At 41.1% G+C, this 245,576-nt stretch overlaps 1 long non-coding RNA gene across 2 annotated transcripts; it reads right to left on the reverse strand.

The window, feature by feature from the left end:
- Positions 1–39,146: 39,146 nt before the first annotated feature.
- LOC137481363 (uncharacterized) lies at positions 39,147–216,584 on the reverse strand. 2 transcript variants are annotated; one of them, XR_011003443.1, is made up of 6 exons: positions 216,158–216,584; positions 196,937–197,038; positions 97,235–97,352; positions 95,453–95,606; positions 56,242–56,418; positions 39,147–39,842 (listed from the first exon to the last, which is right to left on the reverse strand). It is a non-coding gene; the product is annotated as an uncharacterized lncRNA (long non-coding RNA). The 2 variants fall into 2 exon arrangements; XR_011003442.1 differs by lacking the exons at positions 39,147–39,842; positions 56,242–56,418 and adding an exon at positions 90,530–92,351.
- Between the last annotated feature and the right edge of the window lie 28,992 nt (positions 216,585–245,576).

Genomic DNA, 245,576 nt, shown 5'->3' on the forward strand with positions numbered 1-245,576 from the left:
ACATCTGGTTCAGCTCCCATCAGTGCATGAGTATCTGGAGGGTCCATCGGGAGGGGCTTCCCATTTCCTCTGGGAGCAGGTCTCAAGTCATCTGGTGAAAGGCCAACGAAGATGGAAACAATCTGGATTTCCAGGAGAGAGATAGCAATATAAATACACTCTAGTCAGGGCTGATTTACACTAACCAGACACCTGAGCCCAACATCTTAAATAGCATTTGTTTTTATGGCTTCGAGACCATTTCCACAACAGAAATGCTTAGAGGATTAATATTGTAGAGAGAGGGATGAAGACAGAATAGCAAAATATCGGATAATTAGCACCATGCAGTATGTTTTTTGTTGAGGTCAACATTCATCACAGAGTAGCAGTCAGTTACTCCCTGGAAAAATGGGTGCATTTTTTCCCCAGAGAAGTTAGATTTACAGAAGGTAACTTAGGTGACAGAAATGCCTGACTCCGGCCCAAAATACTTAGCAGTTTAACCGTTCCTATATTTCAAAACTATTGCAAGAAACTGATGTTGCACCTTAAAAAAGATCCAATTTGGAAACAAACAAACAAACAAAAGTGTGTAATTCTGGTAATTCCCCTTTTATTTGGGTGAGATACTTAAGCCCACGGATAGCTGCTCCCATTTAGCGTGTACATCTGAGAAAGGGATGTGATGGTGGAGCTTTGGCTGTGAAAGTACAATGTATGCTTTATTACAAAGAAAACCACAGTTTGAAAACCAGGGAGAACTCTGATTCACCAGCATGACTCACACACACTATAGAGCCTGCAATCCCTTTAGCAAAGATTCAAGCCCAGCAGCATGTATCTACTTGCAAAGAGAACTTATTTTCTCTAAATGAATGATCTTTTCAAGTGCCTTATCTTACTCTTTTTGAAGTAGGTGGAAAATCTCTCACTGGACTTTGGTTGAGGCCCTTAAATGCAGGAGGAACTTCAGTAGATACCATGTAAATATCCACAAAAATGACTCAAAGCCACCATCAAGATAATATTATCATAGGAGATGGGAAGTGAGATTTCTGAGAAGGCTGTTACAAGCCCAGGAGGACCTGTTATGTTGGGGAGTGTCTGATTGTGATTAATAAACCTGAACTTTTCAGGAAATGAATACTTCAGGGTTCCCACCTCATGAGAGAATTTTGACATGTTCTCAATTTCAACAAATGAAATTGAGAGGGAATTGGAACTAGGTGATCTTTACAGTCTCTTCCAACCCAAACCATTCCATGAAATATGCCTGAAAGCCAAGAAAAAAAAATGCAGAGGACTTTTGGATGTCTTCAGAAAATGGAAACAACTAGACTGGAGGCAACAACTCAGTTGACAGCAGCATAAGGGAGTTCAAAAGACTTTCATATCCAGTGATGAAATAATTTTTTTCTATTACTCCAACTCCTGAGACCACTGGTCCAACGGATTATATCAAAGTGTAATAGTGGAGTAGCAGGGTAAGGAGTCAGGCTGGTAGGGCTTGCTGCCTAACAGAGCATCCACAAGAGGAAAGAAACATCATTGAGGTGTAATTACAGCTCATTTTATCTGTTGAGGCTATAAAAAGCAGGGTAAGGATGTGCATGGGCCTTAGAGGGAGGAACTCGGGGTACAGATGCAGGTAAACTTGTTTATTCAACTCTCCCAAATAAATGGCTTCACTTTCAGAAATGCAAAACCCCTGCTGCTGTCACTGAACCAGACTGGCAAGGGAAGAAGTCGGGTTAGTGCTCCTGGTTTTTCACTGACCATCACAGCTATACCTAATTTACCCATTTTCCCAGTGAAAATAAATACTGAAAGGTTCATTTTTAATATATTTAACATAAAGGTTAAAAAACAAAGCTCTTAATTTTGTTTGCAGTATTTTTTCCTTTGTTTAAGAATGGAAAACTTTCAGTACATTTTGAAAATTCTCATGAGGAGACTGTCTCAGTTTAGCACACAAGGAAGCTGCACTCACTATTCCTGTCCATGTTTCTGTGGCTGTGTTTAAGTCACCTCTCTGCCCTGGGTCTTTTTAAAGCCACTAATTCTGGAATTTGTTTCCCCATCCACACACCTTCTGCCTGGGCACGCCTGCGTGTGCTCAGCTCTAGTGAACTGCAGGCCTTTAGCTGTACAGGCTCATTTTCCCTGTTTTTTTTTTTTTTTTTTTTTTTGACCCTAAATAGCATCTTAACATGCCTCTCATCCACCTATGGCAGTCCCAAATTAGTTGAAACGTTGCCTTTTTAGCTTGAGCCACAGAAGCATCAGGGCAGAGCTTATGTTATGCACAGTAGGTTGATGTTCCTCAGCAGGGAAGTCAGATGGAAGATAAAGTCAACCCAGAGCCTGCACACTCATCTCTTAACCACACTCTGCTCATATGAAAGGTCATCTCAGTCCCATAAACTCCCATGCTTGTATTTCCCAAGCTGACAAACTCCTCATTTGGACTCCAGAGCTGCCTGGAGTCTTTCCATGGTGGAATTGCCTAACTCTGGAGCTGGTGGTGATCATTAAAGCAATGTATTGCCTACCATTTCCATGCCATCAACTAATTTGGCTTTGGACTTCAGTACATTACACATTATTTCTGGGTAAAAAATAGACAGTCTTCTCCATTTCATAATATTATGTTGGGCCTACAATCTTCTAAGAGGCTGGAGTTGGAAGGTATTATTTATCTTGCTTAGAAAGAACAGAAAGTAGATTAGTAACCATGTATGAAGTGTGTATTAAAGTTAATTAATACCTGTGCAAAACCTCGACATAGGGAATTAACATTGAAAAAATGGTCTTTTACACTGTCTGGGAAGAAAGAGCTGCATTTCCCTCTTCATGACTGATAAATCTCTGTATTCAGAGTTTCTGGTTCTGTAGGTATTAGATCTATGTTTGACCAGAGAATGCCATTAATCAAAACTGATTTATTTCATAGTTCACAATGTTACTTCTGGGGAAACAGGGAAGGTGGGAGGCTGGACTAGTGGGAGCTGTTACCTAAGGAATGCTGCCCTTGATTTTAGGGGAGACAGGATTTTGCCTGGTGCTGTTCCTCTCACCCAGCTTGGATCTTCTCTGTGGAGCAGTTACTCCACAGATCAAGAAATCATGAATGCAGACACCTGAGTGTGAAGCTATTCAGGACCATCTGTCTGCACGATCCAACTCAGAGATGTCCAAGGAGCTGACTTCTTAAAACACATTTATTTCTACAGTCTGTGGAAGAAAAACCTATGGGATTAGAAACTGTGTTCTTCTCTAACTAAGCAAGCTAAAACCTCATTCTGTGGCCCCAATGCCTGTCTCTGGATCCTCAGCAAGAAACAGCAACTTTTTGGTGCCATTTTCCTATTTCGCTGTCACCAGTGACAAAAATGCAGTACAAAAGCCAGGGAGGGTTTATCCCCATTTCTTTGCTGCTTCTGTGGGGACACAGAGAGCACTGATTTTAGAGTATTCCTCAAATGCTGAGGAAACACATACAGCTTGTGTTGAGTGGGATAACCCCCCCACAGCCCTTTGTTGTCATTACCCTAACCTGGCATCCAAAGCATCTTGAGCAAGGGCTTTCCTCTAGTAGGAAGAGAAATGTTTTCCAGTGTTTCCATCCAGAGGTTCCTCTCCTACGTTGCCACCTAATAAATTTGTTGTAAGAGAGATCTTATTCAGATAGGCATCTGCGTTTATGCTACAGAAATATTTGTTATTTATAGATGAGATTGTGTGTTCTCCCTCACAGAGCTAGATGGTATCTCAAGGACACACCCCAAGAAAGAAGAGGGAGGAAGATATTCCCTTTTGAGGCAGCACAGAAACAATTCCTCCCTATTTCTGCTTTGCTCCAATATCAACAGCAGATACTTATGCCCCCATTTCTATATGGAATAAGTCGTGCTGGGATGGTGCAATAGTTGGTCTTTGTATTTCTCCACCCACTCGTTTTTGTGTCTAAACCAAATCTCACAGCAACCACAGAAGTGTCTGTGCCTTTGCAGGAGCTCACACTCCACAATCCAGCTCAGGTACTTGTGTTTCTGCATATGGATTCAGGGGAGCTGTGAGCATGAATATGCACGGCAAGATGAGAGAACACACAAAGAGAAACCCCAACAACAATGAACATTTAGAATAAATTGCAAATAGAGGTGCATAATTTGTGGTTAGAGAGACTGAGTGCTAGTCATTATTCAGTATCACTCATTTCTTTCCTCCAAATATATGTATGAAAGCCAGGAACAAATAATATTTTTATAAACAGGGAGGAGGTTTTCTTTTTAAATTAGATTATGTTAAAAAATAATCTAGGATGACTGGAGTGAGATTGTACCTATATGGAGAAACTACTATAGAGCCAAGGGAATCATTTATCCAGATAAAATGTATAATTTCATAGCAAACAAAAGCCAGACATATTAAGAGTGAATTGTTTACAATAGAGGGTTACATTTTAAAATGTATGCATAATTGTAACCTTTTGCTAGCACCCTCTTGAAGAGAAAAAACACCAATTGCAGGCTTTAAAATGCTATGTCTCAACTATGCTGGGTGAACAGCTCTGTATGTAATGAGAGCAGCATACACAGGAGGGATTCTTGCAGATTAAAAAAAATAAAATGAAGAATTAAAAACAGCTCCTACAAAAGTGTTCAGCAGAAGTTGCTCCTTCTTCATTTGTATCGAAGGAATTCATTGTCATCTCCCAAGACAAACTCGGGGTAAAGAAAATGTGCTTTATTGAAAGCACGACATATGATTTAATCTGACCTCACCAGATTTTTATTCTAGCTCTCGGAAGGTTGCCCTGGTGACATCACACCATGCGTGATGTCCTCAGCCCACAGGCATCCATTGTAAGCTCTAGAAGAAACTTGGCATTAGTTGGGGATGGGAAAACACACACACACACGTTTTGGGGATCTGGTTGGAGACATCTTCCATCTCTGCCACTGAAGGAAGCCCAGAACCTCGGCCTGGGTTTACACTGAAGGGGGTTTTACTTCTGAAAAATATTGAACAGTGCTTAAACAGCTGCCTCCACCTCCTCCAGAGAAGTCTGAGACAGGGACAGCGAGCACCACATTTGCACCACGCTCCTTCCCCAAAACTTTGGAGAGCACAAGGCAAAGGAGAGTAATTGTAAGGATTCTACCACTGAACACACTCAACCACCACAAAACACAGCAGTATAGAAAGCAAATAAATCAGATTTCTATCTCTCTTCCTGTTAAGAAGTTTATCAGAATACCTTTTTCATCACTCATGAAACCTGAAGGAACAAGAACAGAGGAAGAACAAAGAATGCCTTAAACAATACATGTCCCTTTTGCTAACAGGCTGATTATGTCCCCTATTAACAAACAGTAATAAGTGGCATTACTGTATTCCACCAAGAATCCCCTAAACAGCCTTCTGTGTGCATTTGCTTCTCACATAAATTTGGAAATACAGCCAAAGCCCAACTATTTTTCTTGTCCCATCCAATTCCCTGTTTCCCTCACAGAAAATCCACTTCTCCTGATTAGCAACCTTTTTGAGCCCAGCCCTTTTCCCCCCCTGAGCTGGAGCCTCATTCCCCCATACCCTGTGCTGTGCATCCACAAGAGCTATATGAAATCTAAGGGACATTAGCAGCACAACTTACTGCACTTTTTGGATATTACAGAACTGGAAACCAGGGAATACAATAACTCAGGAGATAGAGATGTGGAGAGATCTTATTCAGAGAGAGAACTCCACCATAAACCCCATTGCCTCTGCAAGACCTGACAGGAAAATATGAGGAGCCACAATCAACACAGTTCTTGTGCACTTCACATGTATTCATATTTCACGGTAATCTCCAGGTAATCACATTTCAGTATCTTCCATCTCACAGAATAAATGGATGGGACTTAAAAATCCCTCAGACAATGTGGAGTAATAGTTTCCTAGCCCAGAAGAACCCTGTTCCTCTTCCATTCTTTTCTAGAGCCAAGTGCAGGAAAGCTCCCCTGCCAAGTCCTCTGGGCAGGTGAGAGACTCACCTGAACAAAGACAATGAGAAAGTGAAGATTGACTTGCATGTCATCACAAGGTTCCCAGCTGCCTCATGCACATATTGGGAGGATAATTTCAGAGGAGCTTTGTTGCAAGTGCCCCTCTTTTCCAATCAGGAGGCATCATCACAGCCAGATAAGAAGTGAACACAGATACCAGCATTCGAGTCATTACGGCGACACGCAATACTACAATTTTCTGGGCTATTGATTGCTGCTACTCTGGCATTGCAACCCAAAACACTGGAGGAAGTCAAGTGGAGAATGAGAAGAGGGGAAATTAGCATGCTGGTGAGCTGGTTAAAATACCTTTGCTGAAAAGAGCTGCTTTGTCAAAATCACAACTTTTGGTCAAAAGGTATGAATTTTGAGACAAAGGTTTTGCAAGAAGTTTGGGGATCCTTGTCTGGGTCTCTGACCTGCCAAGTTAATTCCCTCATCACGCAGCTGTCATTAATGTTCTCTCAGGTTATGCTTTGTTTCATTTTAGCACAGCTTCATTCTGATCTGCACACAATCAAATTTTTGAAACATCTCAAAAAAATTGCATGTTTTTCTGTCCTCAACCCCTCCTTAACGTTCAGATGGAAGTAAATAACTCTGTCATAAACTCAGTGGGGAGGTTATTGATAACATAAAATAATACATTTTGCTTTCAAGACATTTCTTATTACAGTCAGGAGAGAGAAGATGTGAGTCAGAAGCTTCCTTCTAATTTTCACTCGGTTCATTTGTTCACTCTGTTTACTGAAACTTAAGTAGCTGTTAGAGCTAGAAGTCTCAAGGCACATGTGTTCTTTAACACATAACTTTATATCCAAAACAAATAATTATGACTTCTTTTCTGAGTGTCACCCTTCCCAGGAGCATCTGATGCATATGCTAGAATGTGAAAACCTGCAAGCTGATGCTCTGTTGCAGTTAACTGGTCTCTTTTTTAGGGAGATTCACCCTCTACCCAACATTTCTTCCACTCAGGCAGTCATTTCTTCATCTGGAGTTCTTTTGGATAGTTTACTCCAAGTTAGCAGAGAATGACAGGTCACAGCTTTGTCTTTTACAGATCCCTCCAGAAAAACCTTAAACACTGAACAGACCTCCCTCAACATCAGACGGAGGTGATGCTCAGTTACCCCCACAGAAAAAGCTTTCTAAGTGAAAGGTTCAGGATTTTGCATCATTCAGGGCTGGCTCCTCCTCCCCTTAGCTATAACACTGACCTAATTATACAGAGCCTCAACGCTGCAGCGCCGAGGAGTTTCAAGTTTGCTTGTTATGTGATGCCTGCAACAATATTTATTCACCAGCTACTCCAAATAAAACGCCTTGTTTCACTGCATTAACATCAAAGCCAAGCTTGTAGATGGTATTGGTTTTATTTATATGATCTGCATACCTCTACATATGTGGATTTATATATATGTGTACATACACAGATACACACACTCTTGCCCAAGAGGAAAAGCAGTGTGGGGCTGCTTATAATAACAGCAAACAACAACTGATGCTTGTGATTTTGGCTCTTGCAGCACACACCTTTCATATTGAAATCCACACGGGGAGCACAGACAGGCAGCTCCTGCACAGTGCCCTGCCCAGGGCCCCGTCACACTCTGAGCACTGCAGCCTGCAGAGGTGCCACTGTTTCTGCCCCAGGGCAATCCTTTTCCTCCTGCTTAGCCTAGCAGGAGTTTATGGCAGAATCTCTCTCTTCCAACATCTCTGTAGGTCGGTATAGATTTTCATCACACCTTTTTCCACAGGTAGTGGCTCCCAAAACCAATCTAGCCAGTCCACTGGTACACCTGGAATGTCTGTCTGCACACAGAGACACATCACTTTTCCTTGTGTCTGACAGTGGTTGAATTTTTAAAAAATAATCAATGTATACTGATGGATGATCATCTCAGCCATCACTAGGTCAGTGTATCATGAAGCAAAGCAGCAAAAGTGTCTGTTACCCTCTTTCTCATTTCACTGTTCTCTGCCTCAATCCTTTTCTTCCCTTAAAGGTTGAAACTGAACATGTACAGAGCAAAGTAGATGAAAAACCAATATCCATAGAGAGATATAACATAGAACTTTGTGTCAAGACATATAGATTATTAATGAATAATATACATTTGTCAAAAATAGATGCTTGTGAAACCAAGCCCTTGCACTTTGATTTGTTTTTACTTTTGGACATTGAAGTCTTTGCCCTCTCCAAAGTCCCCACACTCTTCCTTTCTCCCTCTGTTTCATTTGTTTAGTTTTCTTTGTCTCTGGAGGTCTGCACAAGCCTCCCTAGAACTAGCCAAAAGAAGAGCCATGGTCCAGAAATAATCCTTAGTTCCTTTCTTCAATTAAGATGTGGGAGTATAAAAATTTGGTGACAAACATTCCGCCAGCTGGGAAGAGGAGGATCAAATTCTCCTGCTCCTCACTCATCAGCGTGGGAAAGGAAAACATTAGCTAAGATTACAGAAGGTCTTCTCCTCCCTGCCTTGGTTTGGCCAGTGCCAAATAACTGTGTCCAAGCTGCTGAGGGGGCACAGCTCAGCATGAGCCAGCAGAAGGGATGGGAGGAGGTGGAGCCAAAGACCTCGACAGGAATCATCTCATAAATGCTGTTATCACGTGTGCAAGGGACAAACTGGGATCCTTCAGAGGTTTCTCTGTGGATGCACTGCTTCTCTTTGCCAAATCTGAACCCTTCTTGCATAACACAAAGCTTTCCCAGCAGAGGTGGCCTGGGCAGCATTTTATTTTTTCATTGCCAGCAAGTATTTCTGAGAAAGGCTAGGCTAGAGCGTGCCAGAGTCTGGAATTAGATACAAATTAATTGCATGTAATTACTCAAGAGCATCAAGTATCTTTTTGGGATTTTATAGTTATTGTTATTGTAATGATGTTCAATTTGCAAATACAATTATTGTAAATTACTGTATTGATAACTTCAGCTCTCCTATTGTGTGTGATCACCTCACTGGTTTTCTTGTGGTCTTTTGTAAAAAGTTTTTATAGCCTTGATGAAGACACAAATAGAGCTGAAAATTCACTGCTGTTCTCACAATGGCTCTCTGTTACTCAAAAGTAGAGAATTGGTAAATTATTAGCTTATGATTAAATTACAATGTCACTGCAACATTTGAGAGGTCAAAGTCATAAAGAAACTTTATTTTTGTCTCACACCACAAGCCTGATAACAACAAACTGAGACATTTTCTTAGCAGCATTTCCTCTTTGATATAAATTAATTTCTCATTTTTTCCTTTTATATCCACCTGTGTTGCTCTTATAATTTCATTTAAGAAAGGACTGCCAATGTCTCAGGGAGGTGTTGAGAGTGCTAAGAAAATTAAAAGCCTTTCAAAAGCAAGTTTGTATGTGAAATATGTAAGATTGGTTAAAATCTTCCTTCCTGAGCTTTTCACAATGTGTAAGTAGGTATTAATATGTACAAGCAGAGAAAGATGTCTGAAATTTTTTGTACTGGAGTATGCATTCCTCTACAGTCACTGGTGCTGGTTTGGCCTCAGAAATTCCCTGGGCATACTGCATCCTGACAATTTAATACATTATTTGGCTAAAAAAAAACTTATAGAAGAAAAAACAACCTCTAACTATAGGGGAAAAAACCCCTACAGCACAGTTGGAAAGTGGAATAACTGAGAAGCATGGAAAAGTGCAAAAGTAAGAAGGTGGAAAGAGAAAAGCATTGAAAGGAAAATTCTTACTCTCAGAGACTTTCTTCCTTCCCCCGAGAAAATGTTTTCTTACAGCCCTGTGCAGGAAATGTCCTCCTCTGCATGGCCTTTCCTCTTACCATTCACTTCCTTCCAAGTAAATTTTACAGTTAAAATATTTCTTTTCTTCATCCAACTCCCCTTTTCACACCAATCTCTTTCTCCCCACCATTTTTGCCTCACCCTGCTTGGTTATTTTTCTGTGTGGTTAAACTCCAGGAAGTTTATCATGTTAAGTATTAGGAAAATCCTCTTTGATAGTTTGGACATTAGAAGCAGTGAAACAGATTGCCTGAGGAGGTGGTGGATGTTCCATTTCAAGGTGGTTTTGAGGAATGAATTCAACAGAGATGTGCTGGGGAGTTCTTAAGTCTGGCCCTGGGGCAAGAGGATGGACCAGTCAACCCCTCCAGATCTCTTCCAGCCTTGTGTTTCTATGATTCCTTTCACCCCTCCAGGGTCTGGGGTAAATGGCTCAGGGTATGTCAGTGCTTAATTAAAACTTTACAGCACAGGGCAAGTGTGTAAAGCAGTGCATTCTATTTTTTCCAGGGTCACCGTGCTTACATCCAGAAAGGTGCTGACACAGGCACACACAAACACACGTGGTGTTGTTAGAGGTGTGCTCATCAGTTATTTATGAAGTTTATAATCTGACACTTAAAAAAAAAAAAGAGATCCTAACAGGCTCCAGCGTTCCACAGCTGTTGAAATGTCACCTCTCAGATAGAGATATTGATTAACAGTTTGAGACCAGGCACATTGTATTCTGTGCTAACAAGCTGGTACAGCTCTCCCTGACATTTCTCACCAACGGAGAGGACTAAGTCATGCTTGGTGGCTTTCGTTGGACAGTTCTGAGTTTGTGGGTGTATTTAAACATTAGACTGTGAACTGGGGAGGCTGTAGATTTGGCTCTGTTCTGCCTGGGCAGCTGGGTGAAGGTCAAATGAGAGTGTCAGGATTTTATTGAGGACCCACAGGCTGCAAAGAGGGTCTCTGACAGAACTTGGTATGGGGAGACCCAAGGAAAACAAGATCTAAATGAAACCTGATGACTTGGATGTTTCTCTGGCATGTAATGAAACTATTTTTATCTCCTCATTTTCACAGATTTATTGAGATCTCTGGGCACCTGATTCAGCCACCAGATGATTGCTACTCCAGAATATTTCACAATAGTGAGGCATTTTTGAATAATCTCCTAAATGAGATAACCCAGCTGGAATCCATGTTGTCTGAAATGCTAAGAATTGGAGTCACACATCCTGGAGAACATACAAGGTGGCTTACACAGGGAATTAACCCATGCTGGAGGTGGTGGACAGTTGGCCACTAGGGAGGCAGTGAGATCTATGTGATAGCTCCATGAAACACAAGATCCCAAAGTAATGATTTTGCTTTATTTTCACAGAGCTGATCAGAAAGCCAACATCTCAGCCCCAGGACAGGCAATGGCAAAGCTCCTGCTGACACTGCTGGGCCAGCAAAAAAGTTTTCAAGACTTGAACGTAAGCTTCCAAAATTTAAATCCCTAATGAAGGGATCTGTATATTTTTCATCATAATCATTGGCACTGCGACAGATACAAGACATGATTGCATTTGCTGCTACTTTTTAAGTAAATTTGTAGCTTCAGAATCTGTCGCGGGCATTGGTCGTCCTGTACACCATGCCAGGCACAAAATGAATACACAGAGGAATGAATACACCATCCCTAATGACTCCTGTCCCTAAACCACAACATGAAGCCAGGGATGAGCTCCCTTTCATGAGAGTATTGGTCTAGGTCTGCTGGTTATGGAAATTTTAGTTGCTCTTTTCTAAAACACAGAGGCCAGGGTGTTTCACTTTCAAAGAACTGTACACTGCATTGATAAACCTCACAGCTCCAGCAGGATAAAATAATTTACTTTTGCTCTTTGTGCATTTGCTGATAGAAAGACAGCCCATGTTGAGAAGAACAGGTGAGTTTCTGATAACCAGGAGGTATTAGCAGATTGTCTTAAAATTTCCATCTTTCTTTCTAAACTTCTAACTTGGCTGCAGGCTTTATTTCAAAATAATAGATTTCCTTTAGATGCCTTGGTCCAAAATTTATCCTGCTTGTTTAAAGAAAACTTTGCCCATTGTTCAGATTTTATTTTGTCAAAATAAAAGCTGGAAGATCTACTGACACCTTTTTATTGTATTTCTAACCCAAAGCATTCTAACGATGTTAACCTTTCTAATATTTCACTCAAGAACTTCCACTCAGCCTTCATTTTTCAGAAGGGCTTTTAATGTTTTGCGTTCTGGTGACTTTATTTATTTATTTATTTATTTATTTATTTATTTATTTTCAGTGGCGCTTTGTGGTGCTGGTGGGTGCTCGATTGCACCAGTGGAAGGATGTGCAATCAAACTTGCAATGAGACAGTAGTCTCTGATTGTCATCAGCTGCAGCTCATTATTCTCTCAAGGATTCCTTGTGCCAATCGATGATAAACAATGTGTAATCACTTGCAATTGATTGCAAATCAGATTGCACAGACTGGCATGTGGAGTCCTTGAGGGAATAACGAGCCGCGCCTTTTGCCCACTCCTGGGTCTGTAGGGCCCCCATGCCATCAGCTGGAGGCCCCTCTCCCTCTCCTCTCCTCTCCTCTCCTCTCCTCTCCTCTCCTCTCCTCTCCTCTCCTCTCCTCTCCTCTCCTCTCCTCTCCTCTCCTCTCCTCTCCTCTCCTCTCCTCTCCTCTCCTCTCCTCTCCTCTCCTCTCCTCTCCTCTCCTCTCCTCTCCTCTCCTCTCCTCTCCCCACAGGTTGAAACAGGGCAAGTTGTGCTCATATTTGGTCCATGACATCCTGGCTGCTCATTTCATCCTGGCCTTTTCTCTCCCCAGGTGCGCTCCAGGGCTGTGTTTCCCTGGGCTTACCCTCTGCAAAGTTAGAGACAAAATCTGAGGGATTAAGGGGAGGTCTATGATCCAGTCCCTCAACAGGGCCCTAAACCGATTTTCTTTTCTGAATATTCCTGATTCCCTCTATTTTCCCCTTCAGAACTGGCTCAGTTTTGAAGCAGTTGTTAGCAAAGTGGTCTGGACAAGTCACAAGTAACAGAGGAGCAAGCCCCTGCTGACTTGTTCCGAGGCCAAGTCAGATACGTGGTGGGCTCAGCTGCGTTTTGCTATTTAGACTTTTACCTTCTAAAGTAGTGCTAATCAGATCTGGCCTATTGACCATTGGTGGCCTGAAAAATGCTACAAAAAGTGGCCAGTGAAATTAGAGCAAAAAAAAAAAAAAATGTGGCAAATGTCTTCAGTAGCTCTTTTCCGATTAGTGTTCATGGCTGCACCAGACATAGCTGGCACTAATAGAAAATGCTGGTAGCCAAACACTCATGTTTTGACTTAAGAAGTATTTTGTTGATACCATTTTTAAATATGTTGTTATTTACCAATCTCCGTCCCAACTGCTGTAGGGTAATCGATTTCTGGGCTAGAAATGCTTCAGAAAAAAATATCTATTTATTTACATATTGAATTAATTAAAGAAGTTCAAGAAAGAGAATTTTAAATCAGTTCTCTTTCTGGATATTTTAGTTTTTCAGGTCTAGGTGTATGTGAGACAACAATGTTCTCATTCCTAATACTGATCTTAGAACAGGACATGAAATCACATCTAAATCCTGCATGAAAAAAAAAAATTAAATCTATTAAAAATATTCATGGAGCAGTTTGCTCAACTGATAGTGGGTTTTTTTTACTTCAAGCAAGCAGGGTCTTGGCTTGATCTTTATATTTAAATGAGAAAAGAATAACATTAGTATTCACTGAATATTTTGATATAGATAATAATCTCTATTGATAACATACTTCCTTTTAAACATCTGTAAGGCAATCAATTGGAAACTGATGCACTGCTCTAATCTTACTTCAGAATCTGGTTCTTACTAAAGACTTGAAAATCATAAAGGACCAAAAAGTAGACTTTAATGGAGATGAAGCTGTTCTGGTATGTTTTACGTATGTTTTAAAATAAATTTTAATGTGGCTTTTTTTTTTTTTCGGAAGAAACTTTTCCTTGCAGTTTTATATGAACCAATGGAGCTCCACAGATTTCCACAGAATTAATTGATTTCCCAAAAGTATCAGTGAGGTCAGGAAGAAAACTACTGAATGAAAAAATGCACAGCTAATAATTAAAGAGATGGCCTGGTTTTGTAAATCTTTCTCCAAGTGTTTCATTAATAGTAATTGGTGTGTTAAAGTACAACTTTTTGAAGCTGCAGTGTAGCTTGCAATTGCTCTTCCATGAGCTTCACAACAGCCATCATTAAAGAGATAAAGCACATCTATTATCTGCAGCAGGCTTCTAGAAAAATAATAATATTCCCGAGGGAATTCCCCCTTCAGAAATGAAAAAGGTCATGAATTTATTTCAAGTCCATTTTCTTTCACTGACCAGCACTGGTATGTCAACAAAGAATGCAACAAGACAAGTTTGGGGTTTTTTGCCTCATAATTGCAGTATATAAACAGAAACAGAAAGAGATATTTTCTCAGCTTTTTGGTTTTGTTTTTTTTTTTTTGTTTTGCCATTTTTTAGGCACAGTCTTATCATCGATCTGAAATATGTCAAAATCCACCAGTGTTTTCAAAGGTCACATATTTGTATAGTTGGTTTAAATTACCTATATTAGAAACAAATTCCCAGCAATTCACCTCCCAAAGCTGAGGACATGCTCTGAAAGTATGTGAAGCTTTTGAAACATTAGGACACAAAGTGTGAGCCAGAGGGGTCTGGAAGGGAGGGGGCCAATTCTCCCTGGTGTGAGCCAACCCCATGAGGCAACAGCCAGTGGCAGGTCACACTACTCACTTTAGTGGCTTTTCAATCATGCCCTAAGACCCCTTCCAAATGAATTTTGCTTGTTGAGCTGAACACATCTCTGAGCAGCGTTGGCCCAGCACAAGAGCTGTGGTTTTAGGTGGGATGCTCCCAGGCTGGGACTGCATGGATTTGTTGCTGTGAACGGGACTCCTCCGTGGCACTCAGCACCAGCAGCTGGTTGGCATTGCTTCTTGAGCTCTGTGTACAGATTGCTTCTTGAGCTACAGGCACAGATGGCACCTCCTCCACCAGCCAGGGCACTCCTGTCTCCATCTGCTCTCCAAAGAGTGGCTCTCTGAAGGTGGTGCTGCAGGAATCCCCCACTGCCCCCGAGCAGAGCACACAGGGCTGTAAGCCTGCCAGGGGAGCTGAGCTGAGCTGAGCTGAGCTTTGTCTGCCCTGCTGAAGAGGAAGGTGGTTTTCACATGGTTTGTGCCTGCTCAGTGCTTGAGCTGAACAGACAATTTCGTGTTGGCTTTGTTACCTGCCTACAAAGAGGAGAGCTGTGAGCAGCCCTGTGATAAAGGGATGACGAAGGTGCAGATGGGCACGCTGGTATCTCTGCTGTGCCTACAGATCTCTTGTGTAAGAGGGGCTGTGATGTGGTGTAAGCTGTGGGAGACATCCCACATAGTCTTATTTATTTACAGTGAGGCTTCTGTAGGACAGATATCCAGCATTTTACATGTGTCTCCTACGTGAGTCAGAACGTTGGCCAGTTTACAAACAGAGTGGGCACGGATGCCCTGCAAACTGCTCAGTAAATAATTACACCCAGGTTTGTATTAACTGCTCTTGCTTTCTGCAGTGTGCTGATGGAAATATGCATTTGGTGAGATTTCTGGTAGGAGTTTGCCTTTTTTTCCCTGGTTTTGTCTTAGTGCAAGAAAAAGCAATTTAGTTGCGAGCTCTGAAATAGATAAAACATAATTCATTTCTGCTTTGACACTTGTTAAGGATTTTTAAACATTAAGCAGTAAAATAAGACCTATAGTTCTGACTATAGATAAATAATTGCAACAACTGTGTAAAGTTATGAGAACACTGAGGTGGAACTTAAATCTTCCCTGTGATAGTAAAGAATATACAAGCTCTCCTACACTGAGAATTCTTTCCCTGAGTATCTATTGTTTGGTGGGTTGAGCAACATTTTTAAACCAGAGGTGAACAACTAAGTGCACATCTCAGAATCAGACAGGATTGTCCATACCAAAGAAACCAGACTGTTTTTAACCAATGTCAAAAATAAATACAGCATAAAATATGGAATGGTGAGAAAGATGTTCATGCCTGGAGGTGAATTCAGCTAAGGGCTACTCTGGGTTTTGAGTTGAGAAATTAAGACAAGGGTTGTGCTCAACCACAGAGAAATCTCAATCTTTAAATTCTCTTTGCCAAAATCTTCTAGGAATCCCTGTTTTCATGAGATTATATATACAGCATATACAAATGGTCCTCTGGGCTTGGAAGTGACTTAGAACCAAAATAAAAAGCAAGTTCAGATTTCAAAATCTAGCTTAGGTCATTCTTGCCTAATGGTAACAAATTTAGGGAATAAAAAAATATTAAAACACCATGAAAGTGGGAGAAGGCAGGTTTAAATTTGAACCATGGAAGGATGATGGGTCTGTGTCACCAGCCCATATCTATTTAACTTGCTACCAGTATACACGGTCTCCTGTCAGACAGTCTTAAAATGTTGAGCAGTGTGATATATTGTTGGAAAGTACTTGGAAAATGTTCATGGCTGAAGTGTGATTTACAGGTCTAGGTTTACCACAGTGCAGAGAGAACCTTTTTACAGCATTTTTGAGCAGACACTTAGCTGTGCTGTGCTTTGCAGGTAGCTTGGCACATCTTGCATCCAAACCAAGTTAACTTTTATTTTCTCCTCTGCAAATCTTTAAAAACTTTTCCTTGAAGATGAGGCCTCTATTAAATGGCTTGTGTTACAGAAATTAATAAAGCTAATGAAATCAGGCACTGTTGGCTCTTGTGTGATTCATCAGTCACACATCTCTGTTTAATGTGCACAGGTTTGGAGCCTACTTCTCACTTGCACAAAAGTCTCACTGTTAGTTTGAGAAATGCTCATATAAATAGAATCCATTTTCTGATGCACCATAAGATATCTAAGAGCAATGAATGATTATAGTCACAAGAGCCATTTTGGCTGGGCTTGTGGTAGTTCCCCAGGCCCAGGATTAACTCTGCTTTCCCTGCTTTCCCTGCATTTTGAGAACAGACGAATTGTCAGTATACTGCAACCAGCAATGACTAAAACCAGATGTTTCAGTGGAAGAAACCTCTCATTAGGCTTGTAGGGCTTTGAGAAACTGGTTTGCTTGTTTGTTTGTTTGTTTTAACAAGGGGGAGTGCAAATGCACCTGAGTATAAATGCAAATTGGGCTGAGTTTCATGTTGATACAGCAAAGCCAAAAGGAAATGACAAAAATACCCAGCCAACAAACAATCCTATTAAGTTTGTGGTTTCAGAACTAAACTCCAGCCTTTGAGGATCACTGAAGGCAAGTTCAGGTCAGAAATTCTGTCCTTTGAAAATTCTGCTTTTTCTTCAATCCCATATTAGTAAGGGAAGTTTAATTGTGAAGAGCTCATGTAGGGCTACCTTCATTACCAGGTATGTAGGATATTTAAAATGGTGCTATTTTGGTTATAAAGAAGCAAGAGATGATAAGCTGGAGCCCTAAATGCAACATTGCCATGTGTCTTCAAGTTGGACGGGTTTTTAAACAGTAGCAGTAAGGCAGGATAAAATGAAGCTCAGATCCAGCAATGCCTCCAGTAAAAACACCACCCAAGGAAGAAGGATGGAGGGTGGTGTGTGCTCTGGCTGTGGATGAAAGGATCTACTTCAGAAAGCAGGCATGAAGCGAGGCATCCTGGCTACAGCAGCTTGCTTTGAAAGTTAACTCCTCTCTCCAGGCAGTCCTGTTGTGTCCCAGCTGCAATCAGGGCATATTTGCCTGACAACTGCATTGAAATCAGCCTTTGCAAATGCTGAGGTAAAGATCCAGACCTCTGCAGCCAGGGACACCTACTTCAGCACTTCTTCTCCCCTTGGCTGATCTCTATCTAGCCATCAATACAACAATACAATATGGGGTTATGGGCAATTAATAGAGGTTGAACATTCAGCCCGGGCTGCTCAGGGTTGGTGCAAGCTGGAAAGAGCCTCTGTCCTGGGAATGGGGATGCCAGGACACGCTGCCTAAAGGCCGGGTGCAGATACACTCGGCACCACGGCCCTGGCTTGCTCAGCTCACGGCTCTGCAGCTGCTGTGACAGGGGAAGGTATGAGAAGCACCAGCATTCACTGGCCTCCATGCCAAAAACAACCTCAGGCGGGTGATCTCGGTGTGACTCACGTCACCTCTGCAGTCTGGACACTGCAGGGCCCTTCCAGAGAGGCTCAGGGCAGGGGAAGTCCTTGAGTGCTCCTGCGGGCTCTGAGCAGTGCAGAGCCCCAAAACAGCATCTGCAGAGGGGTGGCCCCCACCTCCCTCCTACTTGCAGGGTTGAAAATCACTGACCCACGAAGTGAGGCTATTGGGAGAAATACCCAGAGCAGAGGAGGGCATCCCTGAGGGATTACACATTATCTGCGTGGATAACCTTGTGTGCCCCCTTTGTGGGCTTTGCCTGACATTTTCTAGGTTTGCATCTCCAGAGGTGTGCTCAACAAAATACCTAAGACAACACACTGCACAGCAGTGGAACTTAGTGAGTTTGGGCTTTTTTTTTTTTTTTCTCCCATTTAAAAACAAAATTCCAGTGAAATAACAAGTCCTTAAAGCATGTATTATTTATTTTCAATGGAGTAAAAGAGCCTCTACAGTATTTTGAAAGAATGTCGGCTTTATAGGTCTGCAGTGATAACATGTTGGAAATAACTAACAATTGTGTTATTTTTGTCCTCACTAATAATGCACAGGGAGCAATTGATGTTTCTTCTACAGTTAATAAGAAACATTTGCAGCAAAAGCAGGAACTGTGGAGATAAAGCAATTGGCAAGAAATAGTATGTTTAAATACCATAAAACAGCCAGTATCCAAACAGGTGTGAGATAAAGTGGTATAAATAAAATGCTCTGTATGCAGCCCATCACACAGCAGAGTTGGGTAAAAAATTGCATGAAATAACTTCACTTCTTTTCAGAGGAAAATATAACAAAACTGATCCTTGTGTCTCCTAATTAGCTTTAGCAGCTGAGAAAACATTTCTCATGCAGAAAATTCTAAAAAGTTGTCCTTTCTAAAAATGGAAGACAAAAGAAGCAGTCAGATTCGCAAACATTTTGGAGTGACTGCTTTTAAAGTTTTAAAACCTCTTCTCCAGTTAAAGCCAGTATCCTGAAGAGACAGTGGAACTTCTTTCAACCTTGCAAGGTTACAGCTGGCCCTTTTAGATATTCTGCATTGCCTGGTGGCATCACAATCTTAGATGGTGCCTGTGTTATTTTTATTGGTGCTGCTTTCACAAACACACAGACATTTGCCCTTTCTTCATCCAAACATTTGGTTGCATTAAGGATTGTTTGGTTTAGATTAAAGATTTTCTTTTTTTAAGACCAGTCAAATTCAAAGTAAATCAGTACTAGCAAACATGACATGAAAATAATTGCCCATGCTCACATGACTGATAAGCAGAACTATGGAAAATTTCTTACAACAAAATCCACCTGGTTTCTGTGGCTCCTACAAATGACAAGCCACAATGGGTTCATTGAAAGGTTTGTCAAGATCCATCAGCTTTTTGGATAAGTGGAATGGTTGTATTTTTTTGTTTAATCAGCATGTGGATTAGTTCAGTGTGTGAATTTTAGGTGATATGAGTTTTGTGAATTTTACTCTCTTTGGGTTCATACAAAGGAAGAAAAGAATTTACACATGTCCATGTAGACATTACCCACGAGGTGAAATTGCCAAGTTTCAGATGCTTTTAGAAATTAGAGCTTTTACATGTTCCTCACTGTAACTCTCTTGTATGTGAATCAGGTCCCTGGACTCAGCTCTGTGGAGTCCAAGATGTGCAAAAATCCAAGAGCGAAACCACAGCACCTCTTTGGGAACTCATTCTGTGACCTGCAACATGTTGTGACCTGGGAAAAGGAGCCTCTCCACTGATACTGTCTGCTGACAAAACCATCCCTGTAATTTGTGTTCAATAGCCTGAGGAGTCCCTAAACACAGTGACTTGTTCCCACTCAGTGCCTGGACTAAGGGAAACACGCTTCATGTAACACCACTGCTGCTTCTCCTCTGCCATTCCGGGCTGGAAAGATCCAGAGGGGCTGATCTGGAGAGTAGCTGTGCTGTTGTATCTCCCTCTAAGCCTCCTGCACTGGGATTGCTCCAGCCTTGCACAATTAGGAATAGATAACACCATATCCAGCTGGACTCCACACCTATTTTGGAGTCCTCTGAATAAGACAAGAGCATGGCTCCCTTGGGCAAGTCACACCTAAATAAGTGTGGTGTTGCAGAAGGGCTTGGCCCACAGCTCTTCAGGAGCTCATGTTTTTAGCACCCAAGCTCCACTGTGTCAGTGAGCAGAGGTGGTGGTGGTCCTTTGGGATGCTCTTTGGGTTGCTCCTTGGGACACCCTCGAGGTGCAGCTGGAGCAGCTCCATTCTACCAAGCCTTGAGGTAGGTGCACATGGGGCTTGTCCTGGTGCAGGACCAAACAGCCATGAACTAGCTGTGGCTGACCAAACTGGTGCCCCTTTCTGAGGTGCACAGGTTAAAAAGGTGCCAGGAAAGCTCTGATCTGCCCTGTGTGACAGCCATGGTGTGTAAATGCTCTGTGGGAGCAGAGGTGCTCAGAGAGCAGCTGGTACCACACCGAAAGAAGCAGAAATGGGAACACCTCTTCTTCATGTTGGCCTTTTTCAGTTAACCACTGATAGTTGTGATAAAATCCCAGTGCTGCTGCTAATAAGCAAAGGAAAGGAAGCCAATGTTCTTTCATCCTCTGACACACAGTGCGTTTTGGTTTTTGGTATCAAACCTTTCTCGTAGCAGGCATTATAAATAGGCCCACTCGTTATCAGATCCTCCTCTAAATGTTTTTCATCAGAAAACCACAGTTAATTTTAGATAATTGTTGGAGATAATCTCAAATTTGTGTGTAATATATGCCCCAGTTCTAAGAAAAACATGACATTGGGGAAGGTGCTGCCTGCCTAACAGCTTTTCATTTACAAGAGTGGTGTGAGATCTCTTGTTTTTGTCAATTGAACTCTCATGTCTCAGACATTCAGACCCCTATCTCTCAAAGCAGATAAAATTTTAACTTGCTTAGTATTTATTGTCTTCTGCATTTTGTAACAGCTCCTGAGCAGTGTGTTCAGGGACTGAGCACATGTCCTGCCAAACAAGAAGAAAAGGGTTTCCAAGCAGCCTATGCCAGAATTTGTGATGGCATATCTGACTCCTTAAGCTTTCCTGTGGGAGTCAATTTTACTTTATTTGACAGCCGTGGCATTTGCTGCCAGAAGAATAAAGACAACAGTTGTTTAAAGAAACACGTGTGTCATCCTGCACTATCAAACAATCTGCTCCACATTGTGAGAGCTTTAAGATGAAACGAAAGGTGAATTCCCACAACCAAGAAGTATTTCTAACACCAAAGGAGGAAGGATGTTCATTTACCAATAAAAAAAAGGATAAAAAGCAGACTGCAAGTAGTCCATCAAAGCTTTCTGGAAAGGACAAGGAGCAAAACCCAAACATGATGAAATTTTAGAAAAAAGCATTATACATTCAAGTCCTATTTTTATTCAGTATAATTTCTGGATACGTCTTGAATAGCATGAAAATAAATATAAAATATTGTATAAATAGTATTTGGGCCTATTGTATGCAATACATCATAAAGATAAACATAACTAAAAGCAACTTTTAATCTTCCATTTAAAGAAACTCAATAAGAGAGTTGTGCAGGGATTTCCTTGAGATGGTCAGAGAGAAAAATGAGTGACTTAAATACCCTGCTCTTCCTAGACCCTGGCAGAGACATCCATTTCCTGAGCAATGTTTGTTTTAACAACCAGGGCTGGATGTTGCAAATATTTGTAGCTGAATTATCTCAACATTTTGAAAACTATGTACCTTGAATGTTGTAGTTTTTTTCTGGGAAACTGAGTGGAAAGCCTTCTTCTTGGCACGGAGAAATGCTAGGAAATTCTAACATCATGCATGAAATTTCAATTCTGCCTTTAGGAAAAGCCAACTTCCTTCATAAATTGGCTCCTTCTCAGTGGCAAAGGTGAGCAGGGTCAGACAAAAAAGCAAACACAAGCCTACTTTAAAAATTGTGAGGAAATTTTAAACCTCATAAATTTCAATACATTTTGCCTTTTATTGTGAAGTCCTGGCATATTTCTAATAGCAAGTTTCTCAAACAAAGTTTAGCCCTGCTATTGCATACTCCCTGTTCATGATATGTGCGAATGGATGCGTATCCAAGTTTAGGGCTGACAGATCCATCAGAATGTTGGCCAGCTTGGAAGTCTGCAGATTTTTTGGGTCGGCCCCACTTTTCTCTCACTGTGGTCCATGGAAATCCATGGTTTAGAGATCTTAGCAGGGGACTATGGTGTTTTCAACCAGAGTTAAATGTATTTCAAACCATCAGGCATATACTTTTCCTCTGATACACACTCAGAAAAACCATCTGACTTTCATGATAACTGGTGAGGGAGAACAAACTGAGGGCTGATCACTTTATTCATACATAATATCTCTGCTAATAAGCCTCATTTCTTGTGTCATCATTCCTGTCTGGCACCTCAAATGAGCAGAAAGTGCTGGTAAGATCAGAAGAGGTAGTGTTTTTTTAGCAATGTGGTGGATTAAACTAATTTTCCCATGTGATCAGATGCCTTTACAGGTAGACTTCAAGAAGTTAAACGTTAAGGTGTGTATAACACAGATTAAGTAACCTGGGCTATTGTAGAACACAACATTCTGCTTTTGAGTGTATTTATTCTTTTATTCTTATGGCTGCATTAGCAAAGTCACAAATGAAGGGGGGGAAGGGGAAAAAAAAGAAAAACACATTTCACACTCTTTAAAAAAATATCCATTAGATCATAATGTATCTGCATCAAAAGCAAGTTTTAAGACCTCAAAAGATAAAACTAGTAGGTTTGCATGAATTGATTGGTTCTTGCTGCCACTGTAGTGCTTTTTAGATCAGCAAGAACAGGACAGCTCATGTTATGAGTGTGTCCCTCATCATAAGTTGTAAACCACAAAAAAAAAAAAAAAAAAAAAATCTATATTTCCTGTTTTAAAACTGCAGGTTTTTGTTTGACAGCAAGATAAGTTTGGCCAGAAAGCCCATACTAAAAAATCCCCAGGGTGAAGTTTAACCTTATATAGCTGATTAACCCTTTAATAAACATGCTGGCAAAGAGGCCAGGCCCTTGCCTGCATCCTTCTGGCCAAGGACAAGCACAACATCGGCTTTTAAACCCACATTTTTTTTGCTCAATTATGCACCATGCTGCTAAGTGGGATCTTTTTCTCGGGGCAGTATCACAGGAAGGTTTGTAACTTCCCTCTCTTGCCTTTTGTTACAAAGGTCTGGTAACAAAAGTTCATACTTTAGCAGTACTTTTGTTTCAAGCTCTATGAAGTGACACATTTGCAGAAATACAGGTGAGGGTTCCTTCCCTCTCCCCTTGCCCCTTTTCTCCATGTTGAGTTGAACTCCAGGACAAGTGTGAGCCAAGACCACAACCTTGGGGTGAGTCCACTGCATCGAGGTGATCAGAGGATAAAATCTGTCCTACCAACCCCAGCAGGCACTTCTGTTCCCTCACTTCTAACAGCTGTGAGAGGCAGATAACTCTGCAAAAGGGGCTTTCTTCATTGCATGGGGCTACAGAGGAGCTGGGGAGCCCAGCTCAGACTTCTGAGCCACGCGTGGGACAAGCCTGCCATTCATCACCCACCTTGGCTGCACAGCGGTGGGGAGGACCAAAAAATGCATCCCACTTCCCAAGTGCAGCTAAGCAAAGAGTGGTTTCGGCTTGGCTGCTCTAAACAAGGCAGTGATTAGCCAGTAATCAGCGAGTGATTAGCACAGACAACTGGGTCACTGGGAGTTCAGCTGAGCGTTGTTTGCTGGGAGGCACTGAAAGGCTCAGCCCGGCAGGAGCACACGGGCTGATACCACTGTCCACCGCAAACATCCACTCAACAAACGCGGTTTGGGCAATCAGCTTGCCTCCCATAACGTTTCAATCATAAAAATGCTGCAAAATGAGAATCATGGTACTGACTGGCTTTAAAAAGTGTTATACGGTCATTAATGGTTTGGATTAAACAGCTCCAGTTTGTCCCCCATAATCAGGAACACTGGGATATGATGAAGAACCATCTTTTTCATTCCCAAATATTATAATAAGCTGCATCGTGTTGTTCCACAGCTTAGCCACAATCATTCAGTATCAGATCAGGAGGTACCAAAGCTGCTGATAGAAGGTTTGCATAAAGCATAACTGCAGATCAGGCCTTCCTGAGCACAGGCACACAGGAGTCACACACAAACCACAGCTGGGCTCAGCCAGGTCTTCATGAGGGCCAGCTGACACCTCATGCATTTGTAGACCTCCTCCTCCTCTTCCAAATCAAAGCTTGTATTACTATCAGTGAGTCAAAGGTGCCTGCTGTGAATACTGTGAATCCTAGTTCAGCATTTTTATTCTGCCACCTCCTAGATATCAAGGGAAATAAAAAATACAGTAGTTTTCTACCTCTTAAACAAGAATAAACTTGTACCTGACACAATTTAATTTTTCCACATCACCTATTACAGTCAGTTTCTGTTTGGCTGAAGAGCCCACAGTATCTCATCAGCTCATGACCAGCTGTGATTGAAATCTTCTCAGTGTGGGGGGATGCTGGAATGGAAGTGGTCTCACCTCAGGAGACCACGGGGCAGGCAGTGCCCAGGGGTGGCATTTTTGCAGAAGAAGAAAGCGGGTCTGTATACCGACACAAGTATCCCTTCTTTGTTGCAATGTTGAGCAACTATTCCTGCCAAAGGCAGAAAATGCCATTATTTTGTGAGTTTCTGTCTTCTCAGCTGAAAGAGCTCCATGCAAGGATCATAGTTTTGAAACTCAAAAGTCAGCAATCACAATATCTCAGTGGGAAAGATCCTTTCCTCTCCGGCAGCCTCTTCCTTCTCCCACTTTATTTCTCTTTCAGCAGCAAGACAGAAACAGAAACATCTTCTAACAAGCTCAAGCCTCATGTGTGGTGACGCTGCATTCCCCAGAAAGCTCCTTCCCCTTTGCCTGCAAGCACAGAGCTTATGATCTTTCCAGGCATGATTTCCATTGAAATCTGCAGCCAGACTGGGCAGCACTGGGGTTTAGCAATGGCCACAGTTCATGCGTGTGTGTGCACACATGCAGTACATGAACATTTATTTGTGTCCATACATATACAAATAACATGAATAACAGTGACAGAAACTTGACCCTTAAGACTCCAGCTAAGGACTTGAATGCACTGCTGTGCAACAGCCCTCTAAAGGAGTTTGCATTTCCATATAACATTAATTTGAGTGCCATGGGACTTCTATTCCTGGTTCAAACTTTGTTATTGTTGACTTTAACAAAGGTTATAATGTAAACATTTTAAATACACATTTTTGCCAGGTTAAAAACCAAAAATAATAATAAAACATTCCCTGTGAATCTGGCCTCTTTTTCCCACACTGCCTTTCAGTGGGTGCTGTAAGAAAGCAGCTATTCAGTTATTACAAGCAGGGAATTTGCTAAAGAGTTTGCAGGAGTTTTGCTACAGCACAATATTTGAAGTAAACAGTTATAACAGAATAAGCATGTGTCCCAAAGTTAAGCTAACTCTAGAAACTGGATGTAATGAATCCAAACAGAGTTAAATTAAGCTGGAACAAATATGGACAAATCCTCCAGCCAGGAGACAAAATATTTTTTTGTTTCCAGTCTCTAGGAAAGTAAAAATATCCTGGCATGGCAAGCCTATATAATACTTAAATCCTGATATGATACAAAACAAAATCTGAAGATGCTGTCCTGGAACCATTCCCCTGCATGACCTCTGAATTTGACCCCTAAGCATATGTTTTACCAGAGGGTGACCCCAGACACACTTGGACAGGCAACTGATGGTGCAGGAGAAGGTTTGAATCCCCAGAAGAGCCCCAGACCAGTGACATTGGAGGGTGACATGCTGTAGAAATGGGGCATTTGAGACACCTCTGGTGCCATCCTGTCTTCAGTGTCTTTTCCTTCTCAGGGGAACAAGTGGGACAGAAAGATAAGGGGTGCCACTTCTGTGTCCAGAACAGGGCTGCTGTGCTGAGCGCAGCAAGAACAGTTCTGATTATGCCACATCCAGGCTGTTGTAGCTGAATGTGTAGAGAAATGAGACTGCAGACTGCAAAGCAGAAATGAGGCATGCAGAGATTTACAGGAAATGCAGCAGAGGGAGAGGAGAAATGTTTGAACCTCTTCTCCTTGCCAAAATCATACACATCAATAAAGTCAGTGCCACACCACTGCCTGCCCTCAAAATAATGCCAATAGGGCCAAGGGAAAACATGGCTGTAATTATTACAGAATGATTAAAGGGTCTTTACTCCAGAAAAAAAGCAGGACTGGAAGAGCAGGGCTTCTCATCATGACTTCATGAACAACTGAGTTATAGAAGAACCTTTATTAGCAGAGACAATGCTCCAGAGGTGGTAAAAGCATCAGGAGAATGCAGAGCAGGGAAAGAAGTTACATCAGCAAAACTGTGGCTGCAGGAAGCAGGTTTTGCTGCTTTATGAAATCTCCATTTTTTTCTTCAGTTGGAAGTGGTTAAGGAAACTAACCAAACCTCTCATGTTTTTCAAAAAAACCCCATCTTTATCTACTGTATGTGGAATGAGAAAAAGGCTGACCAAGATGGCAACTTCAGCATGAACCACCTTGTACCTATGAACATCAACCAAGCTGAGATGAAGAGGTATTATAAACTCTTGTTGCTCAAGCAGAATGTTTATGCTCTTAATTGCAAAACATCTGTATCTCTTTGTCCATAAAATGAGCAAACATTTTGAAGACACCCAGGGAAGAAATGAACTCATAAAACTAGAGGATTAAGAAACAAGAAGCTATTTAATGGCAGCCTTTCAGGTTGGAGAGTGTCTGGGCCATGAGATTTTGCCTCAATCCCACACTTTTTAAGATCACACAGACCAGAAATAGGAATATAGTCTACAGGAGACAAGCAAGGGAAAACTTGATCATTTATTGATCCCTGCACCTTACCCCTGTTACTAACATCTTCAATCCTCATGTTTTTGCAGATTCCCAAGCAGATTACCCTAGTTCTTACAACAGAGCTGTAAGGAAACTTTGAATCCATATAGACCACAGAGCCCTCCATAATTTTCATTTTATACTTTTGGGTGAGATAAAACAGTTCTTGATATTACACCAACGGTCTTCTAGAAACAACCCATTTTGGCATGACTTTATGTTTTAGCCCAATGAGTCTCTTTTTACCCCTTTGGAGGCTGGCACTGGAGCACACTGAGCTCCTGGTGAGAAAGCAGAGGCCAAGGAAATTAAGCAGATGATGCACTAACGGTGGGCTCACTGCTGCATGCAGGAAAGCAAGCAGCTCTTTCAAAGCTTCTTAAGAGGATTTGGATGGCTCTTTTCCCTTAATTCCAGAAAGTAGAAGTGTTTTGGGGTGGTTATGCAATGACCCCAAAGCTGACATAAGCGAAGGAAGAAACAGCACAAGGGCAGCCACAAAGGGGAGTCTCTCCCAAACTGGAGAGATTCTGGCTTCCAACTGCCCCAGGATCAATGCTGGGATTTTGGCTTTTGATTACTTACAGTATTAAACAGCTTGATGCATTCTACTGGAAAATATAGCAAACACTGGGCAAGGATGACAATACATGCATGAAGCAAAAGGCAGAGCTTGCATCATTCCTCAGCCTGTTAACTCACATTTGCCTCGTGGATTTCCTTGCCTGCTGTTGTTAAAATAATCCCAAAATTACAATTGAGCAGATCTAGTAAGAAATTCAGGCAGAATATCAGCTTACACTGCGAGAGGCTCCTGTGCAAATAGAAAATGCTGGCTTCTGGGATACTGGAAATTCCTATCTCCCAGCCTGCAGCCCGGTCCTGACAGTCATGTGTTTCCAGCCCATCAGGGCTAATAGGCTCTACAAAACCCAAGGACTGATTATACTCAGAGCACAACACAGCACTGACTATTATGTAGCAACTTAGCTGGTATATAATTACTTTTGAGGAAAATGCATTGCAGAACAACATCACTTCTCAAAGATTTAAGTTATTAAGGAAGATTAAGGAATTTCACTCTGGAAAAGAGACTTCACTGTGACCTAATTGAAGTTTTTAACATTCTCAAGGGAACTAATAAAAATTGGTTCATGCAAATTCTCCATACTTTCAAAGAATATGAACACAAGAGAACATTATTTAAGAAAAAAAAAAAAAAGAGGAAATTGAGATCAAAAAGAATTTAGAACAAAAAAAAAAAAAAAAGGAAAAAAAAGGAAAAAAAAGGAAAAAAAGGGAAAAAAAAGCCAGCAACAACAAAAACAAAACCCCAAATCCAACAAGAAAATAAACATAACCCAAAACAGAATTATTTAAATTAGAAGGAGGTATTCTACCAGGTCATTTGATCTGTCCCCTCCTCCATGTGAATCACAGAAGGATTGATTTCCTTATCCTTAAAAATCCCTAATACATGGGTGTCTAGGTGAGCCAGTGATGACTATTCCACAACCTCTCTTGGCAGCCCATACTTTCAGAAGAATAAACATATTGAATAAACTATTTTAAAAAGGCCATTGTGGGCAAGGAGAATCAATGAAATCAAGGGAAAACTTGTTAATACAGAGTGGGGGATGAAAGATAGGGAGTAAAAATAAGCTCATTAGTTGAATAAGAGAAAAAAGTGGCAGAAAGAGGCAGAATCTTGTGGTATATTCCTTTATTCTTGAAGTACTGTTTTCACTCACTATTTAAAGAAGTTGCACAGAACACCTACACATTTGTCCAAGCACGAAGCAATTTCAGGAATGATCACATGAGAAGTGCAGCCAGTGTGCTGTCAGCCTCCAACAAAGCAAAATGAACAAAAGAAATGCCCGGCTGTACAAGCAGGAACAACTTTCTTACAAACTGGAACCAACACAACTGCAAAAGACAGTTTCAGGTAGATTCAAAATGAATTCCCATTTGGGGAACAAGCCACATTAACCAAGTGCTTACACATGAAAGCTAGATTTTCAAGGACACGAGGTATAAATACATGAAGCCCCTCACCCTGCAAGCAGGCACATATGTAACTTCACACATAAGAGCAGCCCTGGTCAGCTCATGGGTGTTAATAACCTCAACAAATTTGCCAGACTAAGTCCCCAGACAGTGCATGGCTCCTCCCTCTGTGGCTACTACACACCAGTTAATCTTGCCAGTGTCTTTGGTGCAAGATTGTCAGCAGAAAACCAAGTTTTTTCCCCAAAACTGTCACCTAAATACATCCTGCCAAAGCACATTTATTGTGCAGGAGAATTAAAAGAGTGCTCTTACCATCCCATGCTCCTGGGGAAAACATGGGCATGGGCAGCAGAGACCCAGTGCCCATGAATCATGAACAGGCTGTCTCATCAGGAGAAAAACTCATCCTATTTTGTCATGGCTTTTCCAATACAAATCATGCAGGAGCTGCTCCTGCAGAACAGCAGGAACACTTCAGAGGTTGCAGAGCAGGGTTGTGCAAGTGGCACTGTACACTCCACCTGATCTCTGGGTGTAATTCAGATTATTCACATAAACTTTTATGCTGGGGTGTCACCAGCTGATGCACTTTCACCAAAATGCCTGGAGACAATTTGTTTTCTAGAATGGGGTCAAAACTCACAGCTCCTCCTCACTTCCCTTTCCTCAAAGTGCCCGTGGTGGGTTATTATTAGATGTACGTGAGTCTCCAGGGAGGAAAGAGAAGGATGTGGCTTGATTGCTTTTGTTTGGATGGATTGAGTAACTGCTCATAGCTACATTTGACATTTGGATTCTTTCCCTTCATGCATTTTGGGGGTTTGGATTTCCAGCAGGGTCAGAGCACTTCTGATAGACATTTAATAGAGATTGAAAAAAACACAACAAACATGAAAGTGGAAAAAAACCTTCACTGCCTACAAAGTCCTAAAGAAGCATGCTGTGATTAAAGAGGGACAGATGTAACTACCAAACATTTAATTTTTTTTTTGTTTTTCTAGATCCTTTGCTGATATTCATATGCAAAATCTGCAGTACGTGTTCACTCACTTGTATTCCTGAAACTCTGGATCACTTTAATTCTTGCTGTCACTCTCTCTTCCTAATAAGAATGTTTATTTTTCATTAGCCTTACTTCTACATCTTTACTGTTTATTCAGGCTTTCTTTCATAGTGCTTGGTCATATTCTCTTTATGGACTGTACATGCAAGGCATTTAAGTGACCTGCAAGCTGTAATTATAACTGTTTAAGCATCTTTTGTCACTTTTAGCATATTATTGCTTCACACAGGATTGTAACTGCTTTATTTTTAAATGTAGCAAAATTTTCTTGGAAAAAAAACCAAAAAGCTCTGATTTAGGAACTCTTCTGCTAAGTTTAGCCAGTATTTTCTCAGGCTTTAGCTGTTGTGCAGCCCTTGCTGAGTTTATTTTATGTCTATGGAATGGATACAGACCAACTCTTTTGTTTCTGACAGGTAAAACTATACTTCCCTAGGCATTGAGAGTATTCAGTCTCACGCAGTTTCATATTTTTGCTAACTCCTTTGTTTTTGGGATGTGAACTCTTGTTCTACCTTGAAATATATTTTGCACTGTACTTGGATTGGTTACTAAAATCCAAATGACCTCATTTCAGTTTAGAACACATTGTGGGAAAAAAGATGACAATTAAGACATAAAAATTTTGGTTTGTGCATTTATGTTTTCTTTTTCTCCTAAGGAATATTGAAGTGAAATTGAATGTAACTTGACTTGAGGTTTGCTTAAGCTCAACAGTCATTGGCTTATTGCAGTTACTTTCAGAGAATTTTTATCTTAAAAATCTTTGGCATTAAACCAGAAAGCATTCTAGCTTTCTTCTCCTTCGTCTCTAAGCTTATGACTTGCTTGTGCAATTGTTGCATGAAAGCAGTTCTACATTTTTTTCTCTTATAGGAAAACAGATGGAGAAGAATTTATCTGCAGTTGGGATTTGCTGCTTATAATTTATTTCACAGGATCAAGCAAAAGATAACTGTGAGCTCACACTAGTCAAGTTTCCAGGACGCCGTCGCTTCCAAATTATATATATTTTTGAGATTACAGTCATGGAGACACACGGGTAGAAAGCCATTGAGGCATTTTTCAGATTTCTGTGAGTTCTTAATGCAGCTATACAGCACATTCCTAGAGCTCTCTCTCGACTGGGTGGCTCCCATTAATACTAATATATTTCATATTCTGTTTCCCAGCTTTCTGAAGCACTTGGTACAGAAGAAACAGTCTACACACCTATAGGAGCTGCTCCACTCTCCACAGCCTGCACAAAGTCGTGTCACTCCACCATATGCTCAGGTTCTGCAAACAGGATAGAAATCATTCTGACATGAGCTTATTACAGAGCCCCATTCCTCAGTGGAAATTTTTCTGGTATGTCCTATTGTTTTAGCATTACATTTTATTATTTTTTCATTAATACAGTAGGAAAATCACATTGCTTCCAGGACACGTTGATGCTAGTCAGGACGCTCTGGAGGCTAACAATGAGTCAGGACTCTGGATTGAGACCAAGCTTTTCTTCCATTGAGCTCTGCTCTTTTTTCTTCCTCCTTAAGGAACTGGCTTTTATTGGCCTCTTTAGCTTTGGATTAACTTACATCATACATTTCATAGTATATATATTCCAGTAAAAGAATACTCACAGAGCCATGCAAATTAACCTCCTAATCAAATTAAAAGGTTGAATGACTTATACAGAGCAGCTTGGAGAAGAGGCTCCACACGTCAACACGATGGTTCACGTCATGAGCCTCAGGAGACAGGCACCTCCAGTGCACCCCGGGAGTGATACAGCCAAACCACCTTGAGTCAAAATGCTGAAAGAGTTGTGACAGAAAGTTGTACAGAGAGCAGTCCTTCCTTCCCAATGAGCTCTGACACATCAAGCGAAGTACCAAGTTTTGGGGAACATGCAGGATGTCTGAAGGGAGAGGATGAAAGGAAATAAAAGTAGTTTTCTGCCAATGGCACAAAGGGACATAGAGGTGCAACTCTTTTTATTTTCCTAAGCACCTTTAAAACCTCCCTGGGAAAGGTGTAGGGCTGTAGCCATAACCAGACACTGGGCTGCTGGGAGCAGCAGCTGCTGGTGAGCATTGACTGGGATTCTGGAGTGTGGGCATCCATGTGCTCCTCTGCTCTCATGCTGGGAAAGCCTCCTACACAAACAGGGTCTGCATTGTGGCCAAGGTGGAGGATGAAATAGTGCCAGCATATGCTTTATGGCAGGTAAAAGCCTCCCAACACCACTTCAGTGCCAACAGTGCTGTGATAATTCCTCTCTCCTCCACACCTTCAATTGTTTCACTTCTCAGCAACATATTTTAGCTCTATGGCTCCATTAGCTTTTTCTTTCCCTTTTTTTCCCCTTCTGCTTCTAAGCACAGGGTCATTGACTGCCTTAATCAAATCTCATAGCATAATGAAAAGTAAAAGGCATAATGTAGCATTTAACAGACCAATGATCCCTTGTGCTGACTGGCATATGATATTTCTGAAAGAATGAATCTTCAGTGAGACCTGAATGACTCAGCTCAGGAAGAATGAGAGGCCAAATTGTCTTTCTAATCACAAACCTTTGCCCCTTGGGGTCTGAGTTCTCGCTTTAAGGACCACATCAGAAGATTTATGAAGTTTGCAGCTTTGTTCCCATTTTTAGGAACCACTCCAAGTCACACTGAATTCAGTGGGAGTCCTTTCATTGACACGATCAGGCTTTGGAGCAGGTCCATAGAGAATGGCACTTTTCTATGATAAAAAGAGAACTGCTCTGAAATTATCTGCATCTCCACTGATGCTCATGTAGAGTGGAAAGTGTTTCTTTCTGGATAAGTGATCATCCTGCACAGTCTGTAGAAACACTAAGCAGATGCAGCACACACCCAGTTCTTCATCCCAGTTCCTCAAAGTGAGGCAGTACAACACCACAGACACAACTTTAGGAGCACTTTAAGATAAAGTTTAAGATAAACTGAAGTTCTCAGCTTCTCAGCTAGACCCTTGCAATGCTGAATTCAAAGGGACTGAAGTGAAAGCAAGCTTTCACTTGGTCAAAACATCATTCTTTATAATAATAAAACAGAAAAATTAATTACAAATTACTGCCATGTTTCCCTGGGTTTTTATATTTTTTGTGACCCAAATAAAGGTGATAAAAACCATTGTGTTCGTGTGTGTCAGTTTTCTAGTCACGAAAATCAGACCTGTTTAATGCTGTAAACATCTGCATCCCAGAGCCTCAGAAACACCTCAGATGTGATACCTGAGACACGAGGAGCAAAACAGATGTGTTTTTGTTGTGGTGTTTTATAACTACCCCTTCAAAGTGAGCTTTTTGTCCTAATTACCAACACCTTCATTCAATAAATGACAAAACGTCACCTGTTTCCTACTGAGCTTTTTAGTAATGGGAGTGCAACTAACATTGCTTCAGCTGGGCAGTAGCTCCTCTCAGAACCTCAGACACTGAAGAGCTCACCCCTTCGCCAGAGGAATCCTGGACAGCTGAACCACTTCAGTTATAGCCCAGAAATATTTTGTGTCGTTAAAGAGGAACCTGAAATTGGCCAGAAACGAAGCCAGTTGAATTCCTGGTGCTTTTACCAATGTAATAAAGAACAGAAGATCTTCATTGCTGGTGCATTGTGTTGCAGCAGCAGCAGCAGCAGCTGGGTTCGTCTCCTTCTCCAGTGAGCAGCAAGTGATTCCATCTTCTCATTTCAGTGGGGTTTACAAGTCCAGGACACCCTGTTTTTTCACTACACTGATAGAAAAGGATGTAATTAAAAAGAATGTAACTGATACACATGGAGGAGAAGAAACGAAGTTGTCCGTGGGAACACTGTGTTATCTCGTTCACTCCCGGCTATAGCACACAATCAGTATTTATTTACTTGCAAGGGGAAGGTGTGCCATCTCAAATACCCTCCCTCTGATGGATGCAGGCCGCTGCTGGATCATGCTGTTCAGCTCTCTCTTTGGGGCTGTTTGTCTTTGGTTTTCAACTGTCTTATCATGATATATGTGTGCTGTGCATACCATGGCATGTCAGGCTAGATCAGACTACAACTTGTCACACAGAGCAACAAATTAAGGCAGAATGAGTGAGCTGCAGATACATATCGCCTGGCACTGGGAAGTTCATAAAACTTAGTTTGGTGGAAAATATTTTGGTGTGTAGCAAGCATCCTTTGGATCATGTTTCCTTTTCTCTTGGCTGGTTGGAATTCTTTTTCATGTGTACAGTTTGAAACTTAAGAGGTAATTATGCTATTTAGAGGTACATATTTAAATTTATGTCTTTGTTGTTTCTGTTGTTCCCTGAGCAGATTAATTGTTAAAGTAGTCGTTGCAAAATTATTTCAACTCATTTTTGTTTTATTGCTTATTTTGCATTATTATAAGGAGCTATTATAAGAGGATTGGAAAACTCTTGGCGACTAGGAGAAGTTATCTGTGTATTTATTTAAAGGAAGTTATGCTCATAAGAGAGAAAAGGACATTTTAAACTAATATAAGAACCACTGAAAAATGTAGCCCTGATCTCAGTTTCAAATCCACCCAGGCATTTCTTTCAGCTTACACACTTCCCCAGTTTGGGTCATAAGCACTGAAAGCTGCAAAAGAAAATAATTCCCCTTTCAGCCCCCATCCTTCCCTCTTAAGCCAGATGTGTTGTAGGGAGCTCTGCAAACCTGGAGGATAAGAAGGGTCCTGAACTCAAGAGCAGCAAAGGTCCAGCCAGGATTGTGGGGCTCCCTACTGGGCTCTGCCCATCACCTGGTTTGACTTCCCAAAGTTTGTTTGGGCATCGATTCAGGGAGACTCAAAGCCACGTGGCTGACTCCCAGCACAGGTAGTTTCACAGGAGTCAAATGAAAACAATAGAGCTGTGAAACTGCTCCAGCCGGAGCTGCACGGACGTGTTCCCTTCGGTCTGGTGGCTGAACAGCAAACTCCAAAAATGATTCAGGTGAGGTTCAACCTGAAACACACAAAGTGTCAGTAGAACAGGCATAAAAGCCCCCCCAAAGTTTCATTTTGGGTCAGCCCAGATTGCATTGCCTGATCTAGAATGGAAGTGTTCATATTATTTTTAACCCAAAATTTAAACAAAAAATATTCTAGCTGAGCAAACCCTCCATTTCAAAGCATCAAAATGAAACTTTGAGCAGTGGCAATACGCTCTCTTACTGAGAAGTCTAACATTCAATTGACCAAATTATTTTCAAAACAGTAATGAAGTAAAATGGTTAATTTTGAAAACTGAGTGGTATAAGAAAGGTGAAAATTATATAGTCTATTTTGAAAATACTGAAAAGAAACATTTAAACTTCCCTGAGAAAAGTATTTCCCCTGATTTCCTTTCTGACAAAACTCTGCATTACATTCAACCAGAATTTGTGAATAGTTTTCCACTTCAAATTGCACTTTTGGCAAATGCTGTCTATACTGGAAAGGTTCCACCAGCTCTGTTGAAACTGGCACATGCTCACATACTTTACTGGATAAGAGATTTCATCCTGTAAAATGGGGATAAGAATAAAACTTCCCCAATGATGAAGAAAAATCTATAGGTTGAGCTGTTAATGCCAGTAAGATATACATGTCTAAGGCAGACACCAAAGTTTTTGGCTTCCTGGGGTATAACATTTCACAGAGAAAGGAATCCTTTTCTTTGTCTTAATGGGAACTAGATTAGGACTTCAGAACCTTAACCAGTTAGATGAACAAAAATCTAAAAGACAACACAAGTTTAAGTGCTTTAAAATTATGATCTAGAAGGCCTGTAATTTGCAGTATTACAGTGGAGCTGTTCAGCTTGGTTTGAAGTGATAAATGGGCAGGGGCATCCCGCAGAGCTGTGGCAGTGAGGCACAGAGGGGAGGACCCTGTCCCTGTCCTGCAGAAAACCACCAGGATAATGCTCCTGGCTGCAGGAATGCTGCCCCCGTGCAGGTGTCACCTACCACTGTCTCACTTGTCCTCCTCTCCTTCTGGCCAGGAAGGAATTTTCCTCTGGAAGCCAGCGATGAGAAGGTTTTGTGTGGAGTTTTCCTGGTTCATTCTATGTGACACGTTGGAGACGGGGCTTTGCTGCAGCCTCGTAGCCGATGGCGGCGGGCAGGGGAGATGCGGCTTCACTGAAATGTGGAGCGAACACACACGAAAAGAAAATGGATAAAACATTAAAATGACAGCTTGCTGAGGTGGCTTGTTGTCGCAGTGGCTTTAGCATGATCATGAAGTGATGTGCAGTACTTGACGTAGCTTGCTCCTCATGGGGAAACAAAATTGATGCTTAGTTTGCCCCACTAGGCTGGGATTTGCTAAATGCACAAAATTTCCCACCTGGGTCACAACAGGAGTGCCATCAAAATTGAGAGTGTGGGAAGAGGTGTGTCTGTGCAGAGGACTGGAATCAAACACCTGATCAGACTGTGTCAGATGGATTCAGAGGTTTGATCAATGAGCCATGCTCTGCAGCTCAAGCCCACTCTTAATTTTAAAGTGCTGTTGCACCCCATGCAATGTGACAGCAGAGGTGCAGAAAACAATGTCAGAGTCGATAGAAGAAAACTCAGAGCCAGAGAAACTGTTAGTGTTTTGGGCAAAATTCTGGCATCAGTAAAATCAATGGCAGTGCTCCCACTCCCTTCTGCAGTGCCGGGATTTCACCCTTTGCCTATAGAAAACCAGCGGATATGCAATCATAGCAATATCCATTACACTGGGTTGTGTTTTGCAAAAGTGTTGGGTTTAAATTCTGAAAATAATTTCAACTGAGCTTTTGTTTGGCTCACCAAGGTCAACTAACATAATTCCAGAACTTCTGGATGAAGTTTTGTACAGATCATTTTCTCTAATGCGTGCATCTGTCATGAAATACTCACATCTTCCAGTTTCACTTAACTCCCTTTGAAGTTACCTGTATGCCTAAAGTTAAGCCTCTTTTTAAAATCTTTACAGAATCAGGGACATCGTTTTTGTAATTCTCCATTCAGCCGCTGTGGTAAGAGTAATAAAAAAGGGCTGTGATGTATGTGGAATTACATGCTGTGCCCTTCCTCTGAGCTGCTGCATTTCTATAGCTGTACAAAAAAAATCCTGTCTGCAGGGAATCTTGTTGCGGTTAAAAATCTATATTTTCGTTTTCTCCATTTGTTCTACAAAACTGAACTAACAGGCAAAACAAACATACATGCTAACATGCATAGAAACATTCAGGAACAGCAATCATACTGGGGAGAATGCTGGAAAAAATGCACTTGTTTTAACCAATACAAAAGGGTTTTTTTAAAGTCTAAAAAGGAAAAATGCTAAGTGCTAATTACCACAGGGATTGCAAATATAAGAGAGGGTTTTTCATGGGCTTTGAGAAGGTATACAAGAAATGCTGTGTTGTTTAATTCACACGTAGCATGAAATACTAAATTTACATTCCTATTGGTTCCAAGAAGATTATTTTATAATCTACAGAAATAATGTAATTATAATAAAACCTGCTTGCATAACATACTCTGTTTAAAAGGAAAAAGATAACTTATCCTATCAGCTGCCAAATATTGAAGTCATCTCTGTTTCTAGCATTCCCTCGAAGCTCCAGGACTTCAGCTGGGAAAGCTCTTGGAGCAGTGCAGGTGTGGACATGGAGCACCAAGCCCAGTGTCCCCACGGGAGAGAGACCATACCCACCGTCTGCAGCTGCAGCTGGAGATGAGGAGGGCAAAAAAATGGTTTAAATACCAACTTCCCAGTCCCTCATCTACTATGGACAACAGGGGAAATTAATCCTCTACATTTTACATCTTCCAGCGAGAATTTGCCCAGCTTTTCCCACAATTTATGTGTGTCCCTGGTGTGTTGAGGACTTCATGCTCAGCCACAGGGAAGTGAGACATGGCACTGAGCATAAACCCCGTGCAAAAGTGCACCTTTTGCCTTTTTATGTAGTTAGGCAGCAAAGAAGTCCAGAATTCCCAGTTTTTCACCCAAAAGCAAGGCTTTGTGCACATGCTGTGCCAGGGAGGGGTGTCAGCCCTGTCCAGCAGCAGCATGTAGTGGCCTCTCCATTGTGGACCAACCAGGACTGTCACCTCCTGCCATGCTTTCACCAAACCTCTCACCTTCTGCCCTTTAAATTGATGTTTTTGAGCACCAGCTTGGAATGGCCTCATCCTGTGCCTTGCAAAAGTGGTGAGGGCTCCTGTAAATCCATTATGGGGGCTCTTCTTGTCTAGATGGGGTTGTCCTGCAGTAGCAGTTTCAATGTAAATATTTTCCATCACTGCTCTCCTTTTTTCATTCTGTGTTTTTGAAGCCCAGCACTTTATTTTTCTGCTCCAGAAATACCTAAAATAGCTCAGCCAAGAGATTCCTTTCCAGCTGGGAGGTGAAGGAGTTAATAATGCCCTTTCAAGCAAAACCACAAACAACTGGGGGGAAAGAGAGAGGAGAAAAAAAAAATAGAAAAGAAAAAAAGAAAAAAAGAGACTTTTTAACTGGGAAATGGAAAGGATCCAAGTTCTAACCGAGAGTAAAAGCACAGAGAGAGTATGAAACACACAAATCATCCTGGGGTTCAGAGTTGATAAAGTTATTAAAAAAGAAAAAAGGAGAAGGGTGGGGGGGAGAGAAAAATCCCTTTGTTTCTGCCCTATACCTTGAGGCAGTGGGAGCGGAGGGAGGGAGTGCAGAACGAGTCCGACCGGAGCCCAGCGCTGAGCCCCATGCATCCCAGCGGGAGCCGGGCACGGGCTGGTGCTCCCCAGCTCCCCTCTGCTCAGCTCCTGGCAAGAGCCGGGCAGGGCTTGCTTACATAAACTCCGCACTTTTTCGCCTTTTTTTTTTTTTTCCTTTTTTTTTTTAATTATTATTATTAGCAAGTGGGAGAAAAGGAGCCGCTAGCGGCGGCGGGCTGGAGCCGGGATGCGGCCGGAGCACGGGCGGGGTGCGGAGGGCCCCGCCGGCTATTGGGCCATCGGCCTAGCAACAGCGCGGCAAGGGCCAACCCCAGCGTTTGTACGGCTGGGCCACCTTCCAAGGATGGGTGCCAAACGCCGCGCTCCTCTGCCAAGAAAACAAACAAGGGCACTTTTAAAAACTCCAGAGTTGAACAGCGTGGTTTTTTTTTTTTTTTCCCCGCTTTTCTGTTCTCTCCTCCGCAAACTCTCCTTGCTCAGAGTTGATGATCCCTTTCCCTTTGTCGCCGAAGTTCAAGCTAGGGGGAATTGTCGCTTGTGCAGGTTTCAGGAGTCGTTTCCCCTTTCCTGGATGTGGCAGGCTCCCGTCTCTGCAGGCTGGAGCAGGCGCTGGAGTCAGTCCTCTCTCTTCAGATGCTGCAGGTTCCCTCCTTCCTTCCCTACCGGCAGGAATCTCTGCCGCCTGCATTAGCGCTGAAACCTGCTTGCCACTGCCACGCATTTATGGAACTTACATAATTTACTGCCTATGTCACTCTCTCGTCTGCTACCTCCTCATTCATTTCAAGCCTGTTAAAGAAGTGGAATAAGAAGCACAGAGACTTAAATAGGCAAAAAGTGGCTTGTAGCCACAAACCTTTTTTTTTTTTTTTTTTTTTTTTTTTTTTTTTTTTTTTTTTTCTGCAGAGGAAGAAGGAAGAATTTGTGAATTCTGGTCTCATTTTATTAAGATATATTTTTACATTATATGTTTAGTGCAGTCTTTCTTACATATTAGTCTTTGTGATTGCTGAAATTGGGGCAGCGCCAAACTTTTACTGAGAAGAAATATGGACTATGTTTTTTTACCAGCTGAGAAACGTGCAGGTCCTTACTGTATCCCAAAATCTCTTCTTTCCCTGTGAAGGAGTAAAGCAGAGAAGTCAAAGCCCATTTCCAAGAAACACCAACTCTCTTCAGGTCCCCGTGGCTTAGCGCCTGCCCAGAGAGAGCGCTCGCCTTGGATCCTGATTTTAAGCACTGAAGGAAGAAAATGGGACTGACTTTTCTGTTGCTGTTGTTGTTGTTGCTATAAGACACTCCGTAGGAGGTGAAGCCAAACATACCTCTGGGGAAATATTAAACACTTCACAGAGAAAGGCCTAAAGAGGCAGATATTGCAGCCCTTTTCTCACGCCAGTCATCCCATTAACTTCAGAGACACTGCTCCTCTGCGCGAGGCTGGTGGGGTCAGGCCTTCATACACAGTAGCACCTCCAAAGGTTAAAGGATGTCATTTGCAGTCATGATCTTGTTTCACTTCCTACCTCTACCTCTGATTTACTGAGAAACCTCAAACAAATCACTTAACCTCTCTAAGAAGAAGTTTACTTAAGTGCAAGAACATTCTGAGCCTCCAACAATATTTGTGAAGTTCGTTCAGGTCCTTGGAGGAAAGATGTACTTGCAAATTATCAGGGTGGCTGCTTACATGGAAATAAACCTCAGTTTCTCTGTCTAAGCATATGTCCCAGCTGCATCCCAATCTCATGTCTCATAACAGTGGTTATGCATCATAATCTACTTGGATTTCATAGGGAAAATATGCAGGAGAGCAGTTTGAAAGGGCATCTCACTCATTTGCAAGCAGGCCCTTGGTTCCAGAAAGCTGGGCTTTGGGCCTCCTGTATGGCACATTTTATCCCCAAAATCTTGAATCTGATGCATTGAGGAGTGTGTTTCTGTATCCTCATTCTTAAACTGAACTGCAGTTCACTGATGTGGTACCCATGCTCCATGCACAATTTGCTTTCTCAAATTGCCCAAACATCATTATTGAAAAAAAAAATGGACAGGGGAAGGTTTTTTCTGAATAGCAAAGGAACACGATGATGGGAACTTGTGTGGTTGCAAGTGTGCTCCCTGTCCTAGGCAGAACTAGGAAATATGAACAACAACAGGAACCATACCAAAAAACAGATTTTGGGTAAAGGTTCAGTGCTGGGAGAAAAGGGAAGGGGCTTCCTTTTTATCTGTTCTGGTTCTGCTTATCGTTTACTAGAGGCTTTTTTTAGTGATGAGGAAGTAGAAGAAGAAATCCATTTGTTTTTCTGATGACACAGCAAAATACACAACCTAATAACTCAGAATAACATCCCTTCTGCCCTAAAGAAATAATCTCACAAAATTAAACCAAGACTTTATCCAGAGATTGCACAATTCAACAGTAAATTTCCATTCAACTGAAAAGGCTTCGAATAAAGCCTTCATGTGGGAATCCAGCAAATTGAAGCGACTTCATAAATGCTTGGTAATAATTCAGGACTAGGGTCTCAATTATTTTTCATTCATTACTTAGGTGAGCAAAGAGCTGCACATTTTGATGGGAATTTGGGACTACAAACCAGGACAAAATACTGTGGCACACAAGGGCAGCTGGACCAACCTGTAAGCCTTGAGCCAAGAGTCAGCCAATGCACATGGAAGCACCATTTATCACCATTTATCACCATGCTTTCCCCAAGAACGGCTTCCCCTCCTGTGCTGCTGGCTCCAGCATGTCCAAAATAACTTCACCACCCTCCACAGCACCTTTTACAGCTACCTGAAATTGTATTTTATTTAAAGGGTACATAGTTTGTGTCAGTAATTCCCACAAACCCATAATTGTTTTTATAACACCTGGTTATAGCAGGTAGTATAATTCGCCAAGAAGTTGATATGAATGTATTCCATAACATGCTTTATACGATCCATTATTAGAGGACATTACTGCATCTGTAATTATGTTTGCAAATGCTTTTTATTGTGTTCTTCATAAAAGTATGCAGGACTGAAACCAGCTCTTAGGCTGCAGAAGTCCATATACACTTTGCTTCCTTCCAAGTATTTTTTTTTTTCTGTATAGGCAACACCACAAAGGGGAAAGAACAAAATTTAACCTCGATTTCCTAGCAGACTCTAGCCCTTAATCCAAGAATCCTTGAACCTGGGGACAGTTCAGGCCTTCACTGGAATCCTGTCATTTTTATCAGCTTTAGCTTCTACACAGCAAAAGTGATTATGTGAGTTCTGTCTTCAGGCTGATCAAATCTTTCAGTGTCTCTTCTGCTGCTGACACCATTTTTGAGAGGACAAATTACATTTGGTACAGGCATATATTTACCTGCAGAACCCACACATCTCCTACAACTGGTGCTAGAAATGGTAAATTTAGGCTGATTTCCCAACCTCCTTTAGGCACAGTATCTTGGGTTGATTGTCACATCCCAGATCAACTTTGAGTGACCAGCAGCCTTGGGAAAGGTGCTGCCTTCACTGCTTCTGAAGCCCATTTGGCTCAGTGCAAGCAGTGGAGCTTAGCTCTTTTCTACACATTTCCAAGAAAACCTCTCCTTTATGTTAATTTGCAGGAGTCAGGCAGTTCAGACAGCAGCAGCCTGTTTTTTCATATTGCCTTTACAATAAATGCCCTTTCAGCCTGGGTTGATTATTTCATCTGAAGCAGAAGTCCATCACAAGGCCTTCCACACTCTGGGCAAATATGCAGCCAAATTAATCTGTTGTGAGAGAGTTATCTCTTGTGCAGTTAAAAAATAACGAACATGTGAGTTTTGGTGCATTTTTTTCTCATGCATGGAAATGTGGTAAAAAGCCCAGACAAGGTAAATTAATGATAGTTCAAGCCTTTTTCCATTTATGGTGAACTTTCTCCTTCCTTCCCAGCCCCCCAAGAAACCACACTGTAAAACACTCTCTTGAAGAGGTTTTATCTCATTCTGCCTTCCCTCCATTTCTCCAGCTCCTTTAGTGAATATTTGTCTTTTCTACCTGCTGCCCAGTTAAATCAGCCTCAGAGGCAGTGACATATGCCAGATCACAGGGGCTGTCACTTTAATTCCCTGTGCTCATATTTTTCTCCTCTAGTGGGGAGCTGGGGGCAGATGTTTGGAGAAGGGACCCCTTTGCTGCCTGGCACACCGAAGTCCTGACATTGGCTGCTAATTCTGGGAGGCAAATCCTGGCCCTGCTGACAGAGCCCAGAGTTGAACTGGCAGCTTCTCCCACGTGCAGCTGAGTGCAGGTTCTAGATGCTGGAAATGAAACCTTACACTCCATCTCAGAGTGCTGCAGGAGCAATTTCTCCCAGTTACAACTCAACTATCTTGTTTAATTCCTGCCTGAAGGCACAGACAGCCCTCCACAAGCTGTGCATGTGAGCGCTGGTCTGCTCCTATCCTCAGCCTCTAAAGAGCTGTTTTCCCACCTGGCAGAAGCGAGACTGGGACTCAAGGTGTTGTGGCCTCCACCCTTGCATTGCATGAACCCTGATGAGCTCCAAAGCACTGGTGACTCAGGGTCACTTCACTGCTGAACGCCTTGCTCAGGGTGGGGACAAATGGCTGGGCAGGTGGCACATCCCTCATCCCTGCAATGGGTGGTCCCAAGGGAATCATGTCCCCTTCCCCTTTAGCACAGTTGTGCTGCTCAGATCCGTCCAAGGCAGGTTGTGAAGAGCCTGTGAGATCATTACCCTAATGCCTTTCAAGGGAATCTTGACGTTAAAATCCTCACTGGGTCAAAACTGCAGTCCCTGCCTGGTTTCTTAGGGTTGTCAGTAATTTTCTACCAGTCTGACTCTGAGAACCTATTCTTCTGCCATCAGCTTTTCTCAGGAGCAAAGTGAAACCCTAAAGCTTCTGATGGTTTGCTAAAAACTTCCAGCTGCATAAACCTTCCATCTCTGGTACCATTGGAGCCCTAATCAAAGTCTTCTTCAGGGCAGTAGAAATTTAAGCCTTAACCAGACGAAAGCATGATAGGAAAAAATATCCATGATTGCTTAATGGGTTATTTTGGGTTTTAAAGTTATATTTATCAATAAAATATTGGAAGGAGGAAAAATCAAATCACATTAATGCAGGCTCAATGGCAGAAATAGCCAAACTGTAGCTCCTGCCTGGTGGTAAAGAGTAAAATGGGCCATGCCCTCTCTTTATCTGGATGGCCCCCTACACCCATATCAGGGGAGACCCTTACACACTTCTGTCCTGAAAAAAAAAACTTTACTTTGGTGTTCTCTCAGGAAAGATACAGTTCCCAACACCACACCTTTCTTTTCAAGCTAGAACTTAACACCATCTCTAAACAGACAGTGATATAACACACATTTCTAAGTGCGAGCATCCAGGGAGTGATAAATTGAAGGTTTGGGTTTTAGTTACATTAATAATGCATATAGAAAAGCTATTTGAAAATAAGAAAGTGATACATTTTATGCTGTGCAGTTTGTGGGGCAGAAATGGAAAGAAGAAATTCAGTTTTACATTTCCTATGTAGCTCTGGGTCAAGGTGACTCCCAGCACAAGCTGGAACAACTCCAATGGCAACCTCCTACACATCTACCTCATGTTGCTTCAGCTCCTCTCCCCAGCTTAGTCACTTCTCCAAGCATATCGTAGGGGAAGACCTGGGAGAGATAAGGCTCAGGATTGCCTGTCCCCTCCCTAGGATGGCCTGGGGCATGACATGGGGGCTCTTTCCATTCCTGTCATCCTGTCTCCTGATGCAAGTAAAGGATTTCAGGGGGAAAACTGTGCCTAAGGATGTAGCTGTAAATCGTGGAAGAAATGTCTGGAGCAGAGCCTTAAATTTGTTACTATTCAAAAGAAAGCAAGAAAACTGTTTCTACTGAACTTGGACAACCACACCAACCTGACATAAAAGCACTCTGCAGACGTTGGCATTGCTGCATGAATTTGCTCCAGCTGTCCTGGTACAAGATGGAAGACCAGAGGCATTTAGATCCTGCAAGGATAGGGAATGCATGTCCAGCTCTTCTCCCCTGCTCTGCCTTATTGTATGAGTGCTCGGTCCACCCAGGGAATGAAGAATCCCAGCAAAAGGCAGCTGGGAATGCTGCATCTTTCGCAAGAAGGGCTGCTCACACACAGGGTTGCTTTTACTGGGGGCTGTCAGGACAGAAATCTGCACTTGGGGATACTTTCCACGAGATGGGAAAGGGGCATTGCTTAACAAAGCAAGGCTACAGGCTTCCCAGCATACCACTGCACTGGCAATTAAATAAGCCTCTGAGCCACATAGGATTGTGCCTTAAGAAATTAGCGTGATTCAGAATTATTTGGGTAGATGAAAATATTCCCTTAAAGGATCCTGCCTGGGCTTCTCCGTGCGTGGAGGGTGGGAGAGGAGAGTTTCCCAGTCCTTGTGCAAAGGTGAACTCTGCCCAGAAAGAAGAAACTCGAGCCCACTGCAGCCACCTAAGGGCATTCCACCAACCAAAATGGAAAATTAATTAAGTGAGTGAATCATTTTCTGAGACTTACTCAGTTTTGTACTGCTTTAGTGTTCGTCTCTTCTGTCAGTAGAGCAGCTCTTGATCCAACACAATGTTTATAGTCACGTTTCCATAGAGCCCCGGTGTGCAGAGCCAGCTGGTGGGAATGACCTGCAAGACCTGTTTATAGATCTCCATTACAGAGCCTCTCATTTTCTTGGATGATTATTGTAGGTGTCAAATAAAGCTAGATTACCTGTTTTATGTCTTAGAATGATAAGCAAGCCAAAGCAAGTCATTTGGCTCATGCAGTTATACAGGTATACCTAGATATATGTATACATACATTATTTCAAGCACTCAAGGCAATCTTACAGCCTTTCTTGTTGGGATTTCGAAACCTTTTCATTTCACCAAAACATCCCTCTTGGTAAGGTGATGCTAGAATTTTGGCTTCTTTAGCTGGGCTGCGGAGCTCATCTGCAAGGGTTAACAGAGCATGGCAAGGGCACAGCACAGTGGTTTCATGGGGACAAGAAGCTCCTCTCCCAGAAGACTGGTGTGGAAGGGGCACCTCAGTTACAGCACAGCTTGGCTCAGCAGTGGTGCCTGCAATGGCAACAAGGAGGTGAAGCATGTGCTGACAGAGCTCATTGCTGGGGAAGCTTATAAATGACTCCTGGCACTACAGTTGGCAGTGGCCAGTGTTACCAGTCCTACCATTGCATAACATCTGCACTTTACCACAATCACCAAAACAATCAAGAAGAAAAGCAAGCTAACGCTTGTTGGGGAATAAACTCAGCAGTCACTCTAATATCACACATTTTTTCCAGCCTGCAGCTCCACCTCCTTCTCTTTCTCTGCCTGGGACAAGTGGGCTCCTGGCTGGTACCTGGAGGCCCCACCTTCCCGGGCGTGGTGGGGAGCAGCCCTGCTTCCCCTGGGCAGAGATGTGCTCAGGCTTCGGGATGCGCTGACTCAGTGATGCAGGGCTGATTGCGAGCGGCAGTTTCAGCCAGCCCCAGCCAGTGCATCATATGCATTTACCAACACGCAGACACAACCACAAGCTTTTATAAATGGATTCCAGAGCCCGGCCAGCAGCGAGCTGGCTCGGGCTGGAGCCTCACACAGTGCAAATGAGGGTACGTGGGAGGCCTGCGCAACGATGGCCTTTGCGCTCCCACAGCTTGGGTCAGCTGAATTCTCGGTGAAGCCCCATTCCTCAGCATAATCAAGAGATGCTCAGAGACAGCTCTAATTAAAACAGATTGTCACGGTCCTGGCGAGGCTGTTATATGAAATGGAGTTCAGTGGGACCTGAGGAAACTCGAGGAAAACCCCCTTTTTCTTCCACCTATTCCAATATATTAATTTATGCCCTCAAAGGATCCACTTCTCAAAGGTATGTCCTAAAAGCCAACAGACTCCACTTCCTGCAGGGTGAGCCCGAGACCAAAGCAACCCTTGCAAGAGTCTCAAGTCCTCATTTGAGAGCAGCTCAAGACCTTCCCTAAAGGAGCTGTTCTAGCTGACATGCTGCTCCTCTCAAACGATGAGGCAACATCCCCCGAGAAGAGAGGGTGTCTCTCACACAGACGAGCTATTCCAAGGCTGCTGGGCCTGATCCAAAATCAATTGAAGTACATGAAGAGTACTTCCATTGATTCCAAAAAGGTTTGAATTAGGCCCAAACGTCAAAGCCAACACCATAAACTCTGCCTGGAAGCCAATACACAGCCAAGTACCAACCCCTCAGCAGAAGTGTCATGTGCTTACAGTGAGATACCCAACCCACTCAGCAGGATGCTGCCTTCAGCGCTGGCTCCTCACTTCCCAGGGGATTTAGCTCCCGTTACTGCATTGCAGTGGATAATAGCACCAAGATCCACAGCCGCAAGGGAAGGTCACAACCCTCATTGCCAGGCAGAGATGGGGGAGGAAAAAAGGACAAATATCAACAAACCAACAAAGTTCCTATACATAAGGAATGGGGGCTCCGAGCTCTGTGCTAAACAGTGGAAAAATCTTTATCCCCCCCACAACCAAATGGAGCAAAATAATGACACAATGGTCTCAGTGCTTTAATCAGCAGGACAAGTCAAGCCTTTTATTCCTTTGTATATTCCAGTCAATGGAAAGTTATTGCTTAATTAACCCCCTTGAATGAATACCTGATAATTAATAAACCCATATACTGTACCCCAAGGCTTTGAGTTTAAGAAATCTCTTCTGTTCAAGTATGAAAAAAGAAAACATGCTGAACTAATGGGAAATAATTCTGGTAGAAGGCAAACCAATTAGGATTAGTGAATTCCATTTCATTTAAAGTTCCAAGATAGAGAAGTAATTTATCTAGTAAATTAATAATAGTGTTAGTGACTTTCCTAATATATTAGCAAGTCTTTCGTATCATATTAGTGAAAACCAAACTGGCTAATACAATAAAAGACTTATTATAAAGGTATGAAGGTTACTAATGTGATAAGATTTTTGCATCCAATTAGTATTAAAAGAAGGCTGCTCTAAAATGGACTTTTACATTTATTTATATGATTACCCAACCTACTGTAGAGACCACAACTTTTATCTGAACAAATTATTAATCCTCCTCCCAAATTTGGTGCTACTGTGTGTTATGTTCCTCATGCAAAACTGCATGTGTGCCTCTATCTGCAGATCTGCATGGGTAACTGGCCCAGATTATTTTGTCTGGCTGCATTGTGTTTAGCACAACACTACAGTGGTTTTGCATTCTCCTAACCTTGGATCAGCGAGAGACTGGTCTAATCAGATACAGCAGCCTGAAGGCAAAACAATTACACTGAAATTATCATATGGAATCAAGCCAAAGCTCTGTCTTGTCTGCTATCCTGTCTTCATCAGTTGCTAGATCCTCCCACCCTTCTCTGGAGCAAGGTGAAAAATACCAGCTGCAGCGACCTGATGGAGTAACCTACTTGCACAGGCATTTCCTCAGAGCCTAAGCAGATACTGATTTCCTGAATGAAACAGCAAGGTTTAGGTCCTTTATAAAACCCTGAATTATGAATATGAGTGTTATAATACATACCTGTGTAACTGTGCCCAATGGAAGCTATGCTAAGGCTTCAGCGAGTTCCAGAGGTGACTCTTCAATGGCATGAAAAGGGAAATGCTTTGGTTAATCTTAAAACATGCTGGGTTTTACACTGCATTATTAGATACTGTGTGAACACAACTTTTTTTGTTCTGTGAGAGATCTCAGCTGCCTCCCAATTCCTTTGCTGTGGGTTCACTAGCAGAAGAGCACATTTGCCTTCAGTGCTAACTGCAGTGAAGTTTGCACATGGGAGAACACAAAAATGGAGAAGACAAGAACCAAAAAGAGGGTTTGCTACATTTATTTGACCCACTGTTGTAAAAACAGGTAAAATTTTGGATCTGAATACAGTTAATCTTATTTATTCAGTTGTGAAGTATCTGCCTATGTGCATAGCTTTGCAGTGTGTTCATACACAGTCTTTGGAAAGAAAGTTTTCAGACTGTCATAAAATCCCTTCTTACTGAGTTGGCAGTAGAATTGTACAGAATCAGAACCGTACACACGGGTACTAAGAAATCAATTGTATTAGAGAATATAATTGGTGCTATTTTTCATCTTTAGAGTTCCTGCAAGAGTGGTTTCCTTAGGTAGATCAAATTAGTAAAGTAGAAACAGCTGCAGTCGATTGTCCACTGTTCAGGTCGAGGTTTGGGTGATAAAGACTGATCACAGTCAGGGGATGTTAATGTGGGAAGATATACTTCTGCACATTCCTCTGAAACCAGAGCTGTGACTGATCTGATTCATTTCATACCCTTAAATCACTGGAAATTGTCATAGCCTGGATTTCAGACTTATGTCCTATCATTTCACCCCCATAAAAAACGCAGCATCTTACACATCAACTTGGAATTTTGCCTAATTTTGCAATTCTCACACCTCTGTACCTCCAAGGCAGAGCTAATACAGAGCAAGCACAGGTGTGTGCAGGTGAGCTATATGCCAGGGTTTGCACTGATTCAGGAGTATAAGGAGTGGAAAAGCTTAGGATAAATTCCACCCAAGAGGACATCACACATTATTTTTTCCAGCCCTGTCCCATAAATTTAGACCAAGGTAATTCCCGGTGAAGTGCAAGGTCAGTCTTTTAAGAACACCAAAAACTTCATGTTTTGCTAGAACAGTCAGCCTGAGACATCCTTGAAACAACTGCTGCAGTTAAATTTAATACAGAACCTCTACCTCTCAGAGCGTTGGAAGAATAATCATGCAAGTGTAGTAAAAGGTATATTTAACTTCATAACTCATTTATTGCCCTTGTGGGGGTGAGAAAGGATCCCACATCATTAAACCAGACTCTAAGCACAGAGGAAGCCAAATTTCTGTGCCTCTTTTAGAAGCACCAGATCATGGCTACATCTGGATGGAGACCACAGCAAAAAAAATAAGTGATTTAAATTATTTCAAGGGTGGAGGCAAAAAGGAGGAAGCAGGGTGAGAGGAGGGGGAGAGTGAGGAAGATAGAGAGAAAAATAGGAATGGAGAAGTAAAGAGAAGCAGAGACAAGCAGGAATGTGCACATAAGGGACCTTTTACAAGGAACAGAGACATAAACAGGGAGAAGGTACAAGGGAGGGATGAAGGCTTGGGCCATAGTCACTGAGTTGGTGGGACAGGGCTGAGCCCCAGGGCAGACACTGAGGGAACCTGGAACCTGTGCTCACAGGAGGCACCAGCAGAGATGCTGGAAGAGCAACTGGAGAAGGAGGAAGATTTCTGTAGTGAAGGATTTAGGGATGCTGGAGGAAGAAAAGAAATTATATTGTCAAACCACCACAAAAAAACAGACAGCTGAAGAGAGAGGTCATGGGAACAACAAATACCAGGGTGACTGTGGGGGCTGGGGAAAGCAAGATGATTTGATAAGGGAAATCCAGATTCAGAGGTCAAAGGGGGAAAAGTTCTTGGTGAAAAATAGGTCAAGGGAGCAGTCTGACTTCATTATTTTACTTTTCAAACCTTTAATTTAACAGTTGCTAATGACAGACAGTGCACAAAATGACAGTTGTATTACCCTCCAACACTGATGTAAAAATAGGCATAATCCTGTTTTTGTGATGATTAATGCAGTGTGAAAAAGATAATTAAACGAGGCCTGGTGTACTTTTGCTTTCCATGCCTCACTGCTACCTTCCGTGGCTCCTGCTCAATCTCCTTGAAAATCTATTAGGCTCTGCTAGCAGCATTTTATCACTTTCCCTGTGTTAAGTTAGACATGCCCTCCCTGGGCTTTAGACAGGAAGCAATTCCTTGGAGGAGGCAGAGCAGGAGCAAGAGCGTGCCAGCACCCTGCCTGCCACCTCCCACTCATGTGATCGCCTGGCTCCCAGAGAAATTCCAGCACAGAAAGGTTTTACTGGTAATGCTCACTCTTAATTAGCTAGTTCATGTAATAATAGCAACTTTTACCCCTTCATCAGGTTAGAAAAACCTTTGGCAGCCGAGTTCACTCATGAAGGTGATGCACTTCACCAGCTCCCAGTTTGAAGCCTCGTTCCTGAGAAGCATGGGAGGGCAATGGGGGACAGAGGTGTTCTGAAAACATTAAAAATACCCAGTAGAAAATATTTGCATATTTGTATAAAGTATGTTGTTGTTGTGGGTTTTTTTTTTGTTTGTTTTTTAAGTTCTTCTTTGTATAGTATAGGAATTTTATCCCTATATTTTTTAATAAAAAAAAGAAGGAAATAGCATGAAATGCCTGAAAAAAATTTCATTGTTATTTTCTTAGCTGATGGCCTAGAAATTTGCTGGATTTGATCTGAAATAAACTGCAGGCAAATGTCAGCTTACTCCTGACATTGTCAAAAATGGATTTTCTTGCTTTATGCCATCCCATACACAATCAAATACACATTCAAAATACATAATGGTCTGCTGGTTTAAAATTATTGCTTTATCCTATGGCTGTGGAAAAGCAGTGGAGTCAGCCAGTGTTTCTTTGGGGTGCATCAGTGACAGAACTAGAACTGAAGACACTGCAATACCTCCCTCTTCTCCTTCCAGCTCCCAAAGCAATAAAACCTCTCTATGCTAAATTAGGCTATTGATCAGTGGCTACCATTCCTAATGGACATCCTGTCTCTCATGTCTGGGATTAGGATGTTCTTTCTACTGCTGGATAATCTTAGTACTGTACAATTGCTCTTTCTCTGCTAATGACTGAATACAGGAAGAAATGTTTCCCTGTTAAGTTTGGTTTTTGAAAATCTCATCACACAGGCTCATATGAGATGAGCCAGAAAGGCCATTTTGTGACCTAGTGCTATCTGATCTCATTCAATCTAACTACCAGGTATTTGGGTTACTTCCTGTGAAGGGATGTTTCATCATTAAACCACTATCTGCAGCACAGTGTATGATACTCTGATAATTCAAGATATCATGTCACAATATTCATTAGAAAGAATAAGAACAATAACAACAACAACAACAAAAAGAGTTAAACCTTTCTTCCTGTTCTGGTGATGTCAAATGATAAGCATGAACTGTAAGTCACACACCCCAAACGTCTGAAAAAGTTTGAGCAGCCTGAACATCTGCAGGACGTGCAGCCTGTGCGGGCAACTTTTCAGCTCGGGCAGCCCCAACACAATGAATCTCAAGTTCTCTGTGATTGCATGAGAAACAGGGCAAAAGTCTCCCTTCTCTGTGACCCAAAACCCACACTTGCTCTCACACAGCCAGAGGAGCATTTCCCACGTGCTCAGCAGACCCTGTGTTTGGCCCAGGGTGGGTGATGGACAGGAGATTCCAGGCAGAAACTGCTCCAGCTCTCAGCCACGTCTGAAGGCTGCTGGGCAAGGAAGACAACAGCAGTGGCAGATGACATGACTTCTGTCAGTACCTCTCCAGACAACATCATTTTAACTCAGTTCTTCCAGATCCTTTATATTTCAGACAGGGAAGAAGATCACACTCAATCAATCAATCAATCAATCAATGTTTTGGCATCTCAGCTGTCACCTGAATGTATTCCTATGGCCAAGACTGGGGCCAGTTTTACCCCCTTCATTGAAATCTCCAAAATTTGCACACAGCTTTTGTGTGGGCATGTACCTATTCTATTTTCACCCATCTTTTTCCCTGTCAAAAACACAACTTAGAAAAGTAGCTAGCAAGTCAGGCTCCCGTCCTTTATGTACCCTAAACTGTATCATGCTAAATGTCAAGCTCTGGTGGTTAATTAGCAACCTGACACAAAGCTGGAACAATGGACATATCTGGGAGGGTTTATAGCACTTTCCCTGCCTTTTCTCTATCCACAACCAGCATCCAAATGGATGTCAAGGTTTGTTGTTTTTTTTTTTTTTCTTAAAGTGTAAGCTCTTTTCTATCGTACTGTGGCCTGCAACTCGGTATACAAGATGTACTTTGGCATTATGAGATAGTGACAGCTGCTGAAGAAATGCTGTGTTATAAACATGCAATGATGCAGTGAACTGGCAAATCCATATGGCTGGAAAAATGATGAGGAGCAAGAGGAAAAAAATTATTCCAGAGTTCTTGAACAAAATAGATAGTCAGTAGTTTGCTTCAGCTTGCATGCCCTAATCACAGCTTTTTCTTTAATGGAAAAAAGTCTACATTCACTTATATACACACATAAATATAACTCTATATAAATAAATATATGAAAGTAGTATTAACCTCAGGATGATCTACATGTGGCTGGAGAAGCAGAGGTGATATTTTCATATAGTACCATATTTCTGCTTCTTATTTCTTTGAGTTCTTTGGCTGAACAACTAATGTCTTGAATCATCCCAGTACAAACTCTTTCAGGTACCCCCCAGTAAAACCTATGTGCATTTTCCCTCTCTCTGTGTGCAGATGGGTAATCTCTGCACATACCCACCAGGGAAAGGCCAATCACTCACTTTTGCAGGGTCATCAGTCATGGTGGATTCTCTGTGTGTCAGAATAAATGAGCGTGGATAGGATGGACATAGGACATCTCTGAGAGAGACCCCAAAGCCACATGGAAATGTTTAAACAGCTTATATGTGCCCTCATAATTGATGGATCCCAGCAAGCAGACACATTCATTGCTTTTAAAAACGCTGATAAATCCAAGTCCATGACACATGTTTCTTAGGAAAGCAAGTATTATGGCTTTTTAAAAAACTGAATGAGGAGATGGGAACTTGCAGTCACATCAATCCCCATTTTCAAACCTGGCTGCTGCAGTTTGCTTCCCATTTCTGAATGGAGTTCCTAATGAAGGGGGCACAGCCTCATGAGCATCATGTGCTAATGGTGGTGACACAGCCCCTCCTCAGTCCAGCCACTTTTGCTTGGGCCCTAAACTCAAGATTAAAAATCCCAATTTTGTTACATGGATTTGCACTTACAGCCCCAAAGCAGATGGAAACAGGCGAAGCTGAAGCTCGTGAGTCTGCTCTTTTTGTATGGCACTTTTCCATCCACCTTTAATCAATGATGTCTGAGAAATGAAGGTTCAACGAGTATTCAGTCCAGCACTGGCAGCATTTCCCAATGCTCCATAATAATCCTCAGACTTTTATGGAGAGTTTTCTCCCTGGTGATTTTTTTCCTTGTCATTTAGTGCCACTATTTCAGATTTCCTGTTGCTGAACTGCTGGAGTGTCATCAGTGCGTCTATATAGAGTATGAGAATATATTTGGAAAGCTTATATCCAAGGGCCATTGGAGATGACTAACATTTTTACACTGCACAAAAGAAGAGAAAATAAATTTAGGAATAGCAAATAGAGCCACTGTGTTATTTCCTTCCCTGTAAATAAATAACTGTAACGCTTCTACTCCAGTCGTGGAGCTGGGCATCCAGCATCTTTGTGGAGAAGGAACATTTCAGGCAGCCATAAATGTTCACCCAAGACATTGACAATGAGGGCTTAAGACAGCACAAATTATAGGGAACATGAAAGAAGCCCTGCTTCCCTTGAAGACACCACCTGTTTAAGCACCTGGGAAAAATTATTCATAGCACTTTACCACAACACAGACAATAAAGATCCTATGGAAATGCCTTTGTTTAAAATCAACATTTATGGCCCCGATTTCATAGAAGGCTATGTAAATCCTAACTGTTGCAACAAATGCAAAATGACATGCTTAAAAACATGGGCCCCTCAGCAGAAGGCAAATCACTTCAACTTTAGAATTTCATACTTTAGGAGCTGAGAACCAAGACCAGAATTTTCTTCCTTCTAATCTTCATTCTGGTTTGCTTCACCTCAGTACATATTTATGTAATGAATTTTTCCCTGCACAAAACTGCCCTCCTCAGCTGAATACCTATTAACCAAAAAATGGGAGCAGAATCCATTGGCATTCATCCTAGTGCTGCCACTCGGTTCTGTGTCCTTGTCCAAGTCACTAGAGATCTGATTCCATAAGAGCAACCAAAACCTCTGTAGCTGGCCCCCCTCTATTTGCTGTGCAGATGGATGATCTTTATATTCACCAGGAAAAGGGAGGCAGGAAACAGACATCAATCAGATGAGAGCCCAGGTGATGTGTGTCCTTATACCCATCCCCAGGAAACACATCCAAGCCTTCATTCCTCTGCATTGTGCCTGATTTACTTATCTGCAGAACGGGAGCCAGAGCATTTCACATCATGCCTTGATCACAGTTATAATTTAGAAGCCCTATGATGCTTCCGTAGTAGTTTAAAATATAATGTTTAGCAAGTATCCCGTAATTTAATTTTGAGCAATAAATTTTACAGTTACCTTGCATGGCTTTGATTTGTTTCTGAGCCTTGTTTAAAGATCTCCTGAAACCAATTAACATGTCCAGCCATCTCATTTGACTCTTTTGTTGCTGGTGCTTTTTGGGAATAACCATTTCACCACAGTGGAGAAAGGGTTTGGGTGTATTTGTGTCACCAAAAAGACGTGGCCCGAGGCATGTTCAGAAGGTGCAGGGGACAGCACACTCCAGTGTGAGGGATTCACAGAGTACCAATGGATGAATGGAGTCAAGGACCTTCCAACCCTTCCCTGAATCATTTTAGCATCCAGCTAGGCTTTTTTCCTTATATTCAGGTGACGATGTTTCGGGGTTCTGAAGGTCAGGGTGACCCCGAAATCGTAAAGAGTCTTTGCCTCCTAGCCCTGCAGCCAAAGAATGAGTCTGGAATGCTTCTGATTGCACTTTCAGGGTCGTTTATTTCTTCTTATCGATAACATTCTTTCTCTGACCTGCAGAGCTCTGCCTAGCAAGTCCACCATAGCATTCTGCCCTCGAGCCTCGGGCAGCTCCCACCTTATGTACTCAAAACTACATGTGTATGTTTACAATTTATTACCAGTTCCTATCATCTGTGTTAGACTGTGAATCTCTGCCTTAAACCAATAGAAAAGTGTCACCATCACACCAAGACATGGAGGACAAGAAGAAGGAAAAGAAGGCTAGGACATGCCCAAATTCTTCCATCTTGTACCCCCTTGAATGCTCTTCTAAAAATCCCAAAATCCTACTTTTCCACCCTGTGTTAATTCAAATATCACACTACTCAAACCCTTGTGGCTTGTAATTCCTCATACAAAATTGAGTTTTTTCCACAGGCTAAAATCGAAGCCACAGATGTTTTTGACTTCTTGCCAAGGTCCCCGAGCCCCCTGCCAGGGTCTTAAGACAGTCAGGGCAGCCAGAGGGATGTCCTGGACTCCGACATTCAGGGAACAGCACTGTGGGGTGAGATAGGAGTAAAGGTTTCTAGTCCTGACAGCCCTCCTGGGGTACCCGGCCCTGCAGCACGCGGTGCCGTGCAGCAGAGCTCACACTTTCCGTAACACTTCCTCTCAGTCACGTAGGAGCCTGGTGACTTCTGTCTGCTTTCTAAGCTGAGGAAAATACCAGGAACTGTCCTCTCTCCCCGCCCCCTACTTCCTTTAGAGAAACCCCAATAGGATTCACAGAAGTAGGAAATGACTGTTACCTTCAGGCTGGGTTTTTGGGTTATAGCCTTCTTTCTCCTCTGCTTCAAAAACTGACTCTTCCTTCCATTTCTCTGTGCCTCAGTCTTTCAACCTTATTTGAATTGAATGTCCTCTTTCTTTTTGATCCCATTTGTAACTCAAGAGTGTTTCAGTCACCACAGAAGAGATGCCAGCAGCTAAGACAGTAAAAGAGACAAATAAATGGGTTCGGTTAAATTTAATTATTTTTATTACAACATAAATTCCCCCTCTCAAATATTGCTTCTTCAGAAGGAGAAAAGCTGGTGAAGGGACAGGGAAGATCTGGCTAGAGCAAAACTCTGGCCTTTGAGAACTGGGTGAGTGGGTTCAAAGTGGGGTGAGGAGTTTGTCCCTGGTTTGCTGGAGCCTGCATGGACACATCAGGCTCTCAAAGCTCTTGCCACATTATAAAGGAGGAGCATGTGGCTTCACCAGAGCAATATCCACAGGTTTAGGCTGCTTATCAAGGAGAAACCTACTATTCACCTTGGCTGCTGCCATAATTTTAGACTAGAGGAAGGGACTAAAAAAGAGTAATCAAGACATAAGAAGTTGCAGCATTTTGATTTTTTTTCATTACATTTTCATTGAGTAAAAAAAAGTCCTTAAAATACTATCTAAGAAATCATGCAGTGTTTAATATTGCAGTGGAAGATTTTCACAGTGTTTGGTTGGGGATACAAATCTGCCCTGGCAACAGTTGTGGCTGGTTATTTTTCCAAATGAATGAAAACACAGATACAAGCAGGAGTTACTGCAACTGCTGCCGCCTCATTTATCTCTGCAGTCAGGTTGCTACTGGTACAAGTGCTCAGTTTTATACAGGAAACACAATTGCAGGTGCAGAACTCCAAGCTCCTGTTTACACCCACCAGCGGGAGGCTCACCTTCTTAAATGCATCTGTCTATGTGCAAAGCACTGGAGAAATTGCCATAATAATGATACCTTCCCCAGAGCATACATAAATATTACAATGTCACTTCTGCAGAGAAGAAAGTTAGTTCAGGAGTAAAAATACATCACTTCAGGTCACAACAATGGAACAAAACAGACAGGGGAATTCAGGAACTCCTGTTCTTTAAGACGTCTGCCTCTCCATTTTAACTTGCTTAAAAAAAACATTTAAAAATTGAGAAACTTTATAAAAACCCACAAAAAGTGCTACTGAATCTATTTCATATTTGTTTGTTCTGCAGTTGCCAGAAGGTCTTTCAGTCTCCTTGTCATTTTGCACTATATGACCTAAGTAACACTGATATTTATTGCTCATTTTCATTTAGCTCTTTGAAGACCGATCCACTTAATGATCAGAAACCTCACACAATTTAGCAGATAACATCACTGCAGAAACTTGTTGGGAAGCTTTAATAAGTAAAATGAATACTAAGAGGTGGGCTGGGGTGATTGCCGTGTTTTAATCCTCGATGATAAGAATCAGAGTCATACCTGCCCATTCTTGCTCTGTGATTACACAGACAGAGTAGTTCAAGTGGACACAGATTTTAGGGGATGTTGTTGCAGTGACTACCTCAAGCACTTGTAAGACACACATTATGATAATAATGCCTGCCTTTAGTGTCACTTGCATTTACCCCCACCCAGCTTCTCATGCAGGAGGTGATTCCTGTTACCTCTGATCTGCAGATGGGAAAACCACAGAGATCCCAGGCCCAGCAAGCCCCAGGCAGCTCCTGCCAGGCAGGGGACAGTGCTGGGGCAGCTGAGCACTGATACCCTCCCTCCATCCTCCCCCAGCACCAGCTCAGGGATGAGACCACTTTGGGGCATGGAATTATATAGACCCCAGTTAGTAGGGTCCAGAAGCCACAGGAACCCAAACTAGGGTCACATTTCTGGATTTAAAATACTTAAGAGTATAAAAGGGAGTATCACAGATTATAAAAAGAAGAATAGCAGGGTACTGCCAGTACACACAGGCAGTGAAACTCAGTAACTTGTTCAAGGTCATACAGGAAATGGGAAGGGGAGCAAAGAAGAGAATCTGGTTCCTCCTAGTCCTTAGTTCATGTCCCAACAGCTGAATATGGCTCTGTGACACATGGAAATACGCCTTTAGTCCTACAGCAAAATGCTTCAAATTACAAACTTCCTACAGTCCTCCAAGAGAGTTTTATTTGTGGAAACTTAAAAAACCCCCAGTCTCTATATAATAACAAACATGGAAAGTTGTTTTCTTGCAAAACTGTAAATAAAGTGGTATTTATATTATTGCTATAATCTTTCTGGTCCTCAGTGACAGGGTGACCCCCGTTGGTGCACGGAAATGGAGCAATTAATGAGTAATGGACCGTTTCCTGATATGCAGATGCTGCAGCCCATCTTTTGTTCTCAGATCTTCAGGGACTATCTCTTATCACAGGGCTTTTCCCCTGTGGAGAAACACTTGGAGGTTGCTTTAGGTAACACAGCAATGGGTAATTTTCAAAGCCAACTTAAATTAAAAAGTCTTTTCAGCAGTTTTGAGTGTGCCATTAGTGAATGACTGCATAGGTAAATGATTTGACTCACTCTCAAAGAGATTTAGGGTTAGAAATTTTATGGGTTTCTGACCTTTTGTCAGGAAGGCATAGGAAGCACCACCTCCTTGTCATAAGTACCTTCAAGTCTCATTTGAAACCACTGGGTTCTTTTCCATTACCTGCAGTCTTTGTAGGAAATTTCACTTTGAGGGCTGAATTGCAATTCATTGCATATCAGAAAAGGCCAAATCCTGGGGTTGTTTGTTTGTTTGTTTCTGGGGATGCTCACCTTTTATATACAAACAGATGGCATTGGAACAACAGGTCTCTGTGCATAAGGCAGGATTTTGTGGATGTGCAGCTCTCCAGCAAGCATAAAACAAAGTAAAACCAGATTGAAAACTTTCATTACCCAGCAATGCAAGTCACAACAGCAGGGTTAAATCTGTTTCTATTTAGACAATATCTGGAACAGAGTTTTATTATACAGCCTGTAAAGCACTGCCTGTGCATGGGTGGAAAGTACATTGTCTCCTGAAATAAAGAACTGGGGCAGGATTGTTTAGAACTTTCTTTTTTTCTTATTTTTTGTTAACCGTAAATACAAAGTAACCATTTCTCCATAACATTGAACTCTTTGTAGCCTTCCTATAAACAATAACACTATCCAAAAATAAACATCTACTTAGAATAAATATTAATTCAGAGGCCTGTAAAATATGAATCAAATAGTCTCTGCAACACCATCTCTTCCGTGATAATGCAAAAGCCACCCCATGGGGTTTAAAACTGAGGGATTTCAAGGCTTCAGGGTGTCTTATGATGCTCACTCTGAGCAGGCTGAATGCCAGGCTTTGTGAAAGGTCCTGTCTTAAAAGACAGAGTCCTAATCGCTTTCAACTTTTCTAATTCTTCACATTCCTTCCTAGCAAAATAACTGCCTGCCTCATAACGGCAGAAACATTTGGAGACTGAAAGAAACAAACAAAAAATAATCAATTTTCAAGGTCCACTTGCAGACGGAGGAACTGTTTATGAAGCACTTACTGTTCAGTTGCAGGAGAAAATCTCGCCTTAATGGCAAAAAGGGAAGCATGGAAATACTGGGGAGAGTTTTTTCAGCGGGTGGGTGTGGGCCTAGAAACTCTCCTGCCCTACAACTCAGATGATTGATTTCTGCAGAAAATAGATTCCACCTTGTGCCTCATCCAAGGAAACAGGAATTTTCAGCTGTGTGGACCAAGGAGTGGATGTCACCACCTCTCACAACACTGACCATGTTTGCTGCCTGCAGAGGGGTCAGTTTAGCATGTAAAAACATCCCGATTTTCAAATTGGCAAAATCCTGATGGGATGAGCAGAGGTCACCCAACATCCAAGCACTTTTCCCAGGCTGGTTTTGGTTTCTGAACCAAAAATTTCCTGCTGTGTTTTGGCTCACCATATTTTACACTTCTCTTACTGAAAGGGAGAAGAAACCGAAATTCCAATTTCAGTCTTTCAGCATGAGGCCCATTCTCAGCTTTTCTCCATGTTTTGCACAAAACTTGGCATGGTTCTTGCAGCAGAAGCTCGTTCACATGGCCTTGCACCCCTCCCAGCTCTGCACACCCTGTACTCCCTGTCACAAAACACTGACCCCACATGGAAATGCTTCTGATTAAAACCTCATGGATCCACCAGATTCCACGGACCATACTTCGGATCACAGCCAGTCATTCTCTAAAATAATCCATCTCCTGCCATGAGGTTAGAGATTGGGTATTTTGCTAGTCTTATCTCCTCTTGGGTCTGATTTTGATCTTTATCTTCTATAATAATATTCCAAAAAATAAAAAAATACAACAGCTTTTATCATCTTAATTTAAATGTAAGACTTGCCTTTCAATTCCAGTTAAGTAATTCATTTAGATTCTTGCCAGAGATGTTGAAAAGCAAATATGCACAGATGAGAAGCAACCTTTCTAAAAATATGAATGGAAAACATCCAGTCTTTCCTGTTATGCTTATAGATTTCCCCTTACAGCATAATATTAAAATTACCAGCTCTCATGTGGTATAATTTGGTTGCATTCCCTAAAGACACATGAAAGTAGTCCCAAAGGACCTACTTACTTCAGTGAGAATAGAAGGTGCTGAGCACATCACTCAAGAACTTTTTTTTTTTTTTTTTTTTTTTTTGTTATTAGTGGGTGGGAATATTGGTTTATTGCCTAAATCTCCCCATATCATTACTCCATACGATCAAGAAGGAGACACGTGGAGTGGTCCAGCTCACATGGCACTGTTACACAGAGGTCTCATGTCTCTAGGCCTTGGGGTCTGTCACCTTTGCATGCACAAAGAGGAGCTGGGACAGCAAAATACAGTCATCCTCAGACCAGTGATGCAGTGAGAGGATTTGCACAAATGTAGAACATCCACAAGTGAACAAAGCCCAGAGCTCAGCTCTTCTGTTTGCGACAGCCACAGGGAAACCATAATATTCCTCTTACTAATCCTAGCCCAATGAGCAAAAAACTTACAAAACTTTCAGCAGTGACCTAACTCTGCTGCCCCGGAGGCTAAAGCCAGAACTAGTGACATGTGCTTGAGGGCTCTGGAAAGCCTGATCTGCTGCTGGAGATGCTGCAGACCTGCTTTGTGCATTTCTCTGCCCATATCCAGCTCCATCCCATCGCTCTGTCACTGCCTGAGGAAGAGCTGGGCTGCACTGCTGCTCTAGGCCTGGACTACCCTGCTTGGTTGAGGGCAACAATTTCTGATGCACAACAACAGGAAGAGTCCAGAATAAACAGATTAAGTATCTTAAATTTGCAAGTAAGTGCACAAGCCATTAGGCACTGATATAGTACAACAGATAAGCTCAGTGGTTAACTTTGAACATACAAATAACACCACTGACTTCACTTCAGCATTATGTTGCATGCTTAACATTAGGCTTATGCTTAAGTTCCTGGCTGATTAATCCTCTCCCTGTGTACTTCAGCTCAAGTTTGTTTAGGGGCACTTGATGCCATCTTACACAGATAGGCAAGAGCACAGACAATAAAGCAATATGCTGGAACCAGTTTTCACACACTGGAAAGCAAAGAGGTAAGTGTCCTAGGAATTGTTTTCCCATTGAATATGGCCCTTAATAAATACCTATCACTACATCACCTGGAGAAACTGAACCTGCAGTTCTCTAGATGTCACAGGTTCTGGATGCCATCTCAGTTCTGCCAGGGTGTGGCCATGGTACCAGCCCTTAGTGAAGAGGGATACACAGTAAGTGTATTTCTGAAAAATTCGTTTGCATTCTGGCAACAGCCACTAAAACAAATAGTCAGAGCTAAAAGAGTAATTTTGGTTAGCTTGGTATTACACATTACACTTCCATGGTCTTCACACTCTAATGGCAAGTTTTGTCAGCTTCCTAAATTGATCGTTGATGAGTAGACAGAAGACTTGTAGGAAGCAGAGACACTTTGGAATTGTCTTTGGGTTTCTGCTTGGAAATAACTCCTCTAAAATTGTATAGATTTCAAATGTGACATGGGAGGGGAGAAGTGTGAGCAGGTAGTTCTTTACAGATTCCTTCTCCATTGAGGAGTAAAGGAGTTAATTCTCAGTGCAACCCTGTGGGTTTCAGTGTATTGCTGACAAGGAAGAACCTATTCCTAGAGATTCTTTCCCTATCTAACCTACACCACTTTGCCAGTAATTTGCTTTAAGGCCACTTCACATTTGTGACTGTAACAAGAACTGGCTTCTAACTTGAACACACTTTTCAAGCCACCACCACTGTGGAATTTCCACAAGTACCAGCCAGGGTGGTTTTTGACTCGCATTACCCATGCAAAGGAAAATCTTACCTACAGCCAGGTATAAATCCCCACTTTCTGGCCTAATAAACAACTGTCCCATGCAAAGGGAAAAATCCCAGCTCTGTCACCCACCTTGCTGCTGTGAGTGAACTGAAACAGATGAGCTGCAAATCCCTTCCCCTTGTGAAGTGAAGAAACTGGGACCTGTACAGCAATTCTCCTCTTGCTGTGTGGAAGCCCTTATCCTGAGCTCAATACAAGGGCTCTACCAAATCCTTGTAGCTGTTCCTGAAGAGTCAGAAAATTATTATAAAATTGGATTATAAAGTCCAATAATTAGCTGCAGAAGCTAATTGCTGATATTCTGTTAAATAAAAAAAAAAATAAAAAAGCTAAATCTTTTAATGATCTGTGGAGCCCAGTGCTCTAAATGTATGTTTAAATAAAGCATGTATCTTATTGAACACATCCCACACTGGACCTTTCAGATTATACATAAATAATTAGATTTGTCTCTCTTTAGACAAATTATCAGTAAGGAAAGCTTTATAACTATTTTTTTTTTGTGAAATACAGTGCTATTCCTTTAAATAAAGGGCTTTGGCAGTTCTGTGAGGTAGTTAGCTTAGCATCATTAATGCAGAATAGAGTCTATCAGCATTTAGTGAACTCTCAATGACCCTGGTGGAAAGTAACTCCTTTAGCTTATACTTATGAAAAATATTATTAAAAAATGCTGTTGAAATGTAAGCATCATTTAGAGTCAGTGTTAAACTGGAGTGCTACTGCCAGCTCCACCAAGCATTTCACCAAAAACGGGGAGCACTCATCTTCTACTCTTAAGGATGTAGAGGAACTCTGAGAGATGGAAATGGGAGCTTCCCAAATCATCTCACTCATCTCCTGCCATGTGCACTCATGGATTTCTCTTCCATTTGCTATTTCACCTTTCAGCAGAAATATCAGAAAATTGGCCTATGTGATAAGTTTTTTATTTTACCTGTTTTGCAACAGAACAAGGAACGTGTGCTATGGACATGAGCATGTCCTGATGTGCCAAGACACAGCCTTGGAAGGTCATGGCTCCTCCCTTGGAGCAGGGCATCTTGGTCAGGAAGGATCTGGGGCAGGAAGTCCAGGGCTGTGTCTGCTCTTCCTGCTTTGTGGAGGAGGAAATTTTAATACTTCTGTGCCAACAAAAAACAGTAAATTACTTCTTTTGGTCATTTAGACAGAGATCTTTGGACTGCTGGACTCACATCTGCACTACCATCCACAGGGTTATGTCTGCATGTAATATCCACTGAGTAGCAGACAAGGTTGTATGAGAATCCAAGCCCTCTGAAGAAGCAGCTTGAGGTAGTTTTTGACATGGTGTGTAGCTATCCAGCACTACGTGTGCCCAGCTATGATCCCTGTGTTAGGGTATTTGTTACCTTGGGCTCCCTGTAAAGTGGACACACACACAAAGGACAAATGCACTTCCCCAGGGTATCCCCAACTGGATATATAAAGGAGTTTAAATGCCTAACTTAGGCTCCTGACTTTGACATTTCATTTAATCCAGGCCTTAGTCCAAGCTTTGGCCGTTGTGAACTGAACTGAAGAAGCTCTTGCAAGCTCCTTCTTTGTGTAACATTGAGGAAATACATCTGGAAACAGGGGTTGAGCCCTCATCCCACAGCATCAGTGCTCTCCTGGACCAGGCACATGAGGATTGTCTGAACCCTCTATGTCAGAAAAAGGGGTTTTCCACATCTGGAAGAAGGCCGCCACTGGAAGCTGAATCTGGCCAGACCAGTTAGCAATATTTTTGAGATAAATAAAGCAGTGCATTTCTTGGGCCACTGGCTGATTATAATAGCTATGAAATTACCCAAGTTAGTTCACCACGTCAATAAAATTCATACGAAAATACCACCAGAATCTTGGCTAGCATGTGGATAACTGTACAAAAGCAACCCAAGCCAATGTGACAGCCATTTAAGAGGACTAACCTCTGTCATACGGTTTTCATTTTATGTGTATGCTATACAAACACAACCACCACAAATATGCATTACAGGCTGCCTGGGACTCACTGCTGAGGTGAATTAGCACTGTAGTCTGACCTGTTGAAAAGCTTAACCTTTGACCTGCCAGGCAATGGTGGTTGCAATTTGCAAGCCATTCTTGTGTTGAGTGGCTGAAAACATACTTATTTACTTGTGTAAAGCCATAAATGAGATGGGTTGGGTGAGCTCAGCCTACTTCCCACTCCACAGACCCTGTCACAAAACACTACCACATGTTCAGCAAGTTGTTCAACATGAGGACTGTGCTACTACATCCTGACCCAAATTCACTCCTCAGATAAAGAGATTTTCTCATCTGGAGTGAAGAGAATTCAAAGTGACTTCCTTTCTAAGTAACTTCCTCCTATACTTCCAGGAAAAAAGAAATTCAAAGTTATTTACCCTCATGAAAAATCTGCGTAATCTCATATCCTGAGAACAGAACTCCTCTGCACAACCACACTGCTGTAGCTGTCATCAGCAGCACGTTCCCTCTCGCTGCCCACTGGAGGCACTCAGCTCTGTAGGGTGAAGCAATAATTTGCTCACTTTTCCATCTCATCTGCAAGGGCTGCCAGTGGTGCTGTTCAGGAGTAACTGTAGAGCCAGCTGGGAGGTAGACAGCAACGTCATTTCCTACTCACGGGTTTTGCAAGGTTTATCACTTATCAGTTTTGTGAAAGATGCATCGTTTGAGGATGTGAAGCTAGACCTGCTCTCGCCTATCAAATGAAGCCAAATCGGTAGATAACCCAGGTTTAGCAAACTGGATGTTTTGTAATGGAGATAGCTGGATAATAACCATTTCTAGATCAAAGTCAGTGACTAGGCGTTGCTCTTGGCTGTTGGCTTTTCTGTCTGACTGCATAACCACAGGTAGGCTTGAGTTGCAAAATTCAGATTAGGATGCAAACTCCGTAATTTGCGAAGTGTTTAGTTGCAGAGACCTGGATTGGTTCATGGTAAAGTGAGGCAGGAATCAGGATGCTCAGAACCAAGTCTGCACTTGAATTATGGTCAGCCTGACCACATGCTGTACTCCTAGTCCATCTTCAATCCCAGTGCACAAGCAATTGCATCCCAGAGGAGTTTTCTGATCAGCTTGAAGTCACTTTTGGGGGTTTACTCCCTCTCCTTTCCCTGTATGCACACCTATGAGTTTGCACAAACAAAAAGGCATACATATTACAGCATGCTTTCATTAAAGAAGATATTCTGATTTTTGCTTTCCATTTATGTCTTGTCTGATTCTTCGCTGTTGTTTCGCATCCTACAATAATAAAAGAAAAAAAATACTTATGTGATACATTTACAATGCTTCAGTAAAGACATAGACAAAAATAATTCTTTTTCTCTTACTTTAGGAGTTTTACATTACCCATAAAAATCTCAAAAGCCCCAAATGAGCCAGGAAGGGTTGGGGAGGGATGTGAAGGAACAGCAGTATATATATTGCAATATATATATATATATTGCTGGTCTTCACTGCTTATACAAACCATAGGCAGCTGTAGCCCTACAAGTTTTAGGTTAAAATGGAACACAAACCCTGGAATATATCAAAGAATAAGATGACACAGCAAGCAACAGGGAGAGCAGAGGATGGAGCAGAACGTGGATGTACAGGCTTAGCTTGTTACAGCTGTAGGCAAACTGAAGCATCTACAGCCCACGCTGAGATGCTGCTGTCATTTTTTTTTTTTTCCTGAATTGTGGTAAACAATAATAGTAGTAGCAATAATAATAATGACTCTAATAAAAATAGGTCCACCATTCTAGGCTGTGTGACAACCTCCTTTCTGGATACTGTTGATAAGTACAAGACTTGCTTTTAGAATAAATTTTAATGAAAAGTGTTGGGTCTAAAACTTTACTTTGCTGAAAAACTAATCTTGGATGGAATCCATGTCACATTCTTCCCCCATATTTCAAAGTTAGTTTCCATGGTGCATATCAGCATTTGAAATAATATTACTGATAATGATAGGGTCAGATTTGTTCATTATGAATAAGGAAACAGATTTCCTTCGAAGAGAGAAACCAGTATTCCCTACTGCTTGAGTGTTGGCTATGAAAGCTCTGCAGTCAGAGCCTGGCAATAATTACACCTTGGGTTTTGTGGTCATTTTGGATTGGTGTGAACATGATAAATGACACGTTTTAATTTGAACTATTGCTCAGCAGGTCTGTTCAGGTAGGCAATAATTCACTTGAGCAGGCAATAAACCTGAACAGGTAATAGCCCACACTTTGAAGTACGCCAGCTAACTCTTTAGCAACAAAATAAATATGTACATGAGCTTCCGCCATAAATTGTCTTTGGTGAGGCAGAGCTAGGAAGAGTTTCAGAGCTGGCTTTTCAGGTACTCATGAGGAGCAGAATGAATCAGTGGGCAGAACCTACTGCTGCATTAATTCTTTGAAGCTGGAGTAATGAACTGGTCCAACATCCACTGAAGGCAGCAGGAGCCCTCTGTGCAGTGGAGGAAGGCAGGGTGACTAAGCTGGGAGGGCAGTTTGGTTCCTTTTCTAATGTAGGTAAATTGTCTTCCCATGAACCACGGACTCGTAAATGAGCTTTTTCCTATATAGCAGAGCAAACTGCTAAAATGCAGCATCCATGTGCAGAGGAGCTTTGCTACCGCTTGGAAGAGATACAGGAAAGTCCAAACATCGCTTATTCTCAATGCTCAGGAAATCGAAAGGCAAAACTTTGTTTGCCCATCAGTTTTCTTCACAGCATTCCTTTAAGCACTTTTGAACAAGGAGGTTTGTCAAACATTGCATTACTTTTGTATTACAAATACAATATTTTAAGCCTTTGGGCAAATATGCATTGCTTTATTTACCTAAACCAACACGTTTTGTACAAATTCCTTCAGACTTGCTGGTAACATTTCCCTCACTGTGCGATTCTGTTGTAAAGAAAAGCAGAGATGCCTTAGTTATCTTTTCTTTTTTGGCTGTCAATTGGTCTTATTTTTATTATAGGTCCCATTCTGTAGTGTTATCACTGATTACCCAAAGCATGTTAACTTGTGATAGGAGGGTAAAAATAATTCAGAATAATTGACTCAAGTCAACTTGTTTAAGGTTGGTGTAAGTGAAACTCTTGTGATTTCTGCTTTATAATAAACAAGGGAAAGAGTACAAAGTCAGAAGGAAAAACAGCAACAGATTGAATGGAAAGAGGCAGTTTATCATCAGCTGATGACGGCTGTGAGTCCAGATTGTTCAGCTGCCCAACCATGCTTTCCAGCAGAGACCCAGGGCAAATCTAGTCTGAGATACTTCAGTCCCTGAGACAGTGCCTGGTGCAGGATGATCCCCCACCTGTTCACACAAATATCTCTGTCAAATCATACTGGAGGACAGGGCAGAATGTGCCACCAGTCTCTGGCTGCTGGAGGAGCCTTTCTGTGGCAATTCACTATGCAGGGCAAATCTCTGTTTCCTCAGTGAAGATAATTTACTTCTAGAAACACAGAAAATTAATTTCTGTGCTGGGCGTTGAATCCAGATTTGCATTCTTTCCTTGCCTGAAGTTGCCTAGCTCTGTCATTCTGGTTTGATCCATCCCAGGAACAAGATGCAGCAGCTTCCTTCAGATGCAAACCTGGATCTGAAAGCCTTCCTTTCCCTTTCCCACACCATCTGGGAGATGGGATTTTCCATCTTTTGTTAAAATAGTTACTTACAAAAGGCGGAAAGGGTTGAGGGCAGTTCACCACGTTTATTTCACTTGGTATGTGTTTGCCCTTGCTTTAACACAGGCTGTTTTCATGCCAAATAACAGTTCTATTTGTTCCCCCACCCCCATTTTTTGTGTAGCTTATGTAGAACATCTGGTTTTAAAAGTGTCGCAATTTCTAAACATATTCTAATGCTCTTGGGATCAGAATATCAACAACTGTCTATTGCGGTAAACCGCATGTCTGGAAAACATTCCTGCAAACTGAGTTCTTAAATAAACATAAAGCATCTATAACACATAATGCAAAGCAACATTCACTCGTAAACTCAATATTTAGACCAGATGAGGTGCAAAATATGTTTTCTCTGGACAGAGACATTGTGATTTACAATAACATTGATGGGCTTTTCATTGTATACAAGACAGGGCAGAGGTGTGGCATGCAGACCGGAGCCTTTCCTTAAGTGCCCATTCTGCAGTTAGGTCCCATCTCGTGAGGTTTTCTTGTCCCAGTTACAGAGGAGAGACCAGGAGTACACCCCCTGAAAAATTTCTACTGTTATTAGAAAGTGGAAATGTAAAAAGAAACTGTAAATTGCTGACAGATTAGACATGCCTGTATCTGATAAGCCTGACCATCTTGTGCAATATCTGCATCCATGCTAATTATCTGCATACATGTGTCTGAAATCCAAAGGCAAGTCAGAGATAGTGTAAAGATTAAATAAACTGAATAATACTGTGAAAAGAAAATTGAAGTAAGTTGGTCTGAGGGGGAAACTTTTGTTATTTTCAATTGTTATTATTATTATTATTATTATTATTATTATTATTATTATTATTACTACTACTATTATTATTTATAGGGTGTGGAAAGTAGAACCATAAGCAAATTAACAGAGATATGCAGTCATACTTTAAAAAAAAAGGTTTCACTCTGAAAATCCCCTCAAGACAGATTTCAGAAGAATTTACTCTACTCTTAATAGCACCAAAGCAAATAATCACTTCAAATCACTTTTTAGGCGTATTGGTGGCTGATGAAGTTGGTTAACAGGAAATGGAAAAGCTGAAAACTCATTAAACTGTTGCTAAATGCTATGAATATAATTTGATTATTCTTCCAGACTACTATTTCTTAAAAAATTACCTTCTTCCTCCAAAATAGAGCACCAAATACTTTCTTCCAATTAATTCTTTAAGAATTTCCACTCCAAATTTAATGAAAATGTGCTTCATAAGGAAAAAAGATGAATATATAGGCTTAGGCTGATGTAATTACATTTGAAGGTTACCAAGAAGTCTAGTGAATCCACCTCCTGCGGCATCTCAAAGTTAAGGTTTATCACAGGAAAATTGAAAAATTAAGTCAAGCCTTATCATTTCACTCCCTAATATTAAAAAGGGTTGGATCTTTTTTTTTTTTTTTTTTTTTGATGATTAACATCTGGAGTTATGTAAGGTAAGATAAGGGTGTTAGAACATCTCACTTCCCTGTTTGAAGATCATCTCCTCTCTTCAACTGTATGGAAATGAGGGCCTCCTCCCAAATATCCCATTATGCAACTGAGGATATTTTGGCCCAAAACCTGCACATATCAGGATGGAAACACCTCCCTTGCATGTTCACCACTGGAAATAGGCAGGTGGACCCAAGTAATTACTGCAGAACAGATCCTGTTTGCTTTGAAGACTGAAGACCTTTTTTGAGGTTGGTGAATTTTTGGGTCTCACAAGGAGAAATGTTTAGGTTCTATTCCTCTTCCCCTGCCTGCTGTGAGAAATTCAAAGTTTCTCATTGCCATTGTGGGTTAACTGGGCTGACCTGGTGCAGCTGAAGCACTAAAAAGCTGCGCCACTTTCGGTTTACTGGAAGCGAGCAGAATTTTAACAAATGAGAGTGAAAAGGGTCAAGCATTCAGCTGAACATGTATCAGGCCTGAAACAACCATCCTGTAATGCAAAGCAGATTTGTGCCAGCCTGCATGGGCTTCTCAGTCGTGGCACTCCCTTGGGATTCACCAGTGGAGCATGGTTTTGGACATCCAAGCAGCTCAGCCTCTCGCATCTGCGAGTGACGCCGGAGGAGCCACGTGTTGAGCATTGCCAATTACCTGGTTGGTGTCATTCCCACAAAACAACTGCTTTTTGCCAAGTCTAATCACTCTACTATGCACCTCACCTTCGTGAATGAGAGGTTCTCATTCAAGCATGTAGTTTATTCCAAAACACATGCTGCATTCATTAGAGTTGAATATTAACGAACACCTTGAATTCTTGGAGCGTTATTAGTAGCAGGTCTTTTGGCTGCTGCTAGGACAGAATGCCTCATGGGAAGCTTGATGCCCAGCCAGGACTCAGATTACAAAGCACACACATCTTTCTTTCAGTATATTGAAGAAGTCACTCAACTTTACAGATCATCCAAGTACTTCTTAAACATATGTGTTTTTCCAAAATGTTAGCGCTGAGCTTGCAAAGACTCTGGAAAACTCTGGTTTTCCTTTTTCAGAAACTGGAAAACAGAGATTAATCAATTGAAAGCTTTAAAGCCATTAGTTGTTTCTTAATTTTTTTTTCCTCTGGCTTTTAGCAGTTTTGATAAAATCCTGTAAGAAAATATAAAGAATAAGATCTCATGAGGACAGTTTAGAGCTCAGATTGTTCTGTGTCCTCCTGCTTATGGCGAGTTTTTAGGTAATGACTAATGTCCTGAAACCAACTCAGAACTAGTAGCATTTTCCAGGAATCTGAACCATACGTTTGCATGACCTCCACCACATGAATACTTGAAAACTTTTCAAATTGTTGAGCCTTGAAGTATAACTTTCCCATGGAGCAAAATTTCTTTTTTTAATTTATAAAGGCTGTCAGTCACAAGGGGTAAATAAAGTCACAGAGGAAGTCTGAGGTTGTGTGGATCACCTGAGTACCAGTTCTACATCCTGCCTCTGAAAGTGCCCTTATTCTATACATAAAATTATACTCTGCACATAATGTGTAGAGCAAGGAGACACTCTCAGTATATCAATACATTTCTTAAAGCTGCATCCATTACAATATAAAATTTCTTCAAAGTATTATGTCTTTAGCATCCTCTGTTGAGTAAGATGGAAATAAATATTTGTGTTATTACTCCTAAGGTATAATATTTATTATTTATTCTAAAGGGTCATGGGCATGGACTTCTCACACAACCTGGGACCAGTATTCTCCCCAGTTTCTCTTCCATCCTGTTGCAACTCATTCCCCTGATCTCAAGGACTATCTTGTAGCCTCTGCAAAGACACCCAACAGGCCCACCAGTGCTGCCTCTGGGGTAGCTGTGAACCTCTGATGAGATGATGGAGAGCACTCAAAGGAGACACCCTGCTGTGTCCCTAGAGCTAGGACACAGTACTTTTGAAGACTTCAGGTGTTTGCAGTCATGTAAATTCTGCAGGGCAAAGTCTCTTATCCAATTTCCCAGTGTCACTTCAGAGTTTGCACTGATGCAAAGGTAGCCATTTCACAAACTGCAACACATACTGGCTAGGATCATTCCAGCTCTGCTATTTAGCTGAAATAAGCCTTGAGATATAAGTGAGCAGAGGAGACACTTCTTTAAAGAAACCAACCCATGGATTTTGGATAGGATTAGGCACACATATCCTCCTGCTTTTATAAATATTGACAAAAGGAAACAGGAAGATAGGTCTGTCCATAAAGAGGAGGTCTATTAACCATGATGCTGCTCTATTCGAGTGATAGTTTTATCTTTGTATTAAAACAAAAAGGGTAAGGCTAGATATTACTTTTTTATACTGATAGTTCCAACCCTCATAAAATATTAGTATCTGTATCAGCTATAAAAATTAACAGCTGCAGATCCTTCAGTGTTGTGGTCCTCAATTTTATTTTATCACCAGTTTTCCAGTTGTCTGTGTGTGTACGTGTGGGTGTGCACACACGTCCCTTCCCTTTAAGCTGTTGCTGAATAGGCTGATAATTGCTCAGCAAGGCTGTATGGTTGAGCTTGCAAGTGGCACTCCTGATTCCTTTACATCAGAGGTCACTATTGTACAGTGAGATCCTGATAGGAGATAGTGATAACATGATGCAAAAAGGGAAAAAAAAATCCCAACAAAAAACACTAGATGAAAATTCTGGTGTTCTCAGCAGGGATTGTTCTCCAGTTAAATAACTTTCTAGGTACAAAACTCAAAAATTCTGTCAGGCATCTCAGTCCAAAACTGCCCTTTAAAAGCATTTGGGAGCCAATGTAAACACTAAACTCAGTATGATGTTTGTATTCACTTACCCAATCTAACTTTTATTAACAATTAATCCATCAAATTTCAATGCCTATAAAATCCTCTGAGTCACAAGCCCCTCTGGAAGCTTGTATCTCGAAAACAAAAATTGCAATTACTGGCATTATTTTTTTGATGCAGAATCAAATTTAAATGGGGTTTTACAAACTGGAGAATTATCTGCCTTTCTACTGTCTAAAGGCATCAGATTCCCTTAAAGCTCATATACAGGGTAAATACATAGAAACTACAGGAGGCAGCCAGTACATATGGAACGGATAAAGGCCACATAGTTTATTGAACCTTGTGGCCTGCTGATGTAACAAAATAAGCTTTGCAATGAGCAGTCAGATCTTAACATCAGGCTGCTCCTTCGCTCGTGTGTAATGGATGATAGCTCTCAGAGGGCCAGATTTGGATCCCCATATTTATCAGGAGTCTTACTTCAGGCTCTGGCCCTCACTACACTGAATGAGGGATTTAGAAACGTTCATTCGTAATATTTTCTCTTCTCTTCTCTGAGCAAAGTGTGTTGAGAGGCAGCTGGAAGGTTTCACGTTCCAGCAGCTGAGGGGAAAGAGATCCTGAGACCAGGTATATGAAATCTTTCCAGCACTGATGAGTCCTCTTCTTCCAAAGAGATAAACAGTTCTTTGTCAGGGTAAAAGCAATTTGGACTGAACTGTCTCATCATTGCAATGACCCCTTGCTGAAATTTTAAACCAACTAGAGGAGCCAAGAAAGCAAACACTGTGTGCCATTGCCTTTACTTGCCAGCAGCAAGGCCTCAACCACTCCTGAGAGATACCAAATTTTCTGTTTCTTTTTTTTCTTTTTTTTTTTTCTTTCCTCAAACCCATCCTTCCCAGCATTCAAAGTCTTGCCATTTTGGGATAATTAGCAATGAAACCAGCCCATGACAGTCTGGTGTAAGCATAAGGGAGGAAATACTCTCACACCTTAAACCTGGTGCAAATGGAAACATCCCAAATGATACAGACCCCAGAACAGCAAGGGCTCGAGGAAAAGTCTGAAGATATCTCAAGAAGCTGTAGAGCTGCCCCTGTGTGTCTGGGGACTGCCAGCCTCTGTAGATGGAGAGGATTCAGCCTGTGATGGTGCAGCCCCAATGCCTGTGTGCCCAGGAAGCCTCCTATGTATCTGTGTAGAGATGCTACTTGAAAACTGTGGCTGTGGCAGTGAGTTTGGGCTCATAAACTGCTTGTTTGCTGGTAGCACATCTATTAAAGCACTGCCTTTTTTGCTAGGGGAGGCCTTTTTTGACTACAGACTATGGAGTTGTGAGAAGACTGAGTGACTATTTACTCTTCTGCATTTCCAGCAACTCTCCCTGAATGCTTTTTTTTCTCTGCCTAATCCAACACTTCTGTTGGGAATTAGCTCCAAACCCCAGTTCTTGGGAAAGCTTTGGCTGAGAGGAACCTCTGGATAAATATGATTTCATTGCAGCATCTCAGAGGTGTATCCCATATTCTCCCCCAAGGAGATGCCTACTTTCATCCCAGACACTCCAAAAGTGCAGGTTAATTTCATTCTTGCTGTGCAAATTCTTTTCCTGATATGCATTCATTAAATATCCATCTTCTCTTCAGTGAAAACCAGCTGTATTCCCAACCTGTTCCTGCTCTCACAGTACACTTATGGTTCACCAGACCACAGTCAAACATCCATACTACCAGTAAAACAATGTGACCATGCCACAGGACAAATTAAAATGTAGATACACATGAATCCATTCATGACATAGCAGATATCTACAAAGAGCACCTTTTGCTGTCCTATTTTCAGAAAAATGCAGGGAATGATAAATACATTCCAAGATTCTGCACAAAGTGAAAGCTCTGAAAAACTTACAAATACTACAAATGACGCGGATGGTTCTTGTGCAGATAACAGGAGGAGAGAAGGGACAGCTGCTCACCGGCTGTGGCCTGAGGTGAGCACTGCTGAATGAAAGGGAATCCCAGCCCTGGCAGCCAAGGAAAGGCAGTGACTCAAACGAGCCCTAATGCAGCTCAGGCAGGTCAGTGTCGAGCCCAGATGAGAAAGAAGGGGGTCATGGTCACCAGTGGCATAAGCAGATAAAAAGATCCAACAGCAGCAGGGACACATGCCCCCCTGAGCAAACAGGGGAAGGTCACACAGCTCACAGCTCTCCTGCAGCTCACAGCAAAGCTGCCTCTGTGCCCTTGACCAGCACAAAAACCACTGAAGCCCCATTGAAAAGGTTCTTGCCTGGTGATATTCTCCAAATTACCTCCAAACCGTCCCTTCTATCCTGATAAACGGAGAAAATAATTTGATCTTTCGCCTACAGACAAAAGAGAAGCAAACATTCACAGCACAATAATGTGTTGACTCACAAATAATAGAAACTAGAAACTTGAGCTCATTTTCCACCTCCTTAATATTTTCTGCATCGTGTGGGTAGCAGTCAAGAGCCAATTGTTCCTAAGGTCACTGTATCTGTTTTGGTTTAAGAGATGAGACTTTAACACTTCAGGATCAACTATTACATATATTTTTTATCCAATATCATATGACATATGGAAATGTCTCCCTAGGAACTGTTGAGATACACAAACAGAACAATCATAAAGCTTTCATAAAGAGCTTGTGGTCTAACCACGGGGAGCATTGGTTCAGTCCTGATTACCTTTCATCTTCCAAAGGTTAATACCCTTCATTCCATTTTTGCTCATTATGCTGTGGACCTCAGACAAAAGCCTGAAAGCAAAGGTCCTTTGTGATTCTTGCTCCTAGAAAGCAATTTTCCACAGGCAGATCTCAGCATAGTTCTTCACATGAGAGAAATGAAGATTTATCCTCAAGGAACAGTTCAGTAAGAGAATACTCAAAACTTGAAGTCATACAATTATATATTTTAGTTTAAAAATATCTAAATCTCCATACAATAGTTCTTACACTTTAAAACGAGGTTATATATTCACCATAGAGCCCTGTGGTAACACACTCCCCATTAAGCCCTGGTTCTATATCCTGTTCTCTATTTCCGTGGTTCTCTCAAATTTGCATTTCAGTGATGCACTCTGGGATTCTCTAGATGAGGCACACTACTGAAATGTTAAAATAGTTTCATAGTCTTTATTGAATACATTTTTACCATTAAAGGACTAGAATTATATGAGAAATTTCCAGCCTAATACATAAGAAAACAATTATTTAGATAAAGGAGATCTGCACAGCTTATTTATTTCTTGTTCTTCAACCTATTACATGACATCATTTTAATATAAAAGAACTTTGTAATTATGATGCCTTTAGTGATAATTCTTTGTTGTACACCACTGGATCTTCCTTATCTGAGCCCAGAGATCTTTTTACAGATTTTATACTCATACCTTAATGAAGTCCCACGAAAAGCCTTTCAACCTTCCCAACCCTTTGCTTTGCTTTGGTGTGCTCAGGACAGCATTTTCTGTAGTTTCCACATTTTAAGCTTTAATCTTTGCCTAGAGGGCAGCAAAACAGCATCTCCCAAGGACTCTGATACCTATATTTTCTTCCTTTCTTCAATGAAGGACCAAAACCCCTTCTTCAGTATTTCTAACGCTGTGCTGGAAGGTACAGCCAAAACTCAGCCAACCTTGGCCAGTGTGGCTTGGCACGAGCCTGGCGTGGCGAGCCCTGTCTGTCTCCCCACTGACCCAACAAACCAAGCTGGGACCTGCCAGGAAAGAGCCTCCAGTAGCCATCCCTGAAGGGTTTTGTCAAACCTGCTGCCAGCGACCCAGCAGCTATGAGGTAGTGTCTCCGGCTGCTGGGCTCCAGATTGCAGGACTAGCTCAATTATTTAATGATGGGGGAGACGTTACTGCTGAGACTGGGACTTGCAGCTCTCGTTTCTGGGCCTGAGTGTGGGCTGTGAGGAAATGCTGGAAGCACGACAAGGGCACAACTGCTCAGTTGCAAAACTGAGACGTCTGGAAGGTTTTCTCCCGGTGAGGTGAGAGGCTGAGGCGCGGCTCCATGGAACAAAAGTCACCTGGCTCGTGGATTGAGAACATAGATAGGCAAGCAGTGCCTGGCTGTTCTTTGCCTTTTAACCAAAAAAACCCAACATAAATTCAAAACCAGACAACATCCAGAAGTATCTCTCCAAATCTCTCAAATCTCTAAGGAAAGACATGTTCCCAGTGGGACTTACCCCTACATTACCCTCCAAAGGATTTGAATTCCACAAGAAAACACACTTGAAGCAGCAGTGAAGTATTTCCTAGATTAGAGCAGATAACACTGAAGTAGAAAACATTGGAGTCAATGGGAACAGGAATGTCCTCAGCAAAGAAAAACATCTGAATAACTGAGCAGCAAGGCTAATAAATCTGGGTTCTCCTGGCTTTGTGTGTCTTGACTGGCCCCTCTGATACTTCATGAAGGCTCCTGCTGTAGATTCAACCATTGGGAAAGGCATGACTGGAATATTTCTCCCCTACCTTGCTGCCTATATTCACAAATCAGCATAGGCGCATTTTTCCCCTTTTTTTTGTCTTCTGTTAAAATTGACCAAAAGGATTAAAAGTTATCCAGGGAAGATAAAAATGGACAGAAACAGATTAAGATAATAGTCTCTCCCCTCTAGAAAATGAGAAAATGTGCCAGAAAAAAAGTAATTACAATTCAAGTTAGCTATTTGGAGATATGAGGGCAGAACTCATGCAGGAGTGTCATCCTCTCAGTATTTGGAATTACTTAATCTTGCTGGGAGACAGAAACAAAAATAATAATAATAAAGGCTTGCAGCTAGGGTCAGTCCCTAGCAGATATTTGCAAATGTTTTCAAGTGTTTCCAAGGGATAACCCCTGCTCACAGCCAGAACAGATCAACTACTTTCTATATGGCACTTCCTCTGTCATGTTTCCTGTGCCCAGGTCTAGCAATGGTGAGCCACAAACCATTTTGCTTTTCTTTGTGGATGCCTGAACCTTCTCAAAAAGCAGCAAAACCTATCAGGAACCTCAACAAAAATTTACTTGAATGTGAAATTTGCCTGAACTGGTTTGTCTGCGTTCTCTGCTGTAAGTTCACAATACTCTTAATTCACAGCACCCTCATACCCACACTCACAGGTTGCTCTGAATCAAACAAAACTTTCCTTTTTCTCTCTGGTGAAAATGGAGAAGCAAAATAAGATGGCTTGTATAAAGCATTTTATATGCAAGAGAGATTAGAACATTAGTGGCGTAATAAAGTAAATAAGATGGCAATTGACCTGAGACTTGTGGGGTTTACCCCAATTTTTTGTTTATAGTTGAAGGTCGTAAGCTATACAAACCTCTATTGATCAGAGTCCTCTTTGTTTAAACAGAACCTACTGTATTTATTTGTGCTGTTCCTCTAAAGTCAAACAAAAGGGGACAGTTTTAAGTAAATCTCTGCATGACACTGCTGCCATGTGGTTCATTCACTCAGTATACAGATGTTTTCAATCTGTACAGTTTGTCTTTCATATCCATATGAGATGAAGCAGGCTTGATTTAGGCTGGGAATGATGCCAAGGAGAGAAGATACATCATTAACCCTTAATAAACGACTCATGAAGCATCCCTGGTTTATTCATTAAAAGGACTCTGTGAAGGATTACCATAACACCTTAGGAGTGGTAAGAACCCTTTATTTGTCCGTAATGTTATGTGACATGTATTTACATCGAAAAAAAATGCTTGGTGTGGGAGATCCTCCCCTTTCATTCCCTCGCCCACTAATGTACAGGCTAAAAATAAGCATCTTCTGAAACTCAGCATTCAGATAACAAACATTGTCAAGAATTAGGACAGAATTAATCTGGGGTTTCCACTGCCATTGCTGCACTGTGAAATCAGGACCCCATGTCCTGGGCATCACACAAGTCTTTGCAGAATTGGTTCTCACTTTACCACTTAATACAGGAATGCATTTAATACATAGTATAGGCATTTATTCAGTATATACTGCATATAAAATAGTGCCTCTTTTTACCTCGTTACACCTATGTGGAACTGAGACTGAGCCAACTGAGAGACTTTTCCAAGGTCACAGGAGAAGGATGTAGCAGAGCAAAGAATCGACCCAAGCTGCCCCAAAATGCAGCCCAGGGAGTTCCACAACCAGCCCTCCTATATTGTTTCCACTCTTCTTTCCTCAACATCCTTTTTTCCTAACAATTACAGCTCTTGACAAAGAGTAGATGCATGTTTTGAACAACACTGGGCTTGCACTGGATACAGGAATATTAGCAGCTACTGGCTTGGAAGCAATTGGGGGAAAAAAAGGACACTGCTCTTTCTTCAGACAGTTTACAGGGTTTGCACGCTGAGTCTATTCTCACTGTATTATTCGGCAAACAATCAGTTGCATCACTACAAAGAAGAAACTGCTGATCTACTGCGACTAATAGACAATCTCATTCAATCAGTTTCATCCTTTACTAAAACATGCAAAACCCAGTAGTGAGTTTAAACCCACTGTGCCAATAGTAACATCCCTTGATTTTAGCAGGGAGGAGTGTGGCTTGGCAAATAATATTTTTAAAAAACTAATCTGAATTAATTTTGGTTTTTCATTCTACTCCAGCTCAGTTTGAAGGCACAAATTCACCACATTGCTTAGCTTAAAGAATTCAGAGTTGAAGGCCACTTCTCAGACTGAAAATTGTGGGTTGAAAAGCCTGCTCCCTGCTCTACAGCCAAGTCCCTATGGATTTTATGGCCAGTCCTGTGCAGTTAGCAGGAGAAAAAGTCTATGATGTTGGAAGATATTCCTCCCCAAATCAGGTTCTGTTTGAAGAAGGGTCTATACATAGTCACATGTATGTTCAATTATTCATTTTCCAGGAGGTGTTTGAGTCAGGGAGAGCAGGCTCAGCACATACCATAAAAACACTCCTGCTCCCTCTTCTCAAGATCTGCACTACAGGTCAAACAAGCTACATTCGGTCATGGGACATTAAGTCCCTGGATCTTGAACTCCAGCTGACTGCCTCACCCAAGATTTTGGGCTAAACAAGCATCTCTCCAGCCTGGATGTTAAGTGAAGAAGTCAGAGGGTCAGGCTTCTCTTAACCCCTCTGCCAAGAGAGCTCCTCTCAGGACAGCTTTGCACAGCCCAGACCCTCCCCAGACACTGCTCAGCAAAGAATCACTCAAACACAGTTTTTTTCCACCTCCTTCCCTACGATAAAAACCTACCTCCCCCCTGTGATAATCCCAGTGCAGGAGACACAGCCCTTTTCTAGCTGACTGGGGGGAATAGCTGAGCTCACAGCTGGCCCAGCCCAGTCCCCACACTGCTGTGCACACAGCTGGAGCCCAGCCCAGCCTGCTTTAACCCCTCCACCACAGCCACAGGTGAGCCCCTCAGCGGGCACAGAGAGAGGGAATTGGGTTGCCCACACTGGGAAAGCACTGTCTGGCTGACACTGGGCTGGTTAAACCCCTGTCTAACTGCAGGTGCTCAGCACAGGGTGTGGGTTTGTGCAGCTCCACGTTCCCTGCCTGGCGTGTCCCCAGCTCTGCTCAGGCTCGTGGCCTCTCTGGGGCATGAGGAGTTCTGAATTTGAAGCTGGGTGGGAGCCTCAACCCCTTGGAAAGCCAAAAGCCCAAATAGCATAAAACCATAGAATTGTTTGCATTGGAAGGGACCTTAATGCTCATCTAGTTCCACCTCCTGCCATGGCAGGGACATCCCCTGCTACACCAGGTTGCTCAGGGACCCATCTAATCTGGCTTTAAACACTTCCAGGCATGGGGCACCCACACCTGATTAAGATCAAAAGTTTTGCAGGACAATGATGTATGAGAAGTGGAAATAATCCAAACTGAAGGCAGACAGTTGAGAACAGGTCTGCAAGGAAGGGCTGTGACCACTGGGCTGTGATAGAAAACAGGACTGTCCCCATCCCCATGCTGGTGTCTTGAAAGGTCTTGAAAGTCTTGGACTCTGCTCTGTTTCTTGGAGGAACAGTTCTGGGTGTCCCTGCCAGAGAGCGACCAGCATCTGTCTATCAAGTGTTCTCCATGTGAAAATATCTGACAAAATAGGGAGAATCACAAATGAAGTGAAATACAAATTATTTCCTCCAGTTCCTAAACCCAGTCAAAAGAGTAATCACCCCAGAGCCCAAGTCCTCCTAGCCCCACTCTGTTCCCCAGCCCCCACCACCCCAGCTCTGCAGCCCAGAGTCATATGGAATACACCTTTCTGGAGATAGAAACTCCTCTCAAAAAAAAAAAAAATAGGAAAGGTAGACTGTTTCATCCATGGTACTTTAACAGAAATCTTCAGTGGGGCTATTTTAAAATCAATTACTCATTAAATATGGGGCAAGAATGGGGAAGAGAGGGAGCCACGGTTACTGGCCCTTTTTAGGTTTTAAACCAAACCAGAGACAAGTCAAACTTGGGACAATCCTGGGTAAACCACAAGAGATGGTAGCACTTCTCATCATCCTAAAACAACAACATTTTTCCAAGTTTTTTCAATCAAAAATGCTAGTAAGGCCACCCTGGAATTTGCTACCATTTACTCTTACCCAAAGCTATTTTTCAACAGAAGTATTGAGTTTACATATTAATACACCACTAAAACCAGGATGAAGAGATTGGAATGTTGGAGTTACTGATTTGTTTGGGATTTTCTAAGAAAAAATAAAATAATTCTGTTCTACCAGTTTTCTTTACTTTTTCTCTCTCTTCCTTTTTCCCATTAAGTGACTGTTTCAAATTAATAGAAAGAGGATGCAGCATTTCTTGGGTTTTATTTTATGGGTTTTCCCAGCATATGGAATCTTTTTAAACATGAGAAGCTGTGGGTAATATGTTATTATATGCATATTTTAAGTTAACCATTCTTTATATCTTTCTCAAAAGAAAAGATTTATCATGTTTATGTCTGAGAAATATGTTTATTTGGAAGATTTACTCCAACTCTACTTATTTCCTATATAGGGATGTCAACTGGAAAACTATACTAGCATTTTTTATAATTAAAATTAGGGTGGAGTAGAACACAATCATTGCTTGTTTCTTGTCTAGATCATGGAAGCTTTCTGTAAATCAGATTTGACAGGTTTAAAATGTTGTTTTCTGAGCTTTGTTCTTTCGCCAATAAGTCCATTTTTAGGGTGGTGACAGAAACCCTGACCTCTAATGCCAGTGTGCCCATTGGCACATCTGAGAGATCATGGGAACCCACATTTCCAAAAGCAGCACCAAACTGAAATGCAGCTCTTTGGAGAACAACTGAAGGGACAAGGGGAAGATGTCTAAAACCCACACTGGCAGAAGGGAATGGCCACAGAGATCTCCAGGTCTCCCAGGAGCTGCTGAGCACTGCTGGAGAGCGAGAGTCATGGGTGAGCTGAAAAAAAAGTAAAAGCAGTTAAAATCACACCCACAGTATGAAAATATTAAGCAAATATGTACATGACCCCGTTAATCTCTCCTTAACACAGATGTTGTGACAGGAGGTATTACTGGGCTGCCATGGGCATTAACAAACCTTCCAAAAAGCTTCACTAGTGACACTTTACCTATATCCATTGCCAGCCACAGGTAGTATCCTGTGGAAACATTTTCTGAACCCAGAACTTGAGCTGATACTGGGTCCAGCTGAAATCCAAGTACACAGTTTACTTTTCTCCTTCCCCACAACCACAGTACCAGGATAGGAAATATCATAACTCCCAAAATGGATGTCTCCAAACACAACTAAAAACTTACATTAAACTGACAGAAACTAAAGAGGAAAGCAGTTGTACATAAGAATTGCCTACTGTAAAGAAAATTTCAATTTTTGGCTCAGGAAAGACATTTTAATTACATGGGGAAAATGATATGAAATTGTTACTAAGCGCTAACTGAGGAGGCAGGTTTTTGGATTCAAATTGGCATGACTTTAGGATTTTGTCAGGGTACGTGTTTAGTGTTCCTGTGTGTCAGAACTGGCAAGTCATGCTGAATGTAACATTTATCTCCCCTCTGTGCTGCAATTCCGTGTTGATCTGAGATTTCACCAGAGGGTGACACCAAGCCAATGAGGCAGCCTCTGATACCTGCTCATACAGACTGCCCCTTCCCAAACTGCTCAGCCTTCAGGGAAAATCAGAGAATCATAGAATATCCTGAGTTGGAATGGACCCACAAAGATCTTGGCCCTGCACAGGACAGCCCCAAGAATCACAGCATGTGACTGAGAATGTTGTCCAAAATGCTCCAAAGATGTAATTCAGTTCTGAACTGCTGTAGGAAACAGAGTGATCACATTCCCCAAAGAAAAGTGGTACTGGGGGAAAAGTGGGGGAGGTTATATGAACTCCTGAGGTCAATGACAGGTGGCAGAACCAGGAAGGCTGATGTCTGTGGGGGGTGACAGGCAGAGAAGGAGCCTCTGGCATGGAGGTATCTGAGTTCAGCACCTTCTGGGCATCCAGGTGGCCTGTGGGAGCTGCGACAAGATAACTGACTCCGAGTTAATCCTAGACTTGCTTTACATACCTTGCTCTGGAGCACTCGCCCAGGAGATAAATGCAAGTGGGTCTAACCAGCAGCTTGGCATTACTGCCCCATTCTGCACATGCTCTCACAACACCTTCATTCCACACTGCCGCCCCCAACACCCCCTCCCCATCCAGATGTCCTCAGGGGCTGAGCTCCACGGATGAGAACCTCCACATTTTGCTGTTTCAAAGGCAAACAGAGCTCAGCAGAGGGGCAGTGGGCACCACCACACCAGGCTGCAACATCAGGCTCAGGCAATACAGACATACCCATCTCCTGTTTGATGTGCCCAGCTCAGCCAGCCAAGGACAGAGGAGAGTTGAACGGCCCTCCAGTGACTTCTTCCTGAGCAGAATGTGCGAGGAGGTGGAAAACACCATGGAAGAGTCAGACCAACCCCATCAGACAAGGCTATGACTGGCCAGACTGCCATGAATCAAGAGCCTGTAAGGAAGATCAGAGACATCCGTTTCTTTTTGTGCCTTGCTTCGTATTGAAGAGTCTTTGTTGCTCAACAGTCTGTACATCCATTTATTTATTTTTTTCCCACAGCTGTCAAACCACATTGATTTTCAGTCATTTTAACCTGGGCAGGATGAGCAAACCTAGTCCCTCAGGTGAAAAGCCAGGCCTGTGAGGAAACGACTCAAGTTGGCTGAATTATCCGATTCTTCTAAGACACAAAGAATTTGTTTGCTTTGCTTATGAGAGCCGAGGGAGGGATGGCACAGAAGGCTAAATCCTCAGCATCCCCCTGGTACATACTTCACGCTCTGCTATCGATGCAGGCAGGGACGTTTCCAGGGCTTAGGACACAGTTGGCAGTGTCTTTTCAGAAAAGGACCTCTACGGAGCGAGCTCATGTCTGAATTACATCTTAGCCCTAGGGAAGATGGTTTCTTCAGTTCCCCTTCAAGGTCAGTTGTGGGGTAACATATGTTATTCGTCTCTCAGTCTTGCTAACAGAAAATCTGACTGAGCGACATGTGGAAACTGGGAAATGAAAATAAACAGAATGAATAAACACATTTAAAGGGCTTGGGGGGAGATAGAATCCTGACCTGCGTGTAACATCCTTACCAACGGGACAATGCTAAACGAAATTTGGGATTTGCATCTTGATGGGTATGGTAAATTTGAACTCTACATGACTCCAGCACATCTGCTAAGCAAATAAAGGCTATTTTATTGCAGATGTGTGGCACAGAGTTGGTGCAAGCTCTGGGAACCTGCAAGCTCATTGCATTTGTGAACAGCATTTTGAAGGTTTTTTGGTCTTTCACTCCGACATTATTTTTAATAATTAATACGAATCAAGTTCTGTAAGATAAATTAGTGTGTTTAAATGGTGTTTCAGCCCTTCTCCAGAGGATGAACTTGTAAAGGCTCTGTGTTCCCAGCTCTGCTTCACCTCACGCTCCAGCCACACTTTTGTCTTTGCCCAGAGCCAGCCAGGCACAGCTGTGGAGCCCCCCCTGAGCCATGAGGAGGGAAGGTGCAGCCTTGACAGCCCAATGGGAGCCCTTCTGCCTCACTGCTGATTCCTCTCCAGGATGGCCTGAGCACAAGTTTCAGTGCAGCCTCAGTTATTCCTGCTGGGGATCTGCACTTCGTCAGCACAGCCCGGGGACACGTCAGCAAAACCCAGATGTTGTCTCAGGTACCCAGCACCTTAATATGGTTCTTGTTATCTGTGCTGTGTGCTAGCATCTGGGTGGTTGTAGCTCAAAGGGTTGTATATCCTAGGCTTTCAGGGCTGCTCTTCCCTGCATGCAGCAGCTGAAACCAGACCCCATGGCAGCATTGCAGCCCTGCTCACGCAGCTCTCATCTGTACAGTCATGTTTGCCATTCCAGCCCTGGTAAAGAGTTCCCTCACTGGCTCACCAATGCTTCAGCACACCCACTTCTTTCCTAAGATTTGGCTAAAGATCAGAGCAGTTTGGTTATAATAGCGCTTGGCAGTAAAATCTACCAAGAAACCTGGCCTGAGCAGCTGAAAGAGGAGCAGCGAAGCGAAGTATGAGAGATGATTAAAGGAGACTCCAGAAGGAAATTTCTGGGCATCCCTTGCAACCACCATACCCTTGGATTTCTATTTTTGCTTAATTTCTCTGTGTAACACTTTTGTTTTCATTCTTCCTTCCCTTTTTTCTTACAATTAACAAGGGAGAGGGATGAAGTGTGAAGTCAGGTTACGAATACCTGCCCAAGCCTGTGTGTGTGCGTGCAGGCACGTGGGCACAGAGCACTGCCAAAGAGCTAGAGCCAGGCTGGTGAAAAGAAGCAAAAGTGAAGATATTGAGGCACAGGGAAGTGGGTGAAAAAGTAGAAAAAGTATCACACCAGTTTCTCTTATCCAGATGGCATAGCTGCTCCACTAGTGAAAACTTAGAGGTTTTCAGTGCAGTGTATTTCTGAGGTATTAAAACTAAACTCAATTACAGAGCATCACACAAACAGGTATTTTAGCATTTTCAATGAGAGCACTGATGCTGGAACCAAAGAGCTTTTGAGCTAGAAGCAAAACCTAAAGCCTTTGCTTTGGTAATTCATGTAACAGCATGAGACAGGCCTGGGCTTCCCCGGAGGTGAAGATACTAATGTCAAATCTAGGACAAGGAACTCTTCTTCAGGGAGTCCTGAGGATTGATCAGTGTTACAGGCTTCCTGATGGACAAGATTTTGTTTCTGAAGATCCCATGGCTACGGATGTGCTCCCTGAAAAGCAGGTTTTGCAGTACATCTTGCCTCACAGGGCCAGATCCTGGACCTACATCAAAGCCTTCACCTTATGAGTCGCAGCAGACATCAAGATGTGCTGCCTGCTCTGATCTGTGCAGCAGCAGCTCTGCCCACGCCGGGCAGGGTAGCACACCTCACACCAGCCCAGTGATGCCAGTGGCATCCCAGGAAATAGCCCTGGTTCCAGGTAGGAGAAGGCTCAGCCATTAGTCCAAGCTGGAAAGCAAATCAAGGCAGGTTTTCTACCAAATTATTTCTGTGCTTTGTAGGACAGGTCTGCTGCAGCATATTCACATGGAATTCATTAGCGCATCCCTTCTGCTAATCCTCACTGGGTTTAACAAAACATTGATTTTTCCTGGCCTCTAAGGAGAGCTGTGTGAAGTCAGAAGCATGTGCTTTGGGACAGGCTGAACCCAGGAAGCTTGGCCCTTGAGACATTAGAGAAATCAGGGCTTTGAATGCTCACTTGGAGGTTCAGGTGGAGTGAACTACTGTTATGACCCAAAGGAAAAATTCTGTCTCTTGAGATCCTTCACCTTTGCCACATCCTACTTTAAATACCAAGATCCACCACTATTATCCCAAGGAAGCTGTTAGACAGATCCAATACGTGGACCCCAACCACAAAACAAGAAAGAGCGGGTTCCAGATTTAAAGACACCCCCTCACACATGCACCAACAAAATGGCTTTAGAGTTCACCAAACAGGACATCCTCCCACTCCACCATCCCATGAATCCCCGAGAACTGGGAGGTGGCTCTGCAAGTTTACTGCTGACAGTCTCAGCAGTTGAAGGAGAAAAAGATTCTCCTTCTTCTGCCAGCTGAGCTGTGAAACTGAGCCCCATCCAAACAGCTTGGCTCCAAGGCAGCCACCTAATGATTCCCAGGCTTAGCTGAACATCTTTATCCCTCTAAACACCATATGATTTGGGATAGATTCAGTGGTTTTTCTAGACTACCACCACAAATGAACATGAGACACTCCATGAAGATAAAGGTAGGGGCCATCTGCTGCACCCTCAGAGGAGCCCAGACCATCAGAGCAATCACAAAGACACAGACATCACTTTAAAGAGCTGGCACTGCGGCACCAGTCACATGATTCAACCACACCAGTGCTGCCAAAACACTCCACGATAACCCATCAGGAGCCTCTCTGTGTACTCCTGTCCTCACTCTGGATCCCCAGTGCTGCTCACACACGTTAAAAAACCCTACTGCTGTGGAAAACCGTGGGGTGGCAATGGTGGGTGCAGCCCCAGTGGGACAGGGCAGCCTCAGAGCAGGGAGGTAGGAGAGGAAAGAGATGGCAATCACACCTGGTAGAAGTTTGGGGAAGAAAAGGAAGGATGTGAGCAATAGGAAGCAGACTTACCTCACCTTTCAGAGCTTGATCAGACTTGCACGGAGATCTGTGTAATTTATTTCACCATCCCTTTTAGATGTTGAGCACCCAGTTACATCCAGCCCTGAGTGACAGCCAAGAGCAGACGTAAAAACGTAGATGCGCAATTGTGGCTATGTGGAACTCTTACACTTTCTGGAAAACTTTATTAATATTACAACCTGAAACTCTGTTCTGCCCTAGTAATCTGGATATTTCATTCTATACTTAAAGATGAATTTCCAAAGCCTATGTGCCCTGTACTGCCAGGTACCATAATTGACAGTGGTGGGGAATCTGTCCACTTTTTTAATGGCTCTAATATATAATTTATTATCCAAAACATTGCTTTGGCCATAAAATTTGCACTACAGCCTATTTTAGAACAAATAATTTGTGTAGTAAGTCACACTTTCCAATTAGCAAATCTACCCTATATGCCTCTCATTTTTTGTCAATATATTATTCATTATTCAGAATGATCAGGTGCATAATTGTGGGATCTAATTCTTTGGCCCACATATCTTATGGGATATTTGAAGTAAAAATAATTTTGATGTCAAATTGTGGCACAGGCATGTTTCTGGTCCCTAATTGCATTTTCAAACTCAAGTTCTTGAAGTTGGGCATCTAAGGTTGTATTTAAGCATAAGAAAATTTGTTTGAGAAAAGTGTTATCCATCTACTTTTCTGTCATTTTCAGGAAAGACAAAACATTTAGGAGAAAGATTTCTAAGAACAATATTTTTAAATTTCCATGCATTTCAGCAGCTCTTCAAATAACAGATAATTATTGTTATTACTGCTATCATGAGGTTTTGGTAATCTCATAATATCCATGTCAAGTTATTTCTCATTGCCAGAATTTTCATCTTCGATCTGGGCTAAAAAAAAAATCATTAAGGTAATAATCACATGCTCAGCCTGCGTGTTCTGATGCCTCTGGCCCTGGCAGCCCAGCTTCACACTGTTTGTGTGCTGGTAGATAATCCAGCTCCTAAAAGCTGACTCCCTCTTTATCTTTATGTGACGCTGGCCTGCAAAGTTCAAGGCAAGGCCATTGTGTCTTGAGTCTATTTTTATTGTAAAAAACACTGGATGGAACTTAATTTTTTTTTCCATCTGCCAACCATTTTGACTAATTGAACCCTTTGGAGCCAGGAGTCAAGGTTTCCCAATGTAAGCCAGACCCTGGAACTCAGCATTAACAGAAATGTTGAAAACTCCTGAAGGAATTTTTGGTTCTGAGGTTTGGTTCTCTTTTCCAGAGTCTGACCAGGATTCAGAAGAAACCCAAACCCTCTCCTGCATATACATTTTTTAGGTTCTTTCAGTGTCTCAAATGTTCCAGGCACTAAAGATTCCAATCACCAAAACAGAAAAAAAAGTAAAAAATTGAAGGATATAACTTAAAGCCACAGTCATATGGAAAGTCCCAGCAAAGGCTCAGAGTTCCATTATTTTGGCAAAAGCAGAGCATGCTTGGGCAGCATTGAAAATGAAACATAACTTAATGCTGGAGGGTTTCTGATGAGTGTTCTGTACTGAAAACCAGTTTTTTGACACTTCTACAGTGTATTTTTGACATGATTTTCACTAGATTTTTCCCCTTACAAGGGTAACTAATGTGGCCCATAAATTCCGTTCCATGTTCTGTTTGATGACCCATAACTGCATTTCCAACTCTAATAACATTTCACCTCAGATTTTTGCTCAGAATGTGAAAATTTGGGATTAGCCACTCTTCCAGCAGTGGGAGATCACCAGGAGTGACAGGTTAGAGATTCCATTTTCCAGCAGTGACTTGTGAGACACTGGTGAGATCAGGTAGTGAAGCCTACATGGGTGGCTTGTGCCTCTTGGTTTTAGCTTTGTTTTTGCCTTTAGTTCTTTTCAGAGCACAGTCTAATTAAGGTGGCATTTCCATGCTGATGACTCCAGCTTCATTCATCTCAGGCTCCTTCTGCTGCTGCTGTTTCTTTCCCCAGCAGTTCCTCAGCTTGCCACCAACATTAATGATTTGCCACTAGAGATGCTTCATCCTTTTCATGTCTTTGCAGCGTGGCCACTAGGAAGCAGAAGTTTCAATGGCTTCTACCACCACATTTGTTCTCTTTGACAGGAAACTCATTTTACAGCATCGTTGTGATGCTTTGGAAATGCTCCACAGAAATCAGGGATCTGTCTGAAATTCTACACTGGAGGCAAATGAAAATTTCTAAAAGATCTGGGTCTTAGTTCCGCTAATTTCAATGGTTCGTTTCGCTGTTCTGGCAGTCAGGATCCATTAGTGGAACAGAAGGAGAAGCATGTATAATGCATGTACAGCAACCACATTCTAATTTCAAATTTCTTTTTTTCTTTAAAGTTCTTATTTTTTAAAATAAATATCTAATGAGTTACTGACAGTACTTAACAATATCTTATACTAGACACTGTAATACCAAATAAATACTTAATTTCTGCTTTCCTGCAACTTCACTAGGATTACATCATGTCAGATTACTCTAAGTCTGCTTTAACCCAGTTTGAAAACACTAGTTATTCAAAGATCCTTACAATTCTTAATTTCATTCCTTGAAATACTTTTTCTTTTGGTTCCTTTATACAGTTTTTCAAGTCTGTGAAGGCCACTGAGTTGTTAAGTCAGAACAAGCCTGCAAGGGAGGAAGTTGGCAAAGCAGAAATGCTGTTTCAACTCACAAAGAGCTCCCTCCCTTCCTCTCCCACTGGCCAGCAGCACCTCATTCTGCTGGGCAGGGAGATCACAGAGTCACAGAATGGTCTGGGTCTCATGGGACCTTAGAGATCATTCAATTCCATCCCCCTGCCAGGAGCAGGGGCGCCACCCACCAGCTCAGGTTGCTCAGGGATCCATCCCAGCTGTGCCTATTTCAGCCTTTGGACAGTTTGATGTGGTAGCAAACACACCAATGGTCTTTGTGATGTATAAAAGCATCTAAGGAGAACATGAATTCAATTCTTACCATGAGATAGCATGTGGTTTTGATCTATTGGCCTGCTTGTAGATCAGGATCACTGAGTTAGAAGAGAGGTGCGCACTACCTTCCTCCACCCAGAAAAGTCATTAACATATGCTCCCTACCATGAATTAAATTAGTTTAGATTCCCCTGACGATGCAAATAAACTCATGGAGCTCTGCTCTATAGGGTTGCAAACTAACCCATTTGAAAAGACTTTTGCAGCTTTTGTTCATCATTTCATATGATAAACAGCTACCTCTCCAAATTATCAGGAAAATAAATTTTAACCATTCAGCAAATAACAAAAATTGTGTTTTAATGATAAACAAAAAGTCACAAAGCTCAGCATGTTTTGCCGAGAACCATTAATGAGGGAAGATGGCGAGACCTGTAAATTTACCTTCCCTTTTGTTAGCACTCTTTCCATCTGCAATCTTATATAAATGTAAGAGAGTAACACCTAGATTTTGATGCTTATTGTCTTTCAATTGCTGCCCGATCTGGTGTTGAAGTCTTCTAAAAAGCTGAAATGGCTGAGTTCCTAATCCCACTATGTTTCTTTGCAAATCAGCACCATAATGATGACATTAATTATTGTTGCCTTTGACTTTCCTTCCTTTGTAAATATCAGCTTAAAAACCAACTATTAAAATAGCCTTCCTGTGGTAGGAAGCACCTTATCTTGTACTTTCGTGTCCCTGTAACATCTGCCTATGGTACTCTGAACTTTGCTGCTGCTCCCAATTAAAAGCAGAACAAAAAACCTCGAATAAAGTTGATAATACTTTGTTGGAATAATATCCTGCTTGTTGGAGAAAACCCAACACGATGTGTTCCTTTGGTGTAGGAAATAGGATGCAGTCTTGGGACACAATAAAGCCCACCAAGTGCCCTTCCCTTACCTCTGCCTTCTGATCCCATCCGTGTGCTCCACGGGTTTTCCAAAGCTCACAGCACTTGTTTTCTGCATGGTTATCCAAACAGGAGATACTGCTATCTCCTCAATTTCCAAAAATTTCTGGCACTCTGTAAGGTCTTGTTTTGCAGTGTGCATTTGGAAGTACTCTCTCATCCTTTTGTACTCTTAAAATGTATTTTAAATGGCTTAGTTGTAAAAATCTTTAGTGTCTTCTGTACAAAAGCTTTAAAACTGACTATTTATTTGGTTGCATCTGTCAATGAGATTTGGGAATTGCTTTATCTTGGGTATGTGTTTCAGACCTATAGCAGACCTGTCTGAATTCAGCTTTTACTTTGGTTTGACTGAATAAACAGTTTTACACAACTCTGTCCCAGGCACCAAAACTCAAACCATCAAGAACATGGGATTTATACAAGCTAGTATCCAAACTGTAGCTAGTCTAAAAATACACACGTGAGAGAAAAGCACAAGATAGTGATTCCTCTGGGCTGAAATTTAGCCAAAATGATATTGTTTGTGACTGCAGAGTTCATTTTGCCTGAACCAGCAGTGCACATGCTGACAGCAAGCTCCCTGTGAACCCTCCCACACCAGCCTGGGAGATGTGAGCCCTGTCAGACTCCTGCTGCCTAAATATGGGACACTGAGCCCCAAACTGCCCAACAGTAGGAAAAGATGACCAGACTGATGCAGAGACAAACAAGACAAGATACCACCATAAAGTCTCTGGAAACAAGTCAGCAGGCAGGGGGAACCTGCTTCACTCACATTCTCATGTGTAACTGTGGCCAGCTGGCTGTTCATGGCATTTTGTGCAGGCAAAAATGCAACAAAAAGAGAGCATGAACACAGGCAAGGTCAGTGCTGCTGAATGAGGATCTGCAGAGCAAGTCACAGGATCTGCACTGGCCCCAGACACAGCAGTGGGAGTTTTCCCAGAGAAGCTCCTGCTGGAGAAGACACTGCAGAGCTAGATGGTGGGATGGATGTTTTTCATCTCAAAATGGGTGTTGGCTCCTGTCGAAAGGGTGTCTCAATCTCTCCCCAACAAAGCCATTGCTAGTACTTCTCCACAACTTGGCATGATCACCTGTCTCCTTTCCAGAGAAAACTGCTGCCCTGTCTCCACCCTTCCATGTGATAGGGAGACTTAGCAACCACATGTAGACCTCAGTGAGGTGAAGAGCTCTGTCCAGTATCTAAATAAGGGAAGATATAAAGGTCCTTTGCTACTGCAGATACAGGACATGAAATGCCTAAATGCGCTGTTAAAAAACTTTTAAAAGAGGAAGCAGAAAGCATCTCTGAGCTTTTTCAGATTTTAGATAAAGAATGGTTCATTTGAATGCAATTTATAAAAAAATCCCTTAAAGTTTTATCTGAAAACGCATGGGGTTAATTACTGCTTGAAAGCATTGGTTCAGATGACCAGTCTTCAGTGGGAAAATGATCAGACCCTGTTGAAGGGCAATCAGGAGTCCTATTCAGAAATGATTATCAGGAACAGAGTCATTTCTGTCTGAATTTCAGACTTTTGCACACTGACCTCTGAAAAATCCTGGCAAGTATTTTTACAATTACTATATTCACAAAAATCTTCAGAAGGATTTTTTTTCAACTCCTCAATTATTTGCAAATAGATGACATTTAGCTGCATATCACTAAAATTCATAATCCTCTTAAAAACATGTGGTCTTGATTTGGCACTATTTGTTTCCATTTGATGCAATTCTGTGACTCTGTATCAGATAATTGCATATTTCATTTTCTTTGAATATTGAACTGAGGTCTGAATGCTCTTCTCCCAGCCCAATTACTCCAGACTAATGAACAGCAAGCCAGAATGCAGGGCTGGAAAACCAAAATCAGGGAGAACAATAATCAATGGATACTTCTATATATTTTTTCAAGAACTTGCAATGGTCAGTGCCAAGCTGAAATTTTATTTGCTTATACAATTGTCCCACTTGGAACTCCCCATCTGGAGCTAACTTCAGAAAATGTTTCATCCAACTATTGAGTGGTACCTTCATCACTTATTACATCTTTCATTTTACACCCACAATTAATATTACTCACAAATGAAAACCCTCAGTTGCCTGTCTGCATCCTTTATCCTCTTGATTGATAGCTGATGCAACTATTTTGGAGCACAAAAGAGCGTCTGCATATTTGGAGGCTACTTTAACTGTCTAATTAGGCTTTTAACTCTGTGTGATGCAGAAATTATTTTCCAGCATGCTCTATCTCCACATTCTTTCCTAATATATGATGATCAACCTTGGACCACCTAAAGAAGGTGGTCCTTATGTCTACTTTCTGGGGCCTTTTTGCACTTTCTAAAGTCTTTTACCTTTTTATATTCCTACAATATCACTTTTATGTTCTGCTAGGAAAGGAATATTGAAAATAATTTTAATTACAGGAAAATGTAATGGGATGATGAGATAAATGCACACCTGCCTCAGTATCAAAATTAGGATAGATACCAAAAAGTCTCAACACTTCAGTTAGCATGTTAAGACATCTTTTCAAAACACCCAAGAGAACTATGTCTCTCAGATGAAATGAAGTGGATTTCTTCAGATAATTCTACAAGCATTCCTACTCTACCTGGAAAAGTGCATCCTGACTCCTTCCTCCGAAACAAACAGTGTGTATCAATGCTCAAGACATGGGGGAAAAAAAATAAATCTCAGCATACTCACGTTCTTCTCAGAAAACAACCAGTCCTACAACACGTGCCTAAATTAGAGACGAGCCTCTGCACTTCACTGAATGAGGAGGGATTTTGGCATGTATTTACACCCTTCCTGAATGGGGGAAAGAGGAAACTATTTAGGGCTTGGTACCACTTATGGTCCCCTTGCATAAATGGGAATTAGCCAGCAGAAAGTTACTGAAAAGCCTCCCTGCTACGGACACGCTTCCACGACGGCTCGCGCACGGAACGCTCGCTCCACGTAAACAGGAAGCCAGGTCTGCTTTGTCATGAGGGAAAACTCTTCTGAGCCAGTCATTCCTTCCATGACAAAACAGAATTTCTAAGCTGGGACACCTGAGTGGAATCAGCTGTCATGGCCTGACTTTAAAATCAGGAAAATTCTTTCCAATATGATCACCATCACCAGGAGGTAGATGGTTAAATGATGGAATAGTAATTAAGTATATTTTTTTTCCACAGATGACCATCTTAGGGGAGATACAGGAAATAAAGGTAAGTATACTGTAGTAGTACAATCTAGGATAATATCCACCCCACCTCTGGGTAGGTTTCCCACAATACTTTATCCTGAGGGCTTGCTTCTTCATATTTACAGTATATGCCTAGAGTAGAAATTCAAAGGAGTACAACCTTGCAGTGTATTTGGGGGCTTCTAAAATGCTGATCATGATAAGAGAAACCAAGACCATCTTCGTTTTTAAATAACACCAGGTTTTCAGCAAAATTATGATTGGTTACATTCTGATTTTCTAGGTTTGTTGCAAATAGAAGTGAATCGGACAACACTCGCCCTCATAATTGCTTTCTGTGTGAGGAGGTCTTTTTCAGGCTGGGCTGGCTGCTGCTGTTTTAATCAGAAGGTTGTCTATTTGTATGTTAATAGTTTCATCCCGGTTTATTAGGCTTGTTGATGAAAAAGCAAAAATCAGATGCTTTACTATTTTTAAGCTCCACTATTAATCTGTGATTTTTTTGGTGCTAACACAGAACCATTTCAGCATCCTCTGCCTTAAATCCTCTTAATGAAAGCATGAAGAATGACAAAATACTTCCTTTCATAAAGCAGAAGGCTGTGCCAATTCACTTTCAACATGCTCATTCAGTGGAACTGAGGTAAATATGTTGCTCCACAGGTGCTTCTCCTTGCAATAACATACTCCCTAGTAATCCATTAAATTCATCTCATGCTCTGTTTAGTGCCTGCTCTGTGAACTGCCTAGCTGGTTAAGGTCATTGTGATAATAGCACCAGGTTAAACAGCATGGGTGTGTTGAACTCTGACATCCATCCACTTTGCCCACAATACAGATAAGAAACCATGGGCAGCTTTAGAGGTGTAATATCTACTCAGACCAACATGATCTTTTACCCCCTCCACCCCCTTACAAGCCAAAAACCTTAGATTAGAAAAATATCTTGAATTTCAGGACTCCTTAAAATAATTTAGTGCATTTAGAAACAACATATCAGTGACTGGAAGCTTTTCTGTTTGTTTGCACTTACTGAAGGAGCCCAGATGATGAGCAGGAGGAGCAAGAGTGTCCCAGGGGGTGGCAGAGGATGGGTTGGTGGTACCTGTGCTCAGGTGATCCACAACAGTCCCACTCCTCTCCTGGTGCCTGGGGGAGAACCTGAGAGCCATCACTGCTTTGTTCACAGTATCTTCCCTTTGCAGGTTTAAAAGCAAGCTGGGCATAACTCCTGGATGATAACCTCCTTCATTATGGAGCTCCTGTTAAAGGCAGACAAATAATTGCCAGTTAGTGAGTCACTATTAAATTCAGCCCAAATTCAGCCCCAGCAATCCTTACAAAAGCCTGACGGGTTTTATTTTATTATTTCCTTTGCAGGGTGTTGGGAAGTGTAATCACTGGTAACTAATCAAACTTCTTTCAAACACCCACAAATATATAAAGAGAACGAAATGATTAATTATTGGGCTAAGCCATTTTAAATGAGACCTCATCTAAATGAGCAGATTTATTTCCAGAGCAAGCTGGGTGTAAATTTAGCTGGTTTTCAAAGCTCTGAATGTAAAGTATGCCTGGATTTGAGGATGAAGTGGGTTATGGGTGGCTGTAGAACCTCTCCCAGAGATGCAGCAATGCACAGCAGTGAAAACAGACTGTAATTTTGCAAAATATTGTTTTAAACAAAGTGTTACTGAGGTTAATAAGTGCTACTGTTGAGTACTGTGAATTACAAGAAAGAGTAGATGGGGGTATTAAACTGAGAGAATTTATAAAATTTCAGTTCATAAAATTAAAATAAGCATTCTTTTTCCTCACATAACTCTTCCATTCAAGGAGAAGAATTAAAATATTTTGTCAAAATTCCTTACCTCTCTATTCTGTTCCTGGAGTTTCCAATCACTTCCTTACCTTCCTATTTTGTTCCTTTCCTCCCTAATTTGTTCCTTTCATTTCTACCTATTTTATTGCTGAAGGGAGTTTTAAGGCGTAAAAAACCCACAAACATCTTTGATTTCCCTCTTGCTCTCTTGAAAAATCCCTGGAATTTGCAAAACTTTGCCACAGGAACTTTACCTCAGCACCATTACCCCAGTCCACTACAGTTATGATAATCATAATTTCTAGCAGTGTCTTTTCTTAGCAATGTCACTGGCAATATTTATTTAAAAAGGAATATTGTGGGAATAAAACACTTTTATCCATCCAAATATAAGCTCAACAGAATCACAATACGCCCCTCCAGAGACATGCAGCTTCACTCATATTTAGAAGTAAATAATTAGAAATGAGGTATCATTAATGTATACAATGAATACTCTTGCTCTCAGGCACAAAATTCATTTGTGCAGTTCAGTTTAAGCCACAATGGTGTACACATTTTTTCACGACCTAAATATATCTAAAAATGTAAGAATCTACCCCAACAAAGCCCTGCTTGAAGAAATAACCCAAAACTTAGCTGATTGAGTGGCCTCAGTGCACAACTTGGGTTGCACACATGGTGCACATCTGGGCATTGCATCCCCACTTGGCCAGTGCTCCTGGAGGGAAACCAGCAGCACCAGAACCTTTGCAGAAATCTGCTTTTAAATGCAAACAAATATTTATGGAGAGCATGTCCCTGAGTTGGTAATATCTAATCCCAACTAATTAGAGCTGCTGGAGCAGTGGGGAGGATCCACGAGGAGCTGAGGTGTGCCGGCGCGTGCCCAGCCCTGCGAGCGCTCCTCCCGCGGCTCTCACGCGGTGCAGTTTATTTTTTGTGGCACAGGCTTAACAGCCCAGTATTTCATACTTGTCCCCAAGGTAATTGACAAAACAGGTTCCTGAAGCTATTTAACTATTTTAATGACAGCAGCTGAAAGATACACTTAAGAAAAATAACATTCTGAGCCAAACGTTTTTTTGTCAAGTGACAGGGCTCCCAAATTTGCTGTTCCGTGGTGTTCCATTTCTGTAGAAACTCTAGTTGAGGCTGTAGGTCACAAAAGAAAAATGAAGCCCTGGAAAGAGATACAATGACTACTTAATACTGTGTAGGATTATAAGCAGTGGCCTGTGGCAATTCCTTATGTCTCTCTGGGTAGTGATGCTTTTCCAGCACCATTTTTTGTCATCGCACAATTCCATTGTGAAATACTCTTTTCATGAAGGAGGAAGAAAGAGCTGACTGCACCCTGCAGTGTTTTAGGGAAGACTAAGAAGCATGGTTTGCAGGGAGTATGTGTGAAATATGACATTTCATTATGTGTAATTATTTTTTAACCAGTAATGTCCATGTTGAAATGAGTTTCTTATTTTTGGAATGCATGGGGAGTGGCTGGGGAGGGGAGTCGTGTTTTTTTCCCTGTTAATAAACTCAAGTCATTCTTATGCTAAAGCAATTTCTCAACAAAACAAATTTCTCTCCATCTGGGTAATGGCACACCCAAATGTGATTACATTACAAGAGATTTTAAATTAAATTTCAAGGTAGGAGAGTTATTAATCCAATGCATTTGTCTTTATTATCATTGGATCTAAAACAATAAAAGACTTGAACTCACTTTTAAATGGCAGTAGCAATGTGGGTTTGAGTTGAAATCCTCAGAAATGTATGTGTTTTGGGTGAGGCCCCAAAAATCTTTAAAAAGGTGGAGCAGGAGTGGCAATATCCACTCCAGAAAGACAGAGGAGTTACCGAAGAGTTTCATTTGGTTTGGATTTCTTCTGAACTCAAACAGCAGTATCACACACCGCTCCAGGAGTTTTCCTAAGCCACAGAGCTGACAGGGCAGTGAAGAAGCAGAAGATACAGAACTGCCACAGTCAGAATTACACATATTCCAGATTTATAGCAAATCAAGACACCACCTTGAAAAATCAGACTCCGTATTTTTAACAAACTGCTAAGTGTTGCCCACTCTGATATTTCAAAAATAAGTGTTTACATGCACATGCAAAGGAATTGGATGCCCAAACGACTTGTGTTCATCTGCCTTCTTGTGTTCGCAGGCATTCAGATTACATTTTGGATGCAAAACCAATTTTGTTTAAGCCCATAGCCAAGAAAATGCAGTAAATAAATACAGAATGTATGAATTCCTCTTGAGTACTGTTTTTCAATCAATCACATATGAAATTGCCACTATCTCTGCTGCTTATAAAACGAATGTGATCAGAATTTGTCATCGCAGCATTACTTGTCCACTTTTTTCCTGGGGAACCTGACAGCTATCAGCTGATTACATTTGATCCAGCAAAAGAACATGGATTATACCAGCTCTTCAGCACAACAGAAAAAAACCCCACAGGAAGTAGCATGCTAAGTAATGTTATTGCAAATTCTCTAAAAAACCATAATTTTACAAAACACCCATTCCTCACATTTCAGTCCTTTGGGGGACAAGCATGTCTTGGGTTCAGCTCATTCCACTTCTGTGGATTTTGGGTGCTGGGCTTCCAAAAGCCCCAAGGCAGTGGGTGGCAGTGATGGGCAGGACACGGTGCCCTGTGCCAGAGCCAGCCCAGGAGTTCAAGCCTTTCCAAAAGCCAAACCCGAGGCACAGGCAATGCCAGGGACACTGCTGGGTCAGGGTTTTGTGGGATATCAGAGCAGTGCCTTTATGTTGTTCTGGGGGAACTTCCCCTTTTCCACACGGAGTTGGGACCAGGGCTGTTCCATGCAATGTTTCTGGGATTAGTTTTGGTTGCTTTGGAAATCGACTATTTTAGTGCAACAGCATGAATGTAAACGCACACTTGTGACAGCAGGTAGCACATAAAAGGATGTTTTTCTAGTTAATACAAGTGTCCCACTTAACAGCATACTCTTTCTGAGGACCCCACTGCAGCACAGAAGCAGGCAGCACATTTCAGCGTGGGCATTTATTGCCACGCAGAAACAACTTAATCTTCACAGCATTCCCTCAGTAACTGCCTGTGCATGAGATTTCCAAATGCTCAGACATAATTCTCTCACTGGAGAGTACAGGCTGATTATGACAAACTCCATCAATTTTATTAGCCACACAGATGTTATAGATATATGTGAAAATCAACCATAATTCTTCCTGTGATGTGCATACTGGCACTGCTGCCGACTGTGTCTTTCCCCTTCACAACCCCAGAGCTTACAGGCTTCCTGCCTTTCAGCCTCCATGTGGCCCCCAAGCTAAGATGCTCTTAAAAAGAGAAATATTAAAAGGATTAAAAATGACATTACTGCGCCAGTGGGTGACTGCAACCACAGAGTCCTGGCTGCTGCTGAAAACTGAAGCGAAATGCAGGGATGAGTTTGCTGCCCTGTGATCTGGATGTGTGGGGGGTTTCTCCTCTGAGGTGTTCCTAACCAGCAGGTTTGTGGGGATAACTGCAGTGGTCCCCCAGTGAACGTCTCGTGTCAAATACCATGGGGCTGCATCTCTGAAGCTGGCAGGGGGCACAGCTGAGCTGCACAACCACTGAGGTCCTCTTGTAGTCCTTCATACTTGCCATGGGGTCACAATTCCCACTATGTCTCTCTATGCAAGGCTGGGGCAAAATGCCCTCTTGAAGAGCTGTGAGAAATATTTTCATCAAGATCATTCAACCAGAGCCTTCCCCAGCTCCCAGCACTGCGTCTCAAGGGCTCAGCAAGCAGAAGAAAAGTGATAGGAACAATTTAAAGAGAAAGATAAAGCCTAGAAGGGGTTGATGGCTTAAGTCTCTATTGCAGTCCATCTCAAGGAAGCCAGGGAAAGAAGCTGAAATGCAGATTTATCCTGGAGAGGATAAGGAGTGAGAAGACCCATAAAGGCTCATCCCTTTAAACCCTCTGCACCTCAGCCTTCCCATCTGTAGCAGGTCCTCAGGGTCAATAACTTGGAGAGTGTATCAGGCCATGCGTGCAGGGTGAAAGCAATTAGCAACTGCAAAGCACAGAGAAACCGCTGGTGGAGAGAATCACAGAGATGCAAAGTTATTATGGGCACACAGTTACCATAGTGATTGGTGTCTCAGAAATGCTAATAATAGTAAAATAAATAATACAGGCCAGGCAGGAAGAGCCCCTGGAGATGAATGTGAGCTGCTCCCCTCCAGAGGGACTGTGTGTACTGCTTTCTCAGCGCTCCTCGCCCCGCGCTGGCTGCGGCTCAGCTCCCTCCCGGGGTAACACACTGTGCTGCTGCGAGAGCGCTGGGTCAGCCAAGTGAAAGCGGAACTTTTAAGTGCTTTATTATTTTCAGGAGTCGTCAGAGAAAACAAAACCCCCACAACTGCAAATAATTGAATACGTCAATAATATTTTGACTCGTTCATGTCTTGCGAGGTTTCACCATGGCCCTGTTAAGTACTTCACTGCTGTCCCTCCAGTGATGTTAATTAAGTTCACCATAGGCTCACCAGCCCTTTTTGTTCCCTCTCTCTTTCTTCCCCACTTCTTTTTTTTTCTGTTGTTGTTTTAAATCAAGCAAGCAGTTTTCCCAAGTATAATGCCTAGCAATGGGAGCTGTGGTACAGTGGAAGGCAACCAGGAAACAGAAAGACTACGGATGCCATGACCATCCTTCAGTATGATGGTCAATGTTTCTTCACAAATTGGTTTGCCAGCAATATTAGCCAAGAGATTGTGAAAGTCTAAAGGAAGTGTTAAAGAGTGTTAAAGATCCATGCCAAACCGACAAATAAATAGCAACCATCCTCATCTTTGGACCACCATCATGCTAGAATTTGTCTTACCCAGAACCAAAGGGACGTACCAAGCCAAACATCTTAGGTGGGTGTTTCGTTTACCTGGGTAATTCTGTATTTATGTTATGTTCAAAATGTTTTTATCAACAGGGGAATCAAATGAGGACACGCTTTGAGCAAACAGTAGGCCAGGGGAAGGAAATACAGAGGTGTCTATCTTAACTAAATCAGAAAAGAAAATGCAACTTTTCATCCCCCAGGATGTGTTGTCCAGCCCACCTTAGTCAAGCAAAAATAGTGTTTTACAAAGCTTTTTCAATGCAACCATTTCTCTGCTTTTGATTGAGAGAAATAATTTCTCTCACTGTACTGAATTCCACTAAGCTGGAAGTGCATTTTTAATGCTTTTTAAACTAGAAGAGTAGGAGTGTTGGTCAGTGCCAATCAGAATATGAATAAAATTCTTTAGCAAGCTTTGGCCAAGAAATAAGTCTTTTTCCCAGGTTTTTCTTGCTGAAGGTCAATCAAAGTTCCCATCTCTCATTTCAGACTCCAGCTACATGTGCAGGTGATAAATTACGTTCATACATTTCCTAAAATACCCAGAAACACTAAATCCACTGCTGAGAACTGCACCTATGGAACCACAACTGACACTGGGCAGCTCCAAGTCCACCTCTGTTCCTGTCTTTTCTTACGTGTGCAAGGATGGTCAGAGGGAGTAATTTCTGCATCTGGCTGGGCTACAAGGACATGGACATTCTGGGTCACTGCATGCCAAACCAGTGAAGGGAAGAAAAATAATTTGGTTCCTTTCCTTCCACTCAAACAATACACTGGCACATTCTGGCCTTGTGCAGTGTCCTTTCTGGCCACCAGGCAAATCATCCAAACCACCTCAATTAATCTCTTCCCAGCTTAATAGCAGCTAGATGGACTATCTGATGGGAAAAGATGCTGAAGAAGGATTGTTTTAGCTCTTGGAACAGTCTAACCTAATGGAAAGTATCAGTGAACCCTCCATCTACCAACTTTATCCCGAGCTGGCAAAGCTGGCCACTTGCATGATGAAGTAACACAAAGAGAGATGAGTCACCAGTGGCACTCACATGGCAGGGCTGAGAGAGGGGACAAAAATGGGGGTGGAGGTGGTTGGTTAGGGAGATGAGGCACTCCATTTTTGCCATGACTCACGCACACGAATCAATCAGCAATGAGATGCAGAGACGTCATGAGGAAAGATGTGTCAGGAAAAGAAGTTTCCGCCCTTTCCAAGTGTGGACATGGTAGAAGCAGAAATGTGTAAAAAACATGGCAGTGGAAAAGGAAGTGAAGGGGAAAAGCAAAGACTACGTAATGCCTCCAGTTTCCACAAGTGTTGCATCTTGATGTTCAGTTAGTTTCTCAGATACTCAGGAACAGAGATGGTTGCTTTGAGGCATAAATGAATCAGAAGATTGTAGGGAAGCCAGCACAAGAAAGATGACATTACAGACAGAAAGCTTGCAATTTAGTGTAATAAGGAAAGAACTGAATAAGCAGGAAGGAATTGAGCTTTATTTGAGCAACAGTTTACTCATATCGAGATGAGTTTTGAAGATGTTGACACGTGGTTGGTGATAACCATCTCCCAACCTCTGAGTGCTTCTCCATAGGTTTGATTGTGCAAACCAGATCTTCTGCTCGTCTGCGTGGCTTTGTTCTGAGAAACAGAGGAATGGACCAAACAACAGTGTTGGAGGATGAAATGGAGTAGCTAGAACAAGTCAACTACTGACCAGAAGATACTCAAATTTTGACAATCAAGCACAATATTTTTAGGGATTAAAGGTTTCTTCCCTTAGACTGCCCACACAACCACTTCAAGCTCATGGCTGTATTAGATAGACCTTTGATCCATACACATTTGACTGAAAAAGAGTTTGGATGTAGAGCATTTCTTCCGAGACAAATATGAAGGACCTCTTCAAGATGACCAGATGCATTTTGTGCCCTTCTCCTCAGCCTGTCCAACACATACACCACATAAACCAAGCAGTGATGTAGCTTCTCCCTCCCACAGTCAGCTTCCATACACAGTATTTGGGATTTTTCCAGCAGAATCAAACAGTCTGGCCTATTGCCATATCCAATTATGTCACACAGAATTAGTCCTTTTCTGTCCCTTCTGTTTGTGGCCTGGTTGTTTTAGGAATATAAAACCTATCTATGCTTACACTACTGTAGCATTTCCCTACAGAAGCAAGCAAGGAGTAGAGAACCAGGCTGCCAATTACATCTGCCCCTGCCATGGAATGGTGTCCTCCTCCCAGGCCTCCCATCCTGTTGCAAGCAGAACATAATCCCCCACTTCAGACTGCAAAATCAGCGTCCATGGGAATCTGTGGGATGTCAGAAATCTGCTCTCCTTACTCCAGAGCTGGATTTCCAAGGCACAGCTCTTCATGGGCACAAGACACATAACAATAAATCTCACACTGTCTTCAGGACACAGAAACATTCACCTAAAACACAAACCTACCTATTTCCACCTACTCACACTTCCGAAGAGATTGTCATTTGTTCCAAGTGACTAGTGTGATGTCTGTGGCTCACAGCTAGTTAACTGATAAAGATGTTAACTATTGAGTTTTCTAGACTGATGTTAAGTAAATCAAAATTTCCTTAACCACCTCACAAACCAATTTCTCCACTTCTCTATTTACAGTTCATAATAACCAATTTTGTTCAAGAACTGCCTTAGGTTCCAGCATGCCAATTCCTGCTGCATTTCTAGCACTGTGAAAGAAGTGTATCATGAAGTAACATGAAATAATACTTGGAAACAAAATTGCCACCAAAGCTATTGGATCATTTTAGGAAAAACATAATTAAACAGCCCACACTGAGATATTAGTAGAATTCTTACTAATTAATGTACATTTTGGTTTTGTATAATTTCAAATTCACAAAAATATGATGTGTGTTACCAAGAAAGATTATTCTTTCCTTCTGCTACCAAAAAAAAAAAAAAAAAAGAGCAGCTATTTCCTGCTTCTTTCTGTTATTTTAAGGCTGAATGTTGAAGAGGTATACTTCACTTTTTAACATAACAGCAAAACTGCCAGTACTGAGTTATTTCTTCAGTTCAGCACAGGTTTTTTGTTAAGCAATGTTAGAAATATGAAATGTTTAGAGAGATAATTTGGTAGCACTTGTTCCCTTCTCATCCATAGGAGAAAACTGCAGTCATCCCTTGTGTGCAATCATCATAGTTCACAGTAAGGTGGACCCTGGCTTCATTTAAAGCAATGCTATTCCTATCTAGAAGTGCTGGGATTTAAGCATGTGACTCCCATTAACATTAATGAGAGTTATATGTTTAAAACCTCTGCACATTGTGATGGGAATATGTTCCATAGAATCCAATTAATCTGAAGAACATTGCATACATTTGGGAACATTCATGTTGCACAATTTCACTGGCATATGGATTTGTCCTCAATAAAGCTTGCTAGTATCTGGTAACAAAGACATTAACAATCTATTGTACATTTACATAAGGCAGGACTAGACTATATGTTTTCCCAGCTCAGTGTAGGAAGCTACAAAGAAGCTTTTGAGTGTAAACAAATACAGAATTGAGAAAATAAGGAAGATGAAGGCATTTTAAGAATGTGAATATTTGGAGAATGCTGGGGAATGAACACAGAGGAGGCTGTTTGCTTATAGGTTGGATGCATTTTCAAAAGGAACCAAGCAAACACAAAAAAAAAAAAATTAAAAAAATGGAGGGAGGAAAAATAGAATATTCAGATTCCATCTGTTTCCCACACGCTGAAGATAATAACGTGAATGGAAGTGATTTTATTTTAGAGGTCAGAGCAGAGGCTGATATAGCAACCTTTCAAGATCCTGAAAAACATCATTTGATTAAAATAACTGGCCCTGTTGTTCTTGTGATCCTAAGGAGGCTATTTTCCACAAGGAAGACAACAACAGCAAAGTAGGGAACAGTAAGTTTTAGTGCTCCAGAGACAAAGCACTAGAGACACACTGCTGCTGGAAAGTGCAACACAATGTTAAAGCTCATGATAAGTAAGCAGAAATCGGCAGAAACTTAATAGGAAACCACAATGACAATGTGTCTGTGCAGCTCAGTGCAATATTTCTCTCCCTTTTCCCTCCCTTATTTTAACAGGATGAGGAATTTAACAGGACACAGGAAAGCAATATCTTAGTAAAGAAAGAAAGGAACAACCAGAGATAAGGAAAAAATGGTTCATGCCACTAAACAAGCTATTGAATTTTAAGAACATTTGTCTGTAAAAGTTTGGCAAGATCTTACTTGCCCAGACCTTGATGATCCTCAGACCTTCTTCAGAAAGGTTTCCTTTCTCTAAATGGAGAAATATGTGACCAGAATTGCCTGAAATATATCATTATTTTTGAAGCATCAATGTGAAACATATTTTAAGGCCTGATACTTAGAGAAGGATGTTTAGGTCTTTCAGACAAAACAAGAGCCTTGAAACCATCTCAAATCTGCCTGAGGACGTGTGTGTGCAACAGATCCAAACCCACCTCCCTGTGCAGCACCCTGTACAGCTCTGTATTGATGTCACCTTCTACAGATGAGTTCAGAGTGTTTCACACCTAGAGAAACTGCAGTTTTGGGTTGGCCTTTGCAGTCCATTACATAACCAACACACGGCCCGAGAAGGAGGAGATGAAAACACTCCAGGCTCTGCAGCCCTGCCTTTGGGGTGTCAGAGAAGACAGTTGTGTTACAGGGAGCAGCTGAACTGACAAACTCAAAAAGCTTCTAATTACTGGAAAAAATCAACAAGACAAAGAATTATATTTCAGGGTTTTCTCAAAAGGGCTTTAAAAATCTCTTGCTGAGCTAGGAGGGGTTATTTTTATTATTTTCTGGCAATCTACAGCTCTCCCTGCTAAGTTTGAGAGTTGAGAAAGTCCCAGAACTTGCACACATTCCATCCTGCTTGGACACAAGGTTTAATATTGCCTATTATGATTGGAAAAGGAGGAAGATATGTTCTTGAGCTTCTCTTCACAGTGAACCATGGTACTGAGAGAGAGGTGTTGCTACAGAGAGGGCTGAGTGCACGCCCCAACAGCAGCAGCACAGCTTGGCCATTCCTCAGGGAAACAGCCCTGGCCTTGGAAATGCCCTTCACTGCCCCAGGAAAGCAACCACAGAGCTGAGCATCAGAGAAAGTGCCCTGACACAGGGAATGTGCAGCCAGAACTGCACAACAAGGGCATTTGGGAACCAAAGCCCTTTCTCGTCCCTCAATAAGTAGAAGTTTATTTGAAAAGTAGAGTCTTCTTTATTTCAGATTACTATCAAGTGTCTGCATCTTTTTCTGTTCCTACCTTCATTATGCAGTTTTTTCTCCTAGCAGAGTCATGACCACCAAGTGTTAAAATCAACAAAGACTATTTGCAATTCATCTTTTCAGCTGGTATTAAATACTCATTTTATAGAAAGTAAATACATCTTTCTTAAAAAGAAAAAAAAAAAAGACAGAAAGAACAGGACCTACACTGCTTTTAGAGACCATAATTTAAACCTGATCCTGGAAAGTAATGTCAAAATGATAAAAATGTTGTTGTCTGTAACGTGTTAATGTTTAATGATGATGTTATTGAACACAGAGACTAAAGCCCTATCAGATGTGGTTTTGAAGAAGATACCTGAACTTTGGAAATATTTTCAAAGGTATTTTTCTTGCTAAGAAATAGTCAGCCCCTTGTATAGGCCTCTCTCTAAGTAACTTCAAAACACATTAAGGTTTTCACCCTCCGTGTTGTGATTTCAGACCTGCTGTTCATCTATTTTAAAGATTCCTGCAGTGAAAAAGGAACTATAATTAATGAGGGGATTAGGCCGTGCTGTATACACACACAAGTTTATCTATCCATAGACATAGACACATTTTAACTTTAAGATGTGGTTTAAACTTAAAGGACCGATTGCAAAATATTGGCAAGGGCCATTTTATTTAACAAAATATCCAGTGGTTTGTCTAACATCCAATTCCACAATGACCTCACTGACGTTATCATTTTCCAAAAGGCCAACAGAGGGAGGTTTTTTAGGGTAAAAAGAAGAGCTAAGCCTCAGAACAGGGATGGTCCAATGCTTGTGCAAAAGAAAGTCACTCCAGGCAATGCATAACCTTCCCTGACCCAGTTACTACCTCTCCTCTCCAGTTGCAATCCCCATTTACCAAATCCAACATTCCCCCAATCATACAAGATGCCCATTTCTATTCCATGGTACCCAAAACACCATGCCAAGGTCCCTGTCAGGGCTGGTGCCAGCCTGCAGCACCACACACTGATTACCTGCTCTGTCCACTCCTGCCCAGCAGAAAGCACTGCTCCTGCTAAAGAAATGCAGAACCACACATTGGGGGAGGTGTAGGGGTCAACAGAGATCTGCAAGCAGAACTGTACATATGTTTACAACAAAGCACATCTCATATATAGGCCTAGTTGTGACCAGAATGGTTAATATCTTACAAAATCAAAGAATATATGGTGGAGACTCAGATGGACTTCACCCCATGGAGACGTTAATTCATAAAATCCCAATTCAACATTCATAATATTCTACTTCAAGTTTCTACCTCTTTCAAACTATCTAATATCAAAGAGGCCTGCTAATGGTCTGGTGCAGAACAGAAAGACCAATATCATTCTCCCAAAATATGCCAGTGCCTATTCAAGCCAAGTAAGAACAAAAAAATTCCTGCTTTAAGGATAGTCACTTTCTAATAAATCCAGTGTAGAATGCTACAGACAGCATTTTAGAGCACACTGACATAGTACTAGCTACAGAATTATGGACAAACCTAGGTCCCTGCCAGGTTGAAGTTTAATACCAGAAATAGAATAAATTGATTCGAGAAGTCATCTTGAACACCACTGTTCAGCCTGAGTGCAGTTCAGTCTCTGATGATTAAATGTTACTTCTTTATAAGCTTCATTCTGGCCAAAACTATCTTACATTAATATTTTCACAAACTACATCCCAAAATAAACATTATATATATGATACAAATACCAAAGTCATTTCAGTTCACTTATTGTGGTCATGACCACTTTGGCAAGATTATGGTGAGGGAGGAGAAATTCAATAAATCAGATATTTTCATGATTTAGCATTTGCAAAGGTCAGAAACCAGCACACAATATCTCTCTACTCTGAATTACACATCAGTTAATAGAAAGTGCAAAATTTTCCAAGAATACAGCCAAAACCTGGCATCTGAAAGAGGAACTTCATCAATGTGTTCTAGTCTTTGGGCTCCTCCCTCCGACCATTAAGTCCTGAAGAAATAAAATACAATAATGGACACAAGGACTAGTTCTTAAATTAAGGAACAAGACAGCAGGAGAAATGGAGAATGGCAAGAAACTTCTTCCTTTAATCATGTTGTGTTTTCATTAGCCAACATTGCACCAGAAGATAAACTAAGGAAATTTGGTTACAGAGGGGGAAGTTGAACTTTGGGCTTCAGATGAGCTTGAAGCATTTGCAAAATTGAAGTATCTCTGGGATTTTTTACCTTAGCCTGTATTTAAGAAAAGCTGTGGATTCTGCAAATTCACAGCCAAATTTCAAAGCCAGAAAGCACATCTACAAAGTTGTGGCAATGTGCACTCAACGTGATTTTCTTCTGAGACAGTAAGTCTACTCAGTCTTTCATTTACTTGTACTATTTGTTCTTCTTTGCACCATTTTATTTTGCTCTGATCTATTCCAGCACGCCTGGCTTTTCACAGGCACACAAAATACTCATCACATGAGGAATATTTGGGAATATGATGGGAAAAAGAAGGCCAAAATTTTGGATTCTGTTCTGTGGTTTGCTGTCACACTTCCTTTCTCTGGGGATACGCAATATGTCCTCATCCAAACATCATCCCCCTTCCCATTCACTGATTTATCAACCTCTCACCTGATGGAACAGAGTACAGCTCACACAGAGCTGGGTGTCCCCCCATAACAAGAAAAAACCCATTTCACAGTATTTTCTCCAGTGATGCTCTGGGGATGTTCCTTAGGCTGGTGCACTTGGAAGAAGCCACTTTCTGCATGGAACTCTGCAGCCCAAGATAGCAGCAACTTTGCAGCACTTAGCAAGGCAACCTGACATGTGAGATTGATAAGGAAGGAGGAAGTCACCAGCCAGGAACTGGCAGGGCTGCCCCAATACATGCCCCTCCTGCATCTATCATAGCACTAAACCCATCAAATGCTCCTGGTAGAAAAGCAAACAAGACCAGTATAAGACCAAGATACATAAAAAGGCCCAAAGCAACATTAAATCATCTGAAGATACTCCCATTAAAGAGAATTATTGCCCCCATTAAGAATCAAAGCTATTTAGAATCATTGGCTCTTCAGCCAGTTCTTTGCTTTTCGATTAAACAGATTTTTCCATGTGGGTTTCTTGTGATTAAATACCTTATCTTGCAAATCCTTGCTCATCTCTACCATCTCACCTCGAGTGAGTAGTCCTAATGGATAAGGAGTGTTGGCTTATTAATCTGATCTGCATTTGCCTAATTCTGCTGATTTCAGCTTGATTTGCTGAAAGGCCAGAGGAGATCAAGCCAAGGGACCTACTTGCAGAGTTTTCAAGAGAAGAATTACAGCTGTGCCTACACCCAGACACAAACAGGAGCACATTAAGAACTGTCCAGACTCCAAATCACCAGAGCTCCAGTCAGCTCCAGTCTGGAAGGCACAGAGCCATGTTAGCATAAGACTGTGAAGATGCTGATAAATCCACCTTGAGAGACAAAATTTTTTACTTCAGACACATTCACACCCTAATGTGTCTAAATGGCTTCCTGAGCAAAGCTGGCTCATGCCCCAGTGGCTTGGAGCTAACCTGTGACAGCACCAGGCTCTGTAGACATTCTGCGAGTACATCCTATATTGACAGCATCCAGTGGATCCTTCATAATAAAATGTGTATTCTACTGGTCTCTAATTGACTGGCCTGCTGACTGCCTGAAACTGCCCAGAGATTAAGAAATGGAAAGGGACAATTTGCTTTAAGGGTAATTATGTTAATAAAATGTAATGCAGTGTTGTCTATCATCTAGAAATTCTGTTAGTGTCAGGCAGAGAAGCAAGTGAGAATCTCAAATTCCACAACTCAAACCAGAAATTAAGGACTTGCCCTTTTTAAAACCAGACATGCATTTGCCATGATTTCCATAATTTATAACCCTGGAAATTACCCTTGACATCCATAGACTCTCATGTTCCAAGTTTCCTAATATATTCTTTCCATAGATTTCTGCCCTACCCTTTCTGTGGTCCAGGCAGGATTTCTGAAGTCTCTGTGCTGATACCAGCAGTTTGGTGAAGTACAGTGACTTATTTCTGCTGTCTCTGAGGAATACACCCATCACTGCTTGCCTGGGTGTGTTTGCATGCATGTGGTGTGTGTTCAGCATGGTTGCACTGACCCTCCCTCTTGGTCCCACTGGAAAAAACCCTGATTATCCCAAAGCAGTCCTGAAAAATGGGCGAGAGGATGGATACCAAGCCCATACAATGGCTCACTCCCTGCTCCCTCTTTCAGGCACACAAGTCTGCACAAAAGGTGAGGAGTGAGCACAAAATATTAACCTTTTAACCTCAAAAAGGTGAGGAGTGAGCACAAATGAGTGAGCACAAAATATTAACCTTTTATGGTCAGCTATGGGATGAAGTGGGTCTTGTCTTGCTTAATTTTTGTTTGACAGTGCTATAAACATATGAAATTAAAGCAGTGCCCCAGCCAAACCTTTTCTGATGAATTTCTGTTGGAATTATTGCAGGGAGCAGCAGAGGGAGGGAGGCTGGGGCACAGCTGCAGGGCTGCAGTGCACAAGTCAAAACCTGATGGCTGAAGCTGATTTGAAGAAGTGACTTGATCTGTCGCAGGTACTTAGGCAGTGACACCCAGAAGAGCATCAGGCTACCCAGCCACACAGAGGGCAAGAACAACTTGATCAGGCATCTGCAGCTCACCTGTAAATATGGGTCAGGACTCTGAACTCACCTAAAACTAGAGTCTAACACACCCTCACTGCATTTCCACTCAGAGATGTCCAACTGAGACACACTAGAGGGACATCAGAAGCTGGGAGGTGGCATCTGCTCAGCCATCCCCACGTGCCCAGCTCTGCACAGTCCTTCCCCACCATGGTCACACACCTTGTACTAAGATCCAAGCACATGGCCACTAAAAGCTTTTCCTTCCGTTCATTTCTTCCTCCTTCAGTGCTGCTCCTATCGATTTTTCTTACTCTAACTCCTCAGATCTAAAAGCAGAGCACTGAACTCACAGCACTGCTTTCTGACTCTTTTCATAAACAGGGCTAACACTACTACAGATCAATCACTGTGGAAGTCATTTTTCCTTGCCTTTTTTTTTTTTTTTTTTTTTTTTTTTTTTTTTACTGAAAGCCAAAGAATTTGGACTTTGAGAGGTTTGGTTAGGAGGCATATTATGTGATTTAAATGTAATGTGTTGTCCAAAAGCAAAGATTTGACACGTGGGAGAGGGAAGGGACAAAAAGAACACATCTCTCTGGACAGTTGAAGTTAATAAGAGAATGAGTTAATAAGGTCACAAGAAGCATGTGGAGTTACAGTGCTGCAATATTGGAGCAAACAAGAAAATCAGGCACTACAGAAAAGGAAAGAAAATTACAGCTCTTAAAACAACAGAAATGCATGCAATTTGCAGCACAGATAATATATGTATGCATATGTAGAGCTTACTAAAAACTACAAATATTTTCTTCTTTTGCCTTCTACTATTGCTCAAAAAATAGAATAGCCCTATTTCCTTTTGTCAATAAATCATATTAAGGTCACTCTGAGGAGCAGCAGAATATAATCGTCTTGTATGCAAAAATCAAACAAGGTTTGGGGCACAAATGTGGTACAAGTGCCATCCAAAATATGCTTGAAAGAGAAAAATGAAGTACTAGTGCTTTAGGTTTCACCATTTATTTACAGAATGGAAGTCATTGAAATCTGCTTCTCCCTAAACTATCTGTTCCCAGGCTTTAAATATTCAATAACTTCTCAGCCAGGGAATGTGTGCTTTATTTTTTTTCTTTCCCTCTATTTTCTCTGTGCCTTATCATGTCCCAAATATATTATTGCAACACATCAGTTACTTTGGTCCACAGCTCTGAAACAAGGCTCTAAGAATCTCACAGATAAATCACTGATCAGAATAAACTGATTGTCTGTTCTGGATTCTCTTCTGTAGGATTAAAAAAAAACCCCAAAAGATAAGTTCTGAAAACAAACCCAAGTCTGTTATATCTCAAAAGGCCTTGGGTTTTCACCTTCAGTCTGTGCATTTTGGATTTTTTTCCAAGTCTTTTGTACAAATGGCAAAAGCTGCATTTTTCTCAAGTTGTGGGACAACTGCCCCATGAACAGAATATACTTTTAACATTGCAAGCTTGTGTTTCGATTGAAGTTTTGATGGACTGTGTATATCTTCCCTCAAACCAATATTTAATAACTTGCTTTTGTGACCTACTGAAGCAAGACATCTGCAGTACTCTGCACTTTTGTTTCCAATAGACTCATATTTAGCCTGGTACTGTTGACAGATAGGAGAGAACATCTTGAAACAGAAAAAAACATTAACAATTCCAGATCTTCAACTACCACAAACACCTTCTTTTGACGTCCTTATTCTCAATGCTATTTTAATTTTTTTTTTATTTTTATTTTTTAATAGTCAATGGATGCCAGATTGGGGTTATGGACTTAATTAATTTTATGTCTGTGACATGCTCACTGTATAATTATACCAAGCCGCGCACTATTAGATAATTATTTTTGGTCCTCAAAAGAGGAATTCAATTTGTTTAAAATTATTTTAGCTCCTTCAGAAAGAATGATATTATTTCCCTTCAAAAAGCCATCAAACTAAGTGATAAAGCAACCCCATTCTGGTAATAAAAGACTATGGCACTGAAGTGGTTACAAACCATTTTGTTCAACCAGACTATTTACAAGTAGCAACAGGGTATCTGTTTCCTGTCATCTCCATCATATATCTTGAGGCAGAGAGATTGGAGCCCAATTACAGCCTGATATCTAATCAATACACACCTTATTCCTAGAGCAGGAAGTAAAGGAGGAGGCCCCTGGGAGGCAGAGTTCAAATTACTCCGCTGTCGATTCCAGATAGCAGCTAATGATAGGATATATTTCTGGAGAGGGGGGTGGGTGGGAAGGGCAGCACGGTTTAATGGGATTGTTAATACAAGGAACATATACGTATTTTAATTTAGACATCTGCTGCTGAATTCCAAAAACCCTACGCGATTCAGAAAAAAAAATGACCCAATTTGCTATTCCCTCCGATAGCTTTTGGGACTCAGCTTTGCTAAAATAAAGCATGCAAGTGATAAGCTCAGTCCAAAAACCCTTAAATAAGATTTGTAAGATACATTTGGTTAGATTCCTGCCCTTGTCCCCCTTTTTAGTTGCTTTTTCATGAAGGAGGACTTATTTTCATATGGATACAGACTTTATGGAGCTCCAGAGATTTTCAAGCAAGCCAGTGAGCATTTCCTTTTCCCAGCTAACCAGTTAAAATCACTCAGTTGTGTGCATGGACCCACCAAGCCAAATCTTGCACTTAACTGAAGGCAGCTGTCTCTTGACTCTGGGTCAGTTACTCACTCTTTGGGAACATCTTAGAAAGATACATCTTGGGACTATCTGTCCCTGAGTGTCTACTTCTAATTTTGCCAAGTAACCAAAAAATACCACCCCCCCCTGCTGTTACCTATTGTTTTGTATTCCTAGCAATTGTTCAAAAAGCTGCCGTATGTATAGCAGCCCTTACGAAAATGGTGGGAGTTTCCAAGAGTTACCCTAACTCAGAAATGTAAAATATGAAGAGCAAACAGCCTGACTAATCAAACAAAGTCGCATGCTACACTCAGTACTCCAAGAAAGAGAATGAAGCACAGGGGCATAATAAATCTTGTTAGTACTGAGCTTTCAGAACTGTCTGGATGGCTGCCTGATGACATGGATTCCTTCTCAGTTTAATACAGGTTGGATTAGCCAGGGATTCATTGTCTTTTTCTAGAGAGCCAGACTGCAGACCTACAAAATTCACAGTAAACAAAAGCAGGCAACAAAAACCGCATCCATGGGTTTCTGCTTGGAAGCAATGCTGTTGGTTCTAAGGCTCCCAGCTTCAGCACCCCAAGCAAGGCAGGTAAATCCTCACAAGGACCGGCTCAACAAAGACAAAGACCTTCACGTTTCTAACTCAGCCTTCTACATCCCTGAATCTGGTCTTGGATCGTGGTATGCTTCAGTTCCTCCTCTGACACACTTGGGTGAGTAATCCTTCCTCTCTCCTGTCTTAACTGTTTGTCCATCTTAACTACGTACGATACAAATTCTTCCAGCCTGTGACCACTGCAATACATTTGTACAATACTTAGCACATTTTCAGCCTGGGATTTCTTAGTCTGACTCAATAGTGGTATTGAGCAGTACAGTTTCACATAAATGGGGCCCCAAGATTGAATGATACCTCTAAGTGCTGCTGTACTACAAATAAATAATTATATAATATACATAAATCTTGCATTTTTAATGTCAAAGTCCCATGAGACAGAAAAAAGATTTTAAACAAGACAAGAACTTTCTAATTATACTGCATGTTGATGATCTTGGAATAGATACAAAAACCATTAAAGACTTTTCCTCTTTTTTTTTGCCTCTTAAATAGGAAAAATCTTTTCATCAAACATAGATTGAAGCCAGTGATAATGTAACTCTGGCTTACTAAATAATAACAGTGCAGGGCTTTCTAAATAGCCTACTTCAAATAATGACTTATATTATCCTAAATTCAAAAGCAAACAACTGGGGAGAAGGAAATCGCTAAACGAAGAGCAACATTAAATTCCAGAGGGTGAATGTGTGCTGCTAAAGGTGTGGTCTTAATGGAATTTGACCTATATCCATAATTTTGCTGTCACTCAGCGCCAAGTCTCACAGCACAAAGACCTCAGAGGAGCAGGGTGTGAACAAAGCAGGGAGCAGAGCCTCCTGCAGGGAGCACAGGGATGACCCTGCTGCCACAAGCAGAACACCTGGGACAGCTGCTGTGGCTGCCTTTGGGAAGAGGTGAAGGTGCTGGGTGGTGGCTCCATCTCTGTGTGGCTTGGCCTTTCCAAGCTGGGGCAAGCAGGTCCTCCAACATCCTTGCAGCAGCAACCCTGCAGGCTCAGTCACTCATCCCAAGCCTCTAGAAGCTCAGGGCACAGAAACAAAGAGATGGTGGCTACCTATGCTAGATCCAGAGCCCTTGGGGGAGAAAACAAGATTATGCTAGTGAGCTGCTCTTATCCCAGCTGAACTGTTGGATGAACTTCCAAAAATATCCTTGAATTGGCATTCTGCGTACAGCTGTGTTTATGAAAGGCAATATCATGTATGTAAATAAATTCAGATGCTGCTTGAGTTATTTTAAAACAATCAGTAGAACACTAATCATTTTATAGGCACAATCTTATCCCAAGAAAGTGACAACTTGGTGTATATACATGCACTAGAAGTTAAAGTTACTGTTACATCTCCACACAGAAATTAAACAAGACGTAGATTTGTCTTATAGCCTCATGAAAATCTGCTTTTGTTTTCTGTGCAGTCTGCTTGTTGATAGAAGCTTTAAATACAGGAACCTAAACATCCCTTAGCCAGAGCTCGTTATGGGCAGCATTAGATGTACCTTAGATGTGGAATCCACTGCATGAGATTCCTCCTGTGCCGCCAGGCAAGGGGGAAGAAGATGAGCACCAGCAGTACCCCAGACCCCAGCAGTACCCCGGGGAGCCCAGGGCATGTCCACAGGATGCCCCAGCCCTGCTCTCCTGGGCAGGGTGGGTACGTGGAACCCAGACAAGAACCAGCCCTGCTGCTGGGCCCTGGCCAGCAGGCACGTGTATCACAGAGCTCCCTGTGTTTAAATCCATTAATTATCTCCCAGTGTAAACAGTGTGAGAGCACTGTGGTTGCCTGCTCACAGGGAGATAATGTAGTTTAACCACTGTCTGCTCTGACTCCATGGCTGAGCAGGCACAGGGAAGTTTGCAGAAATACCTGAGTGGGACAGGGAGACAGCAAACACAAATTTCCTGGATTTGGCTCCTATCGGCCCAGAGCAGCTGGAGATGATGCCTCACCTCTGCTGGACTAAATTAAACCATGGATATCCCCTGGGATGAGTCAGTGGTGATGCTCCCTCTGCCTTCAGGGGAGCAAGGACATCATCTCAAGAAAGCCTGACCTTTGCTCTTGTTTTCCTAGCACAGACCACAAAATCAAAACTGTTATCTTGTTCCTAGCAGCCTCACAGTAATCCCATGGCATCCTCTGCTTAACAGTTGAGAAAGGAAAAGCCCTGAACTGATTGAAATACCTGAACAGGGTAGTCAAAATATATAAAGGAATACCCAGCTACTTCTTTGTGACACAATATACAACACCAGAGTTCTGTAACTCAGGTGGCTGTTTCATTTAAGCATTGCCTACTATTTCCATTTATTCCTTTATGATTGGAGAATAATCTGGGACTAAGAGGGCATAATCTTCCATAGTTTGTTATGTACTATAATATCATCTTTTTGCCAGCGTTAGCTGCCAGAGATCTCATATCCAGAAATATGAATGCTGCCATAAACGTTAGCTCTGGTTTCATTTACATTTTCTTTTTTGAGTCCTGCACAGCAAGGTACTCACTGGTTGCACCACGAGAGCTAGAGAGAACACAGCACATGCAACAAGGGTACATCAGTGGGAGATGGAAAAAGAGCTGAAACTTGCATGGTGAAAAAAACTCAAGGCTATCTTGAATTTCATGTGTCAGCAGCGCAGCATCTCTTCAGAAACAAAACAAAAGCTGGTGGCTAACCAGTGTCACTACCATTAACCTCATCCTCATCTCCAGGGTCCAAAGTAAGAACTTAAAATAAGGCTTTTTATAGCACAAAGTTCCCCTGTAGAAGACTACAAAACCGCAGGATTACAAAACGTCGATGGTTATTGCAAACTTCCCTCACAAATGCTAATGAATTGTTTTCTTTTTTCACTCCAATCCTGTTGTTTCAAATGAAAACACATCACTGCTTTGTTGCTGAGCACTTTCTCCCACAGTGCCCTGCATAAAGACTTGCTTGTGCACACTCTGGAATGTGCTTATTCCAAGATGTCTAATTGTCATTTCTTCCACCTTACATCAGAAGCCCGTCACATGCATTAATTAGGTCCATAAAAATATGCTTGAAAACCCTACCATTTAAATATGAAAGAGAGAGAGAGAAATAAGCACTGCAATTTCCAAGAATGACTAATGTCTTGCTGGAGTTAATTCTCTGGATTGATGGCCTAATTGCCAACGTGGCCAAGGTAAGGCACACAATGAGATCTCAGGCTGCTCAGCAGGCAGCACCACCTTACTAACACTGAAATGACAATTTTCATTGATATTTCCAAATATGAGTTTGATTTGAATGAAAAGTTTACTCGAGGAACAAACAGCAAGCTGACATTTATTGAATACACACATAAAGAGAGGAAGGGGAAACCAGGTTCAGCCAGTGAATCAGAAACCAAGAGCCATTCTGTGAGATTGCAGGGGCACAGCAAGCACTGACACATCAGCAGCTCCAGCCTCCTGTCTCCAGCAGCATCAGCTCCAGATGCCTCAGAGTTACACATAAGAAACCTGTAGTGGATTAATTTTAACTCCCTAAAGCAGCCATAAATTTAAATACGACCCTTTCCTGGCCAGAAACCACAGGCTGGGTTGCCCTTTCACAATAATATAAATGAGGAGTAACTTCATTTATAGCAGTGGCATTGCAGCAAGGATTTATTCTGAGTGGGAAGGCACAGCAGGGAAGATGCACTGGGCTTAAAGCAGTCCAACTCAGGAAACAAATGTTTAAAAACAGCTTTGCTCCTGCAGTAGCACTGACAATTCTGTGAAAATGAACAGTACTTTGTCTTGCCCCAGAGAGGAGAGTTGGTGGCCAGGGCTTCCTAAGGGCATTTATCCCCTTCACACTCACAGCCCACTGACATTCAGCATTATTTTCTGTTTTCACTCCCAAGGAAAAGAAGAAAATTATATTGCAACCTCTAATATTTGGGGTATTAATATACATTTAGCTATATTAGGATATTAAGACACATTTACAACACAAGAAGCACTCCTTTGGAGAGTGGAAAATAAACTGAGCACCATCCCTTTGATATCACTGAGGCAAAAGAGTAACTTGCAGAATTGAAGATTAAAATCAAACAGAATTTGAATTTAAAACTTTTCCATTTTCATGTGTTGACATAGTCTTTTAGACTTGAGGGAATTCAACTGCTTGACTTATATAGCCCTGAAAAAATAAGACATTATTCAAATACTAACTTACCTTCTCTAGTATTAATAGCTTTTACTTTCACTGTGAGAAAATTCTGCTGTTTGCTCAGAGTGACCAGAGATCTATGTAAAATGTACCTGAGAAAAATATACAAGCAACAAACAAATTTCTGGAAAATAAATGAGGCTTATATAAGTACATCAACTATATTGTACATTTTTTATTATTTTAATATTGCACTATTAGCAATACAACCACCAGCATTTGCTTTCACATAATTCTCATATCTGGAGTTAAACAAATACAGGTCTTTCTAAAGTACACCCAAAAGTATATTCAAACTATCTCAAATAAAACATTTTCCAGCAGGTATTTTGATGATCTGCATCCTAAAATTTCATAGCAACATTTATGGAAGGCTGTCAGTACTCTAACATTTTTTGTGTCTAACACAAAAAAAATGAAAGCAGTAACACCCCAAAAAAATAGAAAGCATTATGATAATCTAGAAGCCAGACACTGAGAGGTTAAATATATAGTTTAAAATAAATACACACAATCCAGCTCTGTCTTCTCTCCCTGTGCACCTTTATAATATTGGTAGTTTCTTAATTCTCACCAAGTTAACATCCTCCAGCTGAATGCACAGACAGCTGAACCTGACATCAGCACATACTTTGGGGTTTTATTTCAATAGCCAAAATTTTAATACTCACATCAGTCAAAGTGAGTTCAGTCAGGCAATTAATGTATAATTAGATAATAATGTATTTAGTAGAAGTCAAAAGTAATTGCTACACCCACTCTAACCTATCTGGAACCAGATGGGGCCCAAACCCAGAAACAAGCATCCAGAGCCCTCTTGCTGTGAAAAATTCCTTTTTGGAATCCTTTTGGATCTGAATCTTGCTGGTGACCTCTTCCCCTCTGCAGTCTTGCTCTACCCAAGCAGCTGAGGTTCCAGCAGCCACCCAACAGAAGGTGGCTGTTTCCACAAGAGGTTTGGTAGGCGCAGAACTGAAGTCCAAGAGACCGCAGAGTTTCTAGAAGGTGCACACATACCTTAGAGCTACATGCCACATGACACCTAAAGATGCTGGAGGCATTGCCTACACTTAATTAGAGTATGTAGCTGTCTGCCAAATAACTACCTTTATTTTAAAAGAAGAAAGCTTGAAGGGGGGAATATAAATAGGATGGAAGAAACAAATATGGTCTTACAAAGATTTTCGATATTAATATATCCCTTCAAAATCATCAGAACTTGTAGCAATGCCAAAAAATCTTCCTTTGATAAAAGAGGGCCTCTCTGATCATTCCCATCTAGGAGATGAAGGTGTTTAGGGTCCATTCCTGAAATGATCCATCAGTATCAAATCAGATATGACTCCTGCTAAGACATGAGTCTCACAAGCAGTGTCTGACTCCAGTGCTGCAGGGTCCACACTTGGAGGGGCAGACCCTGGGCACATGCTCAGAGTTTATTTGGCCCATGATCATCATGAACCAGCCCCTTGCACCACAGGAAGATTGGACCAAGTCTGAACTAAAGCCAAAATCCAGGGAATTTGCTCAAACCTCCACTGCCACTGCAGTGACCAGTAGATGCTCTGAAGCTGTTATTGAGGAGCAAGACATCCATGTTTGCTATAAAGAAGTTGCACTGTAGCACTCTTTCCATACTGCTCCATAACAGCCTGACTTTACTGTACTTTGGCCAATAAGGCCCTCTCAATTTAACTAAGAATTAGACATTACAGAGGAGCAATAATAGCTGGTAAGGAAATATTATTAACTTCATTTCATTTTCAGATAGTTATTTCCTATTCTGCTATCAGGTTTTATTCTGCTTGTGGAGTACATATTATACATATTTTTATTGAAACCATTGCAAAATTACCCACAGGCAGAGAGTATAAATTAACAAGCTACTTAATTGAGTTCTTTTCAAGATTCTTAGCATCCGCTGCAGCTGAGTGAAATAGGGAGGAATGTAAAGTTTGCCACTTTATAACTGTGAGGCCATTTATTCTCTCAGCTGGCTCAGTGCAGTAGCTAATTCTTGGCCATTTTAGATGAATAAACATCAATGCATTAGCTTGGTTACAGAACCACTGTACTCCAAACCAACGGCAGTTGCAAGAAAAGGAAGAATTATTCCTCCTTTACTGCTTCAGAAGTCACAAACCTAAAATATAAAGAGTGGCCAAATCCTTGATCTCAGAGGACATTAGAGACCTAAAAACTTCTGAGAATCCTGGCTTTTGTTCTTACCCTTTCTTTTTTATGCACAATGGGGGGGAAAGGGTCATTAATTTACCTGACCCTTCCAAACTCCCAAAGAAACACAAACACCTTTGTTTCACTTGTACTTTTCCAGAATCACTTTGAAAGATCTGTTTCCCAGCCGTAGTCAGACTGCCAAGCATTTTAGAACACAAAATCTTTCCCAGTTTGATTTTTACTTTAACATCAGTTAATTTCTATTTGTTCTTCCTCCCCAATTTCACTAATGCCCTTTTTGTATACGTATATTTGTCCATTACAATCTACAGAACAATCACCCTAATTGATCTGGTGTTAACCTCTAACAGCTTAAGATCCAGACTGTTTTTATCTATTGCTCGGTCCCAGTTGCAGCATTAATTCCCTGTAGTGCTCACATCTGTCACCACTGGACCCGGCCCTTTTACAAGAGGCACCTCTCTAAATAAATGCCACTGTAAACCTTCCTCACCAGAGCAGTGGAGGCTGCTGAAAAGCCCCCACTGTAACAGTTTGTTTGTGCCTCGTGTTATATATAATGACAAATTTCATACAGGTGTCACATTTTTTAGCGGAGAGGTGAGGATTGATGGGGGGCAGCACAATGATCCATCATCAGAGGCAGGTGGCACAGTATTGGAATTTCAGAAATCTGTTCCCAATCACATCCACTGCTGGATGACTCAGTAACGACCCTATTTGTGATGCGTTACTGAAAATCAATGTGCCGCATTCAAGGTCAATGTACTGTTAGAAAACTCCTTAAGCACTGATGGATGGATTGTGTTCATTCAGAATAAATGTGAGAAGAAAGTGACAGCTGAGCATCCCAAGAGTTGTGCCAACTTTAAGAGAACAGCTTCCTCCCGGAGAGAGAAACATGATTCCCTCAGGGATTACATCATTCCTTATTTCCTTTGTTCTTTCCCTTTTGAGCATTTAGGTAATAGTTTAATGTATCTATCTTCGTGCAATTAGGAGACTTCAAAGTTTGAAGACAAATACTGATGAACAACAATCTTTATGGACTTCCCTCTATGAATAATATTCATCCTTATGAAAGACTATCAAAGTTTGTAAGGATTAAGTAGACAAGAAAGGAAGGCATCAGAAGAAGAAACTAAACCCACACACAGGTATAGAAAAAAGCCTCTCTGCAAGAAGCTCTAAAGATAAAATCCCAAGTCAAAACATGGTCTTGATTTTTCTGTTATTACAGTACTGAACAAGATACTTAGTGTCTTTACATATCTTTACATATTTTTCAACTCTAAGTGGTTTTGCATAACTTTAAATGTTTTAAATTAGCTGGGAAGTTGCCATGCATGGTAAAACAGATTTTCACTTATAAAAGATCCTTGCTTATAAATAAAGCTATCTCCCTTTTTCTTTTAGCAATGGAGAGGGATATCTTATTCAACTTGTTTGCTAAATATGAATTAATGGCACTTCAGAGACTCCCTCCAGAGGGATTCAGAAATTATACTACTTTCCTTCCCTGAGAAATAATGACATTGTCTTTTAGTTGATGGGGGGAAAAAAAGTAATCATCAGCTTCCAAAACAAAAACAGGATTGATAGCTCAAACAGGAAGGGGGAAAAGTGTAATTTACCATGTGGTTCACCAGCAGCTAAATCTGTTCACTTGACACAATAAATGATGTCAGGCTTCCTCACCCACTGTGTCAACAAAATGGGTGTTGTCAAAAACATTAAGACATCTTATTGACAAACTCTCAAGTCATTATACTCTTTGAAGTGGTTTTGTCTTCTGCCTAAAATTATTGCACCGACAGCATCGATTCATCTGATACATTGATAGTGCAGCAACAAGCTCCAGGGAGGATTCTGACTACAGCCAAGGCAATCATCCAGACAAAGTTGTTTTTACTATTTTGCTAAGATTCTGAGAGGTGGTGGGTTATCAGAGACCAGCAGCTCATTTCCAATATTCAAACAATTCTCCTTCCACAAGAAAACTTTTTTTTTTGTTAACATAAAGAAGCTATACAGAGCCCTGTTAAAAAAACTGTTGCTTTGCATCAGGAGCTATCAACTAGGGGTTAATTGCAAATACATCATCCTAAACAGGTTGCAGCACACTATTTCAGCCAGAATATATTGCTTATTCAAATACTTTAGGGAGTACAAAGCTTCCAATCCTCCTTTTCTTACTCAAATAGCTGAACTGACTCCCTCAGACCAAATGATACAAGGAAAATCTGAGAGGTTTTGCCGAAACAGTTGTGTCTGTCAAAGAGGATTTGATCAAAAATATGTGAGATAACTTAATCACTGCAAATTAAGAAGCCTGAAGGAATTAAGGCTTGTCCAAGAGGTCAAAGGGTGAGCATGTACAGCAGAGTTCCGTGCCCAATCCAAGCTGCTGTGACAGTAAGGGGTGGTCAGGCTGGGCTGCCTGCATGGCTGCTGCCCATCAGTAACTCCTGCAGGTCCTTTGGACCCTTGAGTTTAACCCATCACAGACCTAATCCTTCCTTAACACCAACATCAATCAGCACTAACTCCATGAAAGCCAACACCATAACAGCAACTTAAACTGGGAGAAAAATCAAATTTGTATGGGATTGAGTGTGTACTCACCCCAGGGTGGGGGGGGGGGGGGAGAAGGAAAAAGACTAATTTATTTTTACTTGTTCTCTCTTCTCTTTTTGTTCTGTGCACAAAGAGGTCTCTGCAATCACAGGGCCCATACAGCAAATTCCAGCACTGTTTTCCCCTCCTGTCTTTCAGGGGTAGATGTGGTAGGCTCAAGCTGGAGGATGTCCCATCCCTGCATCCTCAGTGACCATTTTCCTGGTGTTCTCCTGCTCATTGGGTTTGGCAGCTCCCAAATCCACAGGCCAGTAACAGGGACTAATAACTAGGTCTCTTAATCCCACCACAGCCTATCACACAGGCTACAATCCTGTTCCATTGAGCATTTGGCTGCTGTGCCTAATGCAAAGTATAGAGATGAAGACAGAAGCAAGCTGAGAGTGCCAGTTCTGTCCACTGTGGATTTGTGATTAGGTTTTGCCATTAAAATACAGTATATAAAATGCTAATTCAAGCCAAAATTATAGAGTCAGATAATATATGGAATTACCGTGCCAACAACCCACAATAAAAATACACAGTACAAATAAGTGAAAGAATCTGATGTCAAAAATATGGATAATGAAAGTAAATTGCATAAACATAATTAATAAAGGCTTGGAATGGAAATTTCCAGTATGTACTTACTTAGCTTAGATCCACTGAATATCCACAGACTCTTCTAAATTTAAGCAGAAATAGTAATGACCAGCTTCTTGTGTTTTGTTTAAATTGTATCTTTTATATCAGAAGGCATCTTGGAGTCTCCACTAAATTATTTTAATTAAACTAGCCATTATGTTTTATTAGTTCCAACTTTACCACATTCAGACAAGAAATAAAGATGCACATAAACCCCAGACTCTGACATGAAGAAATCCATTCCTGCACGAGTATTCACAGCTGCTATCTCCTGCTGCCCCAGCTCTGCAGATAACAGCTACTGTTTTGCTGGACTTGTCATGTAGCCTGGAAGTCTGACAGGGTTTTTCTGTGATCCATTTGCAGCCTGTGCACAGCCTTTGCTAAGTATTTGTTTTGCTTTGCTCCAGACCCTGAGCTTGGGTGGCCTGGGTGAAGGATTTTTAGATTCTGCTCCCAAAAAGAGAAGACTTCTTTTGCGTGAAGGACTTTTTTTTTTTTTTTAAGTACCACTGAAAATAGAGAGAGAAGGCAGGCAGACAATACCAACCTTTTCACAGCTTCTGACCTCCTGGCTTAGTGCTGCACTTCCATAAAAATACAAAATATATCAATTGGCATTTCCATCTAACTCTCCATGTAGGCATGGATGAACTGAATGGAATATATGCACATTGTACTGCAATATCTACATTTTCAGTGCAGAAACAAATGCATGTTTGTATTACTCACACAAACCAAGAAGTTGAAACCCTTCCTAGGGTTTTTTCTCCCTGTAGTTTTGTTTTATCCATTTAATGCAAAGAATGTCCTCCTGCTATTTCTCATAGGATGGAAGGCCATGAGCCCCTGAGATTGAAGAAAGAGTATTTGTTCCACAGTGAGAGTTCCAGCCCAATCTGGGGGTTGCAAAGTTTTCTTGTGATCACAGAATGAAAGGTTGCTACACAACTTTCATGCCAAGAACCCTGTCCTGCAGACTTACAGCTTGGTTTCTGATGAACTTTTAAAGAGATTGCAATCACACAAAATTCTTTTGAAACATAATTTCCATCTCTAATCACAGTGCAAGTAATTAGTAAAGTCTCCTTAAGAATCTGATGAAACCACATGGCTAATTAGTCACATATACCACTCACACTGGCCACAGCCCAGTTGAAACCAGCTTCTGGAGCATCTCTCCCAGCCCTGTTTCAGACTGAGCTGGGAAGTTCTGCCACTCTCTTGACGCACAGATCTGTTTGCTTTGGGGCTCCCTACAACCTGGCCTAGCAGATGAAGGAGACACAAATGAGGAACAAGAGCTACTGGGAGTGCTGTAAACCTCCAAGTCCTTCCTTCAGTAAGCCTCTGCCTGCAACAGATGCCTTTCAAACAGGCACACAGGGAGAAATAAATAAATTCCTTGCAATTTTCATAATAAACAAAACCAGAGTGAATCACGCCAGAATAACAACTTCAGTAATATGACCTCTCTTCCTCTTTCAAAGAAAGCAAAATTATTTTGTACAAATTATAGACTGTTTCTGCTGGGAAATGAGAACCAGTATTCCAACTGATGCAAAATATTGGGCAAGAGATTTAAAAAGCTGCCACCCCATCTCCACACAGCAAGGGCATACACACATTTTGGTTCTGAATTAGGAGTACATCAGGCACCTCTGTAAGGTTGTTTAAATGCATTCCTACATCGGCCTCATTCATTTTTAAGTCAGTTAGGAGGCATTTAGCAGGAAAACCAGCAGCTTGAGGCCTGGGCTGTAGTTTGGCTCCACTCTCCCAGTCTGAGTAGCTCAGGTCCAGCTCTGGGTGCACAGCAGTGGTCCTTTGGCAGCTGCAAAAGCTGGAAGGCTGCTCATCAGGCAGAGGGGAAACACATAAATCCTCACTGGCTGCTTCAATGCACAGTCAGATATTTGACTGTCTTTGCAAAGTCAGACAAAATTTGCCTGACTTTGCATCGATATGGACAGGGCCACACAGACCTTTCCATTTCCTCCAGCCGATGCCACGGTCTGGCCTAAATTCATCCCCTGTGTTTCCACAAGGAAAGCATTCTCTCCATTTTCTTTCTCATCCACACAGAGCACCGAGTCAGTACAGCTGTGTGGATCATCATATTATCACACGCACCCTGTGTTCACCCCACTCATCTCCTTCCTATTTACTTAGTGACTATTAAAGCAACTAGAAATATTACCCTCCTTCCAAGCAAGCCCTACAGAAAATTCTCTGCACTCTTTGTACAGATGATGCCAATGGAAAATCTTCCAGTGGTGTCAGTGAGTGTATTATCAGACCCTCTACAGCAGGGCTTTTTGGGTAGTTTATGTCAGTACGTTAAATTAAATAATGATTAAAGTAAGTAACTCAAAAGTGGTTTGGATGTGCTTCCAAATGAAAGTCTTAACAGAAGGGATTCAAAAGGAATAAGAGATACATATGTTTTGATTATCTGAAGTGAGCCAGCTTACCCAAAAAGCCACTTAATTACACCAAAACTGAAACATCTGGTTTAGATTATCTGTTAAAAAATAGTATGGTGAAAAGTAAACCACTCAGAGAGGAAGTATTAACATTATTTTTGACTTAGAGACTGTCACAACAGAAAATACATTTTTTTGATTATTGTTTTTGTATCTTCAGATGGTATACAAAGAGGAAACTCGGCAAAGCAAGGAGTGCTCTTGCCTTCACTCAGAGTCAGGCAGAGGGAGGAGCTGGCCCTGCCCTGCTCCCAGCAGGCTGAGGATGGCACTCACAGAGGGACTGCAATGCTGAGGGGTGCTAATCCGTGTCCCTTGTGCATCCTTTGGAATCCACCTGGCTTTCTGATGTCCTGCCACTTTCAGGGTATTTTCACATGGAAAAAATACCCCCAAAAAAACTCAACCTGGCAACATTCTCCATTTTGAATTAAGAACATTCCTGGCATTTTTGTTGTCTGCTATTATTTACTTCAATGCGCTTTTTCCCCCCCAAGTTGCAGCCAAGGAAAGGCAAACCTTGCAAAAGTGATGCCAGCAATTTCCCTGCACATGCAGCAGGTACTCTCCAACTTGGAGATACCCAAATCTCTCCCTGGTACAGTAGCCTGGTATTTCTTAACAGTATCTCTAGCTGAAAAGTCACATTATAGCACTTTAGAACATTTAGAGCCTCAGGAAAACCTTTTATGTGAGCATTTTAAAGCTCAAAGCTCTAATCTAGGACTTGGTATATTTATCCAAGTCCTTAATTATTAATGTTACTCTATTGATTTGATACCTGAAACTCTAACAACAAAACCTGTGCAAACTAATTATGCCTGGCTTCCGAATTTACAGGGCTTCTTTGCTCCTCTTCTAAGTCTTCTTTTACTTAATCGATAAGGTCTGATTCATAAAACAGTACACAGATGCCAGAACTGAGAAATAAAAGGCATATTAATTATCACATCAACTTTGCAACATCTATGTTGCTGAAGCACTTATCCACCTGAGGGATCCTAACAATATCCAAGTTCATCTTAGCTTATTATCCTAATGCAGGCAGTACAATCAATCCTAACAGTATTTTAATTAATTCAGAAATAGAATTATTTCTCAAAAAATCTTTGGTTTCTCCATGCAAGGCTTTGTAACACCAGTTTCTCGAGGCAGTGCAGCATTCCCAGCGTTCTGCAGGAAGAGTAAATTCACAAATCTCTCATCCCCCCAGGCTCTTTCGTTCCTCCTGGCTGTCCTTCTGCAGCACCAGCACCAGTGCTGGGCTCTGCTGGTTTACAAAGTTAAGAGAGGCCCAGATTATCTTCATCTGCATTCGAAATCACTGAATCAATTCCCTAATACGGCTGATTTAGGGTCAGATTCTGTTGCCTTGTTTCATTTTTGAGTAGCATCCTTAACACAGGCAAGACAGTTTCTGGAGCAGTGTTCATGCAAAGGGCTGGCAGGATCACATAAGCAATTCAAAGTTTTTAAAATACATCACCAAATTAGCAGTACACAGTTTTGAAAGCACATAATACACAATGTTTGCTGTACTTATTCTTGCTCAGTTAGTTATTTTTTCGTCATTTTATGCAGGCATGTAACAATACAGAGGGAGAAAAATATTTAATTGTCAACAATATATTTGGTGTTCTACAACAGTCAAGATTGTTAGTCCTTGACTACAGATTCCCAAACCACCTCAGAACTAATTTCAGAACCTTTAATACAAAACTGGTAAGTGAAATAAGAAATTTGGTCACAACATATTTTTAATCTCCATATTTGAACATCTACTTCACTTTTGTTATTGTCATAGTCACAGGGTATATAGACTTGAGAATTATTTTCTTCAGATCCTCTGATCTATCCAGTTCTTAAACAAATATGCTACAATCATCTTGAAACTTCTTTCTTTCTAAATGTCATTTCTGGTAGAAAAAATATTTTTTAAATGTTAATCAGAAAAGGAACACACAACTCAACTTTTTTTTTTTCCTCCTCTCTCTCGCTCTCTCTTTTTTTTTTTTTTTTAGGTTAATCAGAAGTAGACCAGCTTAAATTCATAAGTTCAGTGAGACCACTCCAGATTTATACCAAAACTAATGGTGATCAGAATTTGGTCTAATGTCTCCATTGTGACCAATCTCCGTTAGTTCCATCAAAGAGAAATGTACATCACAGAGGGAGGTAATTTACAGTTTTTATAACGATTATAATTTGTAGTACACAACTAACCACATGACTATTCTTTCAAAACATGAAAATAAATCCCGAGAAACTCAGAGATGTGTTTAATGTTTGATGACAAATAGATACTAACAAACACTTACTGCAATAAATTCCTGTTAGAAACAGAGATTATGGGAAAATGCTTAACAAAGGTGGTTAGGACCACTTATTTTAAAATTCTTTTCCATTGTTCTCTTAAGTGCATGGACCACCAAGTTTCATTTAATCCTTTCTAATTCTGGCCAAGATAATTATGGCAAATAATGGTGAATGAATCACATGCCTGTACTGGAGTATCACAGCCATTGTGGCACTTGGATGAATGCTGTGTCAGAGGATTAATGTGGTATAATACCTCATTTGCTTTTGCAGCCTGTTATTTTAATCTTGTGAGCTGCCTTTCATCAAGGTGGGGAAATACAGTAAGGTTACTGTTGATCTTGGGCAGCCAGAGAGGAGGCCGTGTGACATCCAAGTCCTTCGGTCCTATAGGGGACTCTTGGCAGCTTCTAAAAGTCTTGTTTTGTGCATTAATGGAAGGAGAGAATTCGCCTGTGCTAGGGGAAAGTTGGCAGGTGAAGGAATAGCACAAGAGATGCCATTGTGCCAACAAGTTACTTAGTTCTGAGTATTAGGCAATGTGCACCCAAGAATTCATGGGATCCTAAAACTGCAGAAACAGCAAATCACTGACCTGTCACTGCCTGCAGATGGGGGAGAAGAGACCTGCCAGTGGCACAGAGAGAGATGGACTGCAGTAGCCAAGCAGTCTGCAGAAGAAAGTGGGGTATGATCTTGTCTACAGAGAAGCAGAACACCCTTTTTACTCTTACCTCTTGCCTTGATATGCTTTCTCCTCTATCTGGGCTGAGGGCTTTGCCATTGCACTGACAATGTATTCCTGACATAGGCCACTCCTCAACTTTGTCATGGACCAGTCTGATCCTAATCAGTAGAGACTTCTCTCTTGCTGAATGACAGGAGTGTTTGGAAGTGCTGGAATTGTCCATTTAGTCACTGTGCCTGTCAGATTCCACCTAGGAATGTGTGCTCCACAACCTCTGCAGAAAGAAAAGCAGCATGGGGGTGTGAAAACTGTTCAGAAGCAAATACTGCTTCCCCAAGCCACTGCCCAGGACATAAAAGGAACTCAGAATGCACTGCAGATCAGAAAAATTCCATTAAATTCTACCCATTATATATTCTAAAACAAGATGGCAGAGTTCCAAAATACCTAAACAAAGCAGGTTGTTGGGTGGGTTTTTTTTTCACACAATTTCTATCCCACTGAGAGGCAATAAGGCCTGGAGATCTTATAAGGAAACCTGTTCTTGAAAAATTTATGGCCTGGATTTATAGGTCCAAGAAATGAGGATGGTTCAGATTAATTTCCTATAAGCATCTACTTTCAAGAGTTCTTCTCTGAAACAAACCTGAGCCAGATTTTTTTCTGTTTCCCAGTCAGCTGCCCTTTTACACTGGCTGAGTCATATGAAGGGGATGGAAGATGGCCACAAATCCATGCCTGGGAATTCCAGCAGCCATGGAGGAGTCTCCAACTGCTTTGAATCACCAGAATAATTTCTTGGGCTTTGATTGCAAAGGAAAACCTTGGAGCACACCTGAAATCTCTGTTAAACCACTCCGTGGCTGGCACCCAGCACCTCACCTTCTCCATCTTCTCTTGGGGTCACCACTGTGGAGATTCCAAATCCAAAAGCTCTATCCACTTGTGGATTTGCAAAAGTAGCTGAGGGGTTTATTTTGGGATTTTTTTTGTTTGGTGCTTACTCAATCTGAACAAAAGGTTATGGATTACATTTCATGTAAAAGTTGAAGAAAAAGTCCTTTCAGCTGAGAGTGCTGAAATTAAATATTGACGTTTTGGCTTTTAAATTTTGATTGGACACAAGTAATTCAGGGAAGTCAACATGAATTAATTGGTGGAATGCTGGGCTGCCAAACTGGCATTATTCGTATTATTACGAGTTCTAAAAATGGATTTGGCCACTCAGCAGGGGCCAGCTTTTCTTATAAAAGATAAGCCCACCCTTAATCTTCTAATAATCATGAGTTGTCCACCTTCTGTGCTGCCCATTGCCCCAGATAAAGCAGGGTTAGCAAAGAGAAACCAAAGCTTGTATAGTTCACTTCAGCACGTCAAGTGAAGCTTTCAACATCTGGTTGAAGATCTTCTGAAAACCTCTGCGTTACTTTGCATGTGGGAACCAGCAAATTCAGCCCAAACAGAGAATCTGAAATGCAGAATCCTCTGAAAATCTGGCACCAAAAGGCAATAGAAGACTGGCAGGAGAACACCTTGACTTTATCTTAGCTACCTTGGTTAGAGATGAACTAACCAGACATTTTATATGGCCCTAAACCTTACCACAGTCCATAAAATTAATGAAAATACAGGAGTTGGGAAGAGATTATAAAGCATATGTTCCTCCACTCTAGTGGAGGGGAAAAGTTAAATAATGCAGCATGAAAAAGGAGGTGATTTAGGTATTGAAGACAAACGTATACAGAGGAAGACTAAAAGCAAAGTGCAACTTCTATACATGCGGGTGGATGGTATGAAAAAGTCAAAGTGAAAATATTTCTACCCCCTGGACTCTCTGAACTATCTGGAGCTGTTTCCAGGCCATCTTTTTCCTGGGGGTAAAATACAGAGATGTGAGCAACAGCTGAAGCAAACAGAAGCCATATCAGTCAAGCCAAAGTCATGCAATTTAATCCTGCATGTCCCCTACCTTGTTATATTAATTTCTGATTACACCATACTTAGAGAAAAACATGTGTTCACTGCCAGGCTACAGAGAAAGCAAAAGCTGGGGAAATCTTCAGTCAAGGCACTGTATAAATAGAACTTTGAATACCAATTTCCACAGGAAGGGAGAAGAGTGGTAAGATTTCATTTTCCATTATTATTACATGTTGATAATAGGCTTCACAGTGTAAATATCTTTAATTGACACAAATGGATTTTTTTTTTTAATCTATGGGTCTTCTCTCTCATCCTGTAGCGAATCAGAAGCCATTTTGCTGATATCTGCATTATTGTATCACAGTATAATTGGGATGAAATGAAAATTACAGCTGATATTTTAACCCAGAGTGGTTCTGGTTCAGTATATTCTCATTTGAATCACAGATGAAAAGGAAAGATGATCTGTGAGGCTGGACTGAGAGCTCAAGAGAGAAACTCTACTCCCCATAATGCCACCAAACTTTGGCATTATTATTTGGGCAAATCATTTAGCATTACTGTATATCAGTATCCCATGAAGCTGGCTTGACATTTTCCTAACACTAAGGAGTTTTGTAATGGGGACAAAAATAAAGTTAGAGACTTTAAAAGCAACCAGGGAAATAGTTTTTCTAGTAAATAGTATTGGAGTTCTAAAAACAAGTCCAGAAGACTGAGAATTTAATGCTTCTTTCTGGGGGGGTTTTATACTATTAAAAAGTGTTGGGGATAAATGCAGAACAAGGATACCCACTGGTTCAAATAAATAATCAATAGGAAGAAGATTTCAGATTTGTTTTCAAATGAATTAGTTGCCTTGGATTCATATTCTAGCAATAACATACCTACTTTGTTTTATTGCACATTTTAAAGCTATATAAGCATATCAAGGTAAAAAATTAATTCAGATTTCAAATTAAAACCTTGGTAAAATAACAAGAGATTGAACTCTCTCAGGGAAAAGGGAAAAAATAAAAAAGCAAAACAGGGGAGGGGGGTTAAATTCTGTCTCTGAAAAAGATAATAGTGAAAGGTCTGACTTTGCTTATGCCAAAAGCATTTTGCCATCTACCTTCACAGAGCCAGGACAACCGTGCTGGGTTTTGTCGAGCTTCAATCTCACAAACTGTGCCATGGAGAAGGGAATTTCTAAAGTCAGTGGGATTCCCCACAGCTCTCAGGATCAGAAATTTTGTGGGCAACTATGTATAGAACTTCTTTGAATTTTGGCCCAAGAGTTTTCTCATTTCCATTGACAGTCTCCATAAAAACCCTCTTGTGCAACTGTGCTATCTTTTCATCTTGGGATGCCAAAATATAAGAGTTTGAACATCTGTTTGAAAAACAGAATATGCCAATATTTAAATTAGGAATGGTTTCTTTTCCCTCCAAGACTATCAACTAATTATTTGAAATAGATTTACCCAAATATTGCACTTAGTTCCACATTACACACACATAAATGAGAACAGAATTTGGCCCAATATGTTTGAGCTAAGCACATTTTTGCAGCTATGAAAAGTAATCTGATTTCCATGGAATAGTTCATACATGGCAATTTGCCTTCCTGGGCCTCAGTTCATGTCAAGCCTTTTCACTCTGCTCATTTTATGAAGATTTAATTGAATCCTACTTAAATAGCATCAACTAGCACTTATTCATAAAGCCATCAAGCCTTTCATCACAAATTCATAGTTTTGTAATTCATAAAAAAAAAAGAAAAATAAATCATATATATTCAGTCATACTATCACTGGAAACACTTGAAACAAACTCTTCTGTCCACAGTCCTCTACCACAATTTTGAAACCTCATTTTGAATTCCCATTAGGAAGAATCATATTTTGACCAAAGGTGACTTTATTTTTCACCATTTTCTTGCAAAAAATGTGACGGTAATGGTGAAGTTACTGCTACATGGCCAAGTCACATTTGTCTTAGGATAAGCTGATAGACAGAAATATAAAATAATGGGAGGTAAAAAAGGCAAAGCCCGCTGAGCAAATCCAGAGGAGTGTTTTCCCAGTAGCAGAAAGGGATGGCACAACCAAGCTCTCCCTAATCCCCCTTTGTTAAGAACTCTACCACAGCAAGAGTGGAGCATGCAAACCCCATACAGTGCCTAAAATGGATTAAACCAATTTCTAGAGAAGTTTTGTAGGATTGCCAGAAATTCCTGAGGAATTTCTGACTCCCAACAGGTGTAATTTATCAATACACAAAGATATTTGGGTAGCAAAAAAAAAAAAAAAAACCAACAAAACAAACCTCTCCAAAGAAACAACTAAAAAATCATCTAAGAAAAAAGACACCCAAAAGCAGAGGGATGAAGTCTTTCCTTAGTAGCCCTTCTGCAGGAGCCCAGCCATCCTGCTGGGAGGGAGGCAGCACTTCTTTCTTCCCCTCCAGCACCAACACCATCTGCACCACCACTTCTTTTACCCCTGTTATTTTATCCCCCAGTTTATTACCTTTAGCACCTCAGCATCAACACTGCTGAAACTGTATTTTCTGAAAAAAAATCTGAGTACTTTGCCATTGGGTAAATTCTTCAATTTACTGCCCCCCAACCCTTTTGACCCAGGTTGTTATTTGCCAGAACAAATTGGATCTTACGTTATTGGTTCTTGTTCTTTACAGTCGCAGAGCTGATACCATGCTGTTCATAACAACCTTTCCAAAATAACTCAGACATGCCTCAGGTAATTAAGGAATTATATCCTCCCAGCCAAACAATACCATATTTCTTATTTCCATCATATAAATGATCCCACAAGGGACCAGGAAGCCTTTTTGTCTCATAAAAATAGCTTACACAGGTGCATACTTAAAGCATGATTTCTTGTTATTATTTGGCATGGTAAAGACATGGTGGATTTAACTTCTTTGCAGTGATGAAAACCATGTGGATTGTGGCAATGCCCACCAATACAGATCTCTGATAGTGCAGGCAGAGCAGCAGAATTGACTTTATTCATCCAGAATTGGATGAAGATGATTTTCATTGCCTTTGATCTTGAGTTTAATTGATTCTGGATTCTACCTCCAAACAGAGATGTAAGAAGAGTCCTTACAGTTTGAAAGGAAAATCATGACAGAGGTGAGGAGATACCCATTCCATATCTACCTCATTGCCTTCTGAAAATAAAAATAATTTCCCTTTTTTTTTCCTTACTCATTTTCACATAAAAGCAGAGCAAATATAAACCATCAGAAATTCTCAAAGCAACAGATAGGAAGGGAGAGGTGAAAGTGGGAAAGTGAACACTTCTGTTCCTGATGAAAAAAACAAAAGATGGTTCACAGACAACTCCTGTATTGGATGTCCCCACCTCAAAGCTGACTCCACTGTGCAGACATTTGGACAACCCAGCCTGCCCTGCACTTTCCCTGCCTGTGTCACTCAAGGGCTGCACTAATTCTCTTTCCAGTCCCCTCATCTCCACCTCTCTCCTGACCCTTTAGTTCTGTGCATACTTGCAAGATTTCGATATTATTTTAACCTCTTGGGAAATCCTCCCTTTTGTTCTCCACTTCTACTTTGCTTATTTTTGTTTTGCACTCTCTTATCTGCATACTTTAGCACCTTTTCATTTAAAGAGATTTTCTTCACTACTATTACTATCCTCTAGAAGTTTCATGCAGAGCTTCTGAGCCTGTGTTAAGTAGGTAACTCCTCTGTTTCGACCTGTCTGCTCATAAGTGCAGTAACATTTCCAGGAAAGATAACATTCAGGTCTTGTTCTCTCCTATTAGTAAAACCTCACTTCCAAAGGCATTGAGCAGACTCCTTCCATCATTCAGATGTCCATTCTTGGTGCTCTTCTCTATGAGCTTGCTCCCCCAAATATTCAGACCTAACAAAGGGAAAGTTGCTTGACTGATCCAACCACAAAGAACACAAATCTGAGACTGCTGGAAATTAAACCACAGTGCAGAGGAAGGACATTCCCATCTCCTCATAAAGGGTTGGACTCTCTTTGCTCCATTCACTGTCAATAAACACATTTTACAACGAGGGTTTTCAGTCACTGGAAGGTCCCCTCAGCTTCCTCCTGAAGCCAGGTGTTTCCTGGCAATACTTATTGTCCCACTCCTCATTCCCTCACACCAACTGGAGGGCTCTTGCTTGCTTCTTTTGTTCAGAGCATAATCTGCCTCCATGCACGCTTTTCTCACACTGGGAAAGTATCTCCCATCTGGCCAGAATCAACCTTCCTTTCCTTTCTCACCAGCCCTGCCAGATAACAACGGGTTCATCCTCCCACAACCAGAGCTTACGGCTGCGTTCTCCAAGCAGAGCAGGACTGGTGCCAACTCAACATCATGAGCAGCAGCACGCTGTGAGACAAACAGGGACATTATTCCAAGTTTCAGCTTCCTCTTCCCTTTCATGGTACAGTATCTGCTTAGTTCATCAAGGCAGAGAGCAAAGTGCAGTCCAAAAACGTGTGCCAATATCCTTCCAGTGCACATTAAAACCGAGTCCCTCAGCTATCTGCACTAAATAAATCCCATGCACTGCACAGAGCATTAACCACTTCACTGAACCAGGATGGACGGGGCAGTGCACGCTCTGTGGAGCTGCTCCACAGCTGGAGAAGACTTCCACGGGCAACAAAATGCCTGTGTTTGCCTCTGCAGCAGCGTGGTCCTTGCCTGGTGCTTTGGGGAACAGCCCTGTGCAGGTCAGAGTTAACCCCAGCTGGGTGAGGGGGCTGCCAGGGTCAGCAAAGAAGGCAGAGCCTGTCCCACAGGAATCCTGGGGGCATTTCCTGCAGTGGCTGGAGGTGGGACAGTGCCCTGGGCACCAGCAGCCTGTTATCCCTCTCCTTTCCCAGCATGGGACCAGGCAGAGGCTGCTGGCTGCACTGAGGCCAAACACCTCTGTGTCTAAACAAAAAAAGCCTCCCCAAGGCTGCTGTGATTCACATCGTGGATCAGGGATTCCCTGTGATGAACATCATCACTGGCAATGCCCATGGGCACCAAGCACCTGACCCAGCATACAGGGGAATGTCAGGCCTGGCTTTTTTCACACAAAAAAAAATGGGGTCTTAAGTCACCCATAATTGCACCTGATGATGTAAAAAATCCAGAAAAAGAATTAAAATTTAATGCTAGACCTTAGTTATGTCTTCATCCTGCTGGTGCCTTCCTCAACTCCCCTTTTCCCCTTATTTTAGTTTTTCTTTGGGGAAGATGATGCTGCTTTGTTTTGTTCTGATTTGTTTTTTTGTTCCTGCCAATCATGTGAAATGGAACATATTTGGGAGGAATGAATTAAATTTTGCAAATGCTCTTCTAATAATATATATTTAAAAAAATAAGCAAAGAATAACAAGTATTTGCCCAGTAGATGAACTGTAAATGTTATCAGGCAAAGTAAACATTCCAACTGTAATTGTTATTGTAGATGGATGAATTCATAAATATGGAAACACTAAAAAAATGGTGTAATACAGAAACAAAATGCAATGGACAGAGGAAAGAATGCAGCATGCAGCAGGCTGGGCAAAGGCAGTTCAGAAAGGTTACAGAGCTAACAAGAGCACTGAAAACCAGAGCTCTCTAAAGTGGCACCAGTGCTGTGGGAGCTGATGCAAGCATTCATCACCTATTCACCCCTGGGGATGTTTTTGACACCAGATATGAACCCAGAGAAAGGGATTCCAATCCCCTCTGCCCAACTCCAAACATGCCCTCATTAGGAGTTTAGGTTGCATTAGCGGAGCACTTCTGAAGTCCTCCCCTCCACTGTCCTCACCCACCATGCTTTGGCTCATGGCACAGGTGGTTGAGGAGCACACAAATCCCTCTGGAAACCAGAGGATGCACTCCAGGGACACACGTGGAGTGCCACAATCCCTGACAAGTCCTTGGGCTTGCACTCGTGGCAATCCAGACTGAACCCCTCCCTAAGGAGCCCTGCAGACACGGGGATCTCAGCACAGAATGCTTTGCTCCCACTGCACCAAGGTGACCCCAACACACCCCAGGCTGGAGCTGCTCTACCAAGGCTTTTCCAGAGGCTTCTCCAGAGGACAATTCACCTAAACAGGGATGCTGTTTACTCTGTACTGCCCTCGATAGGATTTTTTCACTCCCATTCTCTTTCACTGCTGGCTGTCAGGCGAGCATAAATACGTGTGATAAAATCATATTGACTGACTTAGGGGGTTTCGAGTTACTGGTGTTTTCCTTAGAGCTCTGCCTTATGGGAGACCCCGCACTCACGACACACTGTGCCAGATTCAAAGGTATTCTGGATTGTTTGACAGATATGACTGCATGTAAGGAGTGAAAGCACCAGCTGTCACCCTCCTAAGGCACTCTGGGCAGATCCAGGGGAAGCAATGCAACCAAATTCCTGCCCGGCCCACTGAGCTAACACAAAGAAGGAATTCTGTGTGCACTGCACTCACAGCACACATCCCCACACTGCTGTCCCTTGGGCCAAGCTCAGGCAGCAGAGGAGGGGAGGTCAGGCTGTGCCCTAGCACCTCTCCTGTCTCTCCTTTGGCAGCGGGTGCCATGATGCTGGTGCACCTGGCAAGGATATCAAGACCCCAAAATCCCCAGATCTTTTCCCCTGTCCCAGCCCCATTCACACCCAATCATGGACCTGCATGTTCTGATTTCCCTCTGCTGCTGTTTTGGCCTGCACACAGATAAATGCTCATCCTGCAAAGTCAGGCTGGTTCCTTCCTTTCCAAGTGCTCCAGATCCCTAGTGGGATGTCAATGACAGCAGGCACTTCTCATAATTTTGAGTTGAGTTTCTCCATTGAAATCCAGCTGTACTTTAAGGAAAGGAGCATTATCTCCAGCCTGACTCTTTTAGAAAGTTGCCCTCCATTTTGCCAAACTTCCATCAGTACTTACACCCTTGGTTTCCTCCACATGATGCATCGCAAGCACAAATATTAGCCCTCAGCTGATCTGATCTTCAATCATGAAAAGCAGTTTCAGAGCTAATGCCTGCACCCACGGTTCATTAGCAGGCAGGGGAAAAAAATCTTCTGAGAAATAGGAAGGCTGGTCCCTTGCTCATCTGAAAATTTATCTCTGAATATTCAGTACAACCTCAGTCATTAGTTTCCAAAGTCACATACGGAGCAGATAGATGTCAAATCAATATCAAGACAGATAACTTCTTATCAGTGGGAACGGATACTGAGAAACAGCCTCTGTGCGATGGTATCATTTCATTAGGTTAGTTATCAACAACCAGTGCCATATGTGAAAATCTCATATAGCCCTGGAAAAAGCCTGAGAGATAATAGTATGCTTTATAGCTTAATTCTCTGCACCAGTTAATTATATGGCACATTAAATCTACCTCAAAATAAACAAATATTGTAATTGTAGCTAGAAAAAAAAATGCATGTCATTCTCATCAATCAAAGTTTGACTGGGGGAGCTGGGTACATTTAGAAATCTAAATTAATATGTACGTCTGAATATGGATATTTAGATGACCAGCAATACTTAAATGTAAAGACTATTGTGCTAATCAGACAGCATTAAATCAAAATATTACTTCTTTTGAGGAAAGACATCTTTCAATTTTTTTACCATTTAAACAATCACTTCAATGTTGGACTACTTTGCATACTTACTACATATAAATGCTTGAAACACTGACAAATCCATACTTCAGATTCATTTTTACCACTTTTGCCTCATACAGCAGCACATGCAGTAAGATACAAGTGAATTAATTTCATCACTGTGATGGATTATAAGTATGCAAATCTAATGGATCCCCCAGTGTTCCTTTGCTATCCTATTACTCCTGCTTACAAAAGATTGCAAAACTTTCATTACATTGGCCCATCAGTCAAACACTGAGTCAGCTACTTCATCTTTCCCTGCCTCTCTCCCCGTGGCTCTATTTATATCAACGAGATTTTGGACAATCTTCCTCAGAGCAGCAACCAAACCACAGCCCCCCTCCAGCAGCAAAGACCTCTAAAATCAGATTCACAAAGACTCCTCTGGCACACCTCTGCTGTGGTGTTTGCAGCATGGGCTGGAGCACAATACACTCCCCATCCTGCGCTTCCCTTCTCCCAGAGTAAATAAACCCAGCTAATTAGGTTAAGGGATGAGTAATGTCACAGCTGCAGCAAATGATTCTCAGAGAGGAACTATGGAATAAGTCAAGCATTTGAAGGAGTACAGAAGCAAGTGCTCTACAATAACCCACCATATATCAAAATAATAAAAAGAGACAGAATTTGGCAGCAGCGAGGACATGGCAGTATTGACATACATGGATATGTCCAACATAAATATTGGGAGATCTTTTATCAACAGTTTCTAAACACAACAGGAATGTGCATGGAGTGCAGCAGCTCAGCTCCAAACAGCACCACGCTAGAGATGACCAGATTTTAGATGTAGATTGTGAGTGGGGTGGAGAAGAAAGGAGGAGGGGGAAGAGAATGGTTTGCAGCTTAGTAGGTCACTTTCAAACCAGCAGCATTGGTGCCAAATGGAGCTTTCTAATTACTCTTATTTTCCTGCTGAAATTGCAAGAGAGGCACAAAAAGCTGCACAGTGCTGGGGTGATTCACATGTTTCTGGAAGCTGCAGCCCAGGCAATCCCTCCCTGGCACTGTGGCTGTTGTCTGTTGAGGGTATTAGGGTTTAGTAGCTCCAGGCTGATCTGATGAAAAGCAGTGACAGATATTCAGTCTATAGAACTGCAGTGGGGAAAACAAGCTTTTTGCTTTTCAAACAGTATACTTTAGAAGTAACAAAAAGATATTGTTTTTCATATTTAAGCTCCTTAAAGTTGTTGATTCATAAATACTGTGATATCCACACTGTTTGTCTATGCAACAGATTTTGAAAATACTTTCAAAATGAAAAAACTGTTTTAATTTTTTTTCTTTCTCTGAAAACACAAGCTTGAATGTGTGAAAACAGTTTCAGTCAGCACAAAGTTAGTTACTCTCCAGACCACCTATCTAGTGCCACACTGAAAAATCTGATTTAGCAATTCTACACATCCCTCTCCTACTGGGCATCTTCAAACATTTGTCCTGTTTCTCCAAGACACACTGACAGAGTCCTGGCTGAGTAAAATATATTTCTATTTTCGATTGCTTTTGTGGTTATCATCAAAATTCTGGGAGTGGTTCCTTGCATTCTACTGAGCAGAAACGAGGGAGCCACCCCCTTCAGTTCAGCCTGCTCGAGGTGTACCTCAGCCCCCTAAAAGGCAAGTCAGAATCCCCTGCCTGTGTCTGACCAGCCAGCCACTCTACACCCACCACCAATATGATTCAAAGGGATCTTGGCACACATATCAAATTTCTACCAAACACATCCTTCAAAATTAATTAGCACTGCCTGACCTAAGCCACTGCAGATATCACACTTGGTACCTCCAAGTGAACTGGAATTAAAATACTCCAAAGGGCCCCGAACTTTGGGGCTCATAAAGACACAGAACTTAATTGCTTATATTTTCATGAGCCTAAATAGTGGGTAGGATTAGGGCATAACAAGCAAATACAAATTAAATACCTAGCTTTGTATACTTTAGGCTGATGGTGCCTCCTAATTAAAAAAAAAAAAAAAAGAAAAAAAAAAGAAAAAGGAAAACAACAAAAAAGGAAGTACAAGAAATCTTATGAATCCTTGTATGAGTCAGCTTTAATAAGAAAGGTCATGAACATCCACACTCAGAGGCCTGGAGACATTGAGGTGGTGCTTCTCATGCTCTTCCACACTGGCAAGAAAGCTGCGGTCAACACTAGCCCAAGGGCTGGACCAACATAGCATGAGGTGATCCCTAAGCATGCAGTTAGTGAAAGAATTTTGGGAGATGTTGCCCTTGCTCTTCAATTCTGGGAAGTCCCAGGAACATCTTTCCTCCTCCACCTCACTCCTCTGCATTACCAATACATCTCCTAGACTGAGAATTGTCCACTGGACAAAAAATCAGCAGTGCAATGATGAGCAAAAGGGTGAGGGTTCAATACATCACCCAGCACAAGGACGGGGGAGGGAAGTCTGAAGAAACAGATTTTATTTGCAATGCACTATAAGCAATACTTTTGGGTGCATTAAATATTTGTTTCCTACAAATTGTACTGTTCACCCTTCTTGGGGTAAAAGGAGATATTTTCACTTTTTTCAAAATTTTACACATTCTGCCTGGGAGGTTTGCTCTACCAAAGAGGTTAGAACCCCTGGAAAATATTATTCTGGCTTGTAGTTCCAAAGAGGCTTATGGATCTGTAAGAAAGTCTATTACCTCAGCATCTTTTTACCCATACATTCAGCCGTACCAGAGTGCAAGGTATTATAGTTTAATTCCATTAGGAGACCCACCAGCAGGATACTGGAAACATCCCAGGGGCTGGTTGTTTAAAGGTGAATCAAAGCTCGCTGGCACTGAGCTGGAGATGAAGGTCATTCAGGCAGCCTGAGAGTCAGTGGCTGCCCAGGTTGGGCTCCCTTGTTTTTAAGGATGTGGACACTTCTTTGTCACAATCCTGCTCCTCACTCCAACTGCTTTGTTCCATGTGTTTTGCTCATCCACTCATTGATTTCACTGACTGGTTTTGGCATTATGCTTTGTTCTTCCGAGCTGCTAAGCAGGACTTTGACCTTTACTCACTTATCCAGGCTCCATCTGAGGCGTGCTCATCAGGCCTTCAAATTCCAGCACATTTCCAAGAAACGTCAAAGGAAGAAAAATATCCCTGGCTTCCATTTCAAAAATAAGTGTAACATCACACAGATGAAACCCAACAGGATAGTTCTCACTGTAAAACTGATGCTGTGCTACTTTAACTGGGCTGTAGAAAATGTATAACAATTTTAGACAGGAATTCTGTTAATTGTGCAAGTTGAGATGCTTCATTTGCATGAAAAACAATAAGTTGGCAAGAAAGCTTGCTAACTGTGCCAGATCTAAAGGTGTTACCATGACGGTAAGAAGAATTGGTTTAAGAAACCATTTATTTGATGAAATTGGAGGTTCCCCAACTTCATAAATCAATTCCCAAATTGCAGGAAAAAAATATTACCTTTTAAATGCCCCTAATTGTTATTCATTATTCTAGGCCCTCTAAACCTCACCAGAGTGGTTTATTGATGATGTAGTCTTCAAAGAACATTATTCAGGCAATGGAAAGGGGAAAAAAAAAGAAGAAGAAGAAAAAAAAAAGAGTACTGCACCAGCATAATGAATTGCATTGGACAATATCAAGAAGTTTTTGTTTGTTTGCTTTGAGCTAATTTAACAAAAAGGTGGATTTTCCCCCCTCTTATTCTTTCTTGAAGTCAGTTTAAAAAGAAACAAATTTATTTAACAGGAAAAAGGCAGAAGTGAAATTCATTTGAAATTACTGTGCTCAGATTTGTAGGTTAACTCTTAAAATACCAAATCCTTCAGTACAAGACAGGGTTCATTTTCTGGATGGCTCCTGACTGCAGCTTTTGTGTTCTTGGGGTATTTGTCTAAGGACTCAACAGCTGAGGTACCACCCTGGTTCCACAGACACCACAGTCAGCTTTGTCACTGGCCACAACATAGCCAGGTTTTCACATGGTGGCTTTAAATCACAGGTTTTTTGGCCTGCAGAATTTCTCCTAAGTCAGGGGAAGTTCAATGTGCACATTAGACCTGATTTAGTGAAGGACTTCAGTGTGCCTAATGTTAAGCATGCAAATCGTCCTATTCATTCCACTGGGACTAATTCACTGGGTAAAATATTGGCTCCAATAACAGCATAATTCCCACTTAGGGTGTTTCTGTAGAGGCAATTCCTTCACAGGACAAAAGCAGATGGAGGTGCTATACAGACAGTGTTGAGAAACTACAGTCGGGGAAAAATCATCCTATGAAAGAAAGAATCAAATCATATTGGGAGGAAGTTAAAAAGAACAGTGTGAAGAGAATGAGCGTCATCCAGTGACAGGGGAAAAATACTAGGAAAGAGGGAGAAAAACAGGGTCCTGCATGAGTCTTGAGCAAACCTGGTGGAATAAGTGTATTTATCTGTCCTGGGGAGCAGTTACACATCCATTGCAACAGCAGCTGTATTTACAAAGGCCCCCAAAAATTTTAAATCTAAGCTGATGAGACAAAGAAACTGAGGAAAAATAACTATGACCTTCCCATACTGCAAACTGATGGGAATTTTGCATGGAATTTGAAAGGATTTCTGAGTGATTCAGTAGGGATACCTAGGAAAACTATTTAACAGAGGATGTAATCTGAAAATAAAACAATGAAAAATAAAGAAATGAAAGTAAGTCCTTGATCTGTTTCTGTTTACAAATCTTTCCTTGCTTTCCTGAAAATGCTAGTAAGGCAATAGATTGGGATTCTTCTAGGTGGAGTTTATTAATTAGTCTATCAAGTAGGCTCTAACTACAGGCTTGGTCACCTTTAAAATACAGCGACACTCTTGTTCCTAATATTGGAACAAAGACTGAAACACAATTTCAAGAATCATCTGTACCTCAGACAGATCTCAGGAAAATACCTGTGCCCATGGGCTTTGTGCCCATAGGCACAGAGGTTACAATCTAAATAATTACATCTATGCAGAGAAAAAGTATCACTCCAGAGTGATGGAAGTGATTTTTAGTGCAACTCATCCAGTGACTAATCCAATACTGGGGTACCCAAGGTAAAACCACCCCAAGGGGTGAGAGCCAAGGCCAGGATTCCTCAACATGAAATCTCTCCCAGCTTCTGAGCAGTTCTGCCCTCAGTTGTAATGCATGTTAAACCCTGACTGCTTACATTTTCATATCCTAACTGAAATCTCTCCTGATAGTTTCAGAAGATCTCTCCTGATAGTTTCAGAAGATAGTTTCATCAGACCTGAACTGATTCAGAACATGCAAGGGAAAAAAAATAGAGAGAGTAAAAAAGAGAAATAGCAAAAGAAACTTCAACATTTCTCAGTCTTTTAGGAAAAACAAACAAACACAAAACCCCCAAAAGACAACAAAGAGTTTTCTTTCACTTTTATTACAGAATTTACCCTGGGACTGGGCAGATTTCGGACAAGTTGGCACACCATAAGAGAAGGTGAGGGGGGCACTGCTCCATTAATTTTCTCGCTTGTTCCCTGTGCAGCAATCTAAACAGAACTAATTCTGATGTTCCAGTGTGTGTTGTCTGCCTCGAAGTGAGAACAAAACAAAAGCAGCATTAAACTGAACTATGTGGTCATCCACACACCATACTGGTTTGGATGACTCTCTGTCTGTGTGGCTTTTTGTATTAGAGCTGGTATCAATGGCCTCCTTGTTGTCTGTTGAGCCCCCATGGGGTTACATGAGTACTATCTCAATTCAATAGCTTTTCTCTCAACCATTGTCTTTTAATATAGGTTTATAGTCCTCAAGGATATATGCTGCATTACAATTAGTCATAATGTCCAGCGGCTACTGAGGCTTATTTGCAACACAGAGTTTATTGCCCTTTGTGAGGCTGACAAAGAGATACTTGTTGAGAGCTGTACACAAAAGGCAAATACAATGTATGAATTTCTCTGCAATATAAAAGACCAAAATAAAAGCTGGTCAGTAAATAGCTGTAACAGAGCAAGTAGCATCTCTTCTTTCACCTCCTCTGGGCCCCGCTCCTGCCTTTCTCAAATCAATGCATCTCACCTAATTTTAAAGTAGCATCTTGCAGAGACAGGAAAAAGTGACTCTGCATTGTGTGCTCAGCACTGCTTTCTACTGTACTGTCACTGAAAAGAGATGAAGTGGCAGGAATTATGTTTTACACCCTGTGCTGGAGGCCTCTGTCATTTCTCAAGTTCAAAAACACACTGCAAGTCCTCTCGCAGGGGTTCAGTGCAGTCTGACTGGCAAAGCAAAGGAACAGAGACTTCAATGTGACAAAATGAAGTTAATTGTGTGACAAAGGCTTTCCTCACATCTTCTGTTTCAGATGCAAAAGGCGTGGTTCAGACCAGACTTCCAATTTGCCAAAAAGAGTTTGCACAGAGGGGCTGTCAGCAAAGCAAACCCAAACTGTGCTCCATTGCTCTGCGCTCTAAGAGCTCCTCAACAGTGATAGGAAACCAGACACTGGCAAAAAGTGGTCACCTCTACACTAAGAGTCAAAAAAAAGAATAAAAACTCTGCTGGGAGAGAGTGCAGTGTAATCTGTGGGTGGTTATTCATCAGGGGATCCTCCCCAGCCAGAGGATTTTAGAATTAGCAGTTGCAAACTCTAGACACAAGGATCCTTTACACATCCTCATGTGTGTCCAAGTACAAAATATCCCTGTCACTTATCATGAAGTCAAAAGATACATAAACAAAAAAAACCCCCAATGCTTATATTTATTTCTTTCTCTCTGGTTCCTCAGCACTTTGGAGAATTCCTTGGACAGGAATCTGAGCTCATTAGCTGATGAGGATTTTTTTCTGCTGTCTCATGGCTTCTTTTCAGAGAGAGTTTTTCAGCTCTACTTGCCAGCTTTCTCTGGCCTACTCCGGGTCCTGCCATTACATTGGGTTTTTCTCTTAGGAAATTATTTATTCTTTCCTTGGAGCTCTGTCTGTTTTTCTTGCTCCTCCATGACTTCTTTTTCAACAAATGTTTCATCCTCTTGCTTCTGTCCAAGAAATTACCAAAGTCCTTATTTCCCTCTCCTGGCATCATGGGGAAAAATCTGTTCTCCTGACTCCCCGTTCTGAACAAAGGCATTAAGATGAGTGACTCTCCATGGTCATTATACTGCAGAACGTGACAGACCTTGTGAGAAAATGATGGATTCACTATCTGCAGCAATCCAGGACGCTCCCATTTTTCATACCAGCAACTTCATAACTTCAACCAGAATTCATAAATTGTACTTAAGACCTCCATATCAAGACAGGCCACAAGAGTCCTCAAGGAATTGTCACATCTCTGAGGCGTTAAATCCACCTCTCAGTCACTAGATAGCTGTGAGGGTACTAATTTGGAAAACCTACAGCAGCTTTGCAGAATCAAACGAGAGCAACGAGTGTTTTTGGACTCCACATGAATATTTGCCAATATACCTTTGAACACGAGTTTAACATCACAGCTAATTTTGTGCCAAGGCAGATGTATGTGTTCAATGGCTCTTCATACTAAAATAAAATATTTCCCTGGTGAAAACATTTATTTTCCAATGAATTCAAACAGATAAATAACAGAGACACATCAGTTCAGGATAAAACCATTCCCCTGTGTGTTCCAAGAAACACAACTTTTATTTGATCCTAACCTTTGAGGGCTGAAAACATTCGCTTAGCACTTAAATAGCAACATCATCTATTATCTTTTCAGCCCAGAAAAGCTTTCACAGGGAATTGTAAATCACTGCTCCCTACAAGCCATGTGCTATAGGAACTTTAGTCTGAAAACTCCTGACAAATTGCTTGTTTCTTAGATATTCGTTGCGTAGACCTAGATCAGATGCAGAAATTCACTTTTTTTCCACATGCTACCCTCCTATATTTTAAATTCATCTTGAAGAAAAAAGAGAATAACAACAGGATGTTACAGGATGTTAGGAATGTCTCTTCTTGAGCGTGTGAGTTTAGGTATGAGTTTCTGTTTTGTATTTTCTCTGGCAGGTATTAGCAGTGTAAACACTTGCATTTAAGCCTCCTTCTAGTCAATGGCTTTGTCTTTACTTTAAAAGTTGTATGTGTGCATTAATAATAAAGCCAAAGATGTAAATAAAGATATGCAAATAACAAAAGAATATGTAAATAATAATAAAGATTTCATTCCCGACAACCAAATATGCTACTAAAATTTAATTGGATATAATAAATATTCATCAGGACATTTAAATCAGGAGGAAAAGAGGTGTAAAATATACATAAGGATTTCTTAATAAATGTGTATACACTTCAGTGGAGTGCCTTTGGGTGAGTTGCAGCTGGGGTACTAAAGGTGTAGGTGTGTGTAGATATACAGGTGATACTGCCTGAGCTCAGCCTCCCATCCCAGGGGCTGCCAGGTCCAGCACCCACAGCCACACAGCCAACATGAAACACTTGACAGCCCCACTGAAGGCCAGAGAATCCATTTTTGCTGAACTTTTTTCCATCTGCCAGACTCTGTCCCTGCACACACCCTTCAGGGAAGGGCGAAACAATTCTCCTCCCCCGTGGCTCCTCACACCCACGATAAGGGGAGGTGAGAGGGGTCAGGCTGTCCCCCAGGAGATGAAATAATCCCTTGTAAGTGCGTTACTCATTGCAGAGAATCAAAGATACACACGCAAAGAGCCTCAAAGAGCCTCAAAAAGCATTACAGGGTCAGTTCTCACGACTGACCAAAGTTCGAAACATCTTGCTCTGCTTCTCCTTCCCTCCCTGTAACACATCTCCACGTGTTGGTGTACACAGTCATCAATCTCCACAGGACTTTCATGCTCTGTGTTCCACTTTCTCTGCTCTTTTGGACATGGTCCTTTGCAGACAAAGGCACTTCTCTCAATACATCACTACACTTAACACAGTAACCAGCAGAAGTGAGGGAGGACAAAACAGATATTTGGAGGGGGAGTAAACTGAAATTAAAATTCAGTCACGGGAAAACCAAGCTAAGCCTAGCAAACACACATGGTCAGGATATTACAGAATGTGTTTTTGCTTTCTACTGTTCACATAAACACTCCTATATGCCACCATAAATTTCCAACAAACAAAATCTTCCTCTTACAGCAGTTTAAGGCAGAATGATAATACTCCCATCATTTTACCCCTACACAAGCCCATTCCTCAGATAGTGTAAAGCTCTGTAGCATGACTTGCTTTAGTGAAGTGAGACTAATTCATCCCCCCTCCCCCTGAATCCTTTCTTTGCAGTGAAGTTGTTTCACTCTGCTATTTCTATCTTCCAAAGTAAAAGTTTCCACCACCCAACCCACAGGATCTGCTGCCCATGAACTATCATTTAGGTGACAATCACAGCACAGGTTTTGGGAGCAGGAAATACACCCAAAAACTAAACAGGAATTCAGTATTGCCTGACTTATTCCTGATGCCACTCACTGCTGTGCACAATAAAAGTGAGGCTGGCCCTATTCTCCAGCTGTTTCTTCATTTTCTCCAGCAGTGCTAGGTTCCTGCTTGCTGTTCCCAACTCCTTTTAAGTTACCTCACTGGATTAAGTCCTGAGCTACTTAAATTAATATCCTCCCTAATAATCCCCAAAGCTACAACACTAGTGAGCTGCATGTTTCTTATATGTTAACTTTTAATATTCCAAAGCAAACCATGCCACAGAGCTGAGTGTCACCTTTACACGGGGACTAAATTTAGTTCCTGTTCTGTGTTGTCACCAGTGTCACTGCACTTTATAGCTGTTTGGTTCTAGAAATCCACATGTACCTGTTCATAAAAGCTGCACAGACAGAGCTTACTGGCTGGGTGAATAGACAGCTGAAAAACGGAATTTTCCTGAAATAACGATTTTCTTAAAAGCCAGGAGTACAGCTTTTGTGTTTATGGGGAATGAGGGTTATTTAATCTCAAAACAGAGGAAGGAAGACAAAATGGTCACTCAGATATTTTCTGCATTTATCACCTACCATGATTTTGGATTCCCATGTGAATCTTAGGCTAGAAAGTGGAGAGAACTGCACTGTTGCTTGTATAAGAAACTTCTGGTTACAGGGGACAGCCCAGGTAGGACTGGTTTACAGTTCCTCACTTATTCCTGACACACATGAGTAAGGCAGACAGGATTTCATTTCGAACTCAAAAATACCCATCAGGGAAGGGGCAGATCTATCAGAGACCTGACTCTTTCCTATTGGGAAATGGCCTTGCAGTTGATGCTTATAACAACACCAGAAAACTGGGGCCCAGAAATGAAAAATTAAATCTGAAAATATCATCCATTGCTCTATTCTTGGTCTGTTACGTACTACATATTCCTCCTTGTTCTAATCATGTACCAAGTTATTAAAAATAGAAATTGTATCGTGCTCTTGGAAGTTGCCAAATTCACAGCCACCAAGAACATGAATAAGGCCCTTTATTTCATTGGTAGAAAGGCAAGCTTTTACTAAAGGAGATTTTGAGAGCTCTAACCCTTGCAGAGATGGGCAAGCCCTTCTGCTACTGCCTACACTTTTTGTCCACTTTCTCTGGAGAAGCAAGGAAGGAGCTTTTCTGCCTGTTCCCCATGGAGCTGACGTGCATGGCTCTGCATCCACTGCTCTTCATCCACACAGATGGGGAGCTTGGCAACCAGTTATCTTAAACTCTTCTGAAAGCAAATATAACCCTGCTTTATCTCTTGTCCTTCTAACATTGTCTGGAAGAGACATTGGTGTTTTGCTTTGTAGGTCCCTAAGGAGAGGGTAAAAAAGAGGGAAAGAAAAAAAAACCAAAACAGAGAAAAACAGATAAATATCTAAAGTTTCCAACAAAACACATGGTTTAACTTAAGGAAAATTTAGACAGCAATCTCTTAGAAAAATATGTATTTAAGTTTTTCTCTATGTGGAGTAGAGGAAAACAACTCAGAGGAGAGGGAGATATCAAACAGGAGATTTGAAAAATCCTGAAATTATCATGGTTCACTTCAGCTCTGCACAGTGCTTCTGACACCAGCTTCAAGGAGCAAAGTCCAAGCCCCGTGAACTCAGTCTAAGATAAAACCCCCTACTCGGTGATCCCCAAGCATCCAAATGATAACAAACACATTGAAGAGTCTTGCTGGAAAGAACTGACATGCTTTCCCTTCCCTCCAGTTTTGGGCCCAGCAGAGAGAGCGGAATGATCCTGCCTGCCTCCCTCTCCTGTGCTAAACAAAAGTAATTTTTTTCCTGCCCTTCCCATTGCTCAGTGCAAGCCTAAGATCTGGCCAGCACTCCATACCCACTCTGCCTCTCCTGTTGGTGTGTGTCATCTAAAAACCTCACACTGGACGGACTTGGGGACCAAGCCCTGCATTATCTAGCCCTGCTTTTATAAAGTTATCCTGGTATTAATTCCTTGTCTTTTCCTTTCTTGTTCATAGAAAAAGAGATCAAGGGATGTTCTTCCTACCATGGACTTTCCTGGTAGTTTATTGGTGCAGAAACAAGTGCCAGTTCTATGCACCAGCAGCTTTATATGCTTTATACTGAAATCCTTAAGATTTCCTATGTAGTTTGATCCAAAATTCAGTAGGGTAGCTGGTAGAAACCAGTTTCAGAGCACTTTGGATTTCATCTGATTAAAATTAATTTCCTGGCATCTTTGCTTTGATTTATCAGCCTTGGGAAAAGTCACAAATACACCTACACACATTTTAGAAAGAAGCTATAAGAAAGTATCCACATCTTCCCTGAAGACACTCAAAGCAGCACTTATATCTGAGTAGGAATTCACAGCATACTCTGAATGGAATTTTCCAGCATGAGACTTGAGCTCTGCAGAGGCTTAGTAATCTAACAGGGCAGTTGGAAATATAAAAAGGATCAAATATTTTGCACAGCAGTACAGCCAGACAGGCTGCAAGTTTCCTCTGTGGTCCAGATCAGACCAAAGAAGACATCAAAAAAAGGTGACAAACAGCAGCAGATCCTGCTTAACATCTCACAGAGAGGCTGATCACAAGAAATTCACCACAATCATCTCTATGAAACAATCATCCACTACTACATCCTTCACCCACCAGCACAGTTGATTCCTATTGACCTTTGGCAGATGGAGGAACAAACACACAACACACCATTGACAAATGTCAATGCCCAAAGCAGCAGCCAGACATCCAAACTGGGACCTTAAGCAGTGTAAATTTCATTCCCTAGTCAAAGTTACCTTTAGCAGAAAGGCACCATAAATAAAAGATGTAGTTAGAATTGGAAGAAACAATTTTGATCCAAAAAGATTTTATTGTATTCTGCTGCGCCTGTGTTGTCAGTCGGGTCTGTCAGTGCCCACTGCATCACACGTGTGTGCACACTTTGAGATTCCCAAGAACTTTCTTGAAATTTGGACAAAGCAGACAGAATGTGACAATGCAATAAATGAACTCCTGACATCACAAGAGGAAAAAATAATCAGTACCAGGAAGGTCAGAGTTCAAACCTTGGTAATCTGAATCTGCCCAATTACATCATCATAAGAACCAGATGCTTCCCTCTTGCACCATCCACCACCTTGAGATTTTATGATCCACTTTTCTTCTGCTTGTACTTTAATTTAGGATTGGTTGAGGATTCAAGTGAAGTCTCTTCAATCAATGAACCTTGCAATCTTCAGCTGTGAGCTCTGTGGTGATGATATTTAACAAGATTAGCATAATCACACCATGGCAAAACCAAATTTCAGGTCAAAATGATGCCTTCCTGGGCAGAATGATTTCAGAACAAAAACATGTTTGGGAATATAAGATGCTGATTATGAAATGCTGTTGTGTTCTTGCCATGTGTCCTATGGCACAGCACAGCTTTGAACTTGTCAGGTTTCTTCTCCCTCATTTGATAGCAACCTCACCAAGTGTGAATCATAAAACCACATAAACTGCAACAATGCTGTCCTTCTACTGACTTCTCGGAACATAAACAATAATAATGTAAATATGACTTACCAAAGAGTTAAGTAAAGCACTTAAAGGAAATCTATATTTTTATATAAACCACGGATGTTTAGTGAAGTGGTATGATGTTTCTGCTTAGCACTGGATGGCTGGAAATTATCTCACTACTTAAAAGTATATTCCTCGGATGCTGAGAATTAAAGCCAAAATTGGTCTTTTATTTATTACATATTTTTGTGTTTTCGTGTTGAGCAGTACAGGCATGAACATTGTAGACTGGTAAATTATTCAGTTTTGATCAGTTTATAAATGATAAAAGACTACCAAGTATCTTTGTGTGAAATGTGAAGAAAAGTTCATTTCAAACAGCTTGAAATGGGAAAAAAGGATAATCTAGAAGAGATCTTATTTGCAGTTTATTGACCTCTCCTGAGTGTTCATTTGGCTGTTGTTGGATCCTAACCTTAACTGATACTGAATATCCTCAGATGGAACTGAGTAGCAAGTCACGCAATCCTCATATTTCCATCAGCTGATCAGCAACCACAAATATTTGTAGTTTGTGTTATCTGAGCAATAATGAAAATCCAACATGGAAAAACTCAGACATGAAAATCAATGTTGAAACCACCTTAAAACCCTTAAGATGATAAAAGACAGAGTCAAGCCTGGAACACTGTCCTCAAAGCACCCCGTTTTTACTGGTTCAATCCAAGGGCCTTCCAGGAGCAGCTTAGCAAAGAACACTCATGGCCAGACCTTCTCACACAGCACCACAGCCCCTGATTTATGTCTTACAGCCCCTCTCCACCTGGGCTGCTTCCAGGCTAATTCCCTCACCCTCAGCCCTCCAAGCAAGCTCAGCCCTGCCTCTGCTGAGCACAGAGTCCTAACCCCAGTGCTCCAGCTGAGCAATGCAAACACTGCTTTGACATCAAAACTTCAGTGAGTATCACACTGAAACCTCAGCATCTGAGCGGTCTGCACTGAATAAAGGGAGGCTTGGAGCCCTTATGTTAAGTTGGAGCAGATTTTGAACATGATTTTTATCCAAACTGGTGAAAAGTGAACAGCATCACTGTTCTGCAGGTGCTGTATCTCTGTGTCACTGAGTGGTGCAGCCCCGGCCACACACCTCACACACAGCACTTTTGAGGCAAAGTCTCAAGAAAAGGATGCATATGCTCTTTTTGAAGCACTGGGTAAGTTTTAAGGAAATTACACAAGAAAATATAGTCTAGTCAGAGAGCATACTAGGGGAAATTGAATCAGTAGCTGGTTTTATCAAAAAATACAATCAGGGAGAAAACAGCAAATTAGGATGCTCCCCATCAATTACTGAGGTAAGCAAGATAAAAATAAAGCAGTTCGGGAAACCCATGATTCTTTCCCACCCAACACTCAATTCCAAAAACTTACAAGAGCAAAAATGGACTTTACTAGGATCAGGAATAGCAATGGAAATGATAAACAGTACATGGCTAAATATATCTGCCCTATCAGACAGACAAATAATAAACAAGGCTGAATTGTGCCAGCCTGAGTCTCTACAGTGCCTTCACACAGGCACTGTCACTGGTGCAACGGTTGATATTCAAAAGAAAACTTGCACCTATTTTCTCCATCCTGCTTAATTGAATTGCTTAGCAGTTTCAGAATCTATGGGTTTAATCTAAGGAGAATCTAACTTAAAGACCACAGGGCTGATAAACGAAGTTGTAAAGAAATCATAAGGAAAACGAAACCTGTCAAAAGGTCAAAATTCTGCAAATAAAAGGCCTGGGGTACGGAAAAAGCACTCTTGCATCAGTCCCACATCATCTGAGTTCTCACGTGGGAGTCCCGAGCACTGAGGCCATGATTCCTGCCAGCACATTTAAGGGCTGCATTATTTACCTAAAAAACCCAGGCAGAAAACCCCAGCAGCTCTTTTGCATGGGAGCTCTGTGCAGTGACCTTGGGTGAGCCACGGGCTATTCTCCCTCTGTCAATGAGAGACAATGATGCTTCTCCCCTTTGACAAGTGCTTTGAGGTCTGTAAACAAAGGGCTCTGGATATTGAAATCCTGGGTACACTCTGCTTGGCACGTTCCCTGAGCTTTGGGATAGAAAGGTGCCAAAAACATATGGATAAATACATGTGATACAGAGGAGTCATTATTTATAATATTCCCTGATCATTTGTTATTGTACCTGGTAACTGAGTGTAAGATGGGGTTTTCTTTCTTCTCTCATTGTTTATCCTTCTTTATTTTACCCATCTACAGCATATTAGAGCTATTTGATACAGACTAAAAGTTGGTATCTTGGCCCACAGAACAACTGTGGCTGTACATTTTACTCCCTGTTTTTTTTTCAGGTCTGTTCTATTTTTGTGTTTATTTATTTGATCCACTAAATTATCTAATTAGTGGCATATATAGTTGAAACATGAGCTGCTGTGAATATTTACTGCACACTTGTTCAGGCATTTATCTAAATAGGTGGCATGCCAGGCCTATGTAATAAGGAATAATGATTCCTCAGAAGAGTTACAGGAAATTATGGAAGACAAAAAAAAAAAAAAAAAAAAAAAAAAGAAAAAGGGAAAAGTTTTGCATAGTGGGTTGTAACATCCAACAACATATATCAATTCTTCCAGAGATAGAGCAATTGCATAGTAATGACAAAAATTTTATTGTAACAAATAAATCAATACTTGCCCTACTGCAGTCTCAGATGTTACTTTTATGGATCTTCCCATGTCCATTACATAAAACTGCTTCTGATAGAGTGCATTAAATGACAGCTTCTGGGGGGGTGACAAATACAGTACCACGACTTTGCAGACTATGCTCTACCTGCTATTAATCACTATCTCATTGCGTGGGGATCCATTTATATCACTGCAACAACAGTGCTGAGTGGCTCACAGTGATGGACTGTGCTGCACAGGGGATGTTTGTTTTTGCAGCAGAGCTGTCACCATTATGCCCAGCAAAAGGAAAATTCAAGATATCCCCAATTAGAAGTGATTTTAGGAGGCGAAAAAGGCCAGCAAAAAGACATACTGTGGGACAAAGAATGAAGACTCATGCTCTATATTCTCAGTCCTTATATAAATAAGCCAGATCAAATTTTCTCAGGGCCCCATACAATGCAGACAATCACCCCCACACTATGACAGGCTTTTTGTACCCAGCTCTGCAACATGATAGCAAAGCAATTTTTCATGATACATCAAGCGATTATAGCAGTGTTTTAGGGAATAGCTGGTCTCTTGACCAGAAGTCAGATACATTAGATAAAGAAAATTCTGTCACATTTTAGATCACATCGTAGTCATTTGGTCAAGCCATCCTTGACTGGCATCTTCTCTAGGTACTAAAAAAAGAAAAATTACCAACCAAATTCACAGTTCTAGTACTTAAGGAAGAAACATGAAACCCAGAGAGGTTTTACCCATGCTCTTAGACCAGATTATTCAGTCCAAAAAGGATATCCCTTACATCTATTCCTTTATGTCAGTCTTTCACCCTGCAGCAAACATGCCAGCAGGGCCCAGTGCCAGTGAGTAATAGGAAGTGCCTTTGAAGTCCAGGGAGCACCAGGCGTGGGCAGAGAGAATGCAACTGTGACTCCTGGGAGAATTACACCTGTCAAACACCTTACCTTGTTTTACCTCACTGGGTAGCAAACACCTAACAAGTTTCCCAACAGAACAGATATGGTAATCCTTTCCTATAAAAAAACCCAAAAATTTAAGTCAACAAATATTCGTAACATTAGAATAGTTTCTGAATAGTACTGCCTTCAAGAGGAACTTGCAAGGATTAAATGCATCCTCTCATTGCTTCATTCCTCTCTTTACCCTTTTTTCTCCTCTTCTTCAGCTTTTATCCATTAGGCACAGTGTTACATCGGCTATTTCAGGTCTGTGTCATGTCATCATTTTGTCATCATTTTCTACTGTCACTACAATTTGGGCATTATAATAAAAAATAATAGTGATACTGCACAGTATTCTCTTTTTAGGACTGCTACTCAGAAAACCAAGTAAAAACAAACCAGCACTAATGTGAGTCTTTCCTTGGCCATACACACTCCCCTCAAACACTAGGATATCTATATATATATATATATGTATATCCTCATGTCTATATATATATATATACACACATACTAGGATATATATGTGTGTATATATATATATATATATACACACACACTTTGTGTATACAGCATTTCTGGCCAGTTCCCATTTCTCAGTCTACAGGTGTCACCTGGATGGCATTCTGCTCATTCCACATGGCCAGCTTATTTCTGGTGTATTACCCACATCCTGCAGGGATAAAACCCCAAACCAACATTTTGCACTGCACTTCAGTAGGATACAGAAGTTTCCTACTGAACTTGGGTTAATTTATTCACCAGTATGCTAATTTCATTTGCCTATGGCTATTAGTGAATAACCTGAAGCCTGAATTTGGCATGGCTGTTAGAAGTGCCTGCAGTGATAAATGACCAAGTGGGTATATTAACACGGGTTCTTTTTCTTCTGTATTTTAATTCATTAACCAAATGAGGTCTTAAAACCATTTACCTATTTCCTGCCCTTCTGATAGATTAGTATGCATTTCATAGTCATCCATCTGATAAATGCAAAAAAAGCAAGACTCCCCTCCATGGTGTTACAGACAAGACTCTCTCCACCCTTCTCATTACTCAGCTAAACTCAGTTTTGTTCCCTTCCTGGTTTTCTGTTCCTACCGTGATTTGCAAGTGAATAACTCCCCTCTCTGAGGAGGCTGGATCAGATGCAGAGTAATTGTGCCAGGCTGGAATGAATGGAGCTGCACATCTCACACTCACTGCCTCCCAGTTAGCTCGGCAGAGAGGTTATTTTCTCACCACCCTTTGGGATCACACACCTCCAGAACAGCTGAACTGCCCTGCTCACCTGGGAGCTGGTCTGTGAACATTTTCCACCGGCACATGCCCATTTGGAAGAGATTCCCCTTCCCTCAGGACTAGGTTTCCTCTCTCCACTCCCACGAGCAATGGAATTTGATGGCTTCAGGGTGAGGCATAGCACAGGAGGGATTCAGCTGCAGGCTCATCTTTTGCTATGACTGCTGGGCCAGCAGAGCAGTGAGTGCCAGTGCTGACCTGGGAGAAAAGATCCAGGCACAGAAGGACAAGCAGGAGGGAAAGATAGCATCCCACTGGGAAGTTGTGTGGTTCAAATATGATGGTGAAGCAGCTGCCAGTTGAGCAAAGACTGTCCTGTCCAGAGGTGATCAGTGAGAAGAGTGAAGTTCTCCTGTTTCTGCCTTATTTACAGCTTTACCTCTAATATCCAGCTGTCTTTTTAGTCATTTGTTTTGGGGCTTTGTTTTTTTCTGTTTGATTTTAAATTTTCCTTGCAAGCTCTAATAAGGCTTTTAAAAAATGTTTGCCCTACCTACATAGAGCACATTATATTAAAGTGAGGGGAGCAGGGAAGCCCATAACTCAAGGGTCACAGCTCCAGGTTTTGGGACACAAGCTCCAGGCAGATCTTGTGACTCATTCCCTATCTCCTCCACATTCAGCTTCAACAGCTCTGCAGTTCAAGAGACTTCATTGGTTTCACTAATTTATCAGTGCCTGTCCTTTGGAAATCTAGTACTTTAATTAGAGAGACTTGCCCTTACTTGTCTTTAAATTCCAGTAAATCACCTTTCTGATCATTCAGTCCAAACTTTTTCTTTTTTTAGTAAGTAGTTTCTTCAGAACATCCTCAACTATCTATTGACAGCAAGACTGAAAATGTGTCACCTCCTATTGACTCTGTAAATATTTGGTCATTCTTTCCAGTTCACATGCAGAAGACTCTCAGTGCTACAAAATATATTCACTTTTCCCATTTGGGATGGTGCTGGTGGTGAGAGAAATGGTACAGGATTCCACATCCCAAAGTTGCCCATTATTGTCTGCTCCATTGGGTGACTGAACATTTCTGTTCCCTGCCTGCACTCCTGAATCTTACCTATAGCTCCAGCCTTTACCTGGCTTTTAATGATCTCACTTCTGAAAAGGTGAATTTAAAACCCAGCAATTGCTCTCCTGCTATACCATCTGGTCCCAGTCGATTTTATGCTCTTTAAAAGCCCAGCTTTTTGACTCAGTAATTCTAAGTATTTTTAGTTTGCAGTTGTTGCTATTCTACAGCTGGGATCACAATGTTTTGAAGTAAATCAGATGAGAATTAGACTGTGCAGAAAGTAGCAGCAGATATTCAATGCACCTATATTAGGTTAATGTATTCTTTTTATGGATTTATTTTTCTTAGTTCAAGACATGTAGAAAAGAATAGGGAAAATAATAAAATCCTTCAAACAAGTGATTTACTCTAAATCAGGGATGTGTTTACCTGCCCTACTTAGACAGGAAAAAAACAAGTTAGCTAAATATTACTAGATATGAATATTTTTGTCCTTTATTTCCATAAAGATTAGCTGCATATGGCCTCTTGAGTAAACAATGTGCATTGGCTCATGAGCTCTATCGGGAAAAAAGCAGCATTAAAGATGGATCTCTGCTCTCAGTTCCACTGCAATCACACTACAACCAAGAGACTAAAAGAAACAAAAATGTTTATTGATTACTTTCCCCATAACTTTGTACAAAGAATATTGAAGACCAGCTGGGTGTACTAATGGCTTAACTTCTTTCATTTAGTTATGAGGATAGAAGCAAAAAACAACAGGGAAGCGATCTCTGTAAAGAGAATTTGGATTAGGAAGAACTACATAACCTTCATTTCTTTCAAATTAGGAATGTTTCCAAGCAGAATACACAGGTATCCTTCAAAATAAGGACTGAAAACCAATTTCATGGACTCTCTGCAGTGCAATAACACAAGGCAATGCTGTGTCTCCACAGCTAAGAGTGTCTATTTAGAGTGCTGCTACCACAGATGCCTCCAGCCCTTCCAGCCCAAGGATTTACATCCCACCACCTCTCACAGCTCTTCTCCTCTTTGTTGGTTCACAGAAGTTACTTCATCCTATCTCTGAACAATTTTCATACAGCTACAACATATGGATGGGAGTGGGACTAATGGCAGAGCAGATGTCATAGTTCTCTAATAAGACCAACTTTAAATTTCCCAAATCCCCATAACAATGCACTGCCCTATAAGCACCTATTCTTTCTTTGACATCTTGGTTTCAGGTTAGAAAAGAAACATCCTGTACAACTGCATTCTGCTTGACTTCACAGAACTTGAACATTTATCAGTTACTCCAGTGTTTAAGGCATTATTCATGTCAACAGCATTTACTTGCTTTTCATCCTTTCCCCAGAGGAACAGTAAAACAGATTTATCTTTACTTTCTGATCTTTATTCTTCATTATTGCTTTATACAGAAAAGTTTCTGCTTTGTTTCCCCTACTTCCACATAGGGGCTTTTTTCCTTGAAGCCAAACTTTCTCGGATGCTGTTTTGTCCTCTGTTAATCATCACGTTGCCCTAATTGGCTTTGCCACTCTCCATCTTATTCTGGTTTGTACCCTAAGCTTCTCTGTGCTTTTTTAAAGCCAGTCTTCAGCAGAAGAACTAGTCATGGGTATGGTGATCCCAAAACACCAGCACATGCCTGAAAACCAGGCCTGTTTCAACCCTGGCTGACCGCCAGTGGCTTCCCTAATGATGGCTTTCTGTGAATTTGGTTCTATTATTCTCACCCTCAATTCCATGGTTAGATAGGGCTGCAGACATGGCTGCCTCAGGATATTCAGTTAGTCTGGGAAATGTGAGAAACAAAAGAGCATGTTTGATCATTTAGACCCTGTAACAGATGGAAATCTGAGAAGAGAAGGCATTAGGGACCCCTGGCCTATGGCTAATTCCATCTTCAAGAAAAAAGCAGTTTTAAATGACAACTTATTTGTATAAATGCATTTGATCAATAAATAGTGGAGTATTTACTAAGCTTCCCTAATAGCTGCTGCAGCCTTTATATATGTGCTTCGCCTTGTTGCCAAACAGTTTCATCCTCCATGTACTGGAAAAGCAGAGTTCACAGGATTTTACTGTAAACCTGAGCTATGCTACTCCTCTAACCCCATTAGAAAGTAAGGAGAATTACTTTTACTAACAATAAGTTAAATTAATGTGGATAGTTGAGTACTGTAAGCAGAGATGGTATTATGGGGAGGGGGGATTGACATATGAACAAGTATAAACCTAACTCTTATAAGAACCAGAGTAAAAATGAGCTTTCTATTATCCACAGCCATTCCTGATGGCTCTCAAAAATAAATAAGCTAAAAAGTATCATCTGTCTTTTTATTTTATTAAGAATTGGTCATCACTGTCCCATCTGCTCCATCACTTAATTCCAGAACATCTGAATGTAATATTAAATTAACCTAGCGTGGGATACTTATTCCTGTTTCTGTTTAAACAGCAGTATGTTTCAGTTTTGGCTTGATCCAATGTAAGTTTTATGGGAACAAGTATATTACTGAACAGAGTTTTTAAGTTTCCTATAACTATTCTATAAACTGAATGTGTGAATTTTCTCTACAGCAAGTGACTCTCCTGATATTAGGAGCCCCATGGCAAAGTTGAATGAATGTCTGGTTATAGCAGCACAGCACAAAGCCATCTGCCTTCCCATGTGGGTCATAGAGCCAAAACTGACCTTTTGCCTCGTGCACAATTATTTTCTGAGCAACAACTGGAAGAGGCTCCTCATGGTGTGCAGAGGCCAGAACCCCACTGCTTCAAAACTACGGTAGCTGTGAGTCAACAACTGTCACCACGTCAATGAGAGGTTACCATGTGGCTGAGGAATAAACAAAACAAACTAAACATAGATTCCACCATCTGAAGTTCATTTGAAAACTGCTCAAGTTCAGCAGCTCAGCTGAAGTTGTACTGAGCAGTCATTTCATTAATATTACAGCAGGAAACAAAGGAACCAAACTTCAGGCACCAACATATTGGTCTTTGGTTTCAGAAGAACAAGCTCACCGTGATTCAACAGCCATTATCAATCAAAGTTACCAAGTCACTGTTGCAGCTAAAAGATTCTTCAGGTCAGAGAAATGGGTCATTTTCAGTTAGAGATCACTTGAATTTATTTTCCTCTGGATTCATCTCAAACATACAAACACATTTTTTTAACTATATAGCAATACAGCAAATATATCTTGACTCGAATGACTGCTTCAGTACAAACATAAACAGAAAGTTAATGGAAAACTTTGAGCAAGGTTTAGTCCCCAGATATCACTATGCTAATCCAAACAGAAAATTTGCCAGTGTCTGGGAAGGATTCTATCTTGTATTGTGTCACATTTTTCTCAGGGATGTGCATCCTCCCATTCTGATTTACTTCCCTAGGAACTGACTGGCTTTAATCTGAGGCAGAAGGCAAAACTTGCATGGTATTTTCCCCCTGCCCAGACAATCTCCTTTCAAGCCTGGCTGAAAAAAACAGATCATGTGTGCATTTATATCAGATCAGATATAATTAACAAGAAAAATTATTTGTGTTTACAAGAAAGGATTTGCCAAATTAATATGGGATACTGCTGTTTGACATCTAAGTACAAAGACATTGAAAAAAGGTTTGCAATGTCCTTACAAAATGCCTTAAAGAAGTCTGAGTTCTTTTATCCATCACAGGATGACATACAATGTCAGACAAATTTAAAAGCCCTAGGATGTAACTGGTATGATTTTACATACACAGCTTATTGCAAAAGAGTGAAATGCAGTTACCACCTCCTTTCCCTTCACTCAAATATTCATCTTAACTAGTGTTAAGATAAAGGAAAAGCAGAAAGAGCATTTAAAGAAATGTTAATACTTATGGTCTTGGAATCATAACAGAGTGAGACCATACATTTATGATGATTTGCCAGGAATTGCAAAACTGCACTGAGCAGTAAATAGCTTAGCAGAATCCAAAACAACAGTAAAACCATTTCCCTGGGCTTCCTAGACACTGGTTTCAGCCAACACTGTGCCACACACGCGAGCTTTCCTGCCGTTCACATGCTGTCAACAAAATAAATGGAGAGTGATTAGATGGTGCCTTTTTCACAGCTGGACTGTGCCAGGACAGCACTGACCATAACATTTCATAACAGACAACCAAGAAGGAGGAGAGGGAAGAAATGGAAAATCATGTGCAACTAAACAAAATCTGTGTGGTTATACTTGACAAACAGATGAACAAGAACAGCAGAAAGGACACAGACAATTCTGGGGAAAGAAAAAGGATAGCCCAGTGTGAGCAGTGAGGTGTCTCAAGAGGGATAAGTCCCTGGTTGGCTCTGAAGCCTGAGGCTGGACTACCTAACCCTTAGTGGCTTCACTTTGCAGATTCACCTTTTCAATTTGCTCTTTGTAAAGCATTTTTGAAAACATATGGTAAATGGAGACGTTCTTGAACACATTCCATATAATAAATGTTTTATGTTGCATAATAAATAACCAAATTCAATTAAGCTCAGCATAAGAGCCATATTTTGCGAGCATTGTTGGGAATTTTAACATCCAGCACACTTTTAGAGTAAAACATTTTGTTAGCAGCTTTATAACAGAATTTGATGTTAGATAGCCTGAAGTCCTCTTTCAGACACAAGAAAGAATCTGGATCTAATTATTGCAATAATCCTGAGACTGGGATTTTGACCTCTCATTGGAGCAATCCAGGAATGACTCCTTTGAATCTTTCTCCTTACAGCTGTGGAAATTAGACACTAGACCACAATTGGTTTGTATTAGATTTTGGGATGGTGTAACATAGGTGGTTAAATCCTAGCCTCAATGCTCCATTTGAGATTTTTTATTAAACTCATTCAGACTACCAATATCTTGGAATGAAGTTGGGGGATCATGCAATAGAACTCCTGCCTTCTCAGAAGGAAACAAAACTGCAAAGGTCTAAGTGAAAAAGGATCCTTGAAATTGAATAGAAATCCTTTTCTTCTCAAGTTGGACAGGTTTTTATGTGTGGCATAGCCTTATTAATTTCCAAGGTTTGAGATTTTGATAGTTTCAAACTGATGGGGAATATGTGGGGTTTGGCTGGGGGCTTTTTCTGTTGTTTAGAGGTTTTTGTTACTGGAAGCAAAAGTTGTGTCACAAGACAAAAGAAAATTAACCTTTCTTCTGTTTGGAGCAAAATTTCAATAAGTATCCTACTAATTTAATCTCTGAAAGGTCAAGTAGCGGTTTATTATAAGAAAGGTAATAAACACTGCTATTTTAAAAGAAAGATTGGGAACATTTTCAGGTCATTTCACTGTCCTGGTGGACTGAGATTTAAATTACTGCGAATGTGGAGTCATTAAAAACACGAGTAGATCAAGCTTCTTCTTACTGATTTAAGGAACTCTCATATCATATACAGTCACTAAGATAAACCGCCCAACAAGGAGAGAGTAACCACCCAAGGTCAGAAGGATCACTATGAATATTAAGTTAGGATGACTAAAGTCTAAAAACCATGGGAACACAACTGTCTTTAAGTCATCCAAGCTTGAGTTACAGACTGCACTGACAGAGACTCCATCACATGCCTATCCTGTTCCAGAGTAAGTCTGTTGGAACAGAAGGACTTTCTAACATAATTCATTTTCCCGCTTTCCCGATAGGATTCTGCTGTGCCCCACTTGAAGCAACATCTGGAGTTAGGAACAGTACAGGGATGAACCTTGCCTATAAAAACAGGCATTACAAAGACTATCCTGGGAGATGGCACACTTATTTCCTATCCTGAATCTCCTGTGACAACTAGTTATTATATTTTCTATACCAGCTGTGGTATTTCAGTTGTTGGTGCTGTGGTAACCATTGCTGGATGACAACATTTTAGTGGTAGATACTTAAGTTGTACAAAATAGTCTGCCTGCCAAACAGGCAGTGACTTGGTTTGCACTCTCCTTAATATATGCTCAATCTAATCATTAACTAGAAACATTTTTCTAATTCTTCAGCACTTAAATATAACAGTCCAAAGAGCTTAAAAGGGGGAAAATAGATTCAAAGTTGCTGGATCCTTTGAAGTTTTCATCCGAGACAGTGGAGTTTCCCCAGGTTTTCTGAGGCAGACTGTGGTCCTGTAAGATGCATCTCTTGTGGTTCACCCAAGATGCTATTTGGGAAAATTTGGAATTCTGCTAATGTTATACTGTTCAAATAACTTGATGGTTTGGTTTCTTATGATGCATGCAGGAGGAGTCTGGAAACTACAGCAATCAATTGTGGCCAGGTTTTGGATCATGGCAGAGATTTCAGACCTGGAAACTTGTCCAAGATATTCTACAGGCAGGGACTGAGAATGAAACTCATATTTCCACTCAGATATTCTCACTGCTACTGCCATTTCACGCTTTCATTCTACTACCACTACACTTATCTGGCTTGTAATATTTTATATCTGCATCATAAGGTTCTCAGGCCTGGAAAAATTTTCTTTGAGGTCTTTCTATATAGCACATGCATGGGGAGACATAAATATTTGGCAGCATTACTAGATAGGTAGTACAAAAAAAAAGTATTTTACACAAAGATGAAAAGGAGCCTTTAAAATATTTTGCACACAAGATTTTCAGCCCAGGTTCTCAAAGGAAGAAAAATTATATTAAAGCAAACAAAAAAAATTCTTGTCCATACCTCAACACTTCAAGGGTTTTCCTACTTCAAATCAGGATTGTTCCAGCCCCTCCAGGCAGGAGTTTCTCAGACTTTTCTTCAGTATCAAATTCCTTCCCCAGCCATAAGACCACCAGCTCTTTAGTATAGAATAGGCTTCAGACCAAAAAAACCCCCAAGAAAAGTTAATATGTTCTTAGAACCAGTGAAATGGGATTTTAACCAATTTACACTGAGGGCAGCAACCTCACCAACATACCAGGCTTCTATTCCAGTGCTCATCACTCCAGATTGCTTGATTTGATGTGTTTAATTTGCTTTATGAATAAAACCACTTACCAGTACAGAAAGAAGGTACAGTGAGCTCTAGGGTTCACTCTGTTTATGTAGGCTACTGTGAACAATAAAATATTAAAGGGCCTGGGCACCTTGTAGCATTCCCATTTGATTTAGAGAAATAAAGAGCAGCATCAAACAAGGAAAATACCAGGTTACATTATGTTTCATGTTGCTACATATCTTGTATATTTCATAAAAACCTGTAATAACAGGAAAAAAGCAGGAATAGAAAAACATTACCAGCATTTATGACAACCTGCATCTTGAGTATTAACAGACCTGCTGAGATTTTTAGCCTTATTCTCTCATGTAAATATAGTCAGAAGGAAATAACAGACAACTGATGTTGCATTACAGAAAATCGCACATCAGCTATATTATAATATTTTAAAATAATGTTACAACCTCTCAACCATCATAGGCTATCAGCATTGCACTAGATTAGTTTTCTGAATTTTTTTTCATCTTTGAAAATCTGGACAGAAGATTAGTTTAGGTCATACCATCAGCACAATGAGTTTGGTGATTTCTCAGGCTAAATTAAGGACATATATCTTTACCACAGGAGCCCAATTTTACCTTTGTTACAGAAGCTGAGTGCTTTGCACTTACACATGTATTTAAATTTAGCTTTGGTTGCATTTTTACAGCACTAGCTTGTGTGGTAGTGATAACATGGTTTAAGTTATGAGTTATGCATGTACATGGGGGCTTGTGTGCATGATAAAAATTTACAAGCTAGATTGTAAAGCTATAGTTATCCCAGGCTAACACCCTGTAAGCTCACAGCTATTTTGGCATATGAATGTTTTTGCTGGATATGCTGCATACAAAGTGACATGGTCAGTGGCAAATCTCTGATAGTAATTTTGCATACCTAAAAATATTTTTCCAGCAGAACTCCCTGGTTGTTGTGCTGGTTGACAGCAATACAAGCAAGGGACAAATCTAAAAAGAGAAACATTTTTAAAAAACAAAAAGAAAATAAAAGAAAAAAAGAAAAATAAGGGGGAAAAAAGAGCTGAGTAGTAGACCAGTTTCCACATGTGGTGAAGGTGACTTTGAGTTTTACAAGGAAAAGGAGACTCACATAAGATTTAAGGACAGTTTGGTAGGGATCAGTTTCACAGAGAAAAGAATTCCTACATGAACATCCATTAATTAATTACAGTTGAAGACACAGCACAGGATGCACACTCATCAGAAACACACTAGCATGAGATCTGGAGTGGGACAAAATCCCTTTTCCAATTCTGGAATTGGAAGGACTGACAGCTAAGCTAAAATTTTAAAAAAACCTCTAGTTGAGGTGTACACAAAAGCCATTGAAATTCAAACAGCTACAGAGACTTCCCCTCACTGAGCTTGTATAATTACACATACACTATATATATATATATATATATATATATATATATATATACACACCTGTAATTCTCTTAGCTCTTTCAAAAAACCCCCCCATTCAATGGTTTATGATAACATAAACTGTTCTGATTTATTTTGCAAGTCTATGCAACATACTGACAGGTTTCAAAGCCAAAGGCTGAAGCCCAGCCCCAGACATTATTTAAAACAAAGCCACAAAATCTCCAAGCCTCAAACTGGCATGTTTCTCCAGAAAGGTGATGATTTAAACCCACTAAATTTCACACAGAGTAAATGAACTGCTGAAACTTGGTCTTTAACCAATGCTTGGAGCAGACATCAAATTGCAGGGTCTGAGATGGGAAAGGTTCATCCAGAGGACACTGCAACAGGTCTGAGCCCAAATAGGTATAAACAACCAAAGTGAGCTGTACAGCTGCCTCATTATTATACTCAGATGGCCAGAAACATATTTTATGTCTTGATGATGCTGTGTACAAGAGGTGGGAAATCAAGGTCTCTGTTATTTAGAGATTTTAAAATATGAGCACATCTTTTAAAAAGTTTGAAAGGAAAAAACATAAAGGGAAAAAAAATCAAATTAAGATCCCGCTGATACTGAGTTTATGTTAATTTGTATGTTTTACTTGAGTCAGAATCAGCAAGATTTATTTTTGCACCAATTGGAGCCTTTCAGACATTTTCTCTCTCTCTTGCTGGGTGATATCATGCAAGAGCCACGTGCAGCGAGCTCAGGCACCTGAAGGGCTGGAGAGGACAGCCTGGACAGGAGACAGGAGAGGACTCCTGCAGTCCCAGGGTGGGAGTGCTGTGCTCTGGGAATCAAATGTTGCACCCCTGGCAGAAGCACTGGGGAGCCAGGGAGGACAGAGATACCACTCTCCACCTTTTGCACTCATGCAAAATATGTAAAGGAACCCAGCAAGCCTCCCCGGGAAAGGCAGGTTCTAACCACATATCCTGGGGCTCCAAGCGGTGTCCTAAATGTTCCAACAGCCCTGTTACCTCAGGAATCTCTTCTGCCAGTGGGGAATTCCCATCCACTCACACAGAGGCTGCTAAGGACCTGGAAACAACCACATCCACTCCAAGCCCCTCAGCTGACAGAGCCAGTCCTTGAAGGTTTTTGCTTCTGACCTCAGGAAAGCAACAATGGGTAACAGCATTTACATACATGGAGATCATATGGACTGAAAAGCAGATTAAACAACAACATTTCTAGATTGAATTTAAGATTTCAAACAAGTGTTAAAATATTTGTTTTGCTAATGATCCAGATATATAAACTGCCCATTAGATAAGTCATAATATGCCCATGATTTAAAATGTAGTTCTCAAAAATTTAGTCAATGCTGGCAGTTAATATCCACTAATGGCTAACTTTTAATAGATTTCTCTTTTTTTTTTTTAATACACCTTAAATTATGGGAGACACTATGTTTTATAAAACAAAGTGGTTGCAGGATTTCACAATTTTTTGAAAATGTGTTTTGTAGCAGTCACTAACAGATCTTCCTTTGCCATAGGAAAGGTTATCACAGCTTTGTGAAACAATCTTTGCTACCAACATAAATTTCCATATAACTGCATAAAATGTGACTGTACCAAGGAATTCATCTGCAAAGAGGACAATCAAGATTCCCCTTCCTTGGAAAGGAGCTGTTTTAGAAGTTTTTTAGAAGTTTTACTTCTCATTTTGATGACATATAGCAAGGCCCACACTCAGTCCAATATACTCAGTTCCCAAAACATAGTTTTCACTAAATCTAAGACCAAAACACACATACCTCTGACATTAAACTGTGATTCACAGTCAGCATTAGATTTCATTAGATTATCTCTAAATTTCATTATGATTCTGCATTTATTTGAGATCAACTTTCACAAATTATGATTAAGCCAGCAAAATCTAGTTCACATGAGTAATTCCTTAATATATATCTTTTAGTTTGTATTTCTCTTAATACCACTGCTTGCCTCTGCTTTAAGCTTCTTCTGTCTTCCTGCTGTTGAGTCAATAGGAGTCTCAAAATTCTTTTTCCATTGAAAAAACATGACACATAAAAGTAGTTTAATCAGGTCCTAGTTATTTTCAGGAAATATTCAGAAAGAGTGATTAGAAGCTTAGTGTGGTTTGCCAGATTACCTAAGTATTTTTATGTTTAAATCATGTTGGTGCATTTTCCTACATTAACAGCCTAATACAAATTAATGAGGCACTCTAAATACCACTCAATGCAATACTCTTCTTTTGCTTAATTGCATATAATCTTAGTTTAGTTCAGTATAATACTAGCTGCAAACAATTAAATACAATGGTAAAGCAGTTCATCAAACTTAAGCAAGATCCATGCCAAGTATTCAGACTCTTTCCCCTGAGGTTAGAAGTTTAAGATCAGAATAATACTGAATCATATCCCTACTTGTAGCCCCATTATCTTTTCCTTCCTTAGTTCTTAGACAAAAATTGATGAAGAAGCCTAACCTCTAGATTTTTATCAGGCAGTAAGAACAGATCCATCACTTGGTATAAATCCACATTGTTTCCCTGAAGTCAATGCAGTTGTATTAATTTACTCGAGTCAAGGTCTGGGCCACCGCTTTTATCTATTCAAAGCTACAAGTACCAGATAACAATCACTCAGGGATTTTTTTTTTTTGTTCCAAAACAGAATCAGCACATCAAATGCCTGTTTGATCTTGAACAGATTTTACATGTTTTATTGGCATAATAATTTGATATTATTGAAAACACTGGTTGTATGTAAGCTTTTATTTTTTCCCCCTCTAATTCACCTGTTCTACAGAAGTGCATAGTATGTAGTTATAGATCTATAAATAATTAAAATCTAAGAGGGTTGTTGGGAAAATTGTCTCAACTGAACATTAGCCACATTTCACCTGTCTAGACATATTTGCATAGCATTTATCTCCCTCTTTAAAAGGGGCCATAGATGATACAAATCACAGGTGCCAAATGAGGATGGAGTAGAAGCTCCTTTCTCAAATCAGACACAAGTTCTAACAAGAGCCACCGACCTCAAATCATTTAAGTGCTTTCACAAACTTCTCACAACCTCTTGTCTCATGCCATCTAGAACACATCTCCTTTCCACTTGACACAGGCCCCCATCTTTCTCATCTACCAACAGCATTGATTTTCACAAACATCTCTGGTGTTTAGGATAAAGAGGCTTGAAGGAAGGCTTCAGGAAGGCAGTGGTTAGCAAACACCAGCAGAATGTCACAACATGTCCACCACCCTTTGCTTTCCAAGGATCTGTCTCCACAGCAGCCATTTTATACCAGCAGACTTAATGGTGTGAAAATAGTGCCTTCGACTGCGAGTGCAACCAAGAGCAGACTGAAAATGAATATACCAAGTATGCAGAAAAATCTTTCCTCTCTCAATGAAAATAACTCATTTTACCTGTTATTTAAGAAATTTAAAAATTTGCTTGCAGGTTATCTATGGCAACAGCTCAGGGTCTTAATGATCAAGTAAACTAGTTCTTGATATCATCTTCCTTCAGTGCAGAACTCATTCCCATCACAGCTATGAAAAGAGCTTGCACATCAGCTTACTTGGTTTACACCCTCTCTGCAGTAGATAGCTCACTGCAGCTGAAGCCAGCACCAACCTCCCACATCCCACTCCCTGGCAGCACTCTGGGTGGTAACTGACAGCTGTGGTGGATGTGGAGTTCAAGGAGGGCACTAACCTCTCTTGTGCTGGTGATTTACCCTTGGATTATAACACCTCAGCACAGCCTCAAACACACACAACTATCCCACTGAAAGCAGCCTGTTCCTCATTAGCAATTTCACAGAGTCCGAAAATAATGATGTGACAACAAACTCAACAAAATTTGCTCTAGGGCACAACAAGAAATAGACAAGATTTCCATATTTTTGGAGGACAATTTACTGTACTTGAAAGAGATAAATTCTTTCTGTTTACATTAACTGCCTCACTATTTGGTCCAATTATTCTGACTACTTCAGCAATCATGTTATGCTTGTTCAAGAAGAAAGAAATAACAACAGCTTATCTTGTTGAGAGCAAAGAACAAACAGTAAAAAATCAGTGGATGCACTTAGGCACTACAGTTGTTGCTATTGTGCTAAAGAGATGATTCATGTTCTCATAGCAACTAGGGTGAAAGAAAAACGTTCTTCTTCTGAAAAGGATTCTGTTGTAGTGGTTAAAGAACTCTTGAATAATCAAGCCAAATGGAGAGGGGAAAAAACACTTCCCTATAAAATGATGTGCACTGAACTCAAGGACATGTTGATCTTTATGTTTTATCGATCGCCATACATATCTCAGTTAATAATCTGCCACTGTGGTGTGGTATGGAGTGAAGACAAAAAAGGACAGGATCAGATCTCAGAAAGCACTTTAAATAAGGTGAGCCTTCCAGCCAACAGCTGCGGTAACCAAATGTTTATCGAGGCTTGCTACAGGAGGAATCTGTATCAGATATCCAAACCCAAATGCTCCTCAGTCAAAACCATTCATACAAACGATCAGCACCAGCTCCTTACAAACTGCCCCATACATTTTGCATTCACACAGCTAACTGGCCACAAACAGCAAGCACCAAATCTTTCCTGGCATTGCTGTCAGGCCACGCTCACGTGTCACTTCGCTCTCACTGGATGCACATCACAGTCACAGCACATCACAGGGAGCCGGCAGGAGTGACAGAGAAGTTTGAGTGGACCGTGGTCACGTTAAGCTGACTTCATGGTTTCAGTGCACTGTGATCTTCTCCTCGCCCATTGAGGCTTACACTGTTATCACAGTCAAAACAGATCACGGTTTGCTAGCACATCACTGTCATGTTTTATTCATGCTGAATATGCTCTATTTTTCCCCCATCCATTCATGGCACAATGGCTTTCATAAAGCACTTGGGAAGTGGCTGCAGGCATGGAGGGCAGGCTTGTCCTTGACCTGTGTTTTAACACTCTCCTTTGCGGCAAGCTTTAGTTTCAAATAATGGCCAGGTTGTGGAATTAGGAATCAATATTCAGAAGCACTGGCAAGAGAGAAGGGGTTTAATTTCCTGATACATGTCAGCATGACAGCAAGTTAGACCTAGACCAGGTAGCATCAGTTACCAACACTACCTTTGGGGGCTGCTCCGAGAATGAACTTCCTGAGAAAGGATAAATGCATTTGCAATCAGCTGCATTTCCCTGGCCTTACTTTCTTTTCCTCTCTCACTGTCTCCCTTCCCCTCCTCATCCTCCTGTTCTTCATTCACTCATTGTCCCTTCTCCATTTAAAGGAGACTCAGCTGTCCCCAGTCCCCTCAGCCAGAGCAGGAATCCTTGCTGCTGGCAGGACCAGCTCAGGCTCTTTGGATGACAGGGGGCCACAGTAGCCAGAGGTAAACATATTAAGTCTCTTGAACTGAGAGCTGGGCAAAGAATTACTGTAAAAATTCAGAGAACCTTGCCCAAATGAGGGGATACCAAAAATGTGCTTTTTAATCTTACCAAGGTATGTTTCGTGTTATCCCTGTGAGGGAGAATTCAGCTGCTGGCCAACAGCTGGCTGCAAGATGGGCTGCAGCCTTTAAGGTCTATTTCCTCTGCAAATTTGTGTTGCAATTCTGCAGCCACAGAGAGTTCTGCAAGTGGCCTTTAATTAATAGTTTCATCCATGTACAACTCAGAGTATCTGCCCTGTTAATAATTACTCTTCTGAAACTAAGGCTATTTTGGTAAATTCTCTTAACAGTTTTTGCAGCAAGTTTTGACAGCTTTATACAGGGGAGTGGAGTGGTAGCAGGATATCAAGACATCATTACACTGTTTCCTTAAGCTTGCCCAAAGCTTTTTAGGAACTTTTTGGGATGTCCTATGGTTTCACCATTCTCTCTCTACTGAGAGGATCCCAAAATCAGTTGGGATTTTGGCAGAGAAGCAGCACTGGATATCAAAGAGCACCAGGAGATGCTGGATGGACTCAGACACCATTCCCACTGGAACAAAGCTGCTGTGACTGCTGCAGGGTCCTGCTGGCAAAGCACAACTGCAAGCTCAGCACTGAGCCCTGGAGCTTGTGTGCTACAGAGATCTCCTCTGGATGTGATCCCTGCCCTGGCTGTTCACTGAGCATTTTTGAGACAATGATTTGAGCATGTGCCTCCTTCAGAGTTTTCAAGGGACCCAGAGATATATCTAAACAGACACGCAAATTAAAGCACTGCCTCGTCAAGCAAATAGGTTTGAATTTCATTGAGGCTGTTATATTTTTTCAAATATTTGCAAGGTATGTAAATATCTAATTAAGAAATATTCCTCTGCTCCATTTAAGGATCATGTTGCAACAAATGAAATAACTTTCTTTGGACCAGGTATTCACACCCTGAGATTCTGGCCCATGACAAGATTTTTTGCCCTACATTTAGCAGCTTAGTCCCTCTGTTAGTTTCTTTGTGCTAGTTAACCACTGCACCAGTAAACTTCACTCTAAAATTGCACTGATGATGTATTTGTTGCTGTGTGACCTGGGCAGAGGTGGGAGCATTCCTGACATGAACTTTTCTCCACTCCTGCAAGGTCTGGGAGCTCATACCTATTTGAAGTTCTCAAAACACTTTTCCCCATACACAAGCATTTCAGAAATAGGCCAAAATGTCTTCTAGCTAATTTTGGTTTCCAGAAAAGTTAAGCTGCATGCATATGGCTCTATTATGATTAAATGATGCAGATCTAAGTACTCTGAGTTTACAAAAAGAAAATGTTTATGAAGTGACTGTTTTCACTAGCTCTCTTTGTGTGCTTAGAACATAATTAACTGGAGGACAGGCTTGCCCTGGCATAAGTCAAAAACTATTTAAACAGAGATCTTTCAAATTAAATGTTTGAGAGCCTGCTTGCGGGTTTTATGGATTTCAGGAGGGCAGATTCACATGGCAGAGTATGGGAACAACACAAGAAATGCCCAATTCTTGCAGTACCTCTCTTGCTTGCCCACTCCCGAAGAATTACAGCAGATGACTCACGAGGCTGAGGGCGTTCTGCAAAGCAATTTATGGTGTCAGTGTCACTTCTTGACACAATAAAGAGAGACTAAAACACTATGGTTTGGTCCACAGGAAAACCACCATCTCCAGTAACAGCAAGCTGAGTGGCTTGGGCTCTTCCAGCCTAGTTGTTCCTCTAAGGGTCAGATGGGTGACCCCATATGGATCACTGCTACACTGCCAGCTCACCTCAGCTCCAGGGGGTTGCAGCCCCAAATCACCATGCTGTGGTGAGTGCCAACCCCACAAACACCTTCCTGTGACAGCTTGCCTTGATCTTGAAAGGTACTTTACCCTGCAAAAGAGTTTGCTATGGGACACTAAAGGCATTTAGTTGTGGCATGACATGGAGCACAGCATTGAAAGAAACTCCATCACAGCAAGATGATAGAATTTAACTTGCTCGGACCTAAATTTTCCACTGCCAACAGTGCAGTACTTAGCAAACCAGCAGCAATTTCCTTGCATGTACTACACTGTAGTTTAAACCAGGCTTTTGTCAGTTTTAGCATCAGTATATTACAGTGCCTGCCACCCTCCATGCCAAGCTAAGCCAAGGGACACAATCTTCCTGGAGACTCCCATGTTCAAAGAATTTCTCAAATCTGGTTGGATTTACTGAGAACCAGCATAAATTATCCTGGATGGCTTCTAGGGACAGCAAATGCCTTGACAGCAATGGCCCTTTTTGCCTGGAAGATGAATTCTCAAATGCTCATTTTGGACACAAGTCAGATCTGCTACCATGGTGGCACCACTAGGAAAGCAAAAGATGAAGCTTGATAGCAAACATGCCCTGTACCTTTTTTCATATTACTTTATTTCATACTTTCTCTGAGTGTGCTAAGTTATTAACGTTGTGGTAGGGATATGATCCAAGTCAGGGTGAATAAGGGTAACTGCTGCTGAAACAAGTGGTTCCCAGGCCTCCAGCATGTTCACACCACTACCTTTCTGCACAGTAAAAAGAAAAAAATAATTTAAAATTCCACAGTTAGAGGCCAACCACACCACTCTCCTGATATATCACACTACCCAGACACATGAACACCAGTGTCTGATCCAAGGGAAGCAGAAATGTGTTTCTGGGGATATGAATGGATTTTTTCTCCTCAAAAGTTATGGTGTAAAAAAAAAAAAAAATAAAAAAAATTAAGCTTTGGCTTGTACACAACAGACCTTCCTGGTAAACCCTACTGGAAGAAGGCCTAAATTAGCCTTACTAAGACTAATTTTTCAGAGAATTCACCTCTGTCCCTCTTCCCCCCAGAACAACCTTGAAATCACTGCTGAAATGCCTTTGGCAGAAAGGAGTCACATTTCTGCTTGGCTGTCCCAGATCAGATCTTGAGTGGCATGGATTACATGGAGTCCAGTCAGGAAACACAGGGATCTTCTGCTTCAGCCAGATCTATCCAGACCTGGAGGTCTGCTACAGCTGTGTCGGCAATTCAGTGAGTGGCAGTGCCAGAAATTAAATACAATATCGCTTTTTTTGGCTGCCAAAGTAGCTCTAAGGAACCATTTACACTGAGTACTGCAGAGCCCAAAATGTGGGAGGTATTGCCCAGAATGCAAGTGAAAATGTGACTTTAGGACTGCTCATTGGCAACCAGCCTTCCCACTGCAAACAAAAAAAGGCCAAGGCCATTCCCAGGGTGAAGCAAGGAGGGTTGACTCCCCACCACTGCTAGCAAAACCTGAAGGAAAATAAATCACCACACCATGATCCAGGAACAGAACGGCCATAATGAGATATGCTGTCATTCTCAGAGCTTTGGGCTGACAAAAATTTACATGAAGGGGGCTTTTGGAAAGCCATCCACCTCTTGTAAATGGGGTACCACTTATACATTAGTTGCTGTACAAATACTTTGGGTTCGAGCCACAGTGAACCAGGTTTTTGTTTTATCCCTAGTTCCTCTTAGGCCAACACAAAACCATCAGGAGCAAATGAACGATCCCCACAAACTGTGATTTAACTTTCAGTCAGTCCCTTTAGGGATCCATTTGTTTTCCACTCATTTTCTCTTTCCCATGGTTTTCACTAGGATCACTTCAGTCTTTAAAGATGGTTTGCATAGTGTAAGAAATATATTTCTTACAAAAGTAGGCTGCTCCTTTCTCCAAGCACTGCTCTTAGGACATTAGATTTGCACTATTTCTCATAGCTATTTCCATTCCTCTGCAAGTTATTCTTTACCAGAAGTAATATTCCACAATGCTCTCAAGTCCAGTAGGATTATCTGGTGGGTACAATACTACTTACCATGGCATCTCAATCCACTTTTATGAAATAAGAAAATGTCCAGAAACCTCATGTGGGGGAAATGCATCATTACATTTTCTATTGCTGTGAAAACTGCCCTGATCTTCCACACATTCAAAAAAAGTAAGAGAGAAAAAAAAAAAAAAAAGGGAAAATCAAACCAATTTTCCCTTCTATTTCTTACAGGATAAAACAGCTTCTATACTTGCAGAACTGGAGGAGCATTTCTCAGAAAACAAAACAAAACTATCTAGCACATTTACTGCTGGGCATCCTGAACAGAGTTACCTTGATAAAACTGCTTCTTGGTATTCCCATTTGCTAAACATGCAGAAAGTTCCTTCTGTTCACCTTTGTGTCCCATTCATAAGTGAACTCTTAAACAACTCTCCATTCCAAGCTGTCTCCCTGACTAATAAGTTCTTTTATTGACAGCTTGCCAGCAACAGCCCTAAAGTCAGCCTGAGAACATAAATACAGCCTCTTGAGCTTGCTTCAGTGTGTTAGAGGACGCTTTCAGTAATGTCGACAAAGCTTTAATGGTGTGAACTCAGAGCTCGAGTACTACTGAGCACTCCAGCGATCAACACCCACAGAACATTCAGAGAGTTTAGTTCCAAAAGTATTTTAGGAACCCTTGAAATCAGAGGCTTTCTCTCTGCTCTGCAAGAACTCGTTTTGGAAAATAATTTAGGCCATTTTTAGTTACAGAACTGTTTAGATAACCTCACTCATGGTGTCATTCTCCTGTTGCCTTTGTTTCCACAATGTCACACTTTCAAGCCGCCTCTCCCTTTGCTGTCCAGAGGGGCTTGTCTTTCCAAAACAGCTCTGAACCACAATTAACATATAGCAAAAGCAACATTTCCTGTTCCAGCTCCATCCTGAGCAGCTCAAGAGATGGAACATGTCTCACCAGCCTCTCTGCCTGCTGGGTGTTGTTATCCTTTGACTAAACCCAGAGAATGCTCAAGGCTGCTCCAGCTCGTGGGGTGAAACGTGACCCCACACAGCTCAGGACAGCTTCCCTTTGACCTCTCCATGCTTGTGAACACAGCTCATAAAACCCCTGGGTCACAGCAAGGAGTCCTGAACTTCTTTACCTCATACTTTTCCATCATATGGAGCAATAAACTGTTTTGGAAAATTAGTGTCTTGTGTCCCATTCTTGCATTAAAGTGTCTGTCATCTCGTTTTCCACTGGCTTTGAGAGTATGTGCTGCAGCACAGAGCCAGCATAGAGCCCCTGCTCACTCCCTGTCCCAGCTCACACAAACTTTGGGCTTTAGGGCTTGTCCACAGACAAAGGTTTTGCTGGTTTAACAGTTTTTAAATTATCCAAAGTAGTGCAAAAGCCTGCGTGGAGGAAAGGCAACTGGTTTGCGACCATCCTATACACAAATTAGACAATTACGGGTTGATGCAGCTATTATGGTAACTTCCTGATTTAAACTAATTTGATGTAAGCTGGTTATAAACCAATTTAAGTGTGTCCAATCAGAGACATACACTGGTTCAGCTAAATGGATTTTGCAGCTGAACTGATGCTACTATTGTGCATGGACAAGCCCCCAGGCTTGCACAGCCTGTTTCTCCATTGCTTCTGTCTGCTTTCATTTACACCAGGATTGTAAACGTTCCCAGCTCCTGGCAGTACAGCTGAATGCCCACGCAAAACAAGTGGAATGGTAGTACAAACCCAGAATTTTTTTCCTTTCCCCGTTCCCAAAGAAGAAAAACATTAGTATTTTATCACGCAGTGTTTAACTCTCGCTGACGAGCTTCCTGCAGACAGTAGGCAGGCATAAGAACTGTCACAGGAATGAAAACACAGTCTCATATTCCAGTGGCAAAGGATTCTCATTGCAGCCACAAAGCCAGCACACATCTGGATTAATTCTAAGGAAATGGAGGTGTAAGCCTCAGGTGAAGCCTGTGAAAAGGAGCAGAATTAGGTGCAGTATCTTCAAGGGTTCTTGGAGAGCAGGAGAGTGATTCCCTGGCCCTAGGGAGGTACCGTGGGGAAAGGGACAGCAGAAAGGCTGGTGCACAAAGGTACCCTGCAATGACTTTCACTTGCTCTCCATCTCTCAGTGAGAGGTTTGTCTTTGTGCAGTGAATACAGGGTGGTGCTGCTCTGATCCCAGCTCATCACTCCAGCCTCAGTGACCCCGTCCTGGAGTCCCACTGGAGCATGATGCTCCTCCTGGCCCGTCAGGTTCTTCCTGGTCTTATTTTCCATGATGGCATCTCCCCAGGCCACATTTCCTTCTGACCCATGCAACATGGCTCATTATTAATCATCCTCCTTCCTCTAAAAACCTGCTTCTATTAATAAGAACAGATTTATTTTGGGAGTAAAGACCCAAATGATAAGACCCTGCCTTTCCTGTCCATTGAGTTCCCAATGATCCAATCCAACATATGAAATTGACACAAGTTTGAAGTGACCACAAGAGCTTTTCCTTAAAAATATTTCACTCCCTGTAAAAATGTGGGGAAACCCCAGTATTTTTATTGTAATTGAACAGTGATCTGAATTGCATTTTTAGTTTCTCTATAAAAAAAACCCCAAAGCCATTTTCATCAGAACATTCTAAGAATTTCCTCATCAAAGTTCTGCATGGCTGGAAAGGCATTTTTCATCCAAAACCAAACATTTTGCAAAAATATTTCAACCAGCTTAAACAGTAATGCAATTTTAGAGTGCACAGATATAGGTCCAACATAATGATATATTCGAATGTTGAGCTATCACTGGTCTGTGATACTACAATCTCTTAAAAGCTTGTAGCATTTTAATAAGAAGTGAGGCCCAATTCAAAGCAAACAGAAAACTCTTAAGCTCAGAGTAGACATATATAAAATGACAAGCTGACTATATTATCTAAACTGCTGGTTTATAGCTGTATTATGCACTCAATCTAAAAAAAAAAAAAAAGGAACATAAAAAAATGTATAAAGATAAGGTACTAGTGAAGGGTGGAGTTGTGTTTTTTTTCATTAGATACATTCTTTGATTCCCCTGCCTAAAATGCTGCAGTCAGCAGTAGCTTAATTCTAAGTTATAATTAGGGTTATGCATTAAACCAGGACTCTTGAGCATGTCTAACCTAAAGAAGTTCAATGCATAAATGAAAAACAGACCTGTGGCTGGCTGACTTGGCATCAACCAGGATACCAATATATAGTAACAGAATAAATTTAAAATGAAAATTAAATGTGGTCATTACAGCTTAAATTGATGTTATATTTGCCAAATGTTTATGAAAGGAAAATTTAAAGATAAGCATGATTTTGGAGGAGGCAGTGTGACCTGATACACAGCAGCTTGTTGTGACTTGGGGTGCATTTAAAAATAATTTAACACCAAGTTTTCAGAGTACAAAAATGAAGTCAATCCTTTTTGTTCTATTTTTTTCTTAAGATTATTTTCCCCCAAACTGCACGTGGCATTTAAATGCACAACTGCATGGTACATTTTAGCTAATGAAAGTCTATTTTTAACTCTCAGAAATTTTGTTGCCTGACAGTATTGGTTATTAACACCAGCAAGCTGGAGAGAGAAACACAATTCTGATGTGCAGGAGACTTAAAAGCCTTAGAAAATTAAGTAAAGATGCTTTGATTGGTAGGATATTACTCTCTATTTATTATATTTTTTATTTCTGGCATAAAAGGGGGACAGCCTAGTATCTTTAAGGACAGTTTCCTTACAAAACTGAACATAAAAGTGATCTGTGGAGAGGAACTTTTCCCATTTCCTGCACTTCAGCAAATACTTCACTTGGTGTGAAACACATTATTTTTGGATGCTTCTAAGCCCTTTTAAGGTTGCACCAGCTTGCATTTCACAAGTGTGCAGCTTAATCTCATGCAAATCAAGTATTAAATGCGTAATTGCCGTGCCCATAAAGCCGGAATCACAGAAAGGGCAAAACTGGGCGGCAGCAGTGGCTGAGCACAACTTGTATGTGAGCTACGACTTGGGGGTGCACCCCAACTCACCCTCTGCTCTCTGGATTTTGGGGAAAATCCAGAGCCTCGATTTTCTCTGTGGTCAGCAAAGGAGCAATGGAGCATGCCAGAGGGGACCTGCCAGCTCTGAGAGCAGCAGTGAGCAGCAGTCCCTGCAACGCCCGCCATGGTGAGCCCCAAGCGTTCAAAGCTGTGGAAAGCAGTGTGAGCTTCTCTGTTTCTGTGCAAATTAGCTACAAACCAACAGTGGAAGTGCTGGTTTGGAAAAGGTGGAGGCATCTGTTTTGTTTGTTTCTTTTCTTGGTGATTATATTTGCTCAGTGAAGAAGCAAGGTGCTGAGCTCTCCAGCTCATTCAAATATATAACCTTGTGTTTAAGCATGTGCTTAATTTCAAGCAAAAGAAGCCCCTTTGAAGTCATACCATAACAAGACATGTACCTAATGTTAAAACATATTTTTAAGTGCTTTATTGGATTGAGGCCAGAATGCCTTGTTTCCAGGATCCAGCCTTCAATATGTAGGTTCAGATCTTAATTTACAGACCTGATCTTAAGGAATAGGATTGTGCAAAACTGATAAAACTTGCTTTTCTATCACATCCATTACCCTTCTGAGTCCCTTGGGTCTCAGATAGGCTCTGTGGACATGCCCTTACACATGGCTGCTGCAACCACATGGAAAAGTTGGCCAAACTTCAAAGAATAGAAACTTCATTTTATGTGTGTGTGTCTATATGTGTGCATATAAATATATATATACATATATGTGTGTACATATGCATGTCATGCCTCTGTGTGTGTGTGTATGTATCACCCTAAGAGGCAATGAATTGGAGTGAAACAATTGTTTTTGTAAGGTGTATTGATTACATCAGTGATGTTTCCTAAATAATTAAAGGTTTGCTTTGATCTCTGATTGTAGGCTTGGCTTTATGACAGCTGATGTGAGTACCTTTAACTGGTTCCATCCTACACTTACCTATCATACAGCCTCACACGGGGTCACTGCCGTTCATCTGACAAGAAAATGAGGGAATTCAGGAAGCAAAACCAGCACGAAACTCTTCCACCGGGGAGAGGGGCGGGATCCAGTTTCCTGCCAGGTTACATCTCTGAGTTGAATCAGTGTGAGGTCAAAGCATCAGCAGAGCTGACGCCAGGGAAGTTACCTGAGCAGGCAGGTGGGAGCGAGGGAGGTGCCCAACTGCTCCCTGGCACAGCTGCACGGGACCAGCTCAGCCCTCTGCAGCAAAATCTTCCTCTGGTGAATCCCATACTCAAGCTGAAGAATACAAACTGGGATTCTTATGTAAAATAACTCCTTTCCTTAACACTTTTTTTTTTTTATTCCCAGCTACAATTGCTAGTTAAGGAGACAGAAGAGGTTAATCATCCACCCAACTGACTGCAGGCAGCTCAACAAATAAGCAGAGATCAGCCCAGAGGCCCTCAGCTCATGTAAATCAGCATCGTTTCATCAAGCTTGGAGCTTACACCATCATGCACTCACTCAGGATCTAAAACCCAAATCTGTAAATGAAAATGATGCTAATTACAGTTCACCACCGAGCAACACTACCTTAATTTTAAGGAAATGAAGGAAACGGACTTGCTCTGTGACAGTCAATATCGTATTGCCATACAACTAACTTAAAGTTGTATAAGTTAGATTATAACTTTTGAAGAAGCAATTATGATTTTATTGCACCCACTCTGCTGATGATTAATGCAGAGAGCCTAGGGGAAAATGCATCCTATCATTTGCTAACATGCACTATAATTATGCATACCTCTCCAGGTACTGTAATTTAGGACTTAAAGAGCAACATTCTGAACGAGGACTGCTGCACTTGTAAAACATTACAGATGTGTTATCATATAAATGAGGTAGCTTTGACATGATAGTGTTCTAATAAATCCTCAGCTAAGATTTGGAGACAAGATATGTCAAAAGCAAAATCCAAACTCTCTCTTAATCTTCTTCATAAACTGTTTATTTTTTCTGAGCCCTACAATAATACATGTGTCAAGAAGGCTTTGATGGTTTCTAGATTAAAGTACAGTTGGGTTAGATTTTTTTCCCCCTTTACAGGTCATCTTGAGAATGCTCATTTGAGTTAAATTAACTCAGCTATTTGCAGGTTTCAAATGTGAAGCAAAATAAAACAGTTTTCACCAAATTGGGAACTTGTGAGATGAACTTCATAAATAACAAACTTATTTCACTCCATTTCAGTGAAAGTTTTTAAATAGCTAATGCTGAATGATCTTCTGTCAGCTAGAGAGTTTCATTTCAAATACTTTGCAATAAAACCAGAAGAAAAAAAAAAAAAGAAAAACCCCTCCAGTTTGTATTCAGTGAGATGAATTTATGACTCCCCTCAACTTGTGTTCATTCTGTTTATTTTTTATTTATATCACAATACTGACCTGATGTCTCAACCAACACTAAGATCCTATTCTGCTTCACAAGATACTGGAGAAGGAGTTTCCATCTTCCTGCAGAGCTTAATTTACAATCAAAAAGAGAAGTTTGGGAGAGGGAATGGCAGAAAAGCAGTAACATGTCAGGCCCAATCAAAAAGCTGGGAATAAATCTGAATTTTTCGGTGCAACCTGAATTCAATCATAAGTGTTTTTGATGCTGCCTAGTTAATGTGCCTCAATACTAGCAAAAGCATTGCTTTTCTTTTTAAAATACACTGTACAGAACAGATCACACACATGGAGACACTCACAAAACTGTTCTAGGCTGCTCCTGGAATAAAATAGTAAGGTCCTTCCGGGTTTTGGGGGGAATTTCTAAAAGCTGTCTTGGTAAGTATTAGGGAAGGAAGAAGAAAAAAAAAAACAAATAAACAAGAAAGGCAGGATTTAACATAATAAAGCGTGAACAGCAGTTGGATGTTATACCAGCATCTGCTCTAATTATGCTCTGTGAGTGGTTCAACTGCATTTTGTGGTTGACTGTACTGAAAGCCTCCCATAAGTTGAGCTGGTAGAATTCTAGATTTATTGCTATTCAAAATCAATGGCTAAAATCAACATATATGTGTAGTTATTCATTCCAACTTGCATTGTCAGCCATAATTTTTCATCAATTTCATATTTTTTGCCAAAACAATAAAATAAATTTAAAAGCTTTTTAACAATGTGAGCACAGGAAAAAAATCCAAGAGAGCTATTTCATCTGATATACTACAAATACCCTAGTTCCCAAAAGCAGATTATTTTCAAGTCTATTACACTGAACCTATTTTTTAAACTTTGAAAGAAAAACTCATATTTTTGATCCATGAATATTATCCAACATCTTGTGTCTAGTTCTGATTTTTCAGCCAGCAAACAAGAAATCATTGTGTTCTCGTACTTCACTGAAAAAAAATAAACTCAAGTGGGGAAGCTTTTATTAGTTCAATTTCAGTTTTCTGAAAACATTGTGTTAATTCTTTGCTGTCTTCAACTTTTTTTTTTTAATTCAGTATTCACTCAATATGTGCATATATTTCAGACACAGATAGTTCACACAATACCTGGTAGTATGCTTTGAAAATTATTGCTGCTCCTTTTTCCAGAAATGCAGGAATCTCTTTGCTTTGTGATCTCTGGTTTCTCAGGGAGAAACTGAACCCAGCCTCAGTTTTTTCACAGTCACATTAAAAAAGTGCATTAACATTTTGTAAGACTCTTAAATATCCCATCTTGCAGAAACTGATACCATGTTTTACATTTATAAAATAAACTTGCTTTACAAAAATATTCTCAGGAGATTTTGGTAATCCTGATAATTTCAATATTTCTCTCCAACACTCTAAAGAAGGTAACTGATTCCTTCCAGCTTGATGTCACTCGGAACATACCAGTCTTGTTTCCTTTAATAAAGAAGGATTTGCGAATGCCTTAGTAGCAATAATGAACAAAAAACAAAGAGGAGGTGATTTTGCCCTACAGAAAGTGATAGAAGAGAAACAAATTATACTTTTGCTCAGGTCACAGTCTCTAAGGTTAGTGCAAGTCCAGCTGACAGTGACTGAAACAACAGAAACAAGAGGCAAGGGCACATGTGAATTAGGTCCTCAGCAGCCAACACCAAACCATCAGCCCATTGAGACACAGAACAACTGAACCCTTTCAGAACAACATTGACCAAAAAGACCTGAATTGAGATTTGGCTGTAGCAGGAGTTGGCCTTAGATACCCTCTGCACTTACTGCAAGAAGCCCCTCCAGTTGCAGACCATCCTCAACAAAGAAAAACTTGATGGCCAAACACTTCGTAAGCTAGCTCTTTTTTGATTATTGCTTAGAACAAATACGCAAATTACAGAATTTCAAGTAGAAGTAAATGTTCTCATACTGCAGAGCATGCACTAAAATATGTGCACGCGCCATCACAAGATTTGCTTCTTTACAAATATGGCTGAACTTGTTTCCATAATGGGTCGTGTTTGTTCTTTTCCCTCTTCACATTTACTTGATGTAAATTGTAGGTTTCATGTGCTCTGAAATGATGTTCACTTCATCAGCATTTCAGCACTATTTTATCTGTATATAAAGATCCAGCATCCTCATCCCTAACACTCTTCTTCACATTTTTTACCTCAGATTCTTTATACTTTGTGAGATACTCTTGCAGTGACTTCCTCCTCTGACTCATCCCCATGAACTAGCGCAGCAATTTTGTGTGCCACTCAAGCAGGTTCTGCACATGTCTGGTGTTGCATCACTCCCTGTTGGACGATTTAACAGCACAGCACTGCAAGGTAGCCAAGATCATCACAACAAGGTTTTGAAAGAAAAGGACAAGTATGCAAACTTGCTTGCACTCACCATTTTTATCACCTTTTCAAACTGAAGAAATGTATCCACCAATGTTCATGAATTTTAATGGAGCTCTGGCAACACTGAATAAAGGAAACACTGTCCTTGCTTTGTGAGTTAAAGAATAAACTAATTCTTTTGTGGTGTGGGGGTTCCCAGGGATGCTGACCCTCTGGGTAGACTTAAACTGGCCTGAACGACCTGCTGAGGATCAGTGAGGTGCAAAGTTGACCTGGCCACAATTCTGTTGAGTGCTTCTTGGCTATAATTCAATACAAGTCTCTATCTCCTCTCAATGCATGGGTCATATCCTCAGGACTGCTCTGATGATTGATACAGACATCTGTCAGCATCTACTGCCTGAGTGCCTGACAGGAAAAGTCAATACTCACAACCATGAAATCACACCGAAGTGACAAAGAGAGCAAAACATATTTCTTATGCAAGGTGAGATTTCACACCTCTGCTAATCCTTCAGAACCATTTTCAGGGATTTTTTCATTGCCTCATGAAGACATGGGTTTGATAAGAGGTGTGAAGTACACAGTTTAACACTGCTGTTAGTGACAAAGCAACTTTGTCTCTATCTTGCTTGAAATTGGCCTTTGGAAATCTCCAGTAAAGAGAAGAATGGAAAATTGGGAAATATTCATTAATGGTACCCCAGTGGGATTTTGGTTCTGTCTTCTCCCCCTTTCTACAGAAGTATTAGTCAATTCAAACACAGCACTCACATTAGATCTACACATGATGTGCTGGGCAATATGAAACAGTTCAAGCTTCAGATAGAGGTACACAAATACGTGTCACTGGTTTCTTGTTTTCTGCAATCCAAAAATCTCTAATTGAATATCTCCTTCCACAGGGGAAAAAGAGGCAAAGCTGCAGGATGACAAAACAATTTTTCCACTCAATAGACATTAAACAATAATATACACCTTTAGATGCACTTAGCCAAGATGGAGTTTGCTGATTGTGTTGGTGTAGATGGCAAAGGGAGGACTGGAATTTTAAACCAAGGTTTCCCCTTGGCTGAAGGGAATTAAATTTTGTGCCAAATCTGTGTTGGATGGTTCTTGCAGAAAACATCACATGTTATTATTTGGACATGAACCTACAAGTTAAACACTCATCTTTCCATGCTGTGCACAAAAGAAAAACTCCATTCTTATAAATTTATACCCTTCTAAATCCCAATACCAAGACTGCTCTACACAACACAAAGTATAAAATACCTCACCCAGGTTCAACCAGGCACAGACCTGCTTCCCAAATAGGGGTGTAGACAGAGATGCCACAAGATGCTGTGTGAACATTTCAGGAGGGAAAACTCATGAAATCCCCAGAAGTCCAACCCCAGTGGATGTGTGTGGGGGCATCCCTTAGTTTATGTCAGAGGAGAAAATCTGAGCAGGCAGCACAAGCAAAGCTGTGGGAGCATGGAGTGCACACAGTTGTGAGTGATAAATACCGAAGTAAGAGAAGGGCAACTGCCAGTTTGAGTTCACCAACACACTCACATATCTTTGGGTAGAGGTGCAGCAAAAGAACCAAAGCATTTTGGTACTTTTTATCTTTATCTTTTAAAAGAAACCCAATCGGACTAAGGAAATATCCCACCAGATAATCAAAAGGTTACTTGAAAATAACTTCAGTTCTCACTCTGGCACACTAGTCATTCCCAGTCCTCCAGGAATCTGCTGTATTGCTCTTTGGAGAGTTCCCAGAGTCCCAGCACACGAATGGAAGGTGGTTAAGTTACACAAAAATCTCTGCAGTGTTGCTTAGGAGCCAATCTTCAGAGTCTATAATGAAAATCAACATCTGTGCATTCCAGAGACTTTGAACTTCAGGTGTTTCACACTTCCTGCTACTCAATTTATGGAAAATGCAAATGAAAGTAAAGCAGATAAATGTTCTTTAACAACAGGAGGGGTTTGTTGTGTTTGAAATTGCATTGTTCTGAGGGAGAGGATTAATTTAGCCACTACCCAGGATACCAAAGGCTATGCTTAGAGTGGAGACAAAACAGAACCTGCACATATTTTGATAAGGTTACATCATCAGGACAGCAACAATAAAACCAGCTTGCCATTTCTGTGCAGACCAGTTTTCAAGCAGGAGGTGTCTCGTACTCCCCGTTAAAATGAATCAGGCTGAATGACATTTGAAATGGCTAATAATTTCCCCAGGAGATGCAGCTGCAATCTTAGTATTTTCTGTTCTTGCTCTCAGTCTGATTTCTCTTATCCACAGTATGAGGCAGCTGAGTATAATGCAGGAAACATTATCAGCAACAATGCTACAATTAATGCTGAAAGAAAATGAATATTTGTCTACAGAAGAATAGATTTTAGAATACCTAGGGGAACTACTGTACTTTGAAAATGAAGCCATTTTGTGTGTTTACTGAAATGCACTCATATTTCTGTGGTTACACTCTGCCTAGTTAACCATACCAAGGTAATAAGTGCAAAGGCAGTTTATACTGTCCTGTATTAAAGTTGTTTACTGAATGTTAAGTAGTTGAGGTCTATTCAGAAAACAGCCTGTTTTGGCTGTAATCCATCTACATGTTTCCACACCTCACTTCTTCCATTATTAAGTCCAAGAACTACAAAGGTCATGACCATTTCACTCTGGTTCAGAGCTGCAACTGCAGAGGACATCCCAACGTGGAAATGAGTCCTACAGCAGCAACACTGAAATCACGGAAATCGAGTTTTGTGCTGTGTTATTGGTGAATGTGGAGGTGGACAGACATGGTGGTTTCCCATCTTTTCTATCTCAGGGTGCCTTCTTTTCCAGTACTTAAATGCCAGAAAGTCTAACAAGTGTCCCATTCAGCTCTCTGGTGAGATGGGATAAAGAAACAGATGCTGTCAGAACATCCAAGCCAGCAACCAAGGCCCAAACTGAAAGGTGCTATTAATAGAGAGAAATAAGCAACTAGACTTCAAACAGCTCTGGACACAATAAGGCTTTAGAATAATCTAATGCCCCCTTGACCATCTGCACATCATCAATCAGGTCATCCAAGAAAAAGATCTATAAATAACCTATGTGTCCAGCTCTGAAAAGGCTTTTGATACAACCCTTCCTAAGTGCAAATGGCCACATTCAGACCACCTTACTTTTGAGCACAAGAGTCACTTGTCCCTACAAAGCATTTGGTTGGTCAAAAATCTTTCATGCTTGCATTTGATTGCATTTTGTTTTGTGCTCTGAACAGCACAAACAAAATCTGCAGCGAGCCAGCTGCAGTCCCTCACCAGGACCTGTCAGCACCAGTAAAAGAGCCCAGGTTTTGCCCAGAAGGTCCATTTTCTGTCCAGAGACAGCTAACTTGCCCCACATGGCTCATTTACATTACAGTTACTTAGTTTCCTGTCTACCTTCTTAATTTGCTATTACAGGACTTAGCATTTAAATGATCCTAGACAAAAAAAAAGAAAAAGGTCCAAATGCTCCAGGGAGCAGCCCCTCGAAGTCTGGAGCATGGCTCTGAAGCAAGTGCTAAGCCAAAATAACAACAATGCTCAGTTTGGGTTCAGTGAGCTCTGGGAATGATCCCTGTCATCCAAAGCAAAAATTCAGTCTGAGTCCCCAGATCCCCATCTCCTGTGCCTAACAGGAACACTGGGGATCCAAGTCTCTCTGTGACCTTACTCCCCAAACCTACAAACCTGCTGGAGCTGTGGGTCCAGTGCTGACAGTCTGAGAACTGCCCAAGACCCTGGAGTACAAGAACACGAGCAAAATCTCCTCTGACATTCCTAAGGAGGTCTTTAATAATGTAGCCCTCAGGTTAAATAAATATCTTTGATCAACAGGGCATAGTTATTTATTATTCATTTACTTCTATGCAAGAAATACAGGTCACCCGCTCAACCAGGCACTGTCACATTCATTTTTAACTCAACTGGAGATCAAGTCTTTTTTTATTGGAAATGATCATAATCCCATTGGCTTCAGTAGAGTTTCATGAGCTAAAGTCATCAGCTAATCCATATCATAGTTACTAACTGATGATCCTTCTGAAGCAATTAAAGCTGTGTCCCTCAGATGACATATGGTTTCCTTCAAAGAATTCTACATGAGGCATCAGTGATTTCTCAAAGTGTTATGTGAAGATAATGAAAATCTGAAAATATATTTGTTATAAATAATTATTTTGGCTTAAATGCTTTTAGCAAAGCCTAAATACATTCTATATTTATTCACCATTTAATTTTTTTCAGTCATAATCACCACCCTGATTTCAATGGATTTATTGTGGTCCACCTGGCTGCTCCAACTAAGGATCTCCTCCAAAAAGTCAGCTCTACTTTAGTGGATAGCTGATACAGTTTTCTTTTTATTTTCTGTAGGTTTCTTTTTCATCTTCATGAGCTATAATAATAATGAAACTACTTAATGCCTGTATTGTTTTCCAAAGACCACTTTTTGCTGAAGTAAGTGTGGGGACAGATTTTTTTTTATGAAATTATAGTGTTTACTACTAAAAATATTTAATCATAATTACATTAAGAAACATACATAAGAGCTAAGTAATAAAATAAAATTAGTTGGAGAACACAAAGGGGGGAAAAAGACAGAAAGGATTAAGTAGAGTCATATAAGGAATAGATTCTATTTAATGAAAATTTCCACAGTGTTCAACATTTTTATTATGGTTAATAGCACTGTGCTTCATTTTTGTCTGCAGTAATTGTGTATCCTTAATGAATGGGCACTCTTATTTCCCCATTGAGCACTGACAGAAATTAATAAACCTAATTCTGTAGGTTTAAGTTTAATTCTAGTGAAATATATAAAGCAGTTACATTTTCACTTAGCTACTAACTGGAATAGAAATGGGTTTAAGCTTTTCAGCAGCTTAATAGGGAACAAATTGGGTTTTCTTTTATTTCTTTTTTTTTTTCTCTCCTTCAGTACATGGGTCTATTTTCATTTCTGTGTGCAAGAAAGGACATGTCATGGCTGGTGAGGCTGAACTAAGAATACAGCGAGAGTTATTAATATTTTTTTTTCTAGTATGATTACTAGACTTAGCCCTTTGTGCCAGCCTTGCTGTTAATGATTGGTAAAGACCATCTCCTGGGTTTACATTTTGATAGAGATCATGAGCAATAGGAGACTTCAGATTGCCTTCTAGAAAGCCCAGATCTCATAGCACTCTGGAGTTCAAGATTTCAGGTTCACTCCTGGTCGTACAAGGTAGCAAACACAGAAATAAACTGGAGTTAAGACAAAAATGGGTGATATTTGATATAATGAGAAATGCCATCTTTCCTGAAAAAGGAAGGGAGCAACCCTTTGCCTTCCACCAAACTTTGAAAGAAATAGAGGAGTCCATTCTTGAGTGTTCTGTGTTGGGTGCACACAGACACACCACACAAACCAAACCCACAAATCTTCCCAGCACAGCGCCCCAGCCATGGGCCAGGCACAGGGGACACTTTCCCACCGGCTCAGACCCCACGACGTACAACCTCCACTGAAGCCCTTCCTGGCAGAGGGCTGGGTTTAACAGTTCAGCACTGAAGGGGGCTTGCAGGAAGGGGAATTACTCAACAGCACAGTCTGAAATTTCAGGCAGAATTTGACCGTGAGACTCTGAGGTGCAGCATTCTGCCACTGCCGAGAGCCGGGCAGGGAAACGAACGTGGGCCTTGTTTCTTTTTGGAATTAGCAGTTTTTAAGAGAAACTCCAGGTGCTGAAGGGAGCCATTTCAAGAGGCACTGCTGAGTGCCTGAAGGACTTGGCATGCTCACTTTTGAAAGAACCAATATTGTGACCACAGGTGGGCAATAGTGAGACAATCACTTTCTAAAATACATAATTTTAAAAACAAGAATAGAAACATCAGTCTGGCACCATGACAGAAGTGTTCTTTGGGGAATAATTATATGGATTCTTCGTATCCTATAGTTTCATTTTAGCATGGGCCAAATCCCCAGCTGGTTTAGATCAGCAGCTGATTTACTCCAGCTAAAATCCTGGCCTGGTATTTCATTTTTGTTATTACCTTATCTTTTACAGTCCCCACTGTCCTAATTTATCATCTGTGTTAGAAATCGCAGGAGCACAGCAAGGGGTAACCACAAACAAAGGAGCAAAGACAGGGAAAACCTAAGATTAGAGTAAAGCCACGTCATGGGCTCTTCTGAGCCCTCATCCATTCATTTTGCTTGATCATGGCACTGAAGTACAAGTGAATCATCTGTAAAGATGTGGAGGCAGAGGAGGCAGTGAGATGACAGCCAGAGGCAGGAATCAGGCAGGAGAAGGGTTTTGAAGTCATTACATGAGAAGATGTAGGAGGGGAAGAGAAGATGAAGCTGGTGGTGGAGGAGGCTGGGCTGTGCAGAGGGGGCAGCGGGAAGGACAGGAACTGCTGCAGGGGTCAGCACTTTGGGGGATGCTGGAGGACTAAGGGCGAGGGAGGGGATGGTCAAACGGCCTCAGGCTTCAGTGATGGGCAAGAAGGGCTGAAGGGAGGTATGGGAAGGGTCAGCCTGGGAACTGGGCAGCTCCTCTGTTCCTGCTTTCACTTTGGGTTTGACAGGATGTACCAGTCCAAGTGGGAACCCAGAGAAAGGCCCCATAACCCTGGGTGAGCAAAGAAAACCACTGCAAAAAATAAAGAGTAACTTATAGGACTTGATCTTTCCCTTGAGACTACAGCACATGGAGCTGGAATGGACTGAATTCAGGAGGAGTTGTTCCAGAGAGAAATGAAGTAATATCCTATTGCACATCTTCCCAAAAACAGGCTTTTCCCATGCACTCCCTTCCCAGGAAAGGGCAGCTGCAGAGTCTGCCCTGAGCTGGCTCTGCCAGTTTCTCTCTGATCTGGAAGCCTCCAAGGTTTTTGAGTTAAATATTTTGAGAGAGATTAGTGTTGAAAAGAAACAAACACTTACTAAGCAGCAACAGGTAACACCCTGCAAGGCAGCAGACTCATTTCTTAGAACCATGTGCCTGGTGCCTCCTCCTCTTCCTCACACAGCCCCCATCTCACAGGGCTTTGCTGCTCATGGGAATGACAGGAAGAAGGCAGGGAATTCAGGAGCTCTCCACACAGACAGGGCTACCTGGTACCACCCTGGAGTGAAATAATGTGGTTTGAACACTGACTAGTTGAGATCCTAGGCCCAGGAAGGGCCTGTGGTAAGATGCAAACCTCTGCAAATGGCCACTAGCAATGTAGTGAGGGCTGAAGGGAAATGTCAGGTTTTTAGCCACAGACTCCACTTCAAGGATGTGTCTCTCAGTCTGGAGGAAGCCATGAAAAAGCTGAGTAGCAAGAATTGGTAACAACTTTCTCATGAAAACAATGTAGAAAACAATTTAGTCTTCCCAAAGTACCTGCCTAGTGTCTGCTGTCTAGAGGAAAACATTTTAGGTTTTAGGCATAATTTTTCCAAATGTTTTCACACCATGATGATTTAATTATTTTTCTCTGATCAGCTAAATAGCTATTTGGTTGATGACAGATAGCTAACAGCTTCACTATAATAACCCATATATGAAAGTTGAGGTTACATCCTTCACTTAGTCAAAGAAATGCATTTTTCTGACCTGGCTCCCATTACTGCTCCCATTAGTAGCAGACTAATAAAGATGCCTAATAAAGATGCCTTGCTGTACTAGCCACCCTGTTAAGTAACCAGAGCTGGATTTCCACCCATTTTTTCTATGGAAGACTAGCAGTATATACATCTGCTGTTTGCCTACTTTACAGGGGTCCCAGAGGACATGCAAGTGTTTAATTTGGAGAGCATATGCATACAAATTATTAATATAAACTGAAGTTTCATACTTGAATTTTATTTTTACTTAAGTGTCCTGTGTTTCATGCTTGTCTTTAAAAACCATAAACTTAGTGTGCCATGTTCTAATTAGAGGGCTGAAGGAACAGCACAGGTGCAATGGAGACTGGATCTACCAGCTGAAATTCAAGTTTGTGCACTGTGATTGATTTGCCGTCACTGACAGGACCTGACAAAGAAAACACTGGATCCTGTTCCAGAGCTGCACCTCCTAAAGATCTGTGCAATTATATGAAATTAATATCTCTTCATTTCTTTGGACAAAACTGCAGTTTCCCCACGGCTCTATTTCAAACCATGTCCTACACATTTCCCAAGCAATGGAATATTGACATGCAAATCTGACAGGCGTACTCCTCAGTGTGCCACATTTACAATCTGCCCCTGCAAGTTGCAGATCAAATTCCACCACCTAATATACAATTTTAGCCCTTGTGACTACACCAACACCTGCAGGAGATGCAGCTCTCCTGCAACCACAAGGCTCTCTCAAGAATGAACTGCCTGCTCTACTGCTCTAGATACAGCAGGGGGAATTGTGCATCACCACCTTCCCGCCTGAATTTTTAAATCAACTTTATTTGTAGCAAAACTCTCAGTTTGTCAGCAGTGCTGTGAAGCTGTAGGGGATCATGTTCCTGAGTCAACGATCCACAGCATTGGTGATCCAAGTGGAATGGAGGGGCCTGAGTATGAGCAGAAGCAATGTCTGACTGCAAACACATAAAATGTCATGAGAATTACAGAGGCAGGGTCAGAAGACATCCAGAAGAGTAGATCAAGGAGGAGGAGGCAGGGAAGAAAAAAAAAAAAAAAAAAAAAGGAAATGAGAAAAGAAAATTTTCTCAAGTCACTACAGAGAATTAGTCCATTAGGAAAATGACTGCATTACAGGAAACCTTATTTATTCTCACATCTCTGCCACTGAAGGAACAGCTCATTCTCCACTGCAGCATCATCTCATTGACCAAGGCAGCAACAGAAAGCTCAAGAGTTCAGCCTGAGCCTCACCCAGAACTCTTTACATGGAATTATAACTAAGCTGCACAGGTCTGAGAGCAGAAGGATGAATGCGGGCTACACTGGTTGAGCCCTAAAAGGTGAAAGAAGTGTTTCAGCTGTTTTCCTCCCCCATACGTGCTACAAGCCACAAATTATGTAAGCCACAAGCACCATGGGATCTAGACTTTGGAATCCTAGATGATTATGTTTATTCTAATTTTTGGACCTTTTGTTCTATTTTTTTTGTCCATTAAATGTAAATAGAAATTGATGCTTAACTCCCAGAGCACTTGAGGACATGTCATGAAGATTATAGTCTGCTACTCTTCCCAGAACATATTTCAAGGAGAGAATGAAATAATCAATGAGACAGCATGACATGAGACAGTCTGGAGGCCCCACATTTGGTTTAGTGTTCATGACAACAATAATTAGCCAGGATTAATCATCATAATGGTTTTTAAAATTTAACTTGAGAGTGGAAAGCAGTTAGCTCAGGAATTTTGCCACCAGAATTTTAGCTCCAGTGCAGTCCACAATGATTGCACTAAAAGCCACAACTCTTTTATTACTCTTCAAGGGTTTAAATAAAATAAGCTGGTGGAACACACTAATGATTCAGAAGAGATCAGTATCACTACAACCCATATATATTTGTTATCCATAGCATTTTCCATGGAAGTCACACACTGCCAAGGAGATTAAACCTTGCCTTCACCCATACTGGCAAACGTGCTTCAAAACAGAACCTTGGCAAATACGTCCCTGGCTGTACTAATCCTGATTAAGAGAGATTTTGAAATTTCTCATAACTGATAACCTGAGAATCAAAGACATGCACGTACCTGAAAAGTAAATTTGATTACTCCAGCCATATATAACGTCTTTACTCTGCACCATGAAACTCAGTGGTAGCCCTGCTTGTCATCAATGAATGCAGGATGAAGAAGTTAATAAGTAAGACTGAAAGTGATAAAGGCAATGCTCAATTTTACTGAAATAAAAATTGCTCAAAACTGCTTGAAATGTCATACAGGAAACTAAAGATGAATATGGAAAGGAGTGTCTTGGACAGCAAAATGCACACAGCTTCATCCTGATCCCAATACCATTCAGAAAACAAAATTTAACCCATTTTTCACAAGAGTGAAATATTCCTAGAAAATACATCATGCTCATGTCTCAGGTAGTCACCACAGCAGCAGGACATATCCTCCTCTCACTTCTTCTGGGATGAGCAGGAGTAACAACAGTGTTATATATAGTTATAAAGGTTATATGTGACTGATTTAGGCAAGATCACAATCAGGCCCACAGAAGATTTGCTGAACTGATGGTCAAACTGATGGTCAACTCTTTAAGCGATTTATGGATAACAGCAGCTTTTACTTCTAGGGGAAATTACTGGTTTGGACAAGCACAAACAATAATCCATATACAATATATTTATTCAATCATTAATATAAGAAATATTTTAGTATCAAAAGGAGTTAAATGCTCTCATGGCTTCATGCTGAAGCCTGGCCCTCATGGATATGGGATATGGAAGTGCTGTGTTGTTCAACAGATAGAAATGGCTTTTCCAGTTCCTGAGCTGATCACAGTGTGCAACAGGCACAGACCAAATCAGAAGCCACTTTTAATTCATCATCTGAGTAAAAATGATTATGAAAAATGTCAGAACTATTCTACCAGTTTTAACACCAGAAAACCAGCAAATGCAGGATGAAAAAATGGCAAAAATGAGCATTTCTTTGACCAAACAGGGCAAAAGTTACAGTGTTGGACAATCCTTTGCACAGTGACCTGAATAAGGAAGAACAAATGTCTGAGGATCTCCAGCTCCTCAATTTAAATTTTAAGGCAATACTTCAAATTTTACTCTATTTCTAATATTTATCTTGGTTTCAGACAGTCAAATCAAGTATTGAAAAACATTCTGGGTTTTTTTCTATTCTGTATCTATTGATGTTAAAAAGAAATTTAAAAAATAATCAAACAACTGATTGTTCATGTAACAGATTAATTCCTGAGGGAACGTCTAGGTTTCCCAATGCAAGAAACAAAAGTACCCCTCACACATTTCCAGGAACAAATAGCAAAGTGACAGCTGAAATTTGTTCCTGTGAACCTTCATGGCTGTTCTGTCAACAGAGTCCAGGTGTAGCCCATATGAGCTGAGAAAACCAGGATTCTTGGGAGCACAGTCCTATTTCCATGTGCTCAATACATCCATGCCAAGGTGCACTTGAGCATCTGGAATCCACCACTCTGTGTGGACTGGATTTTAGCTAATGTCTGAGAGATTTATGCTGCCAGGTAGCTACCACTCCAAAGCTGCTCTCGTGGGTTCTGCAGGATTTGTAAGCCACTGAAACACATGGCCATGCAGCACCAGTGACTCATTTACGAGGCTTTAGTGATAAAAGCAAGGCTGGCCAGCAGCACTTTACAAGAGGTAAAGATGAGACGGGCTCTCCAGTCAATGATTTGGAAGATCTTTCATTTGCACAGCTCAGGGAATGTCTGGGAAGGAAAATACTGTAAGGAACAGGATTTGCAGCATGTGGATCACTGACATCTATGGGACCAGACCAGCACTGCCCAACTGCTTAAGTCTCCTGCTCCAAGTGGTGACTTCACATTTAACAATAATTCCCAGAAGACTTTTTCTCCTTGAACATCTTCAGCTGCTGCATGAATGCAGAAGTTTTTGCTCTTAATTGAACAGCAGAGTATGTCCTGGGACCATCACAAGAGGCTGTGAACACAAGCCTCTCACAGGATCCACAGTGCCAGGGCACTCTCCTCCTTCAGCACAAAACAAGTGGTCCCACTCTATTCACCACAATCTCCCTTTATGCCCTGCCACCAACTCTGCATTTTATTAAAGCAGAAGAAACATCCAAGCTTTCTCTAGTCCAGAACTACAATACATAAGAAGGAAAGTTATGGGGTGTAATTTAAACTTACTTTAAACATCAGTCTTTCAGGTGTAAAAACACCCGTTTGTTCTAACACTGAAAGTCACTTACATTAGATTAAACAAACAGTCAAGATCAACTATTACCAGGCACTTCAAGCCTGAGCAAGTAAACCCTTTTTTAAATGAATCACTGGGTCATCTTAATCAGTTAAGTGGCTTAGCCAGGAATGCCTGCCATTCCTTTCAGTTTCAGGAGCTTCCCTACCTGCACTCATCACTACTAAAATAATCCCTCTGCTCCACCCAGCTATTAGGCCCTAATTCATCAAAATCCCTGAACCAGAAAGTGAACTTTAGTGGGTGAGAAGCCCCTTGGAAACTGAAGGATGACTCATGATCCTAAACCTGTGCTGCTGCCTTTGTACTCCTGGTCATCGATAGGCAATTTTAATGAGGCAGATGAGAGTTATACAAAGCACTGAATAATAGTCAATAAATGATTGCCAATGTAGTGCAATGGCACTTGCCTAATATAAAGCACCATTATTAATTCACTGGCTGTAAGTTTGTCTTACCATGGGATAAGATGAAGCAGAGGTGTAAGGAGCAATCTCAGCTTCCGTTATTAAACTGTCTGGAAGAGGAAATGTCCCAGAGGAGGGCACTTTGTTCCCCACACACATTTATATAAACACACACCTTATGTGGCATGTGTTCAAAGCCTCCCTGCCTCTGCTCACAAACCTCCCTACCTCTGCTCACACAAGTGGGAGGATGAGGCCTCTTCCTAATTCAGGTCGTGTCATTTGTAAGTCCCTCAAACTTGTAAAGGTCTTTGCTCCATCTGGGAGAAGCTGATGAAAAATAGACAAAAAGGAGCTCCAGAATGAAAGTCAGCATGTAAGGGATGAAACAAAAGAAATGTGAACACGCCAGGAATAGCAAGGCATGGCAGGAAACAGCAAAAGGATGTACCCTTCTCTCCTCCTAGCTGGAGGTTGATGGAGGTTCTTGTTTTGTTCCTCATCCTGAGCCCTGAAAGAGCAAAAAGCTCATTTATCCTAAAGCATAATACTATTAAAAATATAACTTACAGACCTTGGAAATATGTGAATTACAATATTAGCTACACAACTGAGAGGTTCTTTAGGGGGATGGAAGGTCATGAGGACCTTTAAGGTACTTGAGTTTTAAAAACAGCTAAAATTTCTCTTCTTCAGCCCTTAGCTAAGGTTCCCACAACCACCCTCCTCAGTGATGACAGAGGACTCAGGGTGCACAAAGGAGTTCACAGGGGGAAGAATCTCTGCAGGAGCATGACCACTGATATCTCAGACAACAGAAAAGGTTCTAGAAATAGATTTTTTGGAACAACTCTACATTCAATGTGAAAAAAAAAATGCAGAAAGGAGGAAAAGTAAAACAGAATGAAGTGAGATTTCTGTCAAATAATTCTGACTAAGGTCCAAGAGATATTTCTGATTGCCTGCATGGCCTCTGTCAGGACATTTCCTTCACCCCTTTTGCCACCATTAAAACCAAGGGAAATGCATAGCACAAATGCAAAGAATTCTTCAGTCATTAGCGTTGGTTAGGGCAAAAATGTCACCTTTTCAGGAAGAGGTGAGCTGTGGAAAAGCTTAAAAAGAGGGTTATATTTTAATCACATTTTTAAAAAATAAAAAGGCAGGAGGGCTATCTATTCAGTAGGAATCCAACAAGAAAACAATTGTCTTACAAGGGCAATTGAAAATCAAAGTGAATGAGTATTTATAGCAACTGAACTGTTTAAAACAACAAACTGAAACTGCAGCACCAACTACTTCACAAAGTCATATTCTTGAAGAAGGGGGAAAAAAAGATCAAAGATCTGCAGGCAGCCAGCTCTGCATACAAGTGGCTTTATCAGCTCTTGGCTGTGTTAAAGGGAGTCAGGCATCCTGAAAGAGAAAGCATTTAATGAGGTGATGAACAACACTTTCTTGGCCTTAATTATAAGGATAGGACTAAGCAACAATAATTGCAGGATAAATTATTGTCAAGAGATATTTCCAAACAACAACAAAAAACCCATGTCATTATCAAACAATTATTTTAAGTCTCATTTACATATAAAAAAGAATAAATGGAATAGTCCTCTTTTTCATTTCCATTTGTGGGGGTGGTGGAAATTTTCAGGGTGGTGCATGGGAATTAGAGGCACTACACCCAATATTGCTAATGACAGATTAATTCTCTGCAGATCACTCTGGGAATTGTGTGTTTGTATCCAAGAGCAGAATTCAACACAAGAAAAGCTCAAATCTCTGTGATGTGCCCCCAAAGAATCCCACATATTTAATAATAGGAACAGAAGACCAACTTCCTCACAAAGTAGCTCTTGAACTAAATGGCAGAAAAGTTCCATTTAGGACAGAGAGAAGTAAGTTTGAGGTGTAGTAAAGCAGAGGTGCACATAAACTGCTCAGACCTTATCAGATGAGCCTTTTAAAAGCTCAGGTAGAAGAAATGAGGTGTACCCAGTAGCCTTGAGTCAAACAGGGCTGCAGGAGCCAACAAGGGTATGTCACACCAACAGAGACATGAGATCATGGCAGTTGCTCTGGGGCATTTATCTCAACACCACTTTGTGCCTACAGCTCCCAAGCAGTGGAAGACCAGGAGGCTTTTTGGCACCAGGAGTGGTGCAGAGCCAGGTCGTCTACTTTCCCACATCAGCAAAGGGAGCAAAGTACCAGGCAGATTTTCAAAATGGTTCCTGCTCGACTTTTAAAATTAACAGTCCCATCTGCAAAGAAACTCAGAAAAATACTGGTTGCCATTGGTTTCTGAACTTTGTTTTTTTAAAGCCTGATTAAATTTGCCGTTACCAGCTAGTCATTCTGGGTCACTAAACCAAAGTTTTGATGTTAAGGCAGATATTTTCAGAAGCTGGGGGAGTTTATCTCACAGAAAATACAGTCTCTTAAAATTGTTTTTAGTTAGTCCTCAAAATTTAGTTGTACCAAAGAACTGGTTGTTTTGAATAATACTAATCTTTGTCTCAGGTATACATACTTAACAGAAATTAAACATATTCAGTGATTGGAAATAGAACACCTACAAGGAAACCAAATAAAATAAGGTTATGATATTTGAATGTGTTTCCTGTACACAGATATTTTGGCAAGTAACTTACCCACAAACAATGATCATCAATTATGCTTAGAACAGACTGGCATTACCATCATTTGAACATCCACAATAAGAAATCTCATTTCTTTCACAAAAAAAAAAAAAGTTGCATAAAACTGGGTACCACCAATGCTTTTGCTCTTTAGTTTAGTCCAGACAATCTTTGGTTTATTCCAGACAGCTGGGGCAGTGATAATTATTACTGTTCAAGGGAAGCTTTTCTTCTTTTTTTGAACCTCTGAAAAATTTGACAAACTTTTAGAAATATTAGCACATTTTTCTAGAAAACAGGAATTCATCAGTATTTTTCTTCCATAGAATTGTGACAGCAAAAGCATAATTTGGGAAACATAGGCTGTTTTGTGCCTGCCTTATTAGATAAAACCCGATTTTCAAACTGGATAAAAACACACTTTATACATTTCACCCATTTCACAAAATGTAAAATCCATCCCACAAATTAGACACGTGATTTTCCACTTATATTTCAGAGATATTTTGAAGTCCACAGACTACTCCAAAGGAATCTACACAGAAATATGTCAAGAGCAGTATTCAGTAGGCTTGCATTTGCTGTACTGAAGCCTATCAGACCTAACGGAAAGGCTCCATTAATTTAAAGCCCTTCTCAGCCACATGGTCCCAGCTCACAACTTACATAAATGGGTTTATAAGGTGCAAACAATTGAGAAAAAATAATCCTGAGATTCTGTAAATGCTTATAGAGCTACAAGGTAGTAAGACACAATCAGTTTAATACAAAGTTAGTAATTTCTAAGATTCTGGCAAAATCAGTGGGATATGATTCGGACTCTAGGTACTAATTACCTATGACTGTGATGATTCTAGTGACAAGGACAGGATAAATATGTATTTCTTTCTACTACTTTGCTTACTAACATGATATGGCACACTAGCAGCTTTATATCTGTCTTTATTGCGTTTATTGTAAATTAAAGCCTTGGCTCGCAAAATACAGAGAAAAGCACAGTTCTTATTTCAAAAGCTCCCTCTAGCTTTTCCTAACTGTTCATTACCAGAGTTTTTCTGATGATCTGCTAGAAAAAGCAGCTTAGAGTCAAAGGTGGTCTCATCAGTCTTAGAGAAACACAAGCACATATTGTATAACCAATTTCAAGTAGGTTTTTAATTTGTAAAAGCCACACAGTTAAGATGACATTAAAAACCCACCCCCTTCTTTTGATTCAAGATCAAAGAGATTTTTAGAAAAGTGACATAACCCTTAGATGTCCCAAAAAACCACATTTGCCACAATTAACCAGCTTCAAGCCTCAGACACAGAGAGGAGCTGGAACAGCATGTTCAGAGCAGCGAGGGCTCATTGCAGCTGTGGGCACGTTTGGAGTAAACAAGCACAGGTCAAGTTCCCCACGGCTTCGTTCTAGCCTGTGACAACCAGGGGCAGACGGTCAAAGGGAGCTGGAAATGAGTGCTCTGGGATTGCAGCACCAGGTCCCAAGGCAGTGGGAAGCAGCACAGCTCCACTGAACTCGCTGTGCCCCATTTGTCCAAGCACGGTGGGGCCACTGACACTGCACAGGTGAACTGCTCAGGTGCATGTGGTCCAGATCCTTCTTTTCATCCAGAGGCAAACTAAACAGTCTGGTGACTACCCTGAGGTCTGGGATAGCAGAAGGAGAGATAAATGTAAGAAAATGACTGAGATTCTATAGAAAGAGGAGCTAAGGAGATGGGAAGTTCGAAGGTAGGCTTTACCTACAAGCTACCCCAGCGTGCTCTCAGAAATTCTGCATACAATGTCTTCTGATAAAACTTGATGTGAGACAGCTGAACAAGCTGTCTCGTTTCAGGATGCCCAAGGTCTAATCAGTCTTTACCATAAAACTGTTACAGGACAAAGAGGTGACACCACAGGTATTCCAGAAAGGTGAGATGAGAAACTCATCAAAAAAGACAGCACAGAAGTAAAGGAAACAGATGAGGATTATAAGTAATTTTCTGTGAAAATGGATAACTTCTATGAGAGAAGGTGATACTTTAAAATTACCTTCATTATAAAAGAAAAATGAAGAGTTTGCAGTGGATTATCTATCACAGCTGTGCTTAAACCACTAAGGATGGCTTTAGCTGCAGTGGCTGCATGTCAGCAGAACAGAAGAGGACACTGACAGTGGGCAAGTGTCCAGCAAGAATGCACTTCAACACTACCCAGAGCTGCTGGGGCAAACCTGCACCACCAGAGTCCCCTCCACTGCTCTCAGGTACCAGGGGAACCTCAGCACATACAGCACCCAGGGAGAGCACACACATGAGCACATATCAGAGATCAGTCCTAACATCGCCAGTCCAAACTGGGTAGGAGCCTCAGTCCTACTGATAATTCCCTTTTATCTTCAGCAATAGAGGTTTTAGAGCCAAAGTCCAGTTCCACTGTTGTGGCTGTATTAATAGGAGAGATTACAGCTACTCAGAAAGCACATACATAACCTTCTATAGTGCCCTCTGTTCCTGCAGCACATACATTCCTCACTGGAGATATCAGATCAAATAAAGACATATCAGTTCAGCAGGTGCTACTGCCCACTCAACCACCACCCAGGGAGTGGACTAGAAACACAGATTTAACCTTTAAATTAAATGGGAATGAAGGGGAATTTCAGTCGTTTTGCAGACCATCACCAGAGGAGCTGTGGCCCACATCTCGTGAAATGCTGATATAGATGAGTAGCAAATAATGCACAATCTTCTATATTCTTTTTATATATTTTAACTTCCTCCTATCTTTATGCACTTTCACAGAGATCTAAGATTTCACAGCATTAAAGCACTCTGTGTGCTGTAGGAAGGGATAAAAAGACACATTATGAGTTTAAAAACTGAGAATTTCATGGGAGAGTTAAAATTGTCACTAAGGGAACACCAGAAAGAATTACTGATTTTTCAGACTTCTTCTACATCAAAGGATTAAATAAGAAAACCAAAGTCTTTTATAAACTCAAGCAAATGTACAGACAATGTCAAAGCTATTTGGTCACAAATTGGAGCCATCATTTTCACTTTGAAGGTCTGCACAAGAAGCTATTCTGCACTGGAACTGCCACAGAAATTGAAGGGAGAAAATGAATGGGACAGGGGAAATATGGACTTACAGGTCTGAAAGAGTGTAAAGTGCTATGTAAAAGCAATATTTATATGACACACCAGAATGTTAAAGACTTTCCCAGTGCTCATCACTGACTGTGATATATGGGCTGTGGTTGTCACACATACAGGGCAAACCTGAATTGGATTGTCCTCTGTGGAATGAAACTGTCTCTACAGGGAATTAGAGCTCCTCCTCACTGTCACTGGAGTGATCTCAAACCCTTCTTTGTTCATGGATGCAGGAGTGGGTCCATCACCCAACAGAGCTGGTAAGAAAAACCAATTATGAAAACACTAAACCCTGTTCTGCAAATCAAATTGGCCAATGGGTTAACAACCACAGCAGGTCAGACAGTTCAGTTTGTCTTGACTTCATAAATTGCCCTGATCAGAGACTTGTATAAAGACCACCAGCCAGCCTAAATTCTGTGGGCTGACTTGAAAAGAATGCTCTGAGCCTCCTAACCGGGACAGATTCAGACCTTCAGCTTCTCCAAGATGACCTGTACCAGGAACATCCACACAGATCTCTGTTTTCACTCTTTTCATGGGCTGTTGCATGGCTTTGCCCCAGTATGTTATACTTACTACTGCAATTATTTACAATAACTCATTATCACAATGACAGCAAAAGCTCTGACAGAAGAGAGGAGATGGAAGAGGAAAATCCTTCTCTGAGATCAACAGAACTGACAAACATCAGCCATCAGGAGTGCCATGGAAAGGACCATTGGCAGGTGTAAGCAGCCCTGCATCTGTGCCACCTGACACCAGAACTCAGCACCAAACCCATCTGCACACACACAAATATCCAGCAAATTCCTTCTGGCCCAGAGGAAGCAGTGGGTCCATTGAACTGATTATATTCCATAGAAGTCTCCTAGCACTGGTCTTTTAATGTATTCTTCTCTAAAAACGTATCTTGCATGTGTATATTTCCATTTTCCTTGAGATTTCAAAAGAGTTGGCATTGTTAACTTTGAATATTGCTAGTTAATTGTTGGTGGAAAAAGACAAATTATGAGCAGGGGAACTGTTCTGGGAGGATTTAGTGTATTTGAATAATTCAGACCCCTGCCGTTAACGTGACAGGATTGTTTTTCTCCTGCAGTAGCCTGCTGCTACAAGAATTAAAACTGTCGTGCCAGGCTACAGCTTGGGCTAGGCCTTAGTAATGAGCTTTATCAGTCAATAAATGATTTTATGCAGCAAATTAAACTGTAAATTTGGTTTAGGTGGTAAATATTTAGAGAATAAAGATATCCAGCTAATGAGGAGACTGGGTGGGGGGAAAATGTAATGCAAATGTCAATCCTTTAAATCTTTGGTAGGCTAAAGCTCTAAAGCTCTGCAGAAAGTTTACTGCCACTGCCTTGTTTTTCTTTTTTTTTTTTTTTTTTTTTTGCCTTCTTAAAGAGCAAGAGAAAACTATCTCAACTGTATTTACAGATGCTGGAGAAGGAGGCAAAGACTTTTTGGGGTATTGTGGAGCCACAATTCCATGCACTCACTTGACTCTGGGATTGAAGCATTAAGTGGCCTTGTGCAAGAGAGACATCAAAGGCTGCTCCTGGCTGTACCTGCAGCTTAAACAAAAAGATGTGTTTGGCCCTCAGTTGTGGCAAAAGAGAGCAGCAGCAGCAATCAGCACAGGCAACCAGTATAAAACATTCTCCTTTCAAACAGGAGACTGCTGGCAAGGTGACCTTTGGGCTCCCAGCCTCTCCTGGCTCACCCAAATCCTGCCCTGCTCTGTGGCCCAGCCTCGAGGGCATGTGCAGAGAAAGGGATTCTGAGAACATCAATAGATCAACAGGAGGAACATGGTTTAAAAAGGCACATCTGGATTAACGTGGATGAAAGTGCCTGAACAGATCAGCAGCACTCGTTCAAAGGTCAGGTGATTAACAGTGTGCTGTTTCAAGAGCAGGCAGGGAAACACTCTACCAAAAAGCTGATATCCAAGATGAGTCCTTGACTTCCAGCTATGCTCCAAGGATTATTCTTCCTCCAGGGAAGTTTTGGAAAACTTATTAATCTTGGCAAGGGCATTCATTTCCAAGATGAAAATTTTGCATGGTTTTTTTTTGTTGTTTTTTTTTTTTTTTTAACTCTGGCCAAAAAAAAATCAGCTTTCAGAGAAAAGAATGTATGGGAAAAAATGTCAGTCAGCTCCATAAAGAATTGCTGGAACTCATCCTAAAGCTAGGAGTGTTAACCTTGCCATCCTTTATCACTTTCTAACAGTAGCAGATATTTTTTTGTGATTTCTGCTGGAACCTTTATTCTATACTTTTTGACAACGAAAATATATGCAGCCCCTGACAGAACCCCTGAAACAATGGCATTATTTATGCCTTCCAGGTGACACTGCCAGATGTCAGACAAACTGCCAATCTCAGACAAACAAAGCCAGAATTGCCCATGCCCTGTGTAGGGCTAACTCGGAACCTAGTCCAGCACAGAGAAACCATCTCCTTTCCTGAGAATCACAAGAGAACTAAGAATTGATCATAGAAGCCCCACTTTGAGGTGGTTCCAGGCTCAGACACAGCAACAACACACAGAGAAACCCCCAACTAGCACAGAGCCCCCAGGCTCCACGTTCTCCTCTGGGGAGCTCCTTGCTGATGCTGAGGTCAAGGTCAGCCTTGACATTTCACAAACCAGCTGATAAGGTATAAAACAACGTCTGCACAAGGCCTTAATGCAAAATTTGAAAATGACACAGCTACATATTGAAAGGAAATTGAGCCACAGAATCCCCCAGTAAAACTCGGTGGGACCCACACATGGTACACTCCAAACAATGTGCCATTAAGTGCAATAAATCCAAACAGCACCCTGGGGATCTGTTTGGAAGATCAGGATATATATTGGGGATACAGTGTGAAAGGCTGTTTTTAACATGAACTGAAAGCTGTTGATGGTAACTGTTTCTTGGAAGACCCAATATACTAATGCAGTTTATTTACATGGCAGAGAACAAAACTTCATGTATCACCTTCTCTATGCCTTTCTTTGATTAGATTGCCTCACTTTAATTACTAAATTCTGTTAAAGGACTTTCCACACAGATGTAATTTCATGCAGGTGTTACCTGGTGTAATGAAACCAGATGTTTCCAAATGCTCCCTCATTTGAGGTGTGTGTGCTGCAATAGCCTGATTTGTATATCCATCAGTTCAAACTGGAAAAAAATGTGTCTGGGAGTGTTAACTGAGATCAGACTGTGAGGATAGAATGGGTAGTGCCACCTGTTGTCTCCTTTTCCATACAAAAGTCTTGCACTTGTACATAACTTTAAATATCTTCCCCTATTGTTCCTGTTTTGATTAAACCTGCAGGCTCTTTTGCAAAGCATATAGAAGCACAGAGACACGGATGTATGCATGGAAAAGGCATGTCTGTTCTTCAGTGAACACAACCTTTTCACTGGCATTTCAACATCATGTACTGCATAGAATCTGTGAAGATTTCCAGCTAATTTCTACAATGGACCAAAAACTTCTTGACTGGTTATGGAAGGAAATAAAATATGTTTATTATATCAATAATCAGTGATTATATATTTATTATATCAATACCAATTAAAACAAAAGAAAACACTTCAAAATTCATTTTATTGGGAAAAAAAAGAAGCAAAACTTTCATTATTGTAAAATCATGACTGGTCAAATGACAGACCAAAGGCTTAAAGTGACAGAAAGAAGGGCCAGTGTGCAGAAACACAGAGAGAACAATGAAGCCCATATCACACCTAAGATGGCAGCAGCTCTGGAGGAATTTCTCTAACACCCAAATTTTCTGATAAGCCCAGTTCACCAAACAGATCATGGTCAGAGAAGTTGTTACACATCAGCCAGCACTGTCAGACACTGGGGGAAAATCCTCACCATCACACAGAGGTAAAACCAGGGAATTAGCACAGAAAGCCTTTGCCACAAAAGGGTTGTGATGAAATATTCAGGTTTTGACCCAAAAGGAGCAAACCCAGCCCCAGTGACTCCAATTGGTCCTTCCAACACGGGCCTGTGTCAGAACCCCTTCCCATTTCTCCCCATTGTTCTGTCAAGCCCTGATGCTGCACAGATGACACCGGCCCAGCCCTGGGCTCCAGCTCTGAACAATGAACAGCAAAAGGCCCATGGGCACCAGCAGAAAGTTCAAAACTAACAGAAATAAAGCATGGCACAAAAGCCTCGCCAGCCAGACAGCTCAAACCAAGACACTTTTTTTCGTGGTTAGTGTTTTAATACTAAAAATAAACAAAGTTGCAAATATTCAGAAATTATGCTGCCTTCCCGTCTTCTTCCACTGAGTTTTAATTCTTTTGCAAAGTGGACATCACTTGGCAGGCACATGAAGGCAGCTCTGCAAGGTGGGGTCTTAGGCATGAGGATGACACAAGGCTGCACAAACACACACGTGCACACACACACAAAGCCATTTTATATCTGTAGGCTCCAAATCTCTCTCTTTACAACTACCTTTCTGAACAAATTCATTTTTATTTTGTGTTGTTTTCAGGGTTTTTTTTTTTTTTTGGGAGGGGGAGGTAAGGGAAGATATAGGCTAGTCAACTAAACTACTGTCTGCCCTCATTATTTCAATTCAGGGACTGACAGTACAAGACTTAATATTACAATAAAGCAAAACTGGTGTCAGCAAAAAAAAAAGTTTCGATGACACACTGATATGGAACACTATGATACACTGGTAAAAACTATGTGAAAACCAGAAACACATAAGACTGCAATTTAATCTTTTTATTTGAAATATAAATATTGTTACTATCAAGCTTGACAGTATAGAAAATGTGTGCCCTGCAGCCTTCTGACAAAACAAAATTTATATTTAAAACTTCCTGAAATAATGCCTTTCATATGTGGAGTTTTGTCACATTGCAGCGGCTCTGAGCCTACCTTATGGTCCTGCACCTTTAATTATTTTATGCCTAGAAGACACATTTTAAATAGAAGAGGCGGGTTACAAGAGTTTTGACAGCTGTGGATGATTAAAATACTGACAACATGCACTATATAAAATTCCCTGAGGTTTTAGCTTGGTACTCACGCGAAAGTTAGCGATTCGATTCCCTCCCCCCTGCCAAATCCCACCAGCATGAAATGTTGGTATCACTGGCCTCTTACCCCTTCTCTCTTTAGGCAATGCAACCCCCTCTCCATCTTTTGGGTTTTTTTGTTTTGTTTTGGTTTGGTTTTTTTCTGTTTTTTTTTAAATATCTCAAGGCCACATACTTGAAAATTGGTCAACAAATTTGATTTAGTAATCTGTTCCCATTTAACAAATATGCAGCCAGGTTTCATGGCCAGCTGTTCTGTATCACTGCATGAATGGAGGGAAGGGAAACCATTTAAAACATATGAATGGTTTTAGGTTTTATTTTCATCAAACCCCCTTACAGGAGTGTTATAACTCGGTGCTAATTTTCTGGCCTCTTGACCTACATGTTTGGGTTGTGCAAAATATTATGAGGGAATAAGAGCGCTTCCCAGTTCAGAAAAAAAATTAAAGTGCATTCTTAGCCTTAGCTCTGGCAGCTGCCTCCTGACTTCATACACTTGTGTTATAAGTTTTGGATAAATTGGGATCCTACCCCTCAAGTTCTTAAAATTAAAAGCTGCATATGAAATAATATTAATTACACTGACCTTGAGCTGTGGCTTCAGCTATGTCAGTCTGTCCCTCTCTTCTGGTTAAGGGGTCAAAGAAATTCTAGTAGTGAATCACCTCCAAAAAATACATGAGCAATTGCAGAGTCAGACTATCTGGATGGGCATAAATTATTGGCTATTTTTATTACCTTGAATTCATTTTAAGTTCCTAAATGCAAGAAAAGACAATGAAGAAAATCTTATCACTGCAAGAGCAGACTTATCATTTGGACATTGCTTTTAGCCCCAGAAGACAAGGCAAAGATGGATTTGGGATAAACCAGTTTCCACTCTGATGGTGGGCAAGCATCTTCTCCTTAAATAAATAAATAATAAAGCATAAATGATCTAGAGATATTGCAAGTCAGAAAGAAAAAGCACCATCAATGCTGGTACCATGGAAAGTGCAGAAAGACACCCCAAAGTTTCACACCACATAGGAAACAAGGTGCAAGAAAAGGACAAGGTTCTTCTCCTTACCGTGCAGTCAGTGCAAGTCACTGAAGCAGAAGAAAATTACAGAAATTACAACCAAAAACAGTTGATGTATTTGACTAAAGAAGTACAAGAACATAATAAAAATTTCCCAAATATTCCTGTTATATTTGACCGAGGCAGAAAACTTTCCTTTCATTCATCAATATTGTAAACAGAATGTTTGATATATCTTTTTCTATTAGAAATAAGGAGACACCATCCCTTCCTTGTAAAATCAGAAATCTACCAGTTACACATTGCAGGAATTACCCACAGAAACAGAACTTCATACAATACTTCACTTCCTAGGAAAACATTACTGATTGCAAAGTGCATCTGGAAATGATGCCCACAAACAAGTGCCTTCATCCATGTGCCTTGAGGATTTTCAAGTGCATCAGACAAGCAAATAGGGCTGCCTTCTCCCTGCTCTGCAAATCTTTTAAAAAAAATAATGGAATATTTAGAGCATCCTCATCACCCCACCCTTGGGGAAATGAGTTATTAAAAATGCTGAAATGCAATCTGTGTCAAAGGAGCCCTTACATCAGTCGCCCTGGCCACCTGCTTTTTGTTGTTTTTCACATTCTCAGTACAGCAAAATAATGAAATACATAACCCAGTGTCCTTGTCTCCAAATCTTCATTGTTATTTATAGGATATTGCTGAGTGTTTTATGGCTACTGCTGTTTCCTCAACAGACACTGCCCAATACAGAGGTGCAAGCACTGGTCTGTAAAACACAGTGACCACTGGAGCAGCTCAGCCACACAACTCAGCTCTTTCTCCTCCCAGTCCATCCCATCCATCACACTGTACATTACTGGTTGAATCATCACTTTCCAACTGGTTTTGGGTTTTCACAAGGCACAGCTCCTCACGCACACACTGATCTGTTCAGAGTCTGCCTCTCATCTTTCTTCACACAAGTAGTTACAGCTTGGTGTTTTTGTAACCAATTATGAAGAAAGATGAGAATGAAATGGGAAATAAAAAAGTGACAGGTAGAATTACAGAACAAAATGCTATTGTACGCTTGCTTGATGCTAATTGGTTTTCTTAACTGTTTAGAATCTGTAGCACAGCATAAAATAACCCAGCAGTAGTGGTCTGCTAGCCATTTTTGTCACGTTTTTAGTCAATTTAATCAACTTTGTGGCAGCTCTAATACATTTTGGCTGCTGAGGATCTCAACAGACACACCACAGATGACCTCTATGGCAGAGAGAATGGGAGATGAAAGAGCAAACAAAAGACAAAATGAGAAGTTTTGGATTTAGTGAGGTTTCCTTTTTTTTTTTTCCTTAGCTTACACAAGTGGCAATATTTAACTGTTCAATAAATGAGCTAAAGGTTCAGTACTCCTGAGCACCAGCATTATCAGTAATTTATATTTCCTTTCATGTGTTCCTGTGCATTGTTATTGATAGAAACTTAAAGTCAGCTCAGGTGTGACTGCAGACAGGTCACTGCCAAGGAGCAAGTGGAAATGAGAACAGCCAAGTGACAGCACACCAAAGTGATATCCTACAACTGATTCATTCCTCAGTACACATTGTCTGGGTATGCTTTTTTTTTTAGAATAAAGACTCACTGAGAGTGACCAAAAGCTGTAAAAATCTCCATGTGCCAAAAATTATGATGTTAATGTCATTCTGCTGCTCATTTCAGTACTAGAAGTTACAGAAGGTAAGGAGATGGGGAAAGAAAGAGAATAAACTTTTAAATTACCTCAGATACATAACCAGATTTTCAGTTTAGGCTTCAGAAGCAAGCTGGGTCTTAAAATCAGCATTTTCTCTGGAGGATGATATTATGAAATAATAGACATAAGCCCAATAATAGCTATCAACTTATTTGGAACTTTGTGAAACTCATCTCACTCACATTTGAAAGCACTCTCAGATCCAGACAGCCAACCACCATGAAAAGCAAGGTACAGTTAAAATTGAGCATTTTGGGCTTAATTTATGTTCCCAGCTACAGCTTTTGGGATGCTGTACATTAGTTGTATATATGCTTTTACATATTTCTAAGAAAAATGGTCCTCAGAAGATGATGAATAGCATGCCTTACCAGAAAATATATGACAGGTTCTAAAAATGGTACATTTTTAAATTGGTATAGATATTTATACTTGCTCTGATCCTCTGAGATGTATATTGAAATTTGTGATATAAACAGCAAAGGGCATTCCAAGACAAGCAAATTAAAATGAATACTGCATCATTCTCTCCTGTCCTATTATTGTAAGTTCTCAGGAGGCCTACAAAAATTTGTATGTGAAGTAAAAATGTATGTAAATCCAGTAAAAGTTACTTCAGAAAACCCTAATCTTTTATTAGATCACAGTGTTACTGATGTTTAAAATAAGAAGTTAGGGCTATTATCACAATATATAAACAGAGTCTGTGATGGACTATCACTAGCATGCTGTGTCTTTACAAGATTTTACAATGTGCTTTCCTACATATATTAAAATGTATATACCACCATCAATTCAGGATGAAAGAACTTTATTTTTTTTAGAAACTAATATCATCCCCATCTCTAAGAAAGAGCTATTTATCACCATCTGATAAAACCACTGCTCCTTCTTAGTCCCTTGGCAGTAGCTTTTACTCTTTCCTCCTGGGCTGCTGTTCTCAGGTAATAACCTGGGCCTGGGTAGGACCTCCCCAGCCTTGGAATCTTTAGTAGTGCCAGACCCCCCTAACATCTGTCTAGCCTGTTCTGGAAACCCTCTGATGAAGTCTGCATCATTACTCAATTCCCCCTGTGGTTAGAAAGTTTTCCTCCCAGTCATCCTAATGCATCTTGGCTGAAAATTAAATTGGTTTCTTTTGAATTCCCTCAAGTGGAAGGAGAACAATAAGCACCAGCCTTTGCATAACTTTCTCATATTGGAAAGACTATCACCATGATTTCTCTCTAGGTTTATCAGTTCCCACAACTTTTCTTCATAGACTATGTTTTATAAATTTCAGATTTTCCTGCCACCCTCCACTCAATTTAATATGTTTTCTTGATATGTAAAATATGGTGCCCAGTGTAGTTCTTGAGTTGTGCACATTCCACTGCAATTTTTTTTTCCACAAGGATATTATGTGTGACAAAACCAAAAGCTGAAATCAGGACAATTCAGCAACATCTTACCATTTTCCTCAGGCTAGTTATTCTTTCAAAGAAATCAGATGGATTTGCTGAGAACAAATCACTTCCATCTTACATTACCTTTTACAACCCTCTTATCATCTGAATAATTAGGAAGATATTTTTTTTTAAGACTTGTTCCAGTGTATTTTTAGGAATTGTTTATGAATTCCAGAACCCTTTGAAAAAGGTACATAGAAGACTTACACTTTTTTTTTTTTTATGATTATGTCTTCCCTCATCCTCTCAATTATCAGAATATAATTCAGCATTTGCTGAACAGAAACCCACGCTGGTGTTTCATTCCTATGAAATTGAATGATTGATGGACTTATTCTAAGAACTTCCTAGAGAGAGAGTCCGATAGCTAAAAATTCAAAATTATTATACAGAAGCCATCCAGCTTCCCACTCCAAGCAAATCCATACATAGAGGTTCCCACTGCAGGTCAGGCAGTACCCAGATACTTGGTGACACCCAGCTCTGCTTCCTGGCTTTGCACATTCAAAAATGAGCAAATTCATGGAGTTGAACGGTCAGAAAAATAAGTATAGGGGGAAAAAATACCCCTAAAGATGCCAGAGTGTGCAGCTTCAAGGGATTGGAGAGGCCAGTGATATCTTCCAGTTATTAGGTGGGTTTTCTTAAAAGGTGGTGTCTCACCAGTGCAATGCAAGGAATACATCACCAAATCCTGGCTTATTGGAAAGAAAAAAGGGAAGAATTCAAAGCTGAGGAATACCAGCAGAGTCCAGATCTCCAAAAGCTTTGACTTTGGGGTTTTAGGCTCATTACAAGCATTTCAAGATGTTTTCTTCTATCCAACATATCTCTTGCACCAACTGCCAGCCTGGCTGCTCCTCAAGTGCAGAGCATATCGTTCACACTGTCATTTGACTACTGTAAATACACATCACTTCCAAATAAACTCATGAGCACTCAAAAACTGGTATGTATGACAGCTCTTCAGAGCCCTTAAAGCTGTAAACACTCTGATACAAGCAACAATTTACCTGGATGGATCACTGCCGAGGTGGAGTACAGAGCCTGCCAGAAAAAATAATGCAAATGCCATTTTCTGAGTTGCAAGGGAATTACCCTTCTGTGTTCTCCTCCCACAGTATCACCCTGCCAGTGCTTCACAAGTACCACTGCAAGGTCACACCTCAGTCAACACAGCTGTCACTCCTTCTGTGTCCCAAGGAACAGGAGAGGGAAGTGAGAACCAGAGCCACGGACCTGGTCCCAGCCTTGGCACCACTTCCCCACCGTGTTTCTAGCAGTGGGATGGAAACATCACTGCAGTTATAAGGTTCCACATGTGAGTAAGGTGGTTGCAGGTTTGTGCTTAGTTAAAGGGAAACTTTCACTAGTAGTGGAAGGTAGGCAAATTGAAACCTTTAGCAAGCATTAAATGCCCTTGGAAATAAGTTGGTGTCTTTGTGAGCTGCCCCATCTGAAGAGTTGTAAGGTACCATGAGAAAAAGAAGTATTTATGAAGAGCTGATTCATGTGTTATGTCACTTGTGCACTAAAGACTATGTTATCTTCTGAAATTATGGAAAGGAGGAGGATATTTTTAGTAATTGTTGGCCTCTCAGGCCACTGAAAGAAAGCATGTTTCTCTGGGTACAACTAATTCTGCTTGTGGTTTCAGAGGCCCCTGCCAATATTTCAATAATATATACATTACGAACTGCTACAGCTGGCAAGGTGTACCTGTGTTGTCTATTCCAGGGAAGGATTTTGCTGCCTATTCAAAATGAATAGATTCAGAAGTGGAATCCAGCATGGAAAATGAAGGAAGGTCAGGGGAAGGGTAATATTTATGGAAGATTGAGCATTTTAGTGTGCTACCGGCTTGAGGGTCTGCACTCCCTAAAAATACGGGACTTTATGCACTGGAGTGCTGAGCAGACAGAGTGTAAGTAAAGCATTTGTTTGAACCTTCACAAACAGGCAGTTGCTTAGTATTCAACAGAGAAAAGAAAAGGAACTTCTACATTTTATGTTGCTCCAGAGCAGAAATATTTTACTCAAATAAGCAACCCAATGAGGGCTTTTCAATCGACAAGAGCAAAGTGCTCTGAAACACACCTTGGTGTTGGCACTCATATGGCAGATGCATCTTTCTGCAATGTATCTCAGTGTTGGGGGGGACAGCATGGAACAAGTGCATGGAGAGCTGTGAGACAGCTCTAAAGGATGGATCAAGTACACCAGAGGGTTGTAAGATGGGTGTGAGGGTTTGAGAGAGACATGGGGGCAGGTGCTTGATAGTGTTCAAGAACTGCCAGTGACAATTAAGATGCAGATAAACCATGAGAGTTAGCACTCCATGGCTGAATTCATTTTCTGGAAATACGTGAGTGCTAGAGAGCTGAAGAACGTGGGAGAACTATGCAGTGCCAACAGCTGCCTGGTTCAAATGTGTAAATCTAACAGCATTACCAAAAAGTCTCATCCTGGTGTGACCAACCATTCATTGGACCAATGTTTGTGGCCTCAGCATCCCCAGCCTCTAAACAACATTAACTTTTCATGTTGGTAGTCAAATGTATGTGCTCAAAGACTGAATGGACATTAATACTATACAACAGAACCTCTTTTCTACACCTACAGAGCCATTTTGATAGAAAAGAGGATGAAAATATAAAGTCCTGTAAATAAAGAAATATGGAAAACTATCCTTACTAGCAACCAGAAGAAAGCAATTTTCAGAGCTTCCAATTATCTGTCTTTAAGCATTAAACTCAGGGGTGGGAGGACACAGGGAAAGCAGCAAAACAAAGTAAGAACACTGACCCTAAAAACACCCCTGCAAATTGCAGCAAGGGAACCCGTGGATTGGGTAAGAATGAGGAGGAATTGAAGCACTTTTCCTCTTCATAGCACAGTGCTTTGGGTCCCTGATGCAAAACACATGAGAACATCATCCCTGCTCTTCCACACCCTTCCAAAGGCTGACACCTCCCACAAACATCCAAGAAATAAAAACAACTTACATATTTGCTCACTGGCTCTTCCAGAATTCCTACTAATATCAGTTAATCACAAGTGGACTATACCCTCTATTTCCTAACCCCAACTTAGAACTGATTTTTGTCTTAATTCAATTATCAGACTTGTATTCACTTTAGCTGGAACATATTGGACCTCTGACTCCTCAGACTTATTTTCATGTGCCTGGGAGCAAAATTCCAGTTATATATCTATATTCACTCTGCAGCTCCTCTTTCCATATCAGGCATAACTTTGCTCACATCCGCAAACCTCCCTGAGCAAGAAATGAGCAGTGCTCCAAGGTTCAAGGATATAAAAGCAGGTCCTGCTCCCTGCTCTGTTTCTATGCACATTTTTTTCCCTGTAGTATATAAAGTGACTTACAGGAAGCTACCAGTAGTGAAAAGTTGTAATTCATTGGAAAAGAACCTGTGCTTTAAGGAACAGGCACCTTCTTACTGGATCTCAAATAATATATCACATAATGCAATTATTCTACGTCTCCTGGTCATCACATGGTCTTGGGGAAATCAGAGTCAGATTTTTAATATTGAGTATGTAAGGATTCTATGGAATTACAGACTACATAGAATTACTCTTGTCTGCATAACCAAACCCCTCACCAGAAACAAGCAATTTTAAAAAATTATGATCTGTCCTTCATTTCACAAATACACACATAAAAATAAAATGCAATAAGCATTTTTTGGGATGGTTGCTTACCCAAAACATGCCAGATAATTACACGGTATGCTGTTTTAATTAGAAACTCTCCCTCTCAACAGGTCCCATTTGAAATGTGTGGCACTTCTCTTTACCCCATGGCTGGAGTAGAATTGTATTACAATCACATCTCCAGTCAAAGAACATTGCCATTTTTTCCTAGATCAGACACCTGCTATCAATTTGAATGGTATCTGATTGAATATTTGTGCAGGAAGGACAAGAATCAATTATTCATGAGTACTAAACAATAGACTGTATAAACACAGTTCATGAACCTGAATCCTTTACAGCCTAGCTTATCTTCGATACATTTATAAGGGCAGTCACATCTCTTAAACAACTGATATATCTGAGGCCCCCAAAAAAGGGGAGGGATAGAACAGGAAACATGTTTTTGTTAAAGAAAATGTGAAGTGTTTTGGGTTAGGTGGAGTTTCTGTTATTTTGCTTATAAATGTGGTAATATTTGACTGTTTAACTAAATTTAACTAAGTATCTCATGTGACAGACACTTCCCTGAGACTCCCAGCTCACATTCTGCTGAACTAGGTCATTTGGGTAATTTAACTGAACACAAAAATATTTGCAACTATTACATTCTTACCCATGAGTCTTGTATGAGTTTTGGACTCCTACCTGTTTTTGGCAATTTAGCCGAACAACACATTTTGAGGTTCTTCCTGTCACTCGGTCTTCTCCGTTGCAGGAACCTGTGCTGTTTCCCTGGCAGCTTCATCACTTTTAGGTTTCCAGCACAGTTCAATTAAGCTCAGCTGGCTCTGCAGTGCTGATCTGGTTGGATCCATGCCAGCTGAAATCCTGCACCTTGGTGTCTCAGCTGAGCGTGGCAATACAAACGTGGCTGATGTCAGAAAGCCTGATCCATACATCCAGAAAAAATGCAATCCTGACACCATGGTGGAATGATACAGTAGAGACCAGTAAATAATGTATTCTGTTAAGGAAACTTCCTCTCTCCAAACAAGGCTGTAAATGTTTCTGTCATGTTTAATATATTGTTATGTGTACCCCTTTTATTTTCTGGGCTGGTTTTGCCCAAAGTTGAGTTCGTTTTCTTCACGGTAGATGGTATGGGCTGTGTTTTGGCTTGGTGCTGAAAACAGTGTTGATAATTCAGGGATGTTTTTGTTATTTCTGAGAAGAACTTACACAGAATCAAGGCCTTTTCTGCTCCTCACCCCACCAGTGAGGAGATTGGGTGGGGTACAAGGGATTTTGAGGGGACACAGCCGGAACAGCTGATTCCAACTGACCCAAGAGATTTTCCAAGTCATTTGGAAACATATTCCAGCATATAAAACCGAGGGAAGAAGAAGGAAGGGGGTATGTTTGGTGCTCTGAGATTTGTCTTCCCAAGACACTGTCATACATGATGGAGCCCTGCTTTACTGGGAATGGTTGGACGCCTGCCTACCACAGGAAGTGGTGAATTAATTCCTTGCTTTGCTTTGCTTGCTTGTGTGGCTTTTGCTTTGCCTATTAAAATTATCTCAACCCACAATATTTCACACTTTTATTCTTCCAATTCTCTTCCCATTCCACTGGTGGGGGGAGGGAGAGACCAGTTGTGTGATGTTTATTTGCCAGCCGGGGTTAAACCACAACATTTTCCTATGCCAATGGTTTATACTTCAATGTTTAAAGCATGTGACATTCTGGAATTACAGCATCTATATTTAAAGTTCCAAGATTACAGCTTCTAGTGGTGAGTGCTTGAATTCTTATGAAATACAATTTGATTTAAAAATCAATCCTCCGATTGAGTTTAAAAAGGCATCTAGTGCTGTTTATTTGTTTTTATGGAAAATAATACAGGCAATTAATTTCTTTCATACCTTAAGTGTCTGAGTTATGAAAGTCCATAATGCAACATGGCATGCTTGATGAAAAACAGCTGAGGTGCTTTAGTTTAGAGGAAGTGATTGGCAGTTAGTGATTTTGATAAAAACTTGTGTGATATGCAACAAGCACCTCAGCTGTGCAGGTGATTCACTAAAAACAAACGCAGAGTGAATAAAATTTCTATCATGTGAAGTTTTATGCTGGGGAGTCAGATAGAAGGAGGAGGACATAATTCTTTCCTAGATCTAGTAGCTGCTGCTTTAAGAAAAGAAATGACAAGGTTATGGGTTCTCCCTCTGCCATGCACCTCCTTCATAAATTTTAGCATTAAATTATAAATAAAACATATGAGGACTCAGCTCAATGAGAAATATGTCTGGACTTTGGCACTGTAAAGGTCTGCACAAATCCATACAAGCTGCTTAACATTGATTTTCTTTGGCGTCTTTTGCAGCCCTATGCAGGCTTCGCAGTGGAAAAGGCAGACATGTCTTTTATTGTATCAGGCCCTTTGCCATTAATTACAGACATGCCTTTCCTTAATGACTGGGCACAACTGGCCTGTTGATCCCCTGGCTGGATCACCAGAGGAGGGAATCAACAGCACAGATGGGGACTGTGGACCATTTGCTATTCCTGGCCTCCCTCTTCTACCCATCCTCTTTGCTCTTTGCCAGCGGGAGGTTGGGGCCGGAACCCCAATGGGCCAAATTTTCCTCATTCCCCTCTCCTTCTGCACCAGTTTCTTCAAAGCAAAAGTAAGCCAGCACACATCTCCACTCACCTTTAAGCAGAGGTCAGTGGGGAGAGCAAGAGGAAAAACTCATCTTTCATACACCTCGAAGTGAAAAACTCCATGGCAAAGCCAATATTAACTTCTCGCTCCATGTGAACAGCTAACCAAACTGCCTGAGTCTGCAGAACTGAGTGGAAAAGTTGAAAAAAATTAAAAATAAAAAGTTTTGCTTGTGGTATTTTCACATCTTCACTCTGGTGCTGGCTAGAAAAGTAAATGGTTTTGGTGGTTGGTGCACAGAGCCAGGAGTGAGCAGCCCTGGCCTCTATTCATACCTCTGGTACTGACTCACTGAAGCAAACTGTTTGCACAAAATTCTTGAAAAGCATTCGTTAATTTTAAGAGACCAGTTTTATGCATAAACAAGTAGAGACACATGGACACTGGGTGTCTACTGTTTTTCATAAAGCTAGAGAGAAATTGTGGCAAACACTGTACCACTGTCAACCATCCAGACCAAGATCTGGACCTTCATTCTGCAAGACACAAAGCACTCTTCCCCCTGAGTCAGAAAGATGAGAGCTCCTCCTGTGCCCAAGAAAGGTTCTTCCAGAAGATGTAGGACTTGGCATTGAATCATTACACCAAAAATTGCTGGACACATGAGCTTGAGCAATTCCTGTTTCTCTCACCTGCTAAACAGGCATTAAATATGGGTCATAAAAGTCCTTTGACCGCCCATTCTGGTGTGCTAGAAAACCTGGCAGTTCCTCAAGATCAGATCTGTTTCAGAACAACAAAGTTTGTTGTAGCATTTTAAAGAACCTTAGAAGATGGTTTGGTTCAGGTCTGTGAATCTTTCAACAAATGTTTTCTAGAGGATAATTTTAATTTTTTCAATATTCCCTTGTGTATGACATATATGTTGCATTGTTTTTCTTAATAAACCTTTCATGTCAATTGCATTCTCCTGGTTAAATTGTGCCTCTTGAGCAAGAGCTACTGAAACATGTATCTGATTAGGAAAACCCATGTTCATGTTAATTTCATGTTTTATTTATTTTTACTTAACTTTGACATGTTTCCTGGAAGATCTATCAATAATAGCCCATCTCCATGATTGGTTCATCCAAATAATGACTGTTGAGCATGTAAAACAAATTGGGCAAGACCCAGCACCAAGAGCAGGAGGTAGAGCTCTCATCAAAATCAATTCTCTCTCAGATATAAAAGGTCACTGATAATTATGCGCATGAATCTAAGAACGAAATTTGCCTCATTGAGTGGTATTACCTCTTCACTTGCAATCACACAGTAAACAGGAAAAAGACAGAATTGACTGAAACATCCTTGCTGTTGTCCTACCAGCTGAACACTGTTTCTGTCCACAATTTACTTTCTGCTGAATTGCCAGCATTCAGCATTTCAAAACCTGATGCATTTTCTTTGCCCAGGGCAGATTATACATGGCATGTTTTTCCCCTCTACTGACTTTACAGTTATTGTGCTCCTGGAGAATTTTCCTCCAGATTTATTCAAATCATGTGGGAATATATTTGCTAATTGAAGAAAAACATGGTGTTTTACTATTAAGATCTAGATGTGAAGTCCTGAATCCCTTCCTGAAAGGCAGAGAAAGGTTTTGTGTTCAGGGACTCTGCCTGGTCTGTTGTGGTGCTAACAGATCCCGTATTGTCATGCTGTTGGTCTCCATTGGAATGCCCTCATCTCCAAGGGACAAAGGTATTTCATCACCTCACTTCCTTCCATGCTCTGAGCAAATCATTAAGGAAAAAAAAAAAAAGTAAAAAGCCAAATAGATGCTATTGCTCCATAAGCAGAATGCAATCAATAATATTGTTACAATTTAATATTTGAGAGAAATATGTTTAGAGAAAACAAGAAATGAGAAAATCAAATCAACCATGTCTTAAAACACCTGGTGAACATGTCCCCGGCCTTATGTCCTTTATGGAAATTGTGCTTATACAAGAGATAACTCAGCAATGCAGTCAATAACTGGCAAACTTGATACTTCCAAAGGCTCTAAGGGGGAATGTCAACCAACACTGATGAGCAGCTTTGAACCCTTGGCCTTTCAGATGCAGGCTGACAAGTTAACAGGCTTTTCTTCCTCAGTGGGGAAGAGGGTTTTCATAGCCTGTATTCCTACAAATAAAATGCAATCCAAAAGTGCTGGGCACATGCCACGTTTCTTAAAAGGGTAAGATTACCAGTGCCTCTTGATACACTGCGGGATACCGATGTATGTTTGTACTCAGTGTGGTTTTTCCAGTGAAAAAAAGGGAACAAAAAAAATCCATGGAATCTCTTACACATGGGAAAATAATCCATTCGGAGGAGAAGCAAAATGGAGCCTGCTTGAGCTAATTTCTCCTCACTTACTTAAATGTAACTCTACAATAGTGGACCATTGAAATAGCTTGGCATTATCTCTTGGAATTAAAACACTGCTGGATAACAACTGGAAGTGTTCTTTTCCTGTGGCTCTGAGAAGGGGGACCCCTTTATTTATGAAACAGCAGCAGAAGCAGTGTTGGGCTGCATAGGCAAAGAGATTAAAGGAGATCTACTGGTGACTCAGGTGTTACTCAGGATGAAGTTATGTATTTACTCCATCACTGTGACAAACTATAGGAATGTCACCACAGTGACACACACCTACAGTAAAAAAGGTCTTAGGGTCAACAGACCTACAAAGGCCATGTCACTTGGCTGCACTCATCTGCAGTCTAGGGGTAGGATCTTCGATCTATAAATCAGAGTAACCATCTTAAAGCCCTTACAGAAACAGCACTTTGTATTCTGGCTTCCAGATTCTTTTACATACATTTAACTCCTTTGAGAAGTGGTCATTATTCACTGCTTCAAAAGAAGAGAAAAGACCTGAAAAGCATCTAGGTGAGATTAAGAAAAGAGATAATGGTCTCAAGCTTCTCAGGCACGGATTCTACAGCTCTTATTTCTTTTTCTTAGGCTGTCCTATGTTTCCATAGCTACAAATGTTATTTGTGGTTAGAAATTATGCACTCTCTTTTTATCCCCCCTACCCCATAAACATCTATTTGAATTTTAAATTTAATTCTAAGGGTTTGGTGAGTCTCATGGTTGTTGCTCACAAGTACAATATTTCCATCATGTGAAAACTGTAAGTATTTTCAGTTTATGAAAATTGAGCAAAAGCATAGGCTCTGTCATTTTGAGAAGTGGACTTCAGTCAAGCTTGGTATGGAATCCCACAAAATGTGTTCTTCAGCAACTCTGTTGTTTGTATTGAGATATCTGGTAAAGTCTTTTGGGAAAACATACCACATATCTCTTTAAGGTCCAACCAAAATATCATCTATCCCGCCCTCAGTACAACAGCCTTGCTGAGATAAACAGTTTGAGGGGGGGGAAATCTTCCACTGTTAATCACACTAACCAAACACTGCTGGGCCAAATTCTCTACTCTCTACTCCAGTGAGATACTGTTAGTTCAACATGGAGTCTGATTACTGGACAAAATTTAGGAGGTTAAAATTAAGACAACATAGCTGCGGTCCTCCAAGAAATTATTCTGTTCTTATTTTCTTGCGTCTCTTTTTCTTGGCACCGAGGGACTTTGGGTCAGAGCTAAACAGCTTATGAACTCATTTCCTAAAATCTTCAGTCCCCAAAAGCTTGCTTTCCTTGGATTATTTTTAATTCAGCCAATTTGTAACACATATTCACACTGTATCCTCCACAATATTTTATGACAAATCCCATTCAATTTCATATGTACGGTTGCAAGCTTTATTGCTTAACAAACATTTCATCTACTCTCCCATAATTTATATCTGAATGGGTTTATTATAGACATTGCATTTCATTCATTGTGCAGTTAATTCTGCAACATGCTGCCTGTTTTCTGTATGGCCACTCTACCATTATGTGCTTTCAGTACAATTGAATTTTTCCTTGGGAGCTTTATGAAATGGTTTATGAATATGTAATACAAATTGTATTAACAAGGCAAATGTACTTTTTATTCCTTTTGTGAGCATTTCCAGTCAATGACTAGTAAGAGAACAAGCATAGTAGCACATCTCCCTCAATTCCTATTCACCAAGGCTACCCGTGCAATATTATTTTTAAAAGGCTCATCACTTCAAAAAAACCCAAAAGATGTTTAAAAATCTTGGTTGGTGCTGCAGTCAGTCCCTGGAAAAGAACACAAGAAAGCTTTCTAACATGACTTCTCTCTTTGTGGGGACTACTCCCTTTCTCTTCAGGTATAAGGATATTTGGCAGATGCTATCTTGAAAAGGCATTCCCCTCTATCATCTCCATTGCAAGCAGTCCATTGCCTTGATTACCATTATGTGTTTGTTTTTCATTAACATCCAGAAACACCAATCCTGTTTCATCACATGCCTATTTGCATATTAAAACAGAGGCAATCCTTGTCCTAGAGCTGTGATTGACCATAGACATCTAGTGAGACAAGCAGTGGGTATGATCAAAGAATGGGAGGAAGAACAGGGTCAGAGAGAGTTACAACATATATGACATTTCCTGTGGGCACAACTGCTGGAGGGACTATGTCGTGTGAAGAGGAGGTATAGGTGATGGTAAATGGCTCCTGGAATGACAGTCAACATATTCATATATTTGAAAAAAAAAAAACCAAACCAGCAATGTGTTTCTTTCCCCAAATTAGTTTACTTCTGTTTGATAGAAAGCAATTTTCACACCTAGAGATGAAGACAGGCCCTTGGCTTCTGAGAACACATGAAGCTTCCATACAAAGGGAAGTAGAGGCTTATTTTCCATCACAGCCTCAAAGGCCACCACAATGCCCTTGTTAAACCTCACAGGGGAATTTGTTAATGCACTTTACCTGCTCACACACTTTCTAAATCTTCAGATCTGTCTCTGATTTGAGAACATTTAAAACCCTGATAAAAACTTCTGTTAAAAACCCCATCCTTCCACTCACCATCTTGGCCAGCCCACTTTCTAGAACAAAACTGTGTCCAGGCACTGGCTGCTGACTAATAGTTTGCCATATGTTCTCACTTACAGAGCAGGGGATTAATTCCTCAGCGATATGATGGGAAGGCTAGAGTCTCCAGCAGGAAATAATGTGGTACTGACAGAAAAAATAAAGGAAATGGAAAAAGTCTGAGTATATTTCTGCTCAACTGTACAGATCACAAGAAGAGACAGTGCAAAAAGGATTGCTGCTGGAATTCTGAATTCCAACCATGGGCTCAGTAATGTGTGTACTATGGATACTGGGAGGAAAGCAATGCTTTATAGGGTTGGTTTCCTCCCAGTATAACAGAAATACAGCAAGGTGGATTATAGAATAAGGTTGACTTCTGCTTTCAGAACCCCTGACAAATGCTTGGAAGTAAATCCCCTGGTGTCATTGTAGATCTCCGGAGTTAGCCTTGATTTGCAGGGAAACCATTAAGAATGAAGAGCAAGTAGAAGTACAGGAAGGGACTCTCACATTTCATGAAACTCAGGCGCTTGTAGAAGCACTCCTATTTTAGGAAAGAGCCCTGCTTCCAAAGAAGGGATCTTCTGATCTGTCTTGCATATGCAAAGTGGGGTTCAGTACTGAAACACCCAAGCAGAGCATCTTGTGTTTTTCCAGATTAGATTCATGGAAGGACTCAGAATTAGCAGCGTGCATTGCTGAGCCATACCCACTCCTTATTAAATTCCTCCAATGACAATTTTACTGGTGTTTTATATTAGTGTTAACAAAGGACCTGAATAAGATGTAAGAAATGTTATATTTTAAATAAAAGTCCAGGTAATGTGCCACTGGGGACCTCAGGATCAAATGAGCTTTTATATTTTTATGTAGAATGTAATCACTTTTTTCATTATTGTGGTTGCTGCATTACTGTTATTAAAGAGTTTATTACCCTGTGGGGGATACTGCTCATTGGAATTATGTGCTTGCAGCCCAGCAGAGACAGTATGGCTTCAACACTTCATTCATGATACAGCCACAGGACAACAAATGTCAGTACACTGGGACTGGTGTGACACACTGGGTTCCCAGTGGAATCCTGCTTGTACCAGGCAGTCAGAGACACATGCAGCTGGAACTGGAAAATCATTGTTATATGATCATCTGATTTGCAGGTCCTTAGTACATCCTGGGTTTCTAGCAGTCTTCCAGGGAAACTGGCCAAAATAGAGCATGTAGGGAGAGGGCAAATTGGCCAAAAAAAAAAAAAAAAAAAAAAAAAAAAGGCAAGATATCACAAGAAATGGAAAATTACCTAACAGGCCACTTATCCCTATTCAAACTTTGGAAAACCTTAGAACTTTTCCCTCGACTGCAACACAGCTATCATTTATTACCAAGGTGACCTTTATCCCTCTCCTGACAGCACTGTGCTTTCATCAGAAGTATTTTTGGAGAGCAGTTGACTTATTAGAAGACCCACTGAAGCCCCACTTTAGAAGGATTCCCGCTGATTTCTATCAGCAAGCACCACAGTGAACATGGCAGACAAAAGGGACACACTGGGGTGTACTGGCTCCTCACACATCAAATGCCTCTTCTTCTACCCCAGCTCCAGCCTGCACTCATGAGACTCTCATAGAGGAGGGTGGTTTATTCCACTGGGTTTGAGTTTCTACACCTCCCAGAGTACCAAGCTAGTTAAATGTATAAATCCAACAAAGCAAACATTATTACTGGAGTCTCCTCCTTGGGAGTCCTGTGATGTTTAAGCATGGGTGGTGTTACTCCTCAGTGTTTTGCTTGTTTTCAAGGGGGGCAGATATATTAACACTGGAGTGCAAAATAGCTAAAGAAAAGTCTGTTAAGTATGTCCATCTCATTACGTGTTGCTTCACTGAGACAAGGAAGGAATCTCTTTGAGGAAGTTGGACACGAGTGTTTTATCCAACCATCTTAAGGAATGCAAGTGATCCATACTGCCCCAAAAGGTTATAGAAGATGACAGAATAAATAGGCCTCTCTCCTCCATCTCACAACTAGAAAAACCACCTTGATTAATTTTCTATGACAAACTATTAAATAAATAGCTGTCCTGAGCACAGGAGGAAATGATTCCTCAGTTCCACATGCAGTGGCTCCTCTGCTTCCATGTCATGGTTGAATGAGTGGTCCTGAGCATACAAAATCCACACATATTATTACAACACAAGAAAACTGGATATCCTGGGACATGTATACTCATGAGGGCATTATCTGGGGTATTACCATTTTTATGAAATCCATCTTTCAAAAGACTGATCTTGGATTTCATGTCTAATCAGCACACGTGCACAAAATGAACTCAGCCTTTATGCAACCCCACAAGCAGGAGCCACTCCCTGTCCTTGTGCACCCATTCACACATCACACACACATCCTGTAGCTCACAAACCCTGTCACACACTAATGAGATCCAAATAATGCAGAATCTACAAAGTATCAACATCTGCAGTTAGACTATTTAGCTTAAATCACAAGGATTAACAATCCCCCTGGCTCTAGGAATACCCTAATCATGCAAGGGAATCACAGAATTGTGGTCATCTTGCACTGCCTGGCTGACCAAGTGATTTTAATTTTCTTTTGGGATAGATATTGGATCTTACAGACCACTGGTCTGTTTCCTTATAAAATTAAAGAATTCTGCAGCCCCTGGATTATCTCTGTCCCCTCATTGCCCTCTGTCCTTTTTTGTATGTAAGAGTCAAGAAAATAATGCTTTAATGTGAAAAATTTAGCATTAAAAAGAAAAAGCAAAAAGCTATCTCAAGACTATTGAGAAAAGCTCCTGGATAAAGCTTCAGTCTTCATTTTAATGACTATTCCACAACTTTGTTTAACAAAATCCTATGAGTAGGAGATAACCTAACAAATCCAAGCATATCTGCAAATGCAATGTTGGAAATAGATTACAAAATGTCTTCAACTAGCTTCTAAAAAAAAGAAAGCCCAAAATCCTGGATGAATAGGTTGTAGTATTTCCTTTTTTTCCAGGATATTTTAAAATATTATTAGAAATCTGATAATGAAACAGCACTTTTTAAACCCCCACTATCATACTGAATTTCCGATACCTATATATATATGTGCTCTGAAATTTAATAGATTATTTTATTACCATTTTTTTAAGGAACGAGAAGAAATGATAAGATTCCTTTCACTGACTTCTACAGGGTTCCATAGATCACCCAAGAGAGCGCCACAGAAGAACAGCATTTCCATAATCCCTACTTTGAGTAATAGTTTGAATATAAAAGATTACTGTGCTGAAGGCAGCCAGTGGACATATTTCATACTATCATGGTAGCTTTCTTTCTTATCACTTTATTCCATGATATCATCTCCCTTGGAAAAATAAGAGCATATAATATTTCTGTCCCCTGGAGTTGAGAGGAGCGTAATGATTCTATCTGGTTTAATACATGATAGTGCTCTTACATCAGTTTTCTGTGAAAATGCAGAAAATCCAAGGGAAGGATCTCAAGGAAACAAGCTCACATACAATGTGGGTGTTTGGCTTTCTCCTTTTCTGCACACTTTCCACCGCTGCCAGAGAGCTCTGGCCTAACCCTTTCTACAGAAAGAATAATCGTAAATCTGCATGAAGTTCATGATGATTAGTTTCTCTTGGAGCCAGGCCAAAGAATAAGCCTTTCTCCAATACAGACTTCACATGCTGGCTCTGTCAAGAATTCATTTATTAATCCCTTCGATCAAGCCTGGATTAAGTCATCCAGGGGCCCTAATGACATCAAGTAACTCTGTGCCTTGAGGTACACCGCCCAGGTGAAAAATCTCCAGAGCAGCAAGTGGAGGTTACCCTGAACACCACGTTACCTTTAGTGTCCATGTTTATCTTTACTGGAGCCTAGGACACCTGTCAGGTTATCTCTGCACAGGCATCACTGCTGCCCTTGTGGGCTGTGCTGTGTTTGAGGCCAGGACACACCACACAACAGTGCCACAGGCTGCAGTTCTGTTTGAAAGGCACAACATGTTGGAAAGGATACCTAAGCAAAGAGGAGAAGATCAGGTCTAAAAAATCCAGCAGTGGTCCTAAGAGTTTCTTTACTCCTGCCCTTTAATTCTAAAAGTACAGCCATGAAAAGATCTTAGCAGCTACTCAATGTGTAAAAATCTACAGACTTACTTTTCCATCCATCGCAATATTTTTGCATCAAAGGCTATCATACTTTGATTCAGCTTCTACTTCCTATAAGCTGTATTAAAACTCTGTCATTCCATTTCCTAAATGCTCAGCTGAAAATTGGTTTCTTTGGCTTTTAGCCCCTACAAGTTTCACTGTTTAAATTCTTTGTCTTTCACTTTAAAATTCAGATTTAAAGGTTGATATTCTACTTCAAAAGCAAGATTAAGCTAAAAAAACTAATTTCCACCTTCTTTTATCTATTTGGCTGTTTCATTTCAAGAGAATTAGCAAGATTTTCCTGTGGCAAAATTCCCACCTGGTCCAAATTGCCTGCAAGTTTAGTGTCTCCTCTCAAGTGCAGCTGAGTTCAAAGCTGCCCCTCTCCCCCTTCCCACCACATCCCCCTCTCCAATCCAGGCAAAGATTTGTTGCAAACATTTCACAGAGCTCTAACATTGTGTGAACTCCTGCAGAATTATTGTTGTTCCAGGAATGTCCTGGGGGATTTTCAGAGCTGCTGTGAGACAGTGATATCCCTTGTGGAGGACTAATAGACTGTCACTGTTTCCACTGGGAACAATGAAGGTCAGACATGCCAGCTAACCTGTGTTAACACGGAACTTCCTCGCTCTGCTCAGGAACAGCTCTGAAAATAACACCGTGCCTAGATACCCCTGCTGCCATCTCACCAAGATCACATCGAATCAGCCCTAATAATGCAGTCCTTTTGCTTCAGCCCAGTCCCTGGTGAATCCACTCTACAGCCCCACAGGGTCTGCTGCTCTGTCAGAAAGTGTCAAAGGATGGGAAGGGAGATGCAGGGCAGGAGGAAAGGTTGCCTGCTCCAAGTGTCTGTCCCAGCAGCTCTGCCCTGGGCTCTTCCCTCATCCTGCAGCACACCCCTGCCACTGCCTGACTGAGCTCTTGCTTTTATAACCTGAGCAACTAATCCATGTTCATTCATTTTAACTCCTTGTTTGCAAAGTCCTCTAAAAACTGTTGGTCGGTTTTTGGTTTTTGGGTTTTTTTCCCATTAAGGCACCCCCTCATTTTGTTTTTTTGGGTTTGCTTTTTACCTTTCATTTCATTTGGAATTTTTACCTTTCATTTTTATTTTATGTTCTTCCAGAAGAAACAGACTGTGCCTGTTCACAACATGCAAAGAATGGATGAGTTTTGTACCCTTGCATTTTGAAACTGGGATTCTGCTGAACAGCAGAGAGGACAGTCACCCAGGAGTCACTGACATGCTTCTTCAACTAAAACTCTGTAAAATATAAAGGTTTGGTTGACACATATATTTTCAGGTGATAGCCAATGTTTTATTTCAACACATCTGTAAGCATCTGTTGATCTTTCACTTCCCAAAACAAAAACTGCAGGAGCAAGTGAAAAGCTGGTGGGGGGAAAGGGGAGATCAAGAAGTTTTCACAGGAAAAACTGCAATTCATAAATATTATGACTACAAGGGAAAATGAACCACAGCTTGATCACACAACAAGAATAGCAATTAGGAACAATTGTTGAATTTAGTTTAGGTATGCAGCATATGTAGGTAAATACACTGAATGCTAATGGTTTTATAATAGTCTTATTAATTCACACACATAGTTAATGTTTAAGATAAACTCCCCATCTTTAGAGTAATTTATGCATTCCACTTTTATAGAATTCCAATTGAATGAATATGAGCATAATCATTTTGCACAAATGTTCTCTAAGGAGTGTGCAGAGAGTCTGAGGCAATGCTGAGGCTCCCCACAGCTTTATTCATAATGGATCAGTCTATTCATTCCTTATTAATTTAATGGAGTACAACTGAGCAGTCTAGCAGCTTGAGCTTATGAGTGTTTCACAAATGGGGCTTTTTGCCTGTAATCGCTTAATCCTACTGGCTAGGCCTCATAAATTGAATAAAGGAGCGAACTAGGTTTTAATTAAGTCTAAGGAATGAGCTTGTCTGAAAGATACTTCAGCCTCTTAAGATCACAGTGGTGAAGTGTGTTTGTCCAGGAGCCTAGCAGGGGCAAGCATCCCGGGCTACTCAGGTTAGAGACCAGTTGCTTTGATGTAAGGTGTTGTTAATACCTTTTTTCCCTTTAATTAAAAATCCGTTCTCCACTGTCAGTACCGTCCAAGAGCATAAGTGAGAGAACTGCAGCAAACCTGACTGGTTCTGGAAAAGAAAGAGGTTTGGGATTCATTCCTTCCGAGTCCATAAAGCAGCTCACACTAAAAAAAAAGCACAGATTGACACCAACAAACAGGGAAGAAAACACTGGGCCCTGTTAGCTCTGATACGCTCTCCCTCGTGGCTCAGTGCCCCTGGGTAAATACAACTCAGGCAGATTCCATGAGGAAAAGTGCAAAACTGGGAGCCAGGCCCTCATCCCTTTCAGGGGTCCTGTACTCCTGGTCAGAGGTAGCAAACTGCCACCTGGACACGTGTCACCCTATGCCAGGATTTGTCTCCTTGGATACCCAAGTACCAGCTCAGGGGGATTGATTTGGTACTGACCTCTTACTACGTCTTGGCAGGACACGTGAATTAAAAAGTCTCTCCTTAGAGGCCCAGTGCTGTAAATCTTTTCTAAGGAAAAAAAAGGAGGATTGTATCTCTTGCAAAATGTATTTGCAGCCACTTTCTTTTAAAATTCACCAGCTGGAGAAACAATTCTGTTGTAGGTGTGCAAAACTGTCTCTCACCCAGGCTAGAAAAGAGGGGTATTCAGATTCCCCCTTCCCCACAGTGATCTTCAGAGAACAAAAATTACCTTTTCTTCTACTGGTTTTACCCAAATTATCTGTTGAGGATATATCCTGGGCAGTGAAGAATTCAAGATCCGTGGTGGTGTAAAAGTCTTTCTTAAGACTGTATTCCATTTCTCCGTTTTGTACCCTGGTGGGCTGTCTGGAGCATCTGAGTTGGATAAAGCAGAGATGCTGGGCACTGAACTCGGTGCCCCCCTCCCTCTTGGGACCAGGGCTGAAATGTAAACTGTACTGTACACTATCATAAAAAGAGTTGGCTTGGTAAAGCATCTTCCAGGATGTAAGATTTTCTTTTTGTACCTGTAGATGAGGAACCACATTCTGGGAACTCCTAAATCAGGGGAGTTTTTTGTCTGATTCTTTGGTTTGCAGTATATTGAACAGAAAGATGCACTGTTTCTACTATGATCTTACAGCTTACATTATGATTTTAAAGGTGCCCAAAAGTCCTTGGTTACCTGGCTATGGTTTTCATACACCAGTGCAACAGCTCAGTGAAGTCCCAACAAAAATCAGACACTTTTTTCTGTCTGTACACACAAATACCCAGAGATAGGTTCTGACCCCAGACAATCTAAAGCATCCCACAGAAGGGCAGTATTTTAAAGAGATTTGGCACGCCTTTGTAATTTTACTTCTATCTTTAAAAATAAGAAACAGGAAAATGTGAGATTGGTGAAAGGAAGGCTCATTTGCCTGCCTTCTTGTAGGTATTACTGAGTTATCCTGCTGCCTTCAGTCATGTTTTGGTATTAACTTAGCTGCAGGCTTAAGTTATGCCAAAGGCAAGAAGGATATGAATTTTAATGAGACACCCATCTTTCACTGAATTCTCCTAGGCTCCTTTGAAAATCCTGACCCTAGAGCTGTGATGTATGTGTGCATGCTTGTTTCTGGGCATGTTGTATATATTTGTGCACACACAAATCTCCATAAATAAATCAAGTGACATGATCAGATTTTCAAAGGCATCCAATCTCCAGAAGCACGCCCGTTGTTCTCAACAAGAGTTGGTGAGTGCTGAGCTCGTGTGAAAAACCAGCCCAGCTCTCCAACTCCAGGGAACCCTGAACTTTCCACAGCTGAGGCCTGAGACGAACACACACCATTTCTGATCACAACTGAGTTTTAATTGCTTTAGTAGATTCTGATCTGGGGGTGGGCAGAACAATGTGCCTTTCTAAATGGTTGGCTTTTCTGTTCAAACCCACTTCTGCTAAGCAGTGACAGTGTCAGGCATCCTGCCAGCCTGAGTCTGGAGGGCTCTGAGGAGCAACTCACAGGCTGTGACAGGCTGGGCCAGTGGAGGCACTCAGGAAGCCTGCTGTACATTTTCTATCATGTTGAAATGGGGTGAAGAAGAAATAAAGTTAAACACCAGAAGTGCATGTTAAAATATAAATGCGAGCTCTATTTATTTAAAGGGCTGTTATGATTGCTTAATTACAGATATTTTTTAAAAAGTTCCTGGCATTTTTTGTTTGTCTAAACAGCTTGGTTTTTGTACACAGACAGAAAGGCAGGAAAGATTTATGTTGGGGATGACAGAGCTACTGTAATCAGCATTTTCAAAGCTGGTACCTATTCAGGATCTAAGAATATTTTCAGTTTTGATTAAATTGTCCAAACTACTTAGAAAAACATCTTTTGTTATTCACAAAGTAACAAGCAAGAGGACTCTAGGATATGAGTATAAAGGAGTGAAGGCTCCTAGAAGTGCTTCTGAGAGCATTTCTCATGGCAGTCAGCTCACTGGAGACAGTCTCCCCACAGTCACAAAGGGCAGACTTACTTTGAAAAGAAAACAGAAACACAAGATTTGCAAAACCACAAAATCTGACAAAGACAGGGACTGAAATTATATCCCACTCCCCTGGAAAAAAAAAAAAAAAAAGCTGGACTCATCTAGCAAGAATTCAGTAAGTGGCAAAGAAGCATTCATGGATTATGGGTGAAAGAAGTACACCCAGGAAGTTAAACTGGAGCCTGGCAGACCTGAGCGACTCACTAACGTGCCAAAATGGACATTAGAACTTGCCTTCTGACTAACAAATCCCTCACTCCCAAGAAAATTCTCTCTGTATCTGACACCACCAATGCCTTGCCTACAACGAGCATCCTTCCTTTGCTTTCCTCATTAAGGAGAGCCTTGGGTCACAACCACCAGAGCTCAGCAACTGCAGAAGACCAGAGTACAGAGAAGCTGGAACATTCCAGAGTGTGGGCAACTCAAGTTTTGAAGAGGTCACTTGTATGCAGGTCAAAAGGATCTTTATCCTTATTTTCAGTGTGAGAAGTTTATGCAGCAATATTTTGAAAGTACTTTTTTTAAGTGGAAGGTGTCTCGTTTGAATGAAATGATCTTTAAGGTTCCTTCCAACCCAAAAATTCCATTATTCTATGATTCCATGAAATAAGCAGAAATCTGCAGGAAGTGTCAACTGTCTCCTGAATAAAAGCATGGAGCTCTCCAAAACAAAAGCTGCTTAATCAAAGTACCAGTGATCTACCTTTTAAAATGGATAATTCTCTCACATTTAAAACCAATGGCACTTAAAGGGGATAACATATAATAGAGTGCAGTGTTTTCCAAACTACTGCAATTTTTCAGGTGTCACTAACACAAATCTATTGACTGATTTATACTAATTACTTTTAAAAGATGCTGCAGGGCAAATCACACACCCTCAGTCAATTTACAACAGAGACCATTCTGAAAGTGACAAGGTGTGCACCTACTTTTGAACAGCTGTCAGACTGAAAAGAAAATAAATACTGAACTCAGAGAAAACATATAGAAAATGTGGTTAATCAAACACATAATTCTCATCATATTGCTAATTGTTAATGTTGACACATATTTCCTTTTTCATCATCCTGTAAAGGAAATAGTCACCACAGGTATAAATATTAAATCTGCACAAAAATTAGTCTTAAAGTGCTATTTTTTATATTTCCTTGAAAAATACTTTTGCATTTTCTGTAAACACACAGCACTGATGACAAGACAGGTACCAGGGCAGGCAACCTGACAGGAGCAGCACACAGGTAAGGGAAGAACAAAGGGTCCTCCCCTCCCGTTTTGTGATGCACTAGGAATGTTCTGGAACACACACAGGCAAATCTGATCCCTAACAAATCTCTGCTGCTCACTGACATGGTGTGCAGCGAGCTGGGATCACTGATTTGGAAAAGAACAATTAACAGCCCACAGTGACAGGGTCAGGATAGAGCCCAGATGTTTTTAAATGCATTTGAATAAAATCTACTTTACCAGGGGGAATAAAACCAAAAACAGCGCCTGTCTATCATGTGTCTGATGGAATCATCAGGACAATAGGGCCCAATGGTTTTTGGAAGAGGCTGGAGCCCAATTCAGCCAGCAGGCTGGTTGTCAGCACTGGCTGGGCCAGTCTGAGTGCAGGCTCCCACTCTGGTGGCCGAGGCTCCTGACTGTCTGCAGTCACACATTAGCAAATGGCATAACCAGGTGGGACACAAGGGCTGACAGGCCAACAGTCTTTTTCACATTCCCACAATATGACAGAATATAAATAAAATCAAAGCACAATTTGCATTAGCACCAGTGGTGAAAAATAGGATGCCAGCACTGTCTAGCACAACAGCTGTTCAGCATCTGAATGAAATACTGTATCCAGTATTCACTCATCTCATAACATCCTTTTTGTAAGTCTCAGAGGTCACCTAAACACATTTATTGACTTCATTATTTTTATATAGGGAGAAAAAATTGATGGTGCTACAGAGGTGAGCAAATAACTCACAATAAAATCTTTATTCAATATATTTCATCTTTTTTTACTGTTGCTGCAACACAGTGAAATTCTTACATTTAACCATTATCTAAAAACACTATCCGAGAATTTCTGCAGTAAATTTTTTTATGCTACAAGATGTTCTTGGAAAGTTCAGAGTGAATGTTTACCATTACAACTGTGTTTATTATTTAGATAAACCATGCAGCACTTTCTGTTCTGCAGCTGACTTATACAATTCATAGTACAATGTGACTTATGAATTTTACTGGTACATGTACATGACAAATCCATGAACAGTTGGTTTGGGTGGCTTAGATTCTAGAACTTGTCAACAATTAATTTCATGGGAAATAAAATTAAAAGCAATTTGAAAGGATCACATCCCCACTATCCAGAGGAAACAGAGACCAGAAAATGTGATAGCAATGCACAAATCAGAGGTTGATTACTTGTACATATTCTAAAATAAAACTCCCTGTGACAGTTTTTATGAGAGTCTGGATATATTTGGTGGCCTTTTTTTATTTAAAAAAAATATTTCATTTCACTGTGCAAACCATTTCACTCATATCCTGAGTGGGAGACAGCCAAATCTCCTCAGATGCTATCAGTTACCCTTGGCCCCTTGGCAAAAATCTGGTGACACCTTAGCTGATGAATGCATGAAAGGAGAGAATATAAATAATGCTCCTGAAACTGATACTTTTTGCATGAAAAGTGCAGCCTGTGACACACTCAGGTAAGGTATATTATTAGGATTGCTCAGCACACAGTATCAATTCCTGCTGGCAGACATGAGTGCCAATTTCACAATACGCAGCTCTGAAAAGCTGATTTGCTCCAGGAAGCTCCGCTTTGGATCTTTTTTTGAAGCAGACTAAGGAACTGAGACAAGCTCGAGTACAGTTATGTACCTCTCCATAATGCTCATAGGGATGAGACTCTTCAGACTGAATGAGGTCTGAAATTTGCCTGAGAATGCTTTGCCCATTCTTATTGAAATAAATGAACCAACAAGTGAAGCACATAGCTGATTATGACTACAAAAATAACTCAAAGCAAGACCCCCACTGGCTCACACAAAGGGATGGTTCATTGGCTGTGCAGGGTATAAGAAGGAACAGCACAGATGCAAATTGCACTGGGGACAGGAGGATGCTGAGCTGTGTGTGTATGGACAAGTTTCATCCTTTAACTGTGCACAGGGGATTGTTCAGATGTCTGCTCAAAAGAATTTCAGTCACAAGCTCTGCACAAAAATGCCTCTTCTGTGATGGGGAGACAGGACACAACAATTTCCTAGGCCCTAAATGAAAAGCCAAGTCTTATCCAAATGTCCTCTGGACTTTCATGCATTTCTGACCCCATTAAATTTGCATAATGAGTCCAGGAGATCTAAGTGAAGCATTACTCGATTTCTATAATTGCCAGAAATACACCACAGGAACCAGACTACGACAAGATATGATGGTGTGAGAATGCTACAAGGAGGTACCACGTGCTCATGATGGGCTCCTCTGTACCCAGCCATGAGCAACCCTAAGAACTACAGTTAAGTTCCAAACCTTCTCCTTATTAATATAATAACAGGTCTATTATTATTAATAATATACAGGTCTAGCTCTGTTGCCACCTCATAGAGACCCCCCTGACAGAGCATTTTATGGTTTTGGTAAAAGAAGGCAGAGCTCAGAAACTGCTGATGGGGATAACAAGAGTTTCATGCAGCCTGCACACACCGTGTCAGGAAGGGGAGAGAGAAGCTCTGACACAGATGACATCCATGTTCCACAATCTTTCTATCACTGACACTGAAGTGTCAGTACTATGACACTATCAATCTTGCTTTCTTTACAATTCTATACACTTCTCACCACTACAAGTGATTTTCCAGATGATTGCTTGGCAGAGGTTCAAGAGAGGTGCCCACACACCCACGTTTCAGAGTATCCTGAAAGAGCGGATACTCTTTCCACAAAAGAACAAAATGGATTTGTCCCTCTAATGAACTCCTCTTGATCTGACACATGGGACATCAATGGCAGGGTAGCAGTTTGATTTCTAGCAGCCACACGTGTCTCTCAGTCTGCCCAGTCAGTGGAACTCTTCCCTTTGTGGGCAACCTCAAAAGAAGGAAACAAATCAAGGAAGTGACTGAAGTGAAGCACATGGAATATTTTCCTTTCTAGCTTTCAGGGAGACTTCAGGGTGACAAAAAATAAAAAACAAGGTTAAAATCCCTACTCCCACGCAACCAACAGGATTTTTGTCATTGACTTCAGAGGAACAACAATTTCTTTGTGAAATACTTTGAAAAAGGCTGCATCCTGTCCTGTTCAGTGCCATTACCCAATGTATCAGCTCTGGCTGCTGCTGATTTGCACCAGGCAGGAATCTGATCCCTGTATTGCAGAGATTCACCCTCTCTCAGTCCTCATTGTTACTCACCAGCCTGAGCCTGTGCTGCTGATAAATAGTGAGCTTTAATCCCCAGGACTCTCAATCCAATGCCTTTCACCACTGCCAGATTCACATTTTGTTTTGTCACTTTAATACGAGCTTACAGAAGAACGAAACTGATAAACTTCCTCCTGTTCAGATTGCAGGAGCACAGGATAATATAACAAGTTAAATGAAACATTAGGAGAAATAGAAACCACTTTAGAAAACATGCACTGCCTCTTTAACATTTCAAATTTTTCTTTTAACGTAAAATTACAGCATAATATAAGAAAGGAATCCAGCAAGATACTTTATCACAATACTTGGGCAACTTTAACTCATCTCAAGTGTTATTATAAGAAATAGAATTTACTGGTATGGACTTATATTCAATAGCACTCCTTCCCTTTTTAATGAAATGTCATTATTCCAATACAAATCCTTTCATTCTGCAACCCGCTCCCCCCTTCATCTCACTATATTTCATTTCCTGCAGTTACGTGATATTATTGCCTTTTTTTTCCACAGCTATTGATTTAGGTGTATATGGTTATTACAATGCAAAATAAAACAGTTCCCCCATCCATTCTACCTTGTACCATTGAACATTAACTCAATTTGTTTCAAATCTGCATTTGATTTGGCAAGGAAACCATTTATCTTTATGAAGAAAGCCCTCATAAAGTAGGGACTTCAGGAGATCACTGCTTTAAAAATTTAATAGCCTTGTGTCTTATACACTAGAAAAATGAATTAAACCTTCAAATATTATATGTCTCAATGTAACCTTTTTGCATTTCATACTATGTTTAATTCATTATATCCCAGGAAAAAAAAAATTAGATGAAACCTCACTAGATTTAGGGTGGTAGCTGGTTCTCAGTTTTGTTTTGACTTGGGCTGGGTATTTCACATTCTAGGATTAAAAGTCATTCGTTGCAGTATTAGCAGCTGGATGTAGCTGATGTTCTTGGGATGGAATTGGTTGTTGTGTATCTAATTTGGAGACTCCAAACCTCTAAACCCCAGCATTCAGATTTGACCATACCCTGGCAGAGCTCCTCCCACACTGCATTTCTGTGTGCATTTGGAATTCACCCAGGATCATGAGTCTTGAACCCAGGAGTCTGGACAGCAGCAATCCTACTACTCCCTGTTCTTTTCTCCCAGATGTTCTGCCCACTCATTCACCTTTTCTGTGACTTCTTTGGTCAGAACAAGCTTATCCCAAAAAAAAAAAAAATCATCCAGTTTCAGAGGTGGATCCCTGGAGAGGTCAGCTTCCCAAACACAGCCAACTGGAACAGCAGACATGAAGCAGACTATGGAGGTAGACAGCTCATATGGCTTGGTCTGGCTGAGTCTGGCAGGCAGTTCAAGTCTAAATTAGCAAACCAGAAACACATCAACAGGCTCAAGTCAAGACCAAGAAGTCAGTAAAACTTTGAGTAAAGATTAGGTCACTTACTCAGATGAAGAGCTATAAAGGTAAAAATACCCAACTCTAGGCAGGTCAACCTTCATAAACTGAGATGAAAGGCACAAATGTAGCATGGCACACAAAGCATAAATACTGCATTGTCTGCTGCAGCAGTATTACCAATTAATTGGTTTTATGTTAGGACTCTCAGTATTGCAAAAAAATCTCAATCAAAAGATATCTAGAATGGGGAAAGAGTTTAAAGCAGAGAAACATCATGAAAGAGCCAATGAAAACCTAAGCAGAAGAAAAAGCATCTCAGAGGACCCCTAAAAGAGGACAACCAAGTGAAGAGAAGGGGGCAATAAAACAGTCAGAAGTTGTGTAAGTAGGGAAAGCAGGAAGCTCTTAATGTTCAAATCAAAAATAAACTCCTCATCAGAACAACCTCCATCAGCCTGCAACACTGTATACTGAGCTATATTCTTTGGTACACCTGAGTTTTATTGATTTTATAACTATAAAGAAAACAGCAGACACTAGAAATACATTGCACAGGTCTCATTACAAATCTCCCTGTCTGGATCTTAGAACATTCTTAAGCTGCATTTAGCAAGCAACCTGGAGAGCACTGATATACTGTGTACACATATTAGAGACATGACTGTATTTGCCTATTTCTTCCCAGTAGGTAACAACAGGCTGTTTTCATTGGATGATCTCCAGAAACAAAATCAGAGCACAGCATTGTGATTACTCAGCTCATACAATGAATTCCCAGTTTCAGTAAGAATAAGTAACATTCTAATTTAGAGCTGATATTTGACACTGTATACAAGGGGAGGGGTCTACTTTCCATTTTCTCCTTAGACAACAGCAGTAAACTGCAAAACTCCCTGCTAAAATGTATGATCTTTGGAGAATGCTAATTGACCTACTAAAGTTGGCTTATTTTATTTGGTGAAATTTGCTTATCACAGGCCTCTAGGTGCTCTACATAAACAATATAAATGAAAATAATGAATAGACCAAATACCTAAGTGACAATGGGGACCACATCAATAGCTGTCTGCCCAACAGAATTCAGCTCAAAAGAAACTGTATTATAGCATCTGATCATTTCAGAAGAGGGAACTTTCCTCCCTTCTGAGGTTTGTTTTATTTTTGAGCACAGGGGGATTTGTTAGTTTGAGGCAGATCAGGTATATCCGCCCCTTGCAGCCTGCAGAGCACAGCACTTGTGTGGATGTGAGCACATGTGGAAGGGATGCCATCCTGTGGGTGTGCAAAGTGGATATTCAGGGAGGGCAGGTGATGCTGGGGAGAACAGAACACACTCCCACACTGCCAGGCTTGACTTCTCCAGTGCAGGCGCCGATCTGAGACTACAAACAGAGCAAAGCTGTACAGCTCACAGGGAACCTGGTGGTTCCCTACAGGCCTGAGGGCACAACAGCAGCAGAGGTTATCTCTGATTTTATGCACTTTCCAGAGTAGAGAATTTCTCTCGAGATAACCTCAATTATTTTGTTGTTGTTGTTACTATTTCTGTGCATGGAGTCTAAGGAGATTTCTAAACAGGATGAAACAAGCACATCATCTTCTCATGGAAAGGCTCATCCAGCAGCAATGTTCTCTCCAGGTCAATCAAGTCAGAAAATAAACTGCATCTGTAGGAACACAGGCAGGATTTGAGAGCAAACCAGTCACCCTCTGTGAATCACCATAATGCTTGAGGGATATAAACTGTGAAAATGCAAATTTAATATTGAAATAACCAGACTAGACTTATGCTAGCTAGCTAACAAAACAAAGTTTAGCATTGCTTCATTCACCAGCAGCTCAGGGAGCTTCACTGCTCACTCTGACCTTGCCAGGTCCAGGCTGATGGTGAGCTGGAGACTCAGGTGGGGCTCTACAGCCCCCTTGTCCCACGAGAGCAGCTCTGAAACACCAGGTGCCCTCCCTGGTGTGAGGGACAGAGGACAGAGCATCCTCCACTTTGGAAAGCAGGATCCCAAACACTCCCTGCCAAACACGTGTGTCCCACTGACAGCATCCCCATCAGGATATCAGGCTGTCAGCTGTGACCTCTCTGTCACTTCATTCACAATTCCCACAACTGTGCAACTCAGCTGTTGCACAACTCAAGTGTTTCTGCCGATTCTCAGGCCAGTGAAAGCAAACCAAACAATAATACAGATTTCATACCCCTTCAGAGCAAGTACATGGAGTCAGAGACATTGCTCCTCTTCATTGATTTAAAAGTTTGGATGGGAAGATGCTTCATTCAATCTCCTGCTAATACAATATGAAACACTCTTCACAGCTGTAATTTCCTGTAGCATCTAAAATGTTTCCTGTTAATATTTTCCATGTTGTTGCTGTTTTTATGAAAAAAAAAATCCCCTAAATATTAACATTTTCAGATGGCAGAATGGAAAAAGCTAATATAACTCGTAGAGACACAGCATACAAATCCAGAAATAGATCTAAAGGCAGATTTCTCAGCACTCCCTAAATTCTGGAACAGAGAACAGACCAAAACTCCAGTCCAACCTTCTGCTTTTCCTCACCCAGTACTCAGATGTTGTAATTTGACCTCGATTCTAGCCAGAAGACAAACCTCATTTCTGTAGGGCAACACAGATCATGAACCTTTATTTTATCATTGCGTCCATACTAATTCCTGCATTCTCCCATTTCCATGGCAAATAATAATCCTACCTTCCTTATAATGCTCGGAGAAGAAAGCTTAGGCTCTTATTTCTTGGAGGTAAATGATATTTACTAGCTGTAGTTACTCGATGCTCTTGCTGTTGAAAGATTTTAGCTCAATGGGAGGTTTGAGAGACAGGGAACAATAAACACAAAAAAGCTACAAAGTAGCCAAAAACTAAACAAAACAAACAAAAAGCCTTAGGTTTTAGTCCTATAGTGTCTCACAGCTACCCTCAAAAATTCCATTTGAAAAGATTTAATGACTTTGTGAGCACCTAAAGGATGAGGGATGTCTACAAAGAGGACCGGGACTGTGCCCAGCACTCACTGGGAGCTTTATTGCCCAAAAAAAACTAGAACATGCTTGACCCTTGCAGACAGCAGCAAGAGACCCAGCGAGCAACTTCCATTATTATTTTGCTGTTTCTTTGTCCATGCTGCCTGGAGGGCTGAGCCAGCTTTGTAGGAGCATTAGTTTGGCTCCCCTGGTTGCCCAGCCCAATTACTCAGCAAAAACCAGAGGGCTGATGGCTCATCTGGTAACGGGAACTCAGGGACCACCAGCCCTGACAGTGAAGCTGCATCACTTATTTATACCTGTGTATATATCTGGCTGGCTGGCTGGCACAGGGCTACAGGATTTATGCAGTGGCTTCTCTCTAGCTAAGCAAGAAAAAATACCAAATTGGACATATTTGCAAGCTTGTGCAATTAGTTGCCAAGTTGAGTGTGCAGATTTGTTCATGTATTTACCGACTCTTGAACAAATTTTCAGTAATGACCCCTACAGCTGTGGACATCATTTGTGTAGTCATAGACCATGGGTACTGGCAATCAAATGTGAGTGTCCAAAAATCTGGGCAAGATCTAACATGGGATCAAGGCATACCTTCTGGGATTGTGCTTGTTCTGGATAGGCACTCAATCAAGTGAATTTGTTGAGATTCTTGGTAGCCACAGTACCAGAAGGCAAGCAGACTAGACAGAAGATACAAAGGTACTTGTAGCCTCAGAAAATCTTACAAATTGCCCTAGTTCATGGCTTATATGGACACTGAAAAATTCTCACGCTTCCCAGACAGCATTTGGGACACTGCTCAGTTTAAGATTATCTGAAGCTTCTGAAGAACTTTGTAAGATTTACCATTTCCAGTAAGAAACTTTTCTGCACTGAGAAAATGCATGTGATTTCAGCTTTGTCATAAACTAGTGTGTAAAATTTCTAGTCAGGTTTTTGTTAAAAAGTGAAAAGAACACTCACCAGTGTGGTCATCCCGTGCCAGGAGTGCCAGGGCTGGCACAGGAACAAGCTGTGACCATCTGGGTCACTCTGGATTGCACTTTCCTGTACACAGAGGTCAATTAAATCGATGAGATGGTATGTGGGATACAAGTGAGCCTTAGAGTCCTTCCAGATACCAGGGACTCTTTATTTGCCCACCTTCATTTCCGTGGACAGCTGCAGGCATTTCTGCCAGGCTAACACAGAGCGGAGCAGGGGCCCACGGATATTTGTAGATTAGTCCTGTAGAGTGCCATTACCGGGTTCTTCAAATCTGTGATCACACACCCGTGCCTTGCCAATTGTATCTCTTCATATTTGGATTATTTAGATGCAAATCCAGTGCACATTGGAAATTCCCCCTCTCTCAGAACGCAATCGATTTTAAAAGCATGCGAGCGAAAGCCTGAGCGCTCAGAGTCTTTGCAAGTGTCCATGACATGAAAGACTTTAAGTGACTGTAAGCTATTTTCCTTGCTGTCAAGCTGCCAGACTATTTTCTTGCCATTAGCACATGCCTATACAGGCCAAACTAATGCTTGCCTTTTTGGACATATGTGAGGAAATAAATGTAATTACAAGCCAGATGTAATCACAATTGCTTTACTATTAAAGCTGCTGTATGCTCTCACGGTTTAGCTAACAATACATGTAGAAAAATGGAATTGCTTGATGTTCTCAGAAAAAGGGAAAAGAGGGGAAAAAAGATAAATATGGCCTCTTTCATTTATATCTGTGAAAACACAACATTTAAATGCAGAATTTGACTTCCCAAATATCACACCAAAAACCTTTTAACAAAAACAGCAGGGAGAGAAAGCTCTTTAAACCATGATATTCCATGAAGGATTATGAAAATAGAGGTCATTGCAAGAAAGAGAATTGCAAATACAACTTGAAAAGCTTCTCACATTTGTAAATACATCGAGGAGAATTTATTCCTCTTTGGTTTTGCTACCAAAGGATATTTACAGGTTCCCAGGGAAAAAGGAAGAAAAAAAAATGACATCAAATTTGATATACTCTGTGTGGTGCAACATGCTGATGTGTAGTAGTAACACTCAACTGAGCTTCAAAGGAAATGAGTTTTCTAGGCTGGAGTTACACATTACAGGCCTGATCCTGACAACACACTGAGCATTTCCTGAGAGCTTTCGTGTGCCCTGAGCCCTCACTGAATTCAGAGACAGCTTTTGATTTCTTTTGGTGCTGGATTATGATCAGAAGTAATGAGACAAAAATAAAGCGTTCTTCAAAGCAGGAGCTGAAGCTCATCTTCTTACTGAGTCCATCACACTGAGGCCCCTGTTCTTCATTAGGGCTCCAGAGTGATGAAATAATAACAATTAGGATCCTAATAACCGAGTGAATCTTGGTTGGTCTGTTCAGGCAGCCCCAGACTCACACAGTGACATCTCTTACATACCCAGCACAAGAACAAAAAGCATTTGGGACACATGCATAGGTGCTTTGGCACACTGCTGGCACACAAGTGGCTGAACACGTTCCCAAGCTTTGACTGACAGCTCTGATTAGCAGGTCTCTGTACACTGGATCAGCGAGGTCTGTTTTTCAGCAAACCCCAAGTACCAACAGTCTTAAAATTACACCTCTTTAACGCACAGGCTCTCCTATTTCCAAGCAACTAAGCCCACTGCCATGTGTGGAGGACGTGCAGGCAGCCCCTTCAGAGGCGAGCTATGGGAGGTGCTAATGTGTGACAGACGCAGCCAGCGGGTCGTGTTCTCCATCCGCTGCTGCTGAATGATTCTCACAAACCTCAGAAGTTCAGTCCAGGTGGTGTGTGCACTCTCAGATGACCAAGGCATAAAATTCCTGACTTGAACTAGCTTATCTGAAATTTCAGATATTTCTAAACTTGCACCATGAAAATAAACTGGAATGTAGTGACATCTACGAGAACCAGCCTACCCTGCACAAACTTTTTGTGGCTCCAAATACTGGAAAAGGTCCCTCTGACGTCTGTGACACAGTACAGCTGACAGTTATCCCCACTGATACCAGTTCAAACCCTGCGCATCTCTGCAAAGGGCCATGTCCAGGTCTGTCTTTGCTGCTCCAACCTCACACTTTTGCTTGAACTTGGCAGGTACCTTACAACTGCAAGGTGAAACTGAGGACTGAAATCAGCAGTGAAGCTCTCACAAGTTTTAGCACAACTAAGATTTCACATTATGATTTCCTTCTGTATGAAAAACGACCAAGGGGGGATGGAGCTCAACTTCTCACTCCCCAAACATCTGATACCAATAATACTTCTTTTACTCTGTCCAAAACTATATTTAAATTGCATTTCTGGCAGGTTTTGAGATGTATGATATAGATCTCCTGCTATCACATCAGATGTAGTTTCCTTCAGAACTGTTGAACCAGATGTAAAATGTGAGAGATGTAAAAAGTAAAATAAAAACCCTGCTCAGAGTAAAGTGTTTCTGACATGTGGCTATTATATATTGGGTTTTAGATGTATATCTCCACTCCAGCCATTTAAGAAGGTACACAGTAACGTAACTCTATTGGAGCTGATTAGTGCCAGCTACTTGTGATCAGTAGGAATTTAAAAACCAAGGGCTGCCAAACACTAACAATTTATAAACTGTATGCCAGCAATGTGCTGCAACCGAATATTCTGTAGTGCACTTAATTTCAAAGTAGAGCCATATTTAGAACACTGGTGGGGCGGGGTGGGGGGGTAGAGAGAAGCTAATATATCACGCCAGCATCTGATTTTCAGCACTTAGAACTATACATGTTCTGTTTCTTACGGACAAAGAGAACCAGAGGCACAGAGTGAAAGGAATTCTTGCAAGGTTGTCAAGCAGTTGCACAGACAACAGGTATAGTTGTAAAGTAATTCTCCCCTTTTCAAGCATAAAATTGTCTCTTACAAATCTCAGTCGCAAATGTGCATAGGTAAAGATTTGAGTTACAAATGAAGAGCACTGAAGGAGTACTTTGGCAGCAAAGGTGAGTCAAAGCACGGGCAACACCAGGGAAGAAACACCTGCACTCCCAGCACATTAACATCCTGATTGTATCCCACTCCCCACAGACCCAATGATCACTTGCATGACATTCAACACTATCTGAGGAGCAAAGGAATTTAACCAAATGTCTCCTCTTAAGAGAGAAGGGCAGTGATTCTCCTCTCACTAGTTTTATCTCTTTGTGACTCCTTTTGAGTTCAAGGAAATCACTCCTGATTTATCGTACGGAGAGGAGTATTAGTCTGAACCTATTTCATCACAAGACCACAAGCCCTCCAAAAAACAGGGTTTCCTGTCTCCCAGGGACTTGAATTTGTCCCTCCCTGGTGACTGTGTGTCTATTAACATCCCAAAGACATTATGCTGTATAGTGCCTTCAGTTATATACTGCACCATGGTCCACTCTAAATATTAATTTAACTGTGTTGTATGACCAAACCAAGAGAAAAATAAGTGGGGAGAAAAATCCATAAAGCCAGTGCATCAAATCATCAGGAATCAAAAAAAAAACCTTCTAAGAAAAAATAATCCAATGAGACAAAAATTCATGCTGATCCCAGGAGAAAGGAAATGGCTTTGTCATCTGCAGCACCTGACACAGCTCAGCAACACAGAGATGGACCCTACTGAGAAATAGACAGAGTTGAATCTGCTGTAAAGCAAAGAAGGCTTCTCCTATGATTCTTGTTCATGAATGACACCCAAGGGATATTTTTAATTTTTTTTTTACTTAGAACAACAGACATCTACAGCTTAGAAATCAAGAAAGCCTCACTGAATGGAACTGAGAAGTATAGTGAAATAAAATTTACCCATAATCCTTGTAGTTAGTTTCTATCTACCCAGCATTTTCTGTAAGCACCTA

The sequence above is a fragment of the Anomalospiza imberbis genome, chromosome 12, assembly GCF_031753505.1.
Source record: "Anomalospiza imberbis isolate Cuckoo-Finch-1a 21T00152 chromosome 12, ASM3175350v1, whole genome shotgun sequence".
NCBI classification, from domain to species: domain Eukaryota; kingdom Metazoa; phylum Chordata; class Aves; order Passeriformes; family Viduidae; genus Anomalospiza; species Anomalospiza imberbis.